At 43.8% G+C, this 288,358-nt stretch overlaps 1 protein-coding gene across 1 annotated transcript; it reads left to right on the top strand.

Annotated features, from left to right (window-relative positions):
- The first annotated feature begins 164,011 nt into the window (after positions 1-164,011).
- On the top strand, positions 164,012-166,252 carry LOC123411276 (NADH dehydrogenase [ubiquinone] 1 beta subcomplex subunit 9). Its single transcript, XM_045104208.1, has 5 exons — positions 164,012-164,258; positions 164,353-164,394; positions 164,497-164,578; positions 165,520-165,575; positions 166,017-166,252. The coding sequence occupies exons 1-5, from the start codon at positions 164,133-164,135 to the stop codon at positions 166,053-166,055; spliced, it is 345 nt and encodes a 114-aa protein (XP_044960143.1). The 5' UTR covers positions 164,012-164,132; the 3' UTR covers positions 166,056-166,252.
- The last annotated feature ends 122,106 nt before the right edge of the window (positions 166,253-288,358 follow it).

Genomic DNA, 288,358 nt, shown 5'->3' with positions numbered 1-288,358 from the left:
TCCGTATGCTAAGTACATGAAGGATATCATGACTAATAAGAGGAGGATACCTGAGGTTGAGATTTCCACCATGCTTGCTAATTACACCTTGAAGGGTGGAACTCCTAAGAAACTAGGTGATCCCGGAGTGCCCACTATACCTTGCTCCATTAAAGGCAACTACGTTAGAACTGCTTTATGCGATCTTGGAGCTGGTGTTAGTGTTATGCCTCTCTCTCTTTATCGTAGACTTGAATTGGAGAAGTTGACACCCACTGAAATCTCCTTGCAAATGGCCGACAAATCAACTGCTTTTCCTATCAGCATTTGCGAGGATGTGACTGTTGTGGTTGCTAACGTTACTATCTTAACGGACTTTGTTATTCTGGATATTCCCGAGGATGATGCCATGACAGTCATCCTCGGAAGACCCTTTTTAAACGTTGCATGGGCTGTTATAGATTGCAACAAAGTCAATGTCACTTTCCATGTTAACGGTAATGAGCATACGATGCACTTTCTGAAGAAACAATATCGAGTACATTGCATCAATGCTATTGAAAAAACTTCATCGATTCTTATTGGGAGCTTCGAATGCCCTATACCTACTGTTAAGATGAAGTATGATTTGCTTGTTGGGGATATGCACATCCCCATTGAGGTAACCTAGTGACTATTCGAAAATTCTCTGTTTTTATGCGATTCGAAAAAGTTTGCCAAGGAGACTTGATCAACCTCATTGACGGATTTCTTTTGATGACCATGAGATGGATGAATCTAGGAGTCACAACCCTCTGTTCTAAACCTTTACCTTCGGTTTCTTAGAATAAAAATGATAGATTTAGCTTTAGTTTCTCCTGTTTTCTGCTTTTTGCCTCTCGTAGAATAGTGTGCCAAAAATAAAAATTCTCCGAATGCCCTGAAAATCAAGTATGTTTTTTTCTGGAATTTTTGAAAAATTCTGAGATGGAGAGCTAGTCAGGGCGATGCACGAGTGGGCCACAAGCCTAGGAGGCGCGGGCACCCCCTCGCCGCGCCTACCAGGCTTGTGGGGCCCACGTGTCCCCCTGCACTTATTCCAGCTCCCATCTCCTTCTCCTACCTCCAGAAAAAATCATTCCGCAGCTCACCCAGCAGTGGCATTCTCAGTACACTCCGGAGTACCCCAGAGACGGTTACTTCCCAACCATGGGAGTAGACCAACTTAGGCCAAAAGCCTAAGCTTGGGGGAGTACGTGTTTCTTACTAACTTTATATTCTTGCTTACGCTTTCACTTTGTTAGTCGGTGTTCACACCTTGCCACTGTATCATCCATGCTAGTTTATTTATTTTTCTCATTTTCTTCTCATGTGTTTGTCTAGTTTGAGAAAACCCAAAAATATTTTCCGTTCTTCTTTTGCTTGTTGGGGACTTTCCCGTGTAAATACTTTTCTTTTTCTTTGGGTCAAGGTAGAAGACCATGGTTACAATGTTTAGTGGCGCTCGCATGCATATCTGTTTATCTGTCAAAGAGCCATATTACTTTGTCTTCTTCTTTGTGTTTGCTTGTAGATTCCAGCACAGTCCAATGCACGAACACTCTTATTATTGTTCACATCATTCGGTCGTGCAAGTGAAAGGAAATAATGACGATACATGATGAAGTGACTGAGCGTGGAAAAGCTGGTATGAACTCGATCTATTTTGTTTTTGTAAATATGACTAGCTCATTGTTCCTGATTCAGCTTTGTTGTGAGAGAAGCATGTTTGCAATGAAAACTTAGAGATCATAGTTTCTGATGCCATGCTTAATTAGCTAGGAGCTTATAATCGTTTGTCTTGGATGCCAACATGAATTTCAAGATGATTATGATGTAGTATGATAAGATGGTATCCTCCTTTGAATGATTCAAGTGGCTTGACTTGGCACATGTTTACGCATGTAGTTGAAACAAAATCAACATAGCCTCTATGATATTCATGTTTATGGTGATTTATGTCCTACTCATGCTTGTACTCAATGTTGGTTAATCTCAATGCATATTGATAACTGTTGTCGCTCTCTAGTTGGTCACTTGCCAGTCTTTTGCTAGCCTTCACTTGTACTAAGCGGGAATACTGCTTGTGCATCCACTTCCATAAACCCAAAGTTGTTCCATATGAGTCCACCATACCTACCTATATGCGGTATTTACCTGTCGTTCCAAGTAAATTTGCATGTGCCACTCTCTAAACCTTCCAGAAATAATCTGTTTTGCATGCCCGAACCGCTCATGTGGTGACAAGGGGCGATCAGTATCTTCCATGCTAGGCGTGTTATCCTCGATATGTTTTTATTCACTATCATTCGCGATAAAGGGGCCGGTAATTGGAATGCCCAGTTCCATGCTCAAATCGAAAAGATAATTGCAAACAAAACTCCCCCTGGATGGTTGTTGGTATGGACGTGTAACGCCCAAGATGCGATCCTATCCTCATTTTGGCATGGGGGCCTCGTCAAGGATAGAAGCACATCTCATCGTTTTGCAAGAATGGATATCATTACAAGTACATGTACTGAAAAATGAGATACATAGAATTGGCTTACACTCGCCACAAGCTACATCAGAGTCACATCAGTACAATACATAAATATCATGAAGAAGAGCAGGGTCCGACTACAGACGAAAACAAACAAGAATAGAAGAACGACGTCGACCCTTGCTATCCCAGGCTGCTGGCCTGGAACCCATCCTAGATCGAAGAAGAAGAAGAAGAAGAAGAGGCAACTCCAAATGAACAATCAACGCGCTCGCGTCAAGTAACCTTTACCTGTACCTGCAACTGGTGTTGTAGTAATCTGTGAACCACAGGGGACTCAGCAATCTCATTTCCAAAGGTATCAAGACTAGCAAAGCTTAATAGGTGAGGCATGGTTAAGTGGTGAGGCTGCACCAAGCGACTAAGCATATGTGAGGTGGCTAACTTACGAGTACAAGAATAAAGAGGGGGAAGAACTACGCATAACGGACGTGAACTACTGATGATCAAATGAATGATCCTGAACACCTACTTACGTCAGTAATAACCCCACCGTGTCCTCGGTCGGAGAAGGAACTCACGAAAGAGACAGTCACGGTTACGCACTCAGTTGGCATATTTTAATTAAGTTAACTTCAAGTTATCTAGAACCAGTGTTAAACAAAGTTTCCACGTTGCCACATAACCGCGAGCATGGCTTTGTGAAAGATTTAACCCTGCAGGGGTGCTCGAACTTGTCCATCACAAATTACCGCAAGCCGCATAGAAATCCTCGATCACGAAGCTCGCGATCTCGTCGGACTCCTTAGTGGAAAACATCAACTCTGAGATTACCCAAAGCCACACCGGAATCCTGATGCACAAGATATCTCGTCAAGGGTAAAACTAATCCAGCAAGGCTGCCCGACGTGTTGATGATCCCGATAGGAGTCGCGTATCTCGTTCTCAGGACACGACGGATGAGCGATGGTTACCACACCAAACGCCGAGTTGCCCCGGGTAGCGTTAGTAAGGTGCTCTGTTTCGGACCAGGACCATCAACACTGGCCCTCCCTCTAATATGTAAAATTACTCCTCGGGTTCATGACGCCCTATGCTTTCAGTATTAACAAAATTATTATGTTGGGCAAATGTAATACCAATGTTGGGCCTTGCCAGACCAGCTTTAATCTAAAATGAATTATCAAGGGGGTCCCCATAACAACCCCGATCGTGTTAGGAGCGCTCAATTATGGAACATAACACATGTAGCCGAAACTAAGGGGCAAAGGTGGAACAAAACACCAGGCTAGAAAGCCGAGCCTTCCACCTTTTACCAAGTATATAGGTGCATTAAATTAAATAGCAATTAATATGGTGATATGACAAGGGACCCATGTTATCACATGGAAGAAACTACACCTGCAACTAGCAACGCTAACACATGGTAAAGCAAGCAGTAACATAGCCAATCAGTGGTTTGCTAGGTGGTGAACAGGTTAAAGGTTTTCATGGCAATGTTGGGAGGCTGATATTTAACAGGTGGTAGGCAACGAGACATAGCGACAAAAACGATAATACTAGCATGGCAATGATAGTAATGGTATCTGGGGAAATGGTCATCTTGCCTGAGATCCCGCTTGGAAGAAGAATGACTCCGTGAAGCAGACGAACCGATGTAGTCGAACGGGTCCTCACATCCGACACGCTTGCGGAACTCTATCGAGACGGAGGAAACCGGAAACAAGCATCAACACACGATATTCACCACGGCATATGCACGACAAGGTGCAATCCACATATGATGCATGATCAGCTGAATACATGCAAGTCACGGCATGACAAATCACACAATCAAACACTACACATTAAGTGAAGTTCAATATGCAACGAGTTGCATATTGACGAAACTCCACATACGAATTATTTAATTCCTACCTGATTAGGTACACGACAATATTAAATGTGGTTAAACATGGCAAGAGGTGAAGCGTAATTAAACTACCTATCTAGGCATTTTAAATGAGGTCGGAAATGACTTATAGCACCCCTGAAACGACCTCACATGTTAATTTACAATTCTGTCCAGATCTGAACTAACATGTTTAAAAGTTTGTTAAACAGCAAAACAAATATGTTCACCTGATTATACGCGTCGTTACAAGCAATTTACCCATAGAGAACATCTCCAACGGAGCTACGGATCAAAAGATACGGACACCGCAAGATATGATGGCATGAATGCAATATGTGTGAAAATTGCATCCGCAACATTTCAAAACACACAAGCAGTAAGATAATATGAAACTACATGAGATTCTAAGCAAGTTTTATACAGGACACGATCAAAACAGAGCAACGGTTCAACAACTACGAGCTAAACAAGAAATCACTACAATCTGCCAAAATCAGCCACATAGCATTTTCTACACCCCAAAACTACGAGCTACACAAATCTAAAATGCACAACCAAGGCATGAGACGATAGAGGGCAAGAAGCACTATAACATACAACTAATAACTCCTAGCATGGAAGCATAGATCACTAGGAAAAGAAGTCACAAAATGGCTTCTCACACACAGTTTCAGACTTAGTGAAAACAACAGTTTATGAAACTGCAGTTTTCGATCTGAAGGCATATTGACAGCAGCAAAACCATAAGCTACAGAACTCCAAATGGCATGAAAATTGACAGCATGCTAGAGAATCCTAAAGTCTACGACTAACTCCATTGCACCAACCTCAAAAGATCTACAGATCACAAGATAAGCTCATGCAAAGACAACAACAGAATATAACGGGCGAGCGAACGAGGGGCTCCCTCGTCCTCCCAATCCCGATCGAGGCGAGGGCACGGTGGCGGCGGGAGCCCGGCCGGAGGGGCTCCGACACCGGCTCGGTGGCGGAGAGGCCCCATCCCAAACCGGATCGGACCGGATCCGGCCGGCGGTCGGCGGCGGAGCACGCGAAGGCTGCGCAGGCAGAGCGAGATGGCGGCGGCCGTCACCGGCGGGCGCGGAGGCGGGGCATGGCTGGCGGGAGGCTGGGGCACCGGGGGGTTCGGCCAGCTGCAGCTCCGGCGGGAGAAGGTGCGGATCGGGGCTCGGGCAGGAGCTCTGGCGTCTCGGGCAGGCAACGAGGGCTCCAGATGGGCTCGAGAGGGCCGGAGATGGGCTCGACGGGCCCTGCGCGCTGGTGGGAGGAGAGAGAGAGAGGGGGTGGGCTGCTGTACCGGCTAGGGTTGCGCGGATCCCGAGGCAGGGCTAGGGAGAGGCTAAAATGGAAGGGGAGGTGTGTATTTATAGACAAAGGGGGGCTAGGTTTAGCGGAATTTCGTTCCAGATCCAACCGCGCGGTCGGAATCGGACAAACTCGAACGCGGGACGGGCTAAGTGGCCATGTATAGTAGGTTATCTAGAGAAGATAGGGAAACGACACCCGACAACGTGATTTTAAATCACCAATAAATGTCCGACGATACACCGGATACAGTGCCGCTATGGTCGACCGTTCGAGTACCATACGGACTCCGATTCCAAGGAGATTTGACAAGCGGCCTACCTATATCCAAATAATACCGCACGTCAAATTCCAACCCAATGAGAGAAAGTTTTACGCACACTTTTAAAAACAAGATTTGACGATGCCACGTGCGCGTGCGCGTGCGGTCGGGCTCAGAACGGAGAACGGCGAGAACCGACAACTAACAACAGATGCAAGTTTGAAAACTGGCGGCAATGGGATGTCGATGCAATGCTGATGATGCGCATTATGCGATGATGATGTGACAAACAAAAAAATAGACACACGACGTAAACGGAATAATGGGGGGAATCTTCTAGAACGTCGGCATCGGGCTGTCACAGGACGACACCCGAGGATTCGGCTAGTCGTGGAGTGTGATTGATCGGTGGTGGGGGAGTCAAAACTTTACTTTTCTGTTTGGGAACCGCCTATAGTATGTGTAGCATGGAAGATGGTGAAAACTCTTGGTCATTGCGTTGACAATGAAAGCATGCCACCCAAAATTATTTATCTCTGTCTTCAAAGCTTGTGCTCTGGCACCTCTACAAATCAATGCTTCCCTCTGTGAAGGGCCTATCTATTTATGTTTCTGTTGAGTCATCCTCTTCTTTTAAATGCACCAATTAGAGAGCACCTCTGTCATTTTTATGCTTTGCTTTTAATTGTTATTGAGTATGACTATGACTGGATCTTCTTTGCCATGAATTACAATCTTCAGTCAACGCTTGGTCTTTTGAAGGTGCTCTGCATTTATGTCTTGCGGTCTTAGAAAGAGCTAGCGAGATACCATCTGTTCATATTGCTTCATGATTGTTTTGTTGAACTGTTGACGTTTGAAACTCATTATTATTGCTCACTAGTTGATTATGCCATTGATATGAGTTTGCGATGAGACCTAAATGTCATTGCTTATGTGGTTAGCTTATGATCTTGCTGAAAATCTGAATATGAGTTAGACATAATTGCAACAACAAGATCAAACAGAGTTCGTAAAAGTTTTTCTTTTGTCTCTTTCAGTTTGTCAGCTGAATTGCTTGAGGACAAGCAAGGTTTTAAGCTTGGGGGAGTTGATACGTCTCCGTCGTATCTACTTTTCCAAACTCTTTTGCCCTTGTTTTGGACTCTAATTTGCATGATTTGAATGGAACTAACCCGGACTAACGCTGTTTTCAGCAGAATTGCCATGGTGTTGTTTTTGCGCAGAAATAAAAGTTCTCGGAATTACGTGGATATTTACGAGGATTTTTTGTGGAATATATAAAAAATACTGGCGCAAGAATCAACCAGAGGAGTGGAGCGAGGAGCCCACAAGCCCACCAGGCGCGGGCCCCCTGGCCGCGCCTAGCATGCTTGTGGGGCCCTTAGGGCTCCGCCGCCTCCAACTCGAGCTCTATTTAGTCCCTTTCGTCCGAAATAAAATCAAGGAGGAGAGTTCATCATGTTTTACGATACGGAGGCGCCGCCACCACCTGTTCTTCCTCTGGAGGGCAGATCTGGAGTCCGTTCTGGGCTTCGGAGAGGGGAGATCGTCGCCATCGTCATCACCAACCTTCCTTCATCGCCAATTCCATGATGCTCTTCACCGTTCGTGAGTAATCTCATTGTAGGCTTGGTGGATGGTGATAGGTTGGATGAGATCTATCATGTAATCGAGTTAGTTTTGATGCGGATTGATCCCTAGTATCCACTATGTTCTGAGATTGATGTTGCTACTACTTTGCCATGCTTAATGCTTGTCACTAGGGCCCAAGTGCCATGATTTCAGATCTGAACCTATTATGTTCTCGTCAATATATGTGTGTTCTTGATCCTATCTTGCAAGTTGTAGTCACCTACTATGTGTTATGACCCGGCAACCCCGGAGTGACAATAGCCGGAACCACTCCCGGAGATGACCATAGTATGAGGAGTTCATGTATTCACTAAGTGCTAATGCTTTGTTCCGGTTCTCTATTAAAAGGAGAACCTTAATATCTTGTAGTTTCCATTAGGACCCCGCTGCCACGGGAGGGATGGACAATATATGTCATGCAAGTTCTTTTCCCTAAGCACGTATGACTATATACGGAATACATGCCTACATTACATTGACGAACTGGAGCTAGTTACATATCTCCCCATGTTATAACTCTTGCATGATGAATATCATCCGGCATAATCATCCATCACCGATCCAATGCCTACGAGTTTTTCCTACTGGTCCTTGCTACGTTACTTTGCCTCTACTGCTGTCACAGCTGCTACTGTTACTCTGTCGCTATTGTTGTCACTGCTGCTACTGTTACTCTGTCGCTACTGCTGTCACTACTGCTACTATTACCGTTGCTACTGTTGCTATCACACTACTTTGCTACTGATACTTTTCTGCAGATACTAAGTCTTTCAGGTGTGGTTGAATTGACAATTCAAGTGCTACTACTTGAGAATATTCTTTGGCTTCCCCTTGTGCCGAATCAACAAATTTGGGTTGAATACTCTATCCTCGAAAACTGTTGCGATCCCCTATACTTGTGGGTTATCAGTGCCCGAGTGAAGAGCTCAGCTTGATAAAGTGGCGATGCAGCACAATCAACGTGGCGAGGCGAACCCCCGGTCCAGCTACGATGACGAAGTTGGTCGGCTGCTGACGCTGGAGTCCCCGAAGCAGGTTGATGAAAAGATGGTGAAGCCCCCAGTCTAGCAGAGGTGATGCAGCAGATCGGTAAGGTTAAGCTAGAGCCCCCATGCCAGCCAACGTGTCGAAGTAGGTCAGCTGGTGGACCTCGGCTTGAAAAAGTGACGATGCGGCCATGCCGACATAGGTGAGAATTTGTGACGCGATCAATGCTGACTTGATGAAGCAACGACGAGCCCGACCCGTGCAACCCATGGGCGATGAGGTTCTCTAATGATTATTCGTCCCTCGCGATGCCGAATTCTTGGTCGGCTCGCCATGGTAATGATCCGATGAGGTTGACCTCGTGTTGATGAAGCGATGATCTGTCAAGCGTAGATCAGCAGCTGTGGAGCAACGTTGTCGGGCTGGTTTGAGACCAACGCGACGGTGAAGATTACCTCGAAAAAGGATTTAAAATTTATTGGAACATGCTTGAGAACGACACATAATACCCTAACAAAAATTCCTTCAAAAAGGATGTCCAATACACCATTCATGAAGAAACATGAACTTGGACCGAATTCATTTTCACCCAAAAACATATCTGAAAATTGATGAACTCATCGAACGTTGCCGAATTTAACGGTTGGATCGAGCTGAAATTGTGAGGAGTGATCAGTATGGGAATTCCACAGCACATGAACAGTGGGATCTTCCAAATGATGTCCGAGATGGACGTTGGACTCCTTGTCCTAAACTCGTCCAGATTCGATAGGGTTCCGGTAGATCAGAGTTTCCCAGAGATTCCTCCATCAGAACGCGATGAAATTTTAGATGGTTGTTCTAGACTCAATTCCGCACAATTCCAGCAAAGCAGTTGTTAAAACAACACTTGAGAAGGCAAGTACAATAAACATGATTTCACTGTCCAGAAAAAACTGCAATCTGCAGACGAACCATCGATCCTTTGGCGATCCTAGAGCGGAACTCTAATTGAAAGCACTAATGTCGGTTTTAAAACTGGCAAATCTCGGGTAGGGGGTCCAGAGCTATGGATCTTGGATTAATGGCAACGGGAGAACACTGGGACACTATTTACCCATGTTCGCCCCCCCGGATGGAGGTAAAACCCTACATCATGCTCTTGTTTATATTGATGATGAAGTATCGAGTATAGAGTTGATCTACCTCGAGAGCGTATGTTGGACTAAACCCTAGATGATGGTTCTGCCGATGTTCTGTACGAACTAAAACCCTTCGGTTTATATAGACACCAGGCGTACCTAGGGATACATATGATTGGTTACATCTAGGAATAAACATGCGATATTATAATCTTGACTTGGAGCACACATCAAGCCTTGAGAAGTCTCCGTCTTGAACTCGGCGCCATCTTATAGTATAACCCTTCAATGATATTCATAGAGCGGCCCATGAATCCTACCCGTAGAGATAGGCCGTCAGCCCAAGGACCCTTAGTCCCGGACTTCCTCAGAAGGCGTCGACGAAGGAGTTGAAGGCGTTGATTCCTGACCTAGCGACGGGCGCTATTTCATCCGACATCCTTCGCGAGGCCACGAGTCAAGCCAACTCCGGCAACGCTCGACAGAGGGCCAAGTGGGCCAAGTATAGGGAGTACAAGCATCCCAATGACCATCATTTCACGGTGTACTAAACGACAAGGATTGTGCTCGATCCGACGGAGGAAGACGACGCAATGCACATAGTGGTCAGGGCATCGATGGAGGAGGACGACGAGATGCAGATGGTGGCTAGGGCGCTGGTTGGGGGAGTCGTGGACTACCGAGTCCTAGCCGAGGTGGGTTAGTCCATGGTCGAGGTTGGGGTCATCAAGGAGAAGGACCCCGGAAGACTAATAACGAAGCGTGGATACTCTGGATTCTATCAAGGCTTGGCGTGCACTTCAAGGAAGGGATGATTCATTCAACATGTAATCTATAGGTGTTAACCGGCATTTATGTAACCCTGGATACCCTAGGTGCCTATATAAATAGTGGGGTTTAGCCCGTAGAGGATATCCATACATAACATCTCAACCCTTGGGGTTTAGCCCACAATCTCACGATCTCGAGGTAGATCAACTCTGTAATTGCTGCAACATCAATACAACAAAAGATGGACGTAGGGTTTTACATCCATTGAGAGGGCTCGAACTTGAGTAAAATCCCTCGTGTTCTTTGTCTCATGTTACCCCCGATCCGATCTCATAGCTCGCCCCCCTACCCGAGGTCTGTGAGTTTTGACACCGACATTGGTGCTTTAATTGAGATCTCACCGTGTGATCATCAGGACCGATGGCTAGTGTGCAGTTCAACAACATTACCGTATGCTGTGGCACCTTCATCCCCGGTCAGCCTTTTACCTTCGGTAGTGTTGTACTACACGCCGACCCTGGCGGCCATTGATGTCTACTATGCAACTATATTCTTGTAGACATTGTTGGGCCTCCAAGTGCAGAGTTTTGTAGGACAACAACAAATTTCCCTCAAGTGGACGACCTAAGGTTTATCAATCCGTGGGAGGTGTAGGTTGAAGACGGTCTCTCAAGCAACCCTGCAATCAAATACAAGAAATCTCTTGTGTCCCCAACATACCCAATACAACGACAAATTGTATAGGTTCACTAGTTCGCCGAAGAGATGGTGATACAAGTGTAGTATGGATAGTAGAAATATATTTTTATAATCTAAATAAATAAAAACACCAAGGTAACAAGTAGTAAACAATGAGCAAAATGTTATATAAATGATTGTAAACAAGGCCTAGGGTTCATACTTTCAAGAGTGCAATCTCTCAACAATGCTAACATGGTAGAATCATATTGTCATCCCTCAACATTTCCATAATTTATATCACAAATTTTAAGCTATGGAAACACTAAAATAAGCAAACTATGCATGCAAAACAGAATCTATCAAAAATAGAACAGTGTGTGAAGATGTGAATGAACACAATACTTTAGTGACTCTAAAAATTCTAAAAAATAGGACAACGTACAGAATTTGTATATCAAAACTGTGTAATAAGTTTAGAAGTTTTTGACGCTCTAGTAAAATAAAAGAATTTGGCACTAGATGTAAAAGTTTTTGTTTTTCACAGAATCAAACAAATAAGTATCCACACTATCCCAAAGGCTTTACTTGGCACCTTATTAAAATAAAATACACCGTCGGTGTCAAAACCGGCCAATCTCGAGTAGGGGGTCCGAACTGTGGATATAGGGTCAATGGGTAACAAGAGACGATGGTGATAGTGTTTTCCCAGGTTCGGGCCCTCTTGATGGAGGTAAAACCCTCCGTCCCGCTCTTGCTGTTACTGATGAGATAGTACAGAGTACAAGGTTGATCTACTACGAGGTCGATGTTGTGGTGCAAACCCTAACTGTAAGGAGCTTGATGTGCCCTACGAGCTATGACCCCCTGGCTTATATAGACGCCAGGGATGTCAGGATTGACACAAGGCCGGTTACAACAGAAAAGGAATATGTCGATGCCTATATCTCCTTGGATTGCATGCTTCTGTCAAGGGTCAAACTACTGAGAAAAGCCCGACCCATACAGATAGGTAAGCAACCCAAGGACACCCTAGTCCCAGGCTCCTTCAGACACAAAACATGATTGATATAGTACCTTAATCATGTGAACACACAAAAACAAAAAAGGATAAATATTGGGTTGTCTCCCAACAAGCCCTTTTCTTTAAGGCCTTTTAGCTATGCATGATGATTTCAATGATGCTCACATAAGAATAGTAATTGAAACATGCAAAAAGAGCATCAGGAATCACATGACAAGCACATTTAAGTCTAACCCACTTCCTATGCATAGGGATTTTGCAATCAAACAATTTGTTATAGCAAGAATCAACTTGCATAGGAAGGCAAAACAAGCATGACTTTGAAACTTTGAACACATAGGGAGGAAACTTGATATTATTGCAATACCTACAAGCATATGTCCCTCTCTCATAATAATTTTCAGTAGTATCACGAAGGAATTTAACGTTATAACTATCACATAAAGAATTATTTGATGATCCACAAGCATATAATTTTCATTACTCTCCACATAAGCAAGTTTCTTCTCATTCATAGTAGTGGGAGCAAATTCAAAAAAATAACGAACATGAGACACTTGATTGGCATAACCATGTTGAATATTAAAATCATGATGACAAGTTTCATGGTTATCATCACTCTTTATACCATACATGTCATCACTATAATAATCATAGATAGGAACTTTGTTGTCATAATCAATTAGAACCTCTTCCGAAATAGTGGAATCATCACTAAATAAAGTCATGACCTCTCCAATTCCACTTTTATCATTATGTAAAGATTCAACACCCTCCAAAATAGTGGGATCATTATTACCTAGAGTTGTTACTCTTCCAAACCCAGTTTCATCAATATAGTCATCATAAATAGGAGGCATGCTTTCATCGTAACAAATTTGCGCATCAAAACTTGGGGTACTAAAAATATCATTTTCATCAAACATAGCATCTCCAAGCTTGTGGCTTTGCATATAATTAGCCTCATGGATATTCAAGGAATTCATACAAGCAACATTGCAATCATGCTCATCATTCAAGGAATTCTCATTAAGTATTTTCATAAATTATTCCTCTACCAATTGAGCACAATTTTCCGAACCATAATTTTCACGGAAGACATTAAAAGGGTGTAACAATTGAGGCAACCTAAACTCCATTTTTTGTAGTTTTCTGTTATAAAACCAAACTAGTGAAAAGAAAGAAACTAAAAGATTTAATTGCAAGATGTAAAGATATACCTTCAAGCACTCACCTCCCCAGCAACGGCGCCAGAAAAGAGATTGATGTCTACTACGCCACTTCATTCTTGTACATGTTGTTGGGCCTCCAAGTGCAGAGTTTTGTAGGACAACAACAAATTTCCCTCAAGTGGATGACCAAAGGTTTTTGAATCCGTGGGAGGTGTAGGATGTAGATGGTCTCTCTCAAGCAACCCTGCAATCAAATACAAGAAAACTCTTGTGTCCCCAACAGATCCAACACAATGGAAAATTGCATAGGTGCACTAGTTCGGCGAAGAGATGGTGATACAAGTGTAGTATGGATAGCAGAAATATATTTTTATAATCTGGATAAATAAAAATAGCGAGGTATCAAGTAGTAAATAACATGCGAAATGTTATATAAATGCTTGGAAATAAGGCCTAGGGTTCATACTTTCACTAGTGCAATGTCTCAACAATGCTAACATAGTAGAACCATATGGTCATCCCTCAACATGCAACAAAGAATCACTCCAAAGCTCATATTAGCGGAGAACATATTAAGAAGTTATTGTAGGCATCGAACCACCTCAAATTTATTATTTCCGGTCAATCTTTTGGGCTATTCTATAGGTTTCACAAACATCCCTACTGTTCGTACTAGAATAACAACTATGATACATATCAATAAACCCTAATGTTACCTGGATACTCCAATATCACTCTCAAGTATCCCTGGGTTAATTACTCGACATGCGTCAAACAATTTCAGATTCTTCATATTTGATCCAACACAAAGAACTTAAAAGAGTACCCCAAGATTTCTATCAGAAAAAGTTGGATGAAAACGTGCAATCAACCCATATGCATAGATCCCCAAGGTCACAGAAATCCACAAGTTGACACCATAACATATATCAAGTGAATCGATACCCCATTGTCACTACGGGTATCCACATGCATGACATACATCAAGTGTTCTCAAACCCAAAATATTCAATCCAACATAACGATACCTCAAAGGGAAAGATTCAATTAATCACAACAAGATAGCAGGGGACAAACACCATATGATCCAACTATTAACAAAGCCCGTGATACATCAAGATTGTGACATGTCAAGAACACGAGAAAGAGAGATCAAACACATAGCTACTGGTACATACACCCAGCCCCGAGGGTGAACTATGCCCTCCTCATCATGGTCTCCGTTGGGATGAGGAAGATGGCCACCGGAGAAGATTCCCCCCTACGACACGGTACTAGAAAGACTCTAGATGGATTTTTCTTTGATACAGAGAGTTGCGGCAGTGGAGCGGAAGTTTTAGGTTAACTTTCGGGGGTTTATGGATTTATTGGAATTTTCAGCGTTGCAATCACGTCAGCCGGAGCCACGTGGTCCCCACAAGCTATCAGGGCGCCCCCTATTGGCTTGTGCCCCATAGGTGTCCTCCTATGGTGGTTCTTCACTCCAGTATTTCTTATTTCCCCCAGAAAAATCATACAAAAAAATTGGGCGATTCAGAGAACTTTTATTTTTTGCAGAAAAAACACCACGATAATTTTGCTGAAAAGAACATTAGTCAGGGTTAGTTCCAAATAAATCATATAAAGTGCATCAAAACCATATAAAAGTATTGTAAACATAGGCAAATATGGCATGAATAATTTATAAATTATTGATACATTGGAGACATATCAGCCATCTAGCCCATGTCAACACCTTCGGTCGTAAGCAGGTCATCACGTTCGGAAGTCTAGGATATGAGGTTGATGCCCGTGGCGATCTAGTCCTATTGGGACAAATTGCGATCAAACCCGAGGAATCCTCAAACACATGCACTTCCGAGTAGGCTCTTGAACTGATCCTCGGATCCAAACCCCTGATGGAAGCGGACCTAGAGATGGATCTGGAGGCCATCACATATAACCTTATTGACGGCACCTTGGACACCCACCTGGAGCCAGCCTTGACTTCAGAGTTGACGACTGTCTTGGAGGAGGCTGCTCCGGTCTTCGAACTGGACCTAGCCTACAATGCCACAGGAGGTGAGCCTGCCTTGAGCAGCCCAAGCAACTCCTTTCATATCAGCCCGGCGTATCGCGAGGCCGTAGCTGCGGAGGAGCTCTCGCAATTAAACAAGGTACTGGATCGGATCGAGAACATGGCGATCTCATCCGTAGTCTACGATCAGATCGGATGTAAAGCCGAGGATCAGGATTTTTTGATCTCATCCATCACCCACCTAGTCGCCATGGTTTAAGATCTAACCAACACGATTGACTATGGATCCGATGAGGCCATCAACATGGATGATGAAGACCTCGGTAGCTATGGATCGCACTCACTTATGCCCACATCCCGAATAAGAAAGTGGGCCGCGACGTCAACCTATGACGTCTATATGGTCAACACTCCTAAGGAGGGCTTTGATGAGAGGCCTAAGGGAAGCTCCAAATGCCACCGTTAGAAGAGAAATCCAAAGGGCACCAGCGGAAGTAATAATAAAAGCAACGCCACAGATGCCGATGCTAGCCCCAACATAGGAAAGAACGGGCAGTTCGAACCTGCACAATAGAACGGACCCATGAACACACACATCGAGGAAAAACCCGAAGAAAAGGAGGGCTCCGATAACAGGACGGATGGCGACTACATGCCAGAATTTTAAGACGATAACAACCTCAAACCCTTTGACTTTGAAGTAACCAAGGACCCATGCGAACAAATACGCCGCTTCCACCAATGGCTAGGCACAACCGCTCGAAGCATGAAGTGCAAGCAACAAGAGTTGTACTCACATGAAGCCACTCTTAATGACAAGTGGGAGAAACTACTCACAGCCGAGGCCGATCTCGAAACACGACACACGGCCGCCAAGGCATTCCCACGACGACGCTTGTTACCCGAATTCGAGGGCGAGGTTGCTGATGCTGATCCCCTTGATCACCACAACGAACATGCTGATCGCCCCCTCAAGGACGAGATTGGCCAGCAGGGGCCTATAAAGAACCCCAACCGAGACCCCGCCCTCGTGGCAAAGGCTCGGATGAATGATACGTGTCCAACGTATCTATAATTTTTGATGGTTCCATGCTATTATCGTGTCAAACATTGGATATTTTGTATGCCTTTTATATCTTTTATGGGACTAACTTATTCACTCAGTGCCAAGTGCCAGTTCCTGTTTTTTCCGTGTTTTTGACCCTTTTCAGAGGAGAATTTTAAACGGTGTGCAAACGGAATAAAACTTCCGAAAAGATTTTTTCCGGAACAGAAGATACGCAAGGGACGTGAGAACCAAGGCAGAGACCACCAGGGGAGGCCACAAGCCCCCTAGGCGCGGCCAGGGGGGCCTGCGCCTAGCAGGCTTGTGGGCCCCCTGTGGCTCATCTGCCCTACTTCTTCCGCCTATAAATTCCGGAAAAATCCAAAACTGCGCGAGAGATACACGAAAATACTTTTCCGCTGCCGCAAGCTTCTGTCTTCGCAAGATCACATTTGGGGCACATTCTAGTGCCCTGCCGGAGGGGGGGGGATTCGGATACAGAGGGCTTCTTCATCAACACCATGGCCTCTCCGATGATGCGTGAGTAGTTCACCATAGACCTTCGGGTCCATAGCTAGTAGCTAGATAGCTTCTTCTCTCTCTTGGATCTTCAATACAAAGTTCTCCATGATCTTCATGGAGATCTATCTGATGCAATCTTCTTTTGCGGTGTGTTTGTCGAGATCCGATGAATTGTGGATTTATGATCAGATTATCTATGAATCTTATTTGAGTTTCTTTTGATCTCTTATATGCATGATTTCATATCCTTGTAATTCTGTTCGAGTTGTGGGTTTTGTTTGGCCAACTTGATCTATGATTCTTGCAATGGGAGAAGTGCTTGGTTTTGGGTTCATACCATGCGGTGACCTCACCCAGTGACAGAAGGGGTAGCGAGGCACGCATCATGTTGTTGCCATCAAGGGTAAAAAGATGGGGTTTACATCATTGCTTTGAGTTTATACCTCTACATCATGTCATCTTGCTTAAGGCGTTACTCTAATCGTCATGAACTCAATACACTAGATGCATGCTAGATAGCAGTTGATGTGTGGAGTAATAGTAGTAGATGCAGAGAGTATCGGTCTACTTGTCTCGGACGTGATGCCTATATGTATGATCATTGCCTTAGATATCGTCATGACTTTGCGTGGTTCTATCAATTGCTCGACAGTAATTTGTTCACCCACCGTAATATTTGCTATTTTGAGAGAAGCTTCTAGTGAACACTATGGCCCCCGGGTCTACTTCACACCATATTTTCAGCCTTACACTTTTACTTCGTTGCACTTTCCGCCTTCAGATCTCACTTTGCAATCAATCTTGGAGGGATTGACAACCCCTTTATAGCGTTGGGTGCAAGCTTGTTTGTGTTTGCGCAAGTACTTTGGACACTTGGCTTGATTCTCCTACAGGATTGATACCTTGGTTCTCAAAACTGAGGGAATACTTACTGCTACTGTGCTGCATCACCCTTTCCTCTTCAAGGGAAAAACCAACGCAAGCTCAAGAGGTAGCAAGAAGGATTTCAAGTGCCATTGCCGGGGAGTATCAAGTCAAGAATGGTCTCCCTTCAACGTGTCAATTTCTGGCACCGGGGATTATTCTAAGTGAAGCTTATCCAAGTAAGTGTCGCAAACTCATCTCTTGCATTTACTTTTTTGCCTCTCGTTTTCCTCTCCCCCACTTCTGAAAAACAAAAATTTACAAAAATATTTGCCTTTTTCGTTCGCCCTTTTATTTCGCTTCTTTTTGTTAGCTAATGTTGGCATGTGCCTTCAATATGCTTTCATCTTCGCTTGTTGAAAATCTATTGATATGGATCCTCATCCACTTGCTAATCTCTTTAAGAGATCCAATTATGTTGATCCGATTGCTAGTGAGTTGAGTGCATTTGACTTTTTCTATGGAGTTTTGCTTGAGATGTGTGAATCTGAAAATCTTGATGAAGAAATTTATGAAGTGATTCACGAGGGCTCCTTGAATGAAAAGCATGATTGCAATGGTTTCACTATAAATCCTATTAGTGTCAATCATGCTAAAAATATGCAAAACCCTAAGCTTGGGGATGCTAGTTTTGCTATATCCACTACTTGTTATAATGATCATGATTGGGGTAATGATTTTTCTTATGATCTTGAAAATTTGTTTAAGCCTCATGATGAATGTGATATTTGCAATAATATTGAAAGTGGGCTTGGAGAAGTCATGACTTTAGTTGATGATAATCCCACTATTTTTGAAGTGCGTCAATTTTGCATGCATGAGTATCATGAAAAGAATATCCTTTGTGATAGCTATATTGTTGAATTTGATTTTGATCCCACATGTAATTGCTATGAGAGAGGAAAATATTGTGGTAGAAACTTTCATGTTACCAAATTACCTCTCGTTATGTGGAGACTACTATTGTCTGTTTCTTATTCCTTGCATATGGTAACTAGTGGTTGTCTTGACAATCTGTTTTCCTATAAAATGTTGGGGAACGTCACATGGGAAACAAAAATTTTCCTACGCGCACGAAGACCTATCATGGTGATGTCCATCTACGAGAGGGGATTTGGATCTATGTACCCTTGTAGATCGCACAGCAGGAAGCGTTAAGAAATGTTGTTGATGTAGTGGAACGTCCTCACGTCCCTCGATCCGCCCCATGAACCGTCCCACGAACCATCCCGCGATCCGTCCCATGACCCGCTCCGATCCAGTGCCGAACAGACGGCACCTCCGCGTTCAGCACATGTACAACTCGATGATGATCTTGGCCTTCTTGATCCAGCAAGCAAGATGGAGAAGTAGATGAGTTCTCCGGCAACGTGACAATGCTCCGGTGGTTGTGAAGGATCTACTCCTGCAGGGCTCCGCCCGAGCTCCGCAGAAATACGATCTGGAAGAAAAACTGTAATGTTTTGTGGTCGGGCTGCCGTGGCAAAGTTGTGTCAAATCAGCCCTAGATCTTCACTATATATAGGAGGAGGGGTGGGGAGACTTGCCTTGGGTCCAAGACCCCAAGATCCCGCCGGCCAAGGAGGTGGAGGAGTCCACCTCCAATCCTAGTCCAACTAGGATTGGAAGGTGGAGTCCTTCCCTTCTTTCCCACCTTTATTTTTTTCCCTTTTTTCCTTTGATTTCTTTATCTCCTACGCATAGGGCCTCTTGGGCTATTCCACCAGCCCACTAAGGGCTGGTGCGGCACCCCTAAGGCCTATGGGCTTCCCCAGGTGGGCTGCCTCCCCGGTGAACATCGGGAACCCATTCGTCACTCAAGGTACATTCCCGGTAATGCCCGAAAACTTTCCGGTAATCAAATGAGGTCATCATATATATCAATCTTCGCCTCCGGACCATTCCGGAAACCCTCGTGATGTCCGTGATCTCATCTGGGACTCCGAACAACATTCGGTAACCACACATATAACTCAACTATACTAAAACATCGCCGAACCTTAAGTGTGCGGACCCTGCGGGTTCGAGAACTATGCAGACATGCCCCGAGGTACTCCTCGGTCAATATCCAATAGCGGGACCTGGATGCCCATATTGGATCCTACATATTCTCCGAATAACTTATCGGTTGAACCTCAGTGTCAAGGATTGAGGCAATCCCGTATGTCATTCCCTTTGTCCTTCGGTTTGTTACTTGCCCGAGATTCGATCATCGGCATCTCCATACCTAATTCAATCTTGTTACCGACAAGTCTCTTTACTCGTTCTGTAATAGAAGATCCCATGACTTACACTTAGTCTCATTGCTTGCAAGGCTTGTGTGTGATGTTGTATTACCGAGTGGGCCTCGAGATACCTCTCCGTCACGCGGAGTGACAAATCCCAGTCTTGATCCATACTAACCCAACGGACACCTTCGGAGATACCTGTAGAGCACCTTTATAGTCACCCAGTTACGTTGTGACGTTTGATACGCACAAGGCATTACTCCGGTGTCAGTGGGTTATATGATCTCATGGTCATAGGAACAAATACTTGACACGCAGAAAACAATAGCAATAAATTACACGATCAATATGCTACGTTCATAGTTTGGGTCTTGTCCATCACATGATTCTCGTAATGATGTGATCCCGTTATCAAGTGACAACACTTGTCTATGGTTAGGAAACCTTGACCATCTTTGATCAAAGAGCTAGTCAACTAGAGGCTTACTAGGGACAGTGTTTTGTCTATGTATCCACACATGTATTTGAGTTTCCAATCAATACAATTATAGCATGGGTAATAAACGATTATCACGAACAAAGAAATATAATAATAATTAATTTATTATTGCCCCTAGGGCATATTTCCAACAGTCTCCCACTTGCACTAGAGTCAATAACCTAGTTCACATCACCATGTGATTTCAACAAATCCAACACCCATATAGTTCTGGGGTCTGATCACGTCTTGCTCGTGAGAGAGGTTTTTGTCAACGGTTCTGAATCTTTGAGATCCGTGTTCTTTACAGACTTTTATGTCATCTTATAGATGCTGCTACTACGTGCTATTCGAAAATACTCCAAATATCTACTCAACTATACGAATCCGTTTCACTACTCATAGTTATTCGGATTAGTGTCAAAGCATGCATCGACGTAACCCTTTACGACGAACTCTTTAACCAGCTCCATAATCGAGAGAAAAAATCCTTAGTCCATTAGTTACTAAGGATAACGTTGACCGCTGTTCAGTGATTCAATCCTGGATCACTCTCTATACCTCTTAACAGACTTGTGGCAAGGCACATATCAGGTGCGGTACACAACATGGCATACTGTAGAGTCTACGGCTAAGGCATAGGGGACGACCTTCGTCCTTTCTCTTTCTTCTGCCGTGGTCGGGCTTTTGAGTCTTACTCATATTCACACCTTACAACACAGCAAAGAACTCTTCCTTTGCTGATGCATTTCGAACTCCTAAAAAAACTTGTCAAGGCATGGATTTCATTTGAAAGTTTTGTTTAGCATTTTGATCTATCTCCATAGATCTTGATGCTCAATGTTCTAGTAGCTCTATCCAGGTCTTCCTTTGAAAAACCCCTTTCAAACAACCTTTATGCTTTACAGAAATTCTACATTACTTCCGATCAACAATATGTCAGTCACATATACTTTATCAGAAATACTATAGTGCCCGCACTCACTTCTTTGGAAATACAAGTTTCTCATAAACCTTGCACAAACCCAAATGCTTTGATCATCTCATCAAAGCGTATATTCCAACTCCGAGATGCTTGCACTAGTCCATAAAAGGATCGCTGGAGCTTGCATACTTGTTATTATCCTTAGGATCGACAAAACCTTCTGGTTGTATCACATACAATCTTTCCTCAAGGAAACCATCGAGGAAACAATGTTTTGACATCCTATGTGCAATATTTCATAAATAATGCAGCAACTACTAACATAATTCTAACAGACTTTTAGCATCACTATGAGTGAGAAAGTCTCACCATAGTCAACTATTTGATCTTGTCACAAACATCTTTGCGACAAGTCAAGATTTTCTTAATAGTGACTTATCACCATCATCATCTGTCTTTCTTTTAAAGATCCATCTTTACTCAATAGTCCTACGACCATCAAGTAGTACTTCTAAAGTCTACACTTTGTTTTCATACATGGCTCCTCTCTCGGATTTCATGGCCTCCAGCCATTTGTCGGAATCCAGGCCCACCATCGCTTCTCCATAGCTCGTAGGTTCATTATTGTTCAACAACATGACCTCCAAGATAGGATTACCGTACCACTCTGCAGCAATACGCGACCTTGTCGACCTACGAGGTTTGTAGTAACTTGATCCGAAGCTCAATGATCACCATCATTAGTTTCCACTTCAATTGGTGTAGGCACCAGAGGAACATCTTCCTACGCCCTGCTACACACTGGTTGAAGTGACGGTTCAATAACCTCATCAAGTTCCACTACTCTCCCACTCAATTCTTTCGAGAGAAACCTTTCCTCGAGAAAGGATCCGTTTCTAGAAACAAACACTTTGCTTCCGGATCTGAGATAGGAGATGTATCCAACTGTTTTGGATATCCTATGAAGATGCATTTATCCGCTTTGGGTTCGAGCTTATCAGACTGAAACTTTTTCACATAAGCATCGCAGCCCCAAACTTTCAAGAAACGACAACTTAGGCTTCTCCAAACCATAGTCTATACTGTGTCATCTCAACGGAAATACGCGGTGCCCTATTTAAAGTGAATGTGGTTGTCTCTAATGTATAACCCATAAACGATAGTGGTAATTCAATAAGAGACATCATAGTATGCACCTTATCAAATAGGGCGTGGCTATGACGTTCAGACACATCATCACACTATGGTGTTCCAGGTGGCATGAACTGCGAAACAATTTTCACTTTGTCTTAACTGCATACCAAAAACTCGTAACTCAGATATTCATCTCTATGATCATATCATAGATAGTTTATCCTCTTGTCACGACGATCTTCACTCTGAAATTGCTTTGAAATTTTCAATATTTCAGACTTGTGATTCACCAAGTAAATACTCCTGTATCTACTCAAATCGTCAGTGAAGTAAGAACATAACGATATCCATTGCGTGCCTTAGCACTCATTGGACTGCACACATCAATAATGCATTACTCCCAACAAGTTGCTCTCTTGTTTCATGTGGCATGTTTTGCATGTCTCAAGTGATTCAAAATCAAGTGAGTCCAAACGATCCATCTCTATGGAGTTTCTTCATGCATTTTATACCAACAGGTATGGTTTGCATGTCCCAAACATTTCAAAAATGAGTGAGTACAAAGATCCATCGGCATGGAGCCTCTTCATGCATTTTATACCAACATGACTCAAGTGGCAGTGCCACAACTAAGTGGTACTATCATTATTACTTTGTATCTTTTGGCACCAATATTATGAACATATGTAACACTACGATCGAGATTCAATAAACCATTGAGGTTAATTATTCAAGCAACTAGAATAACTATTATGCTCTTTAAATGAATAATCATATTGCAATAAACACGATTCAATCATGTTCATGCTCAACGCAAACACCAAATAACAATTATTTAGGTTTTACCACCAATCCCGATGATAGAGGGAGCGTGCGATGTTTGATCACATCAACCTTGGAAACACTTCCAACACGTATTGTCACCTCGCCTTTAGCTAGTCTCCGTTTATACCGTCGGATTCATTTCGAGTTACTAATCACTTAGCAACCGAACCGGTATCCAATACCCTGTGCTACTAGGAGTACTAGTAAAGTACACATAAATATCATGTATATCAAATATACTTATGTCGACTTTGCCAGCCTTCTTATCTACCAAGTATCTAGGGTAGCTCCGCCTCGGTGACCGTTCCCCTCATAACAGAAGCACTTGGTGTCGGTTTTGGGTTCAATTTTTGTGTTTCTTCATCAGAGCAGCAACTGGTTTGCCGTTTTATGAAGTATCCCTTCTAGCCCTTGCCCTTCTTGAAACTAGTGGTTTTACCAACCATCAACAATTGATGCTCCTTCTTGATTTCTACTTTCGCAGTGTCAAACATTGCGAATCACTCAAGGATCATCATATCTATCCTTGATTTGTTTATAGTTCATCACGAAGCTCTAGCAGCTTAGTGGCAGTGACTTTGGAGAACCATCACTATCTCATCTGGAAGATTAACTCCCACTTGATTCAAGCGATTGTTGCACTCAGACAATCTGAGAACATGCTCAACGATTTGAGCTTTTCTCCTTTACTTTGTAGGAAAAGAATCTTGTTGGAGGTCTTATACCTCTCAACAAGGGCACGAGCATGAAATCTCAACTTCATCTCTTAGAACATCTCTTATGTTCCGCGACGTTTTCAAAAACGTCTTCGGCGCCTTGCTTCTAAGCCTTTAAGTATTGCGTACTGAACTATCACGTAGTCATCAAAAACGTGTACGTCAGATGTTCGAAACATCCACACGAGACGTTTAAGGTGTGATACCTCTCAAGCGTATCTATAATTTTTTATGGTTTCACGCTGTTATCTTGTCTTCTTTGGATGTTTTATGTACCTTTTTATATCTTTTTTGGGACTAACTTATTAATTCAGTGCCAAGTGCCAGTTCCTGTTTTTTTCTGTGTTTTTGACTCTTTTCAGATCTGATTTTGGAACGGAGTCCAAACGGAATAAAAACCCCAAAATGATTTTTTCCCGGAAGAAGATCAGGGGGCCTCTTGGCCAAGCCAGGTGGGCTCCAGGGAGCCCACAAGCTCCCACTCCGCCACCAGGGGGGAGGCGGTGGTGTCAGGGCTTGTGGCCTCCCTGGCCGCCCCCTGACCTAGATCCTTGGCCTATATATTCCCAAATATTCAGCAAAAAATCAGGGGAGCCTCGAAAATACTTTTCCGTCGCTGCAAGCTTCCGTTTCCGCGAGATCTCATCTAGAGACCCTTCCCGGCGCCCTGCCGAAGGGGACTTTGGAGTTGGAGGGCTTCATCATCATCATCATTGCCCCTCCAATGACTCGTAAGTAGTTCACTTCAGACCTACGGGTCCGTAGTTAGTAGCTAGATGGCTTCCTCATTCTCTTGGATCTTCAATACATAGTTCTCCATGATCTTCATGGAGATCTATCCGATGTAATCTTCCTTGGCGGTGTGTTTGTCGAGATCCGATGAATTGTGGATTTGTGATCAGATTATCTATGATATATATTTGAGTCTTTGCTGATTTCTTATATGCATGATTTGATATCCTTGTAAGTCTCTCCGAGTCTTGGGTTTTGTTTGGCCAACTAGATCTATGATTCTTGCAATGGGAGAAGTGCTTGGTTTTGGGTTCTACCATGTGGTGACCTTTCCCAGTGACAGTAGGGGCAGCAAGGCACACATCAAGTAGTTCCCATCAAGGGTAAAAGGATGGGGTTTTCATCATTGGTTTGAGATTATCCCTCTACATCATGTCATCTTGCTTAAGGCGTTACTCTGTTCTTTTGGACTTAATACACTAGATGCATGCTGGATAGCGGTCGACGTGTGGAGTAATAGTAGTAGATGCAGAAAGTATCGGTCTACTTGTTTTGGACGTGATGCCTATAGGTATAATCATCGCATAGATATCGTCACGACTTTGCGCAGTTCTATCAATTGCTCGACAGTAATTTGTTCACCCACCGTCTACTTGCTTTCATGAGAGAAGCCACTAGTAAACACTACGGCCCCCGGGTCTATTCACATCCATTGTTTACACCTCCGCTTTTACTTTGCTTTGTCACTTTGTTGCATTTAGTTCCCACTTGGAAAACAATCTACAAGGGATTGACAACCCCTTCATAGCGTTGGGAGCAAGCTTTTGTGTTTGTGCAGGATCTTGAGATACTCCTCCACTGGATTGATACCTTGGTTCTCAAACTGAGGGAAATACTTACCACCGCTACGCTACATCACTCTTTCCGCTTCGAGGGAACACCCACACAAGGCTCGAAGGCCACGGGGGAAATCCTTTGCATACTTGCCTAGGAAGTCCCTTAAGGCGTAGCCGCACCACAAGGATCAAGCCAAGTATTCTCCCGTCGACGTGCCTATTTCTGGCGCCATTGGAAGGTCTTTTGTTGCAGTAGCAGAAGTATTTCTGGCGCCGTTGCCGGGGAGGAGAAATCAAGATCTATCCAAGTAGGTCTCACAAACTCATCTCTTGCATTTACTTTTGTTGCCTCTCGTTTTCCTCTCCCCCACTTCACATTTGCCGTTTTTATTTGCCTTTCTCCTTTGCCGTTTTCGTTTGCCTTTCCTTTGCTCGAGTGCCATGTGCCTTCAATATGCTTGCATCTTTGCTTGCTGAAAATCTATTGATATGGATCCTCATCCACTAGCTAGTCTCTTTAAGAGACCCACTATTGTTGAACGAATTGCTAGTGAGTTGAGGACAGTTGACTATTTTAATGGAGTTTTGTTTGAGAGGCGTGAATCTGAAAATCATGATGAAGAAACTTATGAAGTGATTCACGAGAGCTCCTTGGATGAAAAGCATGATTGCAATAGTTTCACTATAAATTCTATTAGTGACAATCATGCTAAAAATATGCAAAACCCTAAGCTTGGGGATGCTAGTTTTGCTACGACCACTACTTATTGCAATAATCATGATTGGGGTGATGATCTTTGTTATGATCTTGAAAATTTGTTTAAACCTCATGATGAATATGATATTTGCAATAATATTGAAAGTGGGTTTTGAGAAGTCATGACTTTAGTTGATGATAATCCCACTATTTTTGAAGAGCGTCAACTTTGCATGCATGTGGATCATGAAAAGAATATCCTATGGGATAGCTATATTATTGAATTTGAATATGATCCCACATGTAATTGCTATGAGATAGGAAAATATTTTGGTAGAAACTTTCATGTTACCAAATTACCTCTCGTTATGTTGAGATTGGTATTGTCTCTTTCTTCTTCCTTGCATATGGCAACTATTGGTTGTCTTGACAATCTGTTTTCCTATAAAATTCCTATGCATAGGAAGTATGTTAGACTTAGATGTGGTTTTCACATGCCTTAGGATGCTCTCGTTGTGCTTCAATTCTTGTCTTTTGTGAGAGCATCATTGAATGCCTAGCTAAGGGCGTTAAACAAAAGCGCTTGTTGGGAGGCAACCCAACGAATCTATCATTTTTCTTTCTGTTTTGTGTTTTCCACACTTTTATAATTCTGTTATGATTGTGTTTTTTGTGTTTCTTTTTGCGTTTGTGCCAAGCAAAACCGTTATGATTAGTCTTGGGGATGATCGTTTGGTTATGCTGGAAAAGACATAAACTTTCTGCTCACGAAAAGAATTTTCATTTTTTTTCTCTATAAGAGCTTTTGAGTTGATTATTTTTGCTGCCGATTGCTACACAAATTCTTCAGACTGTCGTAATTTTTCAGAATTTTTGAAGTACCAGAGGTATATGAAATATACAGATTGCTACAGACTGGTCTGCTGTTAATAGATTCTGTTTTTGTTGTGTTGGTTGCTTATTTTGATGAAACTATGGCTAGTATCGGGGGGGGGGGTATTATCCATGGAAGACTGAAAATACAGTAGCCCAACATCAGCACAAGTAGAATTTAAGTTCGCTACAATACCTAAGGAAGTGGAGGTTTGCTTTCTCATACTAATGTTATCACGAGTTTCTGTTTAAGTTTCGTGTTGTGAAGTTTTCAAGTTTTGGGTGAAGTTCTTATGGACAAAGAGATAAATAGTGGCAAAAGCTCAAGCTTGGGAATGCCCAAGGCACCCCAAGATATTCAAGGATGCCGTAAAAGCCTAAGCTTGGGGATTCCCCGGGAAGGCATCCCCTCTTTCGTCTTCAATCCATCGGTAACGTTACTTGGGGCTATATTTTTATTCACCACATGTTATGTGTTTTTGCTTGGAGCGTCTTGTATCATAGGAGTCTTTTATTTTTTGTTGTGTCACAATCATCCTTGCTGCACACCTAGAGAGAGAGACATGCACACACTGTGATTTTGTCGAGCTTCACTTATATCTTTTGGTAGACAATTCAGCTCACATGTGCTTCACTTATATCTTTTTGAGCTAGATACTTTTTCTCTATGTGCTTCACTTATATCTTTTAGAGCACAGCGGTGCGTGGCTTGGTAGTTGATCTATGCTTTGAAAGGTCTCAAAATGGGTAGTTATCCAAAGAGATACAAAAACTTCCACCTTCATGTGCATTGAATAGTTAGAGAAGTTTGATTCATCTCAATTAGTTTTGAGTTGTGGATATGGTAATATTGAAGTCATGCTAGTAAGTTGTCATGGATCTAGAAATACTTGTGTTGAAGTTAGTGATTCCCGTAGCATGCACGTATGGTGAACCGCTGTGTGATGAAATCTGAGCATGATTAGTATATTGATTGTCATCCTTTGCGTGGCGGTCGGGATCGCGCGATGGTTTATACCTACCAACCCTTCCCCTAGGAGTATGCGTTGAATGCTTTGTTTCGATTACTAATAAAACTTTTGCAACAAGTATATGAGTTCTTCATGACTAATGTTGAGTCCATGGTTTAGATGCACTTTCACCTTCCACCATCACTATCTTCTTAGTGTCGTGCAACTTTCGCCGGTGCATAAAACCCACCATTAGCCTCCCTCAAAACAGCCACCATACCTACCTACTATGGCCTTTTCAAAGTCATTCCGAGATATATTGTCTTGCAACTACCACCATGACATGTGCCACCACGTCTACATTGCCATTGCATGATCGGTAGATATCTAGCATGATGTGTCCATTGATGTCTATGCCATGTTAGATCATTGCCACGGTACACTACCGAAGGCATTCCATATAGAGTCAACATTACTCTAAGTTTTGAGTTCAAAGTGTGATGATCATCATTAATGGAGCATTGTCCCATGTGAGTAAATAAAATAGGCCAAAGAAGCCCACACAAAAAAAGAGGCCAAAGATCCCACTAAATAAAAAAAATGAGAGAAAAAGAGAGAAGGGAAAATGCTACCACTTTTTCCACACTTGTGCATATTAAGCACCATGATCTTCATGATTGAGAGTCTCTCGTTTTGTCACCACCATATAGCTAGTGGGAAATTTTCATTATATAACTTGGCTTTTGTATTCGAATGATAGGCTTCCTCAAAATTTCCTTAGGTCTTCATGAGCAAGCAAGTTGGATGCACACCCACTAGTTTTCTTTAAGAGCTTTCACATACTCGTAACTCTAGTGCATCATTTGTATGGCAATCCCTACTCATTCACATTGATATCTATTGATGAGCATCTCCACAGCTCATTGATATGCCTAGTTAATGTGACTATCTTCTCCTTTTTTGTCTTGCAACCTCCACCACATTCCACACCATCTATAGTGCTATAACAATGGCTCACGTTCATGTATTGTGTGAGAGTTGAAAAGGTTTGAGAAACTAAAGGTGTGAAACGATTAATTGGCCAATACCGGGGTTGTGTATGATTTAAATTCGTTGTGCAATGATGATAGAGCATAGCCAGACTATATGCTTTTGTAGGGATAACTTTCTCTTGGCCTTGTTATTTTGAAAGTTCATGATTACCTTGCTAGTTTGCTTGAATTATTATTGTTTCCACGTCAATAGAAAACTATTGTTTTGAATCTAATGGATCTGAACATTCACGTCACATAAGAGGAATTACAAAGGACATCTATGCTAGGTAGCATGAAAGCATCAAAAATTCATTCTTTATCACTTCCCTACTCGAGGACGAGTAGGAGTTAAGCTTGGGGATGCTTGATACGTCTCAAACGTATCTACAATTTTTGATGGTTTCACGCTGTTATCTTGTCTTCTTTGGATGTTTTATGTACCTTTTTATATCTTTTTTGGGACTAACTTATTAATTCAGTGCCAAGTGCCAGTTCCTATTTTTTCTGTGTTTTTGACTCTTTTCAGATCTGATTTTGGAACGGAGTCCAAACGGAATAAAAACCCCAAAATGATTTTTTCCCGAACGGAAGAAGATCACGGGGCCTCTGGGCCAAGCCAGGTGGGCTCCAGGGAGCCCACAAGCTCCCACTCCGCTACCAGGGGGCAGGCAGCGGTGTCAGGGCTTGTGGCCTCCCTGGCCGCCCCCTGACCTAGATCCTTGGCCTATATATTCCCAAATATTCAGCAAAAAAATCAGGGGAGCCTCGAAAATACTTTTCCACCACCGCAAACTTCCGTTTCCGCGAGATCTCATCCGGAGACCCTTCCCGGCGCCGTGCCGAAGGGGACTTTGGAGTTGGAGGGCTTCTTCATCATCATCATCGCCCCTCCAATGACTCGTGAGTAGTTCACTTCACACCTACGGGTCCGTAGTTAGTACCTAGATGGCTTCCTCTCTCTCTTGGATCTTCAATACAAAGTTCTCCATGATCTTCATGGAGATCTATCCGATGTAATCTTCCTTGGTGGTGTGTTTGTCGAGATCCGATGAATTGTGGATTTGTGATCAGATTATCTATGATATATATTTGAGTCTTTGCTGATTTCTTATATGCATGATTTGATATCCTTGTAAGTCTCTCTGAGTCTTGTGTTTTGTTTGGCCAACTAGATCTACGATTCTTGCAATGGGAGAAGTGCTTGGTTTTGGGTTCTACCATGTGGTGACCTTTCCCAGTGACAGTAGGGGCAACAAGGCACACATCAAGTAGTTCCCATCAAGGGTAAAAAGATGGGGGTTTCATCATTGGTTTGAGATTATCCCTCTACATCATGTCATCTTGCTTAAGGCGTTACTCTGTTCTTTTGGACTTAATACACTAGATGCATGCTGGATAGCGGTCGACGCATGGAGTAATAGTAGTAGATGCAGAAAGTATCGGTCTACTTGTATTGGACGTGATGCCTATAGATATAATCATCGCATAGATATCGTCACGACTTTGCGCGGTTCTATCAATTGCTCGAGAGTAATTTGTTCACCCACCGTCTACTTGCTTTCATGAGAGAAGCCACTAGTAAACAATACGCCCCCCGGGTCTATTCACATCCATCGTTCACACCTTCGCTTTTACTTTGCTTTGTTACTTTGTTGCTTTCAGTTCTCACTTGGAAAACAATCTATAAGTGATTGACAACCCCTTCATAGCGTTGGGATCAAGCTTTTGTGTTTGTGCAGGATCTTGAGATACTCCTCCACTGGATTGATACCTTGGTTCTCAAACTGAGGGAAATACTTACCTCCGCTACGGTACATCACCCTTTTCGCTTCGAGGGAACACCAACGCAAGGCTCCAAGGCCACGGGGGAAATCCTTTCCATACTTGCCTAGGAAGTCCCTTAAGGCATAGCCACAGCAGAAGGATCAAGCCAAGTATTCTTCCGTCGACGTGCCTATTTCTGGCGCCATTGGAAGGTCTTTTGTTGCAGTAGCAAGGTGCAGCACTGTCACATCCCTAAACCTTAAGCTAGATAGCATTGTGCTCATGTCTTCTTTGCATTTGCATCCAAGAAGTTCCAACAAAAACAACAAAGTGGCAAAGGAAAAACTCTAAACCCTAGCCACTATTTCAATTAAAGGAAAATTCAACTAGTTCAAAATCAATGAACCCAAAATGGCCTCAAGAAATGTTCAAACTTTCTGATAAATCATGAAAGTAAATGAGCATTAGAGAAAACTATTTTCTTGACACTTTAAGCATTTTAAATAAATGCAAAAGCCACTGGTTTCAAATTTAAAAATTTGAAAACAGAAACTATAATTTTGAAAAAATGTTGAAAGTCTTGGAAACGAGTGGGGATATTATAACAAATATTTCAGGAGGTCAAAATTAGCTTTTACTTTTTGTTTTGGAGCTGAAATAATTAGCAAAGCAATAAATAGCAAAACAGAAAAACAAAAACAGAAGAAAAAGGAAAAGTCTTACCTGACGCCCACGCCAGGCCCAGCCCATCTCGCCGCTCGTCCCCTTCCCCGCGCCAGTAGGCAGCAGGAGGTGGCCGCCGCCTCCTCCGGCGCGGCCACGCACCTGCGTGCCTGCCTGGCCGCCGGTTCGCGCTGGCGACGGCGGGGATAAGCTCCCCAGAACCTCCCCTATCCATTCCCCGCCTCGGTTTTCCTCCTCCGCCCGGATCCCCTCACCCTCCCTGCTGCCGCCATTAGAGCCGAGCTCGAGCTCGAGCTGGCCGTTGCCCTGGCCATAGGAACCCCTCCGCGAGCACGCCATTAGCTCCGCCTCATCGCCCTGGTCATTCCTGCAGAAGCCGAAGCTTCCTCGCGCCCTGCAATGCCCGCAACGCCGTCGTCTTCTTCCTCCGGCCGCCGGACCTCTCCCGTCGATTCGTCGCCCCCAGGCCTTCCCCGAGCCGTCTGAGCTCTTATCTGCACTCCCTGTGAGCATGCGGTGGTTTTCCCTAAGCTTTCCCCGTCGATCCCCTCCTCTAGCCCTAGTTCCACCGGAGCCCGACGAGCACCGCCGCTGCCGCTCGTCGCCGGTAGCCCTCCGATGTCCAGCTCGTCCTCCCGTGAGCACCAAAAGCTCCAGGACGACGCGTAGATGCCGTAGCAGCTAAGATCTAAGCGTGGATCCCTCTGATTCAAGCCCCCCGACGACGCCCGAGCTTCGGCCGCCGCTCCGGCTCGTCGCCGACGCCTCTTCCGGCGACCCTAGCCTCCCCAGTTGGTCCTGCCAGATCGGCCGCTTCGCTAGCTTGCTGTAGCCGCCATCCGCGTGCGATTTGGTGCTGTGCAGCGCCATCTAGGTCGCCTCCGGCGAGCCCTCCGCCGCGGGTTTGGTCGCCGGCGACCACCCTCCGGTGGCCGTCGACGTGGCCGGCCATTAGGGCCTAATCGCCCTCCTCTGAGTCGCTGACAGAGGGCCCCACGCCTGGTCAATCCCCAATTAGGGGCTGGTCAGCGCGGGATTAGTCCCAGAGAGGCTGACCAGTGGGGCCCCCCTGTCAGGTTTGACCTGCACAGGTCGGCTGACCTGCTGACGTCAGCCTGATGCAATAAATGGAATTTCCAGTATAAAAATAATTCAGGAAATTGCTAAAAATTGCAAAAATCATAGAAATTAATCTGTAACTCCAATGAAAATAATTTATATATGAAAAAGTATCAGAAAAATTCAAGGATTCTGATTATGCTATTTTCAGCTATGTTTGAAAAGGTTACAGAACCCTAAATTGTGAAATAAGGAATAATTCAATTCTTTTAATCACTTTATAAATGGAATTTGCAAAAATATCCAAATTTCATTATAAATGCAATGATCACACACTGCCCTAGATGTAAATCAGTACCATAACATGACATTTCATGCATGTTAACATTAGGTTGATCTGAGCATCAGGTCGAATCAATTAAACCGGTATCCGGGAATACCCGTTTGAATTGCTATTCGAATGAGATTCAAATCAACTCTAAACCCAAAACATCTTGATTATAATAACTTATCACTTTGCATTCTCATGCCATGCACATGCATCATTTTGATTGCATATGATTGTTATTGAATGTTGCCGTTCATTTCGGTAGGCTCCGCACCCCCGGATTCCACCGAATATCCGTCCGACGGATATCGTTCCTCCTCTGAGCAACAAGGCAAGCACCCCTTTTGATCATACCGATAACACCTATGTTCTTGCTCCTGCACCTATTTAATGCATTAGGATCAAATGCTTCAACTGCTTTTGCCACGATTAGTTGGACCCACTTCCTTTGCATGACTTAACCTTGTCACAGTAAATAGCCGAACCTTGCAACCTAGCATACCTGGTAGTTGCTTGAGCTATAATGTGCCTTATCCTGCTATGCATGCTATGCTTAGAGTTGTGTATGGTCTGTCATCTGGGAGATGAACAGAAATGTGGAATGTGTTCGGTAAGCAAAGGTCGTGTGTTGAACTTGATTTGGTAAAGGTACCGGTGAAAGGCTGTGTAGGAGTACATGGCGGGTTGTTTCATTGGAACCGTCCTTAGGAACTGAGTTCCGTGTATGTAATCCAAGACTAGATACTACCACATGATGGGCCCTGAAATATGACCCCGCTCGGCCTATTAATCGCGTAGTACTCGGTCCAGGAGTTGCAAGTAGTTTCTGGTGTTTATAGTAATGCTGGAGGCCGTGCATGGTGCTGACCTGAGAGGTGGACCGTGATGCGGTAGGCAGTGGCACGGTGTACCAAGTGGCACCCGGATGGTGGGCTTGGGAACCCTGCGCACATCGTTTGAGGCCGTGGCGGAAACCTCGGTCGGACTTCCGTACGGGTTACTCTCAGATAGGCGATAAACCTGGACTAGGTACTAGTGTGATTAACGGTCGTGGCCGACTCCCTCGCTGGGCTTCCGCTTGAAGGTTGCCGAGGTGCATGACGTGCACATGGCGATAAGTGGAGGGAGCGTGTGTGACGAAGTACATCCCTGCAGGGTTATGATCTATTCGAATAGCCGCGTCCGCGGATATGGACTACTTGGAGACATATGATGTTCATAGATAATTTCAATGGCTACTCATAAAATTGTCAAGATAAGCGTGAGTGTCGTGGACGGCATTTCCGTATGGAGACGGAATGATTCCACGATAGTGTATTGTTGTGGTGTTAGTGGACTCGTGTGCGAGAAATCAAGTTGTCAAAATTATTTAAAAATGCAAGTTGTCTAGCCACGAGTCAAATGCTGGCTTTCCGCATGAAACCCCACAATACCTTCTTGATACCTTGCATGAGTAGTTAGTCATCCTAAAGTCTTGCTGAGTACCTTCGTACTCATGTTTGCTTAATCATGTTGCAGAGGTTGCTAATGACCCTAATGGAGGGTTCTTCGTAGACATCGACGACGACGAGTAGCTGGTGTCCCAGCTACGATCTGGCCCTACGTCGGCTCTGTAGTACAGTCAGGCCATGTGCCCTCTAGTTGCTCTGTCTGTACCCAGACAGCTTATAACTCTTCCGCTGGCTTGTATTGTGTGACTGATATTATGGGTCGTGAGACCCTTAATGTGTAATAATATGTGTGTGGCTCTGCCGAGCCTCTTAAATAAAGATTGTATGCTTATGGTTATGTTGTGATGCCATCGATGTATCTATACATATCGGTATGCCATGCGTACGTGTGTCTTACTTGATATGTATGGGGTTCGAATACCTAGTCGTGAACTTTAGTAGCACTCCTTACAAGGAAATGCCCCTTTGTGATCCAACGAGCCTTGGTAGTTCGCTACTGCTCCGGACGCATTGGTTGACCGGCATGTGTCCTTCTTAGCTGCTGTGTCTGTCCCCTTTGGGGAAATGTCACGCGACGTAATGGAGTCCTTGTAGCTTGCTACGACTCGTCTACGTTCGTTGATGACCGACACCTGCTTTGTTGGGTCATGTATGCCTGTCCTTGTGCGAAACTGCCGCTTTGGTTTATGACTAGACATGTCGATCCGGGTTCTTTGACATTGGAATGCTAGCGACACGATCGCATACGTGAGTCAAAAGACGCAAACGGTCCCGGCTAAGGTAAGGCTGCAGCCGTGGAGTTAACCGTGCGTGAGACCACAAAGAGATGCGATGTGTTACAAGCTGGATTCCTATGGCTTAGGATCGGGGTCCCGACAAGCACACCGAGTGGTGCATTAAGGACATAAGCCTTCTGTGTAACAATGAGAACAATCCTCAGTTTTACGGACTCAGCCCGCAAAGTTGCTCCTATCAACTTTCAACTAAATTTTCTCTAGGAACATATATAAATAGTAGAGCTATAGCGCAAGCTACATCGTAATTCGCAAAGACTGTTAGACTATGTTCATGATAATTAGTTCAATTAATCATATTACTTAATAACTCCCACTCAAAAAGTACATCTCTCTAGTCATTTGAGTGGTACATGATCCAAATCCACTATCTCAAGTCTGATCATCACGTGAGTCGAGAATAGTTTCAGTGGTAAGCATCTCTATGCTAATCATATCAACTATATGATTCATGCTCAACCTTTTCGTCTCTTGTGTTCTGAGGCCATGTCTGGACATGCTAGGCTCGTCAAGTTTAACCCGAGTGTTCCGCGTGTGCAACTGTTTTGCACCCGTTGTATGTGAACATTGAGTCTATCACACCCGATCATCACGTGGTGTCTCGAAACGACGAACTGTAGCAACGGTGCACAATCGGGGAGAACACAATTTCATCTTGAAATTTTAGTGAGAGATCACCTCATAATGCTACCGCCGTTCTAAGCAAAATAAGGTGCATAAAAGGATCAACATCACATGCAATTCATAAGTGACATGATATGGCCATCATCATGTGCTTCTTGATCTCCATCACCAAAGCACCGACACGATCTTCTTGTCACCGGCGCCACACCATGATCTCCATCAACGTGTCGCCATCGGGGTTATCGTGCTACTTATGCTATTACTACTAAAGCTACGTCCTAGGAATATAGTAAACGCATCTGCAAACACAAACGTTATTTTAAAGACAACCCTATGGCTCCTGCCGGTTGCCGTACCATCGACGTGCAAGTCGATATTAACTATTACAACATGATCATCTCATACATCCAATATATCACATCACGTCATTGGCCATATCATATCACAAGCATACCCTGCAAAAAGAAGTTAGACGTCGTCTAATTGTTGTTGCATGTTTTACGTGGCTGCTATGGGTATCTAGTAGATCGCATCTTACTTACACAAAAACCACAACAGAGATGTGCAAATTGCTATTTAACCTCTCCAAGGACCGCCTCGGTCAAAACCAATTCAACTAAAGTTGAAGAAACCGACACCCGCCAGTCATCTTTATGCAACGAGGATGCATGTCAATTGATGAAACCAGTCTTTCGTAACCATACGAATAATGTCGGTCCGGGCCGCTTCAATCCAACAATACCGCCGAATCGAGAAAAGACCAAGGAGGGCAGCAAATCGAACATCACCGTCCACAAAACCCTTTGTGTTCTACTCGAGATAACATCTACGCATGAACCTAGCTCATGATGCCACTATTGGGGAACGTCGCATGGGAAACAAAAAAATTCCTACGCGCACGAAGACCTATCATGGTGATGTCCATCTACGAGAGGGGATTTGGATCTACGTATCCTTGTAGATCGCACAGCAGGAAGTGTTAAGAAACACGGTTGATGTAGTGGAACGTCCTCACGTCCCTCGATCCGCCCCGCGAACCGTCCCACGAACCGTCCTGTGATCCATCCCACGATTCGCTCCGATCTAGAGCTGAACGGACGGCACCTCCGCGTTCAGCACACATACAGCTCGACGATGATCTCGGCCTTCTTGATCTACAAGGGTACGTGCAATAATACATATAGATGATAACAACATAGATTTCATTAATTAATCTGGTGCGATTATATATATACATTACATAAGAATAATTAAATAATTAACAATTAAAAATATAATCTACTAGTAAATCTAGACTAAGAACATCGTCAGTGTGATGACGATCACGAGAATAAATGCTGCCATCGATCCAGTTGGGAGAAATAGGCCAAGCGTGCAACCGACTAAAAGTGCATATCGAAGCATCTTGAATTTTTTGATTTGTCCTTGCATTGCATCGTTCTTGAATTGCATCTCATCTATATCTCGTCTCAGTGGTCCAATGGAGTAGTCGAGCAACTTGCTTACGTACTTGTAGACGAGATCAACCATATCTATGTGAAGAAATATTTCTCTCTGTTTTCTATGGACCACAATATATATAAATGTATTGATGTGAGTGACACTAGAGGAGTTGAATTATGTAAATTATATTAAAATAGATCAAGATGTATTTTTGGTCATATATGTTCCTTTCCATGGTTGGCGCAGATGTAGAACTCTCATTGTGCATTCCCTTCTATGTGCAACATATGCTTATCAACAAGGCGTCGACAGACGCAAAGAAGCACAGGGTCGGTATCTTCGACGCTGGCGGCGTAGCTGCCGGAATGAACAGAAGTCGCACTGCCGCGGTGGGATGATTCACCGAACAAGGCCGGCTGCATTGGTCGTGGGGAGCTTATGGCATACCCAATAGGGCCATATGGGAGCTCGGCTAGGGAGGCGGAGGCCCAAATTTTCGACACGCTTCGCCGATGTGGGTCCATAACTAAGAGGACCTATAACTAGTTAGGTAGAAGAGTTGGAAGTGAATGTATTTTGAGAATCCAACGCTGGCTTATATATGCCAAACTTAGTGTTGGCGTTCACGAATAACGGACGACAACACTACATAATATATATATATATGTCGCGTCGCAGCTTGTCCGACGGAAGTAATATATTGCGACTGGGCAGCTAAGGAGGGCTCACATTTTTGTGGTGTTACACTTTAAATCCATGCCAGTACTAACTACACAAATCTCGCATACCAATTCGTCCAATGCCATAGCTATTTGAAAAAAAATAGTGTTGGAGTCGTGTCAAATTTGGGTGCCACCAACGTAAAGTTGTGGATAGACATTTCTCCACTAGCGAGTTTATTCACCCCCCCTCTAGACACCCCTTCTAGTGATCCCACACCATGACATCATCTATGAAGCATACGGGGTGTGCCGGAGCTTGGTGTCAGAATGTATCCTAGCGGGCGTTGGCATATCCGTGTTCCCTTTAAATTTCCCGAACTCAGCCTTCCTTGTCCATCCATACGCCATATCCTTCGTGACCTGTGGGCTCTGTAGATCGATCCGGGACGTGATCTATCCTTGCAAAGCCTAGTTTGTAGGTCATAGAGTTCATTGCTACCTCTTGAGCTTGCGTTGGTTTTTCCCTTGAAGAGGAAAGGGTGATGCAGCACAGTAGCAGTAAGTATTTCCCTCAGTTTTGAGAACCAAGGTATCAATCCAGTAGGAGAATCAAGCCAAGTGTCCAGAGTACCTGCGCAAACACAAACAAGCTTGCACCCAACGCTATAAAGGGGTTCTCAATCCATTCAAGCTTGATTGCAAAGTGAGATCTGAAGGCGGAAAGTGCAACGAAGTAAAAGTGTAAGGCTGATAATATGGTGTGAAGTAGACTCGGGGGCCATAGTGTTCACTAGAGGCTTCTCTCAAAATAGCAAATATTACGGTGGGTGAACAAATTACTGTTGAGCAATTGATAGAACCGCGCAAGGTCATGACGATATCTAAGGCAATGATCATACATATAGGCATCACGTCCGAGACAAGTAGACCGATACTGTCTACATCTACTACTATTACTCCACATATCGACCGCTATCCAGCATGCATCTAGTGTATTGAGTTCATGACGAACAGAGTAACGCCTTAAGCAAGATGACATGATGTAGAGGGATAAACTCAAACCAATGATGTAAACCCCATCTTTTTACCCTTGATGGCAACAACACGATGCGTGCCTCGCTACCCCTTCTGTCAGTGGGTGAGGTCACCGCACGGTATGAACCCAAAACCAAGCACTTCTCCCATTGCAAGAATCATATATCAAGTTGGCCAAACAAAACCCAAAACTCGAAGAGAATTACAAGGATATGAAATAATGCATATAAGAGATCAGAAGAGACTCAAATAAGATTCATAGATAATCTTATCATAATCCACAATTCACCGGATCTCGACAAACACACCGCAAAAGAAGATTACATCGGATAGATCTCCATGAAGATCATGGAGAACTTTGTATTGAAGATCCAAGAGAGAGAAGAAGCCATCTAGCTACTAGCTATGGACCCAAAGGTCTATGATGAACTACTCACGCATCATCGGAGAGGCCATGGTGGTGATGAAGAAGCCCTCCGTATCCGAATCCCCCCCTCCGGCAGGGCACCAGAATGTGCCCCACATGGGATCTTGCGGAGACAAAAGCTAGCGGCGACGGAAAAGTATTTTCGTGGATCTCTCGCACAGTTTTGATTTTTCGAGAATTCATAGGCGGAAGAGGTAGGGCAGATGAGCCACAGGGGGCCCACAAGCCTGCTAGGCGCGGCCCCCTGGCCGCGCCTAGGTGGCTTGTGGCCTCCCCTGGTGGCCTGTGCCTTGGTTCTCACGTCCCATGCGTATCTTTTGTTCCAGAAAAAATCTTTTCAGAAGTATTATTCCATTTGGACACCGTTTAAAATTCTCCTGTGAAAAGGATCAAAAACACGGAAAAAACAGGAATTGGCACTTAGCACTGAGTTAATAAGTTAGTCCCAAAAAAGATATAAAAGGCATACAAAACATCCAAAATTTGACAAGATAATAGCATGGAACCATCAAAAATTATAGATACGTTGGGGACGTATCAAGCATCCCCAAGCTTAACTCCCGCTCGTCCTCGAGTAGGGAAGTGATAAAGACTGAATTTTTGATGTGGAATGCTACCTAGCATAGTTGTCCTTTGTAACTTCTTTCATGTGACATGAATGTTCAGATCCATAAGATTCAAAACAATAGTTTGCTATTGACATGAAAACAATAATACTTCAAGCAAACTAGCAAGGTAATCATGAACTTTCGAAATAACAAGGCCAAAGAAAGTTATCCCGACAAAATCATATAGTCTGGCTATGCTCCATCATCCCCACACAACTAATTTAAATCATGCACAACCCCGGTATTGGCCAAGTAATTGTTTTTGCACTCTTACTTTCTCAAACCTTTTTCAACTCTCACGCAATACATGAGCGTGAGCCATGGATATAGCACTATAGGTGGAATAGAGTGTGGTGGAGGTTGTGAGACAAAAAGGAGGAGATGTTCACATCAACTCGGTGTATCAAAGGGCTATAGAGATGCACATTAATAGATATCAATGTGAATGAGTAGGGATTGCCATACAATGGATGCACTAGAGCTATAAGTATGTGAAAGCTCAAAAGGAGAACTAGTGGGTGTGCATCCAACTTGCTTGCTCACGAAGACCTAGGGCAATTTTGAGGAAGCCCATCATTGGAATATACAAGCCAAGTTATATAATGAGGATTCCCACTAGCATATGGTGGTGACATAACGAGAGGCTCTCAATCGTGAATAACATGGTGCTATTATGAAGCACAAGTGTAGAAAGAGATAGTAGCATTGTCCCTTCTCTCTTTTTCTCTCTCTTTTTTTTGTTTTTGTTTGGGCTCTTTGGACTCTTTCCATATCTCTCTTTTTTTTGTGGGCAAATTTGGCCTCTTTTTTTTATTTCCTTACATGGGACAATTCTCTAATAATGATGATCATCACACTTTTATTTACTCACAGCTCAAAGCTTAGAACGATGATGACTCTATAGGAAATGCCTCCGGCAGTGTACCAGGATGTGCAACGATCTAGCTTGGCGTATGACGTTGAAACATCTCGCTAGCTATCTTACGATCATGCAATGGAAATATGAGAGTGACGACACAAGTCATGAGACGGAACGTTGGGATTTGCATGGCAATATATCTCGGAACGGCTATGCAAATGCCATAGTTGGTAGGTATGGTGGCTGTTTTGAGGAAGGCATATGGTGGGTTTGTGCACCGGCGAAAATTGTGTGGTACTAGAGATGCTAGCAATGGTGGAAGCTGAAAGTGCATCTATACCATGGACTCACATTAGTCATGAAGAACTCACATACTTATTGCGAAAGTTTTTTATTAGTAATCGAAACAAAGTGCTAAACGCATACTCCTAGGGGAAGGGTTGGTAGGTGTTAACCATCGCGCGATCCCCACCGCAACACAAAGGATGACAATCAATAGATCAGTTATGCTCCGACTTCCTAACATAGCGGTTCACCATACGTGCATGTTATGGGAATCACTAACTTCAACACAAGTATTTCTAGATTCACAACACCCTACTAACATAACACTTAATATTACCGAATCCACGTCACAAAACTATTTGAGAGGAATCAAACTTCTCTTTCTACTAAATGCACATGAAGATGGAAGTTTTATTGTATCCTCTTTGGGTACCTATCACCTTTGGGACTACTTTCATAGCACAAGCCAACTACCAAGTTACGCACCGCCGTGCTCTAAAAGATCTAAGTGAAGCACATAGGGCAAAATTGTCTAGCTCAAAAGATATAAGTGAAGCACAATGAGTATTCTAGCAAATTCACGATGAATGCATGTCTCTCTCAAAAGGTGTGCAGCAAGGATGATTGTGACACAACAAAAATAAAAGACTCCTACGATACAAGACGCTCCAAGCAAAACACATATCATGTGGTGAATAAAAATATAGCTCCAAGTAATGTTACTGATGGATTGAAGACGAAAGAGGGGATGCCTTCCCGGGGCATCCCCAAGATTAGGCTTTTTGGTGTCCTTGAATTTGGCTTGGGATGCCTTGGGCATCCCAAAGCTTGAGCTCTTTCCACTCTTTATCCCTTTGTCCATGAGAACATCACCCAAAACTTGAAAACTTCACAACACGAAACTTAAACAGAAACTCGTGATATCATTAGCACAAGAAAACAAACTACCACCTCTTGAGGTACTGTAGCAAACTTTATTTCTATTTATATTGGTGTTAGATTACTGTATTTTCACTTTTCCATGGCTAGTACCCCCCGATACTATCCATAGTTTCATCAAAACAAGCAACCAACACAACAAAAAACAGAATCTGTCAAAAACAGACCAGTCTGTAGCAATCTGTATACTTCGTATACTTCTGATACCTCAAAAATTCTGAAATATTACGACAGCCTGTGAGAAAGGCATATCAACCAGCAGCAGAAAGGATCAACTCAAAAGCTCTTTCTGGATAAAAATGAAAAATAATTTCGTGAGCGAAAATTTCTATCTTTTTCCAGCAGGATCAAACAACCAACACCAAACTACTCATAAAGGTTTTGCTTGGTTCAAACACAAAAAGAAACACAAAAGACACAATCATAACAGAATTATGACGGTGTGTACGCAACAAAACAGAAAGAAAAAGATTAATTCATTGGGTTGCCTCCCAACAAGCGCTATTGTTTAAAGCCCTTAGCTAGGCATTGATAATTCAATGATGCTCACATAAAAGACAAGAATTGAAGCACAACGAGAGCATCATAAAGCATGTGAAAATCACATCTAAGTCTAACATACTTCCTATGCATAGGCATTTTATGTTGGAAATATGCCCTACAGGCAATAATAAATTAGTTATCATTATATTTCTTTGTTCGTGATAATCGTTTATTATCCATGCTATAATTGTATTGATTGGAAACTCAAATACATGTGTGGATACATAGACAAAACACTGTCCCTAGTAAGCCTCTAGTTGACTAGCTCTTTGATCCAAGATGGTTAAGGTTTCCTAACCATAGACAAGTGTTGTCACTTGATAATGGGATCACATCATTAGGAGAATCATGTGATGGACAAGACCCAAACTATGAACGTAGCATTTTGATCGTGTCATTTTATTGCTATTGTTTTCTGCGTGTCAAGTATTTGTTCCTATGACCATGAGATCATATAACCCACTGACACCGGAGGAATGCCTTGTGTGTATCAAACGTCACAATGTAACTGGGTGACTATAAAGGTGCTCTACAGGTATCTCCGAAGGTGTCTGTTGGGTTAGTATGGATCAAGACTGGGATTTGTCACTCCGTGTGACGGAGAAGTATCTCGGGGCCACTCGGTAATACAACACCACACACAAGCCTTGCAAGCAATGTGACTAAGCGTAAGTCACGGGATCTTGTATTACGGAACGAGAAAAGAGGCTTGTCAGTAACGAGATTGAAATAGGTATGCGGATACCGACGATCGAATCTCGGGCAAGTAACATGCCGAAGTACAAAGGTTCAACCGATAAGTTATTCGGAGAATATGTAGGATCCAATATGGGCATCCAGGTCCCGCTATTGGATATTGACCGAGGAGTACCTCGGGGCATGTCTGCATAGTTCTCGAACCCGCAGGGTCTGCACACTTAAGGTTCGGCGATGTTTTAGTATAGTTGAGTTATATGTGTGGTTACCGAATGTTGTTTGGAGTCCCGGATGAGATCAGGACGTCACGAGGGTTTCCGGAATGGTCCGGAGACGAAATTGATATATAGGATGACCTCATTTGATTACGGAAAGTTTTCGGGCATTACCGGGAATGTACCGGGAGTGACGAATGGTTCCGGATGTTCACCGGGGGGACAACCCACCCGGGGAAGCCCATAGGCCTTAGGGGTGCCGCACCAGCCCTTAGTGGGCTGGTGGGACAGCCCAAGAGGCCCTATGCGTAGGAGATAAAGAAATCAAAGGAAAAAAGAGAAAAAAAGAAAGGTGGGAAAGAAGGGAAGGACTCCACCTTCCAATCCTAGTTGGACTAGGATTAGAGGTGGACTCCTCCACCTCCTTGGCAAGCGGGCTCTTGGGGTCTTGGACCCCAAGGCAAGTCTCCCCACCCCTCCTCCTATATATAGTGAAGGTCTAGGGCTGATTTGAGACAACTTTGCCACGGCAGCCCGACCACAAAACATCACGATTTTTCCTCTAGATCGTATTTCTGCGGATCTCGGGCGGAGCCCTACAGGAGTAGATCCTTCACCACCACCGGAGCACCGTCACGCTGACGGAGAACTCATCTACTTCTCCGTCTTGCTTGCTGGATCAAGAAGGCCGAGATCATCGTCGAGCTGTATGTGTGCTAAACGCGGAGGTGCCGTCCGTTCGGCTCTAGATCGGAGAGAATCGTGGGATGGATCGCGGGATGGTTCGTGGGATGGTTCGCGGGGCGGATCGAGGGACGTGAGGACGTTCCACTACATCAACCGTGTTTCTTAACACTTCCTGTTATGCGATCTACAAGGGTACGTAGATCCAAATCCCCTCTCGTAGATGGACATCACCATGATAGGTCTTCGTGCGCGTAGGAATTTTTTTGTTTCCCATGCGACGTTCCCCAATAGTGGCATCATGAGCTAGGTTCATGCGTAGATGTTATCTCGAGTAGAACACAAAGGGTTTTGTGGACGGTGATGTTCGATTTGCTGCCCTCCTTGGTCTTTTCTCGATTCAGCGGTATTGTTGGATTGAAGCGGCCCGGACCGACATTATTCGTACGCTTACGAAAGACTGGTTTCATCGATTGACATGCATCCTCGTTGCATAAAGATGACTGGAGGGTGTCGTTTTCTTCAACTTTAGTTGAATTGGTTTTGACCGAGGCGGTCCTTGGAGAGGTTAAATAGCAATTTGCACATCTCTGTTGTGGTTTTTGTGTAAGTAAGATGCAATCTACTAGATACCCATAGCAGCCACATAAAACATGCAACAACAATTAGACGACGTCTAACTTCTTTTTGCAGGGTATGCTTGTGATATGATATGGCCAATGACGTGATGTGATATATTGGATGTATGAGATGATCATGTTGTAATAGTTAATATCGACTTGCACGTCGATGGTACGGCAACCGGCAGGAGCCATAGGGTTGTCTTTAAAATAACGTTTGTGTTTGCAGATGCGTTTACTATATTGCTAGTACGTAGCTTTAGTAGTAATAGCATAAGTAGCACGATAACCCCGATGGCGACACGTTGATGGAGATCATGGTGTGGCGCCAGTGACAAGAAGATCGTATCGGTGCTTTGGTGATGGAGATCAAGAAGCACATGATGATGGCCATATCATGTCACTTATGAATTGCATGTGACGTTGATCCTTTTATGCACCTTATTTTGCTTAGAACGGCGGTAGCATTATGAGGTGATCTCTCACTAAAATTTCAAGATGAAATTGTGTTCTCCCCGATTGTGCACCGTTGCTACAGTTCATCGTTTCGAGACACCACGTGATGATCGGGTCTGATAGACTCAATGTTCACATACAACGGGTGCAAAACAGTTGCACACGCGGAACACTCGGGTTAAACTTGACGAGCCTAGCATGTGCAGACATGGCCTCGGAACACAAGAGACCGAAAGGTTGAGCATGAATCATATAGTTGATATGATTAGCATAGAGATGCTTACCACTGAAACTATTCTCGACTCACGTGATGATCGGACTTGAGATAGTGGATTTGGATCATGTACCACTCAAATGACTAGAGAGATGTACTTTTTGAGTGGGAGTTATTAAGTAATATGATTAATTGAACTAATTATCATGAACATAGTCTAACGGTCTTTGCGAATTACGATGTAGCTTGCGCTATAGCTCTACTATTTATATATGTTCCTAGAGAAAATTTAGTTGAAAGTTGATAGGAGCAACTTTGCGGGCTGAGTCCGTAAAACTGAGGATTGTTCTCATTGTTACACAGAAGGCTTATGTCCTTAATGCACCACTCGGTGTGCTGCACCTTGCTACTGCAACAAAAGTCCTTCCAATGGCGCCAGAAATAGGCACGTCGACGGGAGAATACTTGGCTTGATCCTTCTACTGCGGCTACGCCTTAAGGGACTTCCTAGGCAAGTATGCAAAGGATTTCCCCCGTTGCCTTGGAGCCTTGCGTTGGTGTTCCCTTGAAGCGGAAAGGGTGATGTAGCGTAGCGGTGGTAAGTATTTCCCTCAGTTTGAGAACCAAGGTATCAACCAGTGGAGGAGTATCTCAAGATCCTGCGCAAACACAAAAGCTTGCTCCCAACGCTATGAAGGGGTTGTCAATCACTTATAGATTGTTTGCCAAGTGAGACTGAAAGCAACAAAGTAACAAAGCAAAGTAAAAGCGGAGGTGTAAACGTTGGATGTGAATAGACCCGGGGGCCGTAGTGTTTACTAGTGGCTTCTCTCATGAAAGCAAGTAGACGGTGGGTGAACAAATTACTCTCGAGCAATTGACAGAACCGCACAAAGTCGTGACAATATCTATGCAATGATTATATCTATAGGCATCACGTCCAAAACAAGTAGACCGATACTTTCTGCATATACTACTATTACTCCACACGTCGACCGCTATCTAGCATGCATCTAGTGTATTAAGTCCAAAAGAACAGAGTAACGCCTTAAGCAAGATGACATGATGTAGAGGGATAATCTCAAACCAATGATGAAAACCCCATCTTTTTACCCTTGATGGAAACTACTTGATGTGTGCCTTGCTGCCCCTACTGTCACTGGGAAAGGTCACCACATGGTAGAACCCAAAACCAAGCACTTCTCCCATTGCAAGAATCGTAGATCTAGTTGGCCAAACAAAACACAAGGCTCTGAGAGACTTACAAGGATATCAAATCATGCATATAAGAAATCAGCAAAGACTCAAATATATATCATAGATAATCTGATGACAAATCCACAATTCATCGGATCTCGACAAACACACCACGAAAGAAGATTACATCGGATAGATCTCCATGAAGATCATGGAGAACTTTGTATTGAAGATCCAAGAGAGAGAAGAAGCCATCTAGATACTAACTACGGACCCGTAGGTGTGAAGTGAACTACTCACGAGTCATTGGAGGGGCAATGATGATGATGAAGAAGCCCTCCAACTCCAAAGTCCCCTCCGGCAGGGCGCCGGGAAGGGTCTCCAGGTGAGATCTCGCAGAAACCGAAGCTTGCGGCGGCGAAAAAGTATTTTTGAGGCTCCCCTGATTTTTTGCTGAATATTTGGGAATATATAGGCCAAGGATCTAGGTCAGTGGGCGGCCAGGGAGGCCACAAGCCCTGACACCGCCGCCTCCCCCCTGGTGGCAGAGTGGGAGCTTGTGGGCTCCCTAGAGCCCACCTGGTTTGGCCCAGAGGCCCCCTGATCTTCTGCCGTTCGGGAAAAAATCATTTCGGGGTTTTTATTCCGTTTGGACTCCGTTCCAAAATCAGATCTGAAAAGAGTAAAAAACACAGAAAAAACAGGAACTGACACTTGGCACTGAATTAATAAGTTAGTCCCAAAAAAGATATAAAAGGTACATAAAACATCCAAAGAAGACAAGATAACAACGTGAAACCATCAAAATTATAGATACGTTTGAGACGTATCAAGCATCCCCAAGCTTAACTCTTGATCATCCTCGAGTAGGGAAGTGATAAAGAATGAATTTTTGATGCTTGCATGCTACCTAGCATAGATGTCCTTTGTAATTCCTCTTATGTGACGTGAATGTTCATATCCATTAGATTCAAAACAATAGTTTGCTATTGACGTGGAAACAATAATAATTCAAGCAAACTAGCAAGGTAATCATGAACTTCTAAAATAACAAGGCCAAGAGAAAGTTATCCCTACAAAAGCATATAGTCTGGCTATGCTCTATCATCATTGCACAACGAATTTAAATCATGCACAACCCCGGTATTGGCCAAGTAATTGTTTCACACCTTTACTTTCTTAAACCTTTTCAACTTTCACGCAATACATGAGCGTGAGCCATGGTTATAACACTATAGATGGTGTGGAGTGTGGTGGAGGTTGCAAGACAAAAAAGGAGAAGATGATCACATTAACTAGGCATATCAATAAGCTGTGGAGATGCTCATCAATAGATATCAATGTGAATGAGTAGGGATTGCCATACAAATGATGCACTAGAGCTAAGAGTATGTGAAAGCTCTTAAAGAAAACTAGTGGGTGTGCATCCAACTTGCTTGCTCACGAAGACCTAAGGCAATTTTGACGAAGCCTATCATTGGAATATACAAGCCAAGTTATATAAAGAAAATTTCCCACTAGCTATATGGTGGTGACAAAACGAGAGACTCTCAATCATGAAGATCATGGTGCTTAATATGCACAAGTGTGGAAAAAGTGGTAGCATTGTCCCTTCTCTCTTTTTCTCCCATTTTTTTTGGTGGGCTCTTTGGCCTCTTTTTTTGGGTGGGCTTATTTGGCCTATTTTATTTCCTCACATGGGACAATGCTCCATCAATGATGACCATCACACTTTCAACTCAAAACTTAGAGCAACTATGACTCTATATGGAATGCCTTCGGTAGCGTACTGTGGCAATGATCTAGCATGGCATAGACATTAATGGAAACATCATGCTAGCTATCTTACGGTAATGCAATGGCAATGTAGACGTGACGGCACATGTCATGGTGGTAGTTGCATGGCAATATATCTTGGAATGACTTTGAAAAAGCCATAGTAGGTAGGTATGGTGGCTGTTTGGAGGGAGGCTAATGGTGGGTTTTGTGCACCAGCGAAAGTTGCACGGCACTAAGAAGATAGTGATGGTGGAAGGTGAAAGTGCATCTAAACCATGGACTCAACATTAGTCATGAAGAACTCATATAGTTGTTGCAAATTTTTTATTAGTAATCGAAACAAAGCATTCAACGCATACTCCTAGGGGAAGGGTTGGTAGGTATAATCCATACTGTGATCCCGACAGCCACGCAAAGGATGACAATCAATATACTAATCATGCTCAGATTTCATCACATGGCGGTTCACCATACGTGCATGCTACGGGAATCACTAACTTCAACACAAGTATTTCTAGATCCACAACACCTTACTAGCATGACTTCAATATTACCATAACCACAACTCAAAACTAATTGAGATGAATCAAACTTCTCTAACTATTCAATGCACATGAAGGTGGAAGTTTTCGTATCTCTTTGGATAACTACCCCTTTTGAGACTACTTTCAAGGCATAGATCAACTACCAAGCCACGCACCGCTGTGCTCTAAAAGATATAAGTGAAGCACATAGAGCAAAAGTATCTAGCTCAAAAGATATAAGTGAAGCACATGTGAGCTGAATTGTCTACCAAAAGATATAAGTGAAGCTCGACAAAATCACGGTGTGTGCATGTCTCTCTCTCTCAAGGTGTGCATCAAGGATGATTGTGACACAACAAAAATAAAAGACTGCTATGATACAAGACGCTCCAAGCAAAAACACATAACATGTGGTGAATAAAAATATAGCCCCAAGTAACGTTACCGATGGATTGAAGACGAGAGACGGGATGCCTTCCCGGGGCATCCCCAAGCTTAGGCTTTTACGACATCCTTTAATCTCTTGGAGTGCCTTGGGCATCTCCAAGCTTGAGCTCTTTCCACTCTTTATCTCTTTGTCCATAAGAACTTCACCCAAAACTTAAAAATTTCACAACATGAAACTTAAACAAAAACTCGTGATAACATTAGTATGAGAAAGCAAACCACCACTTCCTTAGGTACTGTAGCAACCTTAAATTCTACTTGTGCTGATGTTGGGTTACTGTACTTTCAATCTTCCATGGCTAATACCCCCCGATACTATCCATAGTTTCATCAAAATAAGCAACCAACACAACAAAAACAGAATCTGTTAACAGCACACTAGTGTGTAGAAATCTGTATATTTCTTATACCTCTGTTACTTCAACAAATCTGAAAAATTACGACAGTCTGAAAAATTTGCGTAGAAATCAGCAGCAAAAAGAATCAACTCAAAAGCTCTTACAGAAAAAAAACGAAAATTCATTTCCTGAGCAGAAAGTTTCTGTCTTTTCCAGCATGACCAAACGATCATCCCCAAGACTAATCATAACGGTTTTGCTTGGCACAAACGCAATAAGAAACACAAAAAACACAATCATAACAGAATTATGAAAGTGTAGAAAACACAAAATAGAAAGAAAAAGGATAGATTCGTTGGGTTGCCTCCCAACAAGCGCTTTTGTTTAACACCCTTAGCTAGGCAAAAATTGATGGAATCACGTATAGTCATCTTTGGTGCTCAAACCATAGGTAGCGTGATCATTTATCATCTTAAGATTTTCATATTTATTAGAAGGCTCACCACTAGCTTTAGGAACAAAAACAGGCTTGACGGTCTTTTTGAGAGTGGGATTTGGAGTATTTTGCACAGCGGCAAAAGCGGAACCCAAGTTGGTTATGACATCTTCTAATTGGCCAATTTTAGAAGAATCATTAACTATAAGTTCCTTCTCCCTTAAAATTTTCAAAAAGTTTCCCACTTTGGATCCGTACCGAGTAATTTGATTGTGGATCTTTCTCTCCAAACCCTCAATAAGTTCAACTGTGGCAATTTTGTTTTCAATAGCGTCAAGCCTTTGCATCACGTGTTCCAAGGTCAAGATAGTTCCATTAACCATGAGCGGGGGTGAGCCTACGAAATTAATGATAGCTCTATGGGAGTCAACAGTATGTCTCCCCAAAAAGTTCCCACCTACAATGGTATCAAGGATATACCTATTCCAAGGAGAAATTCCAACATAGAAACTGCGAAGGAGGACGGTAGTGGATTGCTTACGAGTAGATCTACTTTGAGCATTGCAAATCCTGTACCAAGCGTCCTTCAAATTTTCTTCCTCATTCTGCCTGAAATCGAGAACTTCATTTTCAGGGGTGTTGTTTGGAGTGGTGGGTCTAGCCATTGATGGACTATCTCACACAGAAACGAGCAGGAAGAGAGAGAGAGAGTGAAACGGGCAAAAGAAAACATCAAAAAGGGAAAAGAAAACGGCGAAGGAGAAAGGCAAATGAAAACGGCAAATGTGAAGTGGGGGAGAGGAAAACGAGAGGCAACTGGCAACAAAAGTAAATGCAAGAGAAGAGTTTGTGAGACCTACTTGGATAGATCTTGATTTCTCCTCCCCGGCAACGGCGCCAGAAATACTTCTGCTACTGCAACAAAAGACCTTCCAATGGCGCCAGAAATAGGCACGTCGACGGGAGAATACTTGGCTTGATCCTTCTGCTGCGGCTACGCCTTAAGGGACTTCCTAGGCAAGTATGCAAAGGATTTCCCCCGTGGCCTTGGAGCCTTGCGTTGGTGTTCCCTCGAAGAGGAAAGGGTGATGTAGCGTAGCGGTGGTAAGTATCTCCCTCAGTTTGAGAACCAAGGTATCAATCCAGTGGAGGAGTATCTCAAGATCCTGCACAAACACAAAAGCTTGCTCCCAATGCTATGAAGGGGTTGTCAATCCCTTATAGATTGTTTGCCAAGTGAGAACTGAAAGCAACAAAGTAACAAAGCAAAGTAAAAGTGGAAGTGTAAATGATGGATGTGAATAGACCCGGGAGCCGTAGTGTTTACTAGTGGCTTCTCTCCTGAAAGCAAGTAGACGGTGGGTGAACAAATTACTGTCGAGAAATTGATAGAACCGCGCAAAGTCGTGACGATATCTATGCAATGATTATATCTATAGGCATCACGTCCAAAACAAGTAGACCGATACTTTCTGCATCTACTACTATTACTCCACACGTCGACCGCTATCCAGCATGCATCTAGTGTATTAAGTCCGTAAGAACAGAGTAACGCCTTAAGCAAGATGACATGATGCAGAGGGATAATCTCAAACCAATGATGAAAACCCCATCTTTTTACCCTTGATTGCAACTACTTGATGTGTGCCTTGCTGCCCCTACTGTCAGTGGGAAAGGTCACCACATGGTAGAAACCAAAACCAAGCACTTCTCCCATTGCAAGAATCATAGATCTAGTTGGCCAAACAAAACCCAAGACTCGGAGAGATTTACAAGGATATCAAATCATGCATACAAGAAATCAGCAAAGACTCAAATATATATCATAGATAATCTGATCACAAATCCACAATTCATCGGATCTCGACAAACACACCGCCAAAGAATATTACATCCGATAAATCTCCATGAAGATCATGGAGAACTTTGTATTGAAGATCCAAGAGAGAGAAGAAGCCATCTAGCTACTAACTACGTACCCGTAGGTCTGAAGTGAACTACTCACGAGTCATTGGAGGGGCAATGATGATGATGAAGAAGCCCTCCAACTCCAAAGTCCCCTCCGGCAGGGCGCCGTGAAGGGTCTCCAGATGAGATCTCGCGGAAACGGAAGCTTGCGGCGGCGGAAAAGTATTTTCGAGGCTCCCCTGATTTTTTGCTGAATATTTGGGAATATATAGGCCAAGGATCTAGGTCAGGGGGCGGCCAGGGAGGCCACAAGCCCTGCCACCGCCGCCTCACCCCTTGTGGCGGAGTGGGAGCTTGTGGGCTCCCTGGAGCCCACCTGGCTTGGCCCAGAGCCCCCCTGATCTTCTTCCGTTCGGGAAAAAACATTTTGGGGTTTTTATTCCGTTTGGACTCCTTTCCAAAATCACATCTGAAAAGAGTCAAAAACACAGAAAACAGGAACTGGCACTTGGCACTAAATTAATAAGTTAGTCCCAAAAAAGATACAAAAGGTACAAAAAACATCCAAAGAAGACAAGATAACAGCGTGAAACCATCAAAAATTATAGATACGTTTTAGACGTATCAATTATCTTTTAAAATTTTATTTTAATTCTGCATATATATATTCATAAAAATGAAAATTAATAAACAACATAACAAATAATAAATTACAATAAAATACATAGAAAATGGAGTTGACCACGTGGGCCAACGCTACCAAACAAAGCACCACCTCTCAAATCCAACCACTCATACACACACCCGATCTATCCCCCACCCAAACACCCCCAAATAAATCCATAATCACCGACTCCACCGCCACGAGCAAGGACCAAGGCCCTTGCCGCCGTCGTCACCTCTGACTCCACACTAACTCGTCTCAACCGCCGCCATCTCCGTCTTCACCTCCACCGCCACCCTCGCTTTCTCCGAGCCTCCATAGTCGTCGTGTCAAGGACCCGCCACCCCCTCGGCTCCACCGCCACCATCATCTCTGTCGCCGTCTTCTCGTCCGTAGTCCCCTCGCCGTGTCAAGGACCCGCCAATCCCGTCGTCTCCATCACTGTTGAGTAATTGTTGTGTCGAGTTTAGTGTAGCTATGTATGTAGTGTAAGAACGTAGTGTAATTTTTAAAGATAGTTGTACAGTACAGATTTTAGTGTATTTTTGTACTGTCAAATTTTAGTGTATAGTGATGTAGTGCAAATTTATGGTGTAATTGTAGTTTTAGATTTTAGTGTATTTGTGTAGTGCACATTTATAGTGTAATTGTAGTTTGAGATTTTAGTGTAGTTGTGTACTGTAGTTTTTTAGGGTAATTGTAGTGTAGGTTTTTATGATAATTGTAGTTTGATATTTTAGTGTAGTTGTGTAGTGTACTTTTCAGGGTAATTGTAGTTTTAAATTATAGTGTAGTTGTGTAGTGCAGATTTTTAGGATAATTGTAGTTTCAGATTGTAATATAGTTGTGTAGTGCAGATTTATGGTGTAACTATAGTTAAAGATTTTAGTGTAGTTAGTGTAGAAACTTTTATTTTACATGTATATATATTTTCTAGTTATATTGTCTAGATTGTATATATATAGATGTTGAAGGATGCGGTGTTTCGGTGTCCAGACTCATCTGCATCCGGTTAGTAAAAATTCAAAACAAATATTAAAAAAAATTAAAAATTCCATTTTTTGGGTGATAAATAATTTGATGTGTGAGGTCTGCTCCAATTTTTGTATCATTTGAACATCTGAGCAGCTCTCGGCAAAAAAGACAAACCGGGTCAAAACGGTGCATCTAGAGTAAACTTTTTTAGAGAGCTCAAATTTGTCCTTTTTGCGAGAGCTGCTCAGATGTTTAAATTGTATAAAATTTGGGGCGAATTTTTGAAATTTTTAGTATTTGTTTTTATTATTTTACATAGTAGAGGTGCAGATGAGCCTGGGCTGAGAAATGGATTTTCGGGTGTTGCAAGTACATTCAGATGGCTCCGAAGTTTCGTGGTGTGCGACAGAAGGGGACTAAGTACTATGCAACCACCACAAAGCATAAAGTCGTCCACGAGGTTGGACACTGGGACACCCCGGAATTAGCGGTGTGCGCCTACGATGCAAAGGCGGTTGAGTATCATAAGAAAAAAACGATTCTCAACTTCCCTGATTGCCGTGAGTACGCGTAGTTCCTCGCACCGGAGAACATAAGGATATGCACTAGGGATGAGGAGTAGGAGAATCTCCAGGCCGAACAACAGTTGTTCGACCCATTAGTGATGGAGCTTGCGAGAGATGCAAAACTCTTAGAGACCAACAAGACGATGCTCCTTCAGTATGCCACAAGGAAGAGCGCAGAGGAGGATCCCGTAGATTTGGATAACCTTGGGGCATAGGAGGAGCAGGAGGATGAGGTGCAACCGCTATAGCGTCGTCGTAGGGACGACCACGAGGCCGACCCCTCTAGCTAATAGCTTGCTAGATGATATACATAGCACTATATAGCTAGCTATTTCATGTATGAATGTCTGTTTAACTTTATGCTTGTTATTATATGTTTGAACCATGCACCGTTTGTAGAATTTCTTAATTACTAGTATATGTTCTATTTTTATGTGTTAGTTATTTAGTTTAATGATCTATGCTTACTTTGATCAACGATATTGACAACACTAAATGGATGCCCTGTGTAAGAAGCGTGGTGCTTTGAGATACGAGAAGGATAGGAAGTTCTTCATCGATATTCCTAAAGACTTCATCACTAAGACGATATATATATGATTTAGTTCAACATGTCCTCACTGAGTTTCATATGCTATGTTTGTGGCCGAAATTGTGTAATTAGTTATTATTCCAATTTTAATCAAGTCATCCCTTGTGGGGCAAGGCGTGACATCTTAGAGAAGTTTCGAGTTCCGCTTGATGCAACCATCACATTTCAATGGACCCTCATGATGATGCCGACGGCCCAACGATTCAATTGTATTGTCACCAATGAGCCAATGCGCACCTATTTCGGTTTCCCTGGTTGGAAAGCTCTTGCAACTGCTTACGAGATGGAAGCTTGGGAGAGAGCCACGTTCTACCTTGACTACGATCGTGACGAGATCATGGTCAACTACAGGCCGGCTGGCAACGATGATGATGGTCCACTCACTCCAGACTATGATCATGACTCCGCCTGCCGTAATGTCGAATTTGCTAGCTAGTAGGCTTACAATTGCCACCTCTTGTTTCATTGAACTTGTGTACTTGTGTTATTTGCCTACTTATGATACTTTTTTGAATACTGTCGAATAAAAAGGGTATTCTTGAACTTAGATTCTCCTATTTGAATTGTACTATTTAATTATTGTTCTAAACTTTGATTATGCTCGCGTTTTCGTTTGATCGTGCTGCTATAATAATGTGGTTCAAAACTGAAAATGAAATTGTTGGCATCGCATTAACATGCAATGCCACTACTCACATATATTAGTGATGACGTTGGCTACATGGCACACCATAAACATGTAAAATACTGATTGTGTCGTCACCAATGCCATCACTAATTTTTAAGAGTGGAACGATATTGCTGGCGTCGGGTGCCTACGCTAGCAAGGCCGTTTGTGCCACACCATAGCTAGGCTTTTCTATACCGGCGACTACTTGATGAATTAAAACCTAGCCTTTTCCAAATTTGAGTTGTTGGTAGATTTTTGCATTTGTAGCTAGTCAAATACACCCTACATATGCAAGTCTATGGGTATATCAACGGGAAGTATAGACATGCACATGTAAAGTAAGGAATAGAGTTTAGGAAGATCAAACGCAAAGATTGACACAATGATTTTGGCGTGGTTCCGATAGGTGGTGCTATCTTATGTCCACGTTGATGGAGAGTTCAACCCACAGAGGGTAACATCTGCGTGAGGCCATGGAGGGCTCCACCCACAAGGGGTCCATGAAGAAGCAACCTTGTCTATTCCACCATTGTTTACGTACACGAAAGACTAGCCTCACTCGGGGTAGATCTTCATGAAGTAGGCGATCTCCTTGCATGTACAAACTTCTTTGTTTGACTCCACTACACGAAGTAGGAGGCTCCCAAGCGACACCTAACAATCTAGGAGATACCACTCTCCAAAAGGTAATAGATGTGGTAGTATGATGAACTCCTTGCTCTTGTCCTTGAAAAGATAGCCTCCTCAACACACAATCACTCTCTCATAGATTTGGCTTGGGTATAAGAGATTGATTGGGTGGAAAGCAACTTGGGGAGGCTAGAAATCAAGATTCATATGGTAGGAATGGAATTTCTTCATCTCAACACATGAGTAGGTGTTTCTCTAAAAAAATGGATATGACAAGTGTTGGATTGTTCTAAGTGCTTCCTCTATGAATGAGAGGTGGTGGATGTGTATATATATTGGGTTCCCATATATATTATATAGGCATCTCCAAAAATCCAACCGTTACAACATTATTTCCCAACTCGGTGGCACCGACTAGTGCAAAATGTGGCAACTTTTGTATTGTCGGTGAGACCGATATATGAATCTTGGTGGTACCGATTTTGGCTGGTCTAGTTAGTTTCCTCAACTCGGTGGGACTGATTCTCAAAACTTGGAAATTCCGATTTTAAGGAGTTGGTTAATAGAGCCCGAGGCACTAATTTTGGTTGCACCACAATGGAACTTGGTGGTACCTAGACTCTAGGGTTTGGCATGGGATCTATTTGATGTAAAACTTGGTAGGGACGAATGGAAAAGGTTGGTGGCACCGAATTTTGCATATTTAAGATTTTGGACATAATATTTGTGGGAGAATTCATGAGTATTTTTGGTGGCTAATATTTAAGAACTTGTGCAACCAAATCATCATAGTCACCTCATCCCCTTTTAATAGTATTGGCTTTCCTATGGACTCAAATGTGATTTCTCACAAAATATAAAATGTAGAGTCTTGAAGCCTGAAGCTTGGATAATCCTAATCCTTTCCTTCCTTGGGGCTTCTCCTCAAAATCCTTAGCCAATCCTCTTTGTGGACTATGTGTGAAATATGTTAGGTAAAAGTATTAGTCCAAGAGACAATTTATGTTGTCATGAATTATCAAAACCACCAAGGGAGCATATGTGCTTTCACATGGAACATCAGTTCTTCGAGGGGTTCAAACCCATCAACATCAATCAATTTGATGGCACAGCGGATCAGGCCATTTGGATAGAAGATTTCCTTCTACACATCCACATGACTCGAGGACATGATCTTAATGCCATAAAATACCTGCCACTCCTGCTTAAATGGTCGGAGCGCCATTGGCTCCATAGCCTACCTAGAGATTCTATCAGAAGCTCGGAAGAGATCAAAGATGCCTTCAGGTCCAACTTTCAGTGCACCTAAGTTGGCCCCGCGGATGCTGATGATTTCATCCATGTCATCGAGAAGGATGACGAATCAGCTTGGAAATTCTGGCATCAGTTCTTAACTAAAAACAACCAAATTTTTGACTGCCCGGATACCGAGGCTATTGCAGCATTCAGGCACGACATCCGGGACAGATGGTTGGCCCGGTAGCTTGGACAGGAGAAGTGGAGAACCATGGCGGTCCTCACAACATTAATGACCAGATTTTGTGTGGGAGAAGAGAGCTGGCTCGTGCGGAGCTCCGAGAGAAGCGACACTGGTACATCATAAGTGTGGGACAAGAATGGAAAGCCTAGGCTCAACAAACATAAGTTCCAAAACAACAACAACAAAAGTGATGCCAAGGACCCAGAAGTTCATGGCGGATTCACCAGCTGAAGTGTTGGACCAAAGAATAAATCCTTCAAAGGAAGCAAACACGGCCCACGATCTCTGGACAAAATACTTGAAAAACCCTTCCAAATTCATGGAACCCCAGATAAACCCGCCAACCTCGAATTGTTGGGTGTTCAAGGAGGCTAGCAAGGCCCTAGTCGAGGATCCACGCAAGGGCCAGCCCAGAAACGATGATGATGAGGATGAACCACGACGGCCGAACAACGACGGCCAAAAGTAGTTTCCCTTCGGCCAAAATCACTGTTCTCACCATTTTTGGAAATATGAGCACAAAACGAAGCCGGTTTGAAAAGATTTCGCGATCTAACCCTTTTTGGAATGCCACATGTCGTGGAATTGCTGCCCCCAGTAAGAAACACCAGTGTATTGTGGCGTTGCGTACCCACTATGAAACGCCAGTGTGGTGTGGCATTTCTGTAGACGCCCAAAACGCCAACCACTATGGCATTTCTGGGGCCAATAACAGGCACGGCCCACCCCCACCGCCCATCCTTTCTTCCTCATATCTTCTTCCCCGAGCACGAAAAACTCTGCCTCCTCCTCCCGACCCCCCCTTCGATCTCCCTCCTCCCTCAACCATTTTCTCGGATCTTCGGGGCAAATCGAAGAGGTCAGTAAGCTCCTCCAATCCCTCCAATTACATTTTTCATTAGCTTTGTATTTGTGGAGCTTTTTTGGAACTAGGTGTAACCTAGTTTATGAAGTAAATTGAAATTTGTAATGGTGAATGACAATGTTTTGAAGTATAATCAAATTTGTGATGGTGAATGCCTACTTTGTGAAGTATAATGAAATTTGTGATGGTGAATGCCTAGGAGCTTTTTTGGAACTAGGTGTAACCTAGGTTTTTTGGAACTAGGTTTAACCTAGGTTTTCAAGTGTGATGTTGAATGGATAGGGTTTTGTCAGTAGGTGTAACCTAGGTTTTGGCACTAGGTGTAACCTAAGTTTTCAAATGTGATGGTGAATGCATGTACTAAAGGTATTTGTTCATATTATTTAGGATGTTTCAACTGGATAAATATCTCGGCATTGATGATTTCTACGAGTAGAATCATCGTGCGGTGCTAGTAGAAAAAGGGGAGGTAATTATCCAGTCCTTGATGATTATCTTTGTATATTGGTTGATTTTCGTATTGTGACAAGTCGAGAGAAGTAACATATTATGCGTTTGTTTGTTTAGGTTCCTCCACTATTTCGGTTGAGGGGGCACAACCCGAACGAATCTCTCTTATATGACCCTTGGTACGAGACTTATATTAGAAGAATGGATCTTCGTCAGTTTGTGCTCAACTTTAAAGGCACACCATCATGGTTGAACGCCGCGGCCCTTACTGCCCTTACGGACCGTTGGAGGCCGGAGACGCACTCTTTTCACCTTCCTCTTGGTGAGATGACCATAACCCTGGAGGATATTGCTATGATCACCGGGCTTCCAATCGAGGGCAGGGCTCTTACGGGGAAGGTTAGGTACGATGGGTGGCGACAACGGGTTGCAGGATTGTTTGGTGTTGAACCCGAGCCATGGACTCATGAAACCAGGAAGGATCCTAGGCCATCCGGTGTGTTGTTCTCTTGGATACAGACACATTTTTGCAAGTGCCCAAAGGATGCTAGTCCGACTGTTGTGGAGAGGTACGCTAGGCTTACCTATGGAATATTTTGAACCAAGTGGTCTTTCTGGATGGCACGAGGGACACAGCCTCATGGATGTTCTTGGATCCTCTTCGTGACTGGGATGTTAAGTGGAGTTGGGGTTCGGCGGCACTAGCCTTCTTGTACCGTCAGGTACGGCTTAATATCATGCATTTTCATTTTATTAACTGGGTATATGATGCATTTTTATTTTATTAAATGGGTATATGATGCATTTTCATTTTATTAAATCTGCAGTTGGATGGAGCATGCATGAGGAGTAAGCCGACGTCCACTCTTGGAGGTTTCGTTTGGGCCCTACAAGTTTGGATGTGGGAGCGTATCCGTGTTGGCCATAACCTCACTCTTCCTCCGGAAGATCCTTGGAAGTATCCTTTTCACGGGGATGAGGAGCGGTACCCCACTATCGCACACACATGGGCTAATGTCCAATGGTCGAGTATCGCAGCCATGGGGCGGTACAAGGCATACATAAGCGAGCTTGACATGCTGACTTACGAACAGGTAATTATCCCAATGCTTTAGCATCTTCTCTGAAATTATTTCGTGCATGGGCGAGTGACTTATTGTGATGTAGGTTAATTGGATGTCGTACACTATACTTAGACAGTTCCCTCTGAGCAATATGTGCCTTCATGACCAGCATCCTTGGCGTGTGCGGTGCCCCATGATATGCTTTTATGCGGTCGAGTGGCATCTTCCTCATCGTGTTTCAAAGCAGTTCGGAGTCCAACAACTCACCCTGCTACCTCTTGAGCTTGCGTTGGTTTTTCCCTTGAAGAGGAAAGGGTGATGCAGCACAATAGCAGTAACTATTTCCCTCAGTTTGAGAACCAAGGTATCAATCCAGTAGGAGTATCAAGACAAGTCACCAATGTACGTGCACAAAAACAAACAAACTTGCACCCAACGCTATAAAGGGGTTGTCAATCCCTTCACAATTAATTGCAAGGTGAGATCTGAAGGTGGAAAGTGCAACAAAGTAAAAGTGTAGAGCTGAAAATATGATGTGAAGTAGACCTGGGCGCCATAGTGTTCACTAGAGGCTTCTCTCATGATAGCAAGTATCACGGTGGGTGAACGAATTACTGTCGAGCAATTGATAGAACCGTGCAAAGTCATGATGATATCTAAGGCAATGATCATACATATAGGCATCACGTCCGAGAAAAGTAGATCGATACTGTCTGCATCTACTACTATTACTCCACACATCAACCGCTATCCAGCATGCATCTAGTGTGTTGAGTTCATAACAAATAGAGTAACGCCTTAAGCAAGATGACATGATGTAGAGGGATAAATTCATGCAATAGATATAAACCCCATATTTTTACCCTTGATGGCAACAACACGATGCGTGCCTCGCTACCCCTTCTGTCACTGGGTGAGGACACCACACGGTATGAACCCAAAACCAAGCACTTCTCCCATTGCAAGAATTATAGATCAAGTTGGCCAAACGAAACCCACAACTCGAAGAGAATTACAAGGATACAAAATCATGCATATAAGAGATTAGAGGAAACTCTAATAATATTCATAGATAATCTGATCATAAATCCACAATTCATCGGATCTCGACAAACACACCGCAAAAGAAGATTACATTGCATAGATCTCCATGAAGATCATGGAGAACTTTGTATTGAAGATCCAAAAGAGAGAAGAAGCCATCTAGGTACTAGCTATGGACCCGAAGGTCTATGGTGAACTACTCACGCATCATCGGAGAGGCAATGGTGTTAATGAAGAAGGCCTCCGTGTCCGAATCCCCCCTCCGGTAGGGCACAAGAATGTGCCCCAGATGGTATCTTGCGGAGACAGAAGCTTGCGACGGCGGAAAAGTATTTTCGTGGCTCTCTCTGCCAGTTTTGGATTTTTAGGGAATTTATAGGCGGAAGCGCCACGGGGGGGGGGGGGGGGCACAAACTTGGTAGGCGCCCCCCCAGGCCGCGGATAGGGGGCTTGTGACCTCCCCCGGGGTCCTTTGCCTTGGTTCTCAAGTTCCGTGCGTATCTTCTGTTACGGAAAAATCTTTCCGAAGGTTTTATTCCGTTTGGACTCCGTTTAATATTCTCCTCTGAAAAAGGTCAAAAACACGGAAAAAATAGAAACTGGCACTTGGCACTGAGTTAATAGGTTAGTCCCAAAAAATATATAAAATAGGATAATCATGCATACAAAACATCCGAAGTTGACAAGATAATAGCATGGAACCATAAAAAATTATAGATACGTTGGAGACGTATCAAGCATCCCCAAGCTTAACTCCTCTCGTCCTCGAGTAGGGAAGTGATGAAGACTGAATTTTTCATGTGGAATGCTACCTAACATATTTGTCCTTTGTAACTACTTTCTTGTGACATGAATGTTCAGATCCGTAAGATTCAAAACAATAGTTTACTATTGACATGAAAACAATAGTACTTCAAGCATACTAGCAAAGTGATCATGAACTTTTGAAATAGCAAGGCCAAAGAAAGTTATCCCTACAAAATCATATAGTCTGGCTATGCTCCATCATCCCCACACAACGAATTTAAATCATGCACTACCCCGGTATTGGCCAAGTAATTGTTTTAGCACTCGTACTTTCTCAAACTTTTTCAACTCTCACGCAATACATGAGCGTGAGCCATGGATATAGGACTATAGGTGGAATAGAGTGTGGTGGAGGTTGTGAGGCAAAAAGTAGGAGATGGTCACATTGAATTGGCATATCAACGGGCTATGGAGATGCCCATCAATAGATATCAATGTGAATGAGTAGGGATTACCGTGCAACGGATGCACTAGAGCTATAAGTGTGTGAAAGCTCAAAAGGAAAACTAGTGGGTGTACACCCGACTTGCTTGCTCACGAAGACCTAGGGCAATTTTGAGGAAGCCCATCATTGGAATATACAAGCCAAGTTATATAATGAAAATTCCCACTAGTATATGGAGGTGACGAAACAAGAGACTCTCAATCATGAAGAACATGGTGCTATTGTGAAGCACAAGTGTGGAAAAAGATAGTAGCATCGTCCCTTCTTTATTTTTCTCTCTCTGTCTCTCTTTTTTTGTTTGGGCTCTTTGGCCTCTTTTCATGCCTTTTTTTGGTGGGCATCTTTGGCCTCTTTTTTTTTATTTCCTCACATGGGAGAATGCTCTAATAGTGATGATCATCACACTTTTATTTACTTACAACTCAACACTTAGAGCAATGATGACTCCTTAGGGAATGCCTTAGGCAGTGTACCGGGATGTGCAACGATCTAGCTTAGCGTATGACGTTGAAACATCTTGCTAGCTATCTTACGATCATGCAATGGCAATATGAAAGTGATGGCACAAGTCATGAGACGGAATGGTGGGAGTTGCATATCAATATATCTCGGAATGGCTATGAAAATGCCATAGTAGGTAGGTATGGTGGCTGTTTTGAGGAAGATATATGGTGGGTTTGTGCACCAGTGAAAGTTGCGCGACACTAGAGAGGCCAGCAATGGTGGAAGGTGAAAGTGCATCTATACCATGGACTCACATTAGTCATGAAGAACTCATATACTTATTGCGAAAGTTTTATTAGTAATCGAAACAAAGTGCTAAACGCATACTCTTAGGGTAAGGGTTGGTAGGGGTTAACCATCGTGCGATCCCGACCGCCACACGAAGGATGACAATCAATAAATCAATTATGCTCCGACTTCCTAACATAGCGGTTCACCATACGTGCATGCTACGAGAATCACTAACTTCAACACAAGTATTTCTAGATTCACAACGCCCTACTAACATAACTATAATATTACCGTATCCATATCTCAAAACTAACTGAGAGGAATCAAACTTCTCTTTACTAATCAATGCACATGAATATGGAAGTTTTTATTATATCCTCTTTGGATGTCTATCATCTTTAGGACTCTTTCATGGCACACGCCAACTACCAAGTTACTTAGAGAGAACACTCTCAAAAAGATATAAGTGAAGATCGATAGTTTTTATTTCTCCAAAATATGACACCACCGTGCTCTAAAAATATCTAAGTGAAGCACTAGAGCAAAGTTATCTAGCTCAAAAGATATAAGTGAAGCACATGCGAGCTAAATTGCCTAACTCAAAAGATAGAAGTGAAGCTCAATGAGTATTCTAACAACGATGAGTGCATGTCTCTCTCAAAAAGGTGTGCAGCAAGGATGAATGTGACAAAACAAAAAGAAAAGACTCCTATAATACACTATGCTCCAATCGAAACACATATCATGTGGTGAATAAAAATATAGCTCCAAGTAACGTTACCGATGGATTGAAGACGAAAGAGGGGATGCCTTCCCGGGGCATCCCCAAGCTTAGGCTTTTTGGTGTCCTTGAATTTGTCTTGGGATGCCTTGGGCATCCCCAAGCTTGAGATCTTTCCACTCTTTATCCCATTGTCCATGAGAACATCACTCAAAACTTGAAAACTTCACAACACAAAACTTAAACAGAAACTCGTGATATCATTAGCATAAGAAAACAAACTACCAACTCTTTAGATACTGTAGCAAACTTGATTTCTATTTATATTGGTGTTATAATACTGTATTATCACTTTTCCATAGCTAGTACCCCCCGATACTATCCATAGTTTCATCAAAATAAGCAATCAACACAACAAAAACATAATCTGTCAAAAACAGACCAGTCTGTAGCACTCTGTATACTTCGTATACTTATGGTATCTCAAAAATTCTAAAACATTATGAAAATTAGGGAAATTGGCATACCAACCAGCATCAAAAAGAATCAACTCAAAAGCTATTTCTGGATAGGAATGAAAATAATTCCGTGAGAGCAAGGTTTCTGTCTTTTTCAACAAGATCAAACAACCATCACCAAAACTAATCATAAAGGTTTTACTTGGCTCAAACACAAAAAGAAACACAAAAAACACAATCATAACAGAATTATGATGGTGTGGACACAACAAAAAAGAAAGCAAAAAAGCAAAGACAAATTCATTGGGTTGCCTCCCAACAAGCGCTATTGTTTAACGCCCTTAGCTAGGCATAATGCGATAGAATCAATTATCGTCGTCTTTGGTGCTCAAACCATAAGTAGGGTGAACACTCAAGATTTTAGGATCTTCATCTCTCTTACAAGATGGTTAACCACTGTTTTTAGGAACAAAAACAAACTTGGTGGCCTTATTGTGGGCAAAATTTGGAGTGTTCTAAACAGCGGGAAAAGCGGAACCCAAGTTGGTTATGACATCCTCCAGTTTGCCAATTCTAGCCGAATCATGACCTAGTTTTTCGTTAACTGTGGGTTCCCTCTCCTTTAATTTTTTCAAAGTCATTCCCACCTTGGATCCATACTGAGTGATTTTATTGTGGATCTTTTTATCCAAATTTTCAATGAGTTCAATCGTAGAAACTTTATTTTCAATGATATCCAGCCTACGCATCACATGTTCCAAAGTTAAGGTAGTTCCATTAACCATGAGTGGGGGTGAGCCTACCAAATTTATTAAGGCACCGTAAGAATCAATGATATGGCTACCCAAGAAATTTACAACTACGATTGTGTCAAGAACATACCTGTTCCAAGGGGAAATACCCACATAAAAGTTGCGAAGCAAAACGGTAGTAGATTGCTTACGAGTAGATCTATTCTGAGCATCGCAAATCCTATACCAAGCATCCTTTAAGTTTTCTCCCTCATTCTGTTTGAAATTAAGAACTTCGCTCTCGGGAGTATCATTCAAAGCAATAGGACTAGCCATAAGGATAGGTAGACTATCCCGCACAAGCAAACAGAAAGCAAGCGAATGAAAAGGGCAAACGAAAAAGGCAAATATTTTTGTAAATTTTTGTTTTTCACAAGTGGGGGAGAGGAAAACGAGAGGCAAAAGGCAAAAAAAGTAAATGCAAGAAATGATTTTGCGATAGTTACTTGTATAAGCTTCACTTAGAATAGTCCCCAGCGCCACAAATTGACACGTTGAAGGGAGACTATTCTTGACTTGATACTCCCCGGCAACAGCGCCAGAAATTCTTCTTGCTACCTCTTGAGATTGCGTTGGTTTGTCCCTTGAAGAGGAAAGGGTGATGTAGCACAGTAGCAATAAGTATTTCCCTCAGTTTGATAACCAAGGTATCAATCGAGTAGGAGTATCAAGACAAGTCACCAATGTACCTGCGCAAAAACAAACAAACTTGCACCCAACGCTATAAAGGGGTTGTCAATCCCTTCACGATTAATTGCAAGGTGAGATCTAAAGGTGGAAAGTGCAACGAAGTAAAAGTGTAGAGCTGAAAATATGATGTGAAGTAGACTCGGGGGCCATGGTGTTCACTAGAGGCTTCTCTCATGATAGCAAGTATTACGGTGGGTGAACGAATTACTGTCGAGCAATTGATAGAACCGCGCAAAGTCATGATGATATCTAAGGCAATGATAATACATATAGGCATCACGTCCGAGACAAGTAGACCGATACTGTCTGCATCTACTACTATTACTCCACAAATCGATCGCTATCCAGCATGCATCTAGTGTATTGAGTTTATAAAAAACAGAGTAACGCCTTAAGCAAGATGACATGATGTAGAGGGATAAATTCATGCAATAGATATAACCCCCATCTTTTTACTCTTGATGGCAACAACACGATGCGTGCCTCGCTACCCCCTCTGTCACTGGGTGAGGACACCGCATGGTATGAACTCAAAACCAAGCACTTCTCCCATTACAAGAATTATAGATAAAGTTGGCGAAACAAAACCCACAACTCGAAGAGAATTACAAGGATACGAAATCATGCATATAAGAGATCAGAGGAAACTCAAATAATATTCATAGATAATCTGATCATAAATCCACAATTCATCGGATCTCGACAAACACACCGCAAAAGAAGATTGCATCAGATAGATCTCCATGAAGATCATGGAGAACTTTGTATTCAAGATCCAAGAGAGAGAAGAAGCCATCTAGCTACTAGCTATGGACCCGATGGTCTATGGTGAACTACTCACGCATCATCGAAGAGGCAATGGTGTTGATGAAGAAGCCCTCCATGTCTGAATCCCCCCTCCGGCTGGCACCAAAACGTGCCCCAGAGGGGATCTTGCGGAGACAGAAGCTTGCGGTGGCGGAAAAGTATTTTCATGGCTCTCTCTGGAAGTTTTGGATTTTTGGGGAATTTATAGGCGGAAGAAGTAGGGGAAATGAGCCATGGGGGGCCCACAAGCCTGGTAGGCGCGGCCCCCAGGCTGCGGCTAGGGGGCTTGTGACCTCCCCCGGTGTTCTTTGCCTTGGTTCTCATGTTCAGTGCGTATCTTCTGTTACGGAAAAAATCTTTCCGAAGGTTTTATTCCGTTTGGACTTCGTTTAATATTCTTCTCTAAAAAAGGTCAAAAACACGGAAAAAACAGAAACTGGCACTTGGCACTGAGTTAATAGGTTAGTCCCCAAAAAGATATAAAATAGCATAATCATGCATACAAAACATCGACAAGATAATAGCATGGAACCATCAAAAATTATAGATACGTTGGAGACGTATCACACCCCGCCGGATCACGTCGAGACTAGTGTGCTGCTACATAAGTGAATTTTTGTATCACCTGTTGATCAATGTCCAACACGAGAAAATGAAACTGATGTATTATTCTAATGCTTTGTAGGACAAACCACCAAAACAATAAGATTTCATCAATTGGGAGGAGCACCACATTATGTGGGTGGACATGCGGAATGGTCAGTGGAATGCTCGAGTTGAAACTGATGAAACACCCGACACTGACGAGGCGACATACTTAAGGCATCTGGAGTGCATTCGTAGAGAGTACAAAGTTATCCTGGAGGGTGCTTGCAGTCGTTCAGATTGCCTGGACTTACTGCCAAGTGAGCCTGTTGATGGTGCATTCAACAACTCTATTAGGGAGACAGTTCGAGCACATCTTGACTATGGCCCTCTCCATGACCGAGTGCTTACGTCCCTCTTTTGAAATATGAACATGTGTCATTTGTTCATGGGTGGTGTATCACATATATTTTATGCAGGACACGAAGCTATGGAGATGTATCAACTATAGTAATGTGGTGCTTGGTCGTGTCCGAGGTCTAGAAACGGGCGGTCTTGTTAGGAGTACTTTGCAGGTTAGATGCCTTGTTAACTGTTGTTTTATTTTTCATAGATCTTTTAGCTTATTAACATGTCAACGTCTTTTCCTTGTGTAGAAGGTCGCCAATCGATTTACGCACGCTTGCCGCTTTACTGTCTTGCCACGGTGTTTCATCCACCGATGTGCAGCCACGTGCTTCTACCACTCGACCGTCTTCCAGCCGACCACGTGCTTCTTCCGCTCGTCCATCTTCCAGCCGACCACGTCCTTCTTCAAGCCGAGCACATACTAAGGAAGTTGAAGAACAATAGTAGACATATGACGAGGCCGCGGATCCGGACTTGATGGAGTTTGGGGCTTCACAGACGGAAGACGCTCCGCAACCCACTCAACCTTCACACATAGAAGAAACACGCCGAGCTAGCTCAAGGAACATCCGACGTCCTGGCTGGCAGAACACTCCGGAGGGCTACGTGACTAAAGGCAAGATGCCTGCGAAGAGAGGGAGGAAGTGAAGTATTATGTCGTTTGAAGTATGAGCTATTTATGTCATGTGTGAACTTGCTTTATGTATGAACTTGCTTAATGTTCGAATTTGTCATATGTGAATACTGTGAGTTTGCTGTTATGTTGGCTGTGAGGTTGTTGTTGCATGTGTAAATACTGTGAGTTGGTTGTTATGTTGGCTGTGAGTTTACTATTGCATGTGTAAATACTGTGAGTTGGTTGTTATGTTGTTTGATGTGGCTGGCAAAACAACTCAGAAACGCCAGTGAGGTTGGCGTTTCCACTGTAGGCAGCAACGCCAAGGGCGTTGGAGTTTCAACCCCACATAGAAACGTTTGAAGATTCCAAGTCTACACGTTTCTGATCTAGAGAAATGCTAGGGGATCACTGGTGTTTTCACTGTAGGCAAGACAAAGTTGAAGCACTCAACAAGATTGCTTGTCATGTCGCCATATCTCATGCCTCCTTCGTCACATGCCTGTGACCACTTGTGTCTCTCATCAATATTCTTTTCTAGGTAATCTTTCCGACCTTCATTTGCCTTCTCATAGATTTTGTTCAGTCGTTTCGTGAAGGACTCAATGGAGAAAGCCACACATGCGGAGTTAAGATCCTTTGCCAGATCTTTGTTCTTACAAGCCCTGTAAAAGTTTGCAACAAAGTGCTTCATGCACCATCGATGGTGAAGCCTCGCATGCCCTGGCATGTGAACATCCACGACCTTCAATTTGCCTTGGTGCCGATCGGATATGATGCATACCTCCCTATTCGAAAGAATGACTGTGGTTCTCAAAAGTCTCATGAACCATTCCCAGTTGTCTTGGTTCTCCACGGACACCAAATCAAATGCCACACGCAACACCTGATCATTAGCATCATGTGTCATTGCTATCATTAGTGTGCCCTTGTATTTTCCTGTGAGGAATGTTCCGTCTATAGACAAAACCGGACGACAATGCTCGAAAGCTGCAATGCATGGGCCAAACGTCCAAAAGGCACGACGGAACACTCCTTCAATATCTTGGACATAGTGGTACATTCTGGGGTTTCTATAGGACATCGCGCCTAGCAACCTAGGTAGCATGTTGTACGCCTCTTCCCATCCACCGTACAACATTCTAAGAGTGACTTTCTTGGCCTTCCATTTCTTCACGTACTTGACCTTATATCCAAACCTCTCGTAAACCCAACTCATCAACAACTTCACTTTAATGGTTGGATCCTCAGCTATATGTTTTTGGTATTTATAACTAATGAATTACGACGTTAGCTGATGGTGTGACATCAGTGCTTCATCAATCGACGGTGTGCACTGGTGAGTGGCTTTGCAACTACTTATCTTCCACCAACCATCTTTCGTGAGTCTTCCATTGACTTTCCATTTGCATTTTCTAGCTCGCAATTCACGGTGTATCGCTTGTTGCAGTCCGACTGAACAACTATGAAAGGCCTGCAGTGTTTCACGGCATACTCACACAACCACATCTTGAATTCTAGCATGTGCTCGAACATCAAACCTTTCTTTAGGTGAGACATAGAAATCGCGTCGGATGTGCTACTTGGGAACATTCTAGCCTCAATTGTCTTGCTCTTGCCACCGTCGACTATAGCCGTATCTGCAAGGCTAATATCACCAAACAAGGGAACTTTGTGATCCCTACTGGTGATTTTTGTATACCACTCCGCTTCTTTCTTAGTGAAGCCATCGTCGTCCAACTCATTGACCGAGCCTTCATCATCGGAGTCATCCACACAAGCACGCTGATACACAATGTCACGATCCATGTTATCATGCCTTACTTGAGCCTTTAGGTCACCAACAATGTTGTGGCACCTCTCATACTCTTCGTCAGAGTCATGGCCATCAGCTTTGATCGGTGAACTACCTCCGAACTCATATTGGGGATACTCATTGGCTTCCACTTCAACTTTATGCTCAACAATAGGTGGCACACTACTATACGGGCTCAAATCATCTACTAAGGGTTGGCTCAAGTCAACATGAAAAAGAGGAGCATTGACCACCAGACTAGCAAACACTTCGAGTGACTTGGCTACCGAGGATGCAACAACCTCCTTGTATGCAACCCAATGCAAATTGGACTTGATAGGCATTGTCTTCATTCAACGCTTCTGTGCCGACCCAACATCATATCTTCCTAATAATTCTACTTGGTCACTTGGATCAACCCATTTCAATCTTATCCGAGTTTCTGCCACAACCTCTTCATAAGTAGGACTCTCAAGAAATGTCAACACTTCCTCATACTTGTCAACAATATCAACATTCATGAATGCCTCTTTGTCAACATAATGAATATTCACAATCTTGTCCATCTAAAAAAGGGAACATGTAGCGACCCGACTCAAAACGAGTCAAGCCTCTGTGTTTCTGTGCCATCCCTGGATCAGTATGCTGGCACACACAGTACATCAATGTATATATCAAAGTGCAATCACATGTAAATAGCGTAAAACTGATATATACCTTAAATATCTCAGCGGAAGCAGTCAAGGGAGTGGAGTCCCAATAAACACCAACGGCAAGTTGACTGTAGACCGTAACCCTGAATCGTACTCTTACTCGTCGAAGTAAAATATCTGCAACATAAGACGTTGCAGCCGTGTAGGTCAGCATATTGAATATGCCAGCAAGTCACATATGAGAGGGGGTAAAATAATCATCTATACGATATGCATATATGGGAGGTGGGGCTATAAGTTTTTAGCGAAAAGCAAGTTTTCTCCTACATCAAGAGAGGGCTAAAAGCAAAATGTTACTACATTGTTGGTTGTTAACGAGATGGCGTACCCGAGTTGTCAATAATTCCCACATCAATATTATTATTTGTGTTGAGAATTTCAGATAACTTCAGTTCCTTTGGCTCAAGTTGTCCATGACCGTGGACACGGCTAATCGATTAGGTTTGAGTACTCTGCAAAGTTTTGCACACGTTCCCCACAAGATTTCATCGCCTCCGTGTATGTCCTCGCACTTCAGGGTGTTTGAAGACCGGATGATCAAAACATGGTCTTTCAACGGGTCCCTCTGAATCCCTGTCGGTGCCCATCCATTCCTACCGTTCTTCTACATCTGCTAGCACCGCCTGTCCAGAGTCGCCGCGTTGTCCAACCAAGCCAGAGCCCATAATGACTTGTGGCTGTGCAGGTAAGCCTTGGGTCTTGAAAATATCCGTCCGTCTCTTTGAGCCTGGGTGAAGCTTTCCGCAAGATGTCATGGCCGTCTCGAGCATCCCGGGTCATCCACTGGTTTGTCCAGGGAGCCGATCAACCGTCCTTCACCCAGAGTTGCATTGCATCACGAGGTCTTGAAAAGTCTTGACTTAACCGGTCTTGGTTATTAAATTATTCTCACATCACTCGTGGTAAACTCTCAACCAGAATCTCGTCTACTCAAGCATAGCAATATGAAATTTGTCGTCCCGGGCCAAGTAACGGGGTTGTTGGGTGCCTACCACATGATACTACAATATGTAACCATAATTTCCAAGTACCTACTCAACATGCAATTGGGCATAGGATGGTAGAACTACGATGCATAAAACATAGGTGATACATGATCATATGACTTGCCTGGCGATGTTGACGAAGAAGAATTTCTTGAGAAATAACTTGATAGACTACTCGTCACTCTCCGATGAGATCTATATAACAAACATATCATTCACATAAGCACTCATACTAGCAATCATTCTAGCAATCAAAACAAAAGAGAGAGTGAATAAGAATCCGAAGGAAACTTCAAATAAGACTAGGGAGTCTTCTACTACATCAAACACTAAATAGTTTTGTCCAACGGAAAATAATAACAGGGAACTAAGATATAAATTTAACTAAGATAAAATAAAGTATTTTTCACAAAACTATTTGAAAGTATTTCCAAACGGGATTTGAAACAGTGGAGAAACCAATTGCAAGTTATTAGAGAACTAGAATTGATTTCATGATAACATATAAAAATAAAAATCAAAACTTGTTGCAAACCTACTATTAACTAACAAAAACAAAACATAATCTTTCTGAAATATAAAAGAAAATAATTTAAAAACAATTATAGAAAAAGGAAATAGCCATAATCCTAAAAGAGGTGAAACAGAAATTGTTTCACAACAAACAATGAGCTAAAATACTCAAATAATTCTGAAATTTTTACCGCTGGTAACTAAAATCACTAGTTATCAGTAGCAAGAAGAATCAAATTAAAATCTATCTTTAAACTCCTGGAATAGGCAAAACAAGGTTTAAACTAAATCTGATCTAATTCAAATTTCAAAATTTCAAACATAGACAAATCATATGTTTTTAAAACCTACAGAAAAATTGTGATCTACTGGCAAAAGAATCAACCTCATTGGATCTCTAGATCAAAAGTTATAGGGGCAACAAGGTTACAACTTTCTCTATTTTTGAGTTAAACAGAAAAAAAACAGAGAACTAACTAGTCAGCGGGGGGGGGGGGGGGGTATGTGGCGTGCTCTGTTTGGCTAGGGGGGGTGAGTGCTACTGTGATTCAAACAAACGGCCGGATTTTAACAAAACTGAGTCGGCTAACTAACTAAATAAAAATAAACCGCCGGTTCTTTTAAAAGAACCAAAGGGGTATTCCAGATCTAATCTAGCATGTTGCTTAAAGATCTAACGGTAGGAAGTAAAACAAAAGGAAAAAAAGAAAGGAGAGGGAGTTACCTGCGCTCCTAGCTTGCAGCGACGGCAGGGAGGACGGTGGCGTGGAGGGGCTTCTCCGGCGAGGGGGGGGGGGGTCGTCGGCGAGGGTGGGGAAGGGCGGAGGGGCGAGGGGGGGGGTCCTGGCGGAGCTCGTGGTGAGGGGGCGTCAGGGGCTGCTCCGGTGACTCCTAGCGTCCTGGCGAGGAGCTCCTGGCAGGGAGCTCGGTGGGGATGGGGAGGGCCTGCAGGGGCGACGGTGTGAGAGGTGGGCGTGGGGTGGTGTAGCGGGGTAGGGGTGGCGGCAGGGGGTAATAGGGAGGCCTCGGCACAGGGTAGGGGAGGCGACGGGAGAGTTCCTGTGGCCGGCTCCGGCGAGGTTCACAGGGGGAGGAGGAGGTGGGGAGAGGCGGCGGTTCCAACGGGAATGGAACGAGGAGGACCGGGGCCTTCTTATAGGGGCGACGGGAGAGGCTAGGAGGGAAAGAACTTCGCGAATAACGGAAGGGGAGGATTTCTTGGCTCCCTGCCATGGAAGGTGCCTGAGCACGGGAGGAGGGAGTCCACAAGAAGGAGAAGATCCTCTGTCGAGCCAGAATAGGAAGTTCCTTAATGGGCCAGGGTAAGTTTCAAAAAAAAAACGATTTACTTCCTAATACTTAAAACAGGAAAGAATAAATATGAAAAGGAAATAAATTCCTTCCCGAAAATATAAGTGTTATATACCACAAATATCAGAAAAATAAATCTGAGAAGATGGACATTTTTCCACGGCCAAAATAAAAACTTAAAAAAAATGTTTTTCAGAAAATCCCCTAAAGCTTTATTTTCTTTTTGGCAATTAATTTCTCTATAAAACTTGGGTCTTCTTGGCTCAAAATATTTCAGAAATGCCTCACATTTTGGAGGGTCATTTTCCTTCGCTCTTTCTTGCGTGCAAGAATTTTGTCGGGTCATTTTCTCGGGGAAGAAAAATATAGAAAAACAAGGGCAAATATTTGAAATAATTCAAATGCAAAACTCCGTTCAAATTCTTTATAGTTGAAGAAGTCATGTCATCTTCTCTCATTGCTTTTGAATTTGAATTTACCGGAGAAGGGAAAGTCATTTTATTCCCTCTCATTCAAAAGTTTTGAAAAGTTTCAAATTTCACTCAAGTTTCAATCACTCAAGCAAGCAAACAAACAAACTAATAATTATATTAAGATTCCAAAATTTGGGATGTTACAAACCTACCACACTTAAAATGAATCTCGTCCTCGAGATTCGAAGAGGCTAGAAAGAAAGGTTAGGGTTTGGGGTCTTCAAAGAAATCCAATCTCCGGCAAGGTGGGATGCTACCACACTTAAAATGAGAGATACTGGTCCCTTAAGATTTTAACAATCCTCTGGGGTTTTGGCAACGGACATTGCACAGTCTTCATATTAAATCCTTTGGTGATGCTCTCCCGTTATATTCATAACATTTTCCATCAAAATCGAGTGCGCTTCCGTTGATATAAGCTTCTTCCGTTAGTGGGTCTTCTTAACTGACAGTCTCGTGGTCAATACTAAATAACCTATCGATGATTCTCATGGTGGTCTACCATTTGTGGTTATCCTGCACAGAGAAGGGTGTTGGCTTCATCCTCACCGTAAAATTTCCTACGTGTGACAACAATTGCCATGTACATGGGCTTTTCTTATACCATTCTAAGGCTTAAACAAAAGCTTCAAAGAACGTCGTCTCTCACTGTGGGTAAGTCTCTCAGATTTACCTTTCCGAATAGCAAGAGAATGATAATAGTAAGTCGTCATGGTGGCCAAGCCATGTCGCACTGAAATCATTACCTTGTATAAGGCTTAGTGAATCTCGTATTCTAACACTTGGGCATCCTCACAAGCGTTGCAGAGTTTCTCTTGTCCACGAACGAAGTTTGGATAAATCCAATGATTCTGCAAGCTGAACAAACGTCTATCGTTTCTTCACAACTCTCCGGTTTTCGTATGCTCCTAAGAAAACGTTTGCTGAAACAAGTTTCCTTCTCCAAAAAGATAGTACTTGATCCTTGTTAGTCCCGGGGTCTGTGGGTTTCACGCATACTTGGAGTTACTCCGCCTTTAAATTTCCATAGTGTTTCAATCCATCATATTCTTGGGGTAACCATCATATAATAATAATCCTCAGACTTATTTTTGGTACACACTCCACTCTGTGGGATGCTTTCCGCTGGTGTGTTTACCATGAAAATGTATTGGTTCATCCATAAATCATATTCATTTCATAATCAATCCTTTATTACATCCTTGCTTTCTTCAAAATTCTAACTCAAAAGTAATTTATTACAAATGCTTCCATCCACATTGTTCGGTATGGTCAAGCATTTCTGCCAACTTTATTCATCTGTCTCTCTTGGAGGTACTTTAGTTCCACAGGAACTTTCCGAGGTGCTCCTTGAAATCATCCATCTTTTGCTTCATCATGGTGGCCATGAGCTTCATCTCCATCATCTCCGCATGCACTTCACTCAGGTATTCCTGGGTATGACGGAGTCTTGCTTCAAGTATTTCTCCAATCTGACCTATGGCTTCCATGGCAGTTTCACAAACAACATCAAAGAAGGTTGCTCGTGGTACACGTGAAATGAAAAAGTATTGCCCCATAGTCTTTGGACAAACTCCTTTCACATGGTGGAGGTGTACTTCCACGTACCAAAGATCCACTCCATTTTCCATGAATGGGTAGCCTTTGTAGACTGCATCTCCTTCAAGGTGAATGTGCTTCATCATGTCCTTCAGGATTTTTGGGTAATCATGATCACTGGTCAGGGTCATGATCGTTTCTGGGCCCTTGAGGAATGACTCGTAGAGAGTTGTCATCTACAGGTGTCAGTAAATAGGTACTCAGAGGAATGTATGTGTCTCCTTGGTAATCATGGTACATTCCTACTCAGTGGATCCTGTGGGTTTACCGCTTACTACCACACTTAAAATAAATTATACTCATGCCTGCATAGACCATATTTCCTCATATCCTCATAATTGTTCACAGATCCTTGTTCGAAGAGAAACAACGCATACATATTCAACATAGGCAATCATGAGATAATAAATTCCATTTATTCATGATGTTATTACAATCTTAGGGACTTCCGTTACAAAAATTTCACTCCATGATCTCATGAAAAACAAGAGTTCTTCAGATTACACTAATTGCCGCGGTCAAAACTTAACTACTCCATTTTAGCTTTCTTCCCTTGTGGACAATCACTAGCATAATGTCCCGCTTCCTTGCAACGAAAGCAAATGAGTTCTGACAAGTCTCGAGGCTTCTTAGCGTTTGCTTTTGCTCCTTGGATTTCCGGCTTCCTTCCTGAGCACATGTATTTGTGGTGGCCAAATTCCATACACGTGTAACATCTGACATGACTCAGGTCTATGTCTACAGAGATTTGGCTCTTCCGAGGGTACTTTTCTTTTTTCCAGACTCCTTTATTTTGGCCAGTTCTTCTATTTCAAGTGGATCAAACTCCACTTCTTCCGTCGGGAAGTTTCCCAGATACTCTTGGCTTCCCTTCGTGCAATCCTGTGAATAATGTCCTTCTTCTCCACATGAGTAGCATGCATTGGAGAAAAATTTGGTCAGACCTTGTCCATCAGGGTCTTCAATATTTTCGTTCATCACTGGTTCTTCTAGAATCTTCTTCTTGAGTGTTTCCTTCATTGCTTCTTTCTGCTGCTTGACAACTTGTTGCACCTTGGGGTAAATGTGACACTGAGCTGGGTAGTGGGTGGTTCCTTCACAAAGGAAACAAGTCACCTGACTACTTGGGCACTCCTCAGCTGGGTGATTTTCTTCACAATGAGTGCATCCATCCTTGTGTCCTTCCTGGGTGTGTCCTATTTCTCCACAGATCTTGCATGCACAAGTCTTCTCCTTCGGATTGTCATAGCACTTCTGGATAAGTCGGGATCTTAACAGAGTGTTCTTGAATTCGTCCCAAGTTTCTGCTCCACTAAATCCTTGTATGGCATGGTTCATTTTCTACCAGATTGCAGCACTTTGTGTAAAGTACAGAAGAGCGTGTTCCACTTCATACTTCCTTGAGATCAAGTTGCTCCCGAAGTGGTTCTCCATGTTTTGAATCCATATATCCGCCTCCAGCTGGGTCATTGGTCCAGAGACTACAAGTCCAGCTTCATACTCCATCTGGTAGGGTTGAGGTTTTGGGGATGAGACAAGTAAGAGAGAGGGAGATACACACAATACAAAACAATATTTTTGAGAATAGGTTTTTTTTGTGGCCGTCGGAAAACACACACCAATGACGGCTCACAAATCATCGTAACTAACGTGGGTATATAATTGGCGTTTGGACTTCTAATAATCATTGGAACGTTTCAGGGTCTTCGAGTTCTTCGGGTCTTGAGAGTCTTCAATTGGTGTAGCTTCAACTGCATGATGAAATCCTCTTTACTTTGAAGCGGAAGTCGGTTGATCCTTCACGTGGTCAAAGGGGAATGGGCATTGTCTAACTATTTGAGGTGAGAGAGAACGTTTGATGAAATCAGAAGAGATGAGAAGTAAAAGGTGTTATTGAAGAATTTTTAGAGAGATCCTATCCTAAGAAATTTCCAGTTTCTAGGGTCACGTACTACAGTCAACATGTGCTCTGATACCATTTCTGTAGCGACCCGACTCAAAACGAGTCAAGCCTGTGTGTTTCTGTGCCATCCCTGGATCAGTATGCTGGCACACACAGTACATCAATGTATATATCAAAGTGCAATCACATGTAAATAGCGTAAAACTGATATATACCTTAAATATCTCAGCGGAAGCAGTCAAGGGAGTGGAGTCCCAATAAACACCAACGGCAAGTTGAGTGTAGACCGTAACGCTGAATCGTACTCTTACTCGTCGAAGAAAAATATCTGCAACATAAGACGTTGCAGCCGTGTAGGTCAGCATATTGAATATGCCAGCAAGTCACATATGAGAGGGGGTAAAATAATTATCTATACTATATGCATATATGGGAGGTGGGGCTATAAGTTTTTAGCGAAAAGCAAGTTTTCTCCTACATCAAGAGAGGGATAAAAGCAAAATGTTACTACATTGTTGGTTGTTAACGAGATGGTTCCGCCAACCAATTCTCGTACCCGAGTTGTCAATAATTCCCACATCAATATTATTATTTGTGTTGAGAATTTCAGATAACTTCAGTTCCTTTGGCTCAAGTTGTCCATGACCGTGGACACGGCTAATCGATTAGGTTTGAGTACTCTGCAAAGTTTTGCACACGTTCCCCACAAGATTTCATCGCCTCCGTGTATGTCCTCGCACTTCAGGGTGTTTGAAGACCGGATGATCAAAACATGGTCTTTCAACGGGTCCCTCTGAATCCCTGTCGGTGCCCATCCATTCCTACCGTTCTTCTACATCTGCTAGCACCGCCTGTCCAGAGTCACCGCGTTGTCCAACCAAGCCAGAGCCCATAATGACTTGTGGCTGTGCAGGTAAGCCTTGGGTCTTGAAAATATCCGTCCGTCTCTTTGAGCCTGGGTGAAGCTTTCCGCAAGATGTCATGGCCGTCTCCAGCATCCCGGGTCATCCACTGGTTTCTCCAGGGAGTCGATCAACCGTCCTTCACCCAGAGTTGCATTGCATCACGAGGTCTTGAAAAGTCTTGACTTAACCGGTCTTGGTTATTAAATTATTCTCGCATCACTCGTGGTAAACTCTCAACCAGAATCCCGTCTACTCAAGCATAGCAATATGAAATTTGTCGTCCCGGGCCAAGTAACGGGGTTGTTGGGTGCCTACCACATGATACTACAATATGTAACCATAATTTCCAAGTACCTGCTCAGCATGCAATTGGGCATAGGATGGTACAACTACGATGCATAAAACATAGGTGATACATGGTCAAATGACTTGCCTGGCGATGTTGACGAAGAAGAATTTCTCGAGAAATAACTTGATAGACTACTCGTCACTCTTCGGTGGGATCTATATAAAAAACATATCATTCACATAAGCACTCATACTAGCAATCATTCTAGCAATCAAAACAAAAGAGAGAGTGAATAAGAATCCGAAGGAAACTTCAAATAAGACTAGGGAGTCTTCTACTACATCAAACACTAAATAGTTTTTGTCCAACGGAAAATAATAACAGGGAACTAAGATATAAATTTAACTAAGATAAAATAAAGTATTTTTCACAAAACTATTTGAAAGTATTTCCAAACGGGATTTGAAACAGTGGAGAAACCAATTGCAAGTTATTAGAGAACTAGAATTGATTTCATGATAACATATAAAAATCAAAATCAAAACTTGTTGCAAACCTACTGTTAACTAACACAAACAAAACATAATCTTGCTGAAATATAAAAGAAAATAATTTAAAAACAATTATAGAAAAGGAAATAGCCATAATCCTAAAAGAGGTGAAACCGAAATTGTTTCACAAGAAACTATGAGCTAAAATACTCAAATAATTCTGAAATTTTTACCACTCATAACTAAGATCACTAGTGATCAGTAGCAAAAGGTATCAAATTAAAATCTATGTTTAAACTCCTGGAATAGGCAAAACAAGGTTTAAACTAAATCTGATCTAATTCAAATTTGAAAATTTCAAACATATACAAATTATATGTTTTTAAAAACTACAGAAAAATTGTGATCTACTGGAAAAAGAATCAACCTCATTGGATCTCTAGATCAAAAGTTATAGGGTAAACAAGATTACAACTTTCTCTGTTTTTGAGTAAAGCATAAAAAAAACAGAGAACTAACTAGTCGATGGGGGGGTATGTGGCGTGCTCTGATTGGCTAGGGGGGTGAGTGCTGCGGTGATTCTAACAAACGGCCGGATTTTAACAAAACTGAGTCGGCTAACTAACTAAATAAAAATAAACAGTCGGTTCTTTTAAAAGAACCGAAGGGGTATTCTAGATCTAATCTAGCACGTTGCTTAAAGATCTAACGGTAGGAAGTAAAAAAAAGAAAAAAAAAGAAAGGAGAGGGAGTTACCTGCGCTCCTGGCTTGCAGCGACGGCAGGGAGGGCGGTGGCGTGGAGGGGCTTCTCCGGCGAGGGGGCGGGTCGCCGGCGAGGGTGGGGAAGGGCGGAGGAGGGGGCCGGTGCTTGAGGCGGAGGGGCGAGGGGGGGTCCTGGCGGAGCTCGTGGTCAGGGGGCGTCAGGGGCTGCTCCGGTGACTCCTAGCGTCCTGGCGAGGAGCTCCTGGCAGGGAGCTCGGTGGGGATGGGGAGGGCCTGCAGGGGCGACGGTGTGAGAGGTGGGCGTGGGGTGGTGTAGCGGGGTAGGGGTGGCGGCAGGGGGTAATAGGGAGGCCTCGGCACAGGGTAGGGGAGGCGATGGGAGAGTTCCTGTGGCCGGCTCCGGCGAGGTTCACAGGGGGAGGAGGAGGTGGGGAGAGGCGGCGGTTCCAACGGGAATGGAACGAGGAGGACCGGGGCCTTCTTATAGGGGCGACGGGAGAGGCTAGGAGGGAAAGAACTTCGCGAATAACGGAAGGGGAGGATTTCTTGGCTCCCTGCCATGGAAGGTGCCTGAGCACGGGAGGAGGGAGTCCACAAGAAGGAGAAGATCCTCTGTCGGGCCAGAATAGGAAGTTCCTTAATGGGCCAGGGTAAGTTTCAAAAAAAAAACGATTTACTTCCTAATACTTAAAACAGGAAAGAATAAATATGAAAAGGAAAAATATTCCTTCCCGAAAATATAAGTGTTATATACCACAAATATCAGAAAAATAAATCTGAGAAGATGGACATTTTTCCACGGCCAAAATAAAAACTTAAAAAAAATGTTTTTCAGAAAATCCCCTAAAGCTTTATTTTCTTTTTGGCAATTAATTTCTCTATAAAACTTGGGTCTTCTTGGCTCAAAATATTTCAGAAATGCCTCACATTTTGGAGGGTCATTTTCCTTCGCTCTTTCTTGCGTGCAAGAATTTTGTCGGGTCATTTTCTCGGGGAAGAAAAATATAGAAAAACAAGGGCAAATATTTGAAATAATTCAAATGCAAAACTCCGTTCAAATTCTTTATAGTTGAAGAAGTCATGTCATCTTCTCTCATTGCTTTTGAATTTGAATTTACCGGAGAAGGGAAAGTCATTTTATTCCCTCTCATTCAAAAGTTTTGAAAAGTTTCAAATTTCACTCAAGTTTCAATCACTCAAGCAAGCAAACAAACAAACTAATAATTATATTAACATTCCAAAATTTGGGATGTTACAGAACAAAATTACCAATGCTAAGTCACATTCTAACAAAACAACTAAGAAACATCTATGTCCATCCAAATTAAGCATTACCCTAGCCCTAACCCTAACCCTAAACAATAAGCATAAAACCAACCAATACAATGCAACAAAATTGGAACAACTATACTCATTACTAGATAAACTAAGAACATCTATACTCATTATTGGAAAAACTGTACTCATTATTAGGGCTAGAAACACATGAGAAAAATACCACCCAAATAGACAATTCCAACCAATAAAAAATGGGGAGATGAAGGAGATTACCTCAAGCAACGCAAATGATACCAGATCCACGGACCAAACCAATCCTTTTGAAAGGATTTGAGAGGGGAGTAGTGGGGGAGAAATGGGGGAAAGGGGGATGCAGCTCGGGGAAGAAGGGAGTGAGAGTGGTGGAAGAAGAGAGTGAGTGGTGTGTGCAGGGTGGCCCCCTAATAAATAGGCAGGAAGAAAGGCCATAGGCCTTGGCGTTGCAGTGGTGCTCAGAAATGCCACAGGTGGTGGCGTTTCCAGGAAGGAAAAACGCCACAATGGACTAGTGTATTGGTGGTGGTCAGCAATGCCACAATGCACTGGCGTTTCTTACTGGAGCAGCAACGCCACGACTTATGGCGTTTCAAAAAGGGTTAGATCGTGATAACTTTTCAAACCGGGTTCGTTTTGTGCTCATCTTTTCAAAAAGGTCAGAAGAGTGATTTTGGACTTTCCCGTCAAGGTAAAGGAGGTGAACAATAGCAAGGATGGAGCGTTTGCGAGATTTGAGATATCAGGAACAGTTGCGTGAAGTCTCATGTTTGGGATAGATGCCCGCAACACATACACTTAGTTATGAAAAACATATGCATTCCCACACCCTATCTCCGACGGTTTTTGGGTCGTGCGGGAAGGACCCCCCTATCGCCCACACTCACTAGGAGACTGTTTAAAATACCGTCACGGAAAGGGGTTAAAAACCGTTTGTATAGCACGTCGCTGCACCGGTGTGCATATATGTTACAGATGTGCATGATTCAGATAAGTCTTTTACATTTGTTAAGTTCACAAATGTATGGTTGACATGATTCACTAGGTTATACTCCCTCTGTAAAGAAATATAAGAGAGTTTTGAAGTGACTGCTTTACCAATGGAAAACATGATAGACTCTTACTCAAGATCATTACTTGATTTTATTTGGCCCTAAAGTTTTAAGTAGCTAGTTGATACCTCTCCAACGTATCGGTAATTTATGAAGTATTCATGCCATATTTACCCATGTTTATAATACTTTTGATGCACTTTTATATGATTTAATGGTACTAATCTAGACTGACATTGTTTTCAGCAGAATTACCATGGTATTGTTTTTGTGTAGAAAATAAAAGTTCACAGAATCGCCCAAATTTTTTTGACGATTTTTTCTAGAAGGAAGGGACCTACGAAGCTTTGAGGGAGTACCAGGAGACCCACAAGGAGCCACAAGGCATCTCGCGCGACCATGGGGGTGGTCGCGCCCAGATACCTTTGCCCCCGTGTGGCATCTCCTTGCTAGATTCCAACGCCGAAAAAATCCTATATATCCAGAAACCCCCGAAAGTTAACCTAGAACTTCCTCTCCGCCATCGCAAGCCTCTGTTCCGAAGTGATCTCATCTAGAGCCCTGTTGTGGCACCCTGACGGAGGGAGAAATAATCACCATAGGACATGTTAATCATCCCGGCGGGCTTCATGACAAGGAGGGAGTAGTTCACCCTCGGGGCTGAGGGTATGTACGAGTACTTATGTGTTTGGTCTCTCTCTCTATCTATCTATCTCATGTTCTTGATATGTCATAATATTGATGTCTCACGGGCTTTGTTAATATAGTTGGATAATATGTTGTTCTTCCCTTGTTATATTGATGTGATGAATTGAGTCTTTCACTTTGAGGTTTTGTTATGTTGGATTGGATTTGAGAACATTTGATACATGTCTTGCATGTGGATAGCCATGGTGACAATGGAATGTTCTATTTATTCACTAGATATATGTTTGGTAATCAAGTTGTTGATTCCTATGGTGATAATGGGGCGATCTATGCATACAGGTTTATACACATTCTTGTCCTACTTTCTCTGATATAATTATTGGGGTACTCTTCGAAGCTCTTTGTGTCTGACTGAATATAACAAATCTGAAATTATTTGATGCATGTCAAATAATCAACTCACGGATACTTGTGGTGGCATTGGAGTATCTAGGGGACATTAGAGTTGGTTGATGCATATTATAGTTGTTATTTTAGTACTAACTCTAGGCATGCTTGTGACACTTATAAGAATAGCTCAATAGATTGATCGGCAAGGGTAACTATGAGGTGGTTTGCTACCTACAAAAATTTCTTCTTATGTTCTCTGGTTAATAAGAACTTTGGAGTGATTCTTTATTGCACATTGAGGGATGGTTATATGATTCAATTATGTTAGCATTGTTGAGAGATTGCACTACCGAAAGTATGAACCCTAGGCCTTTTTCTAAGGATTGATACATCATTTTTTGCAAACACCCAATTGTAAGAGCGGAGCTCTACCAACTGGCCTATATTTCGGTTGGGTAGTAAGGGCCAAAGAAGGGCAATACATGTTTAGGGAAATATCTCATGTGTTCCCCTACTGGGGAGGTTATCTTTGGAGGGGAAATGATTGTTCTTTACTACTTCTTACTTTACCATTTTTATATTTTAAGATTACAAAAACCCATTTCTACCATCCATATTACACTTGTATCACCATCTCTTCGTTGAACTGGTGCACATATACAATTTACCATTGTATTGGGTGTGTTGGTGAAAAGACCTCGATGACGCCTAGAGGGGGGGTGAATAGGCTATTTAAAAAGTTCTTCGGATTTGGCTTAAACCTAATGCGGAAATAAACTAAGAGGATACTTGTCAAGCACAAATCCTAAATGCACTAGGCACTGCAACGTGTATCAACAACACGATCTACCAAGATGGACACAATATAGTTACTAACAAGCACAAGTAAGTTACACAAACTTACTTGAGCTATATCACACGACAAGTAGGTGAACGACACAAGATACTAGATCACACTAGCACACGATATATCAAAAGCTGCAAGTGTGAACGTGTGGATATAGAAGGTATGCTTGGATGATTAATCTTGAACAAGAAATAGCCAACACAATATAATGAGCACAAACAGTATGCAATGTATGTATGCTCAAGTAACCCAAGTAAACCACAAGTAAGGAGTTAAGGTTAAGGATAACCAAGGTCACTGAGACGAAGATGTATCCCGATGTTCACTTCCTTGGAGGGAAGCTTGTCACCGTTAGAGAGGTGGATGTTACCACGAAGGAACACCAACGCCACGAAGGCTCACCCTATTCTCCCTTTGAGATAACACCACGAAGGCATTTCTCAACCACTAGTGGTAAGCCTTTGAGGTGGCTTCCAAACGCTCACAAACTTTTCCGGGGGTAATCACACGGATTCATTCCTCTCCGAAGAACTCCTACCGCCTAGGAGTCTCCAACCTCCAAGAGTAACAAGATCACGGGGAATGCTCAAATCTCAAATAGCTTGGGTTGAGAGAAGGAGAGGGAGACGATCTATCTTTTGATTGGAACAACTCTCAAAGGGGCTCCCAAATGCTCTTGGGATCTAAGATTTGGTGTGAGAAAATGTGTGTGAGGTAGAAATGAGTTCTTATGAGGATAAGGATGTGTTGGGGCACGCTCTCACGAAGTGGGAGGGGGGTATTTATAGTGGGGAGAGAAGGCCGGACGTCCGGAGAAGGCCGGAAGTCCGAGTTATTCGACTCAAACTTCTCTGGTGCAAGATTCCGGATTTCCGAAAGGGGACGGACGTCCGGCCCTCGGACATCCGGAGGGAGCCGGAAGTCCGAGTTATATGGCTCAAGTTTCTCTGGTGCAAAGCTTCAGATTTCTGAAGCTGGTCGGACGTCCGGAGGGTATCCGGAAGTCCGAGTTATATGGCTCAAGTTTCTCTGGTGCAAAGCTCCGGATTTCCGAAGCTGGTCGGACGTCCGGCCCTCGGACGTCCGGAGGGAGCCGGAAGTCCGAGTTATATGGCTCAAGTTTCTCTGGTGAATAGTTCCGGATTTCCGAAGCTCGTCGGACGTCCGGGCCTCGGACGTCCGGAGGAGGCCGGATGTCTGAGGCACTGGTCCTGTTTTCTGATAACAGCAGAGCATTGGATATTTGGTAAGAGCAGAACAGTGGATATTTAGTTTGAGCAAGTTCATCACAAAATCTGTGATCCCCTCTTAATAGTGCGGGATCCCTAAAGACTCAAGAATTATAGAAGGGGTACCGATGATCCATACTTGAGTGTATACTTTTATTCGCTGATCATCACTCTGCACCACAAACGTCAAAGGAACTGATACCTTTGAGTTAGCCCTTTCACTTGAGCTTGATGTTGTTGTTCCTTCTTGGCTCAAGTTGAAAGCAAGACATGATGAAGTCTTCAAGCAGCTCTCCCATACACAATGTGGAAAGCCTAGCTTATGTATTCATCTTCATTTCTCCACCATGTGAACATCCACAAGAATCAAGCATGTAGTGCTCAAGAATGCTTATCTTGATCTTGTCCTTGTTAGCACATGAGTTTGTCCTTATCAACACATGATCATTAACAATAGTTTCAATGATATATTCGTGCTGATCCACTTGAACTTGCACACCACAATCTTGATGACGATCACCACTTGACGTCCTCCTTCATGAGTTGTATGAGATCTTCCTTTTGACGCAAGCCCATGGAAGCACACCTAACCCCCACATAGGAGTCTCACAAAGACCATGGGTTAGTACACAAACACGTAATGGACAATGCTTACCATACCATGGGATCACTTGATCCCTCTCGGTACATCTTATACGCTTTGTGCGTTAATCATCTTGATTTGCTCTTTGTCTGAGATCTTGATCAACCTAGTGTCTCTATGACCATTCTTTGGATAATACCTTGAATACCATCTTGGTCATCATATAAACTCCTTGAACCCAACAGATGGACTTCAATAAGTGCCTATGGACAAATCCTATAAATATAACTTAAGGCAACCATTAGTCCATAGGAATTGTCATCAATTACCAAAACCACATATGGAGATATATGCTCTAACAATCTCCCCATTTTGGTAATTGAAGACAACCACTTCAAGAGAGTTTATATAAGGAAATAAGCATAACCAAGCGCACACATACAAGGTAATAATGCATGTGTGCAAGGTGTAAATGCTTACGCAATAAAAGCAGAACCCTCTGAACATATCCAAAGTAAACTCTCTAAACTTCTCCCCCATTGGCATCGATTGCCAAAATGAACGAAAAGTTTAGAAAGCCAATATAGTAGGTGGTCCTCCAAAAGGTGTGTACTTCTCAGCAAATGAGTGCAGAAAAATACACAAATACAATGATAAGTAGTTGGAGGAAAACAAACTATATTGAGGACCCAAAGATTGCAAATAAAAGGATCGTATGCCACAAAGACATACAAAGATAGAGGCAAGCAATCAAAAGATTCTAGATGGAACAAACAATCATATGGTCCTTCGAACCACATGAATAGAAGATATTATGATAAAGGCAACAGAGTGTTTTATCAAAAACTAGAGAAGCTCCCCATGATTTGTGCACTAATACGAGATTTTTGTATTTGATACAGGTGCACAAAATAGGTTCGTTGCTCCCCCAAAAATTAATAAAAACACACAACAAGTGCAAGAAGATAGATGAGACAATAAGCATATCAATTGCACGAAACAAATGGTTGAGCAATATGTAAAGGAAGCAACTTAAGAATAAGCTCAAACAAAGTAATGTGTGTGAGTCATGGCAAAGCACTTGAGAAGACTAAGATAAGGATGAGCATTACTCATCACATAGTCTTGATGAAATGAGATACAAAGTGCAAGACATATCATTCCCACACACACATACTAGAAAATGGGTTCACAAGCTTACTAATAAACAAAATAAGAACCAACGCTTGTGACAACCCATTGTGAAGATAGGAAGTAAGAACCTTATCAACAGGAGGGATACTAATTGAAATGGAAAAACCCTCATCAAGACAAGCATGAGGAAAAATAATCTTCTTGTCCAAAGAGTGCATCAAGATGTAGGAAAATAAGATACGCACTCAAAACAAATCCTTTCATGAAGCCACCAAAAACTGAAAAAGGAAATCTAACGATGGACGTGAAAGAAACGAGGATATCAATTAGAGATGTAACTTCTCTCATGTGTAAAAGATTCTAAGTAGAAGACAATCATGATGATATATATCCACAAAGAAGGATATACACACGAAATGGTTACAAGAAGGAACAAACTAGATATCCAAAAGGAAGTCATAAATATATCAATGAGATCTTTTGCTTGGAAGCATAGCACATGGCCTAATATTTTCTTATTGTACAATATGAACTTCCAACATACGAACATCAAAGACATCCCAACTAGTAGTAAGACATCATCGTTCGGATGCTTTGAGAAAGCAAACAAGTACTACAAGAACGAATCAAGAGATTCATGCCATGATGCAACCTGGAAAAGAAAAGACAGGTTGGGGCCTTTGCAAGAAAAGAATGCATGAAGTGGTACTTGTTACCGAGACAACATTGGATTGATGTAGTAGATAGTTTTTCTTTGATCATCCTAACTTGGCTCCAATAATCACATGGTCTCAACACCTTCCTTATAGGTGAGCCGATGATCCAATGCATCTCCAGTTGTTCCTGGAAAAGCAAAACAAACAAAATGGTGCCCAAACTCATTGGGACCAAATAGTTAGAAAACCAGCAATACATAGGACAAACTCCACATACATATGTGCATATAGATATGAATTTGAATTTCATGCACACTTTGCCCAATTTATGACAAGGTGGATTTTTCCTCATATATTGGGTCAAAGAAGGAAAGCAAGCAAAAGAAGTTGTATATAGTAGATATGCATGCTCAAGACTCTCAAGAATCAACTCAACACAAAGTTGATAAGTCACCAAAAGACAAGGTATAAAGTGATAATAAGATCCTAAGGAAAAAAGAAATATCACTTGAAGGATATCAACTAAAAGTATCTCAAGGAATGAGATATCCATTGACACATGCCAAATAAAAGGAAACGAGAAACCAATTGAAGGAAAACAAACACGAGGTATCTAATTTCCAAAAGAGAGCTAGGTTCCAACAAACCAAGCCCTCGACAAATTTTCATGATGGCACAAAGCATCATAAAGAGCAAGACTTGCCTCCCATCAACACACACTTGATGGGGATCAAAAGATTTTATGATGGGTGAATAAAGAGAGTGTTCTAAACAAAATAGGATAGCTCCCCCAAGGGACGTGCATTATATAGAATTTGCATTTAAATACAAAATGCACATGATGGGATCATCACTTTCTCTATATCTATAAAAACACTAGACATGTTAAAATAGATCCATAAGAGGCCAGGAAGACAAACGAAACACAAAATCCAATGTAAAGACGATTAGCAATTCCTATCACATGATGGGAATACCAATTGTCAAGGACAAGAAGTATTTTGGAAGTGATACTCATTGGTAGATCGCAAATATATCCAAGATCATCTTTACCCATAAAACACAAGCAAATGACACTTGTAGAGCTAACATGCCACCTAGGAACAAGATAATTTACAATATCAATACTAAGTGGCAACACCTCAAATGTACACATTTTCTAGTTTTGTAATATGCACATAGCATATTACTCCCCCATAATGTGATAAACCAACAATATTAACAAGTGGCAAATTAAAACCAACAAGAGATACTTAATGGACCATATAGAATTTGAATTTCTCATGAGTAAGACATACCACATGGAAACTAGATAATCTTGAAATATCAAAACTAAGTGGTATTCCCCATGTATACACATTTATAGGATTGTGAGGTGTGCAAAGCACATCACTCCCCCACAATGGGATAATCCATTAATCTCTCACAAGAGCCAACAAAAATAGAAACAAGATGCAAAAAGGCTCAATACAAGACTCACATGTACATGATATGCAAACCAACATACACATACTCGATTACTCAAGATAAGCAAGTTGGAAGCACAACATATACAAACGCATGCAAGGTACAAAACCACAACATGCAAAGGGGCAAGCACCTAACAATGTAAACAGTTTAAGTATAAGTTACCGTAAGGAGGCACATTGGATATAAGATAGAAACTCAATAATCCAAATGACTTGCCTTGAGATAATATGAATGATGAAGACCCCTTAATTCTTCATTATGTATCCAAGTCTCTAATGTCCTCCATAGTCACCTACTGATCAAGTTTGAGCTTGTTGGTCCCCAACTACGTTGGGTCCTAAGAGGTTAATCACAATAGGCTTGGCAACCCAAAATGGTTCTTTTCTTGACACCATTTTGAGTACCAACAAACTTGGCAAACACATTGCCAACCTTAACCTTCCCAAGGGAATAGATATCATCAATAGTGATTGGGTTGGATAAGTTACCTCTTGTGCAAGACGAAACGACGTGACCCTTCTCACGACATAAGTAGCAACTTCTACCCTTTGCTTTCTTCCCAGTTGATTTCTCACCTCGGGGAGTGTTGGCTTGGGTCTTATTGGGAAGAGGCCTTCCTTCAACTTGTAGCTGAATATGTGATTGAGTTTGTGGCCGCTTCCCTTGTTGCTTGTGACTTTGAGACTTCGTCTTCAGAGGGCAAGATCTAACATGGTGCCCTTTAACTTTGCACTTGAAGCAAATGATTTTGGCCGAATTATTGACTTGTTCTAGGCCCCTCTTGTTCTTGTTTGAGTATACTCCAACATCATTTTTGTCATGCGGAGATATTTTCTCACACAGGACGTTGTTGAGTGTGGACATCCCTTCATGACACTGTTCCAAGTCTTTCTTCAAAGAAGTGACTTGGGCCTTGAGCTCTTCGATTGCGTCTGCACGGTTAGTTTCAAGGCAAGTACTAGAGGAAGTGTAAGCTTTAATGTTAGAGCAACAAGGCAAGGAAAGTAATTCATCACACGAGGTAGCAACATTATGAGTAGACGAATTACGAGGACTAGCACATGGAAATATAGTACTTTGACTAGAAGTAGTGCCATTGTCCACATGAGGCTCACTTGATGTTACCTTGGTGATGATAGCCTCATGAGCTAACTTTTGCACATTATGGGATGTTAGAAGATCGGCATGAGAGCTTGTGAGCATTACATGGTTTTCTTCCAACTTCCCATAATTGCTAGTTAGTAAATCAACTTGAGCACGTAGCTCAACATTCCCCTTCAATGTTGATACTTCAAAAGAGATAGGGTTAGATGTACAAGTATCATCAACAATATGAGAGGAGTAAGTAGCGATTAGAGACTTCTCATGAGTAGATTGAAGCTCCTCATATATCTTAGAGGTTTTGACGAGCTCTCCCTTGACATTCTTGCATTCAAGGAGAAGGACCTCAAAATCCCTTTTAAGTTTATCATGAGCAACTTCAATCTCTCCTTTTGAAGATCTTAAGTCTCTACATGCTTGATGACTCTTCTCAAGTTCATGTTCAAGTTGTTCACTTTTAGCTTGTTCATGATTAAGTGAATCATTACAATTTTCAAAGTAAGTAAGAACATCTTGGAACCTTTGAAGAGCGTTATTTTTAGCTATATGAAGAATTTTACTGATCACATAGATATTTTCAGTCAAGTCATCATCATCATCTTCATCGCAAATATCATCGTTATTGCACAGGGAAGATGATACCTCAATATTACCTCTTGCCATGAGGCACATGTGAACTGGAGGAGTTGATGATGATTCTTTTGGTGAATCAGATTCTTCATTAGTCAAAAGTATTTCATATTTCTTGATTTCCCCTAAATGATTAGTCATAGAACAACTATGGAGAAACAAGATATTTTGATAAAGACGACACGGGAGAGCAGGCATATCACCACAGACATTTGTCGAGGGACCTTTAGGTGAAATGCATGACCTATCAGCACAATAATTTACACTATGTGTGGTGCTCGATATGCTCATGTCCATAGAGGCTATGGCATTTTCATCAACATACATTTCTTCACTCACCATGTCATTACCTTGTGAGATTGCAGATGCTGAGGTGTGCAAGCAATCGGATATGGAAGTAGTGGTGGACTCTTTATGATCGAAAAGAGTGAAGAGCTCATGCACCAACTCCTTCATCATAATATCGTCTTCATCAAGATTGGACCCACCATATATATCTTCAAGTTTAGTCCAAACTTCATGAGCTGACTTGCAAGTCGAGATAGACTTAAACACTTTAGGACTTACGGTTCGATGAATGGCAAGAAAAGCCTCACAATCAAGATACATTTCATTAGTAGATGAAGATGCATCATCCTTTTTGTCGGCAATCCCTACAATAACAATTCGTAAAGTATTTGGGCCCATGGCCCGAAAGTGATGAAGCATACAGATTCTCCATAGGGTATAATTTGTGCCATCAAAGTCAACGGTGCCATTGTGCACTAATCCAATAGTCGACATCGATACTCTCTAGGTCGTGAAACCTAATTAAAGAGAGACCTAGCTCTGATACCAATTGAAAAGACCTCGATGACGCCTAGAGGGGGGGTGAATAGGCTATTTAAAAACTTCTTAGGATTTGGCTTAAACCTAATGCGGAAATAAACTAAGAGGATACTTGTCAAGCACAAATCCTAAATGCACTAGGCACTGCAACGTGTATCAACAACACGATCTACCAAGATGGACACAATATAGTTACTAACAAGCACAAGTAAGTTACACAAACTTACTTGAGCTATATCACACGACAAGTAGGTGAACGACACAAGATACTAGATCACACTAGCACACGATATATCAAAAGCTGCAAGTGTGAACGTGTGGATATAGAAGGTATGCTTGGATGATTAATCTTGAACAAGAAATAGCCAACACAATATAATGAGCACAAACAGTATGCAATGTATGTATGCTCAAGTAACGCAAGTAAACCACAAGTAAGGAGTTAGGGTTAAGGATAACCAAGGTCACTGAGACGAAGATGTATCCCGATGTTCACTTCCTTGGAGGGAAGCTTGTCACCGTTAGAGAGGTGGATGTTACCACGAAGGCACACCAACACCACGAAGGCTCACCCTATTCTCCCTTTGAGATAACACCACGAAGGCGTTTCTCAACCACTAGTGGTAAGCCTTTGAGGTGGCTTCCAAACCCTCACAAACTTTTCCGGGGGGTAATCACACGGATTGATTCATCTTCGAAGAACTCCTACCGCCTAGGAGTCTCCAACCTCCAAGAGTAACAAGATCATGGGGAATGCTCAAAACTTGCTCAAATCTCAAATAGCTTGGGTTGAGAGAAGGAGAGGGAGACGATCTATCTTTTGATTGGAACAACTCACAAAGGGGCTCACAAATGCTCTTGGGATCTAAGATTTGGTGTGAGCAATTGTGTGAGGTAGAAATGAGTTCTTATGAGGATAAGGCTGTGTTGGGGCACGCTCTCACGAAGTGGGAGGGGGGTATTTATAGTGGGGAGAGAAAAACAGCCGTTGGGGACACTTTAAGTCACACAGGGGTCGGACATACGGCAGTTCTCGGATGTCCGGGCGTCCACAAGGGGTCGGACGTCCGACAGGGGTCGGACGTCCGAGGGCTGTAAATATATCTGGAACCACTGTGGAGTTGAACAGGGACCGGACGTCCGGAGAAGGCCGGAAGTCCGAGTTATTAGACTCAAACTTCTCTGGTGCAAGATTTCGGATTTCCGAAAGGGGACGGACGTCCGGCCCTCGGACGTCCGGAGGGAGCCGAAAGTCCGAGTTATATGGCTCAAGTTTCTCTGGTGCAAAGCTCCGGATTTCCGAAGCTGGTCGGACGTCCGACCCTCAGACGTCCGGAGGGAGCCGGAAGTCCAAGTTATATGGCTCAAGTTTCTCTCGTGCAAAGCTCTGGATTTCCGAAGCTGGTCGGACGTCCGGCCCTCGGACGTCCGGAGGGAGCCGGAAGTCCGAGTTATATGGCTCATGTTTCTCTGGTGCATAGTTCCAGATTTCCAAAGCTGGTCGGACGTCCGGGCCTCGGACGTCCCGAGGAGGCCGGATGTCCGGGCCTCGGACGTCCGGAGGAGGCCGGATGTCCGAGGCACTGGTCCTGTTTTCTGATAACAGCTGAGCAGTGGAGATGTGGTAAAGCAAGACATGATGAAGTCTTCAAGCAGCTCTCCCATACACAATGTGGAAAGCCTAGCTTATGTATTCATCTTCATTTGTCCACCATGTGAACATCCACAAGAATCAAGCATGTAGTGCTCAGGAATGCTTATCTTGATCTTGTCCTTGTTAGCACATGAGCTTGTCATTATCAACACATGATCACTAACAATATTTTCAATGATATATTCATGCTGATCCACTTGAACTTGCACACCACAATCTTGATGACGATCACCACTTGACGTCCTCCTTCATGAGTTGTATGAGATCTTCCTTTTGACGCAAGCCCATGGAAGCACACCTAACCCCCACATAGGAGTCTCACAAAGACCATGGGTTAGTACACAAACACGTAATGGACAATGCTTACCATACCATGGGATCACTTGATCCCTCTCGGTACATCTTATACGCTTTGTGCGTTGATCATCTTGATTTGCTCTTTGACTGAGATCTTGATCAACCTAGTGTCTCTATGACCATTCTTTGGATAATACCTTGAATACCATCTTGGTCATCATATAAACTCCTTGAACCCAACAGATGGACTTCAAGAAGTGCCTATGGACAAATCCTATAAATATAACTTAAGGCAACCATTAGTCCATAGGATTTGCCATCAATTACCAAAACCACATATGGAGATATATGCTCTAACAGTTGGGTACACACATTTCTTGTATTTGGTTGCAGGGTTGTTTGAGAGAGACCATCTTCATCGCACACATCCCATGGTTTGATGAACCTTAGGCCATCCACTTGAGGGAAATGTGTTGTTGTCCTACAAAATTCTGCACTTCGATGCCCAACAACGTATACAAGAATAAAGTTGTGTTGTAGACATCAAGATCTTTTCTGGCACCATTGTCGGGGAGGTGAATGCTTGAAGGTATATCTTTAGATCTTGCAACTGAGTATTTTAGTTTCTTGTTTATCACTAGTTAGGTTTGTAGAAAGAAAACTATAAAAAAGGGGGAAATGTAGCTGCATCAAATGATTTACCTTTATGATGTTGATGACCCACAAGTATAGGGGATATATCGTAGTACTTTTGATAAGTAAGAGTGTCGAGCCCAACGAGGAGTAGAAGGAAATGACAAGCGGTTTTCAGTAAGGTATGCTCTGCAAGCACTAAAATTATCGGTAATAGATAGTTTGTGATAAGGTAAATCGTAACGGGTAGCAAGTAACAAATGTAACAAAGGTGCAGCAAGGTGGCCCAGTCCTTTTTATAGCAAAGGATAAACGTGGACAAACTCTTATATAAAGCAAAGCGCTCCCGAGGACACAAGGGAATTTCTATCAAGCTACTTTTCATCATGCTCATATGATTCGCTTTCGTTAGTTTGATAATTTGGTATGTGGGTGGACCGGTGCCTGGGTGCTGCCCTTACTTGGACAAACCTCCCACTTATGATTAACCTCTCTCGTAAGCATCCCCAACTACAAAATAAGAATTAAGATAAATCTAACCACAGCATGAAACATATGGATCCAAATCAGCCCCTTACGAAGCAACGCATAAGCTAGGGTTTAAGCTTTGTCACTCTAGCAACCCATAATCTACTTATTACTCCCCAATGCCTTCCCCTAGGCCCAAATAATGGTGAAGTGTCATGTAGTCGACGTTCACATGACACCACTAGAGGAGAGACAACATACATCTCATCAAAATATCGAACGAATACCAAATTCACATGATTACTTATAGCAAGACTTATCACATGTCCTCAAGAACAAATGTAATTACTCACAAAGCATAGTCATGTTCATAATCAGAGGATTACTAATAATCATTAAGGATCTGAACATATAATCTTCCACCAAGTAAACCAACTAGCATCAACTACAAGGAGTAATCAACACTACTAGCAACGAGCAGGTACCAATCTTAGGTTTGAGACAAAGATTGGATAAAAGATATGAACTAGGGTTTGGAGAGGAGATGGTGCTGATGAATATGTTGATGGAGATTGACCTCCTCTCGATGAGAGGATCGTTGGTGATGACGATGGCTTCGATTTCCCCTCCGGGAGGGAAGTTTCCGCGGCAGAATAGCTCCGCCAGAGCTCTAGATTGGTTCTACCGAAGTTCCGCCTTGAGACGGCGGCGCCTCGTCCCGAAAGTTCTGATATGATTTTTCCACGTCAAAACCTTTCATATAACAGAAGATGGGCACCGGAGGCCTGCCAGGGGGCCCACAAGCCCGCAGGTCGCGCCAAGGGAGTAGGTGGCCACCTGTGGGTCCCCTGATGTATTTCTTTCGCCCAATATTTTATATATATTCCAAAATAATTCTCCATAAGTTTTCATTACTTTTGAAGTTGTGCAGAATAGGTCTATCAGATTTTCTCCTTTTCCGATCCATGATTTGAGCTGTCGGCGTTCTCCCTCTTCATGTAAACCTTGTAAAATAACAGAGAAAAGGCATAAGTATTGTACCATAATATGTATTAACAGCCTATAATGCAATAAATGTCAATATAAAAGCATGACGCAAAATGGATGTATCTACTCCCCCAAGCTTAGACCTCGCTTGTCCTCAAGCGAAAACCGATATCGATAAATATGCCCACATGTTTAGAGATAGAGGCGTCGATAAAAATAAAATACAGACATGAAGACATCATGGTTATATTTAGAACAACAACACATATTAACATATAATTTCTTATGCTAGAGTAACAATTCATTCACAAGGTAAAATATGAATCAAGAACTCTATTGAGAACTAACAAACTATGATCTGAGTCATTGAAGTAATTCCAATTTATCATAATGTAGGAAAGAGTCAATATAAGAGCTTGTAAAGAAAATCCACATACTCAATCATCTTATGGTCTTTCATAATTGCTAATACTCACGCAATACCTATGAGGTAAAAGCTTCAATCGGAAATAGAGAAAGATAGGGGTTATAGTTTTGCCTCCCAACTATTTACCTCAAGGGTAATGTCAACAATAATTACTCATGATCACCCACATCCGAGTGGATATATTTGTCTAGATCATTCCCCAACACATGATGCTTGCCAAAATATAAAGGCAAAATAAAGGAAATGGTGAAGATCACCACGACTCTCACATAAAGGTAAGTACTAGAAAGTAAAGGTAACAGATAGGCCCTTCGGAGAGGGACGCACAGGTTGTCATGCGCTTTTATAGTTGGATGCGCAATCCCTTAATGCAAAAGAACATCACTTTATATTGCCCCTTGGGATAAAGAACTTTATTATGCAGTCTGTCGCTTTTATTTCTTATATATAACAAGTTTGCATAAAGTTTATTTTCCTCACACTAATAGATCACACATATTTAGAGAGCAATTTGTATTGCTCGCACCAATGACAACTTAATTGAAGGATCTTACTCAATCCATAGGTAGGTTTGGTGGACTCTCAAGGCAAAACTGGGTTAAAGGTGTTTGGATGCACAAGTAGTATCTCTACTTGGTGCGGAAGTTTTTGGCTAATATGGGGTGGAAGCAAGCGACACATGTTGAAGGATCTATAACCATATAAATAAGCAAACATAACTCATTATGTTGTCTTCCTTGTCCAACATCAACTTCTTAACATATAATAGTTTAATGAGTGCTCACAATCACAAAATATGTCCAAGATAATATATTTATATGGGAACCTCTCTTTCTTTATTACTTTCTTTTAATTGCAACAATGACCAATAGCTTTGTTTGTCAACTCACAACAAATTTCAATCGACATACTTTTTATATATGAAGTCATCACTCCCCATAAGATCATTAAATATACTCTTTTGCTTTTATTCTATACTTCTTTCTAGTTCTATTTCTCAAGATCATAGCAAGCAAGCCAAATCCCTCAACTCAAAACTACTGTTTATTATATAACTCTCGGACTTGCTTATATAGGGGGAACATAAAAGCAAAACTCAAAACTAGATCACACTAAAACTTTATTCTTCTAGATCAAGATATAACCAAAAGGATTGAACAAAGAAAAATGAAAAAAGTAAAAGGTGTGATGGTGATATGATACCGGGGTGCCTCCCCCAAGCTTGGCACAAGCCAAGGGGAGTGCCCATACCCATGTGTTTAGTTGTCTTTCTTCGGAGGTGGTGATGTTATATTCTTGGCGATGATGCCCCTCAGAATGTGATTCTCCTCCTCAAGCTTATTATTTTGCTGTCTGAGATGCATTATTTCCTTGCGAAGTTTTGCAGTGATGGTTAGAGCTCCTATAACCCAAGGATGTTTCATTGCTGCAGGGGAAGAAGCAACACTTTTTCTCATATTTTCGTAAGTAAGAAATTTAGCATTGGGAGGGATAACCGAATTCGGAATTGCTGAGCACTGAAGTTCTTCCAACATGGCTCCAGGTTGTAGACGAGAGGTAACTTCTTGGTCTTCCTCGATGGCATCTATCATTTTCAAGTCGGCCTCCATCTCTTCCTCTGTGGCCTGCCCGAAGTGGTTGGTTTTGCTGAATGCTCCGGACCCCGGTGTCAGGTGAGAGGCATGGCTCTCCCTGACCAACTCTTGTGAAGACATCTTGCTTTAAATCTATTGCAGAAATAGCTCAAATGGAAAACAAGAGATATTGTCATGATACGAAGGTCAATACCTTTAGGAGATTATATAATGAACTTTTGCCAATCCTAAAGAGTATACCACAAGAAAACATAGTCCGGAGGGTACACGGGGTGGCCACAAGCCTGCAGGGCGTGCCCAGGGGGGTAGGTCGTGCCCCACTGGCTTGTCGCCTCCTCGTGCACTTTTCAAACTACTTTAAATTTTCCTAATTTTTTAAATATTCCAATACTGATAAAAACTTCCATTGGAAAAGTTTTGGAGTTGGTTTGCTTACTGTAACACATACCTATTCCTTTTCGGAGTCTGAAACGTTTTGATAGGTCTCCCTAATGTACTCCTCCGGAGTTATGGTATTGACAATATTGGTTTCAACATTTAAGGGAGTACGTGAGATATAACGTTTGATTCTTTGCCCATTTACCACCTTCGGATTTGTGCCTTCGGCGTAGTCGATCTTGATGGCACTGGAACGATATACCTCCTCGATAATGTAAGGCCCTTCCCATTTAGAGAGAAGTTTTCCTGCAAAAAATCTTAAATGAGAGTTGTATAGCAAGACATGATCACCTACATTAAATTCACGCTTTTGTATCCTTCTATCATGCCATATCTTCACCTTTTCTGTAAACAACTTAGCATTCTCATCGGCCTGGATTCTCCATTCATCAAGTGAGGTAATGTCAAATAACCTCTTCTCACCAGCAAGTTTGAAATCATAGTTAAGCTCTTTAATTGCCCAATACGTTTTATGTTCTAGCTCTATAGGTAAGTGACGTTCTTTACCATAAACCATTTTATACGGAGACATACCCATAGGGTTTTGTAAGCGGTTCTATAAGCCCATAACGCATCGTCAGGTTTCTTAGACCAATTTTTTCTAGATCTATTAACGGTCTTTTGCAAGAAATTTAATTTCTCTATTGCTCAATTCTACTTGACCACTAGACTGAGGATGATAAGGAGATGCAATTCTATGATTAACATCATACCTAGGAAACAATTTATGTAAAGCACCATGAATAAAGTGTGAACCACCATCAGTCATTAAATATCTAGGGACTCCAAATCTAGGGAAAATAATATCTTTCAGAATTTTAATAGAAGTGTTATGCTCGGCATTACTAGTTGGAATAGCTTCTACCCACTTAGTAACATAATCAATATCAACTAGAATATGAGTATACCCGTTGGACTTTGGAAAAGGTCCCATATAATCAAAACCCCAAATATCAAATGGTTCTATAACAATTGAGTAATTCATAGGCATTTCCCGACGTCTATTGATATTACCAATTCTTTGACATTTGTCACAAGACAAGACAAACTTATGAGCATCGTTGAAGAGAGTAGGCCAATAAAAACTAGATTGTAATACCTTGTGTGCAGTTCTATCTCCAGCATGATGTCCCCCGTAGGCCTCGAAGTGACACTTGTGTAGGTTCTGTCCCTATTCATGCTCACGTACACAACGTCTAGTAATACCATCTACTCCTTCTTTATAAAGGTGTGGATCGTCCCAAAAGTAATGTCTTAAATCATAGAAGAACTTTTTCTTTTGTTGGCATGTGAAACTAGGCGGTATAAATTTAGCAACAATGCAGTTAGCATAATCAGCATACCAAGGAGCACTACGTGAAGCATTTATGACAGCTAATTGTTCATGAGGAAAGCTATCATCAATAGGTAGTGGGTAAAAAAGAACATTCTCTAGTCTAGACAAGTTATCTGCTACGGGGTTATCAGCGCCCTTTCTATGAATAATATGAAGATCAAATTCTTGTAGCAGAAGAACCCATCTAATAAGTCTAGGTTTAGCATCTTTATTTTCCATAAGGTATTTAATATCAGCGTGATCAGTGTGAAGAGTTACTTTGGAATCAACGATGTAAGGTCTAAACTTATCCCAAGCAAACAGAACTGCTAAATATTCCTTTTCAGTGGTAGCGTAGTTTCTTTGAGCACTGTCTAGAGTTTTACTAGCGTAATGGATGACATTTAATTTCTTATCAACTCTTTGCCCTAGAAGATCACCAACAACATAATCACCGGCATCGCACATAATTTCGAAAGGTAGGTTCCAATCAGGTGGTTGAACAACAGGTGTAGTATCAAGGCTCTCTTAAGAATTTCAAATGCTTCTACACAACCATCATAAAAAACGAATGGAACATCCTTTCACAAAAGATTAGTGAGATGCTTCGAAATCTTAGAGAAGTCTTTAGTAAACCTCCTATAGAAACGAGCATGACCAAGGAAACTTCTTATACCTTTGATATCTGTTGGACACGACATTTTTTCAATAGCATCAACTTTAGCTTTATCAACTTCAATACCGAGTGTCGTCCCTCCGGAGCCCCTCGTCTGCATGAGCTAGAGAGCCCCTCCACCACCCCTCCGTGCCGCGGGCCACACCAACCGCGGCGGCCAACCACCAGCCTTCATGGCTCCAAGGTATTCATCGGGATCCCCCGGTCGCTCGCTTGCCTGCGCGGTCGGCTCGCGCGGGGTGGGATCCGTTGGTCGGGCCGCGTCTCCGGCTCCTCAGCCTCCGGCTTCTCGGTCTACGCGAGATCCACCCACGCTGCCGCGAATCCTGTTGAGGGGTGAATGCTCCTCGTCGGTGCAGAGGAGCTCACCTTCGTTCCACCCCGGTCCTAGCGCGCCCCCCTCGCCTGCGCACTCGCACCCGCCGGTCCGGCCGATGTCACCCTCCTCAGGGCCCGCCACTACCGAGCTGTGCTCGGACCCCGCGGTCGCTGCGACACCTCAGCCGTCGCGTCGCATTAAGTCCATAGTCGTCGCCCCGCCGCTTGCCATTTTGGGGAAGGTTGGGCAGTGGACCGAGGTCGTTCACCGGAGGGGACGGGGCGCCCCGCCAAATCCCGATGGTCGCTGAGCAGCACCATGCGGGGAATAGGCCGGACCGCCCCTCGGGCTTAGCTGCAGGCACGCCAGCGCCGTCCGCCTTCTTAAGCCAGTTCAGGGGCAGATGTTTTCGGTGCCTCAGTAGCAAACACCGCAGGGCAGAGTGCAGAGACCCAATCCACTGTGTTCTCTGCAGAAGAGCCAGCCACATAGCTAGGAGCTGCCCGCAGCGCCACCTCCTTCCGGGGGCGCCTGCCTCGGCTCGCAGCCGGCTTGGCCCGCGTGCTCCTGGCCAGCCGCTGCACGCTAGCGTCCGTTTCCCACCGCCTCCTGTTGTCTCACCCATACCACCGCTGAAGCCTGCGATGCTGCACCATGTCGACCCAGCGAGGCGGCCTAGGGAGAGCCGCTCGGTGGTCGTTCCCTCGCCGGCCGTAGACCAGGCCATCTTCTTCCTTAGGCGCCGTCACCCTCACTGCAGCGGACGGCGTCAACGCCTAGTCCCCCATGGCGGTGGGGAGGGCCCTGGAGGCGCAGCTCGCCGTGCCCGAGCACTCGCTGCGCGTCACGGCGCACCACCCGGAGCACTACCCGGTGATCTTCACCCAGCCGGCACACCAAGTGAACGCGGTGCGTCGGGCCTCCATCCGGGTTGACGGAGCTGTTTTCAACGTCGCCTCCTGGCACGAGCACGACGACGCCTCTTTCGGCTCGCTGCTGCTCCATGTCCGGGTCGTCATCGAGGGCGTCCCGATGCATTTCTGGTGAGTTGAGGGGGCGGAGGAGATCCTCGGGAGGCGGGTCAGGGTCGATCGCCTCGACAGCAGGACGCTCGAGCGCGGCAACACCAAGACGTTCGCGTGCTGGGTTTGGACCGACGATGTCGGAAACATACCCACCAAGCACTCCATCGGGGTCCTGCCGAGGGGAGCAGGCCGCGTCGAGGAGATGGTGGGGTTCTCCCCACCAGACAGAAGAGTTGCTCCGCCTCTTGCCACGGCCGAGTACTCCATGATCATCCACGTTGATCGGGTAGAAGACTGGACTCCGATGTCCCCCCGTTCTTCCCACTCCCGGTGGAGCGGAATCCCGTCCTCTGACTCGGACAGTGAGGACGCTCCCTTCCCGGCGGTCGCGCCCGCGTCTTGGACGATGGGGACCGAGGACGGCCAGCGCGGGGGAAGGAAGAAGACCCAGGCTCGCGTGCCGGTGGCCAACGTCGGCTGCCGGGGCATGGCTCGCGGCGGCCAGGAGCAGGACGGTGACGGGGATGGTGACCCGAGGGGGGAGACCAGCGCTCCTGGAAGGACTTCCTTCTCCGTCGCAGCCGCGCTTCGGTGGTCCCTCCACAACCACCGGCTCCACGCCAGCGCAGCCGCTCTCCCGCGCCAAGACGCCGGTCACGGGATTCCTCCGGCCGACGCCGCGGCGAGAGGAGGGCTTCGGTGGGGAGGCGGCACCCTGCGCAGCGGGGCAGGTCAAGGCCTCCACCACCACCCACTGCCAGGCCAGGGCAGGCGCGGGAGGCTGACGACGAGACCAGGGGCAAGGACCCGGTGGACGAGTTCTTCAAGATGGCGAAGAAGCCGCCGATGACCTCCCCCGTCGTCGACGGCATTGCAGCCGACGAGCAGGCGGCCGCCGACGCAGTGCTAGCCGAGCCACTGCAGTTCGATGAGGGAGCCCTCCTCGAGGCCACGGGGGAGGCGCTGCAACTAGATGCCTTCAGCCCCACGTTGTCGGACTACGGACACTTCAACATGGCAACTCCCTCCTCCGCGCGCACGATGGAGGTCCAGCTGGGAGCGGTCACCAGCCGCGTAAGCCAGCTCGACCTCGTGGAGGCGAGCGGCAGCAAGGAGCCTCACCTCTTCCGCGAATGCAGGCCTCCTCTGCTGGCCGCGCCCCCCACCACGCGCTCCGTGCCTCCGCCGAAGAGCAGGGCGCAGACTACTCCGACCAGGCATAGCGCGAGGCAGGCAGCGAACACGTCCACCGTCCCGGTCACGCAGCGTGCCTCCCTTCGCCTTGTGAAGGAGCTAGGTCTGCTAGGACCGAGGGAGAAGATGATAGAAGACGTAGCAAAGGCCCTTATTCGGCGCTTCGACGAACCTCTCTTAGACAGTGACATTGCGGTCATCGCCAAGCTCACCCGCCTTGACAGGGAGGCCCTGACGGTCATGGCTCGCATGGCCGGCCCCGACGGAGTGGCCGAGAAGGCCGTAGTCTAGTCATGTTAGGAGCCATCCTCGTTCTACTTCGGTGGCGACCGGCGGGTAGCCGGTTAGAGCTAGGTTTCATTTCTCTGTGTAAGGTTAGCGAGGCCGTATCCTATCGCCGTCGTAGCTTGGGGCCTGGGCGACGGCGATCCCCTGTTATGTTGGAGGTGTTTGCTTTGGGCCCAAGGCCAAATAGATGTAGTCACCGGAGCTTTGTTAGTTTCTCCCATGAGTGATAAGCTACTACCGATTATGTGCTCGAATGTACGGGGACTTAACCAACCAGCAAAGAGGGCATCGGTCTGTGAGATGACAAAATCATTGCGAGCTGCAATTCTATGCCTCCAGGAGACGAAGATAGATGCATGGACTCCACAGCTCGTGCAGGAGATAGGAGGAACTCAACTCACCGAATGCATCGCCCTCCCGGCGATCGGCACGAGCGGGGGGGGGGGCGGCAATCCTATGGAATAGAAAGCTTGCTACAATAGTTTCGCATGCGGTAGGAATTTTTGCTATCACTGCTAAGGTCACCTTGCTAGGCCAGAGCCAATCTTTCTTGCTATCCTCGGTCTACGGACCAGCGGACGACGCCAGGAAGGAGGCTTTCCTCCGCGAGCTATCCTTTTCTACGCCACCGCCAGCGGAGCCGTGGCTTATAAACGGTGATTTCAACCTTTTTTACGAGGCTAGGGATAAGAACAACCTAAACCTCAATCGGAGGCTCATGGGCAAATTCAGGCAGGCCATTGACGCCGCCGGTTTGAAGGAAATTAGATGTAGAAACCCAGGCTACACGTGGAGCAACGAGCGACAAAACCCGATGCTAGTAAGCATCGACAAGTTCTTCTGCAACCTACCATGGGAATGCCGATTCCCCTCGGCGTCACTACATGCGGCATCCACGGCCACCTCCGACCACTGCCCGCTAGTCCTCACTGACACAGTAGCAACTCCACGCCCAGCCATGTTCAAATTCGAAAGTTTCTGGCCTAGGGTCCCGTGGTTCCACGACACGGTTGAAGGGGCTTGGAATAGACCAGTGCAGTCTACCTGCGCCTTCCGTCATCTCATCACAAAGATGACGCGCACTGCACGGGACCTGAAGATTTGGAGCAAAGCCTTTTTCAGTGATGCAAAACTACAATTACACATGGCGGCCGAATTAGTCCTTAGGTTCAATGTAGCGCAAGAGAACAGGCGTCTTTCAGATGCAGAGTTTGACCTTAGAAAGCTACTAAAGCTACGTATGCTCGGCCTCGCCGCGGTCGAGCGTGCACGACGGCGATAGGCATCTAGACTCAGATGGCTGTGGCTGGGCGACGCGGGAACAAAAATTTTCCACATCAAGATGAGAGTAAGGAGGTGCAAGAATTTCATCTACACCCTAAAGGCTGGCGACGACATAGCTACGACACACCAGCACAAAGACGAAGTCATCTATAGGCACTTCAACGAAGGGTTAGGGAAGAAAGCTACCCGCACCGTCACAATAGACTGGGCTTCATTAGATCTACCATCAGTTCAGGGGAGAGGTTTGGACAACCCCTTCACAGAAGAGGAAGTGTGGGACGCGGTCAAGGCATCACCTTTGGAGAAGGCGCCGGGACCGGATGGTTTCACGGGGACTTTCTTCAAAGCGTGTTGGCCCCAAATTAAGGAAGACGTTATGCAGGCTTTTCATAGTTTCTACCGCCTGACTAGCGGAGACTTCTCTAAGCTTAACTCCGCCATGATAGTTCTTCTGCCAAAAAAGGAAGGAGCCTCCGAGGTGCAGGACTACAGGCCGATAAGTCTAATTCACTCGATCTCCAAGCTTATAGCTAAGGTCCTCTCGAGAAGGCTAGCTACGGCCATCGACAGCATAATCTCGCCAGCACAATCAGCTTTTTTGTGTGCCAAGTCAACGCAAGACAGTTTCCTCTACGTACAAAATGTCGTTAGATCTCTCCATCGAAAGAAGACCCCCGGGCTACTGCTAAAGCTAGACATCGCAAAAGCCTTCGACAACGTCTCCTGGGAATACCTATTAGAACTACTGCAGCACCTAGGGTTTCCAGCAAGATGGCGGGACTGGATAGCGCTCCTCCTTAGCATTGCATCGTCTGCAGTCATGCTAAATGGCTCCGCGGGCAGACCTATATGGCACAAAAGGGGCCTGCGATAGGGAGACCCGCTATCCCCCCTCTTATTCATCCTAGCCATCGACACCATGCACAGGCTCCTGTGTAGAGCCACCGAGATGAACATGCTCCAGCCACTGCCGGGCAGAGATATCTTGCTACGGCTCAACATCTATGTGGATGATGCCGTCATTTTCGCAAACCCCATACGGGAAGAAATCGACTTGCTTATGGGCATCCTAAAAGACTTCGGAAATGCCACGGGTCTTCATATCAACCCTGCCAAGTCTACTATCTCGGCAATACGCTGTGAAGACCTAGACCTAGACGCCGTGCTTGCAACTTTCGAAGGGAAGAGGGTCGGTTTCCCAGTGAAGTATCTAGGACTACCACTCACCCTTGATAGGATCCGATTGGTACACATTCAATTCATCCTAGATAGGATTAGGGCTAAACTAGCAGGATGGAAAGGGAAGCTACTGAACATCGCAGGGAGACGGGTTCTGGTTCGCAGCGTACTCACCGCGCTGCCAACTTTCGCCCTATCTGTCCTGCGAGCGCCCAAGAAATTTCTCAACGAGATAGACAAGGTTAGGAGCCGCTTCCTATGGGCACACGAAGAAGAAATCAGCAGAGGAAAATGCAAAGTTAACTGGCCAATAGTATGCTCTCCAACGGAGAGCGGTGGGCTAGGAGTGCTGGATATGAATCGCTTCTCCAGAGCGCTTCGGCTAAGATGGCTATGGCTGTCCTGGACAAGTCCACAAAGGCCATGGAACGGCATGTAGCTGCCATGTGACGACGATGACAGAGCTCTTTTCAGCGCCTCCACGACAGTTACCCTGGGAGATGGGGCCACGGCCTCCTTCTGGAACTGCCCCTGGACAGGTTCGGGGGCGCTAAAGACGGCATACCCGACGCTCTTCAAGCACTCACGTAGAAAAAATAGGTTTGTAAAAGAGGCGCTACAAGGCAACACATGGATAGCCGACCTTGCGCACGGAGACACCACGCACCTTTGGGCAGATGTCCTCCACCTGCACAGGTGGATTCAGGACACAGACGTCCAGCTCATAGAGCACACAAGTGACAAAATCAAATGGAGACATGGGCCTCGGGGCTTTACACTGCTAACTCAGCGTATAAAGCTCAATTCCTAGGAAGAACAGGATCAGAAATTAGCAAGTTTATATGGGAAACTAGGGCACCGCAAAGACTCAAGATATTCATATGGCTGCTGGAAAAAAAATAGGCTATGGTGCAACGACAGATTGCAAAGGAGGGGATGGAAAAACGGTTACTTCTGTCAGCTATGCCTCAGAAATCTAGAATCAGCAGCTCATCTTTTCTGGGAATGTAAGGTGGCAACAACAGTATGGATGGAGGCGGCGTCTCGCACCGGATGTGCCTCACTAAGCCCAACAATTTGGACACACAAAAAATCCACGAGAGAGATCATTTCCAAGATGATAAGCAAGGCAAGACCGCAGTACAAAAGAGGCACCAGAACAATGACCGTGCTGATCCTGTCAGAAATTTGGAAGGAAAGAAATGAGTGCACTTTCAAAAACAAAACAGCAAGAGCAGCAAATATATCCACCTCCATCACAACAATGCTTAAGTTTTGGAGGCAAGCAGGAGCAGTTTTCCTTGAGCACCCGTTTGGGGAACTAACGTGAGGAATCCGGCGCGTGTAGCATGATACCTTTTTTCACTTCTTTTTTGGGAAGCTTTTCCTGTTATGTCTTTTGATCTTTTGATCAGCCCCGCCCCTTATTTGTATTCCCGCCCTGCTATCTGCTATTCCAATATATGCCAGCCATCAGCTGGATCTTTAAAAAAAACTTCAATACCTCTTTCGGAGATTTTGCGTCCCAAGACAATGACTTCATTAACCATAAAGTGGCACTTCTCCCAATTCAAGACAAGATTAGTTTCTTCACATATCTGCAAAACTCGATCAAGGTTGCTCAAACAATCATCAAAAGAAGTTCCGTAAACGGAAAAATCATCCATGAAAACCTCAATAATCTTTTCACGAAAGTCAGAGAATATAGCCAACATACATCTTTGAAAGGTAGCACGTGGATTGCATAAACCAAAAGGCATACGTCTATAAGCAAAGGTACCGAAAGGGCAAGTAAAAAGTGGTCGTCTCTTGATCCTCTTTTGACACACGTATTTGAGAGAAACTAGAATAACCGTCTAGAAAGCAAAAATGTGTATGTTTGGATAGTCTTTCTAGCATTTGATAAATAAAAGGTAGCGGGTAATGATCTTTACTAGTAGCTTTATTTAATTTCCTAAAATCAATTACCATTCTATATCCTGTAACAATTCTTTGCGGGATCAATTCATTTTTATCATTAGGAACAATGGTAATACCTCCCATTTTAGGGACACAATGAACGGGACTAACCCATCTACTATCAGCAATAGGATAAATTATACGTGCCTTAAGAAGCTTTAATATTTCATTCCTTACCACTTCCTTCATTTTAGTATTTAATCGTCGTTCATGATCAACAACTTGTTTAACATCACACTCCATATTGATTTTGTGCTGACATAGAGTGAGAATAATGCCCTTAAGATCATCAAGAGTATATCCAATAGAAGCATGGTGCTTCCTCAAAGTTTTCAATAATCTCTTTTCTTCATGCTATGAAAAGTTTGCACTAATAATAACATGATATATCTCATTTTCATCAAGATAAGCATACTTTAGAGTATCAGGTAATTGTTTAAGCTCAAACACGGGATCACCCTTGGGTGGTGGAGGATCCCCAAGTATTTCAGTATGCAGGTTGTGTTTCCAAATAGTCTCTTGATCAAAGAAAATATTATCTATTGCATTCCTTTCATTCATATGCATATCATTTTCATGGTCTAGCAAATATTGTTCTAAGGGATCAGTAGGAGGCACAACGATAGAAGTGAGACCAATAATTTCATCTTTACCAGGCAATTATTTTTCATGGGGTTGTCAACGAAATTTAGAGAAAATGAACTTATGAGACACATCCCCAAAACTTACAATAACCGTTTCTTTCTCACAATCAATCTTAGCATTAACAGTATTCAAGAAGGGTCACCGAATATAATGGGACAAAAATCATCTTGTGGGGAACCAAGAACAAGAAAATCAGTAGGATACTTTATTTTCCCACACAAGACTTCAACATCTCTAACAATCCCAATTGGTGCAATAGTATCTCTATTAGCAAGTTTGATGGTAACATCAAGTTCTTCTAATTCAGCTGGTGCAATATCATTCATAATTTCTTGGTATAAGGTATAGGGAATTGCACTCACACTAGCACCCACATCACATAAGCCATGATAACAATGATTTCCTATTTTAACAGAAACAACAGGCATGCCTACAATAGGTCTATTTTTACCTTTAGTATCAGGTCTAGCAATTCTAGCAGCTTCATCACGAAAATGAATGACATGCCCATCAATATTATCAACCAAGAGATCTTTAATCACAACAATATTAGGTTCGACATTAATTTGTTCAGGAGGTATCGGTGTTCTAGTACAGCTCTTACGAACCATAGTTGAAGCTTTAGCATGCTCCTTCATCCTAACAGGAAAGGGTGGTTTCTCAATATAAGTAGTAGGAATAACAGGACCAGCATTATAAATAATAGTTTATTCTTCAACTTTAATAGGTTCAACCATTTTAACTTCAATGGGAGGATGATATTTAAACCACTTCTCCTTGGGGAGATCAACATGAGTAGCAAAAGATTCACAAAATGAAGCTACTACCTCATAGACAAGTCCATATTTAGTGCTAAAATCACGAAAAGCATCGGTGTCTGTAAAGGATTTAACACAATCAAACTTAAGGCTTATACCTCACTCATTACCTTCGCCGAGTTCCCAATCTTCAGAGTTGCGTTTTATTTTTCCAGTAAGTCCCATTTGAATTCAATATCTTTCTTCATAAATGTAGCGACCCGACTCAATACGAGTCAAGCCTCTGGTGTTTCCGTACCATCCCAAGATCATGCTGGTACACACTCAGTACATCAATGTATATATCAAGAGTTCAATCACACAGCTTTATTAATCGAAATCTCATATTGAGTACTTTATTACAATAATGAATTACAATAAAGTGGCCGAAGACCATCTCATGAGATATCTGACAAAGACTAGCAGAAGCATCAGGTAGACGAGTCCATCCGACTCCAGGGCATGTCGTTGAGCGTAGATCGTAGCCTCACTCCTGGTCGGAAAAGTACTCTGCAACATGATACGTTGCAGCCGTGTAGGTCAGCATATGGAATATGCCGGCAAGTCATCAAAGAGAGGGGAAAAATAATAACCAACTATCTCTACATGCATATTTGGCAGGTGGGGCTATAAGTTTTAGCATAAAGCCAATTTTCTCCTACAACAAGAGAGGGCTGAAAGCAAAATATTACTACATTGTTTGTTGTTAACGAAATGGTTCCGCCAACCAATTCTCGTACCCTAGTTGTTGATAATTCCCACATCATTATTAAGTTGTGTCGAGAGTTCAGGGAAATTTCAATGCCTTCGGCTCAAGTTGTCCATGACCGTGGACACGGCTAATCGATTAGGTTTGGGCACTCTGCAGAGTTTTGCACACGTTCCCCACAAGATTTGATCGCCTCCGAGTATGTCCTCGCACTTTAGGGTGTTTGAAGACCGGATGATCAAAACATGGTCTTTCAACGGGTCCCTCCGAATCCCTGTCGGTGCCCATCCATTCCTACCGTTCTTCTACATCTGCTAGCACCGCCTGTCCAGAGTCGCCGAGTTATCCAACCAAGCTAGAGCCCATAATGACTTGTGGCTGTGCAGGTAAGCCTTGGGTCTTGAAGCCTTCGTCCGTCTCTTCGAGCCTGGGTGAAGCCTTCCGCAAGATGTCATGGCACGTCTCCAGCATCCCGGGGTCGTCCACTCGTTTCTCCAGGGAGCCCGTCAAACCGTCCTTCACCCAGAGTTGCATTGCTTCATGAGGTCTTGAAAAAAATCTTGACTTAACCGGTCTTGGTTATTTAATTATCCTCGCATCACTCGTGTTATGCACTCAACCAGAATCCCGTCTACTCAAGCATAGCAATATGAAATTTGTCGTCCCGGGCCAAGTATCGAGGTTGTTGTGTGCCTACCACATGATACTACAACCTATAACTATAATTTCCAAGTACCTACTCAGCATGCAATTGGGCAAAGAAAGGTGAAACTACCATGCATAGAAAAACATAGGCGAATAGTATGATCAAAATGACTTGCCTTGAGAATAGTTGTCTTGATCGAGCGCTTCTAAGTAACAAGCTTCGCACTCCGGGTGATCTACCGGTACAAACAAATACACACCATAAGCACTACAATCATCAACAAGTAAAATAACATCACAAGCATAAAGTAGCTATGGCCTAATGTGAAAGAATTTGCTTCACCTAACTAAGGAAGAAATTGTTTCTGTTAAAACCCCAAGTAAAAAGAATTAAAAAAATCTGAAAGTTATACTACAGTAAGATATAATCACTAGGAAGCAGTAGCAAAACCAATCAAATAATAATCATTTTCTAAACTCCTGGAATAAGCAAAACAAGGTTTAAACTAAATCTGATCTAATTCAAATTTTAAAACATCAACCATAGACAAATTATATGTTTTTAAAAACTACAGAAATTTTTTGATCTAATGGAAAAAGAATCAACGTCATTGGATCTCTAGATCAAAAGTTATGAGCCAAACAAAATTAGAACTTTCTCTGTTTTGGAATTAAACAGAAAACAAATAGAAACTCATTCTAACGGACAGGGGTACACGTGGCAGCTCCTGATTCGTAAGGGGGGGTGTGCTACGTGGCTAATCCAACGAACAGCCGCAAATTAAAGAAAACTGCTCAGCTAAAGATTACTAATAGAAAACCGAACGGCTTTCTTAACAAAACCGAAGGGGTATCCTCTTGTCTAATCTCAGGCGTAGACTTAGATCGAACGGCTACAGGAAGTTGGGGGCTCACCGTGAGTTGCTTCTTCTTCGGCGAGACAGGAAGGTGGAGGTGGTCGAGGCTGGTGCTCCGATGATCCTCCGGCGACGGTGAGAGCACCAGGGGGATGCGACGAAGCTCCGGCGTCGTCTCGTGGTTCCAAGGGCGGCAGGGAGGGTCGGAGGCGAGCGACAGGAGCTCGGGGAGTCTCTGTTGCCGGACGAACTCCGACGAGGTGCGGGGGGTGGCGTGGAGCGGTGGAGCTCGGGGTTTGGTTGAAAAATGGAACGCGGGAGCAATGGTGTGGATGTTGGTGGCGTTGGTTGGTGTGGGGAGGAGCAGTAGTGGTCGGGGCGGCGTGGCGTTTTTCTACTGGAGCCTGGCTCCAGCGAGGTGCGGCGGCGTTCTGGCGTGGGGAAGGAGGGGGCCGAGGGGGCGAGGGGTGGCGGTTTACATAGGGGTAGGGGGGCCGAGGGAAGGAAGGGGGAGGCCGAATCGTGGGGATCCATCGGATCCCGGCGAGGCAGGGGCGACGCCATGGGTGCGCTGGGAAGGAATGAGGCACGGGAGAAGAAAGGAAAGAGGAAGAAGAAGGAAGGAAAGAAAAAAAAAGAAAAAAAAGAAAGAAAGAGGGGGGTGCGCTGCGTGGGGATGGCCAGGGATCTCTCCAAGCGATGGGGGGATTCTGGCCGAAGAAAACGCCCAGGGCGCCTTCCAAAAAAAAGATTTTTTTAAACAACAAGAGAAAAAGGAATAAAAGGAAAGAAAATAAAAATAATTTATATGGGGTATTATATACCAAATCGATTAGAAAAATATTTCCTAATTGATTATCATTTTTCCAAAACCAAAATAAAAACTTTTTAAAAATGTTATTTTCAGAAAAACCCCTAAGGCTTTATTTTCTTTTTGAAATTATTTTCTCCACAATGTTTGTGTTTCCTTGGCTCAAAATATATCAAAAGTGCCCCTGGTCATTTTGGAGGGTCATATTCCTCCTCTCTTTCTTGCTTGCGAGAAATTATTTCCCGGCACTTCTTGCACGAAGAAAACAAATTGAAATGCAAAAGATTTTTTTTTTGAAAGAATTCAAATGCAAATCTTTATTGCCATTCAATATGCATAGATGCTTAGCTACAATTGTAAAACATTCCCAATTGGGAAAATTGGGATGTTACAAACCTACCCACCTTAAGTTGAATCTCGCCCTCGAGATTCGGGTTGGCTAGAAAATAGGTGCGGGTGGTCTCGACGAAGATCTTCTTCTCGTTCCGAGGTGGCTTCTTCCTCGGTGTGGTGGCTCCACAACACCTTGCAGAACTTGATGGTCTTGCTACGGGTAACTCTGTTGGCAGTCTTGAGAATCCTGACGGGTTTCTCCTCATACGTCATATCACTGTCAAGCTGTATGGCCTCTAGGGCACTGTATCTCTCAACGGAACATCAGCCATCTCAGCATGGCATTTCTTCAACTGGGAAACATGGAAGACATCATGAACTCCGGACAATCCTTCCGGCAGTTCCAGTTTATATGCAACTTCGCCTCTACGTTCAAGAATTTTGTAGGAGCCAATGAATCGGGGTGCTAACTTTCCTTTCACACCAAATCTCTTGATTCCTCGAAGTGGAGACACCCGAAGATATGCTCGGTCTCCCACTTCGTATGTTACTTCCTTGCGTTTGTTGCCAGCATAACTTTTCTGCCTAGACTGAGCTATCTTGAGTCGGTCACGAATCAGCTTGACCTTCTCTTCAGAATCTCGGATAAGGTTGGGACCAAAAAGTTGTCGGTCTCCAACTCCATCCCACATTAACGGTGTTCTGCACCTCCTTCCGTATAGAGCTTCGAAAGGGGCCATCTTCAGACTGGTCTGATATCTGTTGTTGTATGAGAACTCGGCATAAGGCAAATTGTCATCCCAACTAGACCCATAGTCTAGTGCACAAGCTCTCAACATGTCCTCCAGAATCTGATTGACTCTCTCGGTCTGTCCATCTGTCTGTGGGTGAAAAGTTGTACTCAACTCCAATCTCGTTCCCAAGGTTTCATGCAGTTGGTGCCAAAATTTTGATGTGAACTGAGTCCCTCTATCTGATACAATACTCTTCGGTACTCCATGCAGACATACGATCCTGGTCATATATATCTTGGCCAGCTTGGCACTAGTGTAAGTAGTCTTCACGGGAATGAAGTGATCTACCTTGGTCAAACGATCGACCACAACCCAAATAGAATCATAGCCAGAACGGGTCCTGGGTAATCCTATGATGAAGTCCATACCAAGCTTTTCCCATTTCCACTCGGGTATCGGAAGAGGTTGAAGCAAACCTGCTGGCTTCTGATGCTCGGCTTTTACTCGCTGACAAACATCGCATATTGCTACAAACTCGGCAATGTCTTTCTTCATTCCTGTCCACCAGAAACTTTCTTTCAGATCCAGATACATCTTGGTGTTGCCGGGGTGTATCGAGTATGGGGAATCATGGGCCTCCTGAAGTATCAACTTCCTGAGTTCGGGATCATTGGGCACATAAATGCGATCCTCAAACCATAAAGTTCCGTGTTCATCCTCACGAAAACCTTTAACCTTCCCGTCTTTCATTTTCTGCTTAATCTCAGCTATCTCCTTGTCTGATTTCTGTGCTTCGCGGATCTTTTCTGTCAAAGTAGACTGAATTTCCAATGTGGCTACAAATCCTCTTGGAACTATTTCCAATTTAAGCTCTCGGAGATCATCCGCTAACTCCTGGGGTAATCCTCCTGCTATGAGTGTGTTCACATAACTCTTGTGGCTCAACGCATCGGCTACAACATTTGCCTTGCCTCGATGATAATGCAATCTCATTTCATAGTCCTTGATCAATTCTAGCCATCGCCTCTGTCTGAGGTTCAACTCCTTCTGCGTAAAGATATATTTGAGGCTCTTGTGATCAGTGTAAACATCACAACTATTTCCGATCAGGAAATGTCTCCGAGTCTTGAGAGCGTGCACTACGGCTGCTAGCTCCAAGTCATGTGTGGCATAATTCAACTCATGGGGTCTGAGATGTCTGGATGCATAGGCTACAACTTTACCTTCTTGCATGAGCACTCCTCTGAGTCCTTGACGAGAAGCGTCACAGTAAACCTGGAAATCCTTCCGAATGTTCGGCAATATCAGCACTGGGGTTGTAACCAGACGTTTCTTCAACTCTTGAAAACTGGATTCACATTCCTCAGTCCAAACATACTTGGACTCCTTCTTCAACAACTTTGTCATGGGCTTGGCGATCCTTGAGAAATTCTCAATGAACCTCCGGTAATATCCGGCAAGTCCGAGGAAACTGCGGATCTCCTTAACTGAAGTGGGTGCTACCCATTCGGTGACTGCTGCGATCTTGGCAGGGTCCACTGCTATTCCTTCTCCTAAAATGACGTGTCCGAGGAATCCGACTTCCTTCAACCAAAATTCACATTTGCTGAACTTCGCATACAGCTGATGCTCTCGAAGTTTCTCTAGAACTAGACGCAGATGTTCCGTGTGTTCCTCCTCGTTCTTGGAGAATATCAGTATGTCATCGATGAACACCACGACAAACTTGTCCAAGTATTCCATAAATACCTTGTTCATCAGATTCATAAAATATGTTGGAGCATTAGTCAGTCCAAATGACATGACTGTGTACTCATACAAGCCGTACCGAGTGGTGAAGGCTGTCTTGGGTATATCCTGTTCACGAATCTTCAGCTGATGATACCCGGATCGAAGATCGATCTTGGATAATATTCGGGCTCCAACTAACTGGTCAAATAGATCATTGATCATCGGCAAGGGGTACTTGTTCTTGATGGTCACCTCGTTCAATGCACGATAATCGACAACCATTCTCAAGGACTTATCCTTCTTTTCAACCAAGAGCACTAGGGCTCCCCAAGGTGAAGAACTTAGGCGAATATACCCTTTGTCCAACAACTCCTTAATTTGCTTCTTGATTTCTACCAAGTCATTTGCGGGCATCCGATAGGGTCTCTTGGATATCGGGGTTGTTCCGAGTAATAGCTCAATCAGGAACTCAATCTCTCTATCAGGTGGCATGCCCGGCAATTCCTCCGGAAATACATCTGGGTATTCTTGTACAATCGGTACTTCCTCCTGGACTACTCCCGTGAGAGAGTTTACTCGTTTACTCCGTGTCGGGCGCTGAGACACGTACTTAATCCACTTTTGCTCGGGGGTGGTGAGCAAAATAGACTTAAGGGCACAATCAATATTCCCTTCGTACTTGGCCAACCAATCCATGCCTAGGATTACATCCAATCCCTGAGACTCTAATACGATGAGGTCGGTGGGAAACTTATGGTTCCCGATGTTGAGACTCAAAGCATGGCATCCCATCCCGGCTGTCATCATGCCTCCTGGGGAACTGACCTTAATAGGATGGCTGGGGGTTCTAGTTGGCAAACTATACTTTTCCACAACTACCCTTGATATGAATGAATGCGTTGCACCAGAATCAAAAAGTACCAATACTGGACATGAATTTAGCAAAAACTTACCAACCACAGTATCGGGGTGATCATAGACCTCTTCAACATCAATGTGATTCACCTGAACTCGAGGAAAAGGATTGGGCTTCTTTGCTGCAGAGTTGTCGTTGCCGTTTCCATTTCCCTGCTTGTTCTGGGGACATTCAGTGGCATAGTGTCCCGTCTTCTGACACTTGAAGCAGGTGATGTGATTTAGATCCTTCTGAGCTGGAGCTGAGTGATGCTGAGTGCCGGTACCGCCATTCTTGAAGTTGCTGTTGTTGCGGTGGTTCCCATTTCCTCCCTGGTTGTGCACTGGGTGGTTATGTTGGACGTGTCCTCCAAACTTACCGGGTCCAGTCCCGGTATTCCTTGAATAGGGGGTGTAGCGAGGCTTCTGCTGAGTGCCGGAGTTGAACTTTCCATTGCCATACTTCCGCTTGCGGTTCTCCATCTTCTGATGTTTCCCCTCCAAGATGAGGGCCTTATCTACCAGCTCCTGGTAGTTGTTGAAGTTGGCTACAGTCAGCTGAATGCTCAGCTCATCATTGAGTCCCTCCAAGAACTTTTCCTGCTTGGCCGCATCATCGGCCACATCTCCAGGTGCATAACGGGCAAGCATGCTGAATTCATCGACATATTGAGCCATAGAGCGATTTTGCTGGCGTAAGTTGCGAAACTCACGCTTCTTCAGACTCATTGCACCAGCTGAGACATGTGCGGTGCGGAAGGCTTGCTTGAACTGCTCCCAAGTGACTCCAGCAATGTGGTATGTGGTGGTGTGGTTCTCCCACCATGCAGCTGCAGGGCCTTCAAGTTGATGCACGGCAAAGCGCACCTTCTCAGCTTTGGTACAACCAGCAGTGATTAGTTCCCGCTCCATCTTGCGGAGCCAATCATCTGCCACAATGGGCTCAATGCTGCTGGAGAAAGTCGGAGGGTTCAACCTCAGGAAACGGGTGAGATTGTCGGCCTGGGGTGGATGATGGTTGTTGTTATTGTTTTGGTTCTGGATGATCAGCTGCATCAGGGTATTCTGTTGCTGAATCAACTGAGTGAGTTCCGGTGGAAAGTTGGAAGCAGGGGCACGTCTCGGAGGCATCTGGTGTTTGTGGAGGGGTGAGATTAGCATAGAACAATGGTCTAAAGAGTAATTACACTACCCATATGAAATGCAACAACCAAGTATCACACCACACATTTTATTCAATACCATCACAAAAGGTTCACACACGGGGATACAAAATTCGATAACCTAAACATCGGCCTAAGCGTTTAACGGTAAGATAAATTTGGTGGACTAGTCTAAGTGTCCTCCTCAGAAAAGCATGGTGGTGGGTCCTTCGGTGGAGCTTTCTTCATAGTCCTCCTCATTGCTGATCAAGGGGGCTACGTCTCCTTCGGGATGAAGGTTCTCGCCCATGTCCAGTTCCTCCTCCAGGTATGCGACTCGAGTCTTCAGCTTCTCGATCCTCTCCAGAAAGTCCTTCACCTCCAATTCGTGCTCATAGTGGGCTTCCCAGGCTGCTTCTTCGAGTTCGAGTTCGTGGAGCGACAGTTGCTTGATCTTCCTGGTGTCCTTGATCACACGATGCTCCAGAGTCCCGCTGTGCTTCTCCAAGGTCTGGGCATAGGACACGAGAGCGTCCTTGGTCTTGCTTGAGACGATTTCTCCATCTTCTCCTCTCCGGGATACCGTGAATAGGTCCGGTGAAATAGGGCAGCCTCTGTACACTTCCTTGATACGTCCGAGTGCACAATGGACTGCCATGTCCCTTCCGAGAATCTAGTTGGGTGCGATGAACTTGAAGTCCACAGGCTCAGTGCGCGGCTCGAATGTCCTTCCGGGAACGTGCACCTCAATCCTGTAGCGTGAATCCTCTGGGTAAGACAAAGTAGGCTTCCCTATGATAGTCGGCAGAGCAATCCTCAAGTCCTTGGTGATCTGTATCAGCTCCTTTCCGAAAGGCATAGTGGCGTCGGGCTGGCAAAACTCCGTGAACTTAACGGGGATGAAGGTGGCCATCTAAAACATTGGAAAATCGGAGAGAAGTCAGAAATGATCAGAAGAGGAAATAGAGGATTTATAGACATAAGAAAATAGTTTTCTTCCTAAGGCTTTTCCATTCCTAGAGGTTACGTCTTACGGTCAGCGTGTGCTCCGATACCATTTCTGTAGCGACCTGACTCAATACGAGTCAAGCCTCTGGTGTTTCTGTACCATCCCAAGATCATTTGGTACACACTCAGTACATCAATGTATATATCAAGAGTTCAATCACACAGCTTTATTAATCAAAATCTCATATCGAGTACTTTATTACAATAATGAATTACAATAAAGTGGCTGAAGGCCATCTCATGAGATATCTAACGAAGACTAGCGGAAGCATCAGGTAGACGAGTCCATCCGACTCCAGGGCATGTCATTGAGCGTAGATCGTAGCCTCACTCCTGGTCGGAAAAGTACTCTGCAACATGATACGTTGTAGCCGTGTAGGTCAGCATATGGAATATGCCGGCAAGTCATCAAAGAGAGGGGAAAAATAATAACCAACTATCTCCACATGCATATTTGGCAAGTGGGGCTATAAGTTTTAGCATCAAGCCAATTTTCTCCTACAACAAGAGAGGGTTGAAAGCAAAATATTACTACATTGTTTGTTGTTAACGAGATGGTTCCGCCAACCAATTCTCGTACCCGAGTTGTTGATAATTCCCACATCATTATTAAGTTGTGTCGAGAGTTCAGGGAAATTTCAATGCCTTCGTCTCAAGTTATCCATGACCGTGGACACGGCTAATCGATTAGGTTTGGGCACTCTGCAGAGTTTTGCACACATTCCCCACAAGATTTGATGGCCTCCGAGTATGTCCTCGCACTTCAGGGTGTTTGAAGACCGGATGATCAAAACATGGTCTTTCAACGGGTCCCTCTAAATCCCTATCGGTGCCCATCCATTCCTACCATTCTTCTACATCTGCTAGCACCGCCTGTCCAGAGTCGCCGCGTTGTCCAACAAAGCCAGTGCCCATAATGACTTGTGGCTGTGCAGGTAAGCCTTGGGTCTTGAAGCCCCCGTCAGTATCTTCGAGCCAAGGTGAAGCTTTCCGCAAGATGTCATGGCACGTCTCCAGCATCCCGGGGTCGTCCACTGGTTTCTCCAGGGAGCCCGTCAAACCGTCCTTCACCCAGAGTTGCATTGCTTCATGAGGTCTTGAAAAAAATCTTGACTTAACCGGTCTTGGTTATTTAATTATCCTCGCATCACTCGTGTTATGCACTCAACCAGAATCCTGTCTACTCAAGCATAGCAATATGAAATTTGTCGTCCCGGGCCAAGTATCGGGGTTGTTGTGTGCCTACCACATGATACTACAACCTATAACTATAATTTCGAAGTACGTACTCAGCATGCAATTGGGCAAAGAAAGGTGAAACTACCATGCATAGAAAAACATAGGCGAATAGTATGATCAAAATGACTTGCCTTGAGGATAGTTGTCTTGATCGAGCACTTCTAAGTAACAAGCTTCGCACTCCGGGTGATCTACCGATACAAACAAATACACACCATAAGCACTACAATCATCAACAAGTAAAATAACATCACAAGCATAAAGTAGCTATGGCCTAAAGTGAAAGAATTCGCTTCACCTAACTAAGGCAGAAATTGTTTCTGCTAAAACCCCAACTAAAAAAAATTAAAAAAAATCTGAAACTTATACTATAGTAAGATATAATCACTAGGAAGCAGTAGCAAAAATAATCAAATAAAAATCATTTTTTAAACTCCTGGAATAAGCAAAACAAGGTTCAAACTAAATCTGATCTAATTCAAATTTCCAAATTTCAAACATTGACAAATTATATGTTTTTAAAAACTACAGAAAAATTGGGATCTACTGGAAAAAGAATCAACCTCATTGGATCTCTAGATGCAAAGTTATGAGCCAAACAACATTAGAACTTTCTCTGTTTTGGAATTAAACAGAAAAAAAATAGAAACTGATTCTAACGGACACGGGTACACGTGGCAGCTCCTGATTCGTAAGGGGGTGTGTGCTGCGTGGCTAATCCAACGAACGGCCGCAAATTAAAGAAAACTGCTCGGCTAAAGATTACTAATAGAAAACCGAACGGCTTTCTTAACAAAACCGAAGGGGTATCCTCTTGTCTAATCTCAGGCGTTGACTTAGATCGAATGGCTACACGAAGTTGGGGGGCTCACTGTGAGTTGCTTCTTCTACGGAGAGACAGGAAGGTGGAGGTGGTCGAGGCTGGTGCTCCGGTGATCCTCTGGCGACGGCGAGAGCACCAGGGGGATGCGGCGAAGCTGTGGCGTCGTCTCGTGGTTCCAAGGGCGGCAGGGAGGGTCGGAGGCGAGCGACAGGAGCTCGGGGAGTCTCTGTTGCCGGCCGAACTCCGGCGAGGTGCGGGGGTGGCGCGGAGCGGTGGAGCTCGGGGTTTGGTGGAAAAATGGAACGCGGGAGCGATGGTGTGGCTGTTGGTGGCGTTGGTTGGTGTGGGGAGGTGCGGTAGTGGCCGGGGCGGCGTGGCGGATTTCTACTGGAGCCTGGCTCCAGTGAGGTGCGGCGGCATTCTGGCGTGGGGAAGGAGGGGGCCGAGGGGGCGAGGGGTGGCGGTTTATATAGGGGCAGGGGGGCCGAGGGAAGGAAGGGGGAGGCCGAATCGGGGGGGATCCATCGGATCCCGGCGAGGTAGGGGCGACGCCATGGGTGCGCTCGGAAGGAAAGAGGCACGGGAGAAGAAAGGAAAGAGGAAGAAGAAGGAAGGAAAAAAAAGAGGGGGGTGTGCTGCGTGGGAATGGCGAGGGATCTCTCCCAGCGATGGGGGGGATTCTGGCCCAAGAAAACGCCCAAGGCGCCTTCCAAAAAAAAAGATTTTTTAAACAGCAAGAGAAAAAGGAATAAAAGGAAACACAATAAAAATAATTTATATGGGGTATTATATACCAAATCGATCAGTAAAATATTTCCTAATTTATTATTATTTTTCCAAAACCAAAATAAAAACTTTTTAAAAATGTTTTTTCAGAAAAACCCCTAAGGCTTTATTTTCTTTTTGAAATTATTTTCTCCACAAAGTTTGTGTTTCCTTGGCTCAAAATATATCAAAAGTGCCCCTGGTTATTTTGGAGGGTCATATTCCTCCTCTCTTTCGTGCTTGCAAGAAATTATTTCCCGGCACTTCTTGCACGAAGAAAACAAATAGAAATGCAAAAGAAAAAAATTGAAAGAATTCAAATGCAAATCTTTATTGCCATTCAATATGCATAGATGCTTAGCTACAATTGTAAAACATTCCCAATTGGGAAAATTGGGATGTTACAATAAAGGAACCAACACAAGAAGTATCGAGCATGGATTGATCATTACGAGAGAGCCGAGCATAAAAATGCTGAATAATAATTTCTCTCGGGAGCTCATGATTGGGGCATGAATATAACATTGAATTAAGCCTCCCCCAAGCTTGAGAGATTATTTCTCCTTCGCGAGGCCAAACATTATAAATATAATTCCGATCACGATGAACCAGATGCATAGGATAAAACTTCTGATGAAATTCCAATTTCAGTCGGTTGTAGTTCCATGATCCAATATCATCACATAGCCTATACCACGTTAACACATTTTCCTTCAAAGATAAAGGAAAGACCTTCTTCTTGACATCATCCTTGGGCAGACCCGCAATCATGAATCATCCACAAACTTCATCCACATAGATTAGATGCAAATCGGGATGTAGTGTTCCATCTCCTCCATAAGGATTAGCTAGCAGTTTTTCTATCATACCCGAAGGAATTTCATAATAAATATTTCCAGTAGGTGCAGTGGGTTGAGGATCATCTCTTTGTGCTTCCGGTCGGGGTGAAGATACCCCGAACAAGCCCCTCAAAATATTATTTACCATAGTGACAAGTGACAGTAAAGTTTAGCACAGCATATAAAATTTTCCTTACCAAGTTCCACTCACCAAAGGTGCTTCACTCACCGGCAATGGCACCATAAAAGAGTCTTGATGACCCATAAGTATAGGGGATCTATCATAGTACTTTCTATAAGTAAGAGTGTCGAACCCAAGGAGGAGCAGAAGAAAATGACAAGCGGTTTTCACTAAGGTATTCTCTGCAAGCACTGAAATTATCGTTAACAGATAGTTTGTCATAAGGTAATTCATAACGTGTAGCAAGTAACAAATGTAACAAAGGTGCAGCAAGGTAGCCCAATCCTTTTTATAGAAAAGGACAATCCTGGACAAACTCTTATATAAAGCAAAGCGCTTCTGAGGACACGTGGGAATTCGTGTCAACCTAGTTTTCATCATGCTCATATGGTTCACGTTCGTTAGTTTGATAATTTGGTATGTGGGTGGACCGGTGCCTGGGTGCTGCCCTTACTTGGACAAACCTCCCACGTATGATTAACCTCTCTCGCAAGCATCAACAACTAAGAAAGAAGAATTAAGATAAATCTAACCATAACATGCAACATATGGATCCAAATCAGCCCCTTACGAAGCAACACATAAACTAGGGTTTAAGCTTCCGTCACTCTAGCAACCCATCATCTACTTATTACTCCCCAATGCCTTCCCCTAGGCCCAAATAATGGTGAAGTGTCATGTAGTCAACGTTCACATGACACCACTAGAGAAGAGACAACATACATCTCATCAAAATATTGAATGGATACCAAATTCACATGATTACTTATAGCAAGACTTGTCCCATGTCCCGAGGTACAAACATAATTACTCACAAAGCATATTCATGTTCATAATCAGAGGAGTATTAATAATCATTAAGGATCTGAACATATAATCTTCCACCAAGTAAACCAACTAGCATCAACTACAAGGAGTAATCAACACTACTAGCAACCCCCACATACCAATCTGAGGTTTGATAAAAAGATCAGATACAAGAGATGAACTAGGGTTTGGAGAGGATATGGTGCTGATGAAGATGTTGATGGATATTGACCCCCTCTCGATGAGAGGATCATTGGTGATGACGATGGCTTCGATTTCCCCCTCCGGGAGGGACGTTTCCCCGACAGAATAGCTCCGTCGAAGCTCTAGATTGGTTATGCCAAAGTTTCGCCTCGAGATGGCGACACCTCATCCCGAAAGTTCTGATATGATTTTTTCCAGGTCAAACCCTTTCATATAGCAGAAGGTGGGCACCGGAGGCTTCCAGGGGGCCCACAATCCCGCAGGTCGCACCAAGGGGAGTAGGTCGCGCCCGGTGGCTTGTGGCCACCTGGTGGGTCCCCTGATGTATTTCTTTCACCCAATATTTTTATATACACCAAAATAATTCTCCGGAAGTTTTCAAGACTTTTGGAGTTGTGCAGAATAGGTCTCTCAGATTTTCTCCTTTTCCGGTCCAGAATTCCAGCTGCCGGCATTCTCCCTCTTCATGTAAACCTTGTAAAATAAGAGAGAAAAGACATAAGTATTGTACCATAATGTGTATTAATATCCCATAATGCAATAAATATCGATATAAAAGCATGATGCAAAATGGACGTATCAGATGTGTTTCTTGAAAATGATGGATCGGAAAATTGTGAAAAAGTGTTAGAAGAAGAATTCAATAAAATCTTGGAATTAAATCCTTGAATGATATGCATGATTGCAATGTTATTAGTGTGTCTTCTATGAACATACATGATATGAATTATATGCTAAGTGTAGCGACCCGACTCAAAACGAGTCAAGCCTTTGTGTAGCTGTGCCATCCCTGGATCAGTATGCTGGCACACACAGTACAACAATGTATATATCAAAGTGCAATCACATGTAAATAGCGTAAAACTGATATATACCTTAAATATCTCAGCGGAAACAGTCAAGGGAGTGGAGTCCCAATAAACACCAACGGCAAGTTGAGTGTAGACCGTAACCCTGATCGTACTCTTACTCGTCGAAGAAAGTATCTGCAACATAAGACGCTGCAGCCGTGTAGGTCAGCATATTGAATATGCCGGCAAGTCACATAAGAGAGAGGTGAAAAAAGTAATCATCTATTCTATATGCATATATGGCAGGTGGGGCTGTAAGTTTTTAGCGAAAAGCAAGGTTTTCTCCTACATCAAGAGAGGGCTAAAAGCAAAATGTTACTACATTGTTGGTTGTTAACGAGATGGTTCCACCAACCAATTCTCGTACCCATGTTGTCAATAATACCCACATCAATATTATTATTTGTGTTGAGAATTTCAGATAAGTTCAGTTCCTTTGGCTCAAGTTGTCCATGACCATGGACACGGCTAATCGATTAGGTTTGAGTACTCTGCAGAGTTTTGCACACGTTCCCCACAAGATTTGATCGCCTCCGTGTATGTCCTCGCACTTCAGGGTGTTTGAAGACCGGATGATCAAAACATGGTCTTTCAACGGGTCCCTCTAAATCCCTATCGGTGCCCATCCAATCCTACTGTTCTTCTACATCTGCTAGCACCTCCTGTCTAGAGTCGCCGCGTTGTCCAACCAAGCCAGAGCCCATAATGACTTGTGGCTGTGCAGGTAAGCCTTGGGTCTTGAAAATATCCGTCCGTCTCTTTGAGCCTGGGTGAAGCTTTCCGCAAGATGTCATGGCACGTCTCCAGCATCCCGGGTCATCCACTGGTTTCTCCAGGGAGCCGATCAACCGTCCTTCACCCAGAGTTGCATTGCATCACGAGGTCTTGAAAAGTCTTGACTTAACCGGTCTTGGTTATTAAATTATTCTCGCATCACTCGTGATAAACTCTCAACCAGAATCCCGTCTACTCAAGCATAGCAATATGAAATTTGTCATCCGGGCCAAATAACGGGGTTGTTGGGTGCTTACCACATGATACTACAATATGTAACCAAAATTTCCAAGTACCTACTCAGCATGCAATTGGGTATAGGAAGGTGGAACTACCATGCATAGAAAAACATAGGTGATAGTATGATCAAAGTGACTTGCCTGGTGAGGTTGATGAAGAAGAACTATCATTCTCGAGAAATAACTTGATAGACTATTCGTCACTCTCCGATGAAATCTATATAACAAACATATCACTCACATAAGCACTCATACTAGCAATCATTCTAGCAATCAAAACAAAAGAGAGAGCGAATAAGAATCCGAAGGAAACTTCAAATAAAACTAGGGAGTCTTCTACTACATCAATCACAAAAATATTTTTTTGTCTAAAAAAAATAAAATACTTAAGTAACATAGAAAGAAATATAAATTTATCTAAGACAGAATAACGTATTTTTCATAAAGTTATTTTGAAAGTATTTTCAAATGGGAGTTGAAACGGTAGAGAAATCAATTGCAAGTTATTAGAGAACTAGAATTGATTTCTTGTTAACAAATAAAATAAAAATAAAAACTTGTTGAGAACCTATTGTTTAACTAACAGAAACTAAACATAAACTTTCTGAAATATAAAAGAAAATAATTTAAAAACAACTAAAGAAAGAGAATTAGTCACAATCCTAAAAGAAGTGAAGCAGAAAGTGTTTCACCAGAAATAATGATCTAAAATACTCAAACAATTCTGAAATTTTTACCACTGATAAATAAGATCACTAGTGATCAGTGGCAAAAAGAATTAATTAAAAATATATTTTTAAACTCCCTGAATAAGAATTACAAGTTTTGAACTAAATCTGATCTAATTCAAATTTGAAAATTTCAAAGAGAGGCAAATAATATGTTTTTGAAAACTACAGAAAAATTGTGATCTACTGGAAAAAGAATCAACCTCATTGGAGTTGTGGATCAAAAGTTATGAGCAAAACCTCTTCGGCTAAAATTAAGTGAAGTAAACCGGCTCGGTTTTTAACTGAAAACTAAAGGGTTATCTGCAATCTAATCTAACGCGTATATTTCAGATCCAACGGCTACGGGGGAGATGGGGACTCACAGCGAGGTGGAGGCGCTCTGGCGAGGTCTCCGACGATGGCCGAGGCAGAGACGAGTCGGGGAAGCGGCTCCGGTGACCCTCCGGCGGTGGCGACGGGTCGGGGAGGCGGCGATGAGTCCACTCCGGCGATTGGTGGTGGTGGCCAGGCGAGGGAGGCGACGGTGTGAGCCCGGGGAGGCTCGGGGTGGCCGGGTGGAGCTCGGCTCCGGCGAGGTGGCGGGGCGACGCTGCGGTGGCGGGGAGCTTGGGCTGGTTGGGGGAAACGGGGTGCGGCGGGGCTCCCGCGTTTGGTGGTGGCGACGGCGAGGCGAAACGGGTCCGGGGTGAGCTGCGGGGCGCCGGGGAGCTTCGGCTCCGGCGAGGTGGCGGCAGGGGCGGCAAGGAGGGGGAACGGGGCGAGGAGAGGGGCTCGGGGCCGGCTACTTATAGGGGAGAGGGGAGACTGCGGAGGGAAGGAGATCGGCGAGGCGGGGGCAAGTCCGGCAATGGCGGGGTGGCCGGCTGGGGAAGGAAAGTGGAGGGAGGCGCGGGGGAGAGAGAAGGAAGGAGGGGTGCGCGTGGGGTGGGGGTGACCGACGGGGTGGCGGGGTCGGACGGGCGGGGCCCAGCTGGCAGCGAGGGGGGCACGGGTGCGGGCGGTCGGTCGACCGGTTAGGAAAGGGGAGGGGATCGCGGGCTGGGGGAGTGGGCCGACAGCGCTATAAAGCGCTCAAGCGCTTTCCTGTTTAAAAAAATAACCTTCCCGTTTTAGAATTTTTTAATAAAACAGAAACTAAAAGAATAAAAAGGAAACAAAATAAAATAATTAATATAGGGTATTTTATACCAAATTGATCAGAAAAATATTTCCTAATTGTCTATCATTTTTCCAAAACCAAAATAAAAACTTTTAAAAAATGTTTTTTTTTCAGAAAAACTCCGTATGCTATATTTTCTTTTGGCAAAATATTTTCCCCATAAACTTGGGTTTTTCTTGACTCAAATAATTTCAAAAACACCCCTGTCTTGGGAGGGTCATTTTCCTCCGCTCTTTCTTGCTTGCAAGAATTTATTTTCGGGGTATTTTCTCACAGAAGAAAAATAGAAATGCAGAAGCAAAATTTGAAAGAATTCAACTGCAAACTCCACTCAAATTCTTTATAGTTGAAGAAGTCATGTCATCTTCTCTCATTGCTTTTGAATTTGAATTTACGAGAGAAGGGGAAAGTCATTTTATTCCCTCTCATTCAAAAGTTTTGAAAAGTTTCAAATTTCACTCAAGTTTAAATCACTCAAGCAAACAAACAAAAAATCTAATAATTATTCTAACATTCCAAAATTTGGGATGTTACACTAAGCCACAAGCTTGGTATGCTATATTTGATGAAGATGATATTTTTATTCACCCAAGTTTTGAAGAACAAATTTATTATGATGGTAGCATGCCTCCTTTTTATGATTATTATATTGATGAAAGTGGGTTTGGAAGAGTGTCAACTATAGTTACTTATGATCCCACTATTTTGGTGGATGTTGAACCATATGGTAATAATTATGAAAGTGGATTTGGAGAGGTCGTGACTTTATCTAGTGACGAGTCTACTATTTTGGAAGATGTTTCAAGTAATTATGACAACAAAGTTGCTATATATGATGATTATGGTGATGACATGTATGTTGAAAATATGCCCTAGAGGCAATAATAAATTGGTATTATTATATTTCATTGTTAATGATAATCATTTATTATCCATGCTAGAATTGTATTGATTGGAAACTCAAATACATGTGTGGATACATAGACAACACACTGTCCCTAGTGAGCCTCTAATGGACTAGCTCGTTGATAAAACATGGTCAAGGTTTCCTGACCCTAGACAAGAGTTGTCATTTGATAACGGGATCACATCATTAGGTGAATGATATGATGTACAAGACCCAAACTATGAACGTAACATGTGATCGTCTTAGTTTATTGCTACTCTTTTCTATATGTCAAGTATCTGTTCCTATGACCATGAGATCATGCAACTCCCGGACACTGGAGGAATGCCTTGTGTGTATCAAACGTCAAAACGTAACTCGGTGGCTACAAAGTGTTCGAAATATGCCCTAGAGGCAATGATAAAATAGTTATTATTATATTTCTTGTTACAAGATAATCGTTTATTATCCATGCTATAATTGTATTGAATGAAAACATAGATACATGTGTGGATACATACACAAAACAATGTCCCTAGCAAGCCTCTAGTTGGCTAGCCAGTTGATCAATGATAGTCAAGGTTTTCTGACTATATGCAAGTGTTGTCACTTGATAACTTGATGACATCATTAGGAGAATCATGTGATGGACTAGACCCAAACTATGAACGCAGCATATTGATCGTGTCATTTTTATTGCTATTGTTTTCTGCGTGTCAATTATTTATTCCTATGACCATGAGATCATATAACTCACTGGCACCGGAGGGATACCTTGTTTCTATCAAATGTCGCAACATGACTGGGTGACTATAAAGGTGCTCTACAGGAATCTCCGAAGGTGTCCGTTGAGTTAGTATGGATCAAGACTGGGATTTGTCACTCCGTGTGACGGAGAGGTATCTCGGGGCCCACTCGGTAATACAACATCACACACAAGCCTTGCAAGCAATGTGACTAAGTGTAAGTCACGGGATCTTGTATTACGGAACGAGTAAAGAGACTTGTCGGTAACGATATTGGAATAGGTATGCGGGTACCAACTATCGAATCTTGGGCAAGTAACATACCGAAGGACAAGGGGAATGGCATATGGGATTATATGAATCCTTGGCACTGAGGTTCAACCGATAAGATCTTCGGAGAATATGTAGGATCCAATATGGGCATCCAGGTCCCGCTATTGGATATTGACCAAGGAGTGTCTCGGGTCATGTCTACATAGTTATCAAACCCTCATGGTCTGCACACTTAAGGTTCGATGATGTTTTAGTATAGTTGAGTTATATGTGTGGTTACCAAATGTTGTTCAGAGTCCCGGACGAGACCACGGACGTCACGAGGGTTTCCAGAATGGTCCGGAGATGAAGATTGATATATAGGATAGTTTCATTTGGTCACCGGAAAGTTTCAGGCATTACCGGCAGTGTACCGGGAGTGACGAATGGGTTCCGGGTGTTTACCGGGAGGGGCCCACCCACCCGGGAGTGAGCCCAAGGCCCTAGGGTGACGCACCAAGTCCTTTGTGGGCTGGTGAAGTCATCCCAAGAGGGCTATGGCGCCACATGTAAAAATACCAAAGGAAAAGAAGAAGAAAAAAGGAAAGAGGGAGTTGGGAAGGAAGAGGAGGACTCCTCCTTCCCAAACCAAATTGGAGGAGGAGTCCTCCTCCTCCCTGGCGGCTGGCGCACCAAGGGGCTCCTTGAGCCCCAAGGCTAGCCCCTCCCCTCGTCCTATATATATTGGTGGTTTAGGGCTTTTTGAGACACAACTTTGCCACGTGCAACTCTAGCCTATTCCACATAGTTTTACCTCTAGATCGGATTTCTACGGAGCTCGGTCAGAGACCTGCAGGAGTAGATCATCACCACCACCGGAGCACCATCATGTTGCCGGAGAACTCATCTACTTCTCTGCCTTGCTTGCTGGATCAAGAAGGTCGAGATCATCGTCGAACTGTACGTGTGCTGAACGCGGAGGTGCCGTCCGTTCGGCGCAAGATCGGAACGGATCGTGGGACGGTTCGAGGGACGTGAAGACGTTCCACTACATCAACCGCGTTTATTAACGCTTCCTGCTGAGCGATCCACAAGGGTATGTAGATCTAATATCCACTCGTAGATGGACATCACCATGATAGGTCTTCGTGTGCGTAGGAATTTTTTTGTTTCCCATGCAACGTTCACCAACATGACATGGGTTTCCCCTTGCCCTGCGCCACCATCTAGAGGGGTTAGAGGTTTGACAACCTTATCAAGTTCTATCTTCCTCCCACTCAATTCTTTCGAGAGAAACTCCTTCTCAAGAAAAGATCTGTTTTTAGCAACAAACACTTTCCCTCGGATTTGAGATAGAAGGTGTACCCAACTGTCTCCTTTGGGTAACCTATGAAGACGCACTTTTCCGCTTTGGGTTCCAGCTTTTCAGGCTTAGGCTTTTTGACATAAGCATCACATCCCCAAACTTGAAGAAACGACAACTTCGGTCTTTTGCCATACCACAGTTCGTATGGTGTTGTCTCAACGGATTTTGATGGTGCCCTATTTAAAGTGAATGCAGTTGTCTCTAATGCATAACCCCAAACCGATAATGGCAAATCGGTAAGAGAGATCATAGATCGCACCATTTCTAACAAAGTACAATTATGACGTTCGGACACACCATTACGCTGTGGTGTTCCAGGCAGTGTCAACTGTGAAACAATTCCACTTTGTCTTAAGTGAGCACCAAACTCGAAACTCAGATATTCACCCCCATGATCAGACCGTAGGAACTTGATCTTCTTGTTATGATGATTTTCAACTTCACTCTGAAATTGCTTGAACTTCTCGAGCGTTTCAGACTTGTGCTTCATCAAGTAGATATATCCATACCTAATCAAATCGTCACGGAAGGTGAGAAAATAACGATATCCGCCGCGCGCCTCCACACTCATCGAACCGCATACATCGGTACGTATGATTTCCAACAAGTCACTTGCACGCTCCATTGTTCCGGAGAATGGAGTCTTAGTCATCTTGCGCATGAGGCATGGTTCGCACCTGTCAAGTGATTCAAAGTCAAGTGACTCCAAAAGTCCATCGGAATGGAGTTTCTTCATGCGTTTTACACCAATATGACCTAAGCGGCAGTGCCACAAAAACATGGCGCTATCATTGTTAACTCTACATCTTTTGGTCTCAATGTTATGTATATGTGTATCATTGCTATCAAGATTCAATATGAACAATCCTCTCACATTGGGTGCATGACCATAAAAGATATTACTCATAGAAATAGAACAACCATTATTCTCTGACTTAAACGAGTAACCGTCTTGGAATAAACAAGATCCAGATATAATGTTCATGCTTAATGCATGCAGTAAATAATAATTATTTAAGTTCATAACTAATCTTGATGGTAACTGAAGTGAAACTATGCCGACGGCAATAGCATCAACCTTGGAACCATTTCCCACGCTCATCTTCACTTCATCCTTCGCGAGCCTTCGTTTATTCCGTAGTTCCTGCTTCGAGTTGCAATACGAGCAACAAAAACGGTATCAAATACCTAGGCACTACTACGAGAGGTTGTTAAGTACACATCAATAACATGTATATCAAATATACCTGATTTTTCCTTGGCCACCTTCTTATCAACCAAATATTTGGGGCAGTTGCGCTTCCAGTGACCCAGTCCCTTGCAATAATAACACTCTGTTTCAGGCTTAGGCCGAGCCTTGGGTTTCTTCGTCGGATTGGCAACTGGCTTGACGCTCTTCTTGGAGTTACCCTTCTTGCCTTTGCCGTTTCTCCTGAAACTAGTGGTCTTATTGACCATCAACACTTGATGCTCTTTTGGAGTTTTGACTCTGCGACTTTCAGCATCGCGAATAACTCGTCGGGTGACTTGTTCATCCCTTGCATGTTATAGTTCAACACAAAGCTCTTGTAGCTTGGTGGCAGTGATTGAAGAATTCTGTTAGTGATAGCTTCTTGTGGGAGTTCAATCCCCAGCTCAGCTAGACGGATTGAGTACCCAGACATTTTGAGCACATGTTCACTGACAGACGAATTCTCCTCCATCTTGCAAGCATAGAATTTATCGGAGGTCTCATACCTCTCGATCCGGGCGTCTTCTGAAAGATAAACTTCAACTCCTGGAACATCTCATATGCTCCATGACGCTCAAAGCAACGTTGAAGTCCCGTATCTAAGCCATACAAGACTGCACATTGAACTACTGAGTAGTCCTCCTTACGTGTTAACCAAGTGTTCTTAACATCTTGGTCAGCCGTAGCGGGTGGTTCATCTCTTAGCGCAGCATTAAGGACATAATCCTTCTTCCCAGCTTGCAGGAGCAACTTAAGATTACGATCCCAGTCTACAAAGTTGCTTCCATCATCTTTCAACTTAGCTTTCTCTAGGAACGTATTAAAATTCAGGGTGAATGTCGCGTGAGCCATTGATCTACAACACAAATTTTTGCAAAGTGGACTTAGACTATGTTTAAGATAATTAGAGTTCAACTAATCAAATTATTCATAATCTCCCACTCAAAAAGTACTTCTCTCTAGTCATTTGAGTGGTACATGATCCAAATTCACTAACTCAAGTCCGGTCATCACGTGAGTTGAGAATAGTTTCAGTGGTAAGCATCTCTATGCTAATCATATCAACTATATGATTCATTCTCGACCTTTCGGTCTCATGTGTTCAGAGACCATGTCTGCACATGCTAGGATCGTCAAGTTTAACCCGAGTGTTCCGCGTGTGCAACTGTTTTGCACCCGTTGTATGTGAACGTTGAGTCTATCACACCCGATCATCACGTGGTGTCTCGAAACGAGGAACTGTCGCAACGGTGCACAGTCGGGGAGAACACAATTGTGATAGACTCAACTCCATGAAGAGAGTCTTCCACAAGCTTGGGGAGGCTCATCCAGCTACAGAATGCTTTGCCTGATCACCCTCTTAAGAAGAACGAGATACTTGATATCTTCTATAACGGACTTACCGATGGCTCTAGAGACCACCTAGATAGTTGTGCCGGTTGTGTTTTTAGGGAACGAACTATAGAACAAGCTGAGACTCTACTAAATAACATCTTGATCAACGATAATGCTTGGACTATTCCCGAACCACCTCCTAAGCCAACCCCAAAGAAAAGAGGTATCCTATTCCCCAGTCCTGAAGATATGCAAGAAGCCAAGAAATCTATGCAAGAGAAAGGCATTAGATCTGAAGATGTCAAAAATCTACCACCTATCGAAGAGATCCATGGTCTCGATAACCCGATATAGGTAGTAGAAGTGAATTCTCTGCGTAGGTTTGATGAGAGTGATATTCCTTTTGATAAACCTGCTAGCCTATGCTATGATGAATTTGACAACTTTGTTGCCAAACAACAGAGTTTCAATGATTATGTTAGCAGACATTTGGAACAAAGTACTCGTATGCTTAGCCATTTAAGTGCTTGTGTAGACAGAAATGTCAATGATCTGAAGCTTCTGAGTAAACATGCCTCTATGATTACTACTCAGGTAGAACAAGTACTTAAAGCTCAGAATGACTTGCTCAATGAATTAAATGACAACTCTGTCAGATTCATTACTAGAAGAGGCAAAATGACTCAGGAACCTTTGTATCCTGAGGGTCATCCTAAGAGAATTGATCAAGATTCTCAAGGAATCAATGCTCATACACCCAGTCATCCTAAGGAGAAGAAGAAGGATGATAGAAGCCTACATGCGAGTTCACCAAATACTGTCACACCTGAAGAACCTAATGATATTTATGCGTTTGATGCAGAAACACAATCTGGTGATGAACATGAACCTGGTGACAATATGTACAGTGATGTTCATAATAATGCTCAACCTAGCAATGATGAGGATGTGGAGATTGAACCTACGGTTAATCCTGATAACCCACAACCTAAGAAATACGATAAGAATGACTTCACTGCTAGGAAGCATGGTAAAGAAAGGGAGCCATGGGTTCAGAGATCTATGCCCTTCCCTCCTAAGCCATCCAAGAAAAAGGATGATGAGGATTTTGAGCGCTTCGTTGAGATGATAAGACCCGTCTTTCTGCAGATGCGGTTAACTGAAATGCTCAAGATGTCTCTGTATGCCAAGTACATGAAATATATCGTGACTAATAAACGGAAGATACCATATCTTGAGATCTCCACCATGCTTGCCAACTACACTTTTAAAGGTGGAACTCCTAAGAAACTTGGTGATCTCGGAGTGCCCACTATACCTTGCTCCATTGAAGGAAACTACGTAAGAACTGCCTTATGTGACCTTAGAGCCGGCGTTAGTGTTATGCCGCTCTCTCTTTATCGTAGACTTGAGTTGGATAAGTTGACACCCACTGAAATTTCTCTGCAAAAGTCCGACAAATCAACTGATTTCCCTATCGGCATTTGTGAGGATGTGCCTGCTGTGGTTGCTAACACCACTATCTTAACAGACTTTGTTATCTTGGATATTCCCGAGGACGATGTCATGGCTGTCGTCCTCGGAAGACCCTTTTTAAACACTGCAGGGGCTGTTATAGATTGCAACAAAGGCAATGTCACTTTCCATGTCAACGGTAATGAGCACACAGTGCACTTTCCGAAGAAACAATATCAAGTACATTGCATCAATGCTATCGAAAAGACTTCATCGATTCTCATTGGGAGCTTTGAATGCCCTATTCCTCGTGTCAAGATGAAGTATGATTTGCTCGTTGAGGAGATACATATCCCCATCGAGGTGACTTAGTGGCTATTCGAAAATACTCCGTTCTCTCTTGAGATTCGAGAAGGTTTTGTCATAAGGACTTGATCAACCCCACTGACGGATTTCTTTCGATGACCATGAAATGGATGAATCAAAGAGTCACATACCTCTGTTTTGAGCTTTCATTTTTTGTTGCTTAGAAGAAAAATGATAGAATTAGTTTAGTTTTTCCTGTTTTCTGTTTTAGCATCCCGGAGAAAAATACCTCGAAAATAAAAGTTCTCCGATGGTCCTGAAAAATTTAGTATGATTTTTTCTGGAATTTTTTAAAATTTATGGTCCTGAGAGCTGGCCTGGGGGCCTGACTAGTGGGCCACAAGCCCTGCCACCGCCACCTACCCCCCTGGTGGCGAGGTGCAAGCTTGTGGGGCCCACAGACACCCCCTCCACTCATTCCAGCTCCCAGCCTCTTCTTCCACCTCGAGAAAAAAATGTTTCGCAGCTCAAACCCGTGTTCTTGCTCATTTGGCTGTGATTTTTGATCTCCTTGCTCAAAGCACCATTCTCCGAACCGTTTTGGGGAAATTACTCCTTGGTAAGTGACTCCTCCATTGGTCCAATTAGTTTTTGCTCTAGTGCTTTATCCTTCGCGTATTCTTGCTACCTTGGTGACCCTGTTCTTGAGCTAGAAAGGTTGATTTTAGCCGGTCCCAAGTAGTTTTAACGCGTGATACGGTCTCTAGGCACTAGTAGGAGTAGTTGCTACAAGGTATGGTTGGTCCTCATTCACTTTTCTCTTGAAGTTCAAAAATTTCAGCAAAAGGAAATTATGTTCAGGAGGAAGTTTCATGGTGGTTCCTCAAGCAAGAAGGGTCCCCGTCTCTCTTTTCGGGAGCCCGAACCTTTTCAACTAAGGGACGCACTGGTGCAACCATGTGAATGGCCTTCCGATGAGTTCATGATCAAAGCAGGTTTCAAGTATGAGTTTGACTTATCCGCAATGCCGAGTTAGAAGAATTCCTCTCAGATAAATGTGAACAGTATGCTATGCTCACTGCCTCTTTCGTGCGTAGATTTAACTTCTCAGTTGGCCGTGAATCATCCATACTGTTTGATCTGTACGGTAAATCCTATATCGTGGATCTGGAGGATTTCAATAGGATGTGCAAGATACCCGATGGGGGTAGTGTTAATGATCCTTCTAAGTCTTGGGTCAGAGACTTTGTCTCCAATATAACTATTGGAGAAACCAGAGATATCACGCAAGCCACCATAGGAAGCATCCATTTCCCTGCCTTGCACTACCTTGCCCTCTTCATAGGTAGGTGCATTAACGGTAAGGGTGCACATTGTCACCTATGCGCCTCTGACCTTAGTATCCTTAAGAGCGCAGTAACAGGTGACAGGAGCTTCAACATGGGAGCTATAATAGCAAGGAGGCGAATAAAAATGCCAGTGAGGGGGATTTCTTTGGTGGAGTTTATGCTACACACTTAGCAAATTTTCTTGGAGTATCCATCCGTCCAGAAGACCCTCCTCTCCGTACAGCCTACCTTGATCGTGTCGCTCTAACACGCTACCAGTTCCTTGAGAGAGATCATGGATCCCTCCTATACCGCTTGATATTTAACCGGCAGCGTGTTTTCCATATTACCCTTCCTGCTCCTGCTTTCTTTGACTTTCAGGTAAGACGAAGATACTACATAACCATAGGAGAGGCAGAGGAGTATGAGAGGGAGGCGACTGCTGCTCGACTTTGTGAGGCAGCTATTCAGGCAGTGGCTGCAGCACTCCCGTATAACACCCATTATGAATTTGGGTTTCGCCAGGATCATCCATGGGAGTAGACCAAGCTAGGCCAAAAGCCTAAGCTTGGGGGAGTACGTGTTCTCACCGACTTTACATTCATGCTTATGCTTTCACTTTGTTAGCCGGTGTTTACACTTTGCCACTGTACTATCCATGCTAGTTTATTTTTGTTTTCTTGTTTTGTGTCCTTTTGAGAAAAACCAAACAGATTTTTCCTTCTTCTTTTGCTTGTTGGGAGCTTTATCGTGTAAATAGTTTTCTTTGTGTCAAGGTAGAAGATATTGGTTACAATGTTTAGTGGTTCTTACATGCTTACCTGTTTAGCTTTCAAAGAGCCATATTACTTTGTCTTCTCCTTTGTGTTTGCCTGCAGATTCAGCTTAGTCCAATATGCTTATTATTGTTCACATCGTTCGATCGTGCAAATGAAAGGCAACAATGATGATATATGATGAAGTGACTGAGACTGAAAAGCTGGTATGAACTCTATCTATTTTGTTTTTGTAAATATGACTAGCTTCTCGACCCAGATTTAGCTTTGTTGTGGGAGAACCATGTTTGCAATGACAACTTAGAGATCATAGTTTCTGATGCCATGCTTATTTAGCTGAGAGCTTATAATGGTTTGTCTTGAATGCCAACATAGATTTTGAGATGACTATGATGTAGTATGATAGGATGGTATTCTCCTTTGAATGTTTCTAGTGGCTTGACTTGGCACATGTCCATGCATGTAGTTGAAACAAAATCAACATAGCCTCTATGATGTTCGTGTTCATGGTGATTTATATCATGTTCATGCTTGCATTCAATGTTAGTCAAACTCATTGCATCTTGATGACTGTTGTCGCTCTCTAGTTGGTCGCTTCCCAGTCTTTTGCTAACCTTCACTTGTACTAAGCGGAATACTACTTGTGCATCCACTTCCGTAAGCCCAAAAGTTTTTCCATGAGAGTCCACCATACCTACCTATTTGCGGTATCTACCTGCCGTTCCAAGTAAATTTGCATGTGCCATTCTCTAAACCTTCAAGAAATAATCTGTTTTGCATGCCCGAACCACTCATGTGGTGACAGGGGGCTATTGGTATCTTCCATGCTAGGAGTGTTATCCTCGACATGTGTTTATTCACCGTCATTCATGAGAAAGGGGCCGGTAATTGGAATGCCCAGTTCCACGCTTAAATCGAACACATAACTGTAAAACAAGACTCCCCCCGGATTGATGTTAGTATGGACGGTACCCTAGGATTCGGCTAGCCGTGGAGTGTGATTGATTGGTGGTGGGGGAGTTAAAACTTTACTTTTCTGTTTGGGAATCGCCTATAGCATGAGTAGCATGGAAGATATTGAGAACTCTTGGTCATTGCGTTGACAATGAAAGCATGCCACCCAAAATTATTATCTCTGTTTTCAAAGCTTGAGCTCTGGCACCTCTACAAATCAATGCTTCCCTCTGCGAAGGGCCTGTCTATTTATTTTCCTGTCGAGTCATCCTCCTCTTATATAAGCACCAATTAGAGAGCACCTCTGTCATTTTTATGCTTTGCTTTTGATTGATATTGAGTATGACTATGACTTGATCTTCGTTGCTATGAATTACAATGTTTAGTCAGCTGTTGATCTTTGAAAGTGCTCTGCATTTATGTTTTGCGGTCTCAGAAAGAACTAGCGAGATACCACCTATTCATATTGCTTCATGCGTGTTTTGATTGAAGTGTTGGTATTTGAAACTCATTATTATTTGCTCGTTAGCTGATTATGCCATTGATATTAGTTTACCGTGAGACCTTTGTGTCATTTGCTTATGTGGTTAACTTGTGATCTTGCTGAAATTCTGGTTATGAGTTAGACATAGTTGCAACAACAAGATCAAAGAGAGTTTGTCAAAGTTTTTCTTTCTCTCTTAGTTTGTCAACTAAGTTGCTTGAGGACAAGCAAGGTTTTAAGCTTGGGGGAGTTGATACGTCTCCATCGTATCTACTTTTCCAAACTCTTTTGCCCTTGTTTTGGACTCTAATTTGCATGATTTGAATGGAACTAACCTGGACTGACGTTATTTTCAGCAGACTTGCCTTGGTGTTATTTTTTGTGCAGAAATCAAAGCTCTCCAAATGTCCTGAAAATCTACGGGGAGCAGTTTTGGAAAATATAAAAAATATCTGCGCCAAGTTCCACCTGAGGGGGTGGGCTAGTGGGCCACAAGCCCTCGCTCCGCCACCACCCCCCTGGTGGCGGTGGGCAGGCTTGTGGGGCCCACACGGCTCTGCCGTCCTCAACCTCAGGTCTATAAGTTCACTTTCGTCCCAGAAAAAATAAAAAGAGATGTTTTCGTCGCGTTTGCGATACGGAGGCGCCGCCACCACGTGTACTTCATCTTGAGGGCAGATCTGGAGTCCGTCTTGGGCTCCGGAGAGGGGAAATCATCGCCATCGTCATCATCAACCTTCTTCCCTCTCCAATTCCATGAAGCTCTTCGTCGTTTGTGAGTAATCTATTCGTAGGCTCGCTGGGCGGTGATGAGTAGGATGAGATCTATCATGTAATCGAGTTAGTTTTGATGGGGATTGATCCCTAGTATCCACTATGTTCTGAGATTGATGTTGCTACTACTTTGCCATACTTAATGCTTGTCACTAGGGCCCGAGTGCCATGATTTCAGATCTGAAATTATTATGTTGTCACCAATATATGTGTGTTTTAGATCCGATCTTTCAAGTTGTAGTTACCTACTATGTGTTATGATCCGGCAACCCTGGAGTGACAATAACCGGAACCACTCCCGATGATGACCATAGTTTGAGGAGTTCATGTGTTCACCAAGTGCTAATGCGTTGGTCCGGTTCTTTATTAAAAGGAGAACCTTAATACCCCATAGTTTCCTTTTGGACCCCGCTGCCATGGGAGGGATGGACAATAGATGTCATGCAAGTTCTTTTCCCTAAGCACGTATGAGGACACACGGAATGCATGCCTACATCACATTGACGAACGGGAGCTAGCCACATATCTCTCCGTGTTATAGTTGTTGCATGATGAATATCATCCAAACAAATCACCGACCCATTGCCTACGAGTTTGTCCTACTGCTGCTGCTACTACTGTTGCTACTTCTAATACTTGTCTTGCTCTGCTGCTGCTACTACTGTTGCTACTGTTGTTACTTGTCTTGCTCTGCTGATGGTACTACTGTTGCTACTGCTATTACTTGTCTTGCTCTACTGCTACTGTTGCTGCTACTATTGCTTGCTACTGTTGCTCCTTGCTACTGCTGTCACTACTGCTGTTCCTTGCCGCTGCTATTGCTCGTTACACTGCTGCTACCTACTACAATTTTAGTTCGCTGGTCGTTGACAGGAACTAACAACTTCCGTCAACGAGGCAACTTGGCACCACTGATACAATCATTAGGAATAGTCTGCCGTCAACAGATCGTTTCTGACACCATTGTTATCATACTACTTTGTTGTTACTACTTTGCTTGCAGATACTAATCTTTCAGGTGTGGTTGAATCTGACAAATTCAGCTGCTAATACTCGAGATTATTCTCTCACCTCTTGTTTGGCTTATCAACAAGTTGGGTCGAATACTCTACCCTCGAAAACTGCTACGATCCCACGCGCTGGTGGACGTCAACAACATTCTTCTAGTTTCGATTGCCGGAGAGTGCTAGCAGCATTCTTCTGGTGCCGTTGCAAGGGGAAGAATAGTTGACATCACCCATCAATAGATATCAATGTGAATGAGTAGGGATTACGATGCAATGGATGCACTAGAGCTATAAGTGTGTGAAAGCTCAAAAGGTAAACTAGTGGGTGTGCACCCAACTTGCTTGCTCACGAAGACCTAGGGCAATTTTTAGGAAGCACGTCATTGGAATATACAAGCCAAGTTATATAATGAAAATTCCCACTAGTATATGGAGTGACAAAACAAGAGACTCTCTATCATGAAGAACATGGTGATATTTTGAAGCACAAGTGTGGAAAAAGATAGTAGCATTGTCCCTTCTCTCTTTTTCTCTCATCATTTTTTTGTTTGGGCTCTTTGGCCTCCTTTTTTCATTTTTTTTATTTTTTTGGTGGGCATCTTTGGCCTATTTTTTTGTTTCCTCACATGGGACAATGCTCTAATAATAATGATCATCACAGTTTTATTTACTTACAACTCGATACTTAGAACAATGATGACTCTATAGGAAATGCCTCCGGCAGTCTACCGGGATGTGCAACGATCTAGCTTAGCGTATGACGTTGAAACATCTCGCTCGCTATCTTACGATCATGCAATGGCAATATGAAAGTGACGGCACATGTCATGAGACGGAACGGTGGGAGTTGAATGGCAATATATCTCGGAATGGCTGTGAAAATGCCATAATAGGTAGGTATGGTGGCTGTTTTGACGAAGGTAGATGGTGGGTTTGTGCACCGGCGAAAGTTGCGTGGCATTAGAGAGGCTAGCAATGGTGGAAGGTGAAAGTGCATCTATACCATGGACTCACATTAGTCATGAAGAACTCATATACTTATTGCGAAAGTTTTATTAGTAATCGAAACAAAGTGCTAAACGCATAATCCTAGGGGAAGGGTTGGTAGGTGTTTAACCATCGCGCGATCCCGACCGCCACACAAAGGATGACAATCAATAAATCAATTATGCTCCGACTTCCTAACATAGTGGTTCACCATGCGTGCATGCTACGGGAATCACTAACTTCAACACAAGTATTTATAGATTCACAACACCCTACTAACATAACTCTAATATTACCATATCCATATTTCAAAACTAATTGTGAGGAATCAAACTTCCCTTACTAATCAATGCACTTGAATATGGAAGTTTTTATTATATCCTCTTTGGATGCCTATCATCTTTAGGCCTACTTTCATAGCACACGCCAATTACCAAGTTACTTAGAGAGAGCACTCTCAAAAAGATATAAGTGAAGATCGAGAGTTCTTATTTCTTCAAAATATGACACTGCCGTGCTCTAAAAAGGTCTAAGTGAATCACTAGGCCAAAGTTATCTAGCTCAAAAGATATAAGTGAAGCACATGCGAGCTAAATTGCCTAACTCAAAAGATATAAGTGAAGCTCAAAGAGTATTCTAACGATGAGTGCATGTCCCTCTCAAAAAGGTGTGCAGCAAGGATGATTGTGACAAAACAAAAAGAAAAGACTCCTATAATACACGACGCTCCAAGCAAACCACATATCATGTGGTGAATAAAAATATAGCTCCAAGTAACGTTACCGATGGATTGAAGACGAAAGAGGGGTTGCCTTCCCGGGGCATCCCCAAGCTTAGGCTTTTTGGTGTCCTTGAATTTGACTTGGGATGCCTTGGGCATCCCCAGGCTTAAGCTCTTTCCACTCTTTATCCCATTGTCCATGAGAACATCACCCAAAACTTGAAAACTTCACAACACAAAACTTAAACAGAAACTCGTGATATCATTAGCATAAGAAAACAAACCACCACTCTTTAGGTACTGTATTAAACTTGATTTCTATTTATATTGATGTTATATTACTGTATTCTCACTTTTACATGGCTAGTACCCCCCCGATACTATCCATAGTTTCATTAAAATAAGCAATCAACACAACAAAAACAGAATCTGTCAAAAACAGACCAGTCTGTAGCAATCTGTATACTTCGTATACCTCTGGTAACCCAAAAATTCTGAAACATTATGACAATTAGGGAAATCTATATATCAACCAGCAGCAAAAATAATAAACTCAAAATGTTTTTATGGATAGGAATTAAAAATAATTTCGTGAGCACAAAATTTCTGTCTTTTTCAGCATGATCAAACAGCCATCACCAAAATGATCATAAAGGTTCTACTTGGCACAAACACTAACAAAAACATAAAAAAAACACAATCATAACAGAATTATGATGGTGTGGACACAACAAAACAGAAAGTAAAAAGAAAAAATAAATTCATTGGGTTGCCTCCCAACAAGCGCTTTTCTTTAAAGCCTTTTAGCTAGGCATTAATAATTCAATGATGCTCACATAGAAGACAAGAATTGAAGCACAACGAGAGCATCATAAAGCATGTGAAAATCACATCTAAGTCTAACATACTTCCTATGAATAGGAATCTTATATGAAAACAAATTGTCAAGACAACCAATAGTTACCATATGCAAGGAAGAAGAAAGAGACAATAGCAATCTCAACATAACGAGAGGTGATTTAGTGATATGAAAATTTCTACAACCATATTTTCCTCTCTCATAATAATTACATGTGGGATCATATTCAAATTCAACAATATAACTATCACATAGGATATTCTTTTCATGATCCACATGCATGCAAAGTTGACGCTCTTCAAAAATAGTGGGATTATCATCAACTAAAGTCATGACTTCTCCAAACCCACTTTAAATCTTATTGCAAACATTATTATCAATATCATATTCATCATGAGGCTTAAACAAATTTTCAAGATCGTAAGAAAAATCATCACCCCAATCATGATCATTGCAACAAGTAGTGGACATAGCAAAACTAGCATCCCCAAGCTTAGGGTTTTGCATATTTTTAGCATGATTGTCATTAATAGAATTTATAGTGAAACCATTGCAATCATGCTTTTCATTCAAGGAGCCCTCGTGAATCACTTCATAAATTTCGTCATCACAATTTTCAGATTCACGCATCTCAAGCAAAACTTCATAAAGATAATCTAGTGCACAAAACTCACTAGCAATTGGTTCAACATAATTGGATCTCTTAAAGAGATTAGCAAGTGGGTGAGGATCCATATCAATAGATTTTTAGCAAGCGAAGATGCAAGCAAATAGAAGGCACATGGCAACACAAGCAAACATAGCAACAAAAAGGCGAACAAAAGAAGAGCGAATAAAAAGGAAAATCTTTTTGGTATTTTTGGAAAATCGTTTTAGAAGTGGGGGAAAGGAAAACGAGAGGCAAATGGCAAATAATGTGAATGCAAGAGATGAGTTTGCGATATGTACTTGGTAGATATGCTTCACTTGAATACTCCCCGGCAACGGCGCCAGAAATTCTTCTTGCTACCTCTTGAGCTTGCGTTGGTTTTTCCCTTGAAGAGGAAAGGGTGATGCAACACAGTAGCGAAAAGTATTTCCCTTAGTTTGAGAACCAAGGTATCAATCCAGTAGGAGTATCAAGGTGAGGCACCAATGTACCTGCGCAAAAACAAACAAACTTGCACCCAACGCTATAAAGGGGTTGTCAATCCCTTCACGGTTATTTGCAAGGTGAGATCTGAAGGTGAAAACTACAACAAAGTAATTTTGTGGATCTGAAAATATGAGGTGAAGTAGACCCGGGGGCCATAGTGTTCACTAGAGGCTTCTCTCATGGTAGCAAGTATTACGGTGGGTGAACGAATTGTTGTCGAGCAATTGATAGAATCACACAAAGTCATGATGATATCTAAGGCAATGATCATACATATAGGCATCACGTCCGAGACAAGTAAACCGATACTTTCTGCATTTACTACTATTACTCCACACATCGACCACTATCCAGCATGCATCTAGTGTATTGAGTTCATAACAAATAGAGTAACGCCTTAAGCAAGATGACATGATGTAGAGGGATACATTCATGCAATAGATATAAACCCCATCTTTTTACCCTTGATGGCAACAACACGATGTGTGCCTCGCTACCCCTTCTGTCACTAGGTGAGGACACCGCACGGTATGAACCCAAAACCAAGAACTTCTCCCATTGCAAGAATTATAGATCAAGTTGGCCAAATGAAACCCACAACTCGAAGAGAATTACAAGGATACGAAATCATCCATATAAGAGATCAGAGGAGACTCAAATAATATTCATAGATAATCTGATCATAAATCCACAATTCATTGGATCTCGACAAACACACCGCAAAAGAAAGTTACATCGGATAGATCTCCATGAAGATCATGGAGAACTTTGTATTGAAGATCCAAGAGAGAGAAGAAGCCATCTAGCTACTAGCTATGGACCCGAAGGTCTCTGGTGAACTACTCACGCATCATCGGAGAGGCAATGGTGTTGATGAAGAAGCCCTCCGTGTCCGAATCCCCCTCCGGCAGGGCACCAGAACGGTCCCCAGATGGGATCTTGCGGAGACAGAAGCTTGCGGCGGCAGAAAAGTATTTTCGTGGCTCTCTCTCGTGGTTCTGGATTTTTAGAGAATTTATAGGCGAAAGAAGTAGGGCAAAGGAGCCACGTGGGGCCAACAAGCCTGCTAGGCGCCCCCAGGCTGCGGCTAGGGGGCTTGTGACCTCCCCCGGGGTCTTCTGCCTTGGTTCTCAAGTCCCCTGCGTATATTCTGTTATGGAAAAAAATCATCCCGCAGGTTTTATTCCGTTTGGACTCCGTTTAATATTTTTCTCTGAAAAAGGTCAAAAACACGGAAAAAACAAAAACTGGCACTTGGCACTGAGTTAATACGTTAGTCCCAAAAAGATATAAAATGGCATATTGATGCATATAAAACATGCAAAGTTGACAAGATAATAGCATGGAACCATCAAAAATTATAGATACGTTGGAGACATATCAATGATCTACTCCTGCAGGGCTCCACCCGAGCTCCGCACAAATCCGATCTAGAGGTAAAACTATGTGGAATAGGCTAGAGTTGCACGTGGCAAAGTTGTGTCTCAAAAAGCCCTAAACCACCACTATATATAGGAGGAGGGGGGAGGGGATAGCCTTGAGGCACAAGGCCTCAAGGTGCACCGGCCGCCAGGAGGAGGAGGACTCCTCCTCCAATTCGGTTTGGGAAGGAGGAGTCCTCCTCTTCCTTCCCACCTCCCTCTTTCCTTTTTTTCGGTATTTTCTTATGTGGTGCCATAGCCCTCTTGGGCTGACTCCACCAGCCCAATAAGGACTTGTGGCGCCACCCTAGGGCCTTGCGCTCACTCCCGGGTGGGTGGCCCCCTCCCAGTGAACACCCGGAACCCATTCGTCACTCCCGGTACACTGCCGAAATTTCACGAAACTTTCCGGTGACCAAATGAAACCATCATATATATCAATCTTCGTTTCCGGACCATTTCGAAAACCCTCATGACGTCCGTGATCTCATCCGGGCACTCCGAACAACATTTGGTAACCACACATATAACTCAACTATACTAAAACATCATTGAACCTTAAGTGTGCAGACCCTGCGGGTTCGAGAACTATGTAGACATGACCCGAGACACTCCTCGGTCAATATCCAATAGCGGGACCTGGATGCCCATATTGGATCCTACATATTCTCCGAAGATCTTATCGGTTGAACCACAGAGCCAAGGATTCATATAATCCCGTATGTCATTCCCTTTGTCCTTCGGTATGTTACTTGCCCGAGATTCGATCGTCGGTATCCGCATACCTATTTCAATCTCGTTACCGTCAAGTCTCTTTACTCATTTCGTAATACAAGATCCCGTGACTTACACTTAGTCACATTGCTCGCAAGGCTTGTGCATGATGTTGTATTACCGTGTGGGGCCCCAGATACCTCTCCGTCACACGAAGTGACAAATCCCAGTCTTGATCCATACCAACTCAACGGACACCTGCGGAGATACCTGTAGAACACCTTTATAGTCACCCAGTTACGTTGTGATGTTTGATGTACAAAAGGTATTCCTCCGGTGCCAGTGATTTATATGATCTCATGGTCATAGGAATAAATACTTGACACATAGAAAACAATAGCAATAAAACGACATGATCAATATGCTACGTTCATAGTCTGGGTCTAGTCCATCACATGATTCTCCTAATGATGTGACCCAGTTATCAAATGACAACACTTGCATATAGTAAGAAAACTTTGACTATCATTGATCAACTGGCTAGCCAACTAGAGGCTTGCTAGGGACATTGTTTTGTCTATGTATCCACACATGTATATATGCTTTCATTCAATACAATTATAGCATGGATAATAAACGATTATCTTGTAACAGGAAATATAATAATAACTATTTTATCATTGCCTCTAGGGCATATTTCCAACATGTTGTTGCGATGCCGGTTGAGGAGGAAGTTGATGATGATGATCATGAAACTTCGAATCAAGTTCCTATCGGACCTCGCAGGTCGACAAGATCACGTACTACTCCTGAGTGGTACGGTAATCATGTCTTATCAATTTTGTTGTTGGACAACAATGAACCTGCGAATTATGAAGAAGCAATGGTGGGCCCGGATTCTAACAAATGACTGGAGGCCATGAAGTCCGAGATAGGATCTATGTATGAAAACAAAGTATGGACTTTGGAAGTATTACCTGAAGGCTGCAAGGCTATTCAGAACAAATGGATCTTTAAGAAGAAGACGGACGCAGATGGTAATGTGGCCGTTTATAAAGCTCGACTTGTGGCAAAGGGTTTTTCACAAGTTCAAGGAGTTGACTATGATGAGACGTTCTCACCTGTAGTGATGCTTAAGTCCGTCCGAGTCATGTTAGCAATAGCTGCATTTTTCGATTATGAAATCTGGCAAATGGATGTCAAAACAGCGTTCCTTAACGGTTTTATTAAGGAAGAGTTGTATATGATGCAACCCGAAGGTTTTGTCGATCCAAAGAATGCTAATAAAATACGCAAGCTCCAGCGATCCATTTATGGACGGGTGCAAGCATCTCGGAGTTGGAGTAAATACTTTCATGAGGTGATCAAAGCATTTGGGTTTATACAAGTGGTTGGAGAATCTTGTATTTACAAGAAAGTGAGTGGGAGCTCTGTGGCGTTTCTAATATTATATGTGGATGACATATTGTTGATTGGAAACAACGTGGAGTTTTTGGACAGCGTAAAGGATTACTTGAATAAAAGTTTCTCTATGAAGGACCTAGGAGAAGTTGCTTACATTCTAGGCATTAAGATCTATAGGGATAGATCGAGACGCCTGATAGGACTTTCACAAAGCACATACCTTGATAAAGTTTTGAAGAAGTTCAAAATGGAACCGTCCAAGAAAGGGTTCTTGCCAGTGTTACAAGGTATAAAATTGAGTAAGACTCAGTGCCCAGCAACTACGGAAGATAGAGAACAAATGAGTTCCGTCCCCTATGCTTCACTCATAGGTTCTATCATGTATGCAATGCTATGCACTAGACCAGACGTCGGCTTGGCCATAAGCATGGCAGGCAGCTTTCAAAGTAATCCAGGAGTGGATCGCTGGACGGCGGTCAAGAATATTCTGAAGTACCTGAAAACGACTAAGGAAATGTTTCTCGTTTATGGAGGTGACGAAGAGCTCGTCGTAAAGGGTTACGATGACGCAAGCTTTGACACCGATTCAGATGACTCAAAGTCTCAAACCGGATACGTATTTATTCTTAAGGGGGTGCGATAAGCTGGTGCAGTTCCAATCAAAGCATCGTAGCAGATTCTACATGTGAAGCGGAGTACATGGCTGCCTCGGAGGCAGCAAAGGAGGGTGTCTGGATGAAGCAGTTCACGACGGATCTTGGAGTTGTGCCGAGCGCACTAAATCCAATAACTCTGTTCTGTGACAACACTGGTGCCATTGCTTTAGCAAAGGAACCAAGGTTTCACAAGAAGACCAGGCACATCAAACAACGCTTCAACCTCATCCGCGACTACGTCGAGGGAGAGGACGTGAATATTTGCAAAGTGCACATGGATCTGAATGTAGCAGACCCGCTAACTAAACCTCTTTCACGGGCAAAACATGATCAACACCAGAACTGTATGGGTGTTAGATTTATTACAATGTAAATCGCATGGCGATGTGAGGACTAGATTATTGACTCTAGTGCAAGTGGGAGACTGTTGGAAATATGCCCTAGAGGCAATGATAAAATATTTATTATTATATTTCCTGTTACAAGATAATCGTTTATTATCCATGCTATAATTGTATTGAATGAAAACATAGATACATGTGTCGATACATACACAAAACAATGTCCCTAGCAAGCCTCTAGTTGGCTAGCCAGTTGATAAATGATAGTCAAGGTTTTCTGACTATATGCAAGTGTTGTCACTTGATAACTGGATCACGTCATTAGGATACTCATGTGATGGACTAGACCCAAACTATGAACGTAGCATATTGATCGTGTCATTTTTATTGCTATTGTTTTCTGCTTGTCAAGTATTTATTCCTATGACCATGAGATCATATAACTCACTGGCACCGGAGGAATACCATGTGTGTATCAAATGTCGCAACGTAACTCGGTGACTATAAAGGTGCTCTACAGGTATCTCCGAAGGTGTCCGTTGAGTTAGTATGGATCAAGACTGGGATTTGTCACTCCGTGTGACGGAGAGGTGTCTCGGGGCCCACTCGGTAATACAACATCACACACAAGCCTTGCAAGCAATGTGACTAAGTGTAAGTCACGGGATCTTGTATTACGGAACGAGTAAAGAGACTTGCCGGTAACGAGATTGGAATAGGTATGCGGATACCAACGATCGAATCTCGCGCAAGTAACATAGCGAAGGACAAAGGGAATGGCATACGGGATTATATGAGTCCTTGACACTGAGGTTCAACCGATAAGATCTTCGGAGAATATGTAGGATCCAATATGGGCATCCAGGTCCCGCTATTGGATATTGACCGAGGCGTGTCTCGGGTCATGTCTACATAGTTCTCGAACCCGCAGGATCTGCACACTTAAGGTTCGATGATGTTTTAGTATAGTTGAGTTATATGTGTGGTTACTGAATGTTATTCGGAGTCCCGGATGAGATCACGGACGTCACGAGGGTTTCCGGAATGGTACGAAGACGAAGATTGATATATAGGATGGTTTCATTTGGTCACCGGAAAGTTTCGGGCATTACCGGCATTGTATCGGGAGTGATGAATTGGTTCCGGGTGTTTACTGGGAGGGGCCCACCCAACCGGGAGTGAGCCCAAGGCCCTAGGGTGGTCCACCAAGTCCTTAGTGGGCTGGTGGAGTCAGCCCAAGAGGGCTATGGTGCCACATGTAAAAATACTAAAGGAACAGAAGAAAAAAAGGAAATAGGGAGGTAGGAAGGAAGAGGAGGACTCCTCCTTCCCAAACCGAATTGGAGGAGGAGTCCTCCTCCTCCCTGGCGGTTGGCGCACCAAGGGGCTCCTTGAGCCCCAAGGCTAGCCCCTCCCCTCCTCCTATATATATTGGTGGTTTAGGGCTTTTTGAGACACAACTTTGCCCCCGCAACTCTAGCCTATTCCACATAGTTTTACCTCTAGATTGGATTTCTGCGGAGCTCGGGCGGAGCCCTGCAGGAAAAGATCATCACCACCACTGGAGCGCCATCACGCTGCCGGAGAACTCATCTACTTCTCTGTCTTGCTTGCTGGATCAAGAAGGCCGAGATCATCATCGAGCTGTACGTGTGCTGAACGCGGAGGTGAAGTCCGTTCGGTGCTAGATCGGGACGGATCGTGGGACGGATCACGAGACGGTTCGTGGGACGGATCATGGGACGGTTCGAGGGACGGATCGTGAAGACGTACCACTACATCAACCGCGTTTCTTAATGCTTCCTGCTGAGCGATCTACAAGGGTACGCAGATCTAATCTCCTCTCGTAGATGGACATCACCATGATAGGTCTTCGTGTGGATAGGAAATTTTTTGTTTCCCATGCAACGTTCCCCAACACAAAGGTACTCTACAGGTATCTCCGAGGGTGTCTGTTGGGTTGGCGTGAATGGAGACTGGGATTTTCACTCCATATGACGGAGAGGTATCTCTAGGGCCCACTTGGTAATACAACATCACAAGAAGCTTGCAAGCAATGTGACTAAGGAGTTAGTCACGAGATCTTGTATTATGGAACGAGTAAGAGACTTGCTGGTAATGAGATTGAACTAGGTATAGAGATACCGACGATCGAATCTCGGGAAAGTAACATACTGATAGACAAAGGGAATAGTATACGGGATTGATTGAATTCTTGACATCGTGGTTCGACCGATAAATATCTTCATAGAATATGTAGGAGCCAATAGGGACATTCAGGTACCGCTATTGGTTCTTGGTTGGAGAGTGTGTGTGTCATGTCTCCATAGTTCTCGAACCCGCAGGGTCTGCACACTAAAGGTTTGGTGACGATTTGGTATTAATGAGTTATGTGTGTTAGTAACTGAAAGTTGTTCAGAGTCCCGGATGAGATCCCGAACGTCATGAGGTGCTGCAGAATGGTCCGGAGGTAAAGATTTATATATGGGAAGTCATATTTTGGCTACGTGAAAAGTTTTGGGTTTTTTCGATATTATACCGGGAAGCTTCTAGAAGGTTCCGGAAAAATGACGGAGGAGTCCGTAAGTCAACCAAGGGTTCCACCATGTCCCAAGGGTTCGCATGGGATGAGGGAGACGCCGTGGCCTTATTGGGCCAAGCGCACAAGTCCCTCAAGGGCCATGCAGTTGGGAAAGGTGGAAAGTCCACCTTTGTATGGAAGGGAAGGAAGGGGACTAGGATTCCACCTCCTCCCCCCTTGGCTGCGCCCTAGGGCTTGGAGGGTATGTTCCTCACGCCCCTCCACCTATATATAGAGAGGAGGAGGTGCCCCAAGAGCACACACGAAGCCCTTGGCGCCCCTTTCTCTCCCTAGATCGTTTTCTCCTCCGTTTGTAGTTCGATAGCGCTAGGTGTAGCCCTGCTGGGATAGCACCTCCACAATTGCCACCATGTCGTCGTGTTGCCGGAGAACTCATCTACTACTCTGCCCTCGGTCGCTGGATCGAGGAGGCGGAGACGTCATCGAGTTGTACGTGTGCTGAACGTGGAGGTGTCGTCCGTTCGGTGCTTGATCGGAGTTCATGACACGGATCATGATTGGATCGCGAAGACGTACCACTACATCAACCACGTTCTTTAACGCTTCCGATTAACAATCTACAAGGATATGTGGATCCGATCTCTCCTCTCTTAGATGCTCATCACCATTGATAGATCTTGTATGCGCGTAGGAATTTTTTTGCTTCCCATGCAATGTTCCCCAACAATGTATGCTATAAAGGGTAACAATAATAGTGGAACTTGTCATGTTTTTAATTTTCAATTGGATTATGTCAATCAAGTTCCTCATGATAGTTATTTTTGTTGAGGTAGCTCCCACTATTATGAATGAGAAGAAAATTTCTTATGTGGCTAGTAATAAAAATTCTATGCTTGTGGATCATGAAAAGAATGCTTTATGTTATAGTTATATTATTTAATTCCTTCATGATGCTACTGAAAATTATTATGAGGGGGAACAAATTTTTGCAGGAATTGCAATAATATCAAATTTCCTCCGTGTGTGCTCAAAGTTTTGAAGTTATGCTTGTTTTTCCTTCCAATGCAAGTTGATTCTTGCTACAATAAACTATTTGTGCAAAATCCCTATGCATAGGAAGTGTGTTAGACTTAAATGTTCTTGCCATGTGATTCATGATGCCATTTTGTATTGTTTCAATTACTATTCTTATGTGAGCATCATTGAAATCATCATGCCCAGCTAAACGGCATTAAAGAAAAGCACTTGTTGGGAGATAACCCAATACTTAGATCTACTGTTTTTGTGTGATAACATCATTACGATACCGTAGTAATCATGCTTTGTGCCTTTTATTTCAATGATGTTCCAAGTAAAGCCTTGGATAGCGTGGATACTTGTTAGTTTGACTCTGTGCAAAAACAGAAACTTTTGTGTCAAGTATAAAAAATCTCAGAATTTATAGGAGCATCAAAATATTCTGAAATTTTTACACAATTTTCTATTAAAATTGCCTACATTGTCCTAGTTTGGGAGAATTTTAAGAGATAGGGGAGTGTGGTTTTAATCTAGATCTTTAGAGACTCTTCTACTTTTGACATATTCTATTTTGCATGCATAGTTTGCTTGTTTTATTATTTCCATAACTTATATTTAGTGATATAAATTATGGAATAATAGAATACAGTAGAAATTATGTGAGGACAAATATGAATCTTGCTTGGGCAGTACCTAAGTGAATGATCTATCTTTACTACACTAACCCATCTCACGAAGTTCCGTTAAGTTTCGTGTGATTGAAGTTTTGAAGTTTTCGGTGAGATACCGATATGAGGAGAATATGGAGCGACAACCTAAGCTTGGGGATTCCAAAGACACGTCGTAGGTAATATCCAAGGAAGACTCAAGCGTCTAAGCTTGGGGATGCCTCGAAAGGCATCCCCTCTTTCGTCTTCAACACTATCGATATATCTTACTTGGAGCTATATTTTTATTCGTCACACAATATGTGTTTTACTTGGAGCATCATTTCATTTGGTTATCATTTGCATTGTGTTATTTATAATCATATTTTTCAATAAAAAGTACCAAGAATTTCCTTGAGGATGCTTGAATTGCATGTTTGATGTGTGTTGTTCAAAAACAGAGACCTTTGCTATAGTATTTGAATTATTTATTTTACTCAACGTGGAAAGTTTCTGAAATTTTTACAAAGTAATTTCACACAAATCTTTAGCATGTCCTAAACTTTCATAATTGTTGGAGATACATAAGTACACTCTCTAAATTAATTGCTATAGGTTGTTTTGTTTGGACAAATTGTTGTCATAGTTTTGTTATCGACTTACCCTAGAGTTTTCATGGCTTATATTGGTAGATATAAATTGTGGAAATGATAGTGTACGGTACCTAATGTTTGAAAAATATTATTCAACTTGTCATGGCAGCACATGAAGTGCCGATTTATTCTTGTGGGTAGTAAACTATCTCATGAGTTCTTTTCAAGTTTTGTGTGGATAAAGGTTTTGAGGCTTAGATGAAATCGAGATATGAGAGGAATTGACAATACACAAAATCTTAAGGTATTGGATGACCAAGGCTCCCCAAGTCATTATTACAAGAAGTATCAAGCATCTAATCTTAGGGATGCTACGCATCCCACATCTCCTCGTCAATAACTATCTGGTAGCCTATGTTGATCGTAAGTTTTCATTCGTTCACATGATATGTGCTATTTTTGGAGTGTAATTTTGTTTTATTTGATATTTGAATTAAATATCAGATCTGAAAATCTTTATTGAGAGAGAAAGTCCTCGCATAGCTACTAAATTGTTTGATCTTTTGAGAGTAGTTCGATGTTTACTCGCCGGAGGCCATATTCACAATCCCGGTGGTCGTCGTGATGAGGAGGGAGTAGTTCACCCTCAGGGCTGAGGGTATGTACCATGAGTTATGTGTTTGATCTCTCTCTCTCTCTCTCTCTCTCGTGTTCTTGAGATGTCGCGATCTTGATGTATCACGGGCTTTGTTAATACAATTGGATCATATGGGCATTCTTCCCTTGCTATCTTGATGTGATGAATTGAGTCTTTCACTTTGAGGTTTTGTTATGTTGGATTGGATTTGAGAACACTTGATACATGTCTTGCATGTGGATACACGTGGTGACAACATGGTGTTCTATTGATTCACTTGATATATATTTTGGTAATCAAGTTATAGATTCTCGTGGTGACAATGGAAAGATCATATGATTCTATTATGTTAGCATTGTTGAGAGATTGAACTAGTGAAAGTATGAACCCTATGCCTTGTTTCTAAGCATTGCAATACCGTTTATCCTTACTTTTACTACTTGTTACCTCTTTGTTTTTATTTTTTCAGATTACAGAAAATATTTCTACTATCCATACTACACTTGTATCACCACCTCTTCGCCGAACTAGTACACACATACAATTTACCATTGTATTGGGTGTGTTGGGGACACAAGCTATTTCTTGTATTTGATTGCAGGATTGTTTGAGAGAGACCATATTCATCCTACACCTCCCAGGGATTGATAAACCTTAGGTCATCCACTTGATGGAAATTTGTTGATGTCCTACAAAAGTCTACACTTTGAGGCCCAACAACATCTAAAAGAATAAAGTTGTGTGGTAGACATCACTAGTCCTAACAAATTAAAATTATCCTTAAGGGTTTCAATTGATGATGTTAAAAGGGATTCAAAGCATGTGTGCAAGTCTGAAGTAAAAATCCCCAGTTTTGAGAAACTCTAGAAATGAGTTTTTCTTGGTTTCTCCCCTATTCTATGGCTATGGTTTCAGTTTAAGTGCAAATTTATGGGGAAATGAACTAATTATGCAAGAACACCGACGGATTTCCCAAATCCGAAACCCTAGCTTGTTAAATTTCATGATTCACTTTACTGTTAACGATATGCCTTCGGTTAAAGCTCAATTAAGTGGAGATGAATTCATTTGAGAAATATTTAAGTAGAATCCCCCAAATTCCAAAACGGCAGTGTCCAGGTACCTCGAGGCCGGTGACATGGAGGACAGTGACGGCTACGGGGGCATGCAGCGAGAGCGACGGCTCACCGTCCCTCTCCAGATCCCACGGGCTTGAGGGAACACGAAGTGCGTGACAACGTTGGGCGGCACCGAGCGGAGTCGTCCCGATGGCGGCGGCAGGCGGGGTGGGGGATCGAGCAGAGGAGTGGGGAAGGAGCAACGCTGGTCGAGAGAGGGGACGAGAAAGGTGACGAGGAGTGAATCATACAATTGGTTTTTAATGGTAGGGAAGTTAAAATGGACTAGTGCTGGCGTAGGCCTAATGGGCTACGTTATAACAATTTGTACCAAATAAAATCAAAACTTAACAACTACCAATGGCGTGAGAGAGAATTTCAACGCCAACACTAAGCCACTAAGGTAGTATCACTGTCGTGCCAATTTGCCAACACTAACACTATTTAAAAAAATAGTGCTCACGTTGATTGGAAATGGTGTACCATCAACAAGAGTTGTGGCTAACCATTTATCCAGTGGTGATCGAGTGAAGATGCAAATAGAAAGAACAAAGATTCACTTGCTCGAAGAGTTGGAGCAGAAAACGACAACTTTGACCACACTTGGGTCCTTGGCCACGGAGGGCATGTAATGGTGTACAAAGGCATCCTATTTGTCCAACATGTAGTGGCTATAAAGAACTTTAAAGTCATTGAGCAAGGTGAGATTGGCCAATGCATCCATGGTCGCCATTCTTTCACAGATCAACCACAGAAATGTCATGAGTTTTACTGTTGTTGCTTTGTAAGAGGGGAAGGGGCGAACCTATGCAAAAGCTTGAGAATGGGCAAGAATTTATGACCACATTCATGAGCCAACAAAGCAAGCATCCATATAAACTAAATATATGCGCATATCCACACCCGTATTTTACTTACCAACAGAACGAACACACTCCATAAAGCGAGAAATCCATATCAGGGAGAAACCCCATTTCTTAAGAGAATGTTCGAGAGAATTCCACTCAATACAATCGTACGACTTTGATAAATCAAGTTTATAGGCACAAAAATGATTACCTCCAAAGCCTCTACTCTGAATATGATTACACTCGGACACAAGATGAAAACACTGTGATTTTCTGATATTAAATTTGTCACGAGCGGTGAGAAGGCGATTTACCATGCATTTTGATACAACCTTATAAATCACTTTACACAAAGATATGTGTCGGGAATCTTTCGGAAACGACGGGTGTGGGATTTTAGGGATCAACACAATGGTCGTGAAACCCCTGTAGACATGTGACATGTTGAGAAAAATAACCGAACCACACCAACAATCTTAATTTTCAAACGACCCCAATTCCTATGATAGAAAGGAGAGCGAAAGTCATCCGATCGAGAAGCTTTTAGGAGGCCAATTTGAAAGAAAACAAGGGATATCTTATTATCAGTAAAAGGTGCATTAAGCCTTTCATTCATATCATTAGACACCTTTGGTGTTATTTTGCCCAAACCTCGCCATCTAAAAGGTGAGATCCTTTTGTGAAAACTTCCTTTAAATATGACGCAACTATCTTGTTCATCTCTATTGGGGCATTACACCAAATGCCATCCTCCTTTTGTCCTCATATCCAGAGCCTTCTCTACTTTCTTGATCAGATTCTCCACGAGAGATTTCTTGTAGTAGCCATGCGGTAACTTGTGGATTTGTAGCCATATAGGCATATGAACTATTTCCATATCCTAGCCTTGCTGAAATCACCGTACAGGCTTCGGAGAATAGCCTAGTACTGAAATATCCATGGTATGTGCTCCATAATCCTCTCCCAATCACCTAGCATGATGCTTTGCACTACAAAGAGATTATCATCGGTCGGCTGGAAGCGAAGTTCCGGCACCATATTTTGAGCAACTAACATATATTCGAAAGCCCCCCCCCCCCCCCGCCCCCTCCCCGTTGAAGCTCTTATCGGTGTTAACCCTAGCAAGGGCCGGTCAGGGTACGTTCTCATTAATGACTGAATCGCCAACATCAATATTTAAGTCATCAGATTCCTTGCCATCGAGATCAAGCTAGTCGATGAAGTCTCCTAGATCGTTAGGGTTTCTCATAGCACCACTGGTTGTCGTTGGTTACGCGTCGGATGGTGTCGCCATATCTTTTTCTTTAAATGTTAGGGGATACTGCCCGCGGCTGGTAACGAGGAAACTCATCGGCGATCAAGATCGCCACAGAGGATCCTAAACCCTAGCCGTTGCATAGGGGGGACATATCCGTTGCCATCTTAAGAACGGGCGAAAGATTGGTCTTATTTTTGCGGAGAGGTTCTCTCTCTACATATATTATTGATGGAAGGCCTTAAATCTGGCATACGGTACTTCATTTCCTCATCCTTCTATCAACATCATTTGGCATTTCCCCTCCCAGCATAATGCATACACTTTTGACCCGAGAAACGTCGCTAGCCCAGATGTGCACACATACATAGGCACCAGCACCACGACGCGGCCTCCTTCTGATCCATAATCCTTGCTACAACACATCTCGATCGAGCAACATTACCATCGCGAACGCATCCAAATGCCGTCGACAATATAGTAATAAGTATATCAAGGCATAAGGCATTGGTGGTTTGGTTGGTCCTTAAACTGGAGCACCAGGCAACGCCTAACAGCCTACTCAGTCAGCACGTGTGGATCCGTTGACGACTGATGCCGACGCTTCATCACTTATACTATAATTATTTGAGAACATGGAATAACATACAATCTCTCCTTGTAATGTGCATGTCATCCGTGATGCAATGCTTTGACATATGGTGGTTCCTGTAGGCGTGCTTAATGGTACCAGTAGCAGTAGCTAACTTTCTTTTTGAGGGTGGCCGGTCTGCCGTAGCGCTCATCAGCCGCGTGGTCAAGTCCCATCCGCGGCAGTTAACTTAAACTTTTGATCGGGTTAGGTTACCCGTGATGCCCGGACGAGACCCTGCGGCCGTATCACCTCGTCACCTGCTTCGCCTCGTCGCCCTCGCGCACGCCGTGTGGTTTGAAAAACGCTGCTTCCTGCGGTCATGGCCGAAGAATTACGAGCCGCAGCCGCCGCCGGCGGTGGCGGTGGTGGTGGTGTGGGTTGGGGATCTCGGGAATCTGAGCCCGTCCGGCCTGACGGAAAATGGCGCGCCGCAAGCAGACGCCGTGCTCGAGTAAAGAAATGCTTGAGAGGGGGAGCAGGTGCAGTTAAGGAAGCGTCTGCTTGGCATAAAAGAAGCACTGCGACGCATCACGATTTGGTTTGGTAGCGCGAGGTTATAATAATGCTGGATCATTGGGTGTGGTAAGATAGTACTCTCACTGTTGGTAGTTGATTAAGTGCTTGGTAGCAGGGACTGACACGCGAAAGTTCCCGGCCATTAAACAAGATGTAAAGGTTCAGAAAAAGGACCCTGTGTTTTTATCTATCCGAAATTACTTGTTATAGGAATGGATCATTTCTTTCCATTTTGATGACAAGTAATTTCGAACGGCGGGAGTAGTATTCAGAGCAGCCATCAGAGCGAACCTGTGTAAAGTTCCATTGCACACTGAACTGCTATGGATCGGTCGGAGAAGTAAATGGCAGCGCAGGTTCGTCAATTAATTAGCAGGGTACCTTGCAGACTGCACCGCCGGCTGCTAGAAAGGTCGCGTGTACTTGTGTGCAGTAAAAATGCTGCATCACTGGGTGCAGTAAAGGTGCTGCACCATACAGTAAATCGTTATGCTGACACACGAAGGTTCCAAGCTGTTAAACTAGTACTGTATGCATGATTCAGATAAGGTACCTGTGTTCTTGCTTATTCTTCAGAGCAGCCACATGGATGAACCAATTCCCCGTCGCATACTAGCAGATCCTTATCGAAGTCGTCTTCTTGTGAGTAGACGAGAGAAGAGACTGCAATTAATTAGGCACTGTACTGCTAGGATCATGAGTCACACTACCAAGTTTCTAACCGTGCGGAGTATCTGTTGAAATGTGAGATGGGCCTAAGGCCCATAAGACAATTTCAGAAAACTCTAAGGGTCGTGGTGGCATGACAAGGTGGTGGTGAAAAGTTTAGTTTCATTCCGTTAGTGGAGAAAAAGTTGGATCCTTTATAAGGCTCTCACTTCTACATGCTATTGAAAAGTGAGCAAAGAAGGTACCCACGCGCACTCCTCCTTCACCGCGCCGTTAGTTGCGGAAATGAGCCGAGCCGAGCTCATACATACGCACTTATTTTTGCCGCTCAAGAACGAAGAATACGTAACGGATGCGCCACGATCTGAGACGTCGGATCTTGATCTGTTATCGACTACACGCTTATTTTTGCCGGTCAGGAACGGAGAATACGTAACGTATGCGCCATGATCTGAGACGTCGTATCTTGGCCTATTACCGACTCGGACGTGGGTTCAGCCCACGTCTCTCCACCCGCCCGCCTATATAAGCAGGGCTAACGCCAACCCTAGCCGTCACGAGATCAGATCGTCTCTGCCTCACGTGCTCGTTTCTTTGCTGCTGCTACCGACGACAACTCCGTCCCGTTCACCGCGTACACGGTCGACGGAAAAGCAAGCCTCCGAAGCCCCGCTTCTCTGAATCCTGTACGGGAGAGGGGCGATTAGATTTTTGAGGAGAAATCACGCGACTACTCGCCTCCGTCCGTCTGCTTCGTCTACGCCCACGTCGCCCTCATCATCGACACGTCTTCACCAACCGAAGCCGTCCGTCTCGCCCGCGAGAAGGCCGAAACCAAAAAGAAGGCGGCAGAGGATGCTGCCGCCGCCACCGCTGCTGGTACTGCCAAGTGGCCGATCGGAGGGTATAACTCGTTTATCCTGTTCGTGTTTATTTTAGCCTTAGTAGTACTCCCTCTGTAAACTAATATAAAAGTGTTTAGATTACTAAAGTAGTGTTCTAAATGTTCTTATATTAGTCTACGGAGGGAGTATTAACTATATGCGTAGGTGATTTTGCTATATGTATAGTATTTGCTACTTTGTTCCGTGATGAGTATGTCATTAATCTAATCAATGTCATGTTAGTAATTATTTCATGAATTAATATACTCAAAAAATTACCTATTTACTTAACAGTATCCTGAACGTCAACAACTGATTTGGTATCACTGCTCTTACACGTGATCGATCCAAAAGGGAAGATGACGAAAAATAGTGTTCACTTGAGAGACGGAAGGGCGCCAAGACTGATGCCCTGCGTAGTGAATAATAGATACACTTGGATGGAACGAGGCATAATTTTGCACTAGATTTACTTTTGTTTTAAAAATATTCATTCATACAGCAATGCCAATGTATATCAGATTTAAGTTTAAAGGCTTGGATACATCCGACCTAAAATGTTGCACTTTTGCGTGAAAGTACTGTCTCGAGTCTATAGCCTGTAGACGACTTGTCCAATTTATCAACATTGATCAGCTGACTATGAGGCAAGAGATTTGAGTCCCCAATCTCATCAACTGATCATCGTATCATGAATGTTTCAACGTCCATATATAAATAACATGTGAGGACATCAAACACAAACAGCAACTGGCAAAATAATAATACAAGCAAACTACAAAGGGACTTTTCGTGTACCAAGGTCAACTTGACTAGAGCTGGAATATTTGACTTTGATACATTTTTTTCTAGGCTATTGACTTCAGTTTGTATTTTTTTCCTTTGATGGTTCAAAACCAGACATATCTCCTACAAAAAAGGCTGTATGTACAATATGCAATTTTTTTTCCTATTTTAGTTGCTAAAGCTAATTGGTATGTGAAGAATCGATGGAAAAACTGTCGTTCCAAATTGCATTTTTTATAACAGTTGACAACATCAGAGCAAATACAATAAAATGAGGTATAATGGCATCTCTAGCAGACCCCGTATAAGTGGTCAAACACTTTTTTTTTTGTTTACAGTTTTGGTCGTAAAAAGTATGCAGAACAGAAACCGTAAAAGTGATCAAACCCGTAAATTTTTTAAGGGGCACAGTAAAGCCAGACCCAAAACCCTTATTTTTAAAGGTTGGAAGGCCGATTCTTAGGGGGGGGGCGTATTCCGGTCAAACCTCGTCGGAGCAAACACGCCGCCACGGAGTTTGCCGGAATCCGTCCTAAACTTGTCGGAATTCATCACTGCACGTCGGAAAAGGTTGTTGGACGCCGCAATCAATTGTCCCCGGTTTGAATTGGAGGAGCTCGACCTCGCCATGGCCTCCCACGACCACAGCCCCGCCGCAGGAATCCTCCTAGCGCGGCAGGCAAAGTGGCACGGCTCGGCTCACGCGACTGACAGTAGAGCAAGTCGCTAGGACGGAGGCGACGGGGCATGGCCGGCAGGCGACAAGGTGTGGTCGACGAGGTTTGGCGCGGCCAGCGTGGTGATGGGGCGCGACCGACGGGGACGGGCCGCGGTCGACGGGCGACGGGGCGCGTCCGACAGGGTTGGACGCGGCCAACATGGCCGGCTGGACGAAGGGACAGCGGCCGCCGGATCGGAGGAAGGAGCTCCTTACCGCAGTTTTACAGTTTCTTTGGCATAGCTAAAATGGACCAATGCCTTTTTTCGACCCGTATTTCACTTTTACAGTTTGTGTTTTTACAGTGTCTGCTAGAGATGCTCTAAGGGTTGTAAGACTTAAAATAGTAAATTTGTATTGAGTTGGAGAATAGAGAAGAAAAGATAGAGGAAAACGGATTACAAATTAACAACTACATGTAGCACGTGCTCCTAAACACTTTGTGAGATAGAAAGATGAGTCAAGTATCAATAAAAAAGTATTATTTACATCTAATTATTATACTTGCGTACTATAAACTTGGCAATAAATGGTGTGTCAATATCATATAGTTAACAACTGGATGTACTATTAACCATGCTCTTACATCGACCCACACAGTCCATTTTCTTCTTACTAGTAAGCTTGGACGTGCAACACACGTCTCAGCAACCCTAGAATCCATTGTTTTGCTAAAGATATAAACTTTTTTATAGGATATTTTGAGATAGTGACATTTTTTTGGGACTAACACTTGTAGTAACTTTGTTTGTAAAACAATTTTTTTATGTTTCATAACCATTACAGGTACTAGTGAAACTTCGTTGGGGCCAAATGGGGCCGTAACATGGCCAACTTTTTACACTTTTCAACATATTCTTAGGAGCCCAGCCCACCATCGTAGTTCATCAAGGGCAACACATAATACTGTAAGCAACTCGTTAGCGACCGCTCCATCAGAAACCTTTCGGCAAGCACTCTCACATGCCGTTATTTGGTGCGTTCTCAGCTGTCGTCATATGTCGCACACTCTGAGCACTTCGTCGGATTTCAATTTTTATTTTTCCGCACGCGTTTTCTGCATTTTAGATTGTTTTATTTTTATTTTTTTGGTGTTTCATTTTTTCAATGATCTTTATTAGCTTTCTGATGAAAAAAAATCAAATTTCTTTTTGCCCGACAAAACACATGTTTAGTTTTTTTCGTGAGAGGCACGGTTTTGCCTTCGCAAGAGGCACCACTGTGCCTCTCGAAAATGAAAAAAGAAATGTGTTTTTGTGTTTTTTCTGCAAGAGCCATGATTTTTTCTTCCATGATAGACACGGTTTTGCTTCCGCGAGCGGCATGATTTTCCCTTCGCGAGAGGTACGACCATGCCTCTCGGAAAGAAAGAAACAAGTTTTTATATTTTTCGCGAGAGACACGGTTTTGCTTCGTGAGAGGCACGCCCGTGCCCCTGTCGGAAAGGAAAAAAACATGTTTTTTTATGAGAGACATGTATTTGTCTTCGTGAGAGGCATGGTCGTGCGTCTAAAAAATGTGTTTTTTGTTTTTCTCCTATCGCGAGAGGCATGATTTTTTGGTCTGGTTTTTTCGTTGAATTTTTTTTGTCAAAACCTATCAACATGAGATCTGGTTTTGTAGATCTCAAAGTGGGAAACCTATCGGTGTAAACTGTTCGAGATTTGGACGCACGGTTTAGGAGATAAATCGTTTTGAAAATATGAATCTACAAAAAAATGAAAAACTTCCAGGTTACGACAAGTGCATGCACGCAGTGCGTCATTTGTTACAGCCTGGGAAGGTGAGAATGATATTTGAAAGGTGTACTCCTCAATTAGTAATTTCGCATTATACCACACCATTTACACGTGTGAACCCTATTTGACACGCAATTCGCCTTTTAGCATGAGCGCATCGTTCCCGTCACATACACACTATGAGCCGGCCCAACTAGCTCCTTTTCGGTTTCACGAACGTTTTTCCATGCCGGTTTTTGTGTGTGTGTGTGTTTTCCTTTCGGCCTTTTTCTGAGTTTCTAATTTTTGTTCTTTCTTCATTTTTTATTTTACTTATTACTTGATAGTTTTTATTTTAACTTTAACTTTCTTTTTCTTCTCTTTTCTCCTTTTCATTAATGTTCAAACTCACAAATATTTTCAGTGTATCATTTTTTAATGAATTTTTGAACATTTATGACAAATCTGATAACATTTTTCTTAACTCATGCACATATTTAAATTTCTCCACATTTTTTTACAAATTCATGAACATTTGTTGAAATTGCAAGAAAACACTGTAACCCGTGAGTATTTTTTGAATCATTGATTGTTTGAAATTTCTGATATTTATAAAAAATCACGAACATTTTTTCGTTTGGAATTTTTTTCTATATTTTTTAAATTTGGGTGTTTTTTTGAAATCCATGACAATTGTTTTAATTCATGAATATATTTTAATGAGTGAAATTTTTTTGAATTGATGAATATTTTTCGTACGGACAATTTTTTTTTCTGTATATTTTTTAAATTTACGAACATTTGTTCAAATGCATTTACAGTGTTCATATGGGCCCATGTATGCGAAATTCTGAGGAGGGGGGAGGGGTGGAGAAAGAATTCATTTTTTCGAGACAAAAGGGAGAAATAAATGGGAGCTCCTATGCAGAACTGCAGGCGCCCGTTAACGATCCGGCACCTAAAGCGCCGCTGGCCTGGGCTGGCCCATTGGAGTGCTGCCCAGTTTTTATTTTTTATTTTTTGTTACGAAATTAAAAATATGAAATCAGAAAAGGTTTACAGATTTACAGAAATAAGGTTCATCCATTTGAAAAAAAGGTCATATCTTTGAAAAAGGTCCATCAATTTTGAAAAAAGTACATCAATTTTAAAAAAAGTTCATTGAAAATGAAAAAATATCGTCAATTTAGGAAAAGTTAATTAGATATTTAAAAAGTTCAATAAATTTGTAAAATGTTCATAAGAATTCAACGAAAGTTCATGTATTTATAAAGAAGTTCGTTGAACTGAAAAAAGTTCATAAATCTTAAAGAAAATCATCCATTTTCAAGAATATGTTCATACAAATTAAAAAATTCATCAGTATTCAAACAATTTCATCAATCTTAAAAATATTCGCTGAAATTAAAAAATGTTCATCAATATTCATATAAATTCATACAATTTTCAAAAAAAGAATCAAACGACGCCTATATGGGCCGGCCCATTCACAAGGCCACAGGCGCCAGTTAACAAAAATGCAAGTTAACTGATGCCTGTGGTGCTAAATAGGAAATGCCGAAATAATTAGTTGGATAGATTTGTAAAACGTTTGTCCGTTGGTGTAGGATTATTGCGTTTAACTCAGTCCTGAGAGGCCGAACTAAAGCCCATGAAGCCCGTGCCGGGGTAGTCGCCCACCCACCGAAGCACTTGGGCTTCCCGATCGGGTCCCTTCCTCCTCCGCTCACCATCCGAATCCACCAACGCAGAGGAGTGGAGAGAGAAACTCCGGAGAAGAAGAAGGAGCGGCTGCGGCGGCGAGGTCGATGTCGACGACGGCGGGGTACCTGGCGCGGCGCGCGGGGCAGAAGGAGCGGGTGCGGCTTCTCTACCGCCGCGCGCTCAAGGACACCCTCAACTGGGCCGTCCACCGCCACCTCTTCTACCAGGATGTGAGCGCCCCTCTCCCCCACCATCCCCCGATCTCCCCGCCCCTTCGCGGATCTGACCCCGTGTTCCCCCCCCCCCCCCCCCCCCCCCGTGCAGGCGTCCGAGCTCAGGGACAAGTTCGAGGCCAACAGAAATGTGGTAAGACTGGCGATTCGCGTCTCCCCCCTTTCTCTACGATTCGCATCTGACGCCGATCCCCGTGGTGTTCTGATGGATTTCCTGTGTGTGTGTGTGTCGCAGGAGAACCTGGACGTGATCGATAGGCTCATCGAGGATGCGGAGGCACAGCAGAGGAACTTCCAGCACCCGGATCCTTACATTGGTAAGCCTTGAAATGGTTTCGCCCTTCGTTCCTGCTGTTGGTGCCTCTGTTTGTGGACGCGATGCTGCGATGTAAATCATGTAGCGTGATACGTGCAGTTGTCTCGGTAGGCTGTTGAACATTAAGTATCCGATCATTCAGTCGGGAATGTTTTTTTAACACTCAGGACCGATGAATTTCTATTGTTTACTGAAGCTGCGAGCTCATGCCTGCATTTTTTTAGTGATTGATTGCTTGCAGACATGTTTTGTCATCACGTAGTTCATCACATTATCATGTTCTTCCATTTTGCTGGTTTGTAAAACTACTTATTAGCTTTCATTTATAGAGGAGTGTCCTCCTCTCTTAAGAAATAATTCAGGTTATCTTAGGGTGCCAATATTTGTTTGAGGCGTGAGCTGTGTTGTTTAGTCTCAACTAACCACTGTAGTGAGTAGTGACATGATCTTCATATCTTAGTCAGTGTTAACCTTCACTGCAAACGTAACATTCTCAAGCCAGAGATGTACAGACTTTTTACATATTCATTTCAGGGGAATGCTAATCTGATTCAGGCCAAATTTTATTTACCATCAGTTTGTTCTTGAGAATAGAGGCTGCTTCAGCTTTATGATACACATTCTGTTCTGCAGAATAGCATTTTTTAGAAAAATAAATAAATAATGTTGTGCATACTTTTGATTCATAATCGATAGTTAATGTGCTTAGGCTTTAGATTAAAGTGAGAAACTGTCACATTTTCAGATGGGTTATTGTCGATACTGTAACATCTTAAGATCATATAACCTGTAACAAACTACTCATGTGCATCCTACATATGCTTTCCTTTGATGCAAATCGCTCTCTTACCTTATGTTACCTGTTCAACGAATGTGATTTGTGGTTTTAATATGCTGTGATTCTTCTGATCAATGGTTTTTGGAATGTATCTATCTCTGCAGTTCCATGGGCTCCTGGTGGCACTAAATTCACAAGGAACCCTCCTCCACCTGAAGGGGTAAGAACATATATGAAATTCATTTAACATACCTGAGTTGTTGAGGTACTTCTGTTTATAGTGTTGTGCTTGGAGTTTCTATTGTGAGATATCTTACATTTTTTTTATGCAGATATCAGTTCAAATTAGTTGACCAATTGTTAATTAAAACAGTTTACCTTATGCAGCGTTTGTCTGTCAAAATGCACAGTGACTTCTTTTTTACTAAACCTTTGGTGTGTTGCCAGAAATGTGTTCAATAAAGCTTAGCTCCTCAACAAATGTATTTGCTGAAGTGTTTAGAGTATTTTAGACCATTTTCTTTGTTAACCAGTCATCTCATGCATGCTGCTCCAGAAGAGGCAAAATTCATGATATTTATTGTTTGATGTAGTTTCTCTTGACTATGCAATTCCTATGAAACTGTTACACTAGTGTTAAAATGGTATATTGTCTTTGCAGATTGAGATTATCTACAACTATGGCAAAGAAGACCAATGAACAAGAATTAAAAGCCTGGCACCGGTGGAGTGCAAAGGACTTGCTTTCACTTTTCCAGATGATAGCATGCAACTGAGCTGCTGTATGATTGTTAAGAACAAAATAAAATTACTCGCCTCCTTCCATGCGTTTCTTTTATCATGGATGTTGTATGCCAACTATTTTCTGCTCATCAGCTAGTTCGTCGTTTGCATTTACTGAGCTTTCTTGTCAAGTAAGTTATGCATACTAAAACGTTTGAATGCACAACCATTGATATGCTGCTATTTGTTTGGTGCCCTTGCTGGTAGTCCCAATGAGGTTGGGGTTACCTAAGAGCATCTCCAACAGGTGATGTATAACAGGGCACTCAAAAGCGGTTTTACGGCACCAAAAAAATGAGTTGTAGGCATTAGAAATTGTTCTTCCTGAACATTTATGATGACAAATAGGGCACCACTGAACAGACAATGCAATATAGGGCACTATAATTCCATACATATTGAAACAAATAATATCAAATTTATCTCAAATGAATCCAAAACAAATAAAACAAATAGTATGAACATAGCATCAAATTATTTCATACTTCATTAGTGCACAACATCATATTCAACACAAATTGGTTGCACGCATAACAACAAAGTTTGTGACACATTACAACAAAGTTCATCACACCTGACATGGAACATTAGAGATAAAAGTAGCCGTCTTGTTGCTTATGCCATGCCCGCCACTCCTCAACGAGATCTTTTCGAAGATCTTTGTCCTTATTGGAATCTCGAATGTCATGGTACATCTTACGAAAGCGACAAATTCGATCTTCCCTTCTACGCGTCCATGCCGATTGTCACATGAGTTCACAGAAGGTGCAGTTCAAATCTTTCTCACACTCTTTCACAATGATCATGCTGTGCATGATTGCATAGACTATGATGACATACCAATCAAAGGATGTCTAAATCCCAAAACCTAGTCAGTCCACGCATAGATAGTAAATTGGTCTTGCAAAATCCTCAAAGCCCTCTTCACATCTTTACCAGTACCCGCTTGAGTATCATGGAAGTAGAGTTCTTTTTAACCGTGAGAGGGGGGGGGGGTAAATTTCATTTCACAAAAGTAACCCACTTCAGATATATCACATTCGTAAGTTAGTAGCCATGTTATATGTACGACAATTTGCTTGAAACTCCACCAATGTCGATTCCCCATTGGCTAACTTTGCAAAGAGTGGTAACTGCTAGAGCATACCGATGTCGTTGCAAGATCTAGACATCCACAAATATGCATGCCAAATCCGTGTCTCCTAATCGGCCATGGCTTCAAGAATGATGGCGTCATCCTTCTTATGTCATTTAAAGTGTCCATGCCATGTTAGAGGGCAATTCTTCCACTTCGAGTGCATGCAATCAATTGAGCCAAGCATACATGGGAACCCACATGCTTTTTCATCTCCAGAAGTCTCATCGTGTCCTAAACATGAGGTGCTCTCAAATACTTTGTCCCGAACACTTCAACCGCTTCCGTTGCTTCATTGCAGATATGGATCTTCATGACGTTACCTTTATGGCCGCCGCTACCCGTGGTCTAATGAGAAAGACCAACCTACTCTAGTGCGCAACGACAGGGCGTGGCGCAGACCTAGCTTGGATTTGGTGCAATCGCATTGCTTACTTCGCTGCCTCTCTTTTGCGGCCTCAAACAATTGTCCTCTCTTCATTGAGTGCGGCTTGCGCTCCACCGCTGCCGCACGGACCTCGATCCTTTCTGGCGCATCTTCGCTCATCTCAAGGAAACGACTCGACAATTTCCTAGTTGCACTAGTAGAAAAAGGGTCTTTCGGCCGAGGGCCGAAAGACCATTAGTCTCGGTTCAAATGAAAACTGGGACCAATGCCAGGCATTGGTCTCGGTTCGGTTTGTCGGGGCATTGGTCCCGGTTCGGTTTACCACATTAGTCCCGGTTCAGGGCAAAAACCGGGACTTAAGTGTTGCCTATATAAACCCTCGCCCCTGCCCACCATCTTCTCTGTTTTTTGGGTGTTGAGGTTGTTGGAAATATGCCCTAGAGGCAATGATAAATAGTTATTATTATATTTCCTGTTTAAAGATAATCGTTTATTATCCATGCTATAATTGTATTGAATGAAAACATAGATACATGTGTGGATACGTAGACAAAACAATGTCCCTAGCAAGTCTCTAGTTGGCTAGCCAGTTGATCAAGGATAGTCAAGGTTTTCTGACTATGTGCAAGGTGTTGTTGCTTGATAACTGGATCACATCATTAGGAAAATCATGTGATGGACTAGACCCAAACTATGAACATAGCATATTGATGGTGTCGTTTTATTGCTATAGTTTTTTGCGTGTCAAGTATTTGTTCTATGATCATGAGATCATATAACTCACTTGCACCAGAGGAATACCTTGTGTGCATCAAACGTCACAACGTAACTGGGTGACTATAAAGGTGCTCTACAGGTATCTCCGAAGGTGTCCTTTGAGTTAGTATGGATCAAGACTGGGATTTGTCACTCCGTGTGACGGAGAGGTATCTCGGGGCCCACTCGGTAATACAACATCACACACAAGCCTTGCAAGCAATGTGACTAAGTGTAAGTCACGGGATCTTGTATTACGGAACGAGTAAAGAGACTTGTCGATAACGAGATTGAAATAGGTATGCGGATACCGACGATCGAATCTCGGGCAAGTAACATACCGAAGGACAAAGGGAATGACATACGGGATTATATGAATCCTTGACACCGAGGTTCAACCGATAAGATCTTCGGAGAATATGTAGGATCCAATATGGGCATCCAGGTCCCTCTATTGGATATTGATCGAGGAGTACCTCGGGGCATGTCTACATAGTTCTCGAACCCACAGGGTCTGCACACTTAAGGTTCGGCGATGTTTTAGTATAGTTGAGTTATATGTGTGGTTACTAAATGTTGTTCGGAGTACCGGATGAGATCACAGACGTCACGAGGGTTTCCGGAATGGTCCGGAGACGAAGATTGATATATAGGATGACTTCATTTGGTTACCGGAAGGTTTTCGGGCATTACCGGGATTGTACGGGGAGTGACAAATGGGTTCCGAATGTTCACCGGGAGGGGGGCAACCCACCCGGGGGAAGCCCAAAGGCCCTAGGGGTGGCGCACCAGACCTTGGTGGGCTGGTGGGACAGCCCAAAGGGACCTATGTGCCAAGAAAGAAAAACCAAAGAAAAGGAAAAAAAAGAAAGGTGGGAAGGAAGAGAAGGACTCCACTTTCCAATCCTAGTTGGACTAGGATTGGAGTAGGACTCCTCCTCCTCCCTAGCCGGCGCACCCTTGAGGGCTTGGCCCTCAAGGAAAGCCTCCTCCCCCTCCCTCCTATATATAGTGGTGATTTAGGGCTGATTTAAGACAACTTTTGCCATGTGCAACTCAGATCTAGACACCATAGTTTTACCTCTAGATCGTATTTCCGCGGAGCTCGGGTGGAGCCCCGCAGGAGTAGATCCTTCACCACCAACGGAGCACCGTCACACTGCCGGAGAAATCATATACTTCTCCGTCTTGCTTGCTGGATCAAGAAGGCCGAGATCATCGTCGAGCTGTACGTGTGCTGAACGCGGAGGTGCCGTCCGTTTGGCACTAGATCGGAGCGGATCGTGGGACGGTTCGTGGGACGGTTCGCGGGGCGGATCGATGGACGTGAGGACGTTCCACTACATCAATCGCGTTTCTTAACGCTCCCTTCTGTGCGATCTACAAGGGTACGTAGATCCAAATCTCCTCTCGTAGATGGACATCACCATGATAGGTCTTCGTGTGCGTAGGAAATTTTTTGTTTCCCATGCAACGTCCCCCATCAGAGGTGTGACCATGCCATGCTCTTGCCACTCTAGTTCATGCACATGAGGTGTTCGATGAAATGCCCGAGCCACACTACTTAAGCTTTCTCCTCTCCAAGCTCGACCTCCAAGCTCCATTTTCCTCAATATTTGTTTAGGTTTGTTCGTGCACCAACTACACAAGTGTTTTAAAAGGTTAGCTACTTCATCCTTTCATCTAGCACTGCTAGTTTAGCTCATTTCAAATGCTCCAGAAGTAGAGTGATTTGTGAGAGAGTCTTCACCATATATGAGAGAAGAAGAATGTCGACTGTTGTTGTGGGGGTCGCTTCTCCTTCTTCTCCTTGTGCTAGATATTTGTTATGCACTAGGGGAAGTAGGAGTAGCGACCATCATCGATGGTCGAAAAATCAAGTGAGGGAGTGTCCACCATATATGAGAGAAGAAGAATGCCGACTGTTTTTGTGGGGGTCGCTTCTCCTTCTTCTCCTTGTGCTAGATATTTGTTATGCACTAGGGGAAGTAGGAGTAGCGACAATCATCGACGGTCGAAAAATCAGTGAGGGGAGTGTCCACGATATATGAGAGAAGAAGAATGCTGACTGTTGTTGTGGGGGTCGCTTCTCCTTCTTCTCCTTGTGCTAGATATTTGTTATGCATGAGGGGAAGTAGGAGTAGCGACCATCATCGACGGCCGAAAAATCGGTGAGAGAGTGTCCACCATATATGAGAGAAGAAGAATGCCGACTGTTGTTGTGGGGGTCGCTTCTCCTTCTTCTCCTTGTGCTAGATATTTGTTATGCACTAGGGGAAGTAGGAGTAGTGACCTTCATCGACGGTCGAAAAATCAGGTGAGGGAGTGTCCACCATATATGAGAGAAGAAGATGTCGACTGTTGTTGTGGGGGTCGCTTCTCCTTCTTCTCCTTGTGCTAGAAATTTGTTATGCACTAGGGAAAGTAGGAGTAGCGACCATCATGGACGGTCGAAAAATCGGTGAGGGAGTGTCCACCATATATGAGAGAAGAAGAATGCCGACTGTTGTTGTGGGGTTCGCTTATTCTTCTTCTCCTTGTGCTAGATATTTGTTATGCACTAGGGGAAGTAGGAGTAGTGACCATCATCGACGGTCGAAAAATCAGGTGAGGGAGTGTCCACCATATATGAGAGAAGAAGAATGTCAACTGTTGTTGTGGGGGTCGTTTCTCGTTCTCCTTGTGCTAGATATTTGTTATGCAATAGGGGAAGTAGGAGTAGCGACCATCATCGACGGTCGAAAAATCAGGTGAGGGAGTGTCCACCATATATGAGAGAAGAAGAATGACGACTTTTGTTGTGGGGGTCGCTTCTCATTCTTCTCCTTGTGCTAGATATTTGTTATGCACTAGGGGAAGTAGGAGTAGCGACCATCATCGACGGTCAAAAAATCAGGTGAGGGAGTGTCCACCATATATGAGAGAAGAAGAATGCCGACTGTTGTTGTGGGGGTCGCTTCTCCTTCTTCTCCTTGTGCTAGATATTTGTAACAGATGACTTCTCGTTCGAAACCGTGATACTTCGAGAGAGATTGTCCGTTTTGTACACGAAGTGCATCCAGTTTTTGTTGTAACCCTCTCAACTTTTTAGCACATGCTATGTGGGTGAAATCATGATATCATGCCAACTTTCAACATTTTCAAAGTTTATTTGTAGTGCTTTTCAATTTCAGGATCAACTAGCTCAAAAAAAGTAAATGCACGAAAAATACCAAATAAAGTGAGAAATTGTTGAAAATTTGTTAAAATATTTAATAGAAAAGAAAAAAAGAGTCAACTAAAAAGAATCAACTAAAACATTAACTAAAAATGAATGAATTAAAAATAATCAACTAAAATTATCAAAATGCTTATTTGTTAAATAGAATCGAGTAAAACATTAACTAAAAAGAAAAAAAAAGATCAACTCAAAAGAATTTTCATAAAGTTTTTGGTTAAGATCTTTAATAGAAAACTAAAATAGAAGAGGAAAAAAATTCAATCCAAAGAATTCAAATTTGAAAACTAAATATTTTAGCTGTAAATAGAAAAAAACAAAATAAATAAAGCAAAGAATAAAACAAAAATAATGAAAAAAATTGAAACTATATGAGAATTTATAGAGAAAATTCAACCTAAATTCAAAGTGAATCACTTTGAATTTAGGTTGAATTTTGTCCCTGTTCGTGGATCAACCTAAATTTATGAGAACTAGGCCTTTAGTCCGAGTTCGTGGCTCGAACCGGGACTAGAGACCCCCTTTAGTCCCGGGTTGAGCCACGACCCGGGACTAAAGACCCTCGTTTCCCGCCACTCCGCCTGCCGAAAAGGGGTCTTTAGTCCCTTGTCGTGGCTCGACCCGGGACTAAAGGGGGTCTTTAGTCCCGGTTCGAGCCACGACCAGGGACCAAATCTCCGCCTATATAAGCGGAAGTTGGAATTTTGTGATGTCCAAATCGCGGTTTCGATCTCTTCTTCCTCCTCGCGACGCGGACGAACTGTTGACACCGTGAGGCTGCACAACTCTTCCCCGACGCCGTTGCCGTCTCCGCGCTCCTCCCCACCGCCGCCTCCCTCGCCGCCGTCGTCGTCATCGTCGTCGCCGCCTCCCTCGCCGTCGCTGCCGCCCCCTGCCCTCCCGGTAAGCCCCCGACCCCCTCTCCGGCCTGCTACGGTAAGCCCCCTCCCCATCCCGCTCCAGTAAGCCCACCGCCCTCCAGGCGCTGCCGCCCCCTCCCCTCCCGCTCTAGGCACCCGACGGACTACTGTCATTTTGATTTTAGGGCCATCGATCGGTTCAAGATGTCATCTTGAGATGCATGTTAATAAGAAAATCAAGATATGTTTGTTGAAGATCTTTTGATGGGCTAACTAGAAAGAAGAAAAAAATCATGTTTGTAAATTTCATGTAAGTAGGCACATTAGGTTTGAATTAGGCAACCAATGGTTTCAAACAACTTATTTAAACTTTGGAGAGAAAAAAAGGGCACATACATATTTCACCAACATACAAATATCATCCTTTTGTTGGTGTTAATGCATAAAACAGTAGTGAGTTACTCACTTTTGCTTGCTAATTAGTTGTGCTAAGTTTTGTCGGAATGTCCGAGTGGCCTATACTAGTCATAAACCCGTGCATCAGCACGGCCTAGATATTATATGTATGCGGAATTATTAACACAACTCTAATAACATGTAAAATGCAATTTTATAAATTCCAAACAACATATTGAAGAACAAATTCTTTGGTATTCAAACAATGATAACACAATATAAACACCTTTATTAGTAGGCTTCATGATTAGACGTACTCCATCCATTTTGTGTTTATGTGGCACAAACTATCATAATTGATAGAAATGAATCCTTCCCATCATTGTGAGAAGTACATCTGTGTGATTTTTCAGCCACCTAAGAAGGAAGGACCGGAGAAAATGTGTATTAATTTGATCCTTATGGCTAGCTATATACACATCTGCTTGACTTAGAAAAAAAACATAAGAATTCCATCCACATGGTAGCTTATATATATGGTACCCCTCAATAGAAGTTGGGACAAATATGCACATACACTCACTTACTACTTGACAAAGTGTGAATCACAAGGGATAACATTTTTTTAAGATAATATATATAGCATCAAATAGTATTGCATAAACAAAACTATTATAACAGAGTGTTCTTCAATGATAATTCTAGTGCCTATTGCATATGGTATATAGTTACAAATAGTATTGCATAAATTGAATTATTATAAGAGAGTGTTCTTCAATGATAATTTCAGTGCCTACTGCTATGTTTATATATAGATGTTCAATTCTTTCGATATAGTGTCACGATTGTTTTTTATACATTTACCACATTAAAACAGGAAATGTCTAACGATGAATATTGCGGCGACTGTCGGGGTATGTGCGACACGCCTCACCTGCGAGACGATAGGTTCTTCAGCATGAAGCTTGACGAGAATGGAGATATATTCCTCCCTTGTCATGCAAGAAGATATGTGTTGGAGAGGCTCGGTTTCGAAGACAACGAGAGAATTGAGACGAGGAGCGCTAACCGGAGGACTCTACATGGTCACACATTTGTTATCAAAGTATTTAATTCAGTTTTTCAAACAGAATTTGGGTGCCCAAAGTGGGAAGATCTTTGCAAGGCATATGGATTTCAGGAGGGTATGGAAATAACCTTCGATCTTTGCCCTGAAGATAATATGCCAGACAACATCGAAATTTGGGTGGTTGTCGATGATATGCTTCCTGTTTTTCCTCCATGTGAGTTTCTCAACCATATTTGTCGAGTAATTTTCATTTATATTTAAAAATAGTTGGTGTTCATCCATATACTAAATTTGTTAAATTATAATTTACAGCTTATTTCATTTCTTCGAGTGAATTATGGAAATTAATTGACATGACACGCTACATGTATGGATCACATCTAACTTGGGAGGAGAAGGATGTTCTTCTCCACTTTCTTGTTGCTGGTGTTCTGGTTTCTAGGGATACCTTCCCGTATAATTTTGGAATTGTCCAAAATTATACATTTTACATGCCACTAGTGCATAGGTTGAGGCAGCCGAAATATCTTGGTAAGAGTTTCCTAAGTACGCTCTACTATTGCATAAATGGTGTTGATTACATTGCTAACTAGGTTATTATTATGTTCTTCAACAACAACTGCCACATGATGTAGTGCCTCTGTTGATGCACCCAAAAGATCAAATGAAAATTAGAAGCCCGCTGAGGGCTGAGTTCGATGCTCCATACTCGAGTAACCTCAAATCAAGATAAAAAAGGCTTCAAATTGAAGCATGTAGAGAAATAAAGAAGGTTCGCAAGCCACAAGTTGGAGACCGTTGGATATTTGTGCTTCATCATGAAGACATAGGTGTTATTCTGTTTTATGACAATCTACCTAAGATGGAGGACTAGGTCTTATGAGAGATAAGTTATTCTGGTTTATATTATTACTTGACATTACCGATTAGGATGCATGCATATGATGACTATTATGATGTTTCTCTGTTTTACTTTATGTGTATGATATGATAACTTGGTATATGATTAAGATGATGATGAGTTGTTAGATAATCGATTAGAATACTATTGCCATTCGACGGAAATGATATGAAATGATATAGTGTAAAAAAGATGCATATATGTGCATCTAACTCGTGTCTACATTTTGTAAATATGTTCGACAAAGCACGACGGATGAGATGGTGTAATATATTTGTGACGATGTGCAATATACATGTAACAAATAAATGGGAAAATAGGGGACAGCAAAATAGCCCATCCAATTTGGTGCAAAATCCTAAACCCAAAAATTGCTAAAAAAACAGCGAAGAAATAGCCCCGGTTCGTAATACGAACCGGGACTAATACCCCTCCCCCCTCGCTCCGAGGCCCGCAACGTGGAAGGCCATTAGCCCCGGTTCGGGGCCGAACCGGGGCCAGCATTAGTCCCAGTTGGTTAGTCCCGGTTCGTGAACCGGGACTAATGGCCCAACCGAACCGGGACTAAAGGCCCTTTTTCTACTAGTGTTGGGGAACTAAAGCGCCATGCAACATCTCTCTACAGCAGCTTCTTGCAAATGAGCTTATCACACATCTAGATGCATCTCAAGGTAACCGGTCGCTCTCTGCCTCTGAGTCTTGTCTTCGCCGTAGGCTGAAGTACACCTATCCCGGTTTGGCCTATCCTGAAAGATCTATCATGTGACTTCGTGCTTGTTTCTCCTTGTTTTGCGGCAGCAAAACCAACTCGACCTTCCTTCGCATCCATGATTCACGCCGCCAACAAAAGGGAAAGATCCTTAGCCTGCAGATGGGTGACCAGGTGATATTCGACAAGGATGCGATGGCGGAGGTGGTCTTCACCCACTTCTCCCGAATTATTGGCTCCTTCCATGACCGCGGATTCACCCTTTATCTTGAGGCAATTGACCCATGTTCTTTTGATCTCTCGAGCCTCGAGCAACCACTTCTCCCGAATTATTGGCTCCTTCCACGACCGTGGATTCACCCTTTATCTTGAGGCAATTGACCCATGTTCTTTTGATCTCTCGAGCCTCGAGCAACCCTTCACCAAAGAGGAAGTTTGGAATGCTATCAGGAAACTCCAAGTTGGCAAAGCACCTAGGCTTGATGGATTTATTACATAATTTATGCGCTCTTATTGGGAGGTGATCAAGGGATATATCTTTGAGGCTTTCGACAAGCTTTATGTGATCAACTGTCGTTTTATGAAATTAGATGAGCCCCTCATCACCCTCTTGCCCAAGAAACCTGACGTGTCTTCCCTCTTCAACTACATGTTGGGGTAACGTAGTAAATTCAAAATTTTCCTACGCCATACAAGGATCTATCTATGGAGAGACCAGCAACGAGAGAGGTTGTAGAGAATCTTCATACCTTTGAAGATCGCTAAGCGGAAGCGTTACTATGAACGCGGTCAATGGAGTCGTACTCGCAGCAATTCAGATCGCGGTCGGTTCTGATCTATGTGCCGAATCACGACACCTCCGCGTTCAACACACGTACAGCCCGGTGATGTCTCCCGCGCTATGAACGCGGTCAATGGAGTCGTACTCGCAGCAATTCAGATCGCGGTCGGTTCTGATCTATGTGCCGAATCACGACACCTCCGCGTTCAACACACGTACAGCCCGGTGATGTCTCCCGCGCCTTGATCCAGCAAGGAGGAGGGAGAGGTTGAGGGAGAGCTCCGGCATCACGATGGTGTGGTGGCGGTGGAGCTACGAGGTCTCCCGGCAGGGCTTCGCCAAGCACCGTGGGAGAGGAGAAAGAGGAGAAGCAATGCTGCGTCGAGAGAGAGATTTCGTGTGTCCTCAAAACAGCCCAAAGCCTCACTTTATAAGGGGGAAGGGGAGGGGGCGCACCCATTAGGGTTCCCACCCCCAAAGGGTGCGGCAGCCCTAGATGGGAGATGCTGGGCGGCGGCGAGGGGAGGAGAGGGGGTGGCGCACCCCTAGGTGGGCCTTAGGCCCACCAGCGCCTAGGGTTCCCCCTTTCCCTCTCTGGTGCGCCTTGGGCTGGGTGTGGGGGGCGCACCAGCCCACCTGGGGCTGGTTCCCTCCCACACTTGGCCCATGTAACCTCCCGAGGCTGGTGGCCCCTCCCGGAACCCTTTCGGTGGTCGCGACACATCGTCGGTGGTGCCCGAAACATTTCCCGCGTCCAAACCCATCCATCCTATATATCAATCTTTACCTCTAGACCATTCCGGAGCTCCTCGTGACATCCGGGATCTCATCCAGGACTCCCAACAACCTTCGGTAACCTCGTATAACAATTCCCTATAACCCTAACATCATCAAACCTTAAGTGTGTAGACCCTACGGGTTCGGGAGGCATGCAGACATGACCGAGACACCTCTCCGGCCAATAACCATCAGCGGGGTATGGATACCCATGGTGGCTTCCACATGTTCCATGATGATCTCATCGGATGAACCACGATGTCAAGGATTCAATCAATCCCGTATACAATTCCCTTTGTCTATCGATATAGAACTTGCACGAGATTCGATTGTCGGTATCCCTATACCTTGTTCAATCTCGTTACTGACAAGTCTCTTTACTCGTTCCGTAGTACATCATCCCGTGACTAACTCCTTAGTCACATTGAGCTCATTATGATGATGTTCTACCGAGTGGGCCAGAGATACCTCTCCATCACACGGAGTGACAAATCCCGATCTCGATTCGTACCAACCCAACAGATACTTTTGGAGATACCCGTAGTGCACCTTTATAGTCACCCAGTTACATTGTGACGTTTGATACACCCAAATCACTCTTACGGTATCCGGGAGTTGCACAATCTCATGGTCGAAGGAAAAGATACTTGACATTAGAAAAGCTTTAGCATACGAACAACACGATCTAGTGCTATGCTTAGGATTGGGTCTTGTCCATCACATCATTCTCCTAATGATGTATCCCGTTATCAATGACATCCAATGTCCAGGATCAGGAAACCATGATCATCTATTGATCAACGAGCTAGCCAACTAGAGGCTTCCTAGGGACACATTGTGATCTATTTATCCACACATGTATTACTGTTTCCTGTTAATACAATTATAGCATGAACAGTAGACGATTATCATGAACAAGGAAATATGATAATAACCATTTTATTATTGCCTCTAGGGCATATTTCCAACACTACATGCCTATTAGCTTAATCCATCTGCTGGCATTTTTTTACAAGGTTCTCTCTCTCTGAGGTTGCATCTGGGAAAGGTGCTAACCCAAGCGTGTTTATCATAGGGCACTGCATCCACGATGATTTTCTCCTGGTTCAACACACTACCCACCACCATAACAACCACAATCTCTTGAGGGTTCTTCTCAAGTTGGTCATCACTCATGCATTCGACCATGTATCCTGGTTGTTCCTCCTTCAGACTTTGCAATACCTAGGTTTTGACCCGCGCTGGAGAGAGTGGATCCCTATCCTTCTGTCAACAGCGAGTACTCATATCCCCATGAATGGATATCCAGGCCCTCCCTTCAGCTACACTAAGAGCAACTCTAGCAGACCCCGCATCTCACCCGGCCTGCAAAATAACCGCCAAAGTGCGGGTCGGGGCGGGAAAACCTGTCCGATCAGACCCCGCATCCCGCCCCGGCCCGCAAATATTTTTGCGGGGCGTGGCAAAACTTCTCCCCAGACCTCTAGTTTCATGGGCTGGGAGGCCGACCCGGGCTCAACCTCTATCCGCAACGAGATTTGGCGGGAGGGACATTTCCGCGCAGCCTTTCCCGCTCCCCCACCCGCCGCCACTATTGCCTCGCCACCGCACGCTCCGGTGCATCCTCCGCGGCCGTCCCTCGCCGCCGTGGACGCCTCCTTGCTGCCCCCCATCACCGTTGAGGTCGCGCATGCTCCTTCCCCTCGGGCGGATCTCGTCGCCGGCCATGTTGGCCCCGCGGTCGCTCAAGCTAGCGCCGTGCCTGCCCGCAAGCGGCAGGGCAACATGGTCGTGCAGGGCAAAAAACCGCCAGCCCCCGCCGCGAAGGCTCGCGCTCCGGGCGCCAACGCTGCTGCGCGATCTCAGCCGACGACGGAGAAGGTCACCAAGGCCGCGGGCATCAAGCGGAAGAGGATTCCAGCCACAAACAAGCCACCTCCTTCATCCTCTCACTCCATCCCAGAAAGAGATGCCCCGGCGATGCCGTTCAACGGTGTCGCTCCCCCGCAAGCGAGGTGTTCGACAAAATGGCCAAAAGGTATGCGTCTTTGGTCATGGCCATTTCCTTTCGTTTTCACCATTTATTGTGACTGCTCGTGACTTGTCAATCGTTCAATATAGCCAAAGATTGAAGAACTACATGATCTTGGAAGATCAAGCTTTGATCCAAGCATGGAGTGCGGTGTCTCTTGATGCATGCACGAGTACTTCTCAAACTACCAAGAGATATTGGCAAAGGATCGAAGATCAATACTTCCGCATTATGGCAAAGTATCATAATAGGACTCCACGCATATTTCGGTCCCTTCAAGGGTGTTGGGAGAATATATGTTGGAAATATGCCATAGAGGCAATAATAAAATGGTTATTATCATATTTCCTTGTTCATGATAATCGTCTATTGTTCATGCTATAATTGTATTAACAGGAAACAGTAATACATGTGTGAATAAATAGATCACAATGTGTCCCTAGCAAGCCTCTAGTTGGCTAGCTCGTTGATCAATAGATGATCATGGTTTCCTGATCATGGACATTATATGTCATTGATAACGGGATCACATCATTGGCAGAATGATGTGATGGACAAGACCCAATCCTAAGCATAGCACTAGATCGTGTTGTTCGTATGCTAAAGCTTTTCTAATGTCAAGTGTCTTTTCCTTTGACCGTGAGATTGTGCAACTCCCGGATACCGTAGGAGTGCTTTGGGTGTATCAAACGTCACAACGTAACTGGGTGACTATAAAGGTGCACTACGGGTATCTCTGAAAGTGTATGTTGGGTTGGTACGAATCGAGATCGGGATTTGTCACTCTGTGTGATGGAGATGTATCTATGGGCCCACTCGGTAGAACATCATCATAATGAGCTCAGTGTGACTAAGTAGTTAGTCACGGGATGATGTGCTATGGAACGAGTAAAGAGACTTACCGGTAACGAGATTGAACAAGGTATGGGATACCGACGATCAAATCTCGGGCAAGTTCTATACTGACAAACAAAGGGAATTGTATACGGGATTGATTGAATCCTTGACATCGTGGTTCATCCGATGATATCATCATGGAACATGTGGGAGCCACCATGGGTATCCAGACCCCGCTGATGGTTATTGTCCGGAGAGGTGTATCGGTCATGTCTGCATGCCTCCCGAACCCGTAGGGTCTACACACTTAAGGTTCGATGATGCTAGGGTCATAGGGAATTGTTATACGAGGTTACCGAAGGTTGTTCGAAGTCCCGTATGAGATCCCGGACGTCACGAGGAGCTCCGGAATGGTCCGGAGGTAAAGATTGATATATAGGATGGATGGGTTTGGACGCCGGAAATGTTTGGGGCACCACTGGCAAAGTGCCGGGACGAGGAAGGGTTCCGGAGGCCCACTGGGAGAGGCAACCAGCCCCTGGAGGCTACATGGGCCAAGTGTGAGAGGGAACCAGCCCCTGGGTGGGCTGGTGCGCCTCCACGCCCAGACCATGGCGCCTAAGAGGGGGAAGGGGGGGGAACCCTAGCGCAGGTGGGCCTAAGGCCCACCAGGGGGTGCGCCACCCCCTCCTCCCCTCGTGGCCACCACCCCTCGCCCATCTAGGGCTGCGCCACCTCAAGGGGGAAACCCTAAAGGGGGCGCCACCCTCCCTTCCGCCTATCTATAGAGGGGTTTTTGGCCATTGGAGACACGGTTTTCCATCTCTCTCTCGGCGCAGCCCTGCTCTTCTTCTTCCTCCTCTCCCACGGTGCTTGGCGAAGCCCTGCCGGGAGACCTCGTCTCTCCATCGACACCACGCCGTCGTGCTACCGGAGATCTTCCCCAACCTCTCCCTCCTCCTTGCTGGATCAAGGTGCGGGAGACGTCACCGGGCTGCACGTGTGTTGAACGCGGAGGTGCCGTGGTTCGGCACTAGATCGGAATCACACCACGATCTGAATCGCCGCGAGTACGACTCCATCAACCGCGTTCTAGCAACGCTTCCGCTTAGCGATCTTCAAAGCTATGAAGATGCACTCTCCCCTCTCTCGTTGCTGGTCTCTCCATAGGAAGATCTGAATATGGCGTAGGAAAATTTTGAATTTATGCTACTTTACCCAACAGTGGCATCCGAGCCAGGTTTTCTATGCGTAGATTCTATGCACGAGTAGAACACAAAAAGGTTGTGGGCGCTGATTTTGTCAATTTCTTGCCGCTACTAGTATTATTCTTTTCCGGCGGTATTGTGGGATGAAGCGGCCCGGACCGACCTTACACGTACGCTTACGTGAGATAGGTTCCACCAACTAACATGCACTAGGTGCATAAGGTGGCTAGCGGGTGTATGTCTCTCCCACTCTAGTCGGATTGGATTTGATGAAAAGGGTCCTTATGAAGGGTAAATAGCTTTGGCATATCATCGTTGTGGCTGTCACGTAGGTAAGAAGGCGTTCTTGCAAGAAACCCAAATCATCCACGTAAAATTTGCAACAACAATTAGAGGACGTCTAACTTGTTTTTGCAGAGTTTGACATGTGATGTGATATGGCCAAAGGATGTGATGTTGCATGTGTGATGTATGAGATGATCATGTTCTTGTAATAGGATTCACGACTTGCATGTCGATGAGTATGAAAACCGGTAGGAGCCATAGTAGTTGTCTTAATTTATTGTATGAGATGCAATGCCATGTGTTTACTACTTTTACTTTAGTGCTAACGGTTAGCTATAGTAGTAGTAGTAGTAGTTGGCGTGACAACTTCACGGAGACACGATGATGGACATCCTGATGATGGAGATCATGGTGTCACGTCGGTGACGATGATGATCATGCGATGCCCGAAGATGGAGATCGAAGGAGCAAAGATGATGATGGCCATATCATGTCACTATATGATTGCATGTGATGTTTATCATGTTTTTCATCTTATTGCTTAGAACGACGGTAGCATAATAAGACGACCCCTCATAAAATTTCGAGATAGTATTCCCCTAAGTGTGCACCGTTGTGAAGGATCGTTGTCTCGAAGCACCACGTGATGATCGGGTGTGATAGATTCTAACGTTCGCATACAACGGGTGTAAGCCAGTTTTACACACGCGGAACACTTAGGTTGACTCGATGAGCTTAGCATGTACAGACATGACCTCGAATACAAGAGACCGAAAGGTCGAACATGAGTCGTATGGTTGAATACGATCAATATGAAGTTGCTCACCATGACGACTAGTCCGTCTCACGTGATGATCGGACACAGGTTAGTCGACATGGATCATGTATCACTTAGATGACTAGAGGGATGTCGATTTAAGTGGGAGTCCATACTTAATTTGATTAAATGAACTTAATTGTCATGAAATTAGTCTAAAATTTGTATTTACAAATATTGTAGATCCAATGGCCAACGCACCTGTCAACCTCAATTTCAACGCATTCCTAGAGAAAAACAAGTTGAAAGATGACGGTAGCAACTATGCGGACTGGGTCCGCAACTTGAAGCTCATCCTCGAAGCAGCTAAAAAGGCTTATGTCCTTAATGCGCCGCTAGGTGACCCTCCTGCTCCCGCAACGGCCCAGGACATTCAGAACGTCTGGCAGACGCGGAGTGATGACCACTCTCTGGTTAGGTGTGGCATGTTATACAGTTTGGAAACGGGGCTCCAAAGGCGTTTTGAGCAACACGGAGCATATGAGATGTTCCAGGAGCGGAAACTAGTTTTTCAAGCTCATGCCCATGTCGAGAGATATGAAGTCTCCCACAAGTTCTTTAGGTGTAAGATGGAGGAGAACAGTTCTGTTAGTGAGCATATACTCAGAATGTCTAGGTTACACGGTCGTCTGACTTCGCTTGGAGTTGAACTTCCGGATGACGCTGTAATTGACAGAATCCTCCAGTCTCTCCCACCAAGCTACAAAAGTTTTTTGCTGAACTACAACATGCAAGGGATGGAGAAGACCATTCGCGAGTTGTATTCGATGCTAAAGTCTGCAAAAGTAGAAATCAAGAAAGAGCATCAAGTGTTGATGGTCAATAAGTCCACTAGTTTCAAGAAGGGCAAGGGTAAGAAGAACTTCAAGAAAGACGGCAAAGCCGTTGCCACGCCCGGTAAGCCAGATACCGGGAAGAAGAAAAAGAATGGACCCAAGCCCGAGACTGAGTGCTTCTATTGCAAGGGAAAAGGTAACTGGAAGTGGAATTGCCCCAAGTACTTAGCGGACAAGAAGGCCGACAACATTAAAGGTATATATAATATACATGTTATTAATGTGTACCTTACCAGCGCTCGTAGTAGCTCCTGGGTATTTGATACCAATGCTGTTGCTCACATTTGCAACTCAAAGCAGGAACTGCGGAATAAGCGGAGACTGGCCAAGGACGAGGTGACGATGCGCATCGGGAATAGCTCCAAGGTCGATGTGATCACCGTCGGCACGCTGCCTCTACATCTACCACCGGGATTAGTTTTAAACCTTAATAATTGTTATTTAGTACTAGCTTTGAGCATAAATATTGTATCAGGGTCTTGCTTAATGCGAGACGGCTACTCATTTAAGTCAGAGAATAATGGTTGTTCTATTTATATGAGTGATATGTTTTATGGTCATGCTCCGTTGGTGAATGGTTTATTCTTGATGAATCTCGATCGTGATGTTACACATATTCATAGTGTGAGTACCAAAAGATGTAAAGTTGATAATGATAGTCCCACATACTTGTGGCACTGCCGCCTTGGTCATATCGGTGTTAAGAGCATGAAGAAGCTCCATACTGATGGACTATTAGAGTCTCTTGACTTTGAATCATTTGACACATGCGAACCATGCCTCATGGGCAAGATGACTAAGACTCCATTCTCAGGAATAATGGAGAGAGCAACCGACTTATTGGAAATAATACATACTGATGTGTGTGGTCCAATGAACGTTGAAGCTAGCGGTGGCTATCGTTATGTTCTCACTCTCACCGATGATTTGAGTAGGTATGGGTATATCTACTTGATGAAGCACAAATCTGAGACGTTTGAAAAGTTCAAGGAATTTCAGAGTGAGGTTGAGAATATCCGTGACAGAAAAATAAAGTGTCTACAATCTGATCGTGGAGGAGAATATTTGAGTCACGAGTTTGGCACACACCTAAGGAAGTGTTCAGTTGTTTCACAACTGACGCCGCCTGGCACACCGCAACGTAACGGAGTGTCTAAACGTCGTAATTTCACTTTATTGGATAATATGGTATGATCTATGATGTCTCTTACCAACTTACCGCTATCATTTTGGGGATACGCATTGGAAACTGCAGCATTCACTTTAAATAGGGCACCGTCTAAATCCGTTGAGATGACACCGTATGAATTATGGTCTGGCAAGAAACCTAAGCTGTCGTTTCTAAAAGTTTGGGGCTGTGATGCTTATGTGAAGAAACTTCAACCATAAAAGTTCCAACCGAAAGCGGAGAAATGCCTATTCATAGGATACCCTAAGGAAACTATTGGGTATACCTTCTATCTTAGATCCGAAGGTAATACCTTTGTTGCCAAGAATGGATCCTTTCTAGAGAAAGAGTTTCTCTCGAAAGAAGTAAGTGGGAGGAAAGTAGAACTTGATGAGGTAATTACACCCCCTCTCGAACCGGAGAGTAGCGCAATGCGGGAAATTGTTCTTGTGGAGCCTACGCCAACTGGAGAGGAAGTTAATGATGATGATCATGAAGCTTCGGATCAAGTTGCTATTGAACCATGCAGGTCCATAAGGGTACGATCCGCACCAGAGTGGTACGGCAACCCTGTGATGGAAATCATGTTGTTAGACAACGGTGAACCTTCGAACTATGAAGAAGCAATGGCGGGCCCGAATTCCAACAGATGGCTTGAGGCTATGAAATCCGAGATAGGATCCATGTATGAGAACAAAGTATGGGCTTTCGTGGACTTGCCCGATGATCGGCGAGCCATAGAAAATAAATGGATCTTCAAGAAGAAGACAAACGCAAACGGTAATGTGACCGTTTACAAAGCTCGACTTGTCGCAAAGGGTTTTCGAAAAATTCAAGGAGTTGACTACGATGAGACTTTCTCTCCCGTAGCAAAGCTGAAGTCAGTCCGAATCATGTTAGCAATTGCCGCTTTTCATGATTATGAAATTTGGCAAATGGACGTCAAAACAGCGTTCCTTAACGGGTATCTTAAGGAAGAGTTGTATATGATGCAACCAGAAGGTTTTGTCGATCCTAAGAGTGCTAACAAGGTATGCAAGCTCCAGCGCTCCATCTATGGGCTGGTGCAAGCATCTCGGAGTTGGAACATTCACTTTAATGAGGTGATTAAAGCGTTTGGGTTCATACAGGTTTATGGAGAAGCCTGTCTGTACAAGAAAGTGAGTGGGAGCTGTGTAGCTTTCCTCATACTATATGTGGATGACATATTATTGATGGGGAATAATATAGAGTTATTGGAGAGCATAAAGGCCTACTTGAACAAGAGTTTTTCAATGAAGGACCTTGGAGAAGCTGCATACATATTAGGCATCAAGATCGATAGAGATAGATCGAGACGTCTCATAGGTCTTTCGCAAAGTACATACCTTGACAAGATATTGAAGAAGTTCAATATGGAAAACTCAAAGAAGGGGTTCTTGCCAGTTTTGCAAGGTATGATATTGAGTAAGACTCAGTCACCGACCACGGCAGCAGATAGAGAGAAGATGAGTACTGTCCCCTACGCTTCAGCCGTAGGCTCTCTAATGTATGCCATGCTGTGTACCAGACCTGATATAAACCTTGCCATAAGTTTGGTAGGGAGGTACCAAAGTGATCCCGGTATGGAGCACTGGACAGCGGTCAAGAATATCCTTAAGTACCTGAAAAGGACTAAGGAGATGTTTCTCGTTTATGGAGGTGACGAAGAGCTCATCGTAAAGGGTTACGCCGATGCTAGCTTCGACACAGATCTGGATGACTCTAAGTCACAGACCGGATACGTGTATGTTTTGAATGGAGGGGCAGTGAGCTGGTGCAACAGTAAGCAAGACGCCATGGCAGCATCTACATGTGAAGCGGAGTACATAGCTGCTTCAGAAGCGACTCATGAAGGGATTTGGATGAAGGAGCTCATCACCGACCTTGGAGTGGTTCCAAGTGCGTCGGGTCCGATGACACTCTTCTGTAATAACACGGGAGCCATTGCCATAGCCAAGGAGCCTAGATTTCACCGGAAGACCAAGCACATCCAACGCTGCTACAACTCCATCCAGGACCAGGCCCAGAGAGGAGTAATAGATATTTGTAAAGTGCACACGGATCTGAATATTGCAGACCCATTGACTAAACCTCTTCCTCGAGCAAAACATGATCAACACCACAATGTTATGGGTGTTCGATACATCACAATGTAACTAGATTATTGACTCTAGTGTAAGTGGGAGACTGTTGGAAATATGCCCTAGAGACAATAATAAAATGGTTATTATCATATTTCCTTGTTCATGATAATCGTCCATTGTTCATGCTATAATTGTATTAATAGGAAATAGTAATACATGTGTGAATAAATAGATCACAATGTGTACCTAGCAAGCCTCTAGTTGGATAGCTCGTTGATCAATAGATGATCATGGTTTCCTGATCATAGACATTAGATGTCATTGATAACGGGATCACATCATTGGGAGAATGATGTGATGGACAAGACCCAATCCTAAGCATAGCACTAGATCGTGTTGTTCGTATGATAAAGCTTTTCTAATGTAAGGTGTCTTTTCCTTCGACCGTGAGATTGTGCAACTCCTGGATACCGTAGGAGTGCTTTGGGTGTATCAAACGTCACAACGTAACTGGGTGACTATAAAGGTGCACTACGGGTATCTCTCAAAGTGTCTGTTGGGTTGGTACGAATCGAGATCGGGATTTGTCACTCCGTGTGACGGAGAGGTATCTCTGGGCCCACTCGGTAGAACATCATCATAATGAGCTCAGTGTGACTAAGTAGTTAGCCACGTGATGATGTGCTACGGAACGAGTAAAGAGACTTACCGGTAACGAGATTGAACAAGGTATGGGATACCGACGATCGAATCTCGGGCAAGTTCTATACCGACAGACAAAGGGAATTGTATACGTGATTGATTGAATCCTTCACATCGTGGTTCATCCAATGAGAACATCGTGAACATGTGGGAGCCACCATGGGTATCCATACCCGGCTGATGGTTATTGGCCGGAGAGGTGTCTCGGTCATGTCTGCATGCCTCCCGAACCCGTAGGGTCTACACACTTAAGGTTCGATGACGCTAGGGTCATAGGGAATTGTTATACGAGGTTACCGAAGGTTTTTCGGAGTCCCGGATGAGATACCGGACGTCACGAGGAGCCCCGGAATGGTCAGGAGGTAAAGATTGATATATAGGATGGATGGGTTTGGACGCTGGAAATGTTTCGGGCACCATCGACAAAGTGTCGGGACCACCGGAAGGGTTCCGGAGGCCCACCGGGAGAGGCAACCAGCCCCAGGAGGCTACATGGGCCAAGTTTGAGAGGGAACCAGCCCCTGGGTGGGCTGGTGCGCCCCCCACACCTAGCCCATGGCGCCTAAGAGGGGGAAGGGGGGGGACCCTAGCGCAGGTGGGCCTAAGGCCCACCAGGGGGTGCGCTAGCCCCTCCTCCCCTCCTGGCCGCCACCCCTCCCCCCATCTAGGGCTGCCCTCCCCCCTCAAGGGGGAATCCCTAAAGTGGGCGCCACCCTCCCTTCCTCCTATATATAGCGGGGTTTTTGGCCATTGAAGACACGGTTTTCCATCTCTCTGTCGACGCAGCCCTGCTCTTCTTCTTCCTCCTCTCCCACGATGCTTAGTGAAGCTCTGTCGGGAGACCTCGTCTCTCCATAGACATCACGCCGTCGTGCTGCCGGAGATCTTCCGCAACCTCTCCCTCCTCCTTGCTGGATCAAGGTGCGGGAGACGTCATCGGGCTGCACGTGTGTTGAACGCGGAGGTGCCGTGGTTCGACACTAGACCGGAATCACACCGCGATCTGAATCGTTGCGAGTACGACTCCATCAACCGCATTCTAGCAACGCTTCCGCTTAGCGATCTTCAAAGGTATGAAGATGCACTCTCCCCTCTCTCGTTGTTGGTCTCTCCATAGAAAGATATGAATATGGCGTAGTTAAATTTTGAGTTTATGCTACGTTACCCAACAATATCAAGCCTATGTGCAGCCGTTGGGCAGCTTGCTTGGAGCAAGTACGCAATGCACCTTCAAGTGGGACCGTGGAATCCGAACATGTGAGTTTTGTTTTGCCTTTGTTCAAGTTGTGCGTAATCATATTTGTATCATGAGAATTGATTACATCACTTTTGTTCACATTGTGTAGGACAAGATTGCCCAACATAGATACAAAGACATGGAAGCTTCGGAAGGCAAATTCTTTAAACTAGAGCATTGTCGGGAGTTGGTCCAAAAGTGCGAGAAGTGGAAGTTGATCGACAAAGAATCCTTGTTGCTCGTCGAAGAGAACAAGATCATGTCAATGAACCGCGACATGGACGACCTCACCAAAACATGGCATGATATGGCAAGGAGAGAGATCTTGAAGAGGAGAATAGTCGCGTCGGCCGGCCCGTGTTACAGTTCCGGAGATGTTTTCTCTGCTCCATATGGTGGCAATGTCGATGACTTCGGTGCGGGAGTTGGGACAAGCGTCGAAGGTGGATTCGGTGGTGCCGATGAACTTTAAGATGGGCTCGATGGCGCGGAGTGAAGATCGACGAAGATGACGCAAGACCCTCTTTTGCGAACTGAACTTATTTGTGCGAACTTATGTCAAATGCGAGAATTGAGCGTTTTCTGTTTTCGGGTCGACGCGGCGGTGTCCGAACAGACCCTGCAAAAGCTGACCCGTATAAAAGCATATTCAACAAATATACTTTTATACGGATCCGTTTGAGGGGTCTGCATCTACGACCGACCGAGCCAGCCCATAAAAACGGCTTTCCTCAAACTGCAAATGCGTTTTGCGGGTCGATGGGTCGGCGGAATGCGGGATCTGCTAGAGTTGTTCTAAGGACCTACGTCAAGGTGCCCCTTTGTTCCCAATGTTGTTCACTATCATGATTGACGTGCTGAACCATCCAGCGGGCGGTTCGGGCTGGATCCTTCAGTGGCTAACCCCTCATTATATGGTAGCTAGTGTCTTGCTATATGCCAACGACGTCCTCATCTTCTGCCACCCCGACTCGAGAGAGCTCTCCGCCATGAGTGAGTTGCTTTGCACCTTTGGAGGTGTGTCATGGCTATACACGAATTTCGTGAAGTTTTCTGTGACTACCATTCAGATCCCGCCTGCAGATGATGCTCAATGCGAATGAGCTGGCATGCCTGGTTCAGTCACTCCCAATAACTTAGCTTGGGTTGCCGCTATCGGTGAGAAGAATCCACTCCCACCCCCTACCGCTCGTTGATCACATGCGCAAGAAGCTGTCTACTTGGAAAGCACTCCTGCTTTCCCGAGGGGAGAGCTCGCCCTCGTGCGACATTGTTATCGATGCAATGCATGGGCACCTGGTCACGATCATCGTCTTCAGTGCTTCTATCCAAAGTAAATTTAATCAGGTGATTCACGACTTTCTCTGGCATGGGGGGAAGGATGCGACAGCCTCCCACCACACCGTCCATTCACGGTGGGTCAATATGCCGCAGGGGGTTGGCGGTCTTGGCGTTCAAGATGTGCATCACACTGGAATAGCTCTCCAAACGAGTTGGATTTGGTTGCTGGCCACAAACCACTCCTATCCTTGGGGCCATTTATCCCTTCCTTGCGACCCTAAGACCCTGTTTCTTTAAGAAGTCTAGGACTTTTTTTTAGTCCCAACTAAAAAGTCTTTAATCCTTATCCGTTTTTTTTCAAGGACTAAACATGGACTAGAGGTCATTAAATGACATGCAAAAAGACCATGTTACCCCTATTAATATACTAGAAGTTATTAAATGACATGCTAAAAGTAGGGGCATTGTTGGAAAAAGTTTCAAAAAAGTCCCAAAAAGTCTCTCCCATAAGGACTTCTTCCTTTAGTCCCAAATACCTCCTTTTAGTCCCTAAAAGTCCCTCCTGTTTCTTTCACATGGGACTAAAAGAGACTTTTTTTAGTCCCTACACCAAAAAGTCCCTGGAAAGAAACACCCCCTAAGGTCCATGCCATCTTCCGTGCTTCCATAGGTTGGAAACTTGGGGAGGGTTTCTCTTGCAAATTCTGGATAGGCTACTGGATTCAAGGCTAGTCAATTGCGGAATTTGCATCGGCTATGTTTACAACGGTGCCGCGCCCGCGTCGGTGGATGCGTTCGGTTGCCGATGGGCTGCATGGCCGCAAATGGGTACAAGACGTCACCAATGCCCCGCTACTCTCGCCACAGTCTAGTACATCGAATTGTGGCGGTGTTTTCTTCATACCCCTCCCAGTGATGTCGTGGACATGATTTGATGGCGCTGGACACAATACGACCGCTACTCGATGCTCTCATACTACTCCCTTCGTTTTTAAATATAAGTCTTTTAAAAGATTTCACGAGAACTACATACGGATGTATATAGATACATTTTAAAATATAGATTCAATCATTTTGTTTCGTATATAGTCTTTTAGTAATTTTTTCAAAATGACTTGTATTTAGAAACGAAGGGAGTATATTGCATTGTTACACGACTCCAGCACCTTGCCACATGCACACTTACTTGGCGGACTTGGGCGCCACTTAGCATCTAAAAATTTCTCGTGACCCACGCTACAAAATTAATGCGAGACTAAGGCTGGTCACAATGGGGAGGAACTTAATAGTAACATCACACCCTCCAATACAAGTTTGCTTACGTGACACGTATTTAATGAAGAGAGAGGTGCTTGTGGTAACTAGCTAAGTTACCGTAACATCACACACTTCAAGAAACAATGAGTCTATAGCCTAATAAATGCAACGTTGCATGACACTACATACATGTTACTCCCCATTGTGGAGGTAGGAACATAGTCTAGGAAAGTGTGTATGTTACTATCTTATGTTACTCCCCATTGTGACCAGCCTAATGAGCATCTTGATCGGATTGGGCTCCCTCACAATTCTCCATGCACATTCTATGACCAGGCGGTTGAAACTATGTGGCAACTCCTAGCCTGCTACTCCTTATCTTTGATCACGTGTCATGGGGTTTACTCAGCTCTACAGTTCAACAACGATTTTCCTCAAGGCGATGAGTGCTTCTTTGACCAGTGGCAATCTTCTCAACTGCTTCCGCTTCACTTTGCAAGGGTTTCGCCTCGCTTGGGATCATCATTGCTTGGTGATATGTCTTCAAAGTATCTATATTTTTTGATTGTTTCATGCTGATATATTATCATTTGAGAATACTTTTGGTATATTTTTTTATCATTTTTTATTATTTTTTAGCACTAACCTATCGACCGAATGCCTAGTGCCACTTGCTGTTTTCTGTATGTTTTTCACTTTTTAGGTTTTCAATATCAAACGAACTCCAATTGACCCAAAAATTTAAGGAGGTTTTTTCTGGACCAAAAGAAGACCATCGAGCATCGGAAGAAGGCTGGAGGCCACCCTAGGGCCCCACAAGCCAACACGACGCGATCTAGGGGGCACCCTGATGGCTTGTGGGCCCCTCGAGGCCCTCCTGGCTATGTTCTCTCGCTTATAAATTCTCATATATCCTAAGAACCCTAGAGGCAGTCCTGAAACACTTTTTATGCCGCCGCAAGTGTGTGTTCTGACGGGAGGCCATCTGGAGCTCTGTTTTGGCACCCTCCCAGAGGGGGGATCGATCACGGAGGGCCTCTTCATAAACCCTCCTTCCCTCATGATGATGTGTGAATCGTGCACCATAGACCTACGGATGCATAGCTAGTACCTAGATGACTCTCTCTCTCTCTCTCTCTCTCTCTCTTGATCTTCAGTACGGTGATCATCGCATCTTCGCTTTGATCCACATGATGTAATTCCTTTTGTGATCCGATGAATAATGGGTTTATGTTCCGATTATTCATGATAAATATTTGAGTCTTCTCTAAATACTAATATGATTCTTATGTGCATGATTATGATAGCTTCGTAATTCTCTCTGATCTATTGAAATAGTTTGGCCAACTAGATTGGTATTTCTTCGGTGAGAGAGATGCGTTGTAGTAGGTTCAACCTGGCGAAGTTCTATGTCCCAGTAAAAGAAGGGGACAAGATGCGTCTTTGTGTTGTTGCTACTAAGGATAAAATGATGGGGTTTATTCATATTCCTTGAGTTTACTTTTTCTACATCATGTCATCGTTCTCCATGGATTACTCTCTTAAACTTAATACTCTAGATGCATGCCGGATAGCAGTCGAAGAGTGGAGTAATAGTAATAGGTGCAGGCAGGAGGCAACCTATTTGTTCATGGACGTGGTACCTATAAACACATGATCATTGTCGTGAATATAGCATAACTATCCGCTCTTCTATCAATTGTCCAACAATAATTTATTTACCCACCGTATGCTGTTTTTCATGAGAGATGCCATTAGGGAAAACTATGTCCCCTGGGTCTATTTACCATACATTTACAAAACCTTCAATACCTTGCTGTAATTTACTTGTTTTTATTTTATTTTGCAATTTACAATTAACTACAATTATCTACACACCTCACTTGCTTGCAAATAACGAGACCAAGAGGATTGAGAACCCTCTTGCCCGTGTTGGGTGCAAGTTGTTTGTTATTTTGTGTGAAGCCGCTGAAGACGGTTGTGGTTGATATTCCTATTTGTTCGATAAACACTCGTTTCATAACTGAGGGTAATACTTACCCACATTGTGATGCGATAACCCGTTTCTCTTCATGGAAAACCCAACACAGATCACAAGTATCATATTTATTCCTAGAAAGTTGCATGATGAGTTGGATCCTACTATCAAAATTAATATAAATAAATATGAATGCAATACTTTGTGTGACCTTGGTGCTATTGTTTCAACTATACCTAAATCTTTATGTGACGTGCTTGGTCTCACTAATACTCAAGAGTGTTCCCTAAACTTGCATCTTGCGGATTCTACCATTAAGAAACCCTTAGGTAGAATTAATGATGTGCTTATAATTCCAAATAAAAATCATGTGCCTGTAGATTTCATTTTGCTTGATATTGATTGCAATCCTACTTCTCCCATTATACTTGGAATACCCTTACTACGAACTATAGGTGCAATCATTAACATGAAAGAGGGAAACATAATGTTCCAATTTCCATTAAAAAAAGGAATGGAACACTTCCCTAGAAAGAGAATTAGGCCACCTTATAAATCAATCATGAGAGCTACTTATGGGTGGAGTGTCAAAGATGACACCACTTGAAACTATGCAATATGCCTAGCTAGGGGCGTAAAATAATAACGCTTGTTGGGAGGCAACCAAATAATTATCTTTATTTTTTGCTTTTACTTTCTGTTTGTTTGTTTGTGATAACATGATTATTGCCTCTGTAATGATTGTGTTTTATGTTTTAATTAGTGTTTGTGCCAAGTAAAGCCTTTGGGATGATTTGTATGATGAGTAGAACTAATACAGTGTAAAAACATAAAATTTAATGTCCACTGCTGAATTTCTCTCATTTTAGTGGAATGTACTTTTAAGATGAATTGTTTACACGGTATTTTTACACAAATTGCTCAGGTCTTTCTATTTTTTCATAATATTTGGAGTTACAAAAGTATAGGTTCATTACAGATTACTACATGCTGTTCTATTTCAAACAAATTCTGTTTTTGCTTGCATAGTTTGCTTGTTTTGATGGTGCTATGGATTGTATCCGGGGGTATAAGCCATGAAGAAGTTAGAGTACAATACCTTATGCTAAAATAAAATAATAATCAACTTATAACATCACCTGAAGTATTTGATATGTTGCTTATACTAACGGATCTCACGAAGTTTTGTTGAGTTCTGTGTGATTGAAAGTTTTGGGTATTATCCCAATGGACAAAGGAATGAGGAGCAGAAAAATACTAAGCTTGGGAATGCCCAAGGCACCCCAAGGTACTATTCTAGGAAGACTCAAGCGTCTAAGCTTGGTGATGCCCCGGAAGGCATCCCCCTTTCGTATCAATCCATCGGTATGTCACTTGGAGCTAAATAATTATTCATCACATAATATGAATTTTGCTTGGAGCGTCGTTTGCTTTTGTTTGCTTTTATTTTCAGTTTGCCACAATCATAGTTTGCTAGACACACCTATTTGAGAGATATACACCATCATCATAATTTGTTAGAATACTCTATGTGCTTCACATATATCTTTTGAGCTTAGTAGTTGCTCTAGTACTTCACTTATATCTTTTTGAGCGCAGTGGCATGTAGATTTTATAGAACTATTATGCTCTTGTTCTTCACTTATATTTGTTTGAGAGTTAAATAAATAGTGATGGTAATTTGCGTGGATCATAAGACTAGACCAAAAATAATAGGTGTTCAATGTGTCATAGTTAAAACCATCATGTAGCACATATAGAGAAATTATGGGTTAATGATATTGATGTGGTGTTATAAAAAAGGGTGTGAGTGCATTATCATTAATTCACAAAGGTGTCGATATTAAGAGATGTTAAACTTATTATTTGTCTAAAAATTAAAAAGGCATGGTGATGATGTGTGATCATTTCTATTCCTCGTTGAATCCTAGTGTTGTTTCGAGTGAGAGTCGCGCGATGGTTAATTCCTCCAAACCCTCTCCCTCGGGGAATGAGAGTAGTACTTTGATTTGTGATAAAACTAATAAAAATTTGCAATAAATATATGGTTTCTTTATGAATAATGTGACATCATGGACATACACAATCTTACCTCATATTTGATAGCCTCTTCGGTACCATGCATTGCCCATTCTCATCTCGAGGATCAGTGCAACTTTCGCCGGTGCATCCAAACCCCATGACATGATACACTCTTTTGTACATAAGCCTTAATATATCTTCCTCAGAACAGCCACCATACCTACCTATCGTAGCATTTCCATAGCCATTTCGAGATATATTGACATGCAAATTCCATCGTCATTTCACAGATCTATCATGTTATTGCGATACGGAGCCGCCGCCACCACCAGTTCTTCCTCTGGAGGGCAGATCTGGAGTCCGTTCTGGGATCCGGAGAGGGGGAATCGACGCCTTCATCATCATCAACCATCCTTCATCGCCAATTCCATGATGCTCTTCATCGTTCGTGAGTAATCTCATCGTAGGCTTGCTGGACGGCGATGGGTTGGATGGGATCTATCATGTAATCGAGTTAGTTTTGATGGGGATTGATCCCTAGTATCCACTATGTTCTGAGATTGATGTTGCTACTACTTTGCTATGCTTAATGCTTGTCACTAGGGCCCGAGTGCCATGATTTCAGATCTGAACCTATTATGTTCTCATCAATATATGTGTGTTCTTGATCCTATCTTGCAAGTTGTAGTCACCTACTATGTGTTATGACCCGGTAACCCCGGAGTGACAATAGCCGGAACCACTCCCGGAGATAACCATAGTATGAGGAGTTCATGTATTCACTATGTGCTAATGCTTTGTTCCGGTTCTCTATTAAAAGGAGAACCTTAATATGCCTTAGTTTCCATTAGGACCCCGCTGCCACGGGAGGGATGGACAATAGATGTCATGCAAGTTCTTTTCATAAGCACGTATGACTATATACGAAATGCATGCCTACATTACATTGAAGAACTGGAGCTAGTTACATATCTCCCCATGTTATAACTGTTGCATGATGAATATTGTCGTGGTTTTGTCACGGCAGATGTCCTCGTGAAAGGACTTAGTATGGGAACCATCGCACTTTGGTGGCGACTCAAAGGGGTTGAACAGGAGGAACGCGGCGGGTTACCCAGGTTCGGCCCCTCGCGTGGAGGTAATAGCCTACGTCCTGCTTGGCGTGTATTGATGTGGATTCGATTACAAGAAAGGCGTAACTCGCCTTACCTAGCACTCGATGATTTCTAACCTATCTATCCCCCTTCAAACTCGCCTTTATATAGAGGTCGAGGCTTTAGGGTTTACAAGAGTCCCTTCCTCTTTACAAATCGTGACCACCGCGGTCTCTGAGTCGCCGTCTTGCAAAACCCAGAGACCTTCCATAAATCATAACCATCCTGCGACCTTGAACCGCCCAGGCTGAGGCCCAACTAGCCATAAAGGATGAATCGCCTTACTAGTAACCCGGCCCATATTGGGCGGGTCACTTAATAAGCAATATCCCCAACATTAGGCCCCAAATTGACTTGAATCTTCATGCCAATGCTTCCGTTTTAGTTGAAGGTGATTCACTCCTTTGTGTTCCTCCATACGCCAGAAATTTTAACTCGCCAACTGGTACCGGAAAAAGTCTTTGAGCCGCCAATGCATTTCCCGTCAGCACTTTCCTTAGCCCTCGATTTTCGGGAAATTTAACACAATCCCAACGGATCTCTTAGTGCATCATTATCCCAAAATTTTCGGACGTCATCATGGCGAATCTTTTATTCCCAAACGGTTCCCGCTCACGGCGCCTCGATTCCAGCGCCCGTCCTGATAAATAGGCGGAAGGGACAGGGCTGACACTGGCCACCTACCAGTCTCGTCAGTCCCCCCCATTATCGCAAGAGAAAACCGCACCGCTTCCCGAGGGTTTCGCCGCCGGCCGCAACCTCCGCCCCCGTTCGAGGAGCTCCAGCGCCGCCCGCAAGCCATCGCCGTCGTCGAGCTTCGCACCTTGGTCAATCCGTCCGCCATTATTATCCATCGCACCATCTCCGACAACCTCGCCGTTCGCCCCGAGCTCCGCCGCCGCCGAAAGCCTCTTCGTTCGTCGGGACCCCCACGCTTCCCCGGCAATCTTCGTCACCGCCGGTCTTCTTCGACCGAGAGCATCAGGTTAGGTCCTCGTTCCCCCTCTTAGGTGTAGGTTCATTCTTTGCTCGTATCTTCGCCATCGCCGTAGCTTTGAAGCTTTCCGCTCGTAGTCGTTTATCTCCCTCGAATCCATGAGCCCGAGCGCCGCTAGGGTAGCGAGTGCTTCGAATAATTTTAACCATTCGCTGTCCTTGCGATTTTCTGAACACAATACCTTCTCCAAACGAGGGGCATTAGCTGATAATATATTGTTCATGCTCAGCCGTATTCGTAGGTCCTATATCTGTTCGGCAGATCCATTCCTCATTCACTGTTTGTAAAAAACTGTTTGTAACCTTCGTCCCCCCCTTAGTGCTTCAGAACGAGTAGACCTTACTATCCACAGTAATATTGCCTTTGGAAATAGCCCTGCTTTGATAAGTCGCCACATCAACCCAACCCGGCCCCTTAGTGTGGCGGGTTAATATGAACTGATCCTGACTCACACAGTAGATGTTCGAGACATGTAATACCATACTTCTACCTATTTGTAGCATGGGTGCCGTTTTCAAGAGCGATTGGCTTCCTACCAAAGTTGATGACGCTGTTCTAGCTAATTACGTGAAAGCCGGCTGTTTGGATCCTCAAGATGTCATTGGATGGCGCACCGGGTTGGGAGAAGATCTCCCCAACCCCAAAGAAGGGGAAATAGTAGTCTTTGTGGAACACTTGGAACGGGGCTTTAAGCCGCCCGGATCTAAATTTCTTAGGGACGCTTTGACCTTCATGAATGTCCGACTCCAGGATTTGGGACCCAATTCCATAAGCAACTTGAGTCAGTTCCAAGTCCTTTGCGAAGCTTATCTGCGGATCGAGCCTTCCGTTCCCCTATTCTGGCACTTTTTCCATTTGAATCGCCAGACGGAATTCCACAATGGCCCCAGTTTGGAACTCGGCGGTGTCAACGTCCAGCGCCGTAGGGACAGTCCGTTTCCTTCACTCACCATGCCTAGCCATCCCAAGGGCTGGGGTGAATCTTGGTTTTATTGTAAAGAAACGTCCCCCGCTGGTGAGAACAAACTTCTGGGCTACAGGACAACCCGCCTTCCAGTTAACTTCAAGCTCCCCGACAAGCTCACCGAGGAAGAAGAGTCGGAGTTCATCCCAATTTTGTCTGAACTGAGATCCCTGACGAACAATGGTCTTACCGGGGTTGACCTGATCCGCTGCTGGGTCGAATGGCGGATTCTTCCTCTGAGCCGCCGAGATGGTCTAATGTGTGAATTTGACGGCACTTTGGACCATCCCCAATGCTACTTTCACACAGCATTAACGGAGAAAGACATCGTCGCCATCATCAAAAAACTGACCGGCGAGCCCGCAGGAAAGTGCGGCCAAATCGGCCTTAAGCCCTTCTGCAAGATCAACCCGACACCCAAGGTAACCAAAGCTGACCCGCCCTTGATTTTTATTCCTTCTGTTTTATTGTCATTATAACTTCATGCCATATATCTTTTCCAGAAAGGCGACAAGTTCTGGTCTAGGAGACCCAAAAAACAAGCCATGAAGACCGCTAAGCCGCCCTCCAAGAAAAACAAGGGCAAAGGTAAATCTGCTGCGGCCGAGCCATCTGAAGTCGACGAATCTCAAGCCGGCGACACACTTTCAGAGGTACAAATCCGTCCCCTTTTTACTCGCCACTTATTACTTTTGACCTCTTATTCATATCTCCCATTCTTCTTGTAACAGAATGAAGATAACGAAAGCCAAGAGGACTCCGTCGAGGTAATTTCTGTTTCCTCCGATTCATCTCCTTCCCCGCCTAAGCCGGCCCGACGAATATGTGGGAAAGTCCCCTTCTCACATCTAGATGCCCATTTGGACCCAAATTTCTTATTGAAGAGAACACAACACGCCTCAAACCGGAAGACACGAAGTCACTCCGGCGATCTAATATCTGGCTTGCCAGCCACAAACAAAAGAAAACCAAGCGAGGTACCCCCTTTTTTATATAAGAACAACCATTGTCCTTGCTGCTTTGGATTACATCTGCAACCCGCCTGCATTATTAATGTATAATTCCTGCAGAATTCTCCCCCTTCTTCCGGCGACTCAGCAATGTCAACACTTCCACCAATGATTCGAGTTCCGGGGTAAGTCTTTGGCCTTGACTTTTTGAGAATAATGATCTTTTTCAATTCCTTAACACGTTTATCTCCTCTGGTTAGGACACAAGACAAAAAAAGGAAAACCAGCGGATCAATCCCTAACGCAACTTTCGAACTTCCAAGGAAATCAACTCCGACTCAAGAGGATCCGGGTCACGCTGAGCCGGCAATTCAAGTGGATCTTCCTGAGTCGCCGAAAGGAAAAGCGGACGCCCCTGGATCGCCAAACATATTGGCAACAGCGGATGACCCAGATGCTGTATTCATTACTGGTTCTGGCTTTTCCAAGCCGGCGGCGACAGTTCTGTCCAAACACGTAGCATCCTCCTCTCAAGCAATCCCCGAGTCTGGGCTCTCCAAGGCGAAGCTTTTCCGACTATGCAAATCTGGAGTTTAAAGAACTCTGTTCTGGCTTTGCAAGTCGCCTGGAAGCGAGCTATGAGATGGAGAAGAATCTGCTGAAGATGTTAAACGACAAACATGAGGTACACTTTATACTCTATATTATTCCCAGTAACCCCCAAGGGCCGGGTCATCAGTAAAAGATGAGCCGGGTCTTTAAAAAGCTTCGCGACCAGTAACCCCCAAGGGCTGGGTCATCAGTAAAATGATGAGCCGGTTCTCGATTTCTGTATAATTTCCCTTGAGAAATTATACATTAGCCCCCAAGTGTCAGGGGTATTGCCTTGCAATAATTCTGAGACTTGTCTTTGTTTTAAACTCTTTTTTTTAAATAGGAAAACCTTGCCCAGACCGAATTAGCGCTGGGCGACTTAAGGAAAAATTTGGCTGATCAACAAGATGCCCGAACTCAGTCGGAAGATAAATACAAATTGGCTCTGGTTGAACTGGAAAAGCTCAAAGCCGAGTTAGAAAAAACTCAAGCCGACCAAAACGCGGCTTTGAAGAGAGCAGAGAAAGCTGAAGCAAAGCTAGCGACTGTCCAACAGGAGTTGTCCGGCTTAAAGCGTCATATCACTAACATGACGCAAGCCATCTTCGGTAAGACTTACCTAAATCTCCAACCTTATACCCTCCTTTGGGCCAAATTTCTGACGTTAAGTTACCAGTTTATAAAATTCCAGGTCCAAGAGTCGCCAACCTGCAAGAAGACTGTGTGTTGATGCTGAAGGCGATCTATACACTGACCGAGCAACTGTACACAGGCAGTGTGTTGACCGTCAAAGCTGTAATGGGCGCAAAAGAGCCGATTACTTCCATCAAGAAAGTACTTGGATGCCTATCCACACTTCCTCCCCAAATTGGCGAGTTAACTCGGTCAGCCGCCCGGAAAGGCGTCCTGACGGCCCTGAGTCGCTGCTTAGCGTATGCTCCGGAGATTAATTTGGAAGAAGTGGCCGCCGGATTCCCTCAGCTCAAAGACGATGGCTCGGAATTCGTGGAAGAGGATTACCAGAAAGTTGTCAAGGATTCTCGGTTGGCTGCAACTCAACTCGCCGCCAGTCTTGATTTAACGAAGTATCAGGCGGCTTATGACGGTAAGAATAAGAAAATCAACCCGCCAACCTTCGTGGTGACCAACCTAATTCCTCGGCGACCCAAGAATCCCTTCGACTGGGAAACAGACCTGGCATCAATCTTGGCCGATGAAGATGATTTTGCCTCTTTGTCCAGGTGCAATTGGGTCTTGGGCGATTTACAAATCGAAGCTGGTCAGAGCTCACGCCAGGACTTAGCGGAGTAGACTTTTCTTGAATTTGGCCCAAGAGCCATGTAATAGTCAGTACTATCTTTCGATGACATCTTCTGCAAGAAAAACCCTTATACCGCTTTTGAGGCGGTTTGAAATATTTTGTTAATCCTTATAAGAATCTCCTGCAATGCTTAATCCGCCATGGATGAAACCTTGAACACATTATCTGTGAAAACAAAAGAACTACAAATAGTTTCAACGAATATGCAGTAAGGATAAAAATATCCAAGATCAAATCATAACACGAGTAATTTTGTCGGCTCATACGGTCGCGACAGGGGGAGGCGAGTCAGAAAGCTCGTGCACCCACCCTAAATGCAGGTTTCGTCGGCTCATACGGTCGCGACAGGGGGAGGCGAGTCAAAAAGCTCGTACACCCACCCTAAATGCAGGTTTCGTCGGCTCATACGGTCGCGACAGGGGGAGGCGAGTCAGAAAGCTCGTGCACCCACCCTAAATGCAGGTTTCGTCGGCTCATACGGTCGCGACAGGGGGAGGCGAGTCAGAAAGCTCGTGCACCCACCCTAAATGCAGGTTTCGTCGGCTCATACGGCCGCGACAGGGGGAGGCGAGTCAGAAAGCTCGTGCACCCACCCTAAATGCAGGTTTCGTCGGCTCATACGGTCGCGACAGGGGGAGGCGAGTCAGAAAGCTCGTGCACCCACCCTAAATGCAGGTTTCGTCGGCTCATACGGTCGCGACAGGGGGAGGCGAGTCAGAAAGCTCGTGCACCCACCCTAAATGCAGGTTTCGTCGGCTCATACGGTCGCGACAGGGGGAGGCGAGTCAGAAAGCTCGTGCACCCACCCTAAATGCAGGTTTCGTCGGCTCATACGGTCGCGACAGGGGGAGGCGAGTCAGAAAGCTCGTGCACCCACCCTAAATGCAGGTTTCGTCGGCTCATACGGTCGCGACAGGGGGAGGCGAGTCAGAAAGCTCGTGCACCCACCCTAAATGCATGTTCTGTCGGCTCATAAGGTCGCAACAGGATGACACAAATTGCTCTTTTTAAGGAAGAAGCCCCCAAGTCGGGGAACATTTTATTACTTCATAATGAAACTGAAAAACTTACAAAGCATGGAGTTTTTAAGAACTCAAGTGTAGTAAGGTCGCAAATGGGCAATATTCCAAGGGCGAGTTGACTCAGCCCCCGTAGTCGGTCGATCAGGCCGAAGATCCATCAAGTAGTAAGAGCCATTGCGGAGGTTCTTGCTGACGACGAAAGGCCCTTCCCAAGGGGGCGAGAGCTTGTGCATGCCTGCCCGATCTTGTATCAGACGAAGTACCAAGTCGCCCTCCTGGAAAGCCCGACTCTTAACCCGGCGATTATGATAACGCCGCAGATCTTGCTGATAGATAGCTGAACGAGCCGCCGCTAAGTCACGCGCCTCTCCCAAGGCATCCAAGGAATCCTGACGCGCCAACTCATTATCTTGCTCCACATATGCGGCGACTCTAAGAGAATCATGTCTTATGTCGGTAGGAAGGACAACTTCTGCTCCATAGACCAAAAAGAAAGGGGTGAACCCCGTGGATCGATTCGGGGTGGTCCGGATGCTCCATAATACCGAAGGTAGTTCCTCAACCCAACACCCTGGAGTTCTTTCCAGGGGAACCATGAGGCGAGGTTTAATCCCTCGTAGGACTTCCTGATTCGCCCGCTCTGCTTGCCCGTTTGACTGCGGGTGAGCAACTGCAGAGATATCAAGCCGGATATGTTCACGGCAATAGAAATCCAGCATCGCTCCTTGGGACAAGTTAGTACCATTGTCCGTGATAATACTGTGTGGATATCCAAAACGGAAAATCAGCTTTTTCAGAAATTTGACCGCAGTCTCCGCATCGCAAGCCCCAACAGGTTCCGCCTCAATCCATTTAGTGAACTTATCAACCGCCACCAATAAGTGAGTTTTCTTGTTGGAGGACATCTTAAAGGGACCGACCATGTCCAGCCCCCAGACCGCGAAAGGCCAAGTAATGGGAATCATCCTCAATTCTTGAGCCGGCACATGAGCCTGTCTCCCATATCGTTGGCACCCCTCACACCGCCGTACTATATCTTCTGCATCTGCGTGAGCCGTCAACCAGAAGAAACCATGTCGAAAGGCTTTTGATACCAAAGAACGTGACCCGGCGTGATGCCCGCAGTCTCCAGAATGGATGTCATTTAGGATTATGCATCCTTCCTCGGAAGAAACACACCGCTGAAAGACCCCTGAAGCACTTCGTTTATATAGCTCGCCATTAATGATGACCATGGACTTGCTACGCCGAACAATCTGGCGAGCCAAAACTTCGTCAGTGGGTAACTCGCCACGAACGAGATAAGCCAGATAAGGAAGAGCCCAATCCGGAGTGACATGGAGAGCCGCCACAAGCTGAGACTCGGGATCTGGTATCGCCAATTCCTCCTCCGTGGGTACAGTCACAGACGGTTTATGCAAGACATCCAAGAAAACATTAGGGGGAACCGGTTTTCTCTGTGAGCCGAGTCGCGAGAGGGCATCAGCTGCTTCGTTGAGTCGCCGACCAACATGATCAACCTGGTACCCATGAAAATAGCCCGCCACGTCAGATACAGCTCGCCTGTAAGCCGCCATCATAGGATCTCGAGAGTCCCAGGTGCCCGAAACCTGTTGCGCCACCAAATCTGAATCCCCAAAGCATCTGACTCGGGTTAGGTTCATCTCTTTTGCCAGTCGCAAACCGTGAAGCAGAGCTTCATATTCTGCCGCATTATTTGTGCAAGGGAACATGAGCCGGAGAACGTAGCAGAACTTATCTCCTTGAGGGGATATCAACACCACACCCGCCCCCGAGCCCTCCAACTGCCTGGATCCATCAAAATAAATAGTCCAATAGGTGAGGTCAGGCCGATCTTCCGGAGCCTGAAGCTCCGTCCAATCGTTGACGAAATCAACTAGTGCCTGGGACTTGATGGCCGTGCGGGGGGTATATTGTATGTGATGCGACCCAAGTTCTATTGCCCATTTGGCGATTCGCCCTGTTGCCTCGCGGTTTTGGATGACGTCACCGAGGGGCGCGGAACTGACCACGGTGATCGGGTGTTTCTGGAAATAATGTTTAAGCTTTCGACTCGCCATGAACACCCCATAGACCAGTTTCTGCCAATGTGGGTATCGCTGTTTGGAAAGAGTTAACACCTCACTGATAAAGTACACCGGGCGTTGCACCGGGTATTCCTTTCCTTCCTCCTTTCTTTCGACGACCACAACCACGCTGACCGCTTTGGAATTCGCGGCGATATACAGGAGCATAGGCTCCTTTTCAGTCGGGTCCGCCAGGACCGGCGGGTTAACCAATTGATGTTTCAAGGCCTGAAATGCCTCGTCAGCCTCCTCTGTCCATACGAATCGGTCGGACTTTCTCAACAATTGATAAAGAGGAATCGCCTTTTCTCCGAGGCGGCTCACGAAACGATTGAGAGCCGCAATGCGACCCGCCAATCGCTGAACTTGATTAACATTCGTCGTCTTGCCGAGGGAAGTAACCGCTTCAATTTTGTCCGGGTTAGCCTCGATGCCGCGCTCCGATACCAAGAAACCTAGTAGCTTTCCCGCAGGTACGCCGAAAACGCACTTGGTAGGATTTAGCTTCATCTGATATACCCGTAAATTATCAAAGGTTTCCTTAAGGTCTTCCAGAAGTGTCTCCTCCGGGCGGGTCTTGATCACAATGTCGTCAACATAGGCATGGACGTTGCGGCCAATTTGGTTATGAAGACAATTCTGGATGCAGCGTTGGTAAGTCGCCCCTGCGCTCTTGAGCCCGAACGGCATGGACACATAGCAAAAGGCCCTGAAGGGGGTTATGAAGGCGGTCTTCTCCTGATCTTCCATAGCCATTTTGATCTGATGATAACCTGAATAGGCGTCCAAAAAGCACAATCGTTCGCATCCCGCCACCGAGTCAATGATTTGGTCGATGCGGGGGAAGAGCGAAAGGATCCTTGGGACAAGCTCTGTTGAGGTCCGTATAGTCAATACACATACGGAACATGCCATTCTTCTTGAGTACTAACACCGGGTTAGCTAGCCATTTGGGGTGAAAGACTTCCACGATGAACCCGGCGGCTAAAAGACGGGCGACTTCCTCTCCAATCGGCTTCCGTCGCTCCTCGTTAAACCTGCGAAGGTATTGTTGGACAGGTTTGCATTTTGGGTCAATATTAAGATGGTGCTCAGCGAATTCTCTCGGTACACCCGGCATGTCAAAGGGCTTCCATGCGAAGATGTCCCGATTCTCACGGATGAATTCGATGAGCGCGCTTTCCTATTTGGGGTCCAGACCCGTTCCAATGGTAAACTGCTTGGATGAATCGCCAGGGACGAAGTCGACTGTCTTCGTGTCATCCGTTGGTTTGAACTTGAGGGGCGACTCGGAATCTGTAGTCGGCTTCTTGAGCGGTGACATGTCTGCCGGGTCAACATTGGCCCGATGGTTTTTGAGCTCTTCCGCCGCGCAGGCGACTTCCGCATAGGCCGCGTCTCCTTCCTCACACTCCTTTGCGATTCTTCTATCTCCGTCAATCGTGATGTGCCCTTTAGGACCAGGCATTTTGAGCTTGAGGTAGACGTAGCACGGGCGGGCCATGAAGCGAGCGTAAGCCGGTCGCCCGAACAGCGCATGGTACGGGCTTTTTAGTTTGACCACCTCGAAGACCAGAGACTCCGACCTGTAATTCTGCGCAGTTCCAAACGCTACTGAGAGCCTGACCCGGCCTATGGGATAAGCCGATTTGCCCGGACGATGCCGTGGAAGACCATGGTTGAAGGCATCAAGTCTTTCTCTAATAGATTCATCCTCTGGAAGGTGTCGAAGTATAGGATATTAATGCTGCTGCCGCCATCCATTAGTACTTTCGATAGAGTGTAGCCCCCCACTTGGGGAGCCACGACTAATGCCAGGTCGCCCGGGTTATCTATTCTCGGCGGGTGATCCTCTCTGCTCCATGTTATGGTCTGTTCGGACCAGTGGAGATATCTGGGAACTGCCGGCTCAATTACGCTGTACGCCCGGTGATTTACCTTTTTATCACGCCTGCAAGCATTAGTGGTGAAAACATGGTACTGCCCATTACTTAGCTGTTTAGGATTGTGGCGGAAGCCCCCGTGGTCATCCTGGTCCTGCGGAGCCCCCTGTGGGGGCGGCTGCTGGAAAACTCCCGGCGGGTTGTACCGCCGTTGGTGGTGCACCGGGTACTGGCCGCCGCCTCGCTGCGGGCCCCCCTGTGCCTCTTGTTCGGGAAAACCGCCGAAGGGGTTGTGCCTTTGGTTGGGCGCGACGAGTTGGTCCTGGCGACGGTTCGGATCTTCGCTTTGGCTCTTCTTGATTGCCTCGGCCCGAAATTCTCGCATCACGAAGCAGTTCTCCCAAGAGTGGCCCGCCGGGCCGTCGGCCGTGGCGTGGTGCGGGCAAGGGCCTTTGAGTAGCTCTTCGTAATTACGCGGTCTTTTCCCACTGAAGCCTCGATTCTTCTTTTTGCCGTCATTGGCGTTGGTGTTGGCAACCAGATCCGAGGGCTCCTCATGTGGCCTACGCTTGCCGTTGGTCCCCTGGTTGTGACGGTTGCGGCCTTGGAGGCGGGTGTGGTTTTTGGTTGAATCGCCCTTCTTGGGCGAGTTACCCTTACCATCCTCGCCGGGATCCTTGGTATCATCGGCCTCGGCGTACCTAGTGAGGGTATCCATCAGCTCGCCCATATCCTGAACTTTCCGTTTGAGTCGCCCCAATTTCTGGACCAGCGGCTCGTAGTGGCAGTTGTGCTCGAGGATAAGCACAGCTTGCGCTGCCGTGATGCCATCCGATGAATGGATAATTTCCACGACTCGCCGCAACCAATGGTGCGCCGACTCATCCGGGCGTTGTACGCAGTGTTGCAAGTCGACGATCGTCATCGGCCGTTTACAGGTTCCCCGAAAGTTTTTGATGAAACGCTCCTTCAGCTCGGCCCAGGACTGGATAGAATTGGGGGGGGGTAAGTTTTTCAACCAGGTGCGCGCCGATCCCTCGAGCATCATGGTGAAATATCTGGCGCAAACCGCCTCGTTTACGTCGAGCATGTCCATGGCGATCTCATAGCCCTCGATCCAAGATGTTGGTTCAAGATCTGGTGTGTAATTAGGCACCTTTCTTGGTCCTTTGAAATCCTTGGGCATTCTTTCGTTTCGAAGGGCTAGGGACAAGCAGGGCACCCCAACTCGCCCTCCGGTCCCCGCGGGAGGAGTCTGAGCCTCTTGAATGTTGGGTGGACCTCTGCCCGGCGGGTTCCGCTCGGGCGGGTTGTCCTGCGGGAAGTGTCGCGGGGCACTGTTTACGGCTGGCTGATCCTCCGGCCTACTCCTGGTATAGCTCGCCTGGGGGGTGGAGTGCAATCGCTCAGGGCTGTGCGAGAACTGCGCGTTTTGGACCACCGCCATTTTCAACATCTCGATGGCGTTCCTTGCTTCGATCTCAGCTGGGGTGTTGCCGTGGATCGGAAGAGACTCCAGATGGCGAGTTGCGGCAAGCACGTTATCCACCGGGTTAGAGAAGTGGCCTCGAGGGGTACGGAAACGAGGAATTTGACCTTCGGTCGGCTGAATCGGCGGGTTAGGAGGGGGCCCGGTCCTCCTGCTGGGGCGGCTCCCATCCCGGGTGTTTGGGGAGTGTCGAACAGGCGAGTCGGATTGAGATCATGGGGCAGGCGACCCTGGTGTCTCCGCTGATGGACGGCGTCGGACGCGCGCTGCTGTCTTTCAAGCCGCCAGTTGTCAGTGTTCAATCGCATCCTTTCGGCCGTAATCTGGGCTTGTCGAGTTTCCATCCTGGCGGACTCCGTCTCAGCATCCTGATGGGCCTTTGCCACCGCCTCTCTCAGCTTTGCTAACTCTGCGTTTATCTCTTCTTGGTTCTCTGGTGTGAGGGGGATTGACATTAGTCTCGTGATTTCCGCCGCTAAATCCAGCAGGACTGCTGACGCACTTCTGGATGTCCCGCCGGTTCCAACGCCTCCGGCGGGGTTCTGTGCGGGTTGAGTCGCCCCGGCCATGTAGATGGGGATCTGGCGGCGGGTTCGATCGAGGATTTCCGGATCCATGGCCAATGACAAGCCTCCGAGACCGTCTTCGTGGAGGGACTGGATGGAATCCGAATCACCCATGGATGATTCGTCGTCAGAGTTGACGGGGGTGACCTCCTGAGCCGCCGCGTGCTCTGGCTCCTCCGACCCCTGCGTGAACCCCACAAAGACCGGGCGGGTCAGCTTCCGTGTTATGACTGGATGAACGTACCTGGCCGGCTCGACAATGTCGAAGGAGATGTCCGGCTCAGGAACAGATGACCCGATCATGCCGATGAAGACGTTGATCTTGCCGAAGGGGAGCCTGTAGCCTGATTTGAGAGAATTCGCTTCAGGTCCCCATCGTTGGTTGTCGATGTAGGCTATGCCGCGTCGGCTCCAAGTCATGAGCGCCGTCGCATAACTCTCAAACCCTGGTAGGGCTCCCTTTGAGAACTCAACTCCACCGTGCGTAGGCCCCATGGTGGGCGCCAACTGTCGTGGTTTTGTCACGGCAGATGTCCTCGTGAAAGGACATAGTATGGGAACCATCGCACTTTGGTGGCGACTCAAAGGGGTTGAACAGGAGGAACGCGACGGGTTACCCAGGTCCGGCCCCTCGCGTGGAGGTAATAGCCTACGTCCTGCTTGGCGTGTATTGATGTGGATTCGATTACAAGAAAGGCGTAACTCGCCTTACCTAGCACTCGATGATTTCTAACCTATCTACCCCCCCTTCAAACTCGCCTTTATATAGAGGTCGAGGCTTTAGGGTTTACAAGAGTCCCTTCCTCTTTACAAATCGTGACCACCGCGGTCTCTGAGTCGCCGTCTTGCAAAACCCAGAGACCTTCCATAAATCATAACCATCCTGCGACCTTGAACCGCCCAGGCTGAGGCCCAACTAGCCATAAAGGATGAATCGCCTTACTAGTAACCCGGCCCATATTGGGCGGGTCACTTAATAAGCAATATCCCCAACAAATATCATTAGGCATAATTATCCATCACCGATCCAATGCCTACGAGTTATTCCTACTAGTCCTTGCTATGTTACTTTGCCGCTACTTTGCTACTGAAACCTTGCTGCACATACTAAGTCTTTCAGGTGTGGTTGAATTGACAACTCAAGTGCTAATACTCGAGAATATTCTTTGGCTTCCCCTTGTGTCAAATCAACAAATTTGGGTTGAATACTCTACCCTCGAAAACTGTTGCGATCCCCTATACTTGTGGGTTATCAAGACTATTTTCTGGCGCCGTTGCCGGGGAGGCATAGCTCTATTCTCTGAGTCACTTGGGATTTACGTCTGTTGATCGCTATGAGGAATCCGAGAGATCCAAAAACTAAAGTCTTGCCCTCAACTACGAGGGCATGTAAGGAACTGCCATCTAGCTCTGCACTTGATTCACCTTCAGTTATGAGTAAGTTTGTGACACCACCACCTGCTAGAAATTCTGATATGCCGCCTGTGCTTGATGATGCTACTTCTGCTATCCATGATGCTTATGATGATGCTTTGCTTGATATTGCTTTGCCACTAGGTGCATTTCTTGATGCACAAATTGCTAGAGTTGCTGCTGAATGTGATGATACTTCTGAAACTGCTGAGATTATTGAAGTAGAACCTGCTATTTCACCTGTTAGAACTAGCTATCCTAGATATGAATTGCCTGATATACCCGAGGGTTATGTTATGGAGGGATGGGTAGCTGAGGACTTTCTTGCTTGTAAGGATAGCTATGATCTTAAGAAATTACTGTGCAAGTGGAAAGAAAAATCTCTGAACGCTAGGATGAAATACGACCCTAAGTTTGCTAATTCGCCTATGTTTGTGACCGATAAGGATTATGAATTCTGTGTCGATCCTGAGTTAGTCACTTTTGTCGAATCTGATCCTTTTCATGGTTATGAGTCTGAAACGGTTGTAGCACCTCTTACTAAGCTGCACGATATAGCCACCCTATTCACGAGTGAGGAAAAGATCCGCCACTACTATATCCTTAAGCTGTTTCCTTTCTTGCTAAAGGATGATGCTAAGACTTGGTTCACTTCTCTTGCTCCTGGTTGTGTGCGTAGTCCCCAAGATATGATCTACTACTTCTTTGAGAAATATTTTCCTGCCCATAAGAAACAAGCTGCCTTGCAGGATATATATAACATTGTGCAAGTTGAAGAAGAGAGTCTCCCACAAGCTTGGGGAGGCTTGTCCAGCTACTGAATGCTTTGCCTGATCACCCTCTTGAGAAAATTGAAATACTTGATATCTTCTATAATGGACTAACCGATGCTTCTAGGGAACACCTTGATAGTTGTTCTGGTTGTGTTTTCAAGGAACGAACTGTGGAACAAGCTGATATTCTATTGAAAAATATCTTGTGCAATGAAAATGCTTGGACTATTCCCGTACCACCTCCGAAGCCAACTCCGAAGAAAAGAGGTATCCTATTCCTCAGTCCCGAAGATATGCAAGAAGCTAAGAAATCTATGCAAGAGAAAGGCATTAAATCCCAAGATGTCAAGAATCTACCACCTATCAAAGAGATCCATGGTCTTGATAACCCGACACAGGTAGTAAACGTGCTAGCTTATGCTTTGATCAATTTGATAAATTTGTTGCCAAACAACAAAGTTTCAATGATTATGTTAGCAGGCAATTAGAACAGAATGCTCGTATGCTTAGTCATTTAAGTGCTTGTGTGGATAGAAATGTCAATGACATTAAGCTTTTGAGTAAACATGCCTCTATGGTCACCACTCAGGTAGAACAAGTACTTAAAGCTCAAAATGACTTGCTCAGTGAGTTGAATGACAATTCTGTTAGAGTCGTCACTAGAGGCGGTAGAATGACCCACGAAACTTTGTATCCTGAGGGTCATCCTAAGAGAATTGAACAAGATTCTCAAGGAGTTAGCACCGAGGCACCTAGTCATTCTAGGAAGAAAATAAAGATGATAGGAACTTGCATGCTAGCAACCCTGTTGCTGTTACACCCGAGAATCCAAACGATGTCTCTGTTTCTGATGCCGAAACACAATCTGGTGATGAACATGAGCCTAGTGATAATATCGATAGTGGTGTTCATGATGATGCTCAACCTAGCAATGATAAGGATGTGGAGATTGAACCTCTTGATATTGATAACCCACAAGCTAAGAATAGGAGATACGATAAGAACGACTTCATTGCTAGGAAGCATGGTAAATAAAGGGAACCATGGGTTCAGAAACCCATGCCCTTTCCTCCCAAACCATCCAAGGAAAAGGATGACGAGGATTTTGAGCGTTTTGTTGAAATGATTAGACCCATCTTTCTGCAAATGCGTTTGACAGATATGCTCAAAATGTCTCCTTATGCTAAGTACATGAAGGATATTGTGACTAATAAGAGGAGGATACACGAGGTTGAGATTTCCACCATGCTCGCTAATTACACCTTCAAGGGTGGAACTCCTAAGAAACTAGGTGATCCCGGAGTGCCCACTATACCTTGCTCCATTAAAGGAAACTACGTTAGATCTGCTTTATGCGATCTTGGAGCCGGTGTTAGTGTTATGCCTCTCTCTTTATCGTAGACTTGAATTGGATAAGTTGACTACCACTGAAATCTCCTTGCAAATGGCCGACAAATCAATTGCTTTCCCTATCGGCATTTGCGAGGATGTGCCTGTTGTGGTTGCTAACGTTACTATCTTAACAGACTTTGTTATTCTGGATATTCCCGAGGATGATGCCATGGAGGTTATCCTTGGAAGACCCTTTTTAAACACTGCGGGGGCTGTTATTGATTGCGACAAAGGCAATGTCACTTTCCATGTCAATGGTAATGAGCATACAGTGCACTTTCCGAAGAAACAATATCAAGTACATTGCATCAATGCTATTGAAAAATCTTCATCAATTCTTATTGGAAGCTTTGAATGCCCTATACCTACTGTCAAGATGAAGTATGATTTACTTGTTGGGGATATGCACATCCCCGTTGAGATGGATGAATCTAGAAGTGACAACTTTCTGTTCCCAACTTTTATCAGTGGGGCCAGAGGAGTTCACCCAGCAGTGGCACCCTCAGTACACTCCGTAGTATCCCGGAGACGGTTACTTCCCTCCATGGGAGTAGACCAACTTAGGCCAAAATCCTAAGCTTGAGGGAGTACGTGTTTCTCACCGACTTTATATTTTTGCTCATGCTTTCACTTTGATAGTCGGTGTTCACACCTTGCCATTGTATCATCCATGCTAGTTTATTTCTTTTTCTTGCTTTCTTCTCGTGTGTTTGTTTAGTTTGAGAAAAAAAAAATTAGTTGTAAGTTTGCTTTCCAGCTTGCTTAGTGGTGTTTAAAAAACAAAACCCAAAAAGATTTCCCGTTCTTCTTTTGCTTGTCGGGAGCTTTCCCGTGTAAATAGTTTTCTTTTTCTTTGGGTCAAGGTAGAAGACCATGATTAAAATGTTTAGTGGCTCTTACATGCATATCTGTTTATCCGTCAAAGAGCCAAATTACTCTGTCTTCTCCTATGAGTTTGCTTGCAGATTCCAGCTTGGTCCAATGCATGAACACTCTCATTATGATTCACATCATTCGGTCGTGCAAGTGAAAGTCAATAATGATGATATATGATGAAGTGACTGAGCCTGGAAAAGCTGGTATGAACTCGATCTATTTTGTTTTTGTAAATATGACTAGCTCATCGTTCCTAATTCAGCTTTGTTATGAGAGAAACATGATTGCAATGACAACTTAGAGGTCATAGTTTCTGATGCCATGCTTAATTAGCTAGGGGCTTATAATGGTTTGTCTTGGATGCCAACATGAATTTCAAGATGATTATGATGTAGTATGATAGGATGGTATCCTCCTTTGAATGATTCAAGTGGCTTGACTTGGCACATGTTTACGCATGTGGTTGAAACAAAATCAACATAGCCTCTATGATATTCATGTTTATGGTGATTTATATCCTACTCATGCTTGCACTCAATGTTGGTTAATTTCAATGCGTATTGATAACTGTTGCCGCTCTCTAGTTGGTCACTTCCTAGTCTTTTGCTAGCCTTCACTTGTACTATGCGGGAATACTGCTTGTGCATCCACTTCCATAAACCCAAAGTTGTTCCATATGAGTCCACCATACCTACCTATATGCGGTATCTACCTGCCGTTCCAAGTAAATTTGCATGTGCCACTCTCTAAACCTTCAAGTAATAATCTGTTTTGCATGCCCGAACTGCTCATGTGGTGACAAGGGGCGATCAGTATCTTCCATGCTAGGCGTGTTATCCTCGATACGTGTTTATTCACTATCACTCACGAGAAAGGGGTCGGTAATTGGAATGCCCAATTCCATGCTCAAATCAAAAAGATAATTGCAAACAAAACTCCCCCTGGATTGTTGTTGGTATGGACGGCACCTGAGTATTCGGCTAGTCGTGGAGTGTGATTGATCGGTGGTGGGGGAGTCAAAACTTTATTTTTCTGTTTGGGAACCGCCTATAGCATGTGTAGCATGGAAGATGGTGAAAACTCTTGGTCATTGCGTTAACAATGAAAGCATGCCACCCAAAACTATTTATCCCTGTTTTAAAAGCTTGAGCTCTGGCACCTCTGCAAATCAATGCTTCCCTCTGCGAAGGGCCTATCTATTTACGTTTATGTTGAGTCATCCTCTTCTTTCAAAAAATGCACCAATTAGAGAGCACCTCCGTCATTTTTATGCTTTGCTATTAATTGATATTGAGTATGACTATGACTGGATCTTCTTTGCCATGAATTACAATGTTCAGTCAGCCCTTGGTCTTTGAAGGTGCTCTGCATTTATGTTTTGCGGTCTCAGAAAGATCTAGCGAGATACCACATGTTCATATTGTGTAATGATTGTTTTGATTGAAGTGTTGACGTTTGAAACACATTATTATTGCTCGCTAGTTGATTATGCCATTGATATGAGTACATCTTGAGACCTAAATGTCATTGCTTATGTGGTTAGCTTATGATCTTGCTGAAAATCTGAATAGGAGTTAGATATAATTACAACAACAAGATCAAACAGAGTTCGTAAAAGTTTTTCTTTTGTCTTTGAGTTTGTCAACTGAATTTCTTCAGGACAAGCAAGGCTTTAAGCTTCGGGGAGTTGATACGTCTCCATTGTATCTACTTTTCCAAACTCTTTTGCCCTTGTTTTGGACTCTGATTTGCATGATTTGAATGGAACTAACCCGGACTAACGCTGTTTTCAGCAGAATTGCCATAGTGTTGTTTTTGCGCAGAAATAAAAGTTCTCGGAATGACCTGGAAATTTACGAGGATTTTTTGTGGAATATATAAAAAATAATGGCGCAAGAATTACCTGGAGGGACGGAGCGAGGAGCCCACAAGCCCAGGAGGCGCGGCGCCCCTCGCCGCCCCTGGCAGGCTTGTGGGGGCCTCAGGGCTCCACTGCCTCCAACTCCAGCTCTATTTAGTCCCTTTCGCCCAGAAAAAATCAGAGAGAAGTGTTCATCGTGTTTTACGATACGGAGCAGCCGCCACTACCCGTTCTTCCTCTCGAGGGCAGATCTGGAGTCCGTTCTGGGCTCTCGAGAGGGGGAATCGATGCCTTCGTCATCATCAACCATCCTTCATCGCTAATTCCATGATGTTCTTCATCGTTTGTGAGTAATCTCATCGTAGGCTTGCTGGACGGTGATGGGTTGGATGAGATCTATCATGTAATCGAGTTAGTTTTATGGGGATTGATCCCTAGTATCCACTATGTTCTGAGATTGATGTTGCTACTACTTTGCTATGCTTAATGCTTGTCACTAGGGCCCGAGTGCCATGATTTCAGATCTGAACCTATTATGTTCTAATCAATATATGTGTGTTCTTGATCCTATCTTGCAAGTTGTAGTCACCTACTATGTGTTATGACCCGGCAACCCCGGAGTGACAATAGCCGGAACCACTCCCGAAGATGACCATAGTATGAGGAGTTCATGTATTCACTATGTGCTAATGCTTTGTTCCGGTTCTCTATTAAAAGGAGAACCTTAATATCCCTTAGTTTCCATTAGGACCCCGTTGCCACGGGAGGGATGGACAATAGATGTCATGCAAGTTCTTTTCATAAGCACGTATGACTATATACGGAATGCATGCCTACATTACATTGACGAACTGGAGCTAGTTACATATCTCCCCATGTTATAACTGTTGCATGATGAATGTCATCCGGCGTAATTATCCATCACCGATCCAATGCCTACGAGTTTTTCCTACTGGTTCTTGCTATGTTACTTTGCCGCTACTTTGCTACTGAAACCTTGCTGCAGATACTAAGTCTTTCAGGTGTGGTTGAATTGACAACTCAACTGCTAATACTCGAGAATATTCTTTGGCTTCCCCTTGTGTCGAATCAACAAATATGGGTTGAATACTCTACCCTCGAAAACTGTTGCGATCCCCTATACTTGTGGGTTATCAATGGCTCATTTCCACCAATTTTGTATAAGAAAGCAAGGGAAAGTAGCTGTCAATTATAAGCTTGTCGATCGGGCGTGTGAGGCAACACCTCAAAAGGACAAGTAACACAAGCCATAGTCGGACGTCTTAGCAACACCGCATAAAAGGGACTTGTTAATGGAATATTACTAAACATACTACAACTGGGAGTCTGGAGCGACACCACTGAAAGGGCTTATATGAAGATAACGATGACTAAGTAATAGCATGCGTGCCACAGTCGGGGGTCGAAGCGACTGTAGCGACCCGACTCAAGACGAGTCAAGCCTCTGTGTTACTGTGCCATCCCTGGATCAGTATGCTGGCACACACAGTACATCAATGTATATATCAAAGTGCAATCACATGTAAATAGCGTAAAACTGATATATACCTTAATTATTTCAGCGGAAACAGTCAAGGGAGTGGAGTCCCAATAAACACCAACGACAAGTTGAGTGTAGACCGTAGCCCTGAATCGTACTCTTACTCGTCGAAGAAAAATATCTGCAACATAAGACGTTGCAGCCGTGTAGGTCAGCATATTGAATATGCCGGCAAGTCACATAAGAGAGGGGTGAAAAGTAATCATCTATACTATATGCATATATGGCAGGTGGGGTTGTAAGTTTTAGCGTAAAGCAAATTTTTCTCCTACAACAAGAGAGGGCTAAAAGCAAAATGTTACTACATTGTTGGTTGTTAACGAGATGGTTCCGCCAACCAGTTCTCGTACCCGAGTTGTCAATAATTACCCTCATCAAATATATTTAATGGTGTTGAGAGATCCAGATAACTTCAGTTCCTTTGGCTCAAGTTGTCCATGACCGTGGACACGGCTAATCGATTAGGTTTGAGTACTCTGCAGAGTTTTGCACACGTTCCCCACAAGATTTGATCGCCTCCGAGTATGTCCTCGCACTTCAGGGTGTTTGAAGACCGGATGATCAAAACATGGTCTTTCAACGGGTCCCTCTGAATCCCTGTCGGTGCCCATCCAATCCTATCGTTCTTCTACATCTGTTAGCACCGCCTGTCCAGAGTCGCCGCGTTGTCCAACCAAGCCAGAGCCCATAATGACTTGTGGCTGTGCAGGTAAGCCTTGGGTCTTGAAAATATCCGCCCGTCTCTTTGAGCCTGGGTGAAGCTTTCCGCAGGATGTCATGGCCGTCCCCAGCATCCCGGGTCATCCACTGGGTTCTCCAGGGAGCCGATCAACCGTCCTTCACCCAGAGTTGCATTGCGTCCGAGGTCTTGAAAATCTTGTCTTAACCGGTCTTGATTATTTAATCAACCTCGCATCACTCATGTTATGCACTCAACCGAAATCCCGTCTACTCAAGCATAGCAATATGAAATTTGTCGTCCCGGGGCCAAGTATCGGGGTTGTTGTGTGCCTACCACATGATACTACAATCTATACTAAAATTTCCAGGTACCTAAGCAGCATGCAATTGGGCATAGGATGGTAGAACTACGATGCATACAACATAGGTGATAGTATGATCAAAGTGACTTGCCTGGTGATGTTGACGAAGAAGAATTTCTCAAGAAAATAACTTGATAGACTACTCGTCACTCTCCGATGAAATCTATATAACAAACATATCATTCACATAAGCACTCATACTAGCAATCAATTCTAGCAATCAAAACAAAAGAGAGAGCGAATAGGAATCCCAAGGAAACTCCAAATAAGACTAGGGAGTCTTCTACTACGTCAAACACAAAATAGTTTTTGTCTAACAGAAAATAATAACAAGGAACTAAGATATAAATTTAACTAAGTTAAAATAGAGTACCTTTTCACAAAACTATTTGAAAGTATTTCCAAACGTGTTTTGAAACAGTGGAGAAACCAATTGCAAGTTACTAAGGAACTAGAATTGATTTCATGATAACAAATAAAAATAAAATCACACTTGTTGCAAAACTACTGTTAACTAACATAAACAAAACAATAATCTTTCTGAAATAATAAAGAAAATATTTTAAAAACAAATATAGAAAAGGAATTAGCCGTAATCCTAAAAGAGGCGAAACAGAAATTGTTTCACAAGAAACAGTGAGCTAAAATATTCAAACAAATCTGAAATTTTTTACCACTGATAAATAATATCACTAGTGATCAGTAGCAAAAAGAATCAAATTAAAATCTATTTTTAAACTCCTGGAATAAGCAAAACAAGGTTTAAACTAAATCTGATCTAATTCAAATTTTAAAATTTCAAACATAGACAAATTATATGTTTTTAAAAACTACAGGAAATTTGTGAGCTACTGGAAAAAGAATCAACTCCATTGGAGTTGTGGATCAAAAGTTATGGGATAAACAAGATTGGAACTTTTCTGTTTTTGAACTAAACAGAAAAAATAGAATAAAAGCTAACTAACTACGTGGCGGCTCCTGATTGGTTAGGGGGTGTTTGCTGCGAGACATATAAGCAAACGGCCGAAATCTAACTAAAAGTTCCGACTAATAGTTAAGTAAATAAAAACCAGCGCGGTTTTTGTTTAAAAACCGAAAGGGTATCCTTACTCTAATCTACACCGTGGGATCTAGATCTAACGGTAATACAAAAAAAACAGAACAAGTAAAAGAAAAAAAGGAAGGAGGAGAGGTTACCTCGTGCTACAGAGGAAGCACGGCGAGGCAGTCCAGCGATGGGGAGCTGCATCGGCGGGGGAAGAGGGCACTCCGGTGGGGTGGGGTCGATCTCCCGCGGGGGAGGGGTGGCAGGGGGTGGCGACGAGGGGAGGGACCTGCAGGGGGGGCCGAGGGGAGGAGCTCCTGGCTGCTCGTGCTCCTGGCAATGGGGAGAAGCAGCAGCTTCTCGTGGGGATGGGGAGGGGGCCGACGGGAGGGGTGGTGGAGGAGGGGCCGAAGTGGTGGGGAGGCGCGACAGGGGTGGGGAGGGGTGCAGCGAGGTAGGGGAGGGGGTGCAGGGGCGACATGGAGGAGCGCGGCGAGCTCTCTGGTGACCGACTCCGGCGATGGTGCACGGGGAGGAGGAGGTGGGGAGAGGCGGCGGTTTCAACGGGAATGGAACGAGGAGGCCATGGGGGTTCTTATAGAGGCGACGGGAGGTGCTGGGAGGGAAAGAGCTTCGCGACTCCCGGAGGTGAAGATCTCTCTGTCCATGGAAGGAAGGCTCCTGTGACGTGAGGAAGAAACAGAGGAAGAAGATGATCCTCTGTTGGGCTAGTTTAGGAAACCTCTTAATGGGCCAGCAGGAGTTTCCAAATAAAAGTGATTCCTTTCCTATTTTTAAAACTAGGAAACTAAAACGATAAAAGGGAAATCAAATCAATTCGGAATAAAGAGTTTCTATATACTAAAATTATCAGAAAAATAAAATATAAATGATGGGCATTTTTCCACGGCAAAAATGAAAACTAAAAAAAAATGTTTTTCCAAAAATCCCTAAAAGCATTATTTCTCTTTGCAATTATTTTCTGAAATTAAATTTTGTTTCCTTGGCTCGAAATACTTCGACAAAATGCCCCTGGCTTTGGAGGGTCATGTTCCTCCTCTCTTTTCTGTTTGACAGAATATTGTTCCCCGGCATTTCTCGAGTGGAGGGAAAATAGAAATGCAAAAGCAAAACTCGAAGGAATTCAAATGCAAATCTCCGTTCAAATTCTTTATAGTTGAAGAAGTCACGTCATCTTCTCTCTTTGTTTTTAACTCGCTGAATTTGAATTTACCGGAGAAGGGGAAAGTCATTTTATTCCCTCTCATTTTGAAAATTTTCAAATTTCACTGAAGTTTCAATCACCCAATCAAACAAACAATCATTCGAATAATATTATTAACATTCCAAAATTTGGGATGTTATAGCGACACAACATAAAGGGCTCATACGAAAGTAATAGCAGCTGCCACAGTTGGGCGTCTAAGCGACACCATAGAAAGGGCTTATATGAAAGAAGTAACAGATGAATAAGTAATAGCATGCGTGCCATAGTCAGGCATCGGAGTGACACCACATAAAGGGATCATACAAAAGTAATAGCAGTTGCCACAATCAGGTGTCTAAGCGACACTACACAAAGGGCTTATATATTATCAATACTGCATCCAACGTGGTTAGCCAACCCGGTAGTGGTGCGCAAGGCAAATGGGAAATGGAGGCTTTGCATTGATTTCACTAACTTAAACAAAGCATGCCCGAAGGTCTCATTTCCCTTGTCGCGCATTGATCAGATAGTTCACGCCACTTCTAGATGTGACCTGATTTCCTTCCTGGATGCATATTCCGGGTACCATCATATATTCATGGCCAAAGAGGATGAGGAAAAGGCCACGTTCACAACTCCATGTGGCACGTACTGCTTTGTACGAATGCCCTTTGGGTTAAAGACCGCTGGTTCTACCCTTGCCAGGGCCGTGCAGATTGGATTCAGACCTTAGTTGCACAGGAATGTAGGAGCTTACATGGATGACATAATGGTCTACACCAGAGACGAAGCTTCCCTTGTACAAGATCTAGAAGAGACCTTTGCAAACCTGTGCAATATCAACCTGAAGCTCAACCCTGAGAAATGTGTGTTTTGTGTTCCGTCCGGCAAGCTACTTGGGTTCTCTGTGTCTCAATGAGGGATAGAAGCCAACCCCGACAAGATCAAAGCTATCGAGCAAATACAAGCACCCAAGACAATCAAGGATGTGAGACGCCTGACCGGAAGCGTTGCCGCCTTGATCAGATTCATCTCCAAATCCGATGAACATGCCCTGCCGTTCTTCAAAATACTGAAGAAGGCTGGCCTAAAGAAGTGGACCCCAGAAGAAGATGCAACGCTACAAGATCTCAAAACATATCCTTCTTCCGCTCCCACATTGGTCGCTCCTAAGACACAAGAGTCATTGCTGCTATACTTGGCGACAATGAATCAAGTGCTTAGCGCAGCCCTGGTGGCGCAGCGGGAAGTAGGTGAAGATGCATCTACCGTGACATATGCTACCAGGGATGAAGTCAAGGTATCTGCGACAACGCCCAATGCAGGCTTAGAAGAGTCCCAGCAGGCTAGAAAATGGAACACCAAAGAGCTAGCAGAGAAGAAAGTGGTACATCGGCCAGTGTACTTTGTAAGCTCCCTCTTATAGGGGGCTAGGTTAAGGTACTCTAGAGTACAAAAGCTAATCTTCGGCCTCATCATGGCCTCGAGGAAGCTGCACCACTACTTCCAAGCACATGAAATCATGTTTGTCACCCATTTTCCACTACAGCGTATCCTGAGGAACCCTGAAGCCAATGGAAGAATAGTCGAGTGGGCGCTAGAGCTGTCAAGTTTTGGGTTCAAGTACGAAAGCACTTCCACCATTCAGAGTAGAGCGCTAGCAGAGTTCATAGCTGAATGGACGCCCACGCCAGATGAAGAAGTCCAAGAAGTCATCCTTCCCGAGAGGGAAGCAACTAAGGAATGGGTCATGTATTTTGATGGTACCTTCTCGCTTCAGGGTGCCGGGTTAGGTGTGCTCCTCATCGCCCCCAAGGGGAGCACCTCAAATACATCGTCCAAATGCACTTCCCCCGGGAGGAAGCTACCAACAACACCACCGAATATGAAGGACTCCTTGCAGGTCTCAGAATCGCAGTGGAGTTGGGAATCAAGAAGCTGATCATCAAAGGAAACTCTCAGGTCGTTGGCAAGAATATCAACAAGGATTACCAAAGCCCGTTGATGGAGGCATACGTGGAGGAAATGAGGAAGTTGGAGGAGTGCTTTGACAGATTGCAAGTAGAACATGTGCTATGAGCAGAGGACAACATTGCCGACCATCTATCAAAGTGTGCTGCAAAGAAGCTTCCTGTGGAACCAGGGATTTTTGTCCTCCACCTCACTCGGTCGTCTGTATCCCCCTCAACGATGACGAGGATAAAAAGAAAACTGAACTTCGGCTAACATTTCCCGGTAGAGCTTCCTGAAGCCCCCGATAGAGAAGTTGTTGGAGGTGGTTCCATTTCGCCTAGTGAGCCGCTCCCTCCCACGGAACCTCAGGTTCTCGCGGTAGAGGTAAGCGCTCCCATGAATGAAGAGATGCATTTAGCCCTTGTTGTCGAGCCACAGGCTCTCGCTTGGGCGCAACATATTGTATGATTCCTTCAAACGGGAGAATTTCCCAAAGAGCAAGAAGAGGCCGAAAAAGTAGCCCAACGGTCTAGTATGTACTAGTTTGTTGACAACACTCAGTACAGAAGGAGACCCAATGGTGTGAAATTAAGGTGCATCTGCCGGGAGGAAGCACTAAAGTTGTTGGCAGATATTCATGGAGGCGTGTGTGGGTCACACATACGATCAAGGTCCCTTGTCAGAAAAGCCTTCTGGTAGGGTTTCTATTTGCCCACAACCCTCCAAGATGCAACTGAGCTAGTCACAAAGTGTGAAGCCTGCCAGTTCCATGCTAAGAACATTCATCAGCCAGCACAAGCCCTCGAGATGATCCCTTTATCCTGGCCATTCTCAGTTTGGGGGCTCGATATCCTAGGCCCCTTCCCTGCGCTGCCGGGGGTTTCGAGTTCTTGTACGTAGCAATCGACAAGTTCACAAAATGGCCTGAGGTGGAGCTAGTGAGAAAGGTGATTGCGCAGTCATCTGTCAAGTATCAAGTTCATGTAAGGACTGGTGTGCCACTTTGGAGTACCCAACAGAGTAATCACTAACAACGGCACCCAGTTCACAAGCTGCATTTTCATGCGGTACGTCCAAAGCCTTGGAAGCAAGGTCTCCTTTGCCTTTGTTGCTCACCCAAGGAGCAACGGGCAAGTTAAGGGGATGAATGATGAAGTGTTGCAAGGGCTCAGAACAAGAACTTTTGATAGACTGCAAATATGCGGCAAGCGTTGGATTGATGAGCTTTCGCTAGTTCTTTGGTCCCTGAGAATGACACTGAATCGAGCTACCGGCCATACACCATTCTCCCTAGTATATGGGGCAAAAGCAGTTATCCCCACGGAACTCATATACGTGTCACCTCTAGTGCTTGCCTATGATGAAGTAGGAAAACAACAGCTGCGGCATGACGATGACACGCTCCTTGAGGAAGATCGTCTCCGGGCCACTGCGCGTGCTGCATGCTACCAGCAGGCCCTGTGCCGCTATCATAGCCACAAGGTCCAAGCCCGGAGCTCTAAGGAAGGCGACCTTGTCCTTAGGTGCGTTTAGTCTTCGAGGGGTTCCAACAAGTTGACGCAAAAGTGGTAAAGCCCTTACCGGGTAGTACAAGCCACCAGACCTGAAGAAATCCTTGACGCTCCTTTTTGATTGTGTACAATGGAACTCTCCGCACTACGGGAACCCTTGTCAGGACGAGACATCCTTCATCCCTTGTCGCTTATTAACCTTGGGAAGGACCATGCCGATACCGATAAGGGGCCTTGCTGGGGGACGGTGCTTGTTTGTTTCCAGGGGGCTCGCTCCCCCTTCGACGTCCGTGCCTTACACCAACCCGACAAGGAGTCCTGTACGACAAGAACTTTCATACAACACAATGCAATTAGAAGGACAGAGGAAAAATAGTCGAGAATGATGAATGGCACCTATTTTATTCATTCTTCAATACAAAATGGATAAAATAAATTACATTTCCACTAGTAAAAAATTAGAAAGAGCCCACAACCTTTTTCTTTATAAAAAGATATGTGCCATGTAATGCCTTTCTTGTCCCTCTCCTCTCAGGGATTGGATGGAGGAGAAAACGAGGGCAAAGGCAGGCCCAAAAAGAAGTGTCACACCCAAGATAAGGTCCTATCCTTATTTTGGCGCGAGGGCTTCAACAGTGATAGAAACGCCTCTCGTTGTTTCGCAAGAATGGATATCGTTACAAGTACATGTACTAAAAAGATGAGTATAAGGAGTTGGCTTATACTCGCCACAAGCTACATCAAGTTCACATCAATAGAACAATATACAATCATCATGTAGAAGAGCAGGGTCTAACTACAGACGAAAACAAGTGATAAAAGAACGACGTCCATCCTTGCTATCCCAGGCTACCGGCCTCAAACCCATCCTAGATCGATGAAGAAGAAGAAGAATAAGAAACTCCAAATAGCACAATCAGCGCGCTCACGTCAAAGTAACTCTTACATGTACCTGCAACTGGTGTTGTATTAATCTGTGAGCCACAAGGGATTTAGCAATCTCATTTCCAAAGGTATCAGGACTAGCAAAGCTTAATGGGTGAGGTATGTTTATGTGGTGAGGCTGCAGCTAGTGACTATGCACTTATTTGAGGTGGCTAACTTACAAATACAAGAATAAAGGGGGGGGGGGTGATCTACGCATAATCGGACATGAACTAATAATGATCGAATGAATGATCCTGAACACCTACTTACGTCTAACATAACCCCACCATGTCCTCGATCGAAGAAGGATCTCATGAAAGAGACAGTCACGGTTACACACTCAGTTGGCACATTTTAATTAAGCTTACTTCAAGTTATCTAGAACCGGATGTTAAACAAAGTTTCCAAGTATGCCACATAACCGCGGGCATGGCTTTCTGAAAGATTTAACCCAACACGGGTGCTCCAACTAGTCCATCACAAACTACCACACGCTGCGATGGAATAACCTCGATCAGGGAAAGCCCGTGATCTCCTCGGTTTCCTATTGGAAAACCTCAACCTCGAGATAGCCCAAAGTATCCTCGGAATCCCTTGCACAAGATGCTCGTGAAAGGTAAAACAAGTCCAGCAAGGCCGCCCGGCGTGTTGACAATCCCGATAGGAGCCACATATCTTGTTCTCGGGACAAGACAGATGAGCACTACGTACGGTGGCCGGATAGACATCCCCCGAGTTGCCTTGGGTGGCCCCGCAAGTGGCTCTGTTTGGGACCACCACCAGCAGCACTAGCCCCCTTGTATTATGTTGAATTATTCCTCGGGTTCATGATGCCCTATGTTTTCCAGTATTAACAGAACTAATATATTTGGCAAATAAAGTACCAATGTTGGGCCTTGCCAGACGAGCTTTATCCCAAAACAAAAGTCAAGGGGGTCCCCATAACAACCCCAAGCATGTTAGGAGCGCTCATTTATGGAACATAACACCGGTAGCCGAAACTAAGGGCGGCAAAGGTGGAACAAAACACCAGTCTAGAAGGCCAAACCTTCCACCTTTTACCAAGTATATTTTGGTGCATTAAATTAATTAGCAATAATATGGTGATATAACAAGGAACCCATGTTGGTACATGGAAGCAACTGCACCTGCAACTAGCAAAGCTATCAAAAGGCTGAGCAAGCGGTAACATAGCCAAACAAGGTTTGTTAGGTTGTGGAAAGGTTAGAGGTTTTTCATGGCATTCTTGAGAGGCTGACATTTAACAGGTGGTAGGCAGCGAGACAGAGCGATAGAAACGAAACAACTAGCATGCAATGATAGTAATGGTATATAGGTAAATGATCATCTTGCCTATGATCCCGCTTGGAAGAAGAACGAATCCGTGAAGAAGACGAACCGACATAGTCGAACAGATCCTCACACTCCAAAGCGGTTCGGAACTCTATCGAGAAGAAACAAATCGGAACAACGATCAACACACAATAATACCACACAAATCACGGCATGATGCATAACACATATGATGCATGATCGGTTTAATGCAAGGCACGACATGGGAATTCACCACAATCAAACACTACACATTAAGTGAAGCTCAATATGCAACGAGTTGCATATTGACGAAACTCCATATTTAATTATTTATTTCACTCCTGTTTTTTACATGGAATATTAAATGTCGTTAAACATGTAAAGAGGTGAAACGTAAATAAACTACCTATCTAGGCATTTTAAATGAGGTCGGAAACGACATATAGCATCTCAGAAATGACCCCACGTGTAAGCTTTGAAATCTGTCCAGATCTGACCTAAACATATTTTATATTTGTTAAACGGCAAAACAAAGTGTTTCACGTAAAACTACGCGTCATTCTAGTCGGTCTACATATGTAGCTCATCTCCAACAGAGCTACGGTTAACTAGCTATGAATTAAGCCATTTTAGCATGGCATCATGCAAAATAAGGCAAACAACAAGGTTAATAGTTTTAGATATGCATGAGAGTTGGAAAATGTTAATCTACACAAAATTCTATATGTTTTACATATATAACTTGTTTCGATCTGACGCACGGTTTAAAAGCTACGGGTGCCTTAAAATCATGCAATTTTGTGAAATCCCTCGTAATAGAAAAATTTGCACGATGTAAAAAAACAACATGGGCCAAATCTTCTACTATTGGGCCTAACATGGAAGCACATGATAGCAATAAAGTGCTGGGGCGGGTAATAGGCACAAGTGAGGGGGACACCTCACCTCGAGCCGATTGGGCCGGCTCGGGGCGCTGGCTGGAAGGCGGCCGGCTCACCTGGCTGGGCCGGCGCGGCCATGCGGGAGGCGAGGATGGGTCGCACGCGGGATGCCATCCCAGATGGGCACTAGCGAGCGCTGGGGCACTGCCTGCGAAACTCCGTCGGCGGGCAACTGTTGGCGACAAGGGAGGTCGAGGTGGTAGCAGGATCCGGTGGCGGGGCGATGGATCTGTCCATCCCGGGGTGGCGACGGCGGACTACGCTCCTGGAGCAGCCAGACCGAGGCCTCAGCTGGTTGCATGGCGGAGCTCGGGCTCCGGCCTGGGTGCAACGAGGCGGCGGTCCAGCGACCTCCGGTGGTCGGCCGACGGCGGGCCAATGGGGCGTAGGCGAGGGACGTGCGAGGCAGTGCGCTAGGGCCGGAGGGGCTGCTGTGTGGGACATGTGGTGGCTCGGAGGAGCTGACGCTGCTGCTGCTGCTCCTTGATACGTCTCCAACGTATCTGTAATTTTTGATGGTTTGATGCTATTATCTAATCAAACTTTGGATGTTTTGTATGCATTTTATATCTTTTTGGGACTAACTTATTAACTCAGTGCCAAGTGCCATTTCCTGTTTTTTCCGTGTTTTGACCTTTTTCAGAGGAGAATATCAAACGGAGTCCAAATGGAATAAAACCTCCGAAAAGATTTTTTCCGGAACAGAAGATACGCAAGGAACTTGAGAGCCAAGGCAAAGGCTCCCGGGGGATTCCACAAGCCCCCTAGCCGCGGCCTGGGGGGCGCCTAGCAGGCTTGTGCCCCCCCGTGGCTCCTTTTCCCTACCTCTTCCGCCTATAAATTCCCTAAAAAATCTGAAACCACAAGAGAGAGCCACGAAAATACTTTTCCGCCGCCTCAAGCTTCTGTCTCCGCAAGATCCCATCTAGGGCACGTTCTGGTGCCCTGCCGTAGGGGGGATTCGGACACGGAGGGCTTCTTCATCAACACCATTGCCTCTCCGATGATGCGTGAGTAGTTCACCACAGACGTTCGGGTCCATAGCTAGTAGCTAGATGGCTTATTGTCTCTCTTGGATCTTCAATACAAAGTTCTCCATGATCTTCATGGAGATCTATCCGATGTAATCTTCTTTTGCGGTGTGTTTGTCGAGATCCGATGAATTGTGGATTTATGATCAGATTATCTATGAATCTTATTTGAATTTCCTCTGATCTCCTATATACATGATTTCATATCCTTGTAATTCTCTTCGAGTTGTGGGTTTTGTTTGGCCAACTTGATCTATAATTCTTGCAATGTGATAAGTGCTTGATTTTGGGTTCATACCGTGCGGTGTCCTCACCCAGTGACAGAAGGGGTAGCAAGGCACACATCATGTTCTTGCCATCAAGGGTAAAAGATGGGGTTTATATCTATTGCATGAATTTATCCCTCTACATCATGTCATCTTGCTTAAGGCATTACTTTGTTTGTTATGAACTCAATACACTAGATGCATGCTGGATAGAGGTCGATGTGTGGAGTAATAGTAGTAGATGCAGAAAGTATCGGTCTACTTGTCTCGGACGTGATGCCTATATGTATGATCATTGCCTTATATATCATTATGACTTTGCGTAGTTCTATCAATTGCTCGATAGTAATTCGTTCACCCACCGTAATATTTGCTATGATGAGAGAAGCCTCTAGTGAACACTACGACCCCCGGGTCTACTTCACATCATATTTTCAGCTCTACACTTTTACTTTGTTGCACTTTCCGCCTTCAGATCTCACGTTGCAATCAATCGTGAAGGGATTGACAACCCCTTTGTAGCGTTGGGTGCAAGTTTTCTTGTTTTTGCGCACGTACTTTGGAGACTTGCCTTGATACTCCTACTGGATTGATACCTTGGTTCTCAAACTAAGGGAAATACTTACTGCTACTGTGCTGCATCACCCTTTCCTCTTCAAGGGAAAAACCAACGCAAGCTCAATAGGTAGCAAGAAGAATTTCTGGCGCCATTGCCGGGGAGCATCAAGTCAAGAATAGTTTTCCTCCAACGTGTCAATTTCTGGCACCGGGGACTATTCTAAGTGAAGCTTATCCAAGTAACTGTCGCAAACTCATCTCTTGCATTTACTTTTTTGCCTCTCGTTTTCCTCTCCCCCACTTCTGAAAAACAAAAATTTACAAAAATATTTGCCTTTTTCATTCGCCCTTTTCCTTCGCTTGCTTTCTGTTCGCTTGTGTGCTTGTGTGTTTGCTGAAGTCACCATGACTGAAAACACCAAACTTTGTGACTTCTTGAATACTAATAATAATGATTTTATTAGTACTCCGATTGCTCCCGCCACTAGTGCGGAATCATATGAAATCAATGTTGCTTTGCTCAATCTTGTTATGAAAGAGCAATTTTCTGGCCTTCCTAGTGAAGATGCCGCATCCCATCTTAATACCTTCATTGAGTTATGTGATATGCAAAATAAGAAAGATGTGGATAATGATGTGATTAAATTGAAGCTATTTCCGTTCTCATTGCGAGATCGAGCAAAAACTTGGTTTTCATCTTTACCCAAAAGTAGCATTGATTCTTGGAACAAGTGTAAAGATGCTTATATATCCAAGTATTTTCCATCGGCTAAGATTATCTCTCTCCGTAATGATATCATGAATCTTAAGCAACAAGATCATGAACATGTTGCACAATCTTAGGAGATAATGAAATTGATGATTAGAAATTGTCCCGCTCATGGCTTGCGTCTTTGGATGATTATACAAATCTTCTATGCTGGTTTTAATTTTGCTTCTAGAAATATCTTGGATTCCGCTTCCGGTGGAAATTTCATGGAAATCACATTAGGAGAAGTCACAAAACTCCTAGACAATATCATGACAAACTATTCTCAATGGCACACTAAAAGGTCACCTACTAGTAAAAGAGTGCATGCTATAGAAGAAATTAATTCTTTGAGTGCTAAGATGGATGAGTTAATGAAATTGTTTGCTAGTAAAGGTGCTCCTTAATTTAGATCCAAATGATATGCCCTTGTGTTCCTTGATTGAGAGTAGCAATGAAAGCTTGGATGTTAATTTTGTTGGTAGGAATAATTTTGGCCACAACAATGCTTTTAGAGGTAACTATATTCCTAGGCCTTTTCCTAGTAATCCCTCTAATAACTTTGGCAATTCCTACAACAATGCTCATGGAAATTACAATAAATTACCCTTCGATTTAGAGAGTAATATTAAAGAGTTTATCAACTCGCAAAAGATTTTCAATGCATCCATAGAAGAAAAACTGCTCAAAATTGATGACTTGGCTAGGACTGTTGATAGAATGTCTCTTGATATTGATGCTTTGAAATTGAGATGTGCTCCTCCCAAGATCAATATGGATGAAACTTTGAAAGATATGCGTGTTTCCATGAATGAGAGTAAAGAAAGAACCGCCCAAATTCGTGCTAGACGTGAATGGCTTAAAAAGGCATGTTCTCGTGATGAGAATCATGAAGATCTTAAAGTGCTTGGTGTGACTCCCATTGAATCCTTGTTTTCTAATGTCAAACCTAATGATGATGGGGCTGGATATGAATCCACTTTGGTTGAGAAACGCCCCAATGATTCGGAGTCTATCTATCTTGATGCTAAAAGCATTGGAAGTGGAGTAGAGGATATCAAAACTTTGAGTAGTAATGAAATTACTACTTTGGATTTTAAGGAATTCAATTATGATAGTTGCTCTTTGATTGAATGTATTTCCTTGATGCAATCCATGCTAAACTCTCCACACGCGTATAGCCAAAACAAGGCCTTTACCGATCATATCGTCGATGCTATGATGAAATCTCTTGAAGAGAAACTTGACTTGAAAGTTTCTATTCCTAGAAAACTTCACGATGACTGGGAACCTACTATCAAAATCAAGATCAAAAACTATGAATGCAATGCTTTGTGTGATTTGGGTGCTAGTGTTTCCGCTATTCCAAAGTCTTTATGTGATGTTCTAGGCTTCAATGAGATTGATGAGTACTCTCTTAATTTGCATCTTGCGGTTTCTACTCTTAAGAAACCTATGGGAAGGATCAATGATGTTCTTATAATCGCAAATAGGAACTATGTACCCGTAGATTTCATTGTGGTTGATATTGATTGCAATCCGACATGTCCCATCATTCTTGGTAGACATTTCCTAAGGACTATTGGTAGTATCATCGTTATGAAGGAAGGAAATATTAGATATCAATTTCCATTAAATAAGGGCGTGGAAAATTTTCCTAGAAAGAAAATAATATTGCCTTATGAATCCATGATGAGGGCTACTTATGGTTTGAGCACCAAAGACGACGATATGTGATTCTATCGCCTTATGCCTGGCTAAGGGCGTTAAACAATAACACTTGTTGGGAGGCAACCCAATGAATTTATCTTTGCTTTTTTTCTTTCTATTTTGTTGTGTCCACACCATCATAATTCTTTTATTATTGTGTTTTTGTGTTTCTTTTTGTGTTTGTGCCAAGTAAAACCTTTATGACTAGTTTTGGTGATGGTTGTTTGATCTTGCTGGAAAAGACAAAAACTTTGCGCTCACGAAATTATTTTTAATTCCTATCCAGAAAGAGATTTTGAGTTGATTATTTTTGCTGCTGGTTTATATGCCAATTTCCCAAATTTTCATAATTTTTCAGAATTTTTGAGATACTAGAAGTATAGGAAGTATGCAGATTACTACAGGCTGGTCTGTTTTTGATAGATTCTGTTTTTGTTGTGTTGATTGCTTATTTTGATAAAACTATGGATAGTATCGGGGGGTACTAGCCATGGAAAAGTGAGAATACAGTAATATAACACCAATATAAATAGAAATCAAGTTTTCTACAGTACCTAAAGAGGTGGTGGTTTGTTTTCTTATGCTAATGATATCACGAGTTTTTGTTTAAGTTTCGTGTTGTGAAGTTTTCAAGTTTTGGGTGATGTTCTCATGGACAATGGGATAAAGAGTGGAAAGAGCTCAAGCTTGGGGATGCCCAAGGCATCCCAAGCCAAATTCAAGGACACCAAAAAGCCTAAGCTTGGGGATGCCCCGGGAAGGCATCCTCTCTTTCGTCTTCAATCCATCGGTAACGTTACTTGGAGCTATATTTTTATTCACCACTTGATATGTGTTTTGCTTGGAGCGTCGTGTATTATAGGAGTATTTTCTTTTTGTTGTGTCAAAATCATCCTTGCTGCACACCTTTTTGAGAGAGACATGCATTCGTCGTGAATTTGCTAGAATACTCATTGAGCTTAGCTTATATCTTTTGAGTTAGGCAATTTAGCTCGCATGTGCTTCACTTATATCTTTTGAGCTAGATAACTTTGCTCTAGTGCTTCACTTAGATATTTTTAGAGCACGGCGGTGTCATATTATGGAGAAATAAGAACTCTCAATCTTCACTTATATCTTTTTGAGAGTGCTCTCTTTGAGTAGCTTGGTAATTAGCTTGTGCTATGAAAGTAGTCCTAAAGATGATAGGCGTCCAAAGAGGATATAGTAAAAACTTCCATATTCATGTGCATTGATTAGTAAAGAGAAGTTTGATTCCTCTCAATTAGTTTTGAGACTTGGATATGGTAATATTAGAGTTATGTTAGTAGGGTGTTGTGAATCTAGAAATACTTGTGTTGAAGTTAGTGATTCCCGTAACATGCACGTATGGTGAACCACTATGTTAGGAAGTCGGAGCATAATTGATTTATTGATTGTCATCCTTTGTGTGGCGGTCGGGATCACGCGATGGTTAATACCTACCAACCCTTCCCCTAGGAGTATGCGTTTAGCACTTTGTTTTGATTACTAATAAAACTTTTGCAATAAGTATATGAGTTCTTCATGACTAATGTGAGTCCATGGTATAGATGCAGTTTCACCTTCCACCATTGCTAGCTTCTCTAGTGCCGTGCAACTTTCGCCGGTACACAAAACCACCATATACCTTCCTCAAAACAGCCACCATACCTACCTATCATGGCCTTTTCATAGCCATTCCGAGATATATTGCCATGCAACTCCCATCGTTCCGTCTCATGACATGTGCCGTCACTTTCATATTGCCATTGCATGATCGTAAGATAGCTAGCGAGATGTTTCAACGTCATACACTAAGCTAGATCGTTGCACATCCCGGTACACTGCCGGAGGCATTTCCTATAGAGTCCTCATTGCTCTAAGTGTTGAGTTGTGAGTAAATAAAAGTGTGATGATCATCATTATTAGAGCATTGTCCCATGTGAGAATAAATTAAAAGAGGCCAAAGATGCCCAAACAAAAAAAATGATGAGAGAAAAAGAGAGAAGGGACAATGCTACTATCTTTTTCCACACTTGTGCTTCAAAATAGCACCATGTTCTCCATGATTGAGAGTCTCTTGTTTTGTCACCTCCTTATACTAGTGGGAATCTTCATTATATAACTTGGCTTGTATATTCCAATGATGGGCTTCCTCAAAATTGCCCTAGGTCTTCGTGAGCAAGCAAGTTGGGTGCACACCCACTAGTTCTCCTTTTGAGATTTCACACACTTATAGCTCTAAGTGCATCCGTTGCATGGTAATCCCTACTCATTCACATTGATATCTATTGATGGGCATCTCCGTAGCCCGTTGATACGCCGAGTCAATGTGACCATCTCCTCCTTTTTGCCTCACAACCTCCACCACACTCTATTCCACCTATAGTGCTATATCCATGGCTCACACTCATGTATTGTGTGAGAGTTGAAAAGGATTGAGAAAGTAAGAGTGCGAAAACAATTACTTGGCCAATATCGGGGTTGTGCATGATTTAAGTTCGTTGTGTGGGGATGATGGTGCATAGCCAGACTATATGATTTTGTAGGGATAACTTTCTTTGGCCTTGTTATTTTGAAAGTTCATGATTACCTTGCTAGTATGCTTGAAGTATTATTGTTTTCATGTCAATAGCAAACTATTGTTTTGAATCTTACGGATTTGAACATTCATGTCACATGAAAGAAGTTACAAAGGACAAATATGCTAGGTAGCATTCCTCATAAAAAAATCAGTCTTTATCACTTCCCTACTCGAGGACGAGCAGGAGTTAAGCTTGGGGATGTTTGATACATGTCCAACGTATCTATAATTTTTGATGGTTTCATGCTATTATCTTGTCAAACTTTGGATGTTTTGTATGCATTTTATATATTTTTTGGGACTAACTTATTAACTCAGTGCCAAGTGCCAGTTCCTGTGTTTTCCGTGTTTTGACCTTTTTTAGAGGAGAATATCAAACGGAGTCCAAACGGAATAAAACCTCCAAAAAGATTATTTTTTCGGAACAGAAGATACGCAGGGAACTTGAGAGCCAAGGCAAAGGCTCCCAGGGGAGGCCACAAGCCCCCTAGCCGCGGCCTGGGGGGCACCTAGCAGGCTTGTGGGCCCCCGTGTCTCCTTTGCCCTACCTCTTCCGCCTATAAATTCCCTAAAATATGAAACCACAAGAGAGAGCCACGGAAATACTTTTCCGCCGCCGCAAGCTTGTGTCTCCACAAGATCCCATCTGGGGCACGTTCTGGTGCCCTGCCGGAGGGGGGATTCGGACACGGAGGGCTTCTTCATCAACACCATTTCCTCTCCGATGATGCGTGAGTAGTTCACCATAGACCTTCGGGTCCATAGCTAGTAGCTAGATGTCTTCTTCTCTCTTTGGATATTCAGTACAAAGTTCGCCATGATCTTCATGGAGATCTATCCGATGAAATCTTCTTTTGTAGTGTGTTTGTCGAGATCCGATGAATTGTGGATTTATGATCAGATTATCTATGAATCTTATTTGAGTTTCCTCTGATATCCTATATGCATGATTTCATATCTTTGTAATTCTCTTCGAGTTGTGGGTTTCATTTGGCCAACTTGATCTATAATTCTTGCAATGGGAGAAGTGCTTGGTTTTGGGTTCATACCGTGCGGTGTCCTCACCCAATGACATAAGGGGTAGCGAGGCACGCATCATGTTGTTGGCATCAAGGGTAAAAAAATGGGGTTTATATCTATTGCATGAATTTATCCCTCTACATCATGTCATCTTGCTTAAGGCATTACTCTGTTTGTTATGAACTCAATACACTAGATGCATGCTGGATAGCGGTCGATGTGTGGAGTAATAGTAGTAGATGTAGAAAGTATCGGTCTACTTGTCTCGGACGTGATGCCTATATGTATGATCATTGCCTTAGATATCATCATGACTTTGCGCGGTTCTATCAATTGCTCGAGAGTAATTCGTTCACCCACCGTAATATTTGCTATCATGAGAGAAGCCTCTAGTGAACACTATGGCCCCCGGGTCTACTTCACATCATATTTTCAGCTCTACACTTTTACTTTGTTGCACTTTCCGCCTTCAGATCTCGTCTTGCAATCAATTGTGAAGGGATTGACAACCCCTTTGTAGCGTTGGGTGCAAGTGTGCTTGTTTTTGCGCAGGTACTTTGGAGACTTGCCTTGATACTCCTACTGGATTCATACCTTGGTTCTCAAACTGAGGGAAATACTTACTGCTACTGTGCTGCATCACCCTTTTCTCTTCAAGGGAAAAACTAACGCAAGCTCAAGAGGTAGCACTCCTAGGGGGCTCGGGCACGGGAGTTGGAGCGGCCGATCCGGGCCGGGAGGGCCGACTGCGGGCTTGGGTAGGCCCTGGTCAGATGGAGGATGGAGAGAGGAGGAATTGGGTGCCAGCTGGCTAGGGTTAGGGCACGGACATCGAGGTAAGGGGGTGTTGGCTGACCAGATTAGGCATGGGGCTGTTTAAATAGGATTGGGGGCTAGGTTAGGGTTTTTTGGCTTTGATTTTGACCATAGGATCTCAATCGGATGGTTCTGAACATGAGGGGTGGCTAGGTGGGTTAGTGGATTGTGTAGAATAGGCTAGGTGGGGAAGAGATGGACGTTTGCGGCCCGGCAACGAGATTTTAAACACCAAAAAATGTCCGCCGATCACCCGATGATGGTGCTGCTATGGTCGACTTTTCGGGTATCAAACGAACTCCGATTGCGACGAAAATTGGCACGTAGCCTACCTACATTAAAATAAGGCCGCACACCAAGTTTTAACCCAATCCGAGAATATTTTATGCACACTATGAAAAACAATATTTTAACGATGTTGCCGGTGCGTGTGTGTGTGGTTGGCCTCAAAACGGTCAATGACGAAAATGGAGAGAACCGACAACTATTAACGGATGCAAGTTTTAAAACTGACGGCAACGGAGTGCTGATGCATTGCATATGATGCGCATGATGCGATTATGAATGTGACAACCAAAATATTAACACAGCGACAACGTAATAAATGGGGAATCTTTTGGAGCATCGGTCACACGCTATTACTACTCTCCTGCACTAACAAGACATCTCGCTCCGAGATCTAAGACTGAAAAGGGGAAGAGGAAGAGAAAAAGGAAGAGGTAAAACTTAGTCTCTTCTTTGACAAACGAGTTAAACCAACGATCCTTGAAGGTTGCAAAGAGATGAAGAATGATATGATAAGCAAGCAAGAATTGACACAAAATTTCGGTAGCACTCTGTTGGAAAGAGGGGCAAAATTTGATAAGATGGAAAGATCTTGAGAATAGTCAGAAGAAACCAACTAAATTGAAAAGCAAGGGAAGAACTTAGAGGGGTACAACACTCTGGATACATGGACAAGCAAGGAAAGAACATGATCTTCATAAAACAAGATGATAGATTAAAGAGAGCAACATCACAACTACTCCGGAACAAGAGAATAGAAACTAGATCATTGGGAGAAAGAATGAAGAAGACAGTGAAAACTTCTACCACAATTGAATTTGGCAAGGATCCTTGCAAGAAGAACAGAACAGAGTTGTTGGAAAACCAACAACGAAAAGAACAAGCTTGTAGTGCGAAACCATCCCAAAATAATGAGGTGACAACCAGCCACTAACAGAAACAAGGATTGATTGTAAGTAACAAGCCATGCACAACTTCTTTCACCAAGAGATACATTGAGAACTTGGATCAACGATAATCACCATAATAGCAACAGTCCTTAGGAAAGATTTTAGGTGAAATCTAAATCCAGATAACTCCATGAAGAAACCATGGGTTAAAATATTTCATAAGCAAATGATTTGGTGGGTTTACATATTTCGTTCGTGAAACAACTTAGCTTTGAGACTCCTCCACTAACAAGAACGCTATAACACCACCTCAAAGGATAAAGGAGGAAAAATTTCTCTTTCAGATGCAATAGAAAGAACACTTGAGGTTCTCCAACAACAATCTTGAAAAACACCTTGAGAAAGAGTTACATCCTTGAAGAATCATCATTGAGAACCACTTGGAGAACACTGGAATGGAAGAATGATAGAAAAGAATTTAAGGTTAAAAATAATAAGATTATGGCCTTGCAAAGAATTAGATGGAACTTCGTAAAGAGAAACTTGAGAAAAACTTGACCTCCAGAAAATAAATATGAAGCACTTGGGATAAAGAATTGATATCATGAGCCACTCCGAGTAAGGATTAAATCACCTTGAAGAAACAAGAATAAGAATTATGTAGTGCATATCCTTCATCAAGCTAAATCGATGGCAAGCAACGGATTTAGCATACAACTTATTCATCTTGAAGAGATTGAGGAGGGATATGTGCGCAAACTTGAAGAAGACTTGCAGGAGCCACCGGTAAGAATTTGGGATGAAAGAGGATAAAAAAATGAACTGGGCCACATGAGGATAAAGAGAGCATGATTCGATTACTGAATGCTTGAACAAGCCACCGGTAAGAATTTCAAATGAATGGGGCTGCTAAGAATGAATGGAGATGCATGAGAATGGAGAGATCATAACCCACCTGAGAGAACACTTGAACAAGGCATTAGAATAATTGAGAGACGAACAAAGAGACAAAATTGAGAAGAACTTGAGAATGAAAGACTCAGTGCGAAGAAATCTTCTGAAATGACGGCCTTCGGAGGATCGAGAATGAAAACAACTCCGAAATGCACAGATAGATATGGAAGGAATTTCTCATGATAGAGAATAATTCAAGATGATAACACAAAGCTGAAATGATGAATCTTCAAAAAATGGAGAAATACTGAGGAAAACACCTCTTCGGTCTTCAATGCAGAGAATGACGAGAAGGAGCACCACCAATATTACTGCAATACTCCGGAATGATGAAGAATAAAAGGTTGAGCCAATGATGAAAACAAATGCAAATAGATCTTGGAGAATTCACATGAATGATGGAATCTATACTTATGTCACACTTGAAAAGATTAGAGATCCCCAAGAAAGATTACAAGAGTCAGATAAGATCATGGGAAAGAACGTGTGGTTATGGGCCCACTCAAAAGAAACACCGTTGAAAAGATTGCTCAGAAAGAGAGATACTGCACCGGTATAACTGAAAACTTGATGAGGTTGGGGGCCTTGAAGTAATTGAAAGGATTGAGAACAAGAAACTCTGAGATATCTTGAACACTCGAAATAGAATGGAGAGAGATGAAAAAACAAGAAATACTTGAATAAGAATTTCCAACACAAGAATCATTGAAGAAAAGAAAAGGATATGATGAACACCGAGAGCTTGAATTGAATCCACCGGAAAAGAGAACAAGAATGAAGAAATGATGAACTAGAACTCCTCAGAATCTTCACCATGAAACACTGGATACCACATAGAAGAGAAGATAGTGGAAGCAACACTGAAAAGAAGGCACTTGGATGAGAATTGAATTACTAAAGAAAAGAGCGGGAGGGCGAGGAAAACAAAGACAACTTGGGACAGATGAGATGAACTACGGAAATAAATGAGAGATTGGTCTTGCAAATATTAGAGAGGATTGAATTCACTTGAAGAGAAGCACACCGGATGAAAAGAATTGATAAGATAACCTGATTGAGCAAAAGAATGGGCATTCCCATAAAAATATGAGAACACCTCTTGGAAAAGATATGAAATCACCATTTGACATCGAAGCAACTCGAATTACCATATTCCAACAAAACAAAGGATGATGCTTGCAAATTAGATTTCGCCTAATATTTTCGTGGATAGGATCACACGGGCTCTATCCTACAGTAGCCATCATGTACAAGGCAGTGCACACGACATACGAAGTGTCCTCGAGTCATAGCAAGCTACAAGGACTCTTTAAGACACAACGAGAACCGCTGTAAGACGATCGTGAACAAACAAATCCACTAGATGTCGAACCCCAACCTCACGTCATGCATCTGTTGGAAGATTGTCCTATTACTAACTACTTGAATTCCCATCTAAGAACTCCCAAAATTTTCTCGTCATGCAAGCGGGTCCACGGATACAAGGACTAAAATCCATCACTCAACTCCTAGTAGTAACACTACCCCTCTAGTGTATCAAATCCTTCAACACAAAACCAGAGATCTCGGAAACTCATCTATCTCACATCCTTGTAATCACAACTATACTAAGTATGGCGATACCCCCGAATTCTTTGCACTGTTACTGGGGATGTCAGGCTTATCTCGCCACTACTAGTATTGAAGCAATTTTGAACATCCTCCATCCTGAGATACTAAGAAATCTGAATGATAACGATGTGCTCAAGAATCCCTTGGAGCTCAACTCCCCGGATGAAATCAAGTCAGACAGGAGGCACCAAGACAGAACTCCGTCACATCGACATCATATATTTTCCAAAAATATCTGTGTGACCCTAAAAAATATTGAGTGAGAAGAGGAGTAGAATTAAAATTCTTACGTCAAGATTCCTCACCATAGCATAAAAGAGGAGAAAAAAGAATCCTACTCTCTGATATATAACAAACACAAAGCAATTTTTCACTAGACTCGACTCGGCCAAGTTCGATCAATCAAGGGGGCTCCTAGGTCGGTACTCCTCTGATACCAACTTGTCACAGACAAGATGTGGTCCTATCCTTATTTTCGCACGAGGGCCTCGACAGGGATAGAAATGCATCTCGTCGTTTTGCAAGAATGGATATCATTACAAGTACATGTACTAAAAATGAGTATAAGGAGTTGGCTTACACTCGCCACAAGCTACATCAAGTTCACATCAATACAACAATATACAATCATCATGTAGAAGAGAAGGGTCCGACTACGAACAAAAACAAGCGATAAAAGAACGACGTCCATCCTTGCTATCCCAGGCTGCCGGCTTGGAACCCATCCTAGATCGATGATGAAGAAGAAGAAACTCCAAACAACACAATCAGCGCACTCACGTCAAAGTAACTCTTACTTGTACCTACAACTGCTGTTGTAGTAATCTGTGAGCCATAGGGGACTTAGCAATCTCTTTTCCAAATGTATCAAGACTAGCAAAGCTTAATAGGCGAGGTATGGTTAAGTGGTGCTGCAGCAAGTGACTAAGCATTTATTTGAGGTGGCCAACTTACGAGTACAAGAATAAAAGGGGGGGGGGTGATCTACGCATAATCGGACGTGAACTAATAATGATCAAATGAATGATCCTGAACACCTAATTACGTCAAACATAAATCCATCGTGTCCTCGATTGGAGAAGGAGCTCACGCAAGAGATAGTCATGATTACACACTCAGTTGGCACATATTAGTTAAGCTTACTTCAAGTTATCTAGAACTGGATGTTAAACAAAGTTTTGAAGTTTTCCACGTAACCGCGGGCACGGCTTTCTGAAAGATTTAACCCCGCAGGGGTGCTGCAACTAGTCCATCACAAGCTACCACACGCTGCAGCGGAATAACCTCTATCAGGGAAAACCCATGATCTCCTCAGGTTACTATTGGAAAACCTCAACCTCGATATCGCCCAAAGCATCCTCAGAATCCCTCGCACAAGACGCTCGAGGAAGGTAAAACAAGTCCAGCAAGGCTGCCCGGCGTGTTGATGATCCCGATAGGAGCCACGTATCTCGTTCTCAGGACACGACTGATGAGCACTACGTACGATGGCCGGATAGATATCCCCCGAGTTGCCCCGGGTGGCCTGTGACGCCCTCGGTTTGATCGTACGTTAATCATACACGCAAATGCGTACGATAAAATTCAAGGACTCACGGGAAGATATCACAACACAACTGTAGACACAAAGAAAACATACAAGCTTCATATTACCAGCCTGGGGCCTCGAGGGCTAGAATACAAAAGCAAGATAAACACACAAGTCAGCAGAAGCAATAATATCTGAGTACAGACATTAAACATGAGGTGCCTAAGAGAAGGCTAGCACAAAAGATACAACGATCGAACGAGGCGAGGCCTCCTGCCTGGGAGCCTCCTATCTACTCCTGGTCTTTGGCGGCCTCCACGTAGTAGTAGGCACCGTCGGGGTAGCAGTCGTCGTCGGCGGGATACTCCATCTCCTGGGCTCCATCATCTGGTCGCAGCAACGGATCAAGGGGACAAAGGGGGAGCAAAACAACGGTGAGTACTCATCCAAAGTACTCGCAAGACTGGCATCAGAACTATGCTAAGTATGCATCAGTATCAAAGGAAGGGTTTATATGTGGACTGACTGTAACAATGCGAGAAAGAGAGGGAAAGCCTAGTCCTATCGAAGACTAGCACCTTCAGGGGTCTTGTAGCAATAGACGAGAGCAGAACAGGTAACACAATTAATAATCATATTGTTGCAGCAATATTAATATGAGGCCACGTCCAGAGATTCTCCCTCGACTCCGTGCAAGGAAGCAATCCCAGAGCAAATATTCCAGTTAAGTAACAGTTGTAGTTGTATAAGATCAGGGCACAACTCCAAGTCGTCCTGTAACCATGGACACGGCTATCCGAATAGCTAATTTTCATCCCTGCAAGAGTGCACCACGTTTGCCGTCATGCTGGGTAACACTCTGACTGGACACACTTTTCTGGGTCATGCCCGGCCTCGGAATATCGACACGTCGCAGCCTCACCTAAGCTCAACAGAGAGGCCAGCCCGTCGGTCTAAGTCCTAAGCACAAAGGGGTCATGGGCCCACTTGCCGTCTGCACTCCTGCACGATGCAAGGGCAGCCGATATGAGTCCTAGCACCCCTTATACAAGCGTGATGCATCTGGGGACCACTCGGGCGCGCGCCACTCCATTGCTGACGTTTGAAGAACTTCGGCTGATACCACGGCGTCGAGTACCCATAACTTCTCCTGCATAGCCGGTTAGTGTGAAAAGGTCGCCGACCAACCGAGATCAAATACCCAAATTCATTAACATTTTAATTAACTCATAGACACATCCACGCGGGAATCCACGTGCCTAACATTTATTCATCAATCATCCCAGTAACAAGGTCTAGTAACTGCGTGATTGTAACATCAGGGGATCCGAGGTATCACGCTCGTTGGATTCTGAACGATGTAACCATCAAGGTGGACTTAGAGGAATCACCCTCGAGGGTCTCAGACTTGAGGGGTTGCACGATAGAGTCGTCGTCGGGAGTGGTGAAGGAGGAATCACCTTCGATAACCATGACCGACTAGCTGCACTACAGAGATATCATCATGAGTTCTTCGCGAGGTGTCACCCTCGATACCCGATAGTAGCTCTGCATCGTCGTACAACTAAGGGGGGGGGTGTAAGTGCTGTGTCAGGTCTTGGCTCGTCGACCAGGATTGAAAATTGTCAATAAAGAGGGGAAACGAGACTAACGGGTCAGAGGGTATGACTTCTCCACCTATACTAAACAGTTTTAAAGTGCGGTACGAAAAGTAGCAGTTCCTCAAAAACAGGCTATGCATCAGATATAGGAGCTAACTACAACAGTAGCAAAATTCTTATGCACGCATGAGGGAGAAAGAATAGGCGATATAGGGATGATCAAGGGGGGTTTGCTTGCCTTGTTGCTTTGCACATAGAAACAAATCCTCGACGTTGAACTAGTCGATCACCGGATCAACATCGGGCTCGGGGTCTACCGGAAACGAAGTAACAGAGGGGAAACATAATAAATAACAGAGCAATCAAACGTATTACAAAGCATTACAAGGTAATGCACTGAGCTAGCGGTGACCTAACGCAGTACTAAACATTACAGACGAAGCGGGAAAATATCACACGATATTTCCCGGGTCTCTCGCTACTACCGGTCAGACGGAAAATGGGTGGAAAATTTCCACGTTTGCTATGCTAGGGACGCGTGACAGACGAGCGGATAGTGTATCTGGGTTCGTGGGATATTTTTGAACAACTCTCAGGTATAAAACATTATCATCCGAGTTACGGATTATTTTATATTAAATTTTAAAGTTTTAGCATTATTCTAGAATTATTCTAATTCGAAAATAAATGCAGAAATATCTTTCTGACATGGGGCTGTACTAGCTAGAGTGTATGACGGTGGGCCCTGGTCTTGGGTTGACCCAGTCAAAAATTGACAAGTCAAATGACGCATGGGGTCCACACGTCATAGACTATTAGGCTAAGTAATTAATTAATCCAATTAACTAAGCAGATTAATCAAGAGTTAATTAAGTCCCTAATTAATTAATTTATTAAAATTTTAATTATTAATGTTATAATATTTTTATTTACATATTTTATTTTCAAATATTCTTTTTTAAATAAGTAGGGTCGTGGGCCCGTGTTGTCATCCACCGTAAGGGGGGATTACCCCCAAATCAACTACACACATGGGGTTAATCCCCCTGGTTTAACAGGGAAAAGGCCGAAGGGCTGGCCGAGGCCAAGGACAGCGGGCTGATGCGGAGTGGGGCGGCCAGCGTCGCAGTCGCCGATGTCTCGCCGAAGCGGGGCCCGGCGTGGCTGGCATCGCGCGAGGCTGGAGGGGGGCGCACAGAAGGGTGTGTGGCCGGGGGCGCGAGCAATGCGGGGCGTGTGAGCGAGCGGAGCGCGGCTAAACGCTCGCGAGCACGCACGGGAGCAGAGCTCTGGGTGCAATGGGGGTCAGCAACCACGACGTTAGGAAGAAGGGGGAAGGGGGATGGAGCTCGGCACTCACCCGTGACTGTAGCGGGATGCAGAGGCATGGGGAGGGTCGTGGCAGGGCGGTGGCGTGGCGGGGAGGCGACGTGGCGCTGGTCGGGAGGGCCGGCAGCTACGGGGCGGCGCGGGGGCGACCAAGGGGCACCGGCGATGGGAGGTGTCGGGGTCGAGGGAGGCTCGGGGCGAGGTGTCGCCGGGGAGGCGTCCCGAGGAGGAGGCAGGGAGGGGCCCTCGCGGCGGCGGCCGGCACCGGCCGGTGGTGCAGGAAGTTGGGGCGGCGACGTTGGCGCCGGTGAGGGAACCAATGAGGCGAGGGAGAGGCGAGTGGAGCGAGGGAGGACGAGGGCCTCGTGGGGAACGAGGGAGGGAGGTGGCTCGAGGGGAGTGGGGGGTCGAGCGGGATCTGGTGGGAGCGCTGGGGAGGGAGGCTCAGCAGGAAGCGGGGTGCTCGAGGGAGGAGGCGAGCGGGGCAGCGGGGGACGCGAGGGAGGAGGCAGGGACGAGGGGGACGAGGGAATGAGGCCATGCCTCATGGGGGGATCGATGGGAGGGATCCCCTCGTGGGTTATGTGTAGGCGTTGAGGTGGAAGTGGGGAGTGGGGTGAGAGTGGGATTTACGGTTTAGGTCGGGGGTTTTATACCCCCCAAAATTAGGTGGGCTAGTGGGTGGGCTGGCTCGGCCATTTTGGCCCAGTTTGGCCAGGTTTTTTTTCCTTTTTCTTTTTCCGTTTGTTTTAGTTTTATTTTATCTTTTGTTTCCTTTTCATTTATTTATTTAAATACCTTCTAGTTTAGAAAATAACAAACCAAAAATATGCCTCATGGCCCAGCATTGCAAATGCAGTATTAGACAGTAGCATAAAAGGTTTGCAGGCCCTTTGAAATTATTTAAAACTTTATAATTCCAAAGAGGGCATTTAATAATTTATTTTGCTGGTGTTTTAACTACCCTAGTGCATTTAAACACTTTATAAAATGTGGTCTCAACATGACAAATATCCAGAGAATAGTTGCCACACCTTGAACATTTTTGTTTTCATGTTTGACAAAAATTGAATCTTGACTTTAAATTAGAATTTGACTCTGAGAAATGATCTGAAGTATGATCATGCGCTGTTTAGCAAAATGATTAGGCATTGATCATGGTCATCACTATAGATTAATTACATAGATCTCTGTAGCAAAAGCTGGGGATGTCACATCTAATAAGAATTCTCGTCTCAAGAATTAAGAGGCAGAAGGAAAGAGCTCGGGGTATTCATCACAAAGATGATCCTCGTGTTCCCAAGTGGCTTGATCTTTAGAATGATTTGACCACTGCACTTTTAAGGAACTTGGTGACTTTGCGACGAGCCTGACGTTCAACCTGATCGAGAATGCGGACCGGATGCTCTTTATAAAAGAGGTCTTGTTGCAGCTCAAGCATATCATGATCCACTGCTCGAATGGGATCTTTGAAGTAGGAGCGGAGCTGAGACACATGGAAGACATCGTGAACCTGAGAAAGGTTCGCCGACAGTTGATGACGAGTTGATGTGTATAGTTATCGCCCCTCGTTGGTTACCCCAAGTGGAAGCTGGAGATGTAGTCAGCAACAAATTTCCCTCACACAGAGACTGTAAGGTTTATCGAACCAGGAGGACTCCTAGGCTCAACAAGTAGGTGTCTTCCACCCCGGCACTAGCATAAGACGTAGACCTGCACACACAACAAATAACTTTGCTCCCAATGAGTATAGAGAGGTTGTCAATCTCTCCGGCCTTGTAGTTTGTAAAGGATAAAAACACAAGCGGGAAGGTAATAGTGATTGCATCAGAAAAGTAAATGCAAGCGGTAAATGATGGAGGTGTAAACAATGATGGTGATATGGACCGGAGTCACATGACGTTCACTAGTGATCTCTCTCTCCAAAAAGACGATAAACAACTATGCTAGGGTAAACGAATCACAGTTGGGCAATTGACAGAATTATGATCGCACCGCAATGCTAATTATGCTCCTTGATAGTTAGAAGTTCAATAGTAATGGGTAGTACGCCAAGACAAGTAGACCGTTTATTCATCAGCATCTACGTGCTAATCATCCACCTTGAGATATCTATCCAGAACATCTCTCCGGTATTAAGTTGCGAGCCCCACCCAAAGTGTAAACTCAAAGCAACGGACAACTGCATTAACGAACTATGCATAAGGTAAACAATCCTTGCAACCGTGGTCACAAGCACCGTTGTTTACTCCCTGGTGGCAACAAGCACATCCCCTAGTATCAGTTTTATGTCACTCAAGCTAGACATCGAGGGGCCCAAACCCACAATCATGCATAACACTCCCTCTTGGAGTTACGATCTACTACCTGGCCAAAGCAATAAAGAGCAACGGAGAACATGCATGAGTCACTAAGGAACATAATATACAAGGATAATGAAATATATAACTCATAACAATCTGAACATAATCTCATAATCCATCGGATCCCAACAAACCAAGCATAGCAATAGCAAGAGAATGTTGGAATTATGCCCTAGAGGCAATAATAATATAGTTATTATTATAATTCCTGTATCAAGATAATCGTTTATTGTCCATGCTATAATTGTATTGAATGAACACTTATATACATGTGTGGATACATAGACAAAACACTGTCCCTAGCAAGCCTGTAGTTGGTTAGCCAGTTGATCAAAGATAGTAAGTGTCTTCTGATTATAAACAAGGTGTTGTTGCTTGATAACTGGATCACATCATTAGGAGAATCACGTGATGGACTAGACCCAAACTAATAGACGTAGCATGTTGATCGTGTCATTTTGTTGCTACTGTTTTCTGCGTGTCAAGTATTTGTTCCTATGACCATGAGATCATATAACTCACTGACACCGGAGGAATACTTTGTGTGTATCAAACGTCGCAACGTAACTGGGTGACTATAAAGATGCTCTACAGGTATCTCCGAAGGTGTTCGTTGAGTTAGTATGGATCGAGACTGGGATTTGTCATTCCGTGTGACGGAGAGGTATCTCGGGGCCCACTCGGTAATACAACATCACACACAAGCCTTGCAAGCAATGTGACTTAGTGTAAGTTGCGGGATCTTGTATTACGGAACGAGTAAAGAGATTGCCGGTAAACGAGATTGAAATAGGTATACGGATACTGACGATCGAATCTCGGGCAAGTAACATACCGAAGGACAAAGGGAATGACATACGGGATTATATGAAGGTCTGTGGTGAACTACTCACGCATCATCGGAGAGGCAATGGTGTTGATGAAGAAGCCCTCCGTGTCCGAATCCCCCTCCGGCAGGGCACCAGAACGGTCCCCAGATGGGATCTTGCGGAGACAGAAGCTTGCGGCGGCGGAAAAGTATTTTCGTGGCTCTCTTATGAGGTTTTGGGATTTTAGAAAATTTATAGGCAAAAGAGGTAGGGAAAAGGAGCCACGTGGGGCCCACAAGCCTGCTAGGCGCCCCCAGGTCGCGGCTAGGGGGCTTGTGACCTCCCCCGAGGCCTCCTGCCTTGCTTCTCAAGTCCCCTACGTATCTTCTGTTATGGAAAAAAGGTCAAAAACATAGAAAAGACAGAAACTGGCACTTGGCACTGAGTTAATAGGCTAGTCCCAAAAAAGATATAAAATAGCATATTCATGCATATAAAACATCCAAAGTTGACAAGATAATAGCATGGAACCATCACAAATTAGAGATACGTTGGAGACGTATCAATGCTGGGAAGAGGTCTCTTGACGCTCCCGATCTCGTAAGCACTGCGGCGGCGGAACGATGGAGAAATTCGCGATTCCAGAAAGTCTGCGAGGGTTTCCTCTCAGGACTCTAGATATAGGCCAAAGGAGGGCATCGGAGGAGGTGGGACCCACCCAGGCGACCTCCTGGCGCGGCCTAGGGCCTGGTCGCACCAGCAGGCCGCCTGGGAGGCCCCTGGCCGCCCTGTGGCCCTCCTTCGGTCATCCGGAAGCTTCTGTTTCGTTGATTTTTTATATATTTTTCTGGATTTTTTCGGGCTTCGGAAAATAGGGTAAAGGCCCATGTAAAATAGACATCAGCACACAGAAACTGGCACTGGGTGCACTGAGTTAGTAGGTTAGTCCAAATATGTGTAAAATGATATAAAAGTGTAGCAAAACATATAACAATGTCACCCAAAAGATCATGGAACAAGCAAAAATTATAGATACGTTTGGGACGTATCAGCAATTCCAATTGATAAGGTACTTTTCCACGCCTTTCAAGAACGGTGAAAGGACCAATATAGCGAGGAGCTAACTTTACCTTGACCCAAAATGGTGTGCACTTCTCATTGGTGTGACACGAAGATAAGCCTTTTTGCCAGGTTGATAGACCATATCTTGATGATGACGGTCATATTGACTCCTCCGACGAGACTGAGCAGCCTTCAGATCCTCATGGATAATGCAGACTTGAACTTCAGCATGTTGGATAATTATCCGGACCGAACAGTAATCGTTCTATTGAACAGTGGCTCTAGAATTCCACACGAAGCCAAGTGTAAAGGATACCTTGGAGTCAAAGATGTACAAGAGAGTCAGGTTGCAATCCTGTGGAACTTTGGGTTATGGGTCCACCATGTGGGCCAAGATTAGGCAGAGCGGTGACATCTTATACAGTCTTGGTAACAAGACATGTCAGAGAATAGCATGTCAGTTATGTTGGCAACAACGTCGGTACCAAGGGCGGGGGACGAATAGAACCATTTTCCTACTCGTTGAAACGAGGCGGACTAATAGGCAAAGTTCTTGTCCACCGGCGGCTACAGGAATGTTATCCACAATAGTAACAGGGTCTTACTGATAGAGTTATATACCGAGGTTGTTACCTAAGCAGGGAATTAACACTGCTTAGATAATTTATGCCACAAGAAAGGTCAAACAGACCAATGGAAAGGAAAATGTGTTCAAACACACAAGTATTAAAGTATACCATTCCCGAGGAAAAATAGGTTATGGTATACGTGATAGGTCATCAAATGCATAACCATTTAGATAAAGAGGCAAGAAGAATCGTGATGTTTACCAATACCATGGGGTTTGGATAATTGATCAAGAACAATTTAGCATTGCGCTTCCAATGTTCTTGTTGACAATTGAAGTACCACATTCGTGCTTCGAGGTAGCATCGACATGGTCATCAGATAAAGGTTGGACTTTGGGTACCCAAAGGATTCATCAAAATTAACTTATAAAATAAGTCATATAGTTTCCACATGGAATATGGCGAATCTTACATACGGAATAATTTATAACAATAGGTCATGCGGCCTGGTGTGCCACACAAGACATCACCGTACCGGGTTACATAAGACCAAAGTTATAATTATTGGAAAATGTTCCAACCATCATATCTGCGCGAGATTCAGATCTGATTGATGTCAGGATACCTCAGTCTCAGGGTGCTTGAGAAGAAAAGGGGACCACCAAAAACAGACGAGATGATGATGCAAGATTCTCGGGATATGAACTACCCAAGAAATCCTTGGATCACGAGTTACATTGTAAGACACATGAACACCATGTCAAGACATTCGTGCCCACGTTGAATTCTTTCAACGAAATGCAAGTGAGTTTTGATTTGAGAACCATCATTGAGGATATCAAGGCCCTTGTGTGAGCCTGGATTAGTTCTTAGGAAGGAACTTGTTTTCCTTGATCAAACCAGTCAGTGGCTTGGGGTGCTAAGAGAAGTTATATGAAGTGAAGATAGCAAATCTTCAAAACATATAACACTTCGCACATGCGTGTATGATTTGGTATTTCCCGAGAGGAAGCGAAACATAACTTTCACATATTCACGGTGGCAAGAATGCACGTGAACCTTGGGAAAACACTTCTTCTTATCAATATATTCTTCATGAGCTAGGCACAAAAATAGTGCTTTCAGAAGCTTCATCACGAACTATGGAGAAGTTGAGGGTGTGGCTGGTGGGCTCAGCAACAATCCCTCAAGATTTTGGTGGGGATGAATTTCCAGAATTATAAGAAAAAGGAGATAGCATTTGTCGGATTAAATGATATGATGACGTATGCTCGAGGGAACATCAAGAATTAAACATTGGTCGAAGGGTGCACTTGAAAATACGGAATGAGTAGCACGACCAATGCTAGAATGGTAAGTCAACAACCAACACACCAAGAATGAAACAATCAGTTGTTAACCTCAAGGCAATAGGGTTGCCAGAAGTATTGGGATCACACATGAAAGTTCGCTTGTTGGTATTACGGTTTGAAATAACACGGGACCAAGAAAATGACTGGTAATGGCGAGAAGTATTACTATATCAAGAATTCTTAAGACGTGTGCAATTCTCACGACATTCTTGACATAAAAGATAGTAATACTCCAAGGTAGAAGATAACATAAGCTGAATAGCAAGGAACTTAAGGAACAACACAAAACATGATCAAGTTTGTGTTGGACGGAAGGCAATAAGGTTTGTCGATGATAATACAATTCATCGAGGGGAAGGGATGGTATTTCTCAACATGCTTTCGGTTGATACCTGCAAGAGCTCAGAATGTTGATGATGATCACGACACATTTGTCGAGAAACTTCACGAAGATGTAATCGATCAGCGATGACATCAAGCAAAGGAATGGTGAAGCTAAAGGTTGTCGGAAACATAGTTAAGACTGCTATCTCAGAATAAAAATTGCCTTTCAAAACAACCAATATGATATGGAAATATCGATGTGAGCTTACCGCATAGTTGGAAATGTGTTCCACTGATGGAGGACATAGATAGCATGGTCAAGCTCCAACATGATGATGATGATGTAGCTTAATATCTTGGAATGACATGATCGAGTACAAACTCGTAAGCAAAGATGATTACTAAAAGTTGTTGATTCGCAATGCATACTCGCTTCAGTTATCGATGTACTTGCGTGTCCAACGACTCAAAACACGAGGAAACTAGAATGAGTGAAACGTCATAGTTGATGAGGAGCTCATAAGAAGTTATATAGCTCCATGATATTTTTGAGATACCAGGGACAATACTCAGAGGTAGATCACATTAGAGGTTAGAGTAATGTATTGATCTATGAAAGACAAGCACTTTAACTTATCTACGTATGGGATCAAAGAAGAACAATCATGGTCGGAACCACAATTGCAAAGTACCAAACCACAGATACCAGATCAAATCATATAACGAATGATTATTGATACGAGAAGCTTCTATGATAGGATCAACGTCGTCTCCATGGGCATGAACACAAGTTCAAGGTCAACTTCCACTTCATCAATGCATCACCTGCCATTTACTGCTCGCCTTTGATCAGGTTGTAGTTTTGAAATAATAACCGGCAAAACACCAGAAGAGTAAGTCTCATGAAAACCCTTGGGCTCACCTTGATTTAGTAAGGCATAGGTTCAACCATCGGGGAATCTTTGGAATATATACCACAAACTTCAAGAATAACTAACACATGCTTGAAGAGCATGGCTGGCAAGGGCATAGGATACATCTTATCGGAAGGAGAAGACACAATTTGCCAATGGCATTATGTATGAGGGGAACAATATCACAAGAATTTTTTGAATGTAAAGGATGCAGTCGGATAATAACCCAATAATGGTTCTGATAGTCCACAAGGGACATCATGTGAGTATCGTGACTCAATCAGAGGGAGATAGAATGCAAGGCATCGTATTATAGAACATCTAAAAAATATCGATACTTAATTACCAAAGGAATTAGGATTTCCAGGTTGGTGTGTCATAATCAGATGCTCCGATCAAACACAAGTAAGTTGAATGGAATTAGATGGACAATCAATCAAGGTTGATTTGTCGAGAACCAGCTCTGTCTAGAAGGACGTCTGAGCCGGAAAGATAACTTATGAGTGTCAACAGATGATTGTGTGCATTCACACAAACGTCGAATCAATGAGATCACAGGAAAATCACAAAGGATTTTAATGAATGTGGATAGACATATGGATTTAACCCTAATGCAAGAAAGTGAGAAAGGTCGAGAGCAATAGGCTATTGGGGATTCCGATAGATTGAATAGCAATTCGAAGAACTTTTGAAACCCATGATAGCTGATGGTGGATGAATCCCCGATAAGATAATTCGTTGCATCTGTAAAACAAGAGCAATTGGAAAAGAAAGTATGAACGACATTTGTATGTAGCCATCCATAGGGGTTGACGGAGGAAGGGAAATCGCAAAAGCGGTGAGCACAAGTTCTCCAGAGAACATCGTAGAGTATCTTCGGGGTCTTTTGATGAATCAAGCTATCGTCTAGAATGCGGGGCTCTCTGGAAGGAAGTATTTACAGGAACCTAAAGTTAGAGTTAGCAAAAACTTTTAACCTGAATGAGAAGAGAGAGTAGAACCCAGAGTATAGAAAAGGAGTAAAAGATACTAATACCACCCGATTGAGATGTGGTCCCTTAAGCCACAACATCAAAGTTAGTAAGTTCTTCAAGTACTAGACTCAAGTTCAGCCAAGGAGTTGGAAGGGGGGCTACCTACAAGCAGTCGGCTGTGATACCAACTTGTGACGCCCTCGATTTGATCGTAGGCTAATCATACACGCAAATGTGTACAATCAAAGTCATGGACTCATGGGAAGATATCACAACACAACTCTAGACACAAATAAAGCATACAAGCTTCATATTACAAGCCACGGGCCTCGAGGGCTAGAATACAGAAGCTCGATAAACACACGAGTCAACGGAAGGAACAATATCCGAGTATAGACATTAACCATGAGGTGCCTTAGAGAAGCCTAGAACAAAAGATACAATGATTGAACGAGGCGAGGCCTCCTGCGTGGGAGCCTCCTAAGTACTCTTGGTCTTCAGCGGCCTCCATGTAGTAGTAGGCAACGTCGGGTTAGCAGTCGTCGTCGGCGGAATACTCCATCTCCTGGGCTCCATCATCTAGTCGCAACAACGGATCAAGGAGACAAAGGGGGAGCAAAGCAACGGTGAGTACTCATCCAAAGTACTCGCAAGACTGACATCAGAACTATGCTAAGTATGCATCAGTATCAAAGAAAGGGGTTATAAGTTGACTGAGTGCAACAATGCGAGAAAGAGAGGGAAAGCCTAGTCCTATTGAAGACTAGCATCTTCAGGGGTCTTCCAGCAATAGACGAGAGTAGAACAGGTAACACAATTAATAATCATATTGTTGCAGCAATATTAATATGAGGTCACGCCCAGAGTTCTCCCTCGACTCCCTGCGAGGAAGCAATCCCGGAGCAACTATTCCAGTTAATTAACAGTTGTAGTTGTATAAGATCAGGGTACAACTCCAAGTCGTCCTGTAACCCTGGACACGGCTATCCGAATAGTTAATTTTCATCCCTGCAGGGGTGCACCAAGTTTCCCGTCATGCTCGATAACACTCTCGTCGGACCAACTTTTCTGGGTCATGCCCGGCCTCGGAACATCGACACGTCGCAACCCCACCTAAGCTCAACAGAGAGGCCATCCCGCCCTTCTAAATCCTACGCACAAAGGGGTCGTGGGCCCACTTGCCATCTGCGCTCCTGCACGATGCAAGGGCGACCGATGTCAGTCCTAGCACCCCTTAATACAAGCGCGATGCATGTAGGGACCACTCGGGCGCGCGCCGCTCTATTGCTGACGTCTAAAGAACTTTGGCTGATACCACAACGTCGAGTACCCATAACTTCTCCCGCGTAGCCGGTGAGTGCGAAAAGGTCTCTGACCAACCCAGATCAAATACCCAAATCCATTAATATTTTAATTAACTCATCGACACATCCACGCGGGAGTCCACCCGCCTAACATTTATTCATCAATGATCCCAGTAACAAGGTCAAGTAACTGTTTGGTTGTAACATCAGGGGATCCGAGGTATCACCCTCATTGGATTCCGAATGATGTAACCGTCAAGGTGGACTTAGAGGAATCACCCTCGAGGGTCTCACACTTGAGGGGTTGCACGACAGAGTCGTCGTCCGGAGTGGTGAAGGAGGAATCACCCTCGATAACCACGACCGACTAGCTGCACTACAGAGATATCATCATGAGTACTTCGCGAGGTGTCACCCTCGGTACCCGATAGTAGCTCTGCACCGTCGTACAACTAAGGGGGGTGTAAGTGCTGTGTCGGATCTTGGCTCATCTATCAGGGATCGAGACTTCACGATAAAGCGGGGCAACTGGACTAAGGGGTCAGAGGGGATGACTGCTCCACCTATACTAAACAGTTTTAAAGTGCGGCACTGAAAGTATCAGTTCATCAAAAACAGGCTATGCATTAGATATAGGAGCTAACTACAACAGTAGCAAAATTCTAATGCAAGCATGAGGGAGAAAGAATAGGCGATATAGGGATGATCAAGGGGGGTTTGCTTGCCTTGTTGCTCTACACACAGAAACAGATCCTCGACATTGAAGTAGTCGATCACCGGATCAACATCGGGCTCGGGGTCTAGTGGAAACGAAGTAGCAGAGGGGAAACACAATAAATAACAGAGCAATCAAACGCATTACAAAGCATTACAAGGTAATGCACTAAGCTAGGGGTGACCTAACGCAGTACTAAACGTTACAGACGAAGCGGGAAAATATCTCACGATATTTCCCGGGTCTGTGGCTACTACCGGTCAGATGGAACACGGTGGAAAAGTTCCACGTTTGCTATGCTAGGGATGCGTGACAGACGAGCGGATAGTGTATCCGGGTTCGTGGGATTTTTCTGAAAAACTCTCATCTATAAAATATTATCATCCGAGTTATGGGTTATTTTATATTAAATTTTAAAGTTTTAGCATTATTCTGGAATTATTCTAATTCGAAAATAAATGCAGAAATATCTTTCTCGTATGGGGCTGTACAAGCTAGTGTGTATGACGGTGGGCCCTGGGCTTGGGTTGACCTAGTCAAAGATTGACAACTCAAATGAGGCATGGGGTCCTGATACGTCCCAAACGTATCTATAATTTCTGTTTGTTCCATGATCTTTTGGGTGACATTGTTATATGTTTTCTTACACTTTTATATCATTTTACACATATTTGGACTAACCTACTAACTCAGTGCACCCAGTGCCTATTTATGTCTCCTCGTGTCTATTTTGCACGGGCTTTTACCCAATTTTCCGAAGCCCGAAAATTCCAGAAAATATATATAAAAATCAGCGAAACAGAAGCTTCCGGATCACCGAAGGAGGGCCACAGGGGGTCCATGGGCCTCCCAGACGGCCTGCTGGCGCGGCCAGGCCCTAGGCCGCGCCAGGAGGTCGCCTGGATGGGTCCCACCTCCTCCGGTGCCCTCCTTTGTCCTTTATTTAGAGTCCTGAGAGGAAACCCTCGCATATTTTCGGGAATCGCGAATTTCCCATCGTCCAGCCGCCGCAGCGCTTCCGAGATCGGGAGCATCAGGAGACCTCTTCCCGGCACCCTGCCAGAGGGAGGATTGACCTCCGGGAGCTTCTCCACCACCATGGCCGCTTCCTGGACATGCCATGAGTAGTCCTCCTTGGACGATGACTCCATGACCAGTAGCTATGTGATGTCTTCTCTCCAATCTTGTGCTTCAATGGTTAGTCCTTCTGAGCTGCCCTACATTATCAAGGCATCTATATAATTCTCTTACTATTGCTATGCTCGGTTTGTTGGGATCCGATGGATTATGAGATTATATTAAGATTGTTATGAGTTATATATTTGGTTATCCTTTATATTATGTTCCTTAGTGATCCATGCTTGTTCTCCGTTGCTTTTTATTGCTTCGGCCAAGTAGTAGATCGTAACTCCAAGAGGGCACGTTATGCATGATTGTGGGTTCGGGCCCCTCGATGTCTAGCTTGAGTGACAGAAACATGAGACTAGGGGATGTGCTTGTTGCCACCAGGGAGAAAACAACAGTGCTTGTGACCATGGTTGCAAGGATTGTTTACCTTATGCATAGTTCGTTAATGCAGTTGTCCATTGCATTGAGATTACACTTTGGGTGGGGCTCGCAACTTAATACCAGAGAGATGTCTGGACAGATATCTCAAGGTGGATGATTAGTAAGTAGATGCTGATGAATAAACGGTATACTTGTCTTGGCGTACTTCCCATTACTATTGAACCTCTAACTGTCAAGGAGCATAATTAGCATTGCGGTGCGATCATAATTTTGTCAATTGCCCAACTGTGATTTGTTTACCCTAGCATAGTTGTTTATCGTCTTTTGGGAGAGAGACATCACTAGTGAACATCATGTGACTCCGGTCCATATCACCATCATTGTTTACACCTCCATCATTTACCGCTTTCATTTACTTTTCCATTGCAATCACTATTGCCTTCCCACTTGTGTTTTGATCCTTTGCAAACTACAAGACCGGAGAGATTGAAAACCTCTCTATACTCGTTCGGAGAAAAGTTATTTGTTGTGTGTGCAGGTCTACGTCTTCTGCTGACCAGGACAGGAGACACCTACTTGTTGAGCCTAGGAGTCCTCTTGGTTAGATAAATCTTACAGTCTCCGTGTAAGGGAAATTTGCTGCTGACTACATCTCCACCTTTCACTTGAGGTATCCGACGAGGGGCGGGAAGTATATCCATCAACTCGTCATCAAGCGAATTTCTGGCGCCATTGCTGGGGACTCGAGTCTTCAAGATAGGGGAGTTGCACGCTATCTTTTACCTTTGTTTTTTGGTCTTGTTAGTTTTCTTTCTTGTTTTTGCTTTAGAGTCTTATACCAAAAAACCACAAAAAAATTAGTTGCTTTGTTCTTGCTTGTTGTTGCTGCTATGGGTCCCACAGAGAACACTAAGATGTGTGACTTCACTAGTTAGGCTTATGGAAAACTGCACTCTCAGTTCGTTGCTTGGGGAAGGCCGTGATACGTCTCTGTCGTATCTACTTTTCCGAACACACTTGCCTTGTTTTGGGATCTAATTTGCATGATTTGAATGGAACTAACCTGGACTAATGTTGTTTTCAGCAGAATTGCCATGGTGTTGTTTTTGCGCAGAAATAAAAGTTCTCGGAATGACCTGAAAATTACGGAGAATTTTTCTGGAATTTATGAAAAATACTGGCGCAAGAATCAGCGGAGGAAGTGGAGCTGTGAGCCCACAAGCCCACCAGGCGCGGGCCCCCCTGGCCACGCTTGGCAAGCTTGTGGGGCCCACAAAGCTCCACCACCTCTCAATCCAGCTCTATATAGTCCGTTTCGTCCGGAAAAAATCAAGGAGAAGAGTTCATCGCGTTTTACGATACGGAGGCGCCGCCACCTCCTGTTCTTCATCTGGAGGGCAGATCTGGAGTCCGTTCTGGGCTCCGGAGAGGGGAGATCGTCGCCATCGTCATCACCAACCTTCCTTCATCGCCAATTCCATGATGCTCTTCACCGTTCGTGAGTAATCTCATCGTAGGCTTGCTGGACAGTGATGGGTTGGATGTGATCTATCATGCAATCGAGTTAGTTTTGACGGGGATTGATCCCTAGTATCCACTATGTTCTGAGATTGATGTTGCTACTACTTTGCAATGCTTAATGCTTGTCAGTAGGGCCCGAGTGCCATGATTTCAGATCTGAACTTATTATGTTGTCGCCAATATATGTGTGTTTTAGATCCTATCTTGCAAGTTGTAGTCACCTACTATGTGTTATGACCCGGCAACCCCGGAGTGACAATAGCCAGAACCACTCCCGGAGATGACCATAGTATGAGGAGTTCATGTATTCACTAAGTGTTAATGCATTGGTCTGGTTCTTTATTAAAAGGAGAACCTTAATATCCCGTAGTTTCCATTAGGACCCCGCTGCCACGGGAGGGATGGACAATAGATGTCATGCAAGTTCTTTTCCCTAAGCACGTATGACTACATACGGAATACAAGCCTACATTAGATTGACGAACGGGATCTAATTACGTATCTCTCCGTGTTATAACTGTTACATGATGAATATCATCCGACATAATCATCCATCACCGATCCAATGCCTACGAGTTTTTCCTACTGGTCCTTGCTACGTTACTTTGCTGCTACTGCTGTCACTGCTGCTACTGTTACTCTGTTGCTACTGATGTTACTTTGCTGCTACTGGTTACTGTTTTGTAGCGACCCGACTCAAGACGAGTCAAGCCTCTGTGTTTCTGTGCCATCCCTGGATCAGTATGCTGGCACACACAGTACATCAATGTATATATCAAAGTGCAATCACATGTATATAGCGTAAAACTGATATATACCTTAATTATCTCAGCGGAAGCGGTCAAGGGAGTGGAGTCCCAATAAACACCAACGGCAAGTTGAGTGTAGACCGTAACCCTGAATCGTACTCTTACTCGTCGAAGAAAAATATCTGCAACATAAGACGTTGCAGCCGTGTAGGTCAGCATATTGAATATGCCGGCAAGTCACATAAGAGAGGGGTGAAAAGTAATCATCTATACTATATGCATATATGGCAGGTGGGGCTATAAGTTTTTAGCGAAGAGCAAGTTTTATCCTACATCAAGAGAGGGCTAAAAGCAAAATGTTACTACGTAGTTGGTTGTTAATGAGATGGTTCCGCCAACCAATTCTCATACCCGATTTATCAATATTACCCTCATCAAATATATATAATGGTGTTGAGAAATCCAGATAACTTCAGTTCCTTTGGCTCAAACTGTCCATGACCGTGGACACGACTAATCGATTAGGTTTGAGTACTCTGCAGAGTTTTGCACACGTTCCCCACGAGATTTGATCGCCTCCGAGTATGTCCTCGCACTTCAGGGTGTTTGAAGACCGGATGATCAAAACATGGTCTTTCAACGGGTCCCTCTCAATCCCTGTCGGTGCCCATCCATTCCTACCATTCTTCTACATCTGCTAGCACCGCCTGTCCAGAGTCGCCGCGTTGTCCAACCAAGCCAGAGCCCATAATGACTTGTGGCTGTGCAGGTAAGCCTTGGGTCTTGAAAATATCCGCCCGTCTCTTTGAGCCTGGGTGAAGCTTTCCGCAGGATGTCATGGCCGTCCCCAGCATCCCGGGTCATCCACTGGGTTCTCTAGGGAGCCGATCAACCGTCCTTCACCCAGAGTTGCACTGCGTCCGAGGTCTTGAAAATCTTGTCTTAACCGGTCTTGATTATTTAATCAACCTCGAATCACTCGTGTTATGCACTCAACCGAAATCCCGTCTACTCAAGCATAGCATTATAAAATTTGTCGTCCCGGGGCCAAGTATCGGGGTTGTTGTGTGCCTACCACATGATACTACAATCTATACTAGAATTTCCCAGTACCTACTCAGCATGCAATTGGGCATAGGATGGTAGAACTACGATGCATAAAACATAGGTGATAGTATGATCAAAGTGACTTGCCTGGTATTACTTGTTGAAGATAGTCGCTCTCATAATCCTGATAATTCTACTCGCCACACTCCGAGAAATCTATCATAAACAAATAGCATTCAATAAACATTCATGCCAAAAAGGAAGAGCCAAGAGAACATAAGAACAAAGCATGTCTTGGTGCAAAATAACAACAAACTAAGGTTTAATAAAAAAAATAGGTTCTAAGTGTGTTGTAAAGTGAAGGTGCATGAATGAGATCGAAAGAGGTAATGGACGATGAACTATTGCTATATAAGCTCGACTTGCATACACTATGGGGGATGATCAAAAATATTGGGAGAACAACATGAATGTTGTTTGACAAATAGTATAAGACATAAGAATTTATTTGTAGAAAGAATTTCTTGAAATGGAGCACTACAACGCAAGTTATAGCGAATTGAAGTATGAATTGAATTTGCATTCAAAAGGTCAAGAGAAGTTGAACTGAAGTACGATGGTTACGTACAAAAATATATGACATGAGTGTTTAGGGGTAAAAGGAATCAATTGAAAAGGTGGTACGATTTGCAAGATAAGATCAAATGAATGTTCGAATACAAATTTGAATCGCTCAAATTTTTAAGGTTCAAAGGTCGAAACTAATGATGCTACTGGATATAGGATATCAATATGAGCGTGTAGAAAAAAAATTACTAGATTTGAAATAGCGGATCAAAAGATACAAATACGTCAATATAATATTGAATCGGCTTAGAACGATGTGAGCACTTTTGGGCACTAATAGATAAATCTGATTTGATCAAAATTATAAGTTGAAAAGTTAAAACTAATGATACAAACGGAAACATTACTTTGATACGAAATCGACGCAATTGAGTTCATCTAAAACGGAGCTACGGATAAAAAGATATGATCAAAAGAAGTTTGAATATGAATATGAACAAATTTCGAAATTTGAAAATTTCAAAAAGTTGATATGATAGGTTGATCGGATAGGTGGGATCAAGGCGAAACTCTAGGCGTTGGTTTCATCTAATTCGGATAAACGAGTAAAAAGTTATGGCTATTTGAAAAATCAGGGCCAAGCTGTTTTACGGAAGAAAAATGCTATGTCTAAAAGAAATCTAGTACTAATGTGTAAATACGAAGACTAATTAATATATCTAATTACTCTACGGTATACTAGTGTAGGAATACTAGTCTAGAAATAATAAACTATGGGAGTAAAAAAAATACGAAGAAAAATACCTTTAGAATGCAGAGTAAGAATTAATTCCAATGAGGAGACGACTTCCAGAAATCCCGCCGAAGAGAAGGAAAAATATTTTTATTTAATAAATCTAGTTAAACCAAAATATTGATTTAACCCGAAATAGATGATTTTTGGATGCTCCTACGGGTCTATACTTATAGGTGGAAGGGAGGTCTAATGGTCCATAGATAAGCAATGTAGGACTAAACATATACGTAGTGTAGGGAAAATAGAAAAAAAAGAGGGACAAAGGTGTCTCATGGGCCAAAGGAATCGGCTGGCCACATGACTAGTACGGCCAAGTGCGGCCTTTGTTTTTGTTTTTTTTGCGAACGGACAATTTTTTTTTAAAACAAAGAAAAAAACGTATAAATGAAAAAGAGAGACCATTTTATATAGACATATTATATATCAAAATTTTCAGAATAAAATTTTCTAAAACATGAACATGTTTTCAAAACAAAAAAAAATACTTTTTTAATTATTATTTTTTTGCAATAACTTTAAAATGAAAAGGAATTTGAATTTCAAATAAATTGCAAATACTTAAAATTTGAATCAAGACATTGTCTCTGATTTTGGAGTGTCATTTTACTCGTCTCGTTTTATTTTTTTAATCAAAGGGTTTGAAAATATTCAAAAATCAAAATTGAAAAGGGATTCACAATAGAAAATTTTGGGAAAGTCATTTTATTCCCTCTCATTTTTTTGAGAAGTTTCAATCACTCAAAGAAACAAACAATCAATATAATAATTATATTAACATTCCAAAATTTATAATGTTGGGATGTTACATGTTTCTTCTGCTGCTATCATACTACCTTGCTACTGATACTTTGCTGCACACACTAAATTTTTCAGGTGTGGTTTAATTGACAACTCAACTGCTAATACTTGAGAATATTCTTTCACTTCCCCTTGAGTCAAATCAATAAATTTCGGTTGAATACTCTACCCTCGAAAACTGTTGCGATGCCCTATACTTGTGGGTTATCAAGCCTATTTTCTGGCTCCGTTGCCGGGGAAGCACAACTATATTCTCTGAGTCACTTGGGATTTACGTCTGCTGGTCACTATGAGGAATCCGATAGATCCAAGAACTAAAGTCTTGCCCTCAACTACAAGGACATGTAAGGAACTGCCATCTAGCTCTACACTTGATTCACCTTCAGTTATGAGTAAGTTTGCGACATAACCTCCTCTAGAAATCTTGATATGTCGCCTGTGCTTGATGATGCTACTTCTGCAGCCCATGATGCTTATGATGATGCTATGCTTGATACTATATTGCCTGATGATGCTATGCTTGATACTTCTTTGCCTGATGATGGTATGCTTGATACTGCTTTGCCACTAGGTGCATTCCTTGATGCACAAATTGCTAGAGTTGCTGCTATATGTGATGATACTTCTGAAACTGCTGATACTATTGAAGTAGAACCTGCTATTTTTCCTGCTAGAACTAGCTCTCCTAGAAATGAATTGCCTGATATGTTGAGCATTATGTTATGGAGGGAGAGATAGCTGAGGACTTTCTTTCTTGTAAGGATAGCTATGATGTTGAGAAATTACTGCTCAAGTGGAAAGAAAAATCTTTGAACGCTAGGATGAAATTCGACCCGAAGTTTGCTACTTCGCCTATCTTTGTGACCGACAAGGATTATGAATTCTCTGTCGACCCTGAGTTAATCACTCTGATCGAATCTGATCCTTTTCACGGTTATGAGTCTGAAACGATTGTAGCCCATCTTACCAAACCGCACGATATAGCCACCCTATTCACTAGTGAGGAAAAGATCCGCCACTACTATATCCTCTAGCTGTTTCCTTTCTCGCTAAAGGATGATGCTAAGACTTGGTTCACTTCTCTTGCTCCTGGTTGTGTGCGTAGCCCAAAGGATATGGTCTACTACTTCTCTAAAAAGTATTTCCCTGCCCATAAGAAGCAAGCCGCCTTGCAGGAAATATACAACTTTGCTCAAGCTGAAGAAGAGAGTCTCCCACAAGCTTGGGGAGGCTCATCCAGCTACTGAATGCTTTGCCTAATCACCCTCTTGAGAAGAACGAAATACTTGATATCTTCTATAATGGACTTACCGACGCTTCTAGAGACCACCTAGATAGTTGTAGAACAAGCTGAGATCCTATTGAATAACATCTTGTGCAATGAGAATGCTTGGACTATTCCCGAACCACCTCCTAAGCCAACTCCGAAGAAAAGAGGTATTCTATTCCTCAGTCCTGAAGATAAGCAAGAAGCTAAGAAATCTATGCGAGAGAAAGGCATTAAATCTGAAGATGTGAAAAATCAACCACCTATCGAAAATATCCATGGTCTTAATAACCCGATACAGGTAGTAGAAGTAAATTCTCTGCGTAGGTTTGATGAGAGTGGTATTCCTTTTGATAAACCTGCTAGCTTATGCCTGGATGAATTTGATAACTTCGTTGCCAAACAATAGAGTTTCAATGATTATGTTAGCACACAATTGGAACAGAATGCTCGTATGCTTAGTGATTTAAGTGATTGTGTGGACAGAAATGTCAATGATCTTAAGCTCTTGAGTAAACATGCCTCTATGGTTACTACTCGGGTAGAACAAGTACTTAAAGCTCAAAATGACTTGCTCAATGAGTTGAATGACAATTCTGTCAGAGTCGTTACTAGAGGCGGTAGAATGACCCAGGAACCTTTGTGTCCTGAAGGTCATCTGTCACATCCCTAAACCTTAAGCTAGATAGCATTGTGCTCATGTCTTCTTTGCATTTGCATCTAAGAAGTTTCAACAAAAACAACAAAGTGGCAAAGGAAAAACTCAAAACCCTAGCCACCATTTCAATTAAAGGAAATTTCAAACTAGTTCAAAATCAATGAACCCAAAATGGCCTCAAGAAATGTTCAAACTTTCTGATAAATCTTGAAAGCAAATGAGCATTGGAGAAAACTATTTTCTTGACACTTCAAGCATTTTAAATAAATGCAAAAGCCACTGGTTTCAAATCCAAAAAAATTTGAAAACAGAAACTATAATTTTCCAAAAATGTTGAAAGTCTTGGAAATGCGTGGGGACATTTTAACAAATATTTCAGGAGGTTTAAAATAGTTTTTACTTTTTGTTTTGGAGCTGAAATAAATAGCAAAGCAATAAATAGCAAAACAGAAAAAAACAGAAAAGGAGAAAATGGAGAAAGACTTACCTGACGCCCACGCCAGGCCCAGCCCATCTCGCCGCTCGTCCCCTTCCCCGCGCCAGTAGGCAGCAGGAGGTGGCCGCCGCCTCCTCCGGCGCGGCCACGCACCTGCGTGCCTGCCTGGCCGCCTGTTCGCGCTGGCGACGACGGGGATAAGCTCCCCAGAGCCTCCCCTATCCATTCCCCGCCTCGGTTCTCCTCCTCCGCCCGGATCCCCTCCTTCTCCCTGCTGCCGCCATTAGAGCCGAGCTCGAGCTCGAGCTGGCCGTTGCCCTGGCCATAGGAACCTCTCCCCGAGCACGCCATTAGATCCGCCTCGTCGCCCTGGTCGTCTCTGCAGAAGCCGAAGTCCCCTCGAGCCCTGAAACGCCCGCAACGCCGTCGTCTTCTTCCTCCGGCCGCCGGACATCTCCCGTCGATTCCTCGTCCCCAGGCCTTCCCCGAGCCGTCTGAGCTCTTCTCTGCACTCCCTGTGAGCATGCGGTGGTTTTCCCCTAAGCTTTCCCCGTCGATCCCCTTCTCTAGCCCTAGTTTCGCCGGAGCCCGACGAGCACCGCCGCTGCCGCTCGTCGCCGGTAGCCCTCCGATGTCCAGCTCGTCCTCCCGTGAGCACCAGAAGCTCCAGGACGACGCGTAGATGCCGTAGCAGCTAAGAACTAAGCGTGGATCCCCCTGATTCGAAGCCCCCGACGACGCCCGAGCTTCGGAGGCCGCTCCGGCTCGTCGCCGACGCCTCTTCCGGCGACCCTAGCCTCCCCAGTTGGTCCTGCCAGATCGGCCCCTTCGCGAGCTTGCTTTAGCTGCCAACCGCGTGCGTTTTCGTGCGGAGCAGCGCCGTCTAGGTTGCCTCCGGCGAACCCTCCGCCGCGGGTTTGGTCGCCGGCGACCACCCTCCGGTGGCCGTCGACGTGGCCGGCCATTAGGGCCTAATCGCCCTCGTCTCAGTCGCTGACAGAGGGCCCCACGCCTGGTCAAACCCCAATTAGGGGCTGGTCAGCGCGGGATTAGTCCCAAAGAGGCTGACCAGTGGGGCCCCCCTGTCAGGTTTGACCTGCACAGGTCGGCTGACCTGCTGACGTCAGCGTGATGCAATAAATGGAATTTCCAGTATAAAAATAATTCAGGAAATTGCTAAAAATTGCAAAAATCATAGAAATTAAGCTGTAACTCCAATGAAAATAATTTATATATGAAAAAGTATCAGAAAAATTCAAGGATTCTGATTATGCTATTTTCAACTATGTTTGAAAAAGTTACAGAACCCTAAATTGTGAAATAAGGAATAATTCAATTCTTTTAATCACTTTATAAATGGAATTTGCAAAAATATCCAAATCTCATTATAAATGCAATGATCACACACTGCCCTAGATGTAAATCAGTACCATAACATAACATTTCATGCATGTTAATTTTAGGTTGATCTGAGCATCAGGTCGAATCAATTAAACCGGTATCGGGGAATACCCGTTTCAATTGCTATTCGAATGCGATTCAAATCAACTCTAAACTTAAAACATCTTGATTATAATAACTTATCACTTTGCATTCTCATGCCATGCTCATGCATCATTTTGATTGCATATGATTGTTATTGAATGTTGCCGTTCATTTCGGTAGGCTCCGCACCCCCGGATTACACCGAATATCCGTCCGAGGGATATCGTTCCTCCTCTGAGCAACAAGGCAAGCACCCCTTTTGATCATCCCGATAACACCTATGTTCTTGCTCCTGCACCTATTTAATGCATTAGGATCAAATGCTTCAACTGCTTTTGCCACGATAGTTGGACCCACTTCCTTTGCATGACTTAACCTTGTCACAGTAAATAGCCGAACCTTGCAACCTAGCATACCTGGTAGTTGCTTGAGCTATGATGTGCTTTATCCTGCTATGCATGCTATTCTTAGAGTTGTGTATGGTCTGTCATCTGGGAGATGAACAGAAATGTGGAATGTGTTCGGTAAGCAAAGGTCGTGTGTTAAACTTGATTTGGTGAAGGTACCGGTGAAAGGCTGTGTAGGAGTACATGGCGGGTTGTTTCATTGGAACCGTCCTTAGGACCTGAGTTCCGTGTATGTAATCCAAGACTAGATACTACCACATGCTGGGCCCTGAAATATGACCCCGCTCGGCCTATTAATCGCGTAGTACTCGGTCCAGGAGTTGCAAGTAGTTTCTGGTGTTTATAGTAATGCTGGAGGCCGTGCATGGTGCTGACCTGAGAGGTGGACCGTGATGCGGTAGGCAGTGGCACGGTGTACCAAGTGGCACCCGGATGGTGGGCTTGGGAACCCTGCGCACATCGTTTGAGGCCGTGGCGGAAACCTCGGCCGGACTTCCGTACGGGTTACTCTCAGATAGGCGATAAACCTGGACTAGGTACTAGCATGGTTAACGGTCGTGGCCGACTCCCTCGCTGGGCTTCCGCTTGAAGGTTGCCGAGGTGCATGACGTGCACATGGCGATAAGTGGCGGGAGCGTGTGTGACGAAGTACACCCCTGCAGGGTTATGATCTATTCGAATAGCCGCGTCCGCGGATATGGACTACTTGGAGACATATGTTGTTCATAGATAACTTCAATGGCTACTCCTAAAATTGTCAAGATAAGCGTGAGTGTCGTGGACGGCATTTCCGTATGGAGACGGAATGATTCCACGATGGTGTATTGTTGTGGTGTTAGTGGACTCGTGTGCGAGAAATCAAGTTGTCAAAACTAATTTCAAAAGCAAGTTGTCTAGCCACGAGTCAAATGCTGGCTTTCCGCTTGAAACCCCACGATACCTTCTTGATACCTTGCATGAGTAGTTAGCCATCCTAAAGTCTTGCTGAGTACCTTCGTACTCATGTTTGCTTAATAATGTTGCAGAGGTTGCTAATGACCCTAATGGAGGGTTCTTCGTAGACATCGACGACGACAAGTAGCTGGTGTCCCAGCTACGATCTGGCCCTACGTCGGCTCTGTAGTATAGTCAGGCCATGTGCCTTCTAGTTGCTCTGTCTGTACCCAGACAGTTTATAACTCTTCCGCTGGCTTGTATTGTGTGACTGATATTATGGGTCGTGAGACCCTTAATGTGTAATAATATGTGTGTGGCTCTTCCGAGCCTCTTAAATAAAGCTTGTATGTTTATGGTTATGTTGTGATGCCATCGATGTATCTATACGTATCGGTATGCCATGCGTACGTGTGTATTACTTGATATGTATGGGGTTCGAATACCTAGTCGTGAACTTTAGTAGCACTCCTTACAAGGAAATGCCCCTTTGTGATCCAACGAGCCTTGGTAGTTCGCTACTGCTCCGGACACATTGGTTGACCGGCATGTGTCCTTCTTAGCTGCTGTGTCTGTCCCCTTTGGGGAAATGTCACGCGACGTAATGGAGTCCTTGTAGCTTGCTACGACTCGTCTACGTTCGTGGATGACCGACACCTGCTTTGTTGGGTCATGTATGCCTGTCCTTGTGCGGAACTGCCACTTTGGTTTATGACTAGACATGTCGATCCGGGTTCTTTGACATTGGAATGCTAGCGACACTATCACATACGTGAGTTAAAAGACGCAAACGGTCCCGGCTAAGGTAAGGCTGCAGCCGTGGAGTTAACCGTGCGTGAGACCACAAAGAGATGCAATGTGTTACAGGCTGGATTCCTGTGGCTTAGGATCGGGGTCCCGACATCATCCTAAGAGAATTGAACAAGATTCTCAAGGAGTTAGCACTGATGCACCTAGTCATCCTAGAAAGAAGAAGAAAGATGATAGGAACTTGCACGCTAGCAACCCTGTTGCTGCTACACCTGAGAGTCCAATTGATGCCTCTGTTTATGATGCTGAAACACAATGTGGTGATGAACATGAGCCTAATGATAATATCAATAGTGATGTTCATGTTGATGCTCAACCTAGCAACAACAAGGATGTGGAGCTTGAACCTGTTGATCTTGATAACCCACAGCCTAAGAATAGAAGGTACGATAAGAATGACTTCACTGCTAGGTAGCATGGTAAAGAAAGGGAACCATGGGTTCAGAAACCCATGCCCTTTCCTCCCAAACCATCCAAGAAAAAGGATGATGAGGACTTTGAGTGATTTGTTGAAATGATTAGACCTGTCTTTGTGCAAATGTGTTTGACAGATATGCTCAAAATGTCTCTGTATGCTAAGTACATGAAGGATATTGTGACTAATAAGAGGAGGATACCTAAGGTTGAGATTTACACCATGCTTGCTAATTATACCTTCAATTGTGGAACTCCTAAGAAACTAGGTGATCCTGGAGTGCCCACTATACCTTGCTCCATTAAAGGAAACTACGTTAGAACTGCGTTATGCGACCTTGGAGCCGGTGTTAGTGTCATGCCTCTCTCTCTTTATAGTAGACTTGAACTGGATAAGTTGACACCCACTGAAATCTCTCTGCAAATGGCTGACAAATCAACTGCTTTCCCTATCGGCATTTGTGAGGATGTGCCCGTTGTGGTTGCCAACGTCACTATCTTAACATACTTTGTTATCTTGGATATTCCTGAGGACGATGCCATGGTGGTCATCCTTGGAAGACCCTTTTTAAACAATGCAGGGGTTGTTATAGATTGCAACAAAGGCAATGTCACTTTCCATGTCAACGGTAATGAGCATACGGTGCACTTTCCGAAGAAACAATATCGAGTACATTGCATCAATGCTATCGAAAAGACTTCATCGATTCTTATTGGGAGCTTTGAATGCCCTATTCCTCCTGTTAAGATGAAGTATGATTTGCTTGTTGGGGAGATACACATCCCCATTGAGGTAACCTAGTGACTACTCAAAAATTCTCCGTCCTCTTTTGTGATTCGAAAAGGTTTGTCGAGGAGACTTGATCAACCTGATTGAGGGATTTCTTTCGATGACCATGAGATGGATGAATCGAGGAGTCACAAACCTCTCATCCAAGCTTTCACCTTCGGTTGCTTAGAAGAAAAATGATAGGTTTAGTTTAGTTTTCCCTGTTTTCTGTTTTAGCGTCCCGTAGAAAAGTACCCCGAAAATAAAAGTTCTCCGAACGTCCTGAAAATCAAGTATGATTTTTTTTGGAATTTTTGAAAAATACTGAGATGAAGAGCTAGTCTGGGGGCTGCACTAGTGGGCCACAAGCTCTGGAGGCGCGGGCACCCCCCTGGCCGTGCCTACCTGGCTTGTGGGGCCCACGTGCACCCCCTCCACTCATTCTAGCTCCCATCTGCTTCTCCTACCTCCAGAAAAAATCGTTTCGCAGCTCAAACCCGTGTTCTTGCTCCTCTTGCTGGGATTTTCGATCTCTTTGCTCCAAGCACCATTCTCCGATCTGTTTTGGGGAAATTACTCCTTGGTAAGTGACTCCTCCATTGGTCCAATTAGTTTTTGCTCTAGTGCCTTGTACTTCGCGTATTTTTGTTGCCTTGGTGACCATGTTCTTGAGCTTTGCATGCTAATTCTAGCTGGTCCCTAGTGGTTTTGATGCATAATATGGCCTCTAGGCACTTGTGGGAGTAGTTGCTACGAGTTTAGTTGAGACTTTTTCATTTTTCCTTTGGGTCACTGAAAATTTCAGAAAAGGAAGATGTTCAGGAGAAATTATCATGGTGGTTCCTCAAGCAAGAGAGGTCCCCGTCTTGCGATTCGGGAGCCTGATCCTTACCAACCAAGGGACGCACAGGTACAACCATGTGAATGGCCTTCTGATGAATTCATGATTAAGGCAGGTTTCAAAGACGAATTTGATGCACTTGTTCACAATGTCGGACTCGAAGAATTCATCTCCGATAAATGTGCACAATATGTTGCTCTCACTGCCTCTTTTGTTCGTAGATTCAAATTTTCAGTTGGCCGTGGTACATATGTACTGTTTGATCTCTATGACAAATCGTATACCATGGATTTAGAGGATTTCAATAGAATTTGCAAGATACCTATTTGGGGTAGTCTCAATGATCCTCCTAAATCTTCGGTTAGAGATTTTTTCTCTGGTATAACTGTTGGAGAAACTAGAGATATTACGCAGGCCACCATGGCGATCATTCATTTTCCCGCCTTGCATTATTTTGCCCTTTTCATAGGCAGACGCATTAATGGCAAGATTGAGCATTGTCACCTCTGCGCACCCGACCTTAGTATCCTTAAGAGCGCAGTAACGGGTGATAGAAGTTTCAACATGGGAGCTATAATAGCAAGGAGGCTGAATAAGAATGCTAATGAAGGGGATTTCTTTGGCGGGATCTAGGCCACTCGCATAGAAATTTTTCTTGGAGTACCCATCCGCGAAGGAGATCCCCCGCTCCATACTGCTTTTCTTGACTGTGTCGCTTTGACACGCTACCAGTTCCTTGAGAGGGATGATGAATCCCTCCTGTACCGTTTAATATTTAACCGGCAGTGTGTTTTCCATATTACCCTTCGTGCTCCTGCCTTCTTTGACTTTCAGGTAAAACGGAGATATTACATAACCAGAGGAGTATGAGAGGGAGGCAAAGGTTGCTCGTCTCCGTGAGGCAACTATTCAGGCAGTAGCTGCAGTGCTCCCGTACAACCCCCGTTATGATTTTGGGTGTCGCCAGGACCATCCTTGGGAGTAGACCAACTTAGGCCAAAAGCCTAAGCTTGGGGGAGTACGTGTTTCTCATCGACTTTACATTCTTGCTTATGCTTTCGCTTTGTTCGTCAGTGTTCACACTTTGCCACTGTATCATCCATGCTAGTTTATTTTATTTTTCTCGTTTTCTTTTCGTGTGTCTGTCTAGTTTGAGAAAACCCAAAAAGATTTTCTTTTTCTTCTTTTGCTTATTGGGAGCTTTTCCGTGTAAATTGTTTTCTTTTTCTTTTGGTCAAGGTAGAAGACCATGGTTACAATGTTTAGTGGCTCTCGCATGCATATCTGTTTATCTGTTAAAGAGCCATATTACTTTGTCTTCTCCTTTGTGTTTGACTGCAGATTCCAGCTTTAGTCCAATGCACGAGCACGCTTATTATTGTTCACATCGTTCGGTCGTGCAAGTGAAAGGCAATAATGACGATATATGATGAAGTGACTCAGCCTGGAAAAGCTGGTATGAACTAGATCTATTTTGTTTTTGTAAATATGACTAGCTCATCGTGCCTGATTCAGCTTTGTTGTGAGAGAAACATGTTTGCGATGACAACTTAGAGATTATAGTTGCTTATGCCATGCTTACTTAGCTAGGAGCTTATAATGGTTTGTCTTGGATGCCCACATGAATGTTGAGATGACTATGATGTAGTATGATAGGATGGTATCCTCCTTTGAATGATTCAAGTGGCTTGACTTGGCGCATGTTCACGCATGTAGTTGAAACAAAATCAACATAGCCTCAATGATATTCATGTGCATGGTGATTTATGTCCTACTCATGATTGCACTCAATGTTAGTTAATCTCAGTGCATTTTGATGACTGTTGTTGCTCTCTAGTCGGTCGCTTCCCAGTCTTTTGCTAGCCTTCACTTGTACTAAGCGGGAATACTGCTTGTGCATCCACTTCCATAAACCCAAAGTTGTTCCAGATGAGTCCACCATACCTACCTATATGCGGTATCTACCTGCCGTTCCAAGTAAATTTGCATGTCCCACTCTCTAAACCTTCAAGAAATAATCTGTTTTAGATGCCCGAACCGCTCATGTGATGATTTGAATGGAACTAACCCGGACTAACGCGGTTTTCAGCAGAATTGCCATGGTGTTGTTTTTGCGCAGAAATAAAAGTTCTCGGAATGACCTGAAAATTTACGGAGAATTTTTCTGGAATTTATGAAAAATACGGGCACAAGAATCACAGAGGAAGTGGAGCCGTGAGACCACAAGCCCACCAGGCGCGGGCCCCCCGTGGCCGCGCCTGGCAGGCTTGTGGGGCCCACAAAGCTCCACTGCCTCTCAATCCAGCTCTATATAGTCCGTTTCGTCCGAAAAAAATCAAGGAGAAGAGTTCATCGCGTTTTACGATACGGAGGCGCCGCCACCTCCTGTTCTTCATCTGGAGGGCAGATCTGGAGTCCGTTCTGGGCTCCGGAGAGGGGAGATCGTCGCCATCGTCATGGCCAACCTTCCTTCATCGCCAATTCCATGATGCTCTTCACCATTCGTGAGTAATCTCATCATAGGCTTGCTGGACAGTGATGGATTGGATGAGATCTATCATGTAATCGAATTAGTTTTGACTGGGATTGATCCCTAGTATCCACTATGTTCTGAGATTGATGTTGCTACTACTTTGCCATGCTTAATGCTTGTCAGTAGGGCCCGAGTGCCATGATTTCAGATATGAACCTATTATGTTGTCGCCAATATATGTGTGTTTTAGATCCTATCTTGCAAGTTGTAGTCACCTACTATGTGTTATGACCCGGCAACCCCGGAGTGACAATAGCCGGAACCACTCCCGGAGATGACCATAGTATGAGGATTTCATGTATTCACTAAGTGTTAATGCATTGGTCCGGTTCTTTATTAAAAGGAGAACCTTAATATCCCGTAGTTTCCATTAGGACCCCGCTGCCACGGGAGGGATGGACAATAGATGTCATGCAAGTTCTTTTCCCTAAGCACGTATGACTACATACGGAATACATGCCTACATTAGATTGACGAACGGGAGCTAGTTACTTATCTCTCCGTGTTATAACTGTTACATGATGAATAGCATCCGGTATAATCATCCATCACCGATCCAATGCCTACGAGTTTTTCCTACTGGTCCTTGCTACCTTACTTTGCCGCTACTGCTGTCACTGCTGCTACTGTTATTCTGTTGCTACTGCTGTTACTTTGCTGCTACTGGTTACTGTTGCTACTGCTGCTATCACCCTACTTTGCTACTAATACTTTGCTGCAGATACTAAATCTTTCAGGTGTGGTTGAATTGACAACTCAACTGCTAATACTTGAGAATATTCTTTCGCTTCCCCTTGAGTCGAATCAATAAATTTGGGTTGAATACTCTACCCTCGAAAACTGTTACGATCCCCTATACTTGTGGGTTATCAAGCCGCTCTACCACACCCGTGTTAGAGAAGTCTCCTCCACCTACTGAATGTATCCCATTCAAAATACCACTTGGGATAATTTAAATAATTAGAATGATTGTTAAGCAGGAGATGGAACAGTCAATCCTAGTATTCATTTGTTGAAACTTATAGAACTTTGTGAGTTGTTTAAGATTTCATGTTTGACAAGAGATGGAGTCATGAGTAAATTATTTTCCTTGTCACTGAAAGGAAAGGCATTGGAATGGTATAGCCTACTAGATGATTCTCACCTACGGGATTGGGAAGAGATTTAGTCTCTGTTTTACTCCATGTTTTATCCTCTTCATGAAGTCCATGTGGATCATTGTAACAATGCTTTATGTGATACTTATATTGTTGAGTTGATTCATGATCCCACTAAAAATTATTATGAGAAGGGAACATATGCTTATAGATATTTCAATAATATCAAGGTCCCTCTCTTTATGTCATAGGTTTTGAAGCTGCACTTGTTTTACCTTCCTATGCTTATTGCTTTGTGCTTCAATGAATTATTTTATTGCATTATTCCTATGCATAGGAATCATGTTATACTTAAATGTGTTTGGTATTTGCTTCTTGATGCTCTCTTTTGTTCTACAACTCTTATTCCTACGAGAGCATCATTAAAATCTTAAGCCTATTTTTATGGCTCTAAAGAAAGAGCTCTAGGGAGACAACCCTTGTTATCTTTACTTTGAGTTTTTACTTTCAGTTTTAGTGGTCTTGATGCTTGTTATTATTGTATCAACATAATTGTATCTTTATTTTTAAGCTTTGTGCCAAGTTATAGCCTCCGATTGCAAGAAAGTCCAAAAGTTGTGACATGCTGTCCAGAAACATATTCTGTCTGCTTGATGGAAAAATTCATGAAAAATCACCAGATCAACTTTTTGATCTGAATTTTTTTGAAAACATTCTATATATAATTGTATTTCTGGCATCTGTTCTGTGTTTTTTATTTGAGTTGCATAAGTGCCCCGAATAAATTATTTACTACCTGTTGTTATGTTTTTCACAGATTCTGCCATGTTTTGTGTTTCCCTTGTTTTCCGAATCCTAAGCTTGCTTTTTTATTTGCAAAAATCTTTTGGAAATCATGAGAAGCAGTAGATTTTCATGAAAATCTTTATTTGCAGCAGGTAATGAATTATTTTATTAAGGGAACTAACCACTCTAATCAGCTTATGATGAGTTTCGTATGAAGGGACTTTCCAAGTATGCGATGGGAGAGATGATGAAAGAAGATGCAGGAGTTCCAAGCGCTCAAGCTTGGGGATGCCCCCATGCACCCCAAGAAATATTCCTCAGCGTCTAATCTTGGGGATGCCCTCGTGCATCCCCTTCTCTATCAACAATCATCAGGTCGTCCATCTCCATGCTATATTTTTATCACTTCATACGATATGTGCTATGCTTGGAGCGTCCCGCTATTTATTTTTTAGTTTTTTGTAGTTTTGCTTCCTGTTCATAGCAAGTCGGAACCTAGCCTACCTTGTTTGGGAGAGAACCACGCTCCATTCCACTCTAGAACACAACATAGGATTTCATGCTTATCTTTTTGTGTGTTCTTCATCTTTTCGTAGCTACTGCCATGCTTAGCTCTTAGTTTTCATGCTTATATTTTTAAGAGCTCTTATTTAGGTTGCTTCTGGAACTCTCTTGAGTTATCATGCTTATCTTGTTTGGAGAGTTGGCTCTTTGCACTGAGTTGTGTGTCTTGCATGCGTAGGTAATTGAGGTTGCTACTTAAGTATAGTAGTAATCTGCAATAGTTTTGAGGTATTGATTTGAGTAAAGTTTGGAATATTTGTGCCAAGAGCTTGAGCGTATTAGTTATAGGTGTCGTATTTTGGGAAATCTGTGTGTTTTTCAAAAAATAAAATTAGTTGAGAACTCTAGCTACTAAATTGATCGCTAACCTCTAGAGGGGTTGGAATATATAGAGTACCCTCACGTTACCATGAGTCAAGGACGCGCAAGGATAACCAAACCCCCAAACACTCCTCCTCGGGGTACTTGTCTGTGTGTGAATCTCCTAACTAGATAAAGAGTTACCATAATAAGTGTATGAGTTCTTCGGATTAATGTGAGTATTCGATTCTTGGCACTTCCACCATCCATATTTTGCTAACCTCTTCGATACTTTGCATTGCCCTTTCTCACATTGAGAGTTGGTGCAAACTCCGCCGGTGCATCCAAACCCATGTCATGATACGCTCTGTCATACATAAGCCTCCTTATTTCTTTCCTCAAAACAGCTACCATACCTACCTATTAAGGCATTTCCATAGCCTTTCCGAGATACATTGCCATGCAACATCCACCATCTCATTACTTGATCTTCATGTCATACATGATTTTGCTTGATCAAGGAGTCGCATGCTAGTCTGGCCTTGCCCTCATTACTGCTACATGACGCGCTAGTACCATTGCATATCCTCCTACACTGGTAGAGGCATACATTTGCATACATCATGATAGTTTTCACTTGTCTTTATGTTGAGTACTTCTTATAAAGTGCGATGATTTTTCTTTTTATTCATGTAAAACATAGAGTGTTGCCCTTAAGTGAGGAAAAGATCCCAAAGTGGACAAAACAAAAAATCCCAAAGAGGACAAATGAGAGATAAAAAGAAAGAGCTAAAGAGGCCACAAAAAAATTAAAATAAAAGAGGAAAATAAAAAGAAAAAGAAACAAAAAGAGAGGAGGGGGCAACACTACTATTCCTTTTGAAAGATCCACACTTGTACTCCATTGCTATATTGTGTTGGGGAACGTAGCATGGGAAACAAAAATATTCCTATGCACACGAAGACCTATCATGGTGATGATCATCTACGAGAGGGAGATCAGATCTACATATCCTTGTAGATCGCTAAGCGGGAAGCATTAAGAAATGCGGTTGATGTAGTGGTAAGTCTTTGCGATACAAATCGCCGCCGTCCCACGACCCGTCCCGATTTAGTATCGAACGGACAATACCTCCGCGTTCAGCAAACGTACAGCTCGATGACGATCTCCGCCTTCTTGATCCAGTAAGAGAGACGGGAAGTAGATGAGTTCTCCAGCAGCGTGACGGCGCGCCGGTGGTAGTGGTGATCTATTCCTGCAGGGATTTGCCTAAGCACCGCAGAAATCTGATCTAGAGGAAGAACTACGAAGTAGAGGTTTAGGGTTGCACGTGGCAGGCAACCTCTAGTATATATAGGAGGAGGGAGCAGGCAACCTTTCCGAACAAGGGAAACCCCTTGGAGTTAGCCGAACCAAAGGAGGGAAGAGTCCTCCTCCAATTCTACTTGGATTAGGACTCCTTCCCAAATTGTCCACCTCTTTTGGATTTTCCACCTTTTTCCACATGGGCTTTCTTTGGTTAACTAGATAGACCACTAAGAGCTATTGTGCCACCATCAAGTCCACATGGCCCTTTTGTGAAGTGTTTAGCCCACCTGGTGGGCCCCTGGTACCGATTCGTCACTCCCGATACACTACCGGAAATGCCCGAAATTCTTCCGGAATCCAAATATCAACTTCCTATATAGCAATCTTCGTTTAAGGACCATTTCAAAACTCCTCGTGATGTCCGAGATCTCATCCGGGACTCCGAACAAAACTTCGGTCACCAGCACCTATAACTCAACTATACTGAAACGTCATCGAACCTTAAGTGTGCAGACCCTGCGGGTTCGAGAATAATGCAGACATGACCTGAGACACTCCCTCGTCAATATCTAATAGCGGGACCTGGATGTACATATTGGATACTACATATTCTACGAAGATCTTATCGGTTGAACTTCTATGCCAAGGATTCATATAATCCTGTATACCATTCCCTTTGTCCATCGGTATGTTACTTGCTCGAGATTTGATCTTCGGTATCTCTATACCTATTTCAATCTCGTTATCGGCAAGTCTCTTTACTCGTTCCGTAATACAAGATCCCCTGACTAACTCTTTAGTCAAATTGCTTCCAAGGCTTGTATGTGATGTTGTATTACCGAGTGGGCCACGAGATACCTCTCCGTCACACGGCGTGACAAATCCCAGTCTTGATCCATGCTAACTCAACAGACACCTTCAGAGATGCCTGTAGAGTACCTTTATAGTCAACCAGTAACATTGTGACGTTAGATACAGACAAGGCATTCCTCTGGTGTCAGTGAGTTACATGATCTCTTGGTCATAGGAATGAATACTTGACATGCAGAAAACAATAGCAACAAAATGACACGATCACATGCTACGTTTATATTTTGGGTCTCGTCCATCACAACATTCTCCCAATGATGTGATCCCGTCATCAAGTGACAACACTTGTCTATGGTCAGGAAACCTTAACCATCCTTGATCAACAGACTAATCAACTAGAGGCTCACTAGATACACAGTTTTGTCTATATATCCACACATGCATTTATGTTTTCCATTCAATACAATTATAGCATGGATAATAAACGATTATCGTAAAATAGGAAATATAATAATAACTATTTTATTATTGCCTCTAGGGCATATTTCCAACAGTCTCCCACTTGCACTAGAGTCAATAATCTAGTCTCACATCGCTATGTGATTTACATTATAATGAATCTAACACCCATACAGTTCTGGCGTTGATCATGCTTCGCTTGTGGAAGAGGTTTAGTCAGCTGATCTGCAACATTCAGATTCGTGTGCACTTTGCAAATATTTATGTCTTCCTCCTTGATGTAATCGCGGATGGCGTTGAAGCATCGTTTTATGTGTCTAGTCCTCTTGTGAAACCTTGGTTCCTTGGCTAGAGCATTGGCACCAGTGTTGTCACAGAACAGATTGATTGGATCCAGTGCACTTGGCACTACTCCAAGATCTGACATGAACTGCTTCATCTAGACACCCTTCTTAGCCGCCTCCGAGGCAGCTATGTACTCCGCTTCGCATGTAGAATCTGCTACGACGCTTTGCTTGGAACCGCACCAGCTTACCGCACCCCCATTGAGAATAAATACGTATCCGATTTGTGACTTAGAGTCATCCAGATCAGTGTCAAAGCTTGCATCGATGTAACCCTTTACGACGAGCTCTTCGTCACCTCCATAAACGACAAACATTTCCTTAGTCCTTTTTAGGTACTTCAGAATATTCTTGAACGCCGCCCAGTGTTCCACTCCTGGATCACTTTGAAACCTGCCTGCCATGCTTATGGCCAGGCTGACGTCCGGTCTTGTGCACACCCTTGCATACATGATAGACCCTATGGCTGAAGCATAGGGGACGACACTCATCTTTTCTCTATCTTCTGCAGTTACTGGACATTGAGTCTTACTCAACTTTATACCTTGTAACACAAGCAAGAACCCCTTCTTGGATTGTTCCCTTTTGAACTTCTTCAAAATCCTGTCAAGGTATGTGCTTTGTGAAAGAGCTATTAGGCATTTCAAACTATCTCTATAGATCTTAATACCTAATATGTAAGCAGCTTCTCCTAGGTCTTTCATTGAAAATCTCTTATTCAAGTAATCCTTTACACTTTCCAAGAACTCCAAATTTTTTCCAATCAGCAATATGTCATCCACATATAATATTAGAAATGCTACAGAGCTCCCCCTCACTTTCTTGTAAATACAAGCTTCTCCAAAAACTTGTATAAACCCAAACGCCTTGATCACCTCATCAAAGCGTTGATTCCAATTCCGATATGCTTGCACCAGTCCATAAATGGATCGCTGGAGCCTGCATAACTTGTCAGCATTCTCTGGATCGACAAAACCTTCAGGTTGCATCATATACAACTCTTCCTTAAGAAACCCATTAAGGAACTCCGTTTTGACATCCATCTGCCAGATTTCATAATCGAAAAATGCAGCTATTGCTAACATGATTCGGACGGACTTAAGCCTAGCTACGGGTGAGAATGTCTCATCATAGTCAACTCCTTGAAATTGTGAAAACCCCTTTGCCACAAGTTGAGCTTTATAAAGGTCACATTAACGTCTGTGTCCGTCTTCTTCTTAAAGATCCATTTGTTCTAAATATCCTTGCGACCTTCAGGTAATACTTTCAAAGTCCACACTTTGTTTTCATACATAGATCCTATCTCGGATTTCATGGCCTCTAACCATTTGTTGGAATCTGGGCCCACCATTGCTTCTCCATAATTTGCAGGCTCATTCTTGTCTAACAACATGATAGACAAGACAGGATTCCCGTACCACTTAGGAGCAGTACACGCTCTTGTCAACCTGCGAGGTCCGACAGTAACTTGATCTGAAGCTTCATGATCATCATCATTAGCTTCCTCTTCAAGTGGTGTTGCCTCGACAGAAAGTTGTTTCTGCCCTGTGCCACCATCTTGTTGAAGCAGAGGTTCCACAACCTCATCAAGTTCAATCTTCCTCCCACTCAATTCTTTCGAGAGAAACTCCTTCTCAAGAAAATCTCCGTTCTTAGCAGCAAATACTTTGTCCTGGGATGTGAGACAGAAGGTGTACCCAACTGTCTCTTTTGGGTAACCTATGAAGACACACTTTTCCGCTTTGGGTTCCAGCTTTTCAGGCTGAAGCTTTTTGACATAAGCATCACATCCCCAAACTTTAAGAAACGACAACTTTGGCTTCTTGCCATACCATAGCTCATATGGTGTCGTCTCAATAGATTTTGATGGTGCCCTGTTTAAAGTGAATGCGGCTATCCGTAATGCTTAGTCCCAAAACGATAATGGCAAATCGGTAAGAGACATCATAGATCGCACCATATCTAATAAAGTACGATTACGACGTTCGGACACACCATTACGCTGTGGTGTTTGATACGTCCATTTTGCATCATGTTTCCATGTTGATATTTATCGCTTCTTGGGCTGTTATTTCACTTCACGGTACAATCAATTCTTATGCCTTTTCTCTCTTATTTTGCAAGGTTTACATGAAGAGGGAGAATGCCGGCAGCTGGAATTCTGGCCTGAAAGTGGAGCAAAGTTGAGATACCTATTCTGCGCAACTCCAAACGCCGTAAAAATCAAAGATGATTTTTTTCTGGATTTATAAAAAATACTGGGCCGAAGAAGCGCCAGATGGGCGCCACGGGTTGGCCACAAGCCTGCACGGCGCGGCCTGATACGTCTCAAACGTATCTATAATTTTTGATGGTTTCACGTTGTTGTCTTGTCAACTTTGGATGTTTTGTTTACCTTTTATATCTTTTTTGGGACTAACTTATTAATTCAGTCCCAAGTGCCACTTCCTGTTTTTCTGTGTTTTTGACTCTTTTCAGATCTGATTTTGGAACAGAGTCCAAACGGAATAAAATCCCCAAAATAAATTTTTCCAGAATGGAAGAAGATCAGGAGGTTTGAGGGCCAAGGCAGTAGGCCCACAAGGGGCCCACAAGCCCTGTTGCCCCGACCAGGGGGGAGGCCGCGACAACCAAGCTTGTGGCTCCCCTGGCACTCCCCTGCCCTAGGTCTTTGGCCTATAAATTCCCTAAAAATCCAGAACAAATCAGGGCATCCACGAAAACACTTTTCCGCCGCCGCAAGCTTCCGTTTCCGCGAGATCTCCTCTGGAGACCCTTCCCGGTGCCCTGCTGGAGGGGACTTTGGAGTTGGAGGGCTTCTACATCAACATCATCGCCTCTCCAATGACTCGTCAGTAGTCCACTTCAGACCTACGGGTCTGTAGTTAGTAGCTAGATGGCTAATTCTCTCTCTTGGATCTTCAATACAAAGTTCTCCATGATCTTCATGGAGATCTATCCGATGTAATCCTCTTTGGCGGTGTGTTTGTCGAGATCCGATGAATTGTGGATTTGTGATCAGATTATCTATGAATTATATTTTAGTCTTTGCTGATTTCTTATATGCATGATTTGATATCCTTGTAAGTCTCTCTGAGTCTTTGGTTTTGTTTGGCCAACTAGATCTATGATTCTTGCAATGGGAGAAGTGCTTGGTTTTGGGTTCATACCGTGTGGTGCCTTTCCAGTGACAGAAGGGGCAGCAAGGCACGCATCGTGTTGTTGCCATCAAGCGTAACAAGATGGGATTTTATCCTAGATATGAGATTGTCCATCTACATCATGTCATCTTGCTTAAGGCGTTACTCTGTTCTTTTGGACTTAATACACTAGATGCATGCTGGATAGCGGTCGATGTGTGGAGTAATAGTAGTAGATGCAGAAAGTATCGATCTACTTGTTTTGGACGTGATGCCTATAGATATAATCATTGCCTTAGATAACGTCATGACTTTGCGCGGTTCTATCAATTGCTCGATAGTAATTCGTTCACCCACCGTCTACTTGCTTTCATGAGAGAAGCCACTAGTGAACACTATGGCCCCCGGGTCTATTCACAACTATCGTTTCCACTTTCACTTTTACTTTGCTTGTTTACTTTGTTGCTTTCAGTTCTCACTTTGCAAACAATCTATAAGGGATTGACAACCCCTTCATAGCGTTGGCTGCAAGCTCTTTGTGTTTGTGCAGGTACTTGAGGCTTGACGAGATCTCCCATTGGTTCGATACCTTGATTCTCAAAACTGAGGGAAGTACTTACCGCCATTGTGCTACATCACCCTTTCCTCTTCAAGGGAACACCAACGCAAGGCTCCAAGGCCGCGGGGAGATCCTTTGCATATTTGCCAAGGAAGTCCCTAAAGGCGTACCCGTAGCAGCGGGATTGCTGGCGTCGTACCAGGGAAGGTCTGTTGTCGCAGTAGCAGAAGGATTTCTGGCGCCGTTGCCGGGGAGATCAAGTCAAGAATAGTCTCTCGTCAACGTGCTGATTTCTGGCGCGGGGAGGAGATCTGTCCAAGTAGGTGTCACAAACTCATCTCTTGCATTTACCTTTTTTGCTAGTTGCCTCTCGTTTTCCTCTCCCCCACTTCACAATTTGCCCTTTTCTTCGTTTGCCTTTTTTGTTCGCCATTTTCTCTCGCTTGCTTTCTATTCGCTTGTGTGCCATGTGCCTTCAATATGCTTGCATCTTCGCTTGCTGAAAATCTAGTGATATGGATCCTCACCCACTCACTAATCTCTTTAAGAGATCCACTTATGTGGAACCAATTGCTCGTAAGTTGAGTGCACTTGACTTTCTTTATGGAGTTTTGCTTGAGATGCGTGAATCTGAAAATTGTGATGAAGAAATTTATGAAGTGATTCACAAGGGCTCCTTGGATGAAAAGCATGATTGCAATGGTTTTACTATAAATTCTATTAGTGACAATCATGCTAAAAATATGCAAAATCCTAAGCTTGGGGATGCTAGTTTTGCTATGTCTTCTACTTGTTGCAATGATCTTGATTGGGGTGATGATTTTTCTTATGATCTTGAAAATTTGTTTAAGCCTCATGATGAGTATGACATTTTCAATAATACTGAACGTGGGTTTGGAGAAGTCATGACTTTCGTTGATGATAATCCCACTATTTTTGAAGAGCGTCAACTTTGCATGCATGTGGATCGTGAAAAGAATATCCTTTGTGATAGTTACATTGTTGAATTCGAATATGATCCCACATGTAATTGCTATGAGAGAGGAAAATATTGTGGTAGAAACTTTCATGTTACCAAATTACCACTCGTTATGTGGAGATTGCTATTGTCTCTTTCTTCTTCCTTGCATATGGAAACTATTGGTTGTCTTGACAATCTGTTTTCCTATAAAATGCCTATGCATAGGAAGTATGTTAGACTTAGATGTGATTTTCACATGCTTTACGATCCTCTCGTTGTGCTTCGATTCTTGTCTTTTGTTTGAGCATCATTGATTTATCTATGCCTAGCTAAGGGCGTTAAACAATAGCGCTTGTTGGGAGGCAACCCAACGAATCTATCCTTTTTCTTTCTGTTTTGTGTTTTCCACACTTTCATAATTCTGTTATGATTGTGTTTTTTGGGTTTCTTTTTGCGTTTGTGCCAAGAAAAACCGTTATGATTAGTCTTGGGGATGATCGTTTGGTCATGCTGGAAAAGACAGAAACTTTCTGCTCACGGAAATAATTTTCATTTTTTTCTGTAAGAGATTTTGAGTTGATTCTTTTTGCTACTGATTGCTACGCAAATTCTTCAGACTGTCGTAATTTTTCAGAATTTTTGAAGTACCAGAAGTATACGAAGTATACAGATTGCTACAGACTGGTCTGTTGTTAACAGATTCTGTTTTTGTTGAGTTGGTTGCTTATGTTGATGAAACTATGGATAGTATCGGGGGGTATTAGCCATGGAAGATTGAAAATACAATAACCCAACATCAGCATAAGTAGAATTGAAGTTTGCTACAGTACCTAAGGAAGTGGTGGTTTTCTTTCTTATACTAATGTTATCACGAGTTTCTGTTTAAGTTTCGTGTTGTGAAGTTTTCAAGTTTTGGGTGAAGTTCTTATGGACAAAGAGATAAAGAGTGGCAAGAGCTCAAGCTTGGGGATGCCCAAGGCACCCCAAGATGATTCAAGGATGTCGTAAAAGCCTAAGCTTGGGGATGCCCCGGGAAGGCATCCCCTCTTTCGTCTTCAATCCATCGGTAACGTTACATGGGGCTATATTTTTATTCACCACATGTTATGTGTTTTGCTTGGAGCGTCTTGTATCGTAGGAGTCTTTTATTTTTTTTCTGTCATAATCATCCTTGGTGAACACCTAGAGAGAGAGACATGCACTCACCGTGATTTTGTCGAGCTTCACTTATATCCTTTGGTTAGACAATTCAGCTCATATGTGCTTCACTTATATCTTTTGAGCTAGTTGCTTTTGCTCTATGTGCTTCGCTTATATCTTTTAGAGCACGGCGGTGCGTGGATTGGTAGTTTATCTATGCTATTAAAGTAGTCTCAAAAGGGGTAGTTATCCAAAGGGATATGAAAACTTCCACCTTCATGTGCATTGAATAGTTAGAGAAGTTTGATTCATCTCAATTAGTTTTGAGTTGTGGTTATGGTAATATTGAAGTTATATTAGTAAAGTGTTGTGGATCTAGAAATACTTGTGTTGAAGTTAGTGATTCCCGTAGCATGCACGTATGATGAACCGCTATGTGATGAAGTCTGAGCATGATTAGTCTTTTGATTGTCATCCTTTGCGTGGCGGTCGGGATCGCGCGATGGTTTATACCTACCAACCCTTCCCCTAGGAGTATGCGTTGAATGCTTTGTTTCGATTACTACTAAAACTTTTGCAACAAGTATATGAGTTCTTCATGACTAATGATGAGTCCATGGTTTAGATGCACTTTCACCTTCCACCATCACTTTCTTCTTTAGTGCCGTGCAACTTTCTCCGGTGCACAAAACTACCCATATAACCTCCCTCAAAACAGCCACCATACCTACCTACTATGGCTTTTTCAAAGATATTCCGAGATATATTGCCATACGATTACCACCATGACATGTGCCACCACTTCTACATTGCCATTGCATGATCGTAAGATAGCTAGCTTGATGTTTCCATTGATGTCTATGCCATGCTAGATCATTGTCACGGTACACTACCGAAGGCATTCCATATAGAGTCATCATTGCTCTAAGTTTTGAGTTGTAAGTGTGATGATCATCATTGATGGAGCATTGTCCCATGTGAGGAATTAAAAGAGGCCAAATATGCCCACCGAAATAAAAAATATATAAAAAAGAAGAGGCCAAAGAGCCCACAAAAAAAAGATGAGAGAAAAAGAGAGAAGGGACAATGCTACCACCTTTCCACACTTGTGCATATTAAGCACCATGATCTTCATGATTGAGAGTCTCTCATTTTGTCACCACCATATAGCTAGTGGAAATTTTCATTATATAACTTGGCTTGTATATTCCAATGATAGGCTTCCTCAAAATTGCCTTAGGTCTTCGTGAGCAAGCAAGTTGGATGCACACCCACTAGTTTTCTTTAAGAGCTTTCACATTCTCTTAGCTCTAGTGCATCATTTGTATGGCAATCCCTACTCATTCACGTTGATATCTATTGATGAGTATCTCCATAGCTCATTGATATGCCTAGTCAATGTGACCGTCTTCTCCTTGTTTGTCTTGCAACCTCCACCACACTCCACACCACTTATAGTGCTAAAACCATGGCTCACGCTCATGTATTGCGTGAGAGTTGACAAAGTTTGAGAAAGTAAAGGTGTGAAAACAATTACTTGGCCAATACCGGGGTTGTGCATGATTTAAATTCATTGTGCTATGATGATAGAGCATAGCCAGACTATATGATTTTGTAGGGATAACTTTCTTTTGGCCTTGTTATTTTGAAAGTTCATGATTACCTTGCTAGTTTGCTTGAATTATATTGTCTCCACGTCAATAGAAAACTATTGTTTTGAATCTAGGTAGCATGGAAGCATCAAAAATCCATTCTTTATCACTTCCCTACTCGAGGACGAGCATGAGTTAAGCTTGGGGATGCTTGATACGTCTCAAACTTATTTATAATTTTTGATGGTTTCACGTTGTTGTCTTGTCAACTTTGGATGTTTTGTTTACCTTTTATATCTTTTTTGGGACTAACTTATTAATTCAGTGCCAAGTGCCAGTTCCTGTTTTTTCTTTGTTTTTGACTCTTCTCAGATCAGATTTTGGAACGGAGTCCAAACGGAATAAAATCCCCGAAATAATTTTTTCCAGAACGGAAGAAGATGAGGAGGCTTGAGGGCCAAGGCAGTGGGCCCACAGGGGGCCCACAAGCCCTGTTGCTGCGGCGAGGGGTAGGCCGCGGCAACCAAGCTTGTGCCCCCTGGCACTCCCCTGCCCTAGGTCTTTGGCCTATAAATTCCCTAAAAATCCAGAAAAAATCAGGGCATCCACGAAAACACTTTTCCGCCGCCGCAAGCTTCCGTTTCCGCGAGATCTCATCTGGAGACCCTTCCCGGTGCCCTGCCGGAGGGGACTTTGGAGTTGGAGGGCTTCTACATCAACATCATTGCCTCTCCAATGACTCGTGAGTAGTCCACTTTAGACCTACGGGTCCGTAGTTAGTAGCTAGATGGCGTCTTCTCTCTCTTGGATCTTCAATACAAAGTTCTCCATGATCTTCATGGAGATCTATCCGATGTAATCCTCTTTGGCGGTGTGTATGTCGAGATCTGATGAATTTTGGATTTGTGATCAGATTATCTATGAATTATATTTGAGTCTTTGCTGATTTCTTATATGCATGATTTGATATCCTTGTAAGTCTCTCCGAGTCTTGGGTTTTGTTTGGCTAACTAGATCTATGATTCTTGCAATGGGAGAAGTGCTTGGTTTTGGGTTCATACCGTGTGGTGACCTTTCCCAGTGACAGAAGGGGCAGCAAGGCACGCATCATGTTGTTGCCATCAAGGGTAACAAGATGGGATTTTATCATAGATATGAGATTGTCCATCTACATCATGTCATCTTTCTTAAGGCGTTACTCTGTTCTTTTCGAGTTAATACACTAGATGCATGCTGGATAGCGGTCGACGTGTGGAGTAATAGTAGTAGATGCAGAAAGTATCGGTCTACTTGTTTTGGACGTGATGCTTATAGATATAATCATTGCCTTAGATAACTTCACGACTTTGAGCGGTTCTATCAATTGCTCGATAGTAATTCGTTCACCCACCGTCTACTTGCTTTCATGAGAGAAGCCACTAGTGAACACTACAGCCCCCGGGTCTATTCACAACTATCGTTTCCACTTTCACTTTTACTTTGCTTGTTTACTTTGTTGCTTTTAGTTCTCACTTTTCAAACAATCTATAAGGGATTGACAACCCCTTCATAGCGTTGGGTGCAAGATCTTTGTGTTTGTGCAGGTACTCTAGGCTTGACGAGATCCCCCATTGGTTCGATACCCTGGTTCTCAAAACCGAGGGAAATACTTACGCCGTTGTGCAACATAACCCTTTCCTCTTCAAGGGAACACCAACGCAAGGTTCCAAGGCTGCGGGGAGATCCTTTGCATATTTGCCAAGGAAGTCCCTAAAGGCGTAGCCGTAGCAGCAGGATTCCTGGCGCCGTACCAGGGAAGGTCTGTTGTCGCAGTACCACGGCCACCCCCAGGCCGCGCCATGAGGGCTTGTGGGCAACCTGCTAGCCGCCCTCTTCGCCTATATGAAGGGTTTCATCCAGAAAAAATATCAAGGAGGAGCTTTTTCGTGGTTTCGCCGCCGCCATGAGGCGGAACTTGAGCAGAACCTATCTAGAGCTCCGGCAGGACGATCCTGCCGGGGAAACTTCCCTTCTGGAGGGGGAAATCATCGCCATCGTCATCACCAACACTCCTCTCATCAGAGGGGACCCGTCACCATCAACATCTTCATCAGCACCATCTCACCTCCAAACCCTAGTTCATCACCTGTAACCAATCTCCGTCTCGCGACTCCGATTGGTACTTGTAAGGTTGCTAGTAGTGTTGATTACTCTTTGTAGTTGATGCTAGTTGGATTACTTGGTGGAAGAGTTTATGTTCAGATCCTTGATGCTACTCATTACCTCTCTGGTCATGATTATGATTATGCTTTGTGAGTAGTTACTTTTGTTCCTGAGGACATGGGATAAGTCATGCTAATAGTAGTCATGTGAATTTGGTATTCGTTCGGTAGTTTGATGTGTTGTATGTTGTTTTTCCTCTAGTGGTGTTATGTGAACGTCGACTCCATAACACTTCACCATTATTTGGGACTAGAGAAAGGCATTGGGAAGTAGTAAGTAGATGATGGGTTGCTATAGTGACAGAAGCTTAAACCCTAGTTTATGCGTTGCTTCGTAACGGGCTGATTTGGATCCACTAGTTTAATGTTATGGTTAGACTTTGTCTTAATTCTTCTTTCGTAGTTGCGGATGCTTGCGAGAGGGGTTAATCATCAGTGGGATGCTTGTCCAAGTAAGGGCAGTACCCAAGCGCCGGTCCACCCACATATCAAACTATCAAAGTAACGAACGCAAATCATACGAACATGATGAAAACTAGCATGACAGAAATTCCCGTGTGTCCTCGGGAGCGCTTTTCCTCCTATAAGACTTTGTCCAGGCTTGTCCCTTGCTACAAAAGGGATTGGGCCACTTTGCTGTACCGTTGCTACTTTTGTTACTTGTTTCTTGCTACGAATCATCTCACCACACAATCACTTGTTACGGACAATTTCAGTGCCTGCAGATTTTACCTTGCTGAAAACCACTTGTCAGATCCTTCTGCTCCTCGTTGGGTTCGACACTCTTACTTATCTAAAGGACTAGGATTTAACCCCTACACTTGTGGGTCATCAAGACTCTTTTCTGGCGTCGTTGCCGGGGAGTGAAGCGCCTTTGGTAAGTGGAACTTGGTAAGGAAACATTTATATAGTGTGCTGAAATTTGTTTTCACTTGTCACTATGGATACTAATCCTTTGAGGGGCTTGTTCGGGGTATCTTCACCTCGAACGGAAGCACAAAGAGTTGCTCCTCAACCTGCTGCACCTACTGAAAATATTTGCTTTGAATTTCCTTCGGGTATGCTTGAGAAACTGTTGGCTAATCCTTTTACAGGAGATGGAACATCACATCCAGACTTGCATCTGATCTATGTAGATAAAGTTTGTGGTTTATTGAAGCTTGTAGGTTTTCCCGAGGATGATGTCTTTCCTTTATCTTTGAAGGATAAGGCGTTGACATGGTATAGGCTATGTGATGATATTGGATCATGGGACTACAATCGGTTGAAATTGGAATTTCATCAAAAGTTTTATCCTATGCATTTAGTACATCGTGATCGCAATTATATTTATAATTTTTGGCCTCGTGACAGAGAAAGCATCTCTCAAGCTTGGGGGAGGCTTAAATCAATGTTATATTCATGCCCCAATCATGAGCTCTCGAGAGAAATTATCATTCAGAACTTCTATGCTCGGCTTTCTCATGATGATCGCACCATGCTTGACACTTCTTATACCGGTTATTTTATAAAGAGAGATATTGACTTCAAATGGAATTTATTGGAGAGAATTAAACGCAACTCTGAAGATTGGGACCTTGAATAAGGTAAGGAGTCAGGTATGAATTTCACGTTTGATTGCGTTAAATCCTTTGTTGAGACAAATACTTTTTGTGACTTTAGCGCTAAGTATGGACTTGACTCTCAGATAGTAGCTTCATTGTGTAAATCCTTTGCTGCTCATATTGATCTCCCCAAAGAGAAGTGGTTTAAATATCATCCTCCTTTAGAAGTCAATGTAGTTAAACCCACTCGAGTTGAAGAGAAAGTCATTGCCTATAATGATCCTGTGGTTCCCAAAGCTTACATTGAGAAACCACCTTTTCATGTTAGGATGAAGGATCATTCTAAAGCTTCAACATTAGAACACCTACACCCCCTCAGCAAATTAGAGTTGAACCTAGCATTGCTATCATCAAAGATCTTCTGTCCGACGATGTTGAGGGACATAATATTCACTTCTGTGAAGATGCTGCTAGAATTGCTAAACCTCACGTTAGAGACAAACATAGGCCTGTTGTTGGCATGCCTGTGGTTTCTGTTAAGATAGGAGACCATTGTTATCATGGTTTATGTGACGTGGGTGCTAGTGTTAGTGCAATACCTCAATCCTTATATGATGAAATTAAAGACGAGATTGCACCTATTGAGATAGAGCCTATTGATGTCACTATTCAGCTTGCCAATAGAGATACTATCTGCCCTGTGGGAATTGTTAGGGATGTTGAAGTCTTGTGTGGTAAAACAAAGTATCATGTTGATTTCCTCGTTCTTGCTACTGCACAAGATAGCTTTTGTCCCATCATATTTGGCACACCCTTCCTCAATACCGTCAATGCTCATATTGACTGTGAGAAGCAAACTGTCACTGTTGGCTTTGAAGGTGTGTCACATGAGTTCAATTTCTCCAAGTTTGGTAGGCAACCTCATGAAAAGGAGTTGCCTAGTAAGGATGAAACTATTG

Source organism: Hordeum vulgare, chromosome 7H (genome assembly GCF_904849725.1).
Source record: "Hordeum vulgare subsp. vulgare chromosome 7H, MorexV3_pseudomolecules_assembly, whole genome shotgun sequence".
NCBI lineage: Eukaryota > Viridiplantae > Streptophyta > Magnoliopsida > Poales > Poaceae > Hordeum > Hordeum vulgare.
This window is presented reverse-complemented; position numbering and strand designations above follow the sequence as displayed.

Excerpts from the sequence above, each read along its gene's own strand:
- LOC123411276 (XM_045104208.1), top strand. The coding sequence starts at position 164,133 with ATGTCGACGACGGCGGGGTACCTGGCGCGGCGCGCGGGGCAGAAGGAG. Across the intron at positions 164,259-164,352 it reads GCCACCTCTTCTACCAGGAT|GCGTCCGAGCTCAGGGACAA; the intron begins GTGAGCGCCCCT and ends CCCCCCGTGCAG. Across the intron at positions 165,576-166,016 it reads ACCCTCCTCCACCTGAAGGG|ATTGAGATTATCTACAACTA; the intron begins GTAAGAACATAT and ends TTGTCTTTGCAG.